Here is a 238,171-nt window from a genome sequence, read left to right as displayed (position 1 = left end):
ACTGCCATAAATCTAGGTGTCAAGTTTAGGGTTTTTCACACTAATATTTTTCTCTCAGTCATAACGGCACAGAAGGAGGCCATTCGGCCCATCGAGTCCGTGCCGGCTCTCTGTAGAGCAATCCAGTCAGTCCCATTCCCCCGCTCTATCCCCGTAGCCCTGCAAGTTTATTTCCCTCAAGTGCCTATCCAGTCTCCCCTTGAAAACATTGAGTGTCTCCGCTTCCACCACTTCCGTCGGCAGCGAGTTCCACGTCCTCACCACTCGCGTAAGAAAGCTTTTCCTCACATCCCCCGTATCTCTTGCCCAAAACCTTAAATTGGTGTCCCCTAGTCCTTGTACCATCAACTAGTGGGAACAGCCTTTCCTCGTCTAGCCTATCCAAACCCGTCATAATCTTGTACCTCTATCAAATCACCCCTCAACCTCCTTTGCTCTAATCAAAACAAATGCAGCTTCTCCAACCTGTCCTTGTAACTAAGATCCCCATCCCCGGAACCATTCTAGTAAATCTCCTCTGCACCCTCAAGGGCCTTCACATCCTTCCTAAAGTGTGGTGACCAGAACTGGACGCAATACTCCAGTTGTGGCCTAACCAGCGCTTTATAAAGGTTCATCATAACTTCTCTACTTTTATACTCAATACCTCTAATTATGAAGCCCAAGATCCCATATGCTCTGCCAACCACCCCCAACATGTCCTGCCACCCCCAGGGACCCATGCACACTGACTCCCAGGTCCCTCTGTCCCTGCATACCCCCACAAAACCATGCCACTAAGTGTATACTGCCTCTCCTGGTTCCCTCAGGCAAAATGCATCACCTCTGCATTAAACTCCATCTGCCACTAATCTGCCCACTCTGCTAGCCCGTCCATGTCTCGCTGCAGTCGACTGGCATCAGCCTCACTCTTTGCCACACCCCCAAGTTTGGTGTCATCGGCAAACCCAGAAATTCCACTCTGTATTCCAATATTCAGGTCACCTACACACATCATGTTCACTGATACCAGCCATTCCCGTAAGCAGACATAGGAACAGGAAGCCATTCAGCCCCTCGAGCCTGTGCCACTATTCAGTTAGATCATGGTTGATCACTATCCTAACTCCATTTACCCACCTTGGCTCCATATCCCTTAATACCCTTGACTAGCAAAAGTCTATTAATCTCTGTATTAAAATTATTAATTGAGCTCGCAGCTCCTGTACTGTAATTTGTGGGAGAGAGTTCTACCCTTTGTGTGAAGAAATGTTTCCTAAAATATCTCTTGAATGGCCTGGCTCTGATTATAAGGTTATGTGTCCTTGTCCTAGACTCCCCCACCAGTGGAGAAAATTTCTCTCTACGCTATCAATTCCTCTGTCTCCTATGCTCTTGCGGTGCTTTTCCACCCGACATCTGGGTAAATGAAAATGGGACCCAGGGATTGTGACAGGAGTCCTTACATTACAGTGAGCGAGTAGGAAATGTATCACATGGTTTGAATAGACAGAGACCCAGGCCTTAAATTGATACTTATTTAAATAGAACCAATAAGTGAGCCGTATACCGTATAGAATAGTGCCTTATATAGGACCTCACAAAATATAACCAAAATAATAAAACATACCACAGTTTCAAAGTTGGCTGAGCTTTTCTGCAGGGTGGCTCTGTCTTAAATTCAGGTTCTCAGCACCATCTGCTGGTCAGGCTGCTCAGCACCATCTGACTGGGCTAGAATTTGGCTGACCGTGAGCAGACAGGCTCCCGTCCCTGTGAGCAGACAGGCTCATAAGAGCATAGAACATAAGAAATAGGAACAGGAGTAGGCCATTTGGCCCTTTGAGCCTGCTCCGCCATTCAATAAGATCATGGCTGATCTTCTACCTCATCTCCACTTTCCTGCACTCTCCCCATATCCCTTGATTCCCTTAATATTCAACAATCTATCAATCTTAATATACTTAATGACTGAACCTCCACCGCCCTCTGGGGTAGAGAATTCCAAAGATTCACCATCCTCTGAGTGAAGAAATTTCTCCTCATCTCAGGCCTAAATAGCCGACCCCTTATTCTGAGACTGTGACCCCTGGTTCTAGACTCCCCAGCCAGGGGAAACATTCTCCCAGCATCTACCCTGTCAAGCCCTATAAGAATTTTGTATGTTTCACTGAGATCACCTCTCATTCTTCTAAACTCTAGAGAATATAGGCCTAGTCTACTCAATCTGTCCTCATAGGACAATCCCCCCACCCCAGGAACCAGTCTGGTGAACCTTCGTTGCACTCCCTCTATGGCAAGTATATCCTTCCTTAGGTAAAGGGATCAAAATTGTCCACAATACTCCAGGTGTGGTCTCACCAGGGCCCTATATAATTGCAGTAAGACATCTTTACTCTTATACTCAAATCCTCTTGTAATAAAGGCTAAAATACCATTTGCTTTCCGAATTGCTTGCTGTACCTGCATGTTAACTTTCAGCGATTCGTGTACAAGGACACCCAGGTCCCTCTCTCACCATTTAAAAAATACTCTGCTTTTCTATTTTCCTACCAAAGCGCAGAACTTCATATTTGCCCGCATTATATTCCATTTGCCATGTTCTTGCCCACTCACTTAGCCTGTCTATATCCCCTTGAAGCCTCCTTGCATCCTCCTCACAACTTACATTCCCACCCAGCTTTGTATCAGCAGCAAAATTGGATATATTACATTTGGTCCCCTCATCCAAATCATTGACATAGATTGTAAATAGCTGAGGCCCAAGCACTGATCCTTGCGGTACCCCACTAGTTACAGCCTGCCAACCTGAAAATGACCTGTTCATTCCTACTCTCTGAAGAGTTGGAATAAACAGGTCTTTTTCCGAGTGGCAGGCAGTGACTACAGGAAACTTTGGTTTATCCGGAGGTTGTATGTCCGGAAACCTCGATCTACCGGCAGAAATCAGGAGCCGTTTTGTTAGGTTTTTTTTTCTCGTGGCTTTGTTTTCAACAGTTGGGCTCTGGAAAGTCTCTCTCAAGCTGTTGCTAAGCTACAGAGACGCTTCCAAGGTACGGGCCGACTGTTTACAAGCTGTTGCTAAGCAACAGTGTTTGTTGTCAGATACGGAGATGAAAACATTCAACATTAACTTTGTATGTCCAGCAGTTTTGATAAATCGGCGCCAGCTCGGTCCCGTCGGTGCCGGATATAACAAAGTTTCCTGTAGTGGGGTACCGCAGGGATCGGTGCTAGGACCCCAGCTATTCACAATATATATTAATGATCTAGACGAGGGAACTGGATGTAATATCTCCAAGTTTGCAGACGACACAAAGCTGGGTGGGCGTGTGTGCTGTGAGGAGGATGCCGAGAAACTCCAGTATGATTTGGACAGGTTGGGTGATTGGGCAGATGCAGTATAATGTGGATAAATGCGAGGTTACCACTTCGGTGGCAAAAACAGGAAGGCAGATTATTATCTGAACGGCAATAGATTGGGAAAAGGGGAAGTGCAACGAGACCTGGGTGTCCTTGTGCACCAGTCGCTGAAGGTAAGCATGCAGGTGCAGCAGGCGGTTAAGAAGGCAAATGGTATGTTGGCCTACGTAGCAAGAGGATTCGAGTACAGGAGCAAGGATGTCTTGCTGCAGTTGTACAGGGCCTTGGTGAGACCACACCTTGAGTATTGTGTGCAGTTTTGGTCGCCTTATCTGAGGAAGGATGTTATTGCCATGGAGGGAGTGCAGCGAAGGTTCACCAGACTGATACCTGGGATGGCAGGAATGACGTATGAAGAGAGATTGGGTCGATTAGGCTTATATTTGCTAGAGTTTAGAAGAATGAGAGGGGATCTCATTGAAACTTATAAAATTCTAATAGGACTAGACAGACTAGATGCAGGAAGGACGTTCCCGATGGCGGGGGAGTCCAGAACCAGGGGTCACAGTCTAAGGATAAGGGGTAAGCCATTTAGGACTGAGATGAAGAGGAATTTCTTCACCCAGAGAGTGGTGAACCTGTGGAATTCTCTACCACAGAAGGCAGTTGAGGCCAACTTATTAAATATATTCAAGAAGGAGTTAGATATATTTCTTAGACTAAAGTGATCAAGGGATATGGGGAGAAGGCAGGGACAGGGTACTGAATTTGGATGATCAGCCATGATCTCATTAAATGGCGGAACAGGCTCGAGGGGCCGAATGGCCTACTCCTGCGCCTATCTTCTATGTTTTCTGTCCGTTAACCAATCCTCAATCCATGCTAGTATATTACCCCCAAGCCCATGAGCCCTAATTTTGTTTAATAACCTCCTTGTGTGGCACCTTATTGAATGCCTTCTGAAAATCCAAATACACTACATTCACTGGTTCCCCCTTTTCTATTCAGCTAGTTACAACCTTAAAAAATTCTAACATATTTGTCAAACATGATTTCCCTTTCATAAATCCATGTTGACTCTGCCCAATCCTGTTATTTTCTAAGTGCCCTGTTACCACGTCCTTAATAGATTCTAGCATTTTCCCTACTACTGATATCGGGTTAACTGGTCTGTAGTTCCCCGTTTTCTCTCTTCCCTCCTTAAATAGTGGGGTTACATTTGCTACCTTCCAATCCGCAGGAATCGTTCTAGAATGTATTGAAATTTGGAAAATGACAACCAATGCATCCACTATCTCTATAGCCACCTCTTTCAAAACCCTAGGATCTAGGCCATCAGGTCCAAGGGATTTATCGGCATTCAGTCCCATTAATTTCTCCAGTACTATTTTTTTTACTAATACTAATTTCTTTCAGTTCCTCATTCTCGCTAGACCCTTGGTTCTCCACTATTTCCGGGAAGTTTTTTGCATCTTCTTCTGTGAAGACAGACACAAAGTATTTGTTTAATTTCTCTGCCATTTCTTTATTCCCCATTATAATTTCTTCTGTCTAATTGTTAGGGACCCACATTTACTTTTGCTCGTCTTTGCCTTTTTACATACCTATAGAAGCTTTTACAGTCTTTTTATGTCTCTCGTATTCTGTTTTCCCTCTATCAATTTCTTGGTCCTCCTTTGCTGAATTCTAAAATCCTCCCAATCCTCAGGCTTACTACTCTTTTTTGGCAACATTATAAGTCTCTTACTTTGATCCAATACCATCTTTAACTTCTCTTGTTAGCCACGGTTGGACCACTTTTCCTGTGGGGTTTTTCTGCCTTAAAGGAATGTATATTTGTTGTAAATTATGTATTAATTCTTTAAATGCCAGCCATTGCTTGTCTACCATTTAATGTAGTTTCCCAATCTACCTTAGCTAACTCACCCCTTATACCTATGTGGTTTGTTTTGTTTAGATTTAAGACCCTAGTTTTGGATTTAACTAAATCACTTTCAAACTCAGTATAAAATTCGATCATACAGGAAACTTCGCGATATCCGGCACCGACGGGACCAAGCTGCTGCGGATCTATCAAAACTTCCGGATAGACCAGCGCTAATGTTGAAGGATACGGAGGTTTTCATCTCCGTATCTGACAACAAACACTGTTGCTTAGCAACAGCTTGTAAACACTCGGCCCGTACCTTGGAAGCGTCTCTGAAGCTGTTGCTAAGCTACGGAGATGCTTTCCAGAGCCTGACTGTTTTATTAAAAAAAAAAATGCTAGGAGAAGAATAAAAAACTAACCAAAACGGCTGCTGATTTCTGCCGTTAGATCGAGGTTTCCGGACATACAACCTCCGGATAAACCAAAGATTCCTGTATTATGATCACTCTTCCGAAGAGGCTATTAATGAACCCTTTCTCATGGCACAATACTAAATCTAAAATTGCCTGTTCCCTAGTTGGTTCCTCAACATACTGATTTTTCACAGAAGTCACAGAAACCCCACAGTGCAGATAGAGGCCATTTCGGCCCATCGAGCCTGCACCGACACACATCCCACCCGATCCCCGTAGTCCCTACACGAACACATATCCCACCCTATCCCCATAACCCCACGTATTTAATCCCCCTAGCACTAAGGGTCAATTTTATCATAGCCAATCAACCTAACCCGCACATCTTTGGACTGTGGGAGGAAACCGGAGCACCCGGAGGAAACCCACGCAAACACAGGGAGAGTGGTTAGCACTGTTGCCTCACGGCGCCAGGGACCTGGGTTCAAATCCGGCCTCGGGCGACTGTGTGGAGTTTGCACATTCTCCCCGTGTTTGCGTGTGTTTCCTCCGGGTGCTCCGGTTTCCTCCCACAGTCCAAAGATGTGCAGGTTAGGTTGATTTGGCTATGATAAAATTGACCCTTAGTGTTAGGGGATTAAATACGTGGGGTTACGGTGGGTAGGGTGGGATATGTGTCGGTGCAGGCTCAATGGGCCGAAATGGCCTCTATCTGCACTGTAGATTCTGTGATTCTGTGAATGTGCAAACTCCACACACAGTCACCCGAGGCCGGATTCGAACCCGGGTCCCTGGCGCTGTGAGGCAACAGTGCTAACTACTATGCCACCGTGCTGCCCAGAAAGCTATCTTGGCATACATTGCATGAATTCATCTTCCACACTATTACTGCAAATTTGGTTTGCCCAGTCTATATGTTGATGAAAGTCCCCATGATCACTGTGTTACCCTTGTTACATGCGCATCTAATTTTCTGATTTCTACTCTGCCCTACATTATAGGCCCCCAAACAGGAGTTGTAAACAACTCCCACCAATGTTTTCTGCCCCTTGCTGTTTCTTCGCTCCATCCAAACTGATTCTACTTCTTGATTTTCGGAACGAAGATCCTTTCTCTCTACTGTCTTTATCCCATCCTTTATTATCAGGGTCATTTCTATCTGCGCTATTAATTCATCTATTTTGTTGCGAATGCTTCTCTCATTCAGATATAGTGCCCTTAGCTTTGACTTATTTCTTCCGTCCCTATGAGCAGACCGGCTCCCTGCTTGGGCCATTAACCCCTCACCTGCTGTCTCCAGGATGAAGAATGAAAATGAAAAATTCAACACGATAAAAGTACCTTTTTGTGACACTTGGTGTGAATGAAGTGCCCCTGCTGACTTTGACTTAAATCGATGTACAGCACTAATGTCCTTTTTGTTTGATCCACAATTACTTCCTGTTATGACAGTGAAATTCCAGGGACTACTTGCCGGTCAATAAACAAGGGAAGTATTCGATCCACAGTAAATATTGTGCATCCACCTGTGCATTGATCCCAGGTGTTGATCCGTGTTCTGTCTGTTTTGTTGATAGAGGAAGGACAAGTTGAAAGAGCACATGCAGCGGATGCACAATCCTGAGCGGGAGGCCAAGAATGCCGGCCGCATCCACAAGTCCAAGCCTTTCAAACCTAAGATCCCTTCCACGGACTACGAGAGCTTCATGTTCAAGTGCCGTGCCTGCATGATGGGCTTCCGGCGGCGTGGGATGCTGGTCAGTAATGGAACTTGTTAGTCCAGGTTTCGCCCTGTGAAGCTGTGTGACTTGGCACCTGCGAAGAATCGTAGTAAGCCTGAGGATTGGGAAAGTTTCAGAAACCAGCAAAGGATGACCAAAAAATTGATGATAAGGGAAAAAATAGAATGAGAGAAAACTAGCAAGAAATACAAAAACAGATTGTAAGAGCTTCTGCAAGTATGTAAAAAGGAAGAGAGTAGCAAAAGTAAATGTTGGTCCCTTAGAGGCTGAGACAGGAGAAATTATTATGGGGAATAAGGAAATGGCAGAAACGTTAAACAAATATTCTGTATCTGTCTTCACAGTAAAAGACACAAAAAGCATACCAAAAATGGTGGGGAACCAAGGGTTCCAAAAGAGGTGGCTGAAGAGATAGTGGATGCATTGGTTTTGATCTTCCAAAATTCCCTAGATTCTGGAATGGTCCCAGCGGATTGGAAGGTAGCAAATGTAACACCGCTATTCAAGAAAGGAGGGAGAGAGAAAACGGAACTACAGGCCAGTTAGCCTGACATCAGTCGTCGGGAAAATTCTGCAATCCATTATTTGAGGAGGGATGTTCTTGCCATGGAGAGAGTGCAGCGAAGATTCACCAGACTGATACCTGGGATGGCAGGAATGACGTATGAGGAGAGATTGGGTCGATTAGGCTAATATTCGCTGGAGTTTAGAAGAATGAGAGGGGATCTCATTGAACTTATAAAATTCTAACAGGACCAGACAGACTAGATGCAGGAAGGATGTTCCCGATGGCGGGGGAGTCCAGAACCAGGGGTCACAATCTAAGGATAAGGGGTAAGCCATTTAGGACAGAGATGAGGAGGAATTTCTTCACCCAGAGAGTGGTGAACCTGTGGAATTCTCTACCACAGAAGGCAGTTGAGGCCAACTTATTAAATATATTCAAGAAGGAGTTAGAGTAGGGATAAACGGGTCTTTTTCAGGTTGGCAGGCTGTAACTAGTGGGGTGCCGCAAGGATCAGTGTTGGGGCCTCAGCTATTTACAATATATTAATGACCTAGATGAAGGGACCGAGTGGAATGTATCCAAGTTTGTTGATGATACAAAGCTAGGTGGGACAGTAAGCTGTGAGGAGAACACAAAGAGTCTGCTAAAGGATATAGATAGACTAAGTGAGTGGGCAGTAAGGTGGCAGATGGAATATAATGTAGGGAAATGTGAGGTTATTCACTTTGGTAGGAAAAATAGAAAAGCAGAATATTTTTTAAATGGTGAGAAACTTTCAAATGTTGGTGTTGAGAGAGATTTGGGGTCCTCATGCAAGAAACACAGAAAGCTAGCATGCAGGTACAGCAAGCAATAAGGAAGGCAAATGGCATGTTGGCCTTTATTGCAAGGGGGTTGGAGTATAAGAGTAAGGAAGTCTTGCTGCAGTTGCACAGTTTTGGTCTTCTTATCTAAGGAAGGATATTCTTGCCTTGGAGGCGGTGCAACAAAGGTTCACTAGATTGATTCCTGGGATGAGGGGGCTGTCCTCTGATGAGAGATTGTGTAGAATGGACCGATACTTAGAAGAATGAGAGGTGACCTCATTGAAACATACAAGATTCTGAAGGGGATTGACAGGGTAGCTACTGAGAGGTTGTTTCCCCTGGCTGGAGTGTCTAGAACTAGGGGGATAAGACTGAGATGAGGAGGAATTTCTTCACTCAGAGGGTTGTCAATCTTTAGAATTCTCTGCCCCAGAGGGCTGTGAATGCTGAATCTTTGAGTATATTCAAGGCTGAGATAGATAGATTTTTGGACTCGAGGGGAATCGAGGGATATCGAGATTGAGCGAGAAAGTGGAGTTGAGGTCGATGATCAGCCATGATCTTATTGAATGGCGGAGCAGGCTCGTGGGGCCGTGTGGCCTACTCCTGCTCCTATTTCTTATGTTCTGCTGTTCACCTGTTGTGGCTGGTTGTCTGGGCACAGACTGTAACTTACTTCGCTCCTTTGGTAACTTATTCAGAGACTAGAGCTGGGACTGTTCCTCCGAGACCTCAGAGCTGCATCAGTTCGGCATCAAACAGCAGAATCTGGTCATTTATTGCAGTATATTTTTATTAGTGTGGTTACTGTGTAAATATTGGCAGTGTGGGGCATGCCCGACATGTAGATGTTGACCAGTGATTAGCTGAAACAGCCCCTGCCAATACTGATCCGTGTTTGTCCAGAAACAGAAGTAGTGCCCGAGGACTGGAAAGTAACTGACACAACACCATCATTAAAAAAGGGAATAGGGATGTCCCAGGAAACTACAGACCAGTGAGTTTAACCTTTGGTGTGTGTGAGTATTCGAAGAAAGGGAGATAGAGGCAGTGGGCGTGAGTTCTGGGAGGGAGAGCCTGCCTAGTGAAGTTATTCAAGTTCTTCGGGGAACTTATACACCTTGTTGACTGGAGGTTCCACGGATGTGATGTATTCAGCTTTCAGCAAGGGTTTTGATGCCGTGCCACCCAAGGGTTTTGATGCCGTGCCACCCAAGGGTTTTGATGCCGTGCCACCCAAGGGTTTTGATGCCGTGCCACCCAAGGGTTTTGATGCCGTGCCACCCAAGGGTTTTGATGCCGTGCCACCCAAGGGTTTAATCAGCAAGGTAGGAAGACATGGAGCAGGAGCAGGCTTCTGTGAGGATTGAAAATTGGGCAATGTCGAGAAAACTAAGGGTGATTGTGAACGGAGCTGGATCGGTGTTTGAGCCATTGCTGTTTATAGTGCAGGAAACAGTTTGGAGCTGGGAACAGAAACAATTCTGGCTGTTTGCAGATGACATCAAATTGGGAGTGGCGGGAGTTCAAACAATAAGGAAGAAGCGAAACAAATACCAAGGGAGCTGGGTAGGTTGGGATGGTGAGTTGATGAGTGGGAAATGGCATTTAATGTGGCCAAATATAAGGGAATGATAGGAGGGAACGGAAATAAACGGTGGGAATTCTACTGACACAAGGCAAGTGGACACTTTTTTGGAGTGTGGATAATGCTGGCACGGTTCCATTTATTGCCCATCCCTAGTTGCCCTGAGAAGGTGGGGGCACTTAAGAGGGCATTTAAAGGTTGGAGTCACGTGTGCGCCAGATCGGGTAGGCGGGAGGCGGGTCCTTTTCCTGTAGCACATGAGTGAACTAGTTGGGTTTTTACAACAGTTCAACAGTTTTCATCATTTTTTTTGGTGCCAGCCCAGAAATGAGCAGTTTTATTGAATTAATTTTCACAACTTGCCGTGGTGGGATCTGAACTCACGACCTCTGGTTGCCAGCCCAGTAACATAGTCTAGTAATTATCAGGGAAACTGATGAGTACCTCACTGAAACCAACAGCACAGTGTGCGGCAACAGGAAGAGAAGATAACAGGATCTGAGGATGTATAGACAGAGGAATAGAGTCCAAATCCCAATATTGAGCCTGTACAAGGCACTGGTAAGACCATACCTCGAGTACTGGGTCCACTTCCGGTTGTCGTACCTCGGAAATGATTTTCAAGCATTGGAAACTGATGGTAAGCTTAAAGCATCTGAGCTGTGAGGAGAGGATGAAGAGCCCGAGAACATATACTGTGAAGAGAAGGCTCAGAGGAAATATTGTTGAGGTATTCATGATCTCTAAGGGAGTAGATAACTGTAACTCCAATAATCTGTTCGAGATTGCTACAAACTGTAGAACCAAAGGACACCAGTTCGAGCTTCGGACTGCGGAAGTTTCACAAGCAGTTTATGTTTTAACACTTTAAACAGAGAATGGAGACTGTGGAACGAGCTGCCCAGGGAGGCAGACAATGAAGGAGCATTTATGGACGAATTGGGTTGGATAGATAGTTGAGGGAGGGAGTGAGTGATTGAGAGGGATTAGTGTTTGGGACCAGCGCTCTATTCACATTGTTTCCTATGTTGCTATCTATATCTTTATTTGAAGAGCCAATGTCTCGGGACCCTTCCTCTCAACTGTCTGTGGAGATTTTTTATTCAAGAGTTAATTTAGTGAATTTTGTGCTCATCGAGGTGAGAGATGTTAATATGATCCGGGGGGTTTTGGTTTATCACTTTCCACCTGATCTCAGTGTCAGCACAGGCTGTTTTGAAGTCAGGTTTAGTACATTTTGAAGTCCGAGTAAATTATAGAATGCTGTAGCACAGAAATAGGCTGTTTGGCCCATCAAGTCTGCTCTGGTGTGTTTCTCCTGCTCATTCCCCATTCCATTTACGCTCCCTCTGCTCAGCCTCCACCCCAGCCTGACACGTGTGCAGCTCTCATCGCAGCCATCCTATGGCCAATTTGTGTCAAAATAAGGGCGGTTTTGTGTTGTGACCATTGACGTTGGGAAGTGGGTTGAGACTGCCCAAACTCATCTTATTTCATTCCCTTGCAGCAATCAGAGAGGAGACTTTCATCCCATGAGTCTAGATTGGAACTGCAGTCCCAGAGGTGAAAGGCCAGTGTTGTAACTGTACCGTTGTAATCAGGTTGCCCTGATGTTAAACAGCACTGCTGAGAAAACTAGCAGCAGAACACAAGACCCGAAAGGTGGGTCTGAGGAGTGCTGCATTGTTGAAGGTGCCGTCCTTCAGGTGAAGTGTTGAAACCTGCTGCCACCTGCCTGGTCCAGTGGGTCACATGGGTGTTAAAGATCCGATTGGCTATTGGAAGATGAACAGGGATTCGTCAGTTATCTAGGCCAACACCACCAAAAACAGACTCAGTGCTAACCCATTTCATGGCTGTTTGTGGGAGGTTACTTGGACAGAATGGCTGCACTCCAATTGAATTGATTTTGTGAAACTTTGAGATGTTTCCATATGACAAGCATGAGGCAGAGGGAGCTCGAACTTTCCACTGGCCTATAGTTCTAACCATTGCCGCTGACATTTTTAAGGTGGCAGCCAGAATTTTCTAGAGGGGTAAAAACTGCTTCACAAAGACTTTGGAGATAGTGAATCACCCTGCGTGGTTAGAATAGTCCAGGCCGCAATATCATACAAGAAATTTGGGTTTAATTTTATTGCCATCATATTTGAAGCCATAGCTTCTGTATAAATGAAGCAGTTGATGCTACACACCCAGATGCCTAACCTTGCTCAACGAAGAAGAATCGGAGAATGTCACAGTGGAGGACCATCACAGGAATAGTGATCATAGTATCGTAAGGTTTAGATTAGTTGCAGAGAAGGACAAGGAGCAATCTAGAATAAAAATACTTACTGAAGGAGAGCTAATTTCAGCGAATTGAGGAGCGATCTGGCCCGGTTAAATTGGAGTCAAAGTCTGGCAGTCAGAAATGTAATGGAGCAATAGGCAGTCTTTTAAAAAGATGGTTCAGTTACAGTCCCGGTACATTCCCACAAGGGGGAAAGGGAGGGCAACCAAAGCCAGAGCTCCCTGGGTGACAAAGGAGTTAGAGAGTCGGATGAAGCAGAAAAAGGGGCATATGGCATATGTCAGTTTGATAATACAAGGGAGAATCAGTCCAAATATAAAAAGTGCAGAGAAGTGAGAAAGGAAATAATAGGGGCAAAGAGACAGTACGAGAGTGGATTGGCGGCAAACATAAAAAGGAATCCAAAGGTCTTCTATATTAACAGTAAAAGGGTTGTCAGAGGAGGGGTGGGGCCGATTCGGGACCAAAATAGAGATTTATTGGTGGAGGTAGAAGACATGGCTGAGGAACTAAATGAGTTCTTTGCATCGGTGTTTACCAAGGAAGAGGACTTTGCCAAAGCTAAGGTAAATGAGGAGGATGTCGGGACACTGGATGAAATAAAAATAGATAAAGAGGAGGTACTAGAAAGGCTGGCAGTACTGAAAGTGGATAAGGCTGAGATCGATAGATTTTTGGACTCTAGGGGAATTGAGGGATATGGGGATCGGGCAGGCAAGTGGAGTTGAGGCCGATGATCAGCCATGATATTGAATGGCGGAGCAGACTCGAGGGGCCGTATGGCCTACTCTTGCTCTTATTTCTTATGTTCTTAAGTCATCTGGTCCGGATGGGATCCATCCAAGGCTGCTGAGGGACGTAAGGATCTAATTACAGAGGTGCTGGCCACAATATTCCAATCCTCCTTAAATACAGGGGTGGTGCCAGAGGGCTGGAGAATTGCAAATGTTGTCCCCTTGTTCAAAAAAGGGTCGAAGGATAAACCCAGCAACTACAGGCCAGTCCGTTTAGCGTCGGTGGTGGGGAAGCTTTTAGAAATAGTATTCCAGGAAAAAATAACAGCCACTTCGACAAGTATGGACTAATAAAGGAGAGCCAGCATGGATTTGTTAAGGGTAAATCGTGTTTGACTAACTTGATTGAGATTTTTGATAAGGTAACGGAGAGGGTGGATGAGGGCAGTGTGGTTGATGTGTATATGGACTTTCAAAAGGCGCTTGATAAAGTACCACATAATAGGCTTGTTAGCAAAATTGAAGCCCATGGGCTAAAAGAGACAGTAGCAGCTTGGATACAAAATTGGTTATGGGATAGAAAACCGAGAGTTGTGATGAATGGCTGTTTTTAAGACTGGAGGGAGGTATACAGTGGTGTTCCCCAGGGTTCAGTACCAGGACCACTGCTGTTTTTCATATACAGTTATGTCGTGACCTTGAGGGTACAGGGCACAATTTTGAAATTTGCGTATAACACGAAACTTGAAAGTGTAGTAAACAGTGAGGAAGATCGTCATAGACTTCAAGAGGACACAGACAGGCTGGCGGAATGGGCGGACACACGGCAGATGAAATTCAACACTGAAAAGGGTGAGGTGATCGATTTTGGTAGGAAGAATGAGAAGAGACAACACAAACTAAATGGTACAATTTTAAAGGGGGTGCGAGAACAGAGAGACCCGGGGGTGTTTGTGCGCTAATCTTTGAAGGTGGCACGACAGGTTAGCAAAGCAGTTAATAAAGCATAGGGGATCCTGGGCTTTATAGGCATAGAGTACAAAAGCCAGGAAGTTATGCTAAAACTATATAAAACACCAGTTCGGCCCCAGCTGGAGTGTTTTGTCCAGTTCTGGGCACCACACTTCCAGAATGACGTGAAGGCTTTGGAGCGGGTACTCGAATGGTTCCAGGGATGAGGGACTTCAGTTATGTGGGTGGACTGGAGAAGCTGGGATTGTTATCCTTAGAGCAGAGAAGGCTAAGAGGAGATTTGATAGAGATGTTTAAAATCATGACGGGTTCAGAGAGAGTAAATAAAGAGTAATTGTTTCCAGTGGCTGAAGGGTCGTTAACCAGAGGGCTCAGATTGAAGGTGACAAAAAAACCAGAGGCGACATGAGGAAAAATCTTTTTACGCAACGAGTGGTTAGGATTTGGAATGCACTGCCTGATAGGTTGATTGAAACAGATTCAATAGTATCTTTCAAAGGGGAATTGGATAAATACTTAAAGGAGAAAAAAATTGCAGGGATATGGGGAAAGAGCGGGGGAGTGGGACTAACTGGATTGCTCTTCGAAAGAGCCGGAGCAGCCGAATGGCCCCAATCTGTGCTGTACTATTCTATGATTCTGCAGGTGCTGACAGACCTGCTGTCTATCGCCAGTGTTTACTGTTTCAGATTTCCACCATTTGCAGTTTTTCCTTTTCATTCAGTCGGAAATGGTTTGATATGGAATTTATAATGCTGGCGAGCTCAGCACGGCCTCTCTGGTGCTTGAGGTATTCACGGACACTTGATTATGGGATGAACTACCCATGAGTCCTGTCCTGGGATCAGCACATAATCCAGTTGGAGCTGGCCAGAGATGACGAGCAGCTTGATCTGACCGATTTGTGTCCCTGTTCTTATCCAGCAGCACAGTGGTGTATGTTGCTTACCACCCTGCTCTCACTGATCAATGGGAACAGGTGTTTGGGAATTAGGTACCAAGAGTGAAATTAACAGAATGATATCCAGAAAATGAAAGAATATTGGCAATCATTTTTCAACCTATTACCCAGAGAAAGCTTGTTTAGTGCAAAGATACATTGCAGATTGTTAGACCTGGTCCTAAGATGATGTGTACAGAGTGGGTTATACCTGGAGCACAGACTTATAAAGGTGCAGCTTGTTCTCATGAGGCTTGTTCTGTTTTTCAGGTGAATCATTTGTCAAAAAGGCACCCGGATATCAGGATAGATGATGTGCCAGAGCTAACATTGCCCATCATTAAACCGAACAGGGACTACTACTGTCAATACTGTGACAAGGTAAGGACAGGACAGGTGTGACCAGTCAAAGTTCCCCCAGACAGTGGCCGCGCAGCTTAGAGGGAACATTGCTGCCAGTCCTGTGACAAGGTAAGGACCGCCCCAGGCCCCCCGCCCCCGGCAAAGTTTTAATGTCCCATGCATTGTTCGTTACAGTATGCTGGTAGTCATTCCTGTTCCTATCCTCACATAAGCAACATTGATTCCCAAGATTCTGTGGTTACAACAAGCATCTAGATTGCAAGTCGTAATCCTTGGGTCATGTCATTAGCTCCATCTTGCTAATCTGTGCCACCGCTTCACCTTCAAGTATGCAGTGGGGTTCCCAGGGGTCACTATTAGGACCATTGCTTTTTTCTATAAATGACCTGGACTTGGGTATGGGGAGTACAATTTCAAAGTTTGCGGACAATACAAAACTTGGCAACATAGTAAACAGTGAGCAGGATTGTAGCAGACTTTGGGAGGACATAGACAGACTGGTGGAATGAGCAGACACATGGCAGATGCATCTAATATGGATAAGTGTGAAGTATCTGGACACTGCCTCTCTATGTTGTTCCTCCACTTTGGGAGCAACATCATGGAAAGGCAGTATAGTCTAAACGGTACTATTTTGTGGAGGGGGGGGGTGCAAGAGCAGAGGAACCTGGGAGTACACATTCACAAATCATTGAAGGCGGCAGGGCAAGTTGATAAGGTGGTTATGAAAGTGCATGGGATACTTGGCTTTGTAAATAGGGGCATTGAATACAAAAACAAGGGAGTCTTGCTAAACCTTTACAAATCAGTGGTTAGGCCTCAGCTGGAGTAGTGTGTACAATCCTGGACACCACACTTTAGGAAGGATGTCAAGGCCTTGGAGAGGGTACAGAGGAGATTTGCCAGGATGATACCAGGGATGAGGGAGAGATTCAGTTATGTGGAGAGATTGGAGAAGCTGGGATTGTTCTCCTTAGAGCAGAGAAGGCCAAGGAGAGACCTAATAGAGGTATTCAAAATTATGAGGGGTTTTGATAGAGCAAGTAGGGAGAAACTGTTTACTCTGGCAAGTGGGTCAGTAACCAGAGGTCATAGATTTAAAATAACTGGCAGAAGAATGAGAGGGGAAATTGTTAGATCCGTGATTCTGAGAGTATGATGTTTTCAAATAACTACACGGAGGCTGTAACTTAACAATCAACAGGTGTTTACTGGAGTAGGGTAGTCTCAAGACTGGGGGTACAGAGGCATGCTCAAGGCTTATATACAGGTGTGGTCACTGCCAGTACTACAGTATACAGGAGCTGTAAAAGTAGTTCGCTCTTAAAGGTACATACACTACAGAAATAAGGTGAAACTTTTTCACACACAGGTTGGTTATGATTTGGAAAGCACGACCTGAAAGGGTGGAGGAAGCAGATTCCATCGGAACTTTCAAAAGGCAATTGGACATGTATTTGAACAGGATTCATTTCCAGGGGAAAAGCTGGGGTGTGGGACTAAATTGGAGAGCTCTTTCAAAGAGCGGGTACAGGCACGAAGGTTCTAATGGCCTCCCTCTGCTGCAAGGTTCTATGACTCAATATCATGGCACCTCAATCTTCACTACGAGTCTATTGTATGCTAGCTTGTCAAAGTCCACTCAGTAATTTCTTCAAAAAATGTAATTGTCAAGCTTGCCTGTCTTTTACAATTCCCTATTAACAGCATTCCTACGTGCTCATTATTCGGCGTTGAGCAGTTTTCCTACTACTAATGTGAAGCACACTGATGTAATAGTTACCTAGTTTATTGTTTTTAGACTTATTTTGAAAAAGGGTGTGACATTCCAATTCCTGGTTTGGGAAAATGTTGTAAAATTATCACCAGCTTGTATTCTAGAACCCTGCACTGTTGCAGATCTTGCCGAATTCAACAACAAGGCGCAAAAATGTGTCCAGTTCTGGCTGGGCTATGTCTAGACTGTCCGTGGACACGATAAGAAGAGGAGATTCTAGAATATCAGCCATCCAGGCCCTTTGACTTCTTCACCTCAATAACAGCACTTCAGTTCTTAGAATCACAGAATGGTTACAGCACAGGAGGAGGCCATTCGGCCCGTCAAGCCCGTGCCGGCTCTCTGCAAGAGCACTTCAGCTCGTTCCACTCCCCCGCCCTTTCCCCTTGGCCCTGCAAATTTTTTTCCTTCAGGTACTTATCCAACTCCCTTTTGAAAGCTGTGATTGAATTGAAAACTGGTTCAGTTTTGAAATAAAAACAGTAAATGGGAATGTGAAAAACAGCCTTCTGGACTCAACATCGAGTTCAACAATTTCAAACCATAATCTCTGCCCCTATTTTTTCACATGGCAGCTGTTGATTCTGCCATTCCCATTTACACCTTCTAGACCCATCTTTTGTTTCTTTATCTGTCCCATTACCATCTCCTTTTGCTTTGTACAATCATACCTTTTGTCATTTAATCTCTCCCACCTCCCACCCTATCACAGACCTTTCCTCCCCTCCCCTCTTTCCCGGCCCCTGCACTTGCTTAAAATCTGTCACATCTGTAACTTTTTCCCGTTCTAATGAAGGGTCATCGACCTGAAACGTTGACTGTTTCTCTCTCCGCAGATGCTGTCTGACCTGATTATTTCCAGCATTTTCTGTTTTTATTTCAGATTTCCAGCATCCGCAGTATTTTGCTTTTGTACTGGTTCAGTTTGATCCTTATATTGATGCCCATTCAAGAAAGGAGGGAGATAAAAAAACAGTGAACTACAGACCAGTTAGCCTGACATCAGCTGTTGGGAAAATGCTGGAATCCATTGTTAAGGAAGTGGTATCAGGACACTTAGAAAATCATAACATGATTAGGCAGAGTCAACATGGTTTAATGAAAGGGAAATCGTGTTTGACAAATTTATTCGTGTTTTTTTGAGGATGTAACTAGCAGGGTAGATAAAGGGGAACCAGTATATTTGGATTTCCAAAAGGCATTTGATGAGGTGCCACATAAAAGGTTATTACACAAGATTAGGGCTCATGGGGTTGGGGGTAATATAGTAGCATGGATAGAGGATTGGTTAATGGACAGTAAACAGAGAGTAGGAGTAAACGGACCTTTTTCAGGTTGGCTGGCTGTAACTCGTGGGGTGTCGCAAGGATCAGTGTTGGGGTCTCAGCTATTTACAATCTATATTAATGACCTAGATGAAGGGACCGAGTGTAATGTATCCAAGTTTGCTGATGATACAAAGCTAGGTGGGACAGTAAGCTGTGAGGTGAACAGAGTCTGCAAAGGGATATAGATAGACTGAGTGAGTGGGCAGTAAGGTGGCAGATGGAGTATAATGTAGGGAAATGTGAGGTTATTCACTTTGGTAAGAAGAGTAGAAAAACAGAATATTTTTAAATGGTGAGAAACTTTTTAAATGTTGGTGTTCAGAGAGATTTGGGTGTCCTCGTGCAAGAAACACAGAAAGCGAGCATGCAGGTACAGCAAGCAATAAGGAAGGCAAATGGCATGTTGGCCTTTATTGTAAGGGGGTTGGAGTATGAGAGTAAGGAAGTCTTGCTCCAATTGTACAGGGCCTTGGTGAGACCACACCTGGAGTACTGGGCACAGTTTTGGTCTCCTTATCTGAGGAAGGATATACTTGCCTTGGAGGCGGTGCAACGAAGGTTCACTAGATTGATTCCTGGGGTGAGAGGGCTGTCCTATGATGAGAGATTGTGTAGAATGGGCCGATACTCTCTGGCGTTTAGAAGAATGAGAGGTGACCTCATTGAAACATACAAGATTCTGAAGGGGATTGACAGGGTAGATGCTGAGAGGTTGTTTCCCCTGGCTGGAGAGTCTAGAACTAGGGGGCATAGTCTCAGGATAAGGGGTCGGCCATTTAAGACTGAGATGAGGAGGAATCTCTTCACTCAGAGGGTTGTGAATCTTTGGAATTCTCTACCCCAGAGGGCTGTGAATGCTGAGTCTTTGAGTATATTCAAGGCTGAGATCGATAGATTTTTGGACTCTAGCGGAATCGAGGGATATGGGGATCGGGCGGGAAAGTGGAGTTGAGGTTGATGATAAACCATGATATTGAATGGCGGAGCAGGCTCGAGCGGCCGTGTGGCTGACTCCTGCCCTACTACTTATGTTCTTATTAATGCTTTCTTCACTGCGTTTCATTCTCCACCTCCTCTGACTATTCTGTTGCTTTTCACGCACATTCACGGTGATGATATAAACTAAAACCGGAAACTGCAAATCCAAGTGTTACTGTGGTCAGTGATGAGTCCCATCCGGACTGAGACATGATCACTGATCTTGACATGTAACACAGCTTGTAGCTGCTGCACTGCAACTACTTTAATGGGGTCCTTAAGGTGAAAGCTTCTAGTTGTTTGCTGCAGTAGAAATGTTGAGGATATTTTGGGTTGTACCTGTTGCATTAATTTGGAATTTGTGCAATAGGTATACAAGAGTGCCAGTAAGCGTAAAGCCCACATCCTGAAGAACCACCCAGGGGCTGAGCTTCCTCCAAGTATCCGCAAACTGCGACCCGCAGGTCCAGGGGAGCCTGATCCGATGCTGAGCACACATACGCAGCTGAAGGGCACCATCGCCACGCTCCCTGTCTGCTGTCCACACTGCTGTAAACAATACAGCAGCAAGGTGAGTGTTGCCTGCGAGCAGCGCAGTGGTTCTGGGGACAGTACACAACTGGCACTTACTTTTTAATTTGACTCCAGTGTATAACTTAGTGAGGGTCGTTGCAAGGGTCACAGTGGCTCTGAAGCTGTGATAGTTTCAGATTTAAAGGTTACTTCCTGACCTTTTCAAGCTTCCTTTTTTTTTTTCATTGACATTTTTATCATTTTCGCAACTGGGAAAAGAAAGTCACTTGGATGAAAATGATTATTAAGTAGCAAAACAGATTGGACAGAAAAATACCCAAAATACCATTTAAAAGGGAGTCCCTGGCTGCAAGGGGTTAGAACGAGGAGAAATCAGCAACTTGGAGAGTGTGTATTAGGAAGGGTAGGAGATGGATATTCCATGGGCCAGCACAGACCCACATTGCCAAATGTGCCTCCTAATCCTCGCCAGCCCTGTTGTACCTTTGAAGAGGTTTCTCAGTCCAGAGGGCAGCCTGACTCCTTTCGCAGCTGCTTGTCATATGGTGCAATGAACAAAATAAGTCAAGTTGGTGGGAAAAATATCGATCTGCTAAACGCCGGATAAAGCTTCAAATTAATCCAGGAAAGCAGGACTAAAGATATTCCCATGAAGGGGGAAGGAAGGGCATCCAAAGCTAGAGCTGCCTGGGTGACTAAAGATATTGGGATTAAAATGAAACAGAAAAAGGAGGTTTACGATAAATGTCAGGTTTATAATACAGTAGAAAATCAAGCTGAATAAAGAAAGTTTGAGGAGAACTGGAAAAGGAAATAAGAGAGGCAAAGAGAGTGTATGAGAAAAGATTAGTGTGCAGCATAAAAGGGAACATTAAAGTATTTTATAAAGATATAAAGAGCGAATTACATTACTTAAAATCTTAAAGCACAGAAACAGGCCATTTGGCCCAAAGGTCTATGCTGGTGTTCCATACGAGTCTTCTGCTACCTTACTCCACCTAATAAAAGGATAGTCAAAGGATGGGTGGGGCCGATTAGGGAACAAAAAGGAGATGATCTTCATAGAATCATAGAAATTTACAGCACAGAGGGAGGCCATTCGGCCCATCGTGCCTGTGCCGGCTCTTTGAACGAGCAGTGGTGCTCAGTTCCACACCCCCGCTTTATGTCCATAACCCTGTCAGTTCCTCATCCTCCAGAACCGTCCGACTCCCTTTTTAAATTATTGATGAATCAGCTTCCACCACCTGCTCAGGTTGAGCGTTCCCGATCCCAACAACTCAGTGAAAACATTTCTCCTCATCTCCCCTCTAGATCTTTTGCCAATGATTTTGAATCTATGACCTCTGGTTATTGACCCACTCACCAGAGGGAATAGCTTTTCTCTCGACTCTATCAAAACCCCTCATCATCTTGAAAGCCTCTATTAGATCACCTCACGTTCTCTCTTCCAAGGAGAACAGTCCAAACTTTTCCAACCTCTCCTGATAACTGAAGTCCCTCATCCCTGGTAACATCCTGGGAAACTCCTCTGTACCCATTCCAAGGCCTTTACATCTGTCCTGAAGTGTGGTTCCCAGAATTGTCCACTAAACTCCAGCTGAGGCCCAACCAGTGATTTATAAAGTTCGAGCATGATCTCTTTGATTTTATATTTTGTTCCCCTATTTATAAACCTAAGTAACCCATATGCTTTATTAATCACCTTATCAACTTGCCCTGCCACCTTTTAAAGATTTGTGTATCTGGACATCAAGGTCTCTTTGCTCATCTACACTTTTCAAAATTGCACCATTTATAGTAAACTGTCTTTCCATATTTGTTCCCCCAGAGTGTGTCACTTCACACTTCTCCATATTGAACTCCATCTGCCGTGCTTCTGCTCATTTCACCACCGTCTGTCATCCTGAAGCCTAGAACTGTCCTCATCACTACTACTTTGCCAAGTTTAGTATCATCTGCAAACTTTATAATGCTGCTCCCTACACCGAATCTGGGTTGTTTATAAAAATTGCAAAGAGTAATGGACCCAAAACTGACCCTTGGGGAACACCACTGCAAACCAGCTCCCAGTCTGAAAAACATCCACCCACCACCACCCTTTGCTTCCTGTCACCGAACCAATTTCATATTATACTGCCACTTTCTCCTTAATTCCACGGGCTTCTATCTTCTTAACAAGCCTCCTGTGTGGCACTTTGTCGATTGCCTTCCGAAAGTCCATGTATTCTTGTGGAGGCAGAGGGCGTGGCTGAGGTATTACATGATTACTTTGCATCTGTCTTCACTAAAGAAGAGAATGCCAATGTCACAGTAAAGATGGAGGGGACCGAGAAATTGGATAGGATAAAAAGGAGGTATTCAGAAAGGATGGCAGCGCTCAAAGTAGAAAAGTCACCAGTGTTAGGTTCTTGAGCTTGACACCATCATATTTCTTGAGTTCGACTGAGCCTTGACACACTCAGTGTCTTAAGCAATAGTCATATAGAGACATAAACAACGTCACCCACTTTTGCTCTGGATAGAGAACATAACTTTCGTTGATTCTTTTGTTCTTGTGTCTTTCTGCAAATTGTGAAGGAAAGCTTAATATCTCGATAGGGCTCTAGTCACACACCGCCATCCCTTAAAAGGTGTTGTTTTTCAGTTCCTTAACTGATCTGTTGATCATTGTCTTGTTTGTAATATCGGCTACCCTCTTATCTGGGAGACCACTGATCCCTTATTCACCATTCCTTGCTAACAAAAGACCTTACCTTGCTGACGAAGCTTTTTCTTTCTAAATATCTGTACCCTTAATAATTCTTAGAATGAGCAACTTAACCATTTTATTATTTCTAGCTACAGTACAAGTCTACAACCTATTTACAAGTGAAAAGAAAGCACAAACCTTAATCATGAGATTAAACCAAATCCTAATCCTACATATATTTGTATGTAAGAATAGAATATCTTACACCCAGTGCGGATGGGATGCCTCCTAGGTTGCTTTGAAAAGTAAGGGTGGAGATAGCTGAGGCTCTGGCCACAATCTTACAATCCTCCTCGGATATGGGAGTGGTGCCAGAGAACTGGAGGTTTTCAAATGTTCAAAAAAGGGGAGAAGCTACTACAGGCCAGTCAGCCTAACGTCAATAGTGGGGAAACTATAAGGGACACTAATCTGGGTCAAAATTAATTGTCACTTGGAAGAACTTGGTTAATAAATGACAACCAACATGGATTTGTTAAAGGCAAATCGTGTTTGATTAACTTGATTGAGTTCTTGAATGAAATAACGGAGAGGGTTGATGAGGGTAGTGCGGTTGCTATTTTGTATATGGATTTTCAAAAGGTGTTTGTACCACACAATCGACATGTAAGCAAAATTGAAGCCCATGGGATTAAAGGGTCAGTGGCAGCATGGATATGAAATTGGCTAAGGGGCAGAGAGTAGTGGTGAACGGTTGATTTTCACACCAGAGGGAAGTATACAGTGGTACCACCACCTGCCCCACCCCCCCCCCCCCCGGCCCGGGACCGATGTCCTAGGGAGAGTGTTTGCTAATGCTCTGGAGGAGGGTTTAAACTAAAATGGCAGGGGGTTGGGAACCTGAGCGGAGAGACAGAGGAAAGGGAAACGAGGATAAAAGCAAAAGACAGGAAGGAGAAAAACAAAAGTGGCAGGCAGAGAAATCAAGGGTATAAATCAAACATGGCCACAGTAAATAATTCTAAAAGATCTAAGAGCATTAAAAAAACAAGCCTGAAGGCTTTGTATCTTAATGCAAGGAGCATTCGTAATAAGGTGGATGAATTAGCTGCGCAAATAGAGGTAAACGAATATATGATTGGGATTACGGAAACATGGCTCCAGGGTGGCCAAGGCTGGGAACTCAATATCCTGGGATATTCAATATTCAGGAAAGATAGGCGAAAAGGAGGTGGGGTAGCATTGCTGGTTAAAGAGGGGATTAACACAATTGAAAGGAAGGATATTAGCTTTGATGATGTGGAATCTGTATGGGTAGAACTGAAAAATACCAAGGGGCAGAAAACGTTAGTGGGAGTGGTATATAGACCTCCAAACGGTAATGCGGAGGTCGGGGATGGCATCAAACGGGAAATTAGAGAAGCGTGCAATAAGGGCACAGCAGTTATCATGGGTGACTTTAATCTACATATAGATTGGGCTAACCAAATTAGTAACACTACTTTGGAGGAGGAATTCCTGGAGTGTATACAGGATGGTTTCCTGGACCAAGACCATCTTAGACTAGGTATTATGTAATGAGAAAGGATTAATTAGCAATCTTGTTCTGTGAGGCCCCTTGGGTCAGAGCGATCATAATATGATAGAATTCTTCATTAAGATGGAGAGTGAAATAGTTGACTCGGAGACTAGGGTCCTGAATTTAAATAAAGGAGACTACGATGGTATGAGGCGCGAGTTGGGTAGGATTGATTGGGGAATGTCACTCAAAGGGTTGACGGTGGATAGGCAATGGCAAACATTCAAAGATCGCATGGATGAACTACAAAATTTGTTCATCCCAATTTGGCATAAAAATAAAACAAAAAAGGTGACTCAACCGTGGCTAACAAGGGAAATTAGGGATAGCATAAGATCCAAGGACAGGACATATAAATTGGCCAGAAAAAGCAGTAGACCTGAGGATTGGGAGCAGTTTAGGATTCAACAAAGGAGGACAAAGGGATTAATTAAAAGGAGGAAAATAGAGTATGAGAGTAAGCTTTCAGGGAACATAAAAACTGACTGTAAAAGCTTTTCTAGATATGTGAAGAGAAAAAGATTGGTGAAGTCAAGCGTAGGCCCCTTGCAGTCAGAATCAGGGGAATTTATAATGGGGAACAAAGAAATGGCAGACCAATTAAATACATACTTTGATTCTGTCTTCACAAAGGAGGACACAAATAACCTCCCAAAGATGTCAGGGAACACCTAGAGATAGCGGATGCACTAAGGATGATTTTTCAGAATTCATTAGACTCGGGAACAGTGCCGATGGATTGGAGGGTAGCTAACGTTACCCCACTATTCAAAAAGGGGGGTAGGGAAAAAGCAGGTAATTACAGACCTGTAAGCCTTACATCAGTTGTGGGCAAAATGCTGGAGTCCATCATTAAGGATGAAATAGCGGAGCACTTAGCAAATGGGGACAGGATAGGACAGAGTCAACATGGATTTACAAAGGGTAAATCGTGCTTGACTAATCTATTGGAATTTTTTGAGGGAGTAACTGGTAGAATAGATGGGGGAGAGCCAGTAGATGTGGTGTACCTGGACTTCCAAAAGGCCTTCGATAAGGTCCCACATAAAAGATTAGCATGGAAAATTGAGGCTCATGGGATAAAGGGGAAAGTTTTGGCGTGGATAGGGAACTGGCTGTCAGATAGAAAACAGAGAGTTGGAATAAACGGCTCATTTTCTGAATGGCAGGCAGTAACAAGTGGGGTACCACAGGGATCTGTCCTGGGCCCCCAGCTGTTCACAATTTACATTAATGACCTGGATCAGGGAGTCGGATGCAGCATTTCCAAATTTGCAGACGACACTAAACTAGGAGGTGGGGTGGGCTCAGAGGAAGAGACCAGGAAGCTCCAGAGCGATTTGGACAGACTGGGCGATTGGGCGGATAAATGGCAGATGCACTATAATGTGGACAAGTGCGAAGTTATCCACCTTGGGTGCAGGAACGGGAGGGCAAATTATTATTTAAATGGCAATAGATTGGGAGAGGGGGAAGTACAGAGAGACCTGGGTGTTCTTGTACACCAGTCACTGAAGGCGAGCATGCAGGTGCAACAGGCGGTCAAGAAGGCAAACGGTATGCTGGCCTTCATAGCAAAAGGGTTAGAATACAGGAACAGGGATACCTTGCTGCAGCTGTACAGGGCACTGGTGAGACCACACCTCGAGTACTGTGTACAGTTTTGGTCGCCTCATCTGAGGAAGGATGTTCTTGCCATGGAGGGGGTGCAGCGGCGATTCACCAGGCTGATACCAGGAATGGCGGGAATGACCTATGAGGAGAGACTATGTAGTTTAGGGATGTACACACTGGAGTTTAGAAGATTGAGAGGGGACCTCATAGAAGTGTATAAAATTCTGACAGGTCTAGACAGACTGGATGCAGAAGGAATGTTTCCCTTGGCGGGTGAGAACAGAACTAGAGGACATAATTTAAGGATAAGGGCTAAACCATTTAGGACAGAGATGAGGGGGAATTTCTTCACTCAGAGAGTGGTGAACCTGTGGAACTCATTGCCACAGAGGGCAGTGTACGCCAGCTCATTAAATATATTTAAGAGGGAATTAGATATATTTCTACGGGCAAAAGGGGTTAAGGGTTACGGAGAGAAGGCGGGGACGGGATACTGAATTAAAGGATCAGCCATGATCTCATTAAATGGCGGAGCAGGCACGAAGGGCCGAATGGCCTACTCCTGCTCCTATCTTCTATGTATCTATGTATAGGGTCTAATGACAGGGAGCAACTGATAGAAATCAGTATTTGTAGTGAAATGGTGTTAGGGAAATTGATGGGATTGAGGGCTGATAAATCCCCAGGGCCTGATAATCTACATCCTAGGGTACTTAAGGAAGTGGCCCTAGAAATAGTAGATGCATTGCGGGTCATCTTCCAAAATTCGATAGACTCTGGAACAGTACCCATGGATTGGCGGGTAGCTAATGTTACCCCACTGTTCAAAAAGGGTGGTAGAGAGAAAACGGGGAATTACAGACCGGTAAGCCTGACATCGGTAGTGGGGAAAATGCTAGAGCCCATTATAAAAGATGTAATAGCAGAACACTTGGAAAAAAAGTGACCGGATCGGACAAAGTCAACATGGATTTACAAAAGGTAAATCGTGCTTGACTAATCTACTGGAATTTTTTGAGGATGTAACTGGTAAAATAGATAAGGGAGAACCAGTGGATGTGGTGTATTTGGATTTTCAAAAGGCTTTCGATAAGGTCCCGCATAAGAGATTAGCGTGTAAAATTAAGGCACATGGGATTGGGGCCAAGGTATTGACTTGGATAGAGAACTGGTTGGCAGACAGAAAGCAAAGAGTTGGAATAAATGGCAGGCAGTGACTAGTGGGGTAGCGCAGGGATCGGTCCTTGGACCCCAGCTATTCACAATATATATTAATGATCTGGATGAGGGAACTAGATGTAATATCTCCAAGTTTGCAGACGACACAAAGCTGGGTGGGCGTGTGTGCTGTGAGGAGGATGCCGAGAAACTCCAGGATGATTTGGACAGGTTGGGTGATTGGGCAGAAGCATGGCAGATGCAATATTACGTGGATAAATGTGTGGTTATCCACTTTGGTGTCAAAAACAGGAAGGCAGATTATTATCTGAATGGCAATAGATTGGGAGAAGGGGAAGTGCAACGAGACCTGGGTGTCCTTGTGCACCAGTCGCTGAAAGTAAGCATGCAGGTGCAGCAGGCGGTTAAGACGGCAAATGGTATGTTGGCCTTCGTAGCGAGAGGGTTTGAGTACAGGAACAAGGATGTCTTGCTGCAGTTGTACAGGGCCTTGGTGAGACCACATCTGGAGTATTGTGTGCAGTTTTGGTCGCCTTATCTGAGGAAGGATGTTCTTGCCATGGAAGGAGTGCAGCAAAGATTTACCAGGCTGATACCTGGGATGGCAGGAATGACGTATGAGGAGAGATTGTCGATTGGGCTTGTACTCACTGGAGTTTAGAAGAATGAGAGGGGATCTCATTGAAACTTATAAAATTCTGACAGACTAGATGCAGGAAGGATGTTCCCGATGGCGGGGGAGTCCAGAACCAGGGGTCACAGTCTAAAGATAAGGGGTAAGCCATTTAGGACAGAGATGAGGAGGAATTTCTTCACCCAGAGAGTGGTGAACCTGTGGAATTCTCTACCACAGAAGGCAGTAGTGGCCAATTCATTAAATATATTCAAGAAGGAGTTAGATATATTTCTTACGGCTAAAGGGATCAAGGGATATGGAGAGAAGGCAGGGACAGGGTACTGAATTTCAACGATCAGCCATGATCTCATTGAATTCCCCGTTTTCTCTCTACCACCTTTTTTGAATAGTGGGGTTACATTAGCTACCCTCCAATCCATGGGAACTGTTCCAGAGTCCAGAAGTGTGAAGTGATGCATTTCGGTAGGAAGAATGAGGAGAGATAATATAAACTAAATAGTGCAATTTTAAAGAGGGTGCCGGGACAGAGTGACTGGGGGGTGTATTTACACAAACCTTTAAAGGTGCTGGGACAGAGTGACTGGGGGGTGTATTTACACAAACCTTTAAAGGTGCTGGGACAGAGTGACTCGGGGGGTGTATTTACACAAACCCTTAAAGGTGCTGGGACAGAGTGACTGGGGGGTGTATTTACACAAACCTTTAAAGGAGCAGCACAAGTTGAGAAGGCTGTTTAAAAAGCGTACAGTGCCCTTGGCATAAGTACAAAAGCAAGGATGTTATGTTAAATCTTTATGAATCGCTGGTTAGGCCACAGCTGGAGTATTGTGTCTAATTCTGGGCAGCACACTTTAGGCGGTGGAGAGGAGACTTAGTAGAATGGTACCAGGGATGTGAGACTTCAGTTACGTGGAGAAGCTGGAGTTGTTCTCCTTTTGAGCAGAGAAGCAAGCTTAAGGGGAGATTTGATAGAGGTGTTCAAAATCATGAACGGTTTTGATAGAAGAAATAAAGAGAAACTGTTTCCAGTGGCAGAAGGGTCGGTAACCAGAGGACACAGATTTAAGGTCATTGGCAAAAGAAACCGAGGAGAGATGAGGAGAAATCTTTATACGCAGCGAGTTGTCATGATCTTGAATGCACTGACTAGAAGGGTGGTAGAAGCCGATTCAATAATAACTTTTAAAAGGGAACTGGATAAATACCTGAAGGGGAAAAATTTGCAGGGCTGTGGGAAAAGGCCCACAGTAATTCATTGGTTGTAAAGCACTTTGGGACTTCGAGATTGTGAAAGGCGCTGTATAAATGCAAGTCTTTCTAGAATATTAAGCGGAATGCATCATTTTCATTTCCATAATGAAAGTGGGGGGAGGGGAGAGCAAGCTGCCAGAGCACCCCCTGAGCCCCAAAAGATGTAGCACCAGTGTTTGTTGTTGGCATTTGGCATCCTCTCTTCAGACTGCCATGTTCTTATGTTTTATTCCTCCAATACAAAGCAAGAACGTGCATTTGTACAGCGCATTTCACATCTTCAGGATATCTGAGTCCCAACAATTGCTTTTGAAATGTAGTTAGTATTATTTTGTAGACAAATGTTTATAGCCAGTTCTGTGCATAGCAAGGTTCCACAAATAGCAGAGGTGAATGACAAGTTCATCTGTGTTAGTGATGTTGAGGGATAAATGTCAGCCAGGACGCTGTGAAAACTCCCCCTCTTCTCTTCAGATAGTGCCATGGGATCGTTTACATCCAGCTGAACACTCAGACAGGACCTCAGTTTAACGTCTCAAAACGTCTAGTGGAAAATGCACAGCATCTGCACAACTGATGTGCAGGAGACATGGGGTGGTATCGGAATGCTCTGTGTGTGGGGGCATGAGGCTGGGTAGGTATGTGTGTGCGCCTATGCCTGCACAGGAGACCACGTTTGCAGTCTGCGAGTGCTGATGATAAGTACGTAAAGACTATGACTTTCTTCTGCTCTGAATAATTGCGTTTATTCTGTCTCCAGGCAAAGATGGTGCAACATATCCGGAAAAAACATACGGATGTTCTACAGGAGAATCCGAATGCACTGCAGACACTACCTGCACAAATGCCCATCGTGGCCACTGTTATCAGTGCAGCACCAACTGTTGTGAACGCAGATGGCTCAACTGGAGACGCAATTGTGGTGAGGACAAGACACGAGTCCTTAACACAGAAATACAAAGGATGACTGCTAATCTGGGAATAACAGATAATGCATAGCAGGTCTGCACGCATCAGACACAGAGAGAGACTCACACAGACAGAGAGAGACTCACGCGGACCGAGAGAGAGACTCACTGACCGAGAGAGAGAGAGACTCACGCGGACCGAGAGAGAGAGACTCACTGACCGAGAGAGAGAGACTCATGCGGACCGAGAGAGAGAGAGACTCACGCGGACTGAGAGAGAGAGAGAGACTCACTGACCGAGAGAGAGAGACTCACTGACCGAGAGAGAGAGACTCACTGACCGAGAGAGAGAGACTCACGCGGACTGAGAGAGAGAGAGACTCACACAGACCGAGAGAGAGAGACTCTCACTGACTGAGAGAGAGAGACTCACGCGGACTGAGAGAGAGAGACTCACGCGGACTGAGAGAGAGAGACTCACTGACCGAGAGAGAGAGACTCACGCGGACTGAGAGAGAGAGAGACTCACACTGACCGAGAGAGAGAGACTCACTGACCGAGAGAGAGAGACTCACGCGGACTGAGAGAGAGAGACACTCACTGACCGAGAGAGAGAGAGACACTCACTGACCGAGAGAGAGAGACTCACGCGGACTGAGAGAGAGAGAGAGACTCACACTGACCGAGAGAGAGAGACTCTCACTGACAGAGAGAGAGAGACTCACTGACCGAGAGAGAGAGACTCACTGACCGAGAGAGAGAGAGACTCACGCGGACTGAGCGAGAGAGACTCACTGACCGAGAGAGAGAGACTCATGCGGACCGAGAGAGAGAGAGACTCACGCGGACTGAGAGAGAGAGAGAGAGACTCACTGACCGAGAGAGAGAGACTCACTGACCGAGAGAGAGAGACTCACTGACCGAGAGAGAGAGACTCACGCGGACTGAGAGAGAGAGAGACTCACACAGACCGAGAGAGAGAGACTCACACAGACCGAGAGAGAGAGACTCACACAGACCGAGAGAGAGAGACTCTCACTGACCGAGAGAGAGAGAGACTCACTGACCGAGAGAGAGAGACTCACGCGGACTGAGAGAGAGAGACACTCACTGACCGAGAGAGAGAGACTCACACTGACCGAGAGAGAGAGACTCACGCGGACCGAGAGAGAGAGACTCACGCGGACTGAGAGAGAGACTCACACTGACCGAGAGAGAGAGAGACTCACTGACCGAGAGAGAGAGACTCACACTGACCGAGAGAGAGACTCACACTGACCGAGAGAGAGAGACTCACTGACCGAGAGAGAGAGACTCACGCGGACCGAGAGAGAGAGAGACTCACACAGACCGAGAGAGAGAGACTCACTGACCGAGAGAGAGAGACTCACACAGACCGAGAGAGAGAGAGACTCACTGACCGAGAGAGAGAGACTCGCGGACTGAGAGAGAGAGACTCACACAGACCGAGAGAGAGAGACTCACGCGGACTGAGAGAGAGAGAGACTCACACTGACCGAGAGAGAGAGACTCACGCGGACTGAGAGAGAGAGAGACTCACACTGACCGAGAGAGAGAGACTCACTGACCGAGAGAGAGAGACTCACGCGGACTGAGAGAGAGAGAGACTCACACTGACCGAGAGAGAGAGACTCACGCGGACTGAGAGAGAGAGAGACTCGGACTGAGAGAGAGAGAGACTCACACTGACCGAGAGAGAGAGACTCACTGACCGAGAGAGAGAGACTCACACTGACCGAGAGAGAGAGACTCACTGACCGAGAGAGAGAGAGACTCACACAGACCGAGAGAGAGAGACTCACGCGGACTGAGAGAGAGAGAGACTCACACAGACCGAGAGAGAGAGACTCACGCGGACTGAGAGAGAGAGAGACTCACACTGACCGAGAGAGAGAGACTCACGCGGACTGAGAGAGAGAGAGACTCACACTGACCGAGAGAGAGAGACTCACTGACCGAGAGAGAGAGACTCACGCGGACTGAGAGAGAGAGAGACTCACACTGACCGAGAGAGAGAGACTCACTGACCGAGAGAGAGAGACTCACGCGGACTGAGAGAGAGAGAGACTCACACTGACCGAGAGAGAGAGACTCACGCGGACTGAGAGAGAGAGAGACTCGGACTGAGAGAGAGAGAGACTCACACTGACCGAGAGAGAGAGACTCACTGACCGAGAGAGAGAGACTCACTGACCGAGAGAGAGAGACTCACGCGGACTGAGAGAGAGACTCACACTGACCGAGAGAGAGAGACTCACTGACCGAGAGAGAGAGAGACTCACACAGACCGAGAGAGAGAGACTCACTGACCGAGAGAGAGAGACTCACGCGGACTGAGAGAGAGAGAGACTCACACAGACCGAGAGAGAGAGACACTCACGCGGACCGAGAGAGAGAGAGACTCACACAGACCGAGAGAGAGACTCACTGACCGAGAGAAAGAGACTCACGCGGACTGAGAGAGAGAGAGACTCACACAGACCGAGAGAGAGACTCACACAGACCGAGAGAGAGAGACTCACGCGGACTGAGAGAGAGACTCACACAGACCGAGAGAGAGAGACTCACGCGGACTGAGAGAGAGAGAGACTCACACAGACCGAGAGAGAGAGACTCACACAGACCGAGAGAGAGAGACTCACACAGACCGAGAGAGAGAGACTCACACAGACCGAGAGAGAGACTCACACAGACCGAGAGAGAGAGACACTCACTGACCGAGAGAGAGAGACACTCACTGACCGAGAGAGAGAGAGACTCACGCGGACTGAGAGAGAGAGAGAGACTCACGCGGACTGAGAGAGAGAGAGACTCACGCGGACTGAGAGAGAGAGAGACTCACACTGACCGAGAGAGAGAGACTCACTGACCGAGAGAGAGAGACTCACTGACCGAGAGAGAGAGACTCACGCGGACCGAGAGAGAGAGAGACTCACGCGGACCGAGAGAGAGAGACCCACTCACGGACAGAGAGAGACCGACTCACGGACAGAGAGAGACCGACTCACGGACAGAGAGAGACCGACTCACGGACAGAGAGAGACCGACTCACGGACAGAGAGGGACCGACTCACGGACAGAGAGGGACCGACTCACGGACAGAGAGGGACCGACTCACGGACAGAGAGGGACCGACTCACGGACAGAGAGGGACCGACTCACGGACAGAGAGGGACCGACTCACGGACAGAGAGGGACCGACTCACGGACAGAGAGGGACCGACTCACGGACAGAGAGGGACCGACTCACGGACAGAGAGGGACCGACTCACGGACAGAGAGGGACCGACTCACGGACAGAGAGGGACCGACTCACGGACAGAGAGGGACCGACTCACGGACAGAGAGGGACCGACTCACGGACAGAGAGGGACCGACTCACGGACAGAGAGGGACCGACTCACGGACAGAGAGGGACCGACTCACGGACAGAGAGGGACCGACTCACGGACAGAGAGGGACCGACTCACGGACAGAGAGGGACCGACTCACGGACAGAGAGGGACCGACTCACGGACAGAGAGGGACCGACTCACGGACAGAGAGGGACCGACTCACGGACAGAGAGGGACCGACTCACGGACAGAGAGGGACCGACTCACGGACAGAGAGGGACCGACTCACGGACAGAGAGGGACCGACTCACGGACAGAGAGGGACCGACTCACGGACAGAGAGGGACCGACTCACGGACAGAGAGGGACCGACTCACGGACAGAGAGGGACCGACTCACGGACAGAGAGGGACCGACTCACGGACAGAGAGGGACCGACTCACGGACAGAGAGGGACCGACTCACGGACAGAGAGGGACCGACTCACGGACAGAGAGGGACCGACTCACGGACAGAGAGGGACCGACTCACGGACAGAGAGGGACCGACTCACGGACAGAGAGGGACCGACTCACGGACAGAGAGGGACCGACTCACGGACAGAGAGGGACCGACTCACGGACAGAGAGGGACCGACTCACGGACAGAGAGGGACCGACTCACGGACAGAGAGGGACCGACTCACGGACAGAGAGGGACCGACTCACGGACAGAGAGGGACCGACTCACGGACAGAGAGGGACCGACTCACGGACAGAGAGGGACCGACTCACGGACAGAGAGGGACCGACTCACGGACAGAGAGGGACCGACTCACGGACAGAGAGGGACCGACTCACGGACAGAGAGGGACCGACTCACGGACAGAGAGGGACCGACTCACGGACAGAGAGGGACCGACTCACGGACAGAGAGGGACCGACTCACGGACAGAGAGGGACCGACTCACGGACAGAGAGGGACCGACTCACGGACAGAGAGGGACCGACTCACGGACAGAGAGGGACCGACTCACGGACAGAGAGGGACCGACTCACGGACAGAGAGGGACCGACTCACGGACAGAGAGGGACCGACTCACGGACAGAGAGGGACCGACTCACGGACAGAGAGGGACCGACTCACGGACAGAGAGGGACCGACTCACGGACAGAGAGGGACCGACTCACGGACAGAGAGGGACCGACTCACGGACAGAGAGGGACCGACTCACGGACAGAGAGGGACCGACTCACGGACAGAGAGGGACCGACTCACGGACAGAGAGGGACCGACTCATACGGACAGAGAGGGACCGACTCATACGGACAGAGAGGGACCGACTCATACGGACAGAGAGGGACCGACTCATACGGACAGAGAGGGACCGACTCATACGGACAGACGGGGAGAGAGAGAGAGGCAGACTCACTGACCGAGAGAGAGGGAGACTCGCCGTCCGAGAGAGAGAGAGAGACTCGCGGACCGAGAGAGAGGGGGAGACTCGCGGACCGAGAGAGAGGGGGAGACTCGCGGACCGAGAGAGAGGGGGAGACTCGCGGACCGAGAGAGAGGGGGAGACTCGCGGACCGAGAGAGAGGGGGAGACTCGCGGACCGAGAGAGAGGGGGAGACTCTCGCGGGCCGAGAGGGGGGGAGACTCTCGCGGACCGAGAGAGAGAGTGACTCGCGGACCGAGAGAGAGGGAGACTCGCGGACCGAGAGAGAGGGGGAGACTCTCGCGGGCCGAGAGAGAGAGTGACTCGCGGACCGAGAGAGAGGGGGAGACTCTCGCGGGCCGAGAGAGAGAGTGACTCGCGGACCGAGAGAGAGGGGGAGACTCTCGCGGGCCGAGAGAGGGGGGGGAGACTCTCGCGGACCGAGAGAGAGGGAGACTCGCGGACCGAGAGAGAGGGAGACTCGCGGACCGAGAGAGAGGGGGAGACTCTCGCGGGCCGAGAGAGAGAGTGACTCGCGGACCGAGAGAGAGGGGGAGACTCTCGCGGGCCGAGAGAGGGGGGGAGACTCTCGCGGGCCGAGAGAGGGGGGGAGACTCTCGCGGGCCGAGAGAGGGGGGGGAGACTCTCGCGGGCCGAGAGAGGGGGGGGAGACTCTCGCGGGCCGAGAGAGGGGGGGAGACTCTCGCGGGCCGAGAGAGGGGGGGAGACTCTCGCGGGCCGAGAGAGGGGGGGGAGACTCTCGCGGGCCGAGGGAGGGGGGGAGACTCTCGCGGGCCGAGGGAGGGGGGGAGACTCTCGCGGGCCGAGGGAGGGGGGGAGACTCTCGCGGGCCGAGGGATGGGGGGGAGACTCTCGCGGGCCGAGAGAGGGGGGGAGACTCTCGCGGGCCGAGAGAGGGGGGGAGACTCTCGCGGGCCGAGAGAGGGGGGGAGACTCTCGCGGGCCGAGAGAGGGGGGGGAGACTCTCGCGGGCCGCGAGAGGGGGGGAGACTCTCGCGGGCCGAGAGAGGGGGGGGAGACTCTCGCGGGCCGAGAGAGATGTAATGTGGAATGGAGATGCTGCCAGACCTGTTAGGTATGTGCAGCATTTTCTGTTTTAATATTTAATCTGGTTTGATTGGTGCAGCTGATTTAGACAGAGAACTGTAACGATCTCAATCGCCACTTGTCATCAGCCTGGCCGTGCACCCAATCTTCACTTCAGCCTGATTGGAGTTTGCCGTTCTGAGGGGCTCCGAGTTCCTCAGTTGCAGACACGATAGTGTAAACGTTATAAAAAGTGCAGCTTCCAGTCTACATGATCTGCCACTGCCACAGTATGCTGCACTAAGGAATACAAAAGCTCCAAGTTTGCTCATTCCAGCAGCAGCAAAATCCCATTTTCTGTGCATCTCGTGAACCGCTGCAGGCTCTGCCCCTATGAGGGGGAGAAGCATTGGGTGGGTTTTCTCACTGCTCTCCCACAGTCAGAACTGCCAGCAAAGCACTTTTATCGGAATTAGAAATAATCACGCAGCCCCTTCCTCGGATGGACTTTGTACCATTTGCACTCACACTCAACCTGTGGTAATCAAGCATCCACTGTGCTGAGGCACCAATGAATGGAGTAAGACCAGTGACTCAACCCAGCTGGAGATTAATCCAAATCATTAGGAGCTAATTTAATTTGTCAACCGCAGTGCCACACCCCTGCTGGGCAAAAATCAAAGACTGCACCCACAATGGTCCAGCAGGCAAAGGCACAGCCAGACAGTCCCAAAGTCAACTATGGTACTACACATCGTGTCAGTGCACCTGGGCAAGGGACAGATAAAAATCAGACAGGGTTTCAGCTCCTGATCACTGCCACTGTTGGAAAGTGTGCTTGTGTGGCTGTCGGGTGAAGACAGGATCAGCTTCAGCTGCGGTCTTTCCCACTGTCGGAATGCTTGACAGCACTCAGTCCCCTCTCCACTCCACCATGAGTGTGATGGAATACTCTCCACTTGCCTGGATGAGTGCAGCTCCAACAACACTCGAGAAGCTCGACACCATCCAGGACAAAGCAGCCCGTTTGATTGGCACCCCATCCGCCACCTTCAACAGGCACTCCCTCCACCACCGGCGTACCGTGGCTGCAGTGTGTACTATCTACAAGATGCACTGCAGCAACTCGCCAAGCCCGCGACTTCTACTACCTAGAAGGACACTGGCAGCAGGCATATGGGAACACCACCATCTCCAAGATCCCCTCCAAGTTACATACCATCCTGACTTGGAAATATATCACCGTTCCTTCATCATCGCTATGTCAAAATCCTGGAACTCCATCCCTAACAGCACTGTGGGAGTACCATCACCTCACGGACTGCAGCGGTTCAGGAAGGCGGCTCACCACCACCTTCTCAAGGGCATTTAGGGATGGGCAATAAATGCTGGCCTTGCCAACGATGCCCACATTCTGGGAACAAATAAAAAATACTTGGCTAGGCTGCTGCCTGTAGAACAGTAGCCCGGCTATTGTCAGAAAGGGAGGAGAGCGAATCGTTGCATGTTTGAGACACATTCCATTTTACAGCTGTGGGCAAAATGGAATCTAATTCTGTTGCTGGTTAAGGCTACTCACTCAGCTGGATTGAGGCTGGCAAAGCTGATCAGACTCAGTACAACGAACTGTGGGTTGCAGCGCGCACTCAGTACATCAGCTGTTGCTCGCACTCATTATAGCTGTGCCATATAACTCGGTACAGGTGTGTAATGCTTTTAAATGGTGTAAAGACTAATCCCTTTTCCTCCTTCACACAGACAACTGATCTGCTGACTCAGGCGATGAGCGAGCTGTCGCAGACGCTGACGACAGACTACCGCGCAGCTCAGGGAGATTATCAGCGCGTGCAATACATTCCTGTCTCTCAGCACATCCAACCAGTTCAGGGACAACAGCCTCAGCACATCCAACTTCAGGTGGTGCAGGTGGCACAGGTGGGTGATGCATGTGCCGCGTGTATACACACACACAATGAACAAGAGAACAAAACCTTTAACTAAAGTACAGAAAGACATCTCAAAGTGCTTATAAAAGATAGAGGAATGACAGTAAAAGGGGCCTGGAAAACTTGGGTGGGGAGGGCTGAAAGCACAATGAAAGGAAGGAAGTCATAAGAACAGAGGAACAGGCGGAGTCTATTAAGCCCCTCGAGCCTGTTCCACCATTGTAGTAGACCATGACTGATCTGCCTCTTAACTCCATCTACCTGCCTTGGTTCTGTAACCTGTAAAAACCCTGGCCTAACAAACATCTATCAATCTCAGTTTTGAAATTTTCAATTGACCCCCAGCCTCAACAGCTTTTTTGGGGAGAGAGTTCCTGATTTCCACTACCCTTTGTGTGAAGAGGTGTTTCCTGACATCACCTCTCGAACAGCCTGGCTCTAATTTGAAGATCATGTCCCCTTTTTCTGGACTCCCCCACCAGAGGCAATAGTTTCTCTCTACCCTATCATCTCCTCTAATCATCTTAAACACCTCGATTAGATCACCCCTCAATCTTCTATACTCAAGCGAATATGTCTAGTCTGTGCAACCTATAATTTAACCCTTTTAGCCCCGGTATCATTCTGGTGAATCTGCGCTGCTCCCCCTCCGAGGCCGATATATCCTCCCTGAGGCGTGGTGCCCAGAACTGAATGGGGTCCAACCAGAGCTCTGTACAACAGTGACATCACTTCCCCCTCCTTTGTATTCCAGCCCACTCGAGATAAAAGCCAGCATTCCATTAGCCTCTTTAATTATTTTTTGTACCTGTCCACTAGCTTTTAGTGATTTCTGTACTTGGACCCCTGAAGCTCTCTGTTCATCCACAGCTCCTCGCTTCTCACCATTTAGAAAATACTCTGATCTGTCTTTCTTCGGTCCAAAGTGGATGACTTCACACTTTCCCACATTGAACTCTATCTGCCACAGTTTTGCCCACTCACTCAATCTATTAATGTCCCTTTGCAACCTTCTGCTCCCATCTACACTCCTTACTGTGCCACCCAACTTGGTAATACGGCTCCCTATTCCTTGATCTAAGTCACTTATAAATATAGTGAAAAGCTGAAGCCCCCGTACAGACCCTGGGGGACACCACGAGTCACATCCTGCCAATTTGAGTACATAAGCATTATCCCTATTCTCTGTCTTCTGCCTCCTAACCAACTCTTAACCCATGTTAATAGGTTGCCTCCAATTCCATGCGCTCTCATTTTAACAGTCTCTTATTTCTGGAAGTCCATATGAATAACATCCATAGACTTATCTACCACGTTAATTACCTCCTCAGAAAATTCAGCTGGGTTCATTTGACATGACTTTCCCTTTACAAATCCACACTGGCGCTCTCTGATCAGTTTGTCCAAATGTTCAGTCACTGTCCCTAATAACAGATTCTAGTGACTTACCTACAACAGATGTTAGACTAATAAACCTATAGAAAGAAGAATTTTGAAAGCAAGGAGACAGGTAGCAAGGTGGATGGATCAAGGAAGGGAGTTGCAGAAAGCAGAGGCTTAGGAGTGAGTGTCCATAAGAACATAATAGGAGCAGGAGTAGGCCATTTGGCCCCTCGAGCCTGCTCCGCCATTCAATAAGATCATGGCTGATCTTCTACCTCAACTCCGCCTTCCTGCACTATCCCCATATCCCTTAATTCCCTTCGTTCCCAAAAATTTATCGACCTCTGTCTTGAATATACTCAACGACTGAGCATCCACAGCTCTCTGGTAGAGAATTACAAAGTTTGGAACCCTTTGAGTGAAGAAATTTCTCCTCACCTCAGTCCTAAATGGCCAACCTCTTATTCTGTTACTGTGACCCCGTGCTCTAGATTCCCCAGTCATGGGAAACATTTTTCCAGCATTAACCCTGTCAAGCCCCTTAAGAATTTTATATGTTTCAATTAGATCACCTCTCATTCTTCTAAACTCTATGGAATATAGGCCTAGTCTACTCAATCGCTCCTCATAGGGCAATCCCCTCATCCCAGGAACCAGTCTAGTGAATATTTGTTGCACTCCCATCAATAGTAGTAGTCGGCAACAGGAAGCATGCCTGTATTGGAGGAGTGGAAGTTGTTTGTAGGAATGTACAGCTGAGGGAGGGGAAATGAAGCCATGGCCAAGCAAGGACCGGGATCTTGAAGTCAGTTCGCTGGGGCACAGAGAGCCAATGCAAGATGGAGAGGATGGGTTGATGGGGATGTGGAATTTTATTAGGATGAGAACACGAGCCGTGGAATTTTATTAGGATGAGAACACGAGCTATGGCATTCTGAATAAGTTGTAATTTGTGAAAGGTGCAGGGAGGAGTCTCACAGATGATGGGGACAGGTTAGGATTTCAGCACTTTATGAATGAGGGGTCAGCTGTGGTTCAGTTGGTAGCACTTTCACCTCTGAGTCAGAGGTTGTGTGTTCAAGTCCAACTCCAGAGACTCGAGCACAAAATCGAGGCTGATGCTGTCGGAGGTGCCGTCTTTCAGGTAATGTGTTAATCCGAAGCCCCGTCTGCCCCCTCAGGTGGATGTAAAAGACCCCATGGCACTATTTTGAAGAGGCGCAGGGGAGTTCTCCCAATATTTATCCCTCAACCAACTCCTAAAAACACATTATCTGGTCATCATCGCAATGCTGTTTGTGGGAGCTTGCTCTGCACAAATTAGCAGCCGCAATTTTTACATTATAACAGTGACTACACTTCAAAAGTACTTCATTGGCTGTAAAGTGCTTTGGCAAAGGCGCTATGTAAATGAGAGTCCATTCCTTCTGTTCAGTTTGGCTGGAGGATAATGGGGGGATGGGTTTCGATGGGAGAGTTGGGGAAATGGGGGATGGACTTCAATAGGAGAGTTAGGGTGCTGAAGAGATGGGTTTGATGGGAGGGATGGGCTTCGATGGGAGAGTTAGGGGACCGGAGGGATGGGCTTCGATGGGAGACCGGAGGGATGGGCTTCGATGGGAGAGTTAGGGGACTGGAGGGATGGGCTTCGATGGGAGAGTTAGGGGACTGGAGGGATGGGCTTCGATGGGAGAGTTAGGGGACTGGAGGGATGGGCTTCGATGGGAGAGTTGGTACTGGAGGGATGGGCTTCGATGGGAGAGTTGGTACTGGAGGGATGGGCTTCGATGGGCGAGTTGGTTCTGGAGGGATGGGCTTCGATGGGAGAGTTGGTACTGGAGGGATGGGCTTCGATGGGAGAGTTAGGATGCTGAAGCGAGTGGCCTTTCCTCATCCTTGTGCCTGCATTCTCAGAGGAGACTTTCTTTAGCCAGCCAGCTGCTGATACGCCTGTAGTATTTCAAGTTCAAATACAGAATGTCTTCAAACAAGGGTGAAGTCCCCATAACAAGAGTCACCGGGGCCTGCTGTCAGGCCCACTTGGTGAAATTTCCTCAAGCACACTGCCCAGCTGGATTGGCTACTGTGCCCATCACTCCCATAATCAGGGTTACCTTTCAGACTGAAGTAGGTTGTCTTGGTCTGGCAGCTGCAGCCAAGTAAATGACTATAATAGCTGATAGAATTTCACATTCAGTTTGAGGGTGAGAAACTTGGGTCTGAAACTAGTGTCTTAAACTTAAATAAAGGCAATTACAAAGGTATGAAGACAGAGTTGGCTAAAGTGGACTGGGAAAATAGATTAAAGAGTAAGACGGTAGATTAGCAGTGGTAGACTTTTAAAGAGATATTTCATAACTCTCAGCAAAGGTTTATTCCAGTGAGAAAGAAAGACTCTACGAGAAAGATGAATCATCCGTGGCTAACTGAGGAAGTTAAGGATGGTATCAAATTGAAAGAAAAGGCATACAATATTGCGAAGATTAGTGGTAGGCCAGAAGATTAGGAAATTTTTAGAAACCAGCAAAGGATGACGAAAAAATAATAGAGGGAGAAGATAGATTATGAGAGTAAACTATCAAAAAATATAATAACAGACAGTAAGAGCTTCGACAGGTATATAAACAGGAAGAGAGTAACTAAAGTAAACATTGGTTCCTTAGAGGATGAGACTGGGGAATTAATAATGGGAAACATGGAAATTGCAGAGACTTTGAACAAATATTTTGTATCGGTCTTCACGGTACAAAACACTAAAAGCATCCCAATAATAATTGATAATCATGGGGCTATAGGGAGGGAGGAACTTAAAATAATCATTATCACTAGAGAAAAAGTACTAGGCAAACTAGTGGGACTAAAGGCTGACAAGTCCCTGGACCTGATGGCCTGCATCCTAGGGTCTTAAAAGAAGTGGCTGCAGAGATAGTGGGTGCTTTCAGTTGTAATCTACCAAAATTCCCTGGATTCTGAAGAGGTCCCATCAGATTGGAAAACCGCAAATGTAACGACCCTATTCAAGAAAGTGGGGAGACAAAAAGCAGGAAACTATAGCCCAGTTAGCCTAACATCTGTCATTGGAAAAATGCTGGAATCCATTATTAAGGAAGTAATAGCAGGACATTTAGAAAATCATAATACAATCAAGCAGAGTCAACATGGTTTTAAACATAGAAGATAGGAGCAGGAGTAGGCCATTCGGCTCCTTGAGCCTGCTCCGCCATTCAATGCAATCATGGCTGACCATCCAATTTCAGTACCCGGTCCCTGCTTTCTCCCCATACCCCTTGATCCCTTTAGCCTTAAGAAATATATCCAACTCCTTCTTGAATATATTTAATGAATTGGCCTCTACTGCCTTCTGTGGTAGAGAATTCCACAGGTTCACCACCCTCTGGGTGAAGAAATTCCTCCTCATCTCTGTCCTAAATGGCTTACCCCTTATCCTTAGACTGTGACCCCTGGTTCTGGACTCCCCGACCATCGGGAACATCCTTCCTGCATCTAGTCTGTCCAGTCCTGTCAGAATTTTATAAGTTTCAATGAGATCCCCTCTCAATCTTCTAAACTCCAGTGAGTACAAGCCCAATCGACCCAATCTCTCCTCATACGTCATTCCTGCCATCCCAGCTATCAGCCTGGTGAATCTTCGCTGAACTCCTTCCATGGCAAGAACATCCTTCCTCAGATAAGGCGACCAAAACTGCGCACGCTACTCAAGATGTGGTCTCACCAAAGCCCTGTACAACTGCAGCAAGACATCCTTGTTCCTGTACTCGAACCCTCTCGCTACGAAGGCCAACATACCATTTGCCTTCTTAACCGCCTGCTGCACCTGCATGCTTACCTTCAGCGACTGGTGCACAAGGACACCCAGGTCTCGTTGTACTTCCCCTTCTCCCAATCTATTGCCATTCAGATAATAATCTGCCTTCCTGTTTTTGCCACCAAAGTGGATAACCTCACATTTATCCACGTTATATTGCATCTGCCATGCTTTTGCCCAATCACCCAACCTGTCCAAATCATCCTGGAGTTTCTCGGCATCCTCCTCACAGCACACACGCCCACCCAGCTTTGTGTTGTCTGTAAATTTGGAGATATTACATCTAGTTCCCTCATCTAGATCATTAATATATATTGTGAATAGCTGGGGTCCAAGGACCGATCCCTGCGCTACCCCACTAGTCACTGCCTGCCACTCGGAAAAAAGCCGTTTACTCCAACTCTTTGCTTTCTGTCTGCCAACCAGTTCTCTATCCAAGTCAATACCTTGCCCCCAATCCCATGTGCCTTAACTTTACACGCTAATCTCTTATGTGGGACCTTATCAAAAGCCTTCTGAAAGTCCAAATACACCACATCCACTGGTTCTCCCTTATCTATTTTACCAGTTACATCCTCAAAAAAATTCCAGTAGATTAGTCAAGCATGATTTACCTTTTGTAAATCCATGTTGACTTTGTCCGATCCTGTCACTGTTTTCCAAGTGCTCTGCTATTACATCTTTTATAACGAACTCTAGCATTTTCCCCACTACCGATGTCAGGCTTACCGGTCTGTAATTCCCCGTTTTCTCTCTACCACCTTTTTTGAATAGTGGGGTAACATGAAAGGGAAATCGTGTTTGACAATTTTACTAGAGTTCTTTGAGGATGTAACGAGCAGGGTGGATAAAGGTGAACCAGTAGATGTCGTGTATTTGGATTTCCAAAAGTCATTTGATAAGGTGCCACATAAAAGGTTACTGCACAAGATAAGAGCTCACGGGATTGGGGGTAATATATTGGCATGGATAGAGGATTGGCTAACTAACAGAAAGCAGAGAGTCAGGATAAATGGGTCATTTTCAGGTTGGCAAACGGTAACTAGTGGGGGCCTCAACTATTTACAATCTATATTAATGACTTGGATGAAGGGACCAAGTGTAATGTAGCCAAATTTGCTGCTGATGTAAAGATAGGTGGGAAAGCAAGTTGTGAGGAGGACACAGAGTCTGCAAAGGGATATAGTGTGTGAGTTAAGTGTGTGGCCAAAAATCTGGCAGATGGAGTATAATGTGGGAAAATGTGAGGTTATCCACTTTGGTAGGAAGAATAGAAAAGCAAATTATGATTTAAATGGAGAGAGACTACAGAATGCTGCAGTACAGAGGGATCTGGGGCTCCTCATACATGAAACACAAAGTTAGCATGCAGGCACAGCAAGTAATTAGGAAGGCAAATGGAATGTTGGCCCTTATTACAAGGGGGATGGAATATAAAAGTAGTCTGCTACAACTGTACAGGGCGCTGGCGAGACCACACCTGGAGTACTGTGTGCAGTTTTGGTCTCCTTATTTAAGGAAGGATATACTTGCATTGGAGGCAGTTCAGAGAAGGTTCACGGGGTTGATTCCTGAGATGAAGGGGTTGTCTTATGAGGATAGGTTGAGCAGGTTGGACTTATACCATTGGCGTTTAGAAGAATGAGAGGTGATCTTACTGAAACATATAAGACTCTGAGGGGGCTTGACAGGATAGATGAAGGGAGGATGTTTCCCCTCTTGGGGGAATCTAGAACTAGGGGGCGTAGTTTTAGAATAAGGGGTCGTCCATTTAAAACGGAGATGAGGAGGAATTTCTTCTCTGAGGGTGGTGAATCTTTGGAATTCTCTGCCCCAGAGAGCTGTGGAGGCTCAGTCATTGAATACATTCAAGGCGGAGATAGACAGATATTTGAGTTAGAGGGGAGCCCAGGGTTATGGAGAGGGGCAGGGAAGTGGAGTTGAGGCCAAGATCAGATCAGCCATGATCTTATTGAATGGCGGAGCAGGCTCGAGGGGCCAAATGACCGACAACTCCTATTTCTTATGTTCTTATGTTTTAAAGTTGTGAAATAAAAACAGAAAATGCTGGAAATACTCAGCAGGTCAGGCAGCATCTGTGGAGAGAGAAAAAGAGGTAACGTTTCTGGTCGATGACCTTTTGTCAGTGAAGCCTGTTTAAAGTTCAGCAGTAGGGCACATTGTGAGAATCTTCATTTGCTGTATGGAACTCCTTCAGTCTGCATTGACCCTTGTTCTTGTTACAGTTCATGACCGTAGCACAACCCAAACCCGAGTTCTGAGTTCCAGTTGTCTATGTGATAAACTTGTAGACGAATAGAATGGTGGATGGAGCATTGAAAGCTTTTGTCATGACATGGGAGGGTATAGGCTTCTGTCTATGGCTCGCACTGCGAGTTCCTGATCTTGGGCTTACTGCCTTGGGAAGTGGAGGCCAGGTATTTATCCAACCCTGAGTCAGCCTTGCGCACCTCAGAGAGTAACTGAGCCCTGAATCCACTGTCTCTCTCAGCCAGGGATGCTGCGTGCCAGTAAGAAGGGAACACACACTAGGCTGCTGCTTAGCAACTCTTAAAAAGGTTTTCTCCTGCTGGGCAGTGGGTCAATTCGCTGACATGAAAATAAACAAGAGCAAGGGAGATGGTAGGGCCTTAGTGAATGCAGCTGGTGTAGATGTTTGCTATTCCCGAGTACTCTGCCTGTGGCTGCTGTGGGAACTGGCAACTCTCTAAATCTCAGCAATTTCAAATATTTATTCTAAGTAATTGTGAGAATTCAGACAATTCCTTGACATTCTTAGTATTTGAGAACAGCATTCTTTTTGTATTTTCTCCTATGATTGACCAGTGAGAAGAAGGATCTCTTTCAAAGTGGCTCCAAGATGATGTGCCAGGCTCATTAATGGGACCTAGAGGGGAAGATCCTTCACTGTGAGCTGGGATTGTTCTTCAGCTGCAGATAGTCGTGCAAGCCGATAGCTGAATGGATAGTGTGATCCTGGTTGGGCAAACTAAGAGAAGGCCAGCAGTGTTCTACGCTGATGAGCTGTCTATGGACATTTGGGGTACTGGGTTGCATTCATAGGGCTATCCATTGCAAAATGAAACAAACCATTTTTTCCTTGTATAAGATCTTGGGTAGGCCTCATTTAGAATACGGTGTCCAGTTTTAGTCCCCTTACATGGTGTGTGATATTGAGGCTTTGGAAAAGGTTCAGTGGAGGGCCACAAGAATGATTCCCAGTTTAAAGCACCGTAGTTACCCAGATAAGCTTAAAGAACTGGGTCTATTTACTCCGGAGAGGCATAGACTCGGGCGATTCGAATGAGGTCTATGAAATAATGAAGGGACTAGATTGTGTGCACACTGACTTTATGTCAGTTAGATAGTTTGTGGAGACCTGGATTCATGCGTATAAACTATGCAAGGGAAGAAATAGGTTAGATGTTTTTGTCCCAGAGAAAAGTAGACCAAGAGAGCACTTTGCCGGTTTGTGAGGCGAGTGCTGATTCACTGTGTACCTTTTGAGAGAGAGCTGGACTGGTTCCTGGCTGGGCTGGAGGTTGGTAGGTCGGTACCAAATAATATAAGTCTAGATCAATGTGGTCTTCTGGACCGGTTTCGATCGCCTAGAGGGACCGGAGAGGAATTTTCCTGGTTTTATTCCCTTATTAGCCTTGGTTGTGTGATCTGGTTTAACGCCTCTCCCAGGAGACTACATGGCACCCAGGGGATAAGGAGTCTCTTTACGTGATCACAGCTGTATGGGCGGGCTTGGTGGACCAGCTAATCTTTTCCTGTCCGATGTTTTTGCATGTTCATATGTGGCGTTTGCTGTTGGAAACCTGTGTTTAAGCGCTCTGAATTTGGATATGTGAGGTGTGTCCCTACGGAGAGAGAGAGAGTGCACTCCATTTCAGGCAAACATACTTGACTTGTGTAGATTTCTCCGTATCGTATTCTGAAGGCGATTAAGAATGGTGATGGGTTTCTCCAAGTGTCAAACACTGGCTAAAAGTTGGTTTTCCCTTTTGCATAGAGGCTGCAGCTGAGAAGGCAGATGGGCGTCAATGCTGTTCTAAATCCAGCAATAGGAGCTGGCAAGCGTCCCCGCCCCCTCTCAGCACAGGGGGCATGATCCTGCTTGTGGTGGGGTTGGGGCAGCACCTGATCTCCATTTGGCCCCTCTCTATGGTGAACTGCTGTGATTAGGAGCTTTGCAGCTTGTGGATCTTAACGATAGATATGTACCACACTCCCGAGGTCCGCTGAGCCTACTGTAGCTTCATTGACCAACTTTCCTCAAAGGCTTCAGTGATTTTATTTATCTTGTTTGCTTAAACTTGTGAAATGAAGATGCTAGCACTAAATGCAGTTGGTAAAAAGAGGAAAATGCAACAACCGTACTCTGGCTGTCCTCCTATAAATGAATCTTCAATTGGGATTGTTTTGGATGTATATTTTATCAGGGAAATAAATAAGAGCATAAGAAATAGGAGCAGGAGTAGGCCATACTGCCCCTCAATAAGATCATGGCTGATCTTCTAGCTATAATAATCGAGGAACTATCTCAACAATGTTCTTTGGGCTCCCCTGAAGGTTCAGAGAGTTTATCGAGTATACAGACCAGCTTCTATTTACGGCCTGGGTGGAGTTAGCTGGGTGGGGTGGCTACATTCAGTCTTGGGGCCCTGGGTTAGCACCTGCCAAGGCTCTTGCTTCTGATTACTATCCACTGGGCTCTTCTCTGGTCGAATACCCTGCCAGCACTCCGTGTCTAGACTGACTTGAGATTCATGGTCATTTTGGATAGGGTGACATCTTTCCATCTGTATCCTAGGGAAAGTTGGCACCTTCAGGAGAGGAGGAGTGAAAAAACGCCGATGCTTGTTTTCGAGCGCGTATCATCAGTATGGTCGTGACGTGAAGTGAGGCAGTATTGCTGTTATGGTTGCGAGAAGGCTAATACCTCCTCCTGTGTCTGTCTCATTTCAGGCCTCCTCCCCGCACCAGAATCAGCATTCCACCGTGGACGTCAGCCAGCTGCATGATCCTCATGCCTTCGCACAGCACCCCATTCAGGTCCAGCACGTCCAGGTGACGGAGCAGTCCAGCGCCATGGCCCCCTCTGATTCCCAGGTAACCTTAATTGGGACAGTGTGCAACAGATTACCCGCAGCCCAAGTTGAGAATGCTGAGGCAGGGGCAGGATTTACTGTTCTTCAGTACACATCCTCCATGCTCTACTGAGCAAACTCGCCCCAGACCCCATCCCTGGGAAAAGAATTCGCCTGAGAGACCAGGTTTCGTGATGTCTCATGTGACCTCTTCCTGTTGTAGTGCTCATTATAAGGCAAACCCTGCCCCAAAGCTTTCAGTTGGTTCCCTCAGCACATGCTCTCAAATTGTAAAATTTAACACCTGACTTTATTAATTAAGAAGTTTTGTTTGCTGCCTCTGTCGGTCCGAATCTTGAAGCAAAAGGTCCACTGATGGCTCCGAACATGCTTTGTGCTGTAAATGCTCACATGTCTTTTACAGATGGTTATTGTAAATGCCCACAGTGACTTAGTGCCAGGCATCATATAGCAGAGCGGGAGAGTTTTCTCTGCAGGTCCTGACATGCAATGAGACACTCCAGACTGGCCAGTGGCAACAACAGTGCATCCTTCATGCCAGGAGCAGGCCATAGTAACGCAAGTTTGCCTAAATAACAACAGTGAATGCACATCAAAAGTAATCCGCCACTTGTAAAGAGCTTTGGGACAGTAAGGACGTGATAAGGTGCTGTATAAATGCAAGTTCTATTTTACTTCTTTTACAGCTCTTCTAGGCCATGCTACTGCAAGTACCTTGGGTTTCATTTTCAGAGATGCAACTTTGTCCTGCCCTCACCCCGAGGGGTAATTATGAAATGTCTGTCTGTTTTTGTAGCATATGTCAGGATGGGTCATTGGTACATTACCCATATCTGGACAGTTAACATAAGAGCTCTACGTTCTGAGTCTGCACGGGCAGCAGTATTTGCCACATTCCAGGAGCTCCGCTTCAGTTATGTAACTATGCAAAGCCTTACCGTGAGCTGATGCAAAACATTGCATTTCTATAGCACCTTTCAAGTCCTTGGAATGCCCCAAAGCACTTCCCAGACAAATATTTTTGAAGTGTTGTTATGCAGACAAATGCAGCACTCAGTGTATGCACATTGAGGGTCCACCATTGTCGTGAGGTGAACCATCGGTTGGTCTGTTTTTGGCGGTGTTGGTTGAGGGAGGAATGTTACCCAAATCACTGGGCGAACTCCCTGGTCTTCTTCGAGTAGTGCCGTGAATTCTTTTAGGTCTAGATGGGGGACTTATTTTAACATCTCCTCTAAAAGATGGCACCTCCGACAATGCAGCAGTGAAGTGTCAACCTAGATTATGATCTCTAGTCCTGAAGTTGAATCCTTCGGAGTCAGGCTATACCCTGGGCTTTTCATGAACAAGTCAAGATTAATGGTATCTTATGTGCAGTAACTGAATACCTTTACCAGAAACTGTTACCCAGATTTAGTCGGAGGCATTTCCTTTGGACATTTTGCCCTCGTGGCAACTTCTATCTTCTGCCTAGCTCAACACAACTTTGCTGGTTTCCAATGGTGTATGGAGGAAGCAAACCGAAGGAGAAGGAAAGACTATCTACCATTGTCCTGCGCACACCATGCTCCTTCTCCTCCCTCCCCACAGTTTTGAAGAGTCTTTCACTCTTCAGCCATTCTTGTCTGGCAAAATAACCAAGTGAAACCTTGGGGATTTGCCTTATATCGAGCCCGAGTACATGGGGGACATTTCTGATGCACAGTGTCATGACTTCACAAAACATCGTCCTCCATGTGTGATAGCAAAATACTGCAGATGCTGGAAATCCGAAATAACAACAGAAATTAGAGTTGACGTTTCGGGTAGAAACCCGTTTTCAAAACTGGAAAGGAAATAAAATAGATCGAAGGTAGGGCTGCGATAGAACAAAAGAAGTAAAAGAGACATTAAGAGGTATTCAAAACCAGACAAAATGGTAATAGGACAAGTGGAGACAAAAGACGGCTGAGATTAGGTGTGGAGTACAGTTTTGGTGTCCATACTTAAGAAGGGACATACTTGCTCTCGAGTCAGTACAAAGAAGGTTCACTCGGTTAATCCCGGGGATGTGGGGATGGACATATGAGGAGAGGTTGAGTAGATTGGGACTCTACTCATTGGAGTTCAGAAGAATGAGAGGCGATCTTATTGAAACATATAAGATTGTGAAGGGGTTGGATCGGGTGGATGCGGGGAGGATGTTCCTGATGATGGGTGAAACTAGAACTAGGGGGCATAGTCTTAGAATAAGGGGCTGCTCTTTCAAAACTGAGATGAGGAGGAACTACTTCACTCAGAGAGTGGTAGGTCCATGGAATATGCTGCCCCAAAAAGCTGTAGAAGCTACATCATTACATAAATTTAAAACAGAAATAGACAGTTTCCTAGAAGTAAAGGGAATAAAGGGTTATGGGGAGCGGGCAGGAATTTGGACATGAGTCTAGGTTCGGATCGGTCATGGCCCTGTGGGTAGCGGAGCGGGCCCAGGGGCCGTGTAGCCTGATCCTGCTCCTATTTCGTGTGTCTAATTCTGTTAGATTCAGGAGATGGTTCTGTGATAGTAGATTGGCGGTTAGGATCAGATCAGCCATGATCTTATTGAATGGCGGAGCAGGCTCGAGGGGCCGATTGGCCTACTCCTGCTCCTATTTCTTATGTTCTTATGAAGTGTACTGGCAGGATGAGACAGAGCTGCCATGTGGGAGAGAGAAAAAAAAAAGGAAAAGGGCGGGGGGGGGCGGGAAGACCCAAAACAAAGGGGTGGAAAAAAATATAAGTAAAAATGTAATAGGGGCCGAGGTTATGATCTGAAATTGTTGAACTCGGTATTGAGTCCGGAAGGCTGCAAAGTGCCTAATCGGAAGATGAGGTGCTGTTCCTCGAGTTTACGTTGAGCTTCCGTGGAACAATGCAAGAGGCCAAGGACGGTGAGGACCGAGTGGGAATGGAGCGGTGAATTAAAATGACAGGCGACCGGAAGCTCGGGGTCACCCTTACGGACTGAACGGAGGTGTTCCGCAAAGCGGTCACTCAATCTGCGTTTGGTCTCCCAATGTAGAGGAGACCGCATCGTGAGCAGCGAGTACAGTATACTAGATTGCAAGAAGTACAATTAAATCGCTGTTTCACCTGGAAGGGGTGTTTGGGGCCCTGGACAGTGGGAAGGGGGTAGGTATAGGGGCAGGTGTTACATCTCCTGCGCTTGCACGGGAAGGTGCCGGGCGAAGGGGAAGGGCTGTTGGGGGTGATAGAGGAGTGGACTAGGGTGTCTCGGAGGGAGCGGTCCCTACGGAATGCTGAAAGGGGAGGGGAGGGGAAGATGCGTTTGGTGGTGGGATCACTTTGGAGGTAGCGGAAATGGCGGAGGATGATCCGTTGAATGTGGAGGCTGGTGGGGTGAAAGGTGAGGACAAGGGGAACCCTATCGTGGTTCCGGGAGGGAGGGGCAGGGGTGAGGGCAGAAATGCGGGAGATAGAACGGACACGGTCGAGGGCCGTGTCAACCACGGTAGAGGGGAATCCTCGGTTGCGGAAAAAGGAAGACATGTCGGAAGCACTGGTGTGGAAGGTGACATCGTCGGAGCAGATACGGCGGAAACGGAGAAACTGGGAGAATGGAATAGAGTCCTTACAGGAGGAGCAGGCAGGTGAGAATTCCACAATAAAAAGATCCAGTGGTCCTTGAGTCTGAACCCAGCAAATGCAGAGTTAATGCTTGGGAAGTGACCTCGCCCCGACAGCAGCCAAACTGTAAAATCCGTGGCTTTCAGGGGTGAGAAATGTTGCACAAACAGGATCTCGGAATACACAGCTTTCAGTGTGTCTAAGGCACCCCGCCTGCTGCTGGACAACATCGAGGTTTTAATCCCTTTCATTATCAAACTACTAGAGTTGAAGTTCAAAAGCTTCCTATTATTGAGAGCTCTTCAAAGAAATAAAAAAATGGAGCAGTACATTTCAGTACTCTGGGTTTTCTTGCTCTGTATGTTACAAAGAGTTTCCTCTGGCCTGAATAACGGCGCAGCCTACTAGTGTCCAAAAACAGAAAGAGTAATGGGGGGAGTGTAAACATTGCTTTAGATATTGTAGCAATATTTGTATTGACTGATTTTCTCATGCTCTTTGGAATGTGTGTTTGATTGTAGAGTGGAGGTCAGCCACTGAGCCCTTCATCCCAGCAGGAACTCAGCCCTTCCCAGATACAGGGCGGAACATCAACACAAAACCAGGTCTTACAGCAGCAACCAACAGCTACTGTACAGCATACGTATCTTCCCAGCACGTGGGGAACCTTTCGCAACTACTGTAAGTGGCTGTCATAGCTCGGACAAAGACTTGGCGCAGACACAGTCGGGCTCCATCCTGTCACAAGTTTGCAAGACCGCCCACCCCCCTTCCCCATGCATGAAACCAACACACTCGCCCTAAAACATGCTAAAACTCAAAAGTTGAATTCCTGCAATGTTGAGATTATCTGTTCAGATTACTTAACCAGCCCGTAGTTTCTGGGTCAGGACCAATCATGCACAGGTCGCTCAACCACTGACAGAAAGTCCAAGATTTGCAGAACTGCAATGATGGGAGGTAGGGCAGAATCAGCACAAGTAAATTGGATTTGAGATCTGTTGCCCATGGCTCTGTCCATGGGCCGTTTGCTACATAACAGGAACAATATAAAGGGAGGATACTCGCAGTAGATGTAAAATTCTAGAAAAATTCTTCACTAAACTGTGTTTATAAACCTTGCGAGATCACTGAAGGAATTCTTCTTTAAACTGCCTGGAGCTTCCGAGGACTATTAAAATTACGGTGACCCAGAATCTGCAGCAGGTTCACTCAAGTTTGGTGCCCCACCATCCCGGTTGGGGATTGATCTGTGGCTATCTAAAGAAGTTAAGGATAATAAATCACCAGGATATCGCTGCAGGAGTTCCTCAGGACAGTGTCCTAGGCCCAACCATCTTCAGTTGCTTCATCAATGACCTTCCCTCCATCATAAGGTGAGAAGTGGGGTGTTCGCTGATGATTACCTAGTGTTCAGTTCCATTCACAACTCCTCAGATAATGAAGCAGTCCATGCCCGCATGCAGCAAGACCTGGACAACATTCAGGCTTCGGCTGATAAGTGGCAAGTAATATTCGTGTCACACAAGTGCCAGGCAATGACTATCTCCAACAAGTGAGAGTCTAACCACCGCCCCTTGACATTCAATGGCATTACCAGCACCGAATCCCCCACCATCAACATCCTGGGGGGTCACCATTGACCAGAAACTTAACTGGACCAGTCACACAAATACTGTGGCAACAAGAGCAGATCAGAGACTGGGTATATTGTAGCAAGTGCCTCACCTCCTAACTCCCCAAAGCCTTTCCACTATCTGCAAGGCACAAGCCAGAAGTGTGATGGAATAATCTCCACTTGCCTGGATGAGTGCCGCTCCAACAACACTCAGAAGCTTGACACCATCCAGGACAAAGCAGCCCGCTTGATTGGCACCCCATCCACCACCTTAAACATTCACTCCCTCCACCACCAGTGCACCGTGGCTGCAGTGTGTACCATCTACAAGATTTACTGCAGCAACTCGCCAAGGCTCCTTCGACAGCACCTCCCAAACCCGTGACCTCTTCCACCTAGAAGGACGAGGGCAGCAGGCACATGGGAACACCACCACCTCCAAGTTCCACACCATCCTGACTTAGAAATATATCGCCGTTCCTTCATTGCAGGGCCAAAATCCTGGAACTCCCTCCCTAACAGCACTGTGGAAGTACATTCACCACAAGGACTGCAGTGGTTCAAGAAGGCGGCTCACCACCACCTTCTCGAGGGCAATTAGGGATGGGCAATAAATGCTGACCTTGCCAGTGACGTCCACATCCCAGGAACAAATTTAAAAAAATTAGACTAAACGAAGAGGCTTATAATGTTGCAAGGAATAGTAGTAAGCCTGAGGATTGGGAGAGCTTTAGAAATTGGCAAAGGAGGACCCAAAAATTGATTAAAAGGGAGAAAGTAGAATATGGGAGTAAATTAGCAAGAAATCTAAAAACCGATTGTCAGAGCTTCTGCAGGTATGTAAAAAGGAAGAGAGTAGCAAAAGCAAGCGTTGGTCCTTTAGAGGCTGAGACAGGAGAAATTATATTGGGGAGCTGTCTTCACAGTAGAAGACACAAAGTATACCAAAAATAGTGGGGAACCAAGGGGCTAATGAGAGTGAGGAACTTAAAGTAATTAATATCAGTGGAGAAAAAGTACTTGAGAAACTAATAGGACTAAAAGCTGACAAATCCCCCGGGCCTGATGGCCTGCATCCTAGGGTTCTCAAAGAGATGGCTGCAGAGAGAGTGGATGCATTGGTTGTGATCTTCCTAGATTCTGAAATGGTCCCAGCTGACTCGAAGGTAGCAAATGTAACGCCGCTATTCAAGAAAGGAGGGAGGGAGAAAACCGGGAACTACAGGCCAGTTCGCCTGACATCAGTCATTAGGAAAATGCTGGAATCCATTATTAAGGAAGTGGTAACAGGGCACTTGGAAAATCATAAAATGTTTAGGCAGAATCAACATGGTTTTATGAAAGGGAAATCGTGTTTGACAAATTTATTCAAGTTTTTTGAGGATGTAACTAGCTGGGTAGATAAAGAGAAACCAGTGGATGTAGTATATTTGGATTTTCAAAAGGCATTTGATAAGGTGCCATATAAAAGGTTGTTATGCAAGATAGGGCTCATGGGGTTCGGGGTAATGTATTAGCATGGATAGAGGATTGGTTAACGGACAGAAAACAGAGTAGGGATAAATGGGTCTTTTTCAGATTGGTAGGCTGTAACTAGTAGAGTGCTGCAAGGATCAGTGTTTGGGCCTCAGTCCTACAAGAGAGGGGGCGGTACTGGACCTAATTCTAGGGAATGTAGCCGGGCAAGTGGTAGAAGTGCCCGTAGGAGAGCATTTTGGTGACAGTGACCATAATTTGGTGAGATTTAAGGTCGTCATGGAAAAGGACAAAGATGGACCGGAAATAAAGGTTCTAAATTGGGGGAAGGCCGATTTTAATATGATATGGCAGGATCTGGCCAAAGTGGACTGGGATCAGCTACTTGTAGGAAAATCCAAATCAGAGCAGTGGGAGTCTTTCAGAAAGGAAATAGAGAGAGTACAACGCCAACATGTTCCCGTAAAGGTCAAGGGTGGGACCAACAAGCCCAGGGAACCCTGGATGTCAAGGGATATACAAGAATAGATTAGGAAAAAAAGGGAGGCTTTTGGCAGATACAAAGGACTAAAAACAGTGGAGGCCCTAGAGGAGTATAGAAAGTGCAGGGGGGTACATAAAAAAGAAATGAGGAGAGCGAAGAGGGGACATGAAAAAACAGTGGCGGGCAAAATAAAGGAAAATCCTAAGGTGTTTTATAAGTATATTAAGGGCAAGAGGATAACCAGGGAAAGAGTAGGGCCCATTAGGGACCAAAGTGGCAATCTGTGTGTAGAGCCGGAAGATGTGGGTGAGGTTTTAAATGAATATTTTGCATCTGTGTTCACTATGGAGAAGGACGATGTAGTCATAGAAATCAGGCAGGGGGATTGTGATATACTTGAACAAATTAGTATTGAGAGGGAGGAGGTACTAGCGGTTTTAGCGGGCTTAAAAGTGGATAAATCCCCAGGCCCAGATGGGATGTATCCCAGGCTGCTGTGTGATGCAAGGGAGGAGATTGCGGGGGCTCTGACACAAATTTTCAGAACCTCTCTGGCCACAGGGGAGGTGCCAGAGGACTGGAGAACAACTAACGTAGTACCATTATTCAAGAAGGGTAGTAGGGATAAACCAGGGAATTACAGGCCAGTGAGCCTAACATCAGTGGTAGGGAAATTATTGGAAAAAATTCTGAGGGACAGAATTAGTCTCCGCTTGGAGAGACAAGAATTAATCAAAAATAGTCAGCATGGCTTTGTCAGGGGGAGATCATGTCTAACCAATTTGATTGAATTTTGCGAGGGAGTGACTAGGTGTGTGGATGAGGGTAGTGCAGTTGATGTAGTCTACATGGACTGCAGTAAGGCTTTTGACAAAGTCCTGCATGGGAGACTGGTCAAGAAGGTAAGAGCCCATGGGATCCAGGGCAATTTGGCACATTGGATCCAAAATTGGCTTAGTGGCAGGAGGCAGAGGGTGATGGTCGACGGTTGTTTTTGTGACTGGAAGCCTGTGTCCAGTGGTGTACTGCAGGGATCGGTGCTGGGTCCTTTGCTGTTTGTAGTGTACATTAATGATTTAGATATGAATGTAGGAGGTATGATCAGTAAGTTCGCAGATGACACGAAAATTGGTGGAGTGGTAAATAGCGAGGAGGGAAGCCTCCAGCTACAGGACGATATAGACAGGTTGGTCAGATGGGCAGAACAGTGGCAAATGGAATTTAACCCTGAAAAGTGTGAGATTGATGCATTTTGGGAGGACTAACAAGGCAAGGGAATACACAATGGTACGACCCTAGGAAGGTCAGAGGATCAGAGGGACCTTGGTGTGAATGTACACAGATCCCTGAAGGCAGCAGGACAGGTAGATAAGGTGGTTAAAAAGGCATATGGGATACTTGCCTTCATTAGCCGAGGCATAGAATATAAGAGCAGGGAGGTTATGATGGAGCTGTACAAAATGCTAGTTAGGCCACAGCTGGAATACTGTGTGCAGTTCTGGTCGCCGCACTATAGGAAGGATGTGATTGCATTGGAGAGGGTGCAGAGGAGATTCACCAGGATGTTACCTGGGCTGGAGCACTTCAGCTATGAAGAGAGACTGGACAGGCTGGGGCTGTTTTCCTTAGAGCAGAGAAGGCTGAGGGGGGACCTGATTGAGGTGTACAAAATTATGAGGGGCATAGATAGGGTAGATAGAAAGGAACTTTTCCCCTTAGTAGAGGGGTCAATAACCAGGGGGCATAGATTCAAGGCAAGGGGCAGGAGGTTTAGAGGGGATTTGAGGAAAATCTTTTTCACCCAGAGGGTGGTTGGAATCTGGAACTCACTGCCTGAAAGGGTGGTAGAGGCAGGAACCCTCACAACATTCAAGAAGCATTTAGATGAGCACTTGAAACGCCATAGCGTACAAGGCTATGGACCAAATGCTGGAAAATGGGATTAGAATAGATAGGGCTTGTTGGCCGGCACGGACATGATGGGCCGAAGGACCTCTTTCTGCGTTGTATAACTCTGACTCTATTTACAATCTATATTAATGACTTGGATGAAGGAACGAGTGTAATGTATCCGAGTTTGCTTACAATACAGCGCTAGGTGGGAAATAAGATGTGAGGAGGACACAAGAGCCTACAAAGGGATATAAACAGGTTAAGTGAGTGGGCAATAAGGTGGCATCTTGAGTCTAATGTGGGGAAATGTGAGGTTATTCACTTTGGTAGGAGGAATAGGAAGACGGTATATTTTTAAATGGTTAGAAACTATTAAATATTGGTGTTCAGAGAGATTTAGGTATCCTCGCACAGGAAACCAAGAGTTAGCAAGCAATGAGGAAGGCAAATGGCATGTTGGCCTTTATTGCTAGGGGGTTGGAGTATAAGAGTAAGGAATTCTTGCTGCAATTGTATTGGCTTTTGTGAGACCACACCTGGAGTACTGTGCACATTTTGGTCTTCTTATCTAAGGAAGGATATACTTGCCTAAGGGGTGATGCAACAAAGGTTCACTAGATTGATTCCTGGGATGAGACGGTTGTCCTATGAGGAGAGATTGAGTAGACTGCGTGGGTTTTCTCCGGGTGCTCCGGTTTCCTCCCACAGTCCAAAGATGTGCGGGTTAGGTTGATTGGCTATGATAAATTGACCCTTAGTGTTAGGGGGATTAAATACGTGGGGTTACGGGGATAGGGTGGGATATGTGTCGGTGCAGGCTCGATGGGCCGAAATGGCCTCTATCTGCACTGGGGTTCCTGTGATTTCCTGTGATTAGACATATACTCTCTGGAATTTGCATAGTCTCAGGATAATGGGTCTGCCGTTTAAGACTGAGAGGAGGAGGAATTTCTTCACTCAGAGGGTTGTGAATCTGAGGAATTCTTTGCCCCAGAGGGCTGTGGATGCTGAGTCATTGAGTATATTCAAGGCTGAGATCGATAGATTTCTGGACTCATGGGGAATCGAGGGATATGGGGATGGGGCAGGAAAGTGAAGTTGAGGTCAAATATCAGCCATGATCTTATTGAATGGCAGAGCAGGCTCGAGGCACCGTATGTCCAACTTCTTGTAATTCTTATGTTCTTATGAAATCTAGGCGATGATTTGCTTTTAATTGGTTGCTGTGTTATATACAAATCCCGCTTTCCCTGAGGAGACACTTCATCTCTCTTCCCTGCCCTCTTCTCCTGAGGGCACTGGCTCATACCGTTAGCTGCTCTCTAACACCTCAACCAAGACCCACATGCTGGCCCAGGTCACTCAGTTTTAAAGAAAAAGGACTTGCATTTATTTAGTGCCTTTCATGTCATCGGGAATCTCGTGGCTTCACTGCTGATGAACTATTTTTGAAGTGTGGTCACTGGTGTTTTGTTGGCAGTCAAGGCAGTCAACTTATGCACAGATGAATTACCAGTTCATCTGCTTTGATGGTGTTGGATGAGGGAAGAATCTTGGCCAGGATATCAGGAGAACTCCCTGCTCTATGTGATCTTTTGGAACAACGGAGGAGGCCATTCAGCTCCTTGAGTATGTTCCGCCATTCAATTAGATAATAGCTGATCTGTATCTTAACTCCATCTACCCGCCTTGGTTCCGTAGACTTTAATACCCTTGCCTAACATAAATCTGTTAATCTCAGTTTCAAAATTTTCAGTTGACCCCCAGCCTCAACAGCTTTTTGGAGGAGAGAGTTCCTGATTTCCACTGCCCTTTGTGTGAAGAAGTGCCTCCTGGCATCACCCCTCAATGACCTAGCTCAAATTTTAAGGTTATGCCCCCCACTTGTTCTGGACTCCTCCCCCCCCCCCCCCCCCCCCCCATCAAAGGAAATAGTTTCTCTCTCTCTACCGTATCAAATCAATTTATCATCTTAAACACCTCAATTCAATCACCCCTTCATCTTTTGTGCTCAAGGGAATACAAGCCTAGTCTATGTAACCTGGCCTCGTAATTTAACCCTTTTAGTACCAATATCATTCTGGTGAATCTGCGCTGTACCTCCTCCAAAGCCAGTATATCCTTCCTGAGGTGTGATGACGAGAACTGAATGCAGTTACTCCAGATGCGGTCTAACCAGAGCTTTATATCACTGTAACATAACTTCTTCTCCTTTGTATTCCAATCCCCTCGAGATAAAGGCCAACTTTCCAATAGCCTTTTAAATTATTTTTTGGACCTGTCTACTAGCTTTTGGTGATTTCTGTACTTGGACCCCTCAATCTCTCGGCTCCTCCATAGTTCCCAGCTTCTCGCCATTTAGAAAATACTCTGATCTTTATTTCTTGGGTCCAAAGTGGACGACTTCACATTTTCTCACATTGAGCTCCATTTGCTATAGTTTTGTCTACTCGCTTAATCTAGCAATGTCCCTTTACAACTTTGAGAACACACCCATTATCCCTACTCTCTGCCTCCTACTTCCTACCCAATTCCCTATCCATGTCACCCACCTGAACAGGCAGATGATGCCTCGGTTTAATATTTCATCCAAAGAATGGCACCTCTAACAGTGCAACAGTTCTTCAGTACTGTATGAAGTGCCAGCCTAGATTAGGTGCAAAGGTTTTAGATTAGGGCATGAACTCGCCCTTATTTCTCAGAGATTCAAGTTTTATTACTGAGCCAAGCTGACACTGATGGATGCCGATCAGAATAAGATGTATCGTGTCATTAAATTGAATGGTGCAACCAGTAAATGAAAGGACAGTCTGGCTCATCATTTACCCAGTCACTCATTAGCGTATCAGACTCGATAACTGCTTGTTGATGTGAAGTTGTACAGTTACCAAATGCCAGAGTACATTCACCTTACTGTCAACATGTTATATGTGGAAAGGCAGTGAAGTCTAGCAACTTTGGGGGGCTTGTGGATGACCCTAGCAGCTGTGCAAATATTCACCATATTTCCCTTGAGGGTTGAGAGAGAATTGTTGTCTAGCTCTCTTGGCGGGCTATTGGGTACGGTACCATAGTGGTTGTTAGTGGACTAATAATCCAGAGGACAAATGATCCACAGACATGAGTTCAAATCCCACCACGGCAGCTGGGGAATTGAAATTCAGTTCATTTAAAAAAGCTAGTGTCAGTAATGGTTACTGTGTAACTACCGGATTGTCATAAAAACCCATCTGGTTCACTAATGTCCTTTCAGGGCAGGAAACCTGCCGTCTGGCCGATATGTGACTCCAGACCCACAGCAACGTGGTTGACTCTGAAGTGGCCTAGCAAGCCACTCCGTTGTGTCAAACAGGTACAACAAAGTCACTGTGGGAGTACCTTCACCACCACCATCTTCGCAAGGGCATTTAGAGACGGGCAATAAACACTGGCCTTGCCAGTGACACCCACATCCCATGAATGAATTTTTAAAAAGTTTGTGCCTGTCCCTCAGGCCCTCTTGCAGTTGCCGCACCCCTTTCTGCCTCAGTGTTTGTTGGGGATGGGAAATATTGTTACCTACTTGGTTCAGAATAATCCCTGGTAGTCAATAATTTTGATATGTGAGATGATCCCAGATCCCAGGCATGAAAATGGCTCAAACCAAATAAATCTCCAGGCATAGATGGTATTTATCCCAGAGTGCTGAGAGAGACTAGGGGGAGATTTGTGAGGCACTAACTATCATTATAAAGGAGTCACTGGACACTTGGGAGTTGCCAGTAGATTGGAAACAGGCGAGCATGGTGCCTGACGTAAGAAAACTACTAGGCACTTGGTCTAAGCATTAAACAAAGCTTTAATCAACTGTTTTACAACATGGAGGTCTAGTTGTGTCCTTCACTAGTTCCAGTTAAGAATGTCCTGAGCAAGCTGGGCCCGTGCCCGAGTATTTATACTCTCCCTGGACAGCGTCACCCGCAGGCCGCTCAGTATTATTTCATCAGTCTTTCTTTCATGAATGACTGCTTCATGTGATGTGAGAAAAAGAGAACTTGCATTTCTATAGCGCCTTTCACAACCACCGGGTGTGCCAAAGCACTTTACAGCCAATGAAGTACTTTTTTTTGAAGTGTAGTTGCTGTTGTGTGGGAAACGTGGCAGCCAATTTGCGCACAGCAAGCTCCCACAAACAGCAACGTGATATTGGGTGGGGTGGGAAAGAGACGATACTATTTTGGACTCCACAGGAAGCACCTGGTTGAGTTTAACATTTGATGCATCTTTTAATGTTTAATACCTTTGTTACTACAGGGTTATAGCCTTTGAAACCCAGGCAGAGGAGACCTGCGGGAAGGAGGGAGGAGGACAGTGTGTGTGTGTGTGTGCGTGTGCCCTGGTCCCCAATCGTATTGGACCACGACCTTGCTCTGTCAAGCCCGTGTGGTAGCTGGTGTGCAACGGCTGCCGCCCTTTAAAATGAAGTTCGGGACCTGGAACGTCAGGACCCTCATGGACAACCCCAACAGTGCCCCTTCAACCACTGTCTGCCCCACCTGTGACAGAGACTGTAGGTCCCGCATTGGACTCATCAGTCACCTGAGAACTCATTTTTAGTGTGGAAGCAAGTCATCCTCGGTTCCGAGGGACTGCCTAAGAGAGAGAGATTCATGTCCGTGCCCATATACAAATATGGTGACAGAACAGGCACAGGCAACTATAGACCCATTCAGTAGAATGTGCATCTGAGGAGGCAGTGACCAAACTGTACAGGGCTCTGGTCAGACCGCACCTTGAGCACTGCGCCCACTTCACAGAAATCACAGAAACCTCACAGTGCAGATAGAGGCCATTTCGGCCCATCGAGCCTGCACCGACACATATCCCACCCCCGATCCCCGTAACCCCTACACCAACACACATCCCACCCTATCCCCGTAACCCCACGTATTTAATCCCCCTAACACTAAGGGTCAATTTTATCATAGCCAATCAGCCTAACCTGCACATCTTTGGACTGTGGGAGGAAACCGGAGCACCCGGCGGAAACCCACGCAAACACGGGGAGAATGTGCAAACTCCACACAGACAGTCACCCGAGGCTGGATTTGAACCCGGGTCCCTGGAGCTGTGAGGCAACAGTGCTAACCACTATACCACCGTGCTGCCCGACTTGTGGTAGCCAAGAACAAGGGCAGGCAGTGCAGAGAAGAGCCACAAATGAGGCTGATCCCAGTTAAAAGGAAAGACTGGACAAACTTGAACAGGAGGCATTGGAGAGGTGACCGTAGAGGATTGTAAAATAGTTAAGAGAATGGAAAAAGTAAATCCAGACTATTATTTAAAATTTAATTGAGAGTTGGACAAGGGGCGCAGGTTCAAACTAGTAAGAGGGAATTTTAGGACAATGTACTGGGTAGACTTCCAGATTGAGTCGTGGAGGTAAAAACCCTGGAATCATTCAAGGTCATTTGGATGCTGCAGTGAGGGCGTGCCAGGGATTCTGGATGGATGAGTTGAGATGTAATTGGGTTGGGGATTTGTGTGGTCACCAGCTGGCATGAGTTGATGCTAGCAGTTCCCAGCTGGGCAGTTGATTGAAAGCGGATAGAAAATCTGCTCCCAGATATGGTGGGTTTTAATGTGATTTGTGTGGACTTTCCAGGCTAAAGCAGAATTTATATTTACATAAGAGTTTATAAGTGTGATTGACTGAACCCAAGGGAGAAAGGCTGCATGTATTTTGATGATGCCTTTGTCACAGGCAGAGATCATTGCACCCATTTAACGTGGGAAAGAGCACACGGAGAACTGCAACAATCAAAGGAATTTCAGCACAGGAGAATTGGGAAGTACAGGATGAGGAAAAGAAGAAAGACTTGCATTTATATAGCGCCTTCCATGGCCTCAGGACATCCCAAAGTGCTTTACAGTCAATGAAGTACTTTTGAAGTGTAGTCACTGTTGTAATGTAGGGAACGCAGCAGCCAATTTGCACACAGCAAGATCCCACAACCAGTAATGAGATAATAACCAGATAATCTGTGCTGTACCTGCCCTAAGACTGTTTGATGGGGCAATACAGAGGGAAATTTAGCCAGTACCTAACCCATGCTGTACATGCCCTGGGATTGTTTGATGGGGCAGTGTAGAAGGAGCTTTACACAGTATCTTAACCTGTGCCGTACCTGCCCTGGTTGTGTTTGATGGGAGCTATACTCTGTATCTAACCCGTGCTGTACCTGCCGTGGGAGTTTTTGATGGGACAGTTAGAGGGAGCTTTACTGTGTCTAACCCGTGCTGTACATGCCCTGGGAGTGTTTGATGGGACAGTGCAGAGGGAGCTTACTTTGTATCTAACCCGTGCTGTACCTGCCCTGGGAGTGTTTGATGGGACAGTGTAGAGGGAGCTTACTTTGTATCTAACCCGTGCTGTACCTGCCCTGGGAGTGTTTGATGGGACAGTGTAGAGGGAGCTTTACTCTGTATCTAACCCGTGCCCTGGGAGTGTTTGATGGGATAGTGTGGAGGGAGCTTTACTCTGTATCTAACCCGTGCCCTGGGAGTGTTTGATGGGACAGTGTAGAGGGAGCTTACTTTGTATCTAACCCCGTGCTGTACATGCCCTGGGAGTGTTTGATGGGACAGTGCAGAGGGAGCTTTACTCTGTATCTAACCCGTGCCCTGGGAGTGTTTGATGGGATAGTGTGGAGGGAGCTTTACTCTGTATCTAACCCCGTGCTGTACATGCCCTGGGAGTGTTTGATGGAACAGTGCAGAGGGAGCTTTACTCTGTATCTAACCCGTGCCCTGGGAGTGTTTGATGGGATAGTGTGGAGGGAGCTTTACTCTGTATCTAACCCCGTGCTGTACATGCCCTGGGAGTGTTTGATGGGACAGTGCAGAGGGAGCTTTACTCTGTATCTAACCCGTGCCCTGGGAGTGTGTGGTGGGACAGTGTAGAGGGAGCTTTACTCTGCAGCATATCTGGGAGTACTCGGACACTGGGTGCCAATTCCCAGCACTGACATGCCGTACGGTGATGGTCGTAAAATTCACAAAGTAAAATTTAATGAATGTAAACATCAGAATACTGTGTGATCCATCTCAGCCTCCCATTTAACAAGTTGCATGAAGACTCCTCAGTTGTTCCAAGTAAATACCACCTATGTGATCTAATTAATCTGCTCCAATTTGTCGGTGAACCACTTGCAGTGCTTTTGTGTGGGTTTTTCATGCGAATCACCTGCAACGGCTTCTCTTCCCGCACCGTTACCTCTGGAGTCCCCCAAGGATCTATTCTTGGACCCCTCTTTCTCATGTACATGCTGCCCCTCGGCGATATCATTCAAAAACACCACGTCGGGTTCCACATGTACGCTGACGATACCCAGCTCTACCTCACCACCACCTCTCTCGACCCCTCCGCTGTCTCTAATTTTTTTAATTCATTTATGGTATGTGGGCGTCGCTGGAAGGCATGCATTTATTGCCCATCCCTAGTTGCCCTTGAGAAGGTGGTGGTGAGCCGCTTTCTTGAACCGCTGCAGTCCATGTGGTGAATATACTCCCACAGTGCTGTTAGGTAGGGAGTGGCAGGATTTTGACCCAGCGATGATGAAGGATTGGCGATATACTTCTAAGTTAGAATGGTGTGTGACTTGGACGGGAACTTGGGGGTGGTGGTGTTCCCATGCACCTGCTGCCCTTGTCCTTCTCGGTGGAAGAGGTTGCGGGTTTGGGAGGTGCTGTCGAAGAAGACTTGGCGAGTTGCTGCAGTGCATCTTGTAGATGGTACACACTGCAGCCATGGTACGCTGGTGGAGGAGGGAGTGAATGTTTAAGGTGGTGGATGGGGTGCCAATCAAGTGGGCTGCTTTGTCCTGGATGGTGTCGAGCTTCTTGTGTTGTTGGAGCTGCACTCATCCAGGCAAGTGGAGAGTATTCCATCACACTCCTGACTTGTGTCTTGTAAATGGTGGAAAGGCTTTGGGGAGTCAGGAAGCGAGACACTCGCCACAGAATACCCAGCCTCTGACCTGCTCTTGTTGCCACAGTATTTATCTGGCTGGTCCAGTTACGTTTCTGATCAATGGTGACCCCCAGGATGTTGATGGTGGGGGATTCGGCAATGGTCGTGCCATGGACTGCTTTTTTTAATCTGAGGAGTTGTGAATGGCACTGAACACTCTGCAGTCATCAGCGAACATCCCCATTTCTGACCTTATGTTGAGGGAAAGTCATCGATGAAGCAGCTGAAGATGGTTGGGCCAAGGACACTGCACCGAGTAACTCCTGCAGCGATGTCCTGGGGCTGTGATGATTGACCTTCAACCACCACAACCATCTTCCTTTAGAAACATAGAAAAATAGGAGCAGGAGTAGGCCATTCGGCCCTTCGAGCCTGCTCTGCCATTCAATATGATCATGGCTGATCCTCTAGCTCAATACCATATTCCTGCTCTCTCCCCAAACCCCTTGACGCCTTTTGCATCTAGAAATCTATCTATCTCCTTCTTAAATATATTCAGTAACTTGGCCTCCACAGCCTTCTGTGGTAGAGAATTCCACAGGTTCACCACCCTCTGGGTGAAGAAATTTCTCCTCACCTCGGTCCTAAATGTCCTACCCCGTATCCTGAGACTGTGACCCCTCGTTCTAGACCCCCCAGCCAGGGAAAACATCCTCCCTGCATCCAGCCTATCTAGCCCTGTCAGAATTTTATATGTTTCAATGAGATCCCCTCTCATTATTCTAAACTCTAGTCAATACAGGCCTAGTCGACCCAACCTTCTCTCATACGACAGTCCTGCCATCCCAGGAATCAGTCTGGTGAACCTCCGCTGCACTCCCTCTATGGCAAGTATATTCTTTCATAGGTAAGGAGACCAAAACTGCACACAGTACTCCAGGTGTGGTCTCACCAAGGCCCTGTATAACTGTAGTAAGACATCCTTGCTCCTGTACTCAAATCCTCTTGCAATGAAGGCCAACATACTACTTGCCTTCCTAACTGCTTGCTGCACCTGCATGTTTGCTTTCAGTGACTGGTGTACAAGGACACCCAGGTCCCTTTGTACATCAACATTTCCCAATCTATCACCATTTAAATAATACTCTGCCTTTCTGTTTTTCCTACCGAAGTAAATAACTTCACATTTATCCACGTTATACTGCATCTGCCATGTATTTGCCCAGGTATGTATTTGTGCTAGGTATGACTCCAGCCAGTGCAGAGTTTTCCTTCCGATTCCCATTGACTTCAGTTTTACTAGGGCTCCTTGATACCACACTCGGTCAAATGCTGCCTTGATGTCAAGGGCAGTCACTCTCACCTCCCCTCTGGAATTCAGCTCCTTTGTCCATGTTTGGACTAAGGCTGTAATGAGATCGGGAGCCGAGTGGACTTGGCGGAACCCAAACTGGGCATCAGTGAGCAGGTTATTGGTGAGTATGTGCCGCTTGATAGCACTGTCGATGACACCTTCCATCACTTTGCTGATGATTGAGAGTAGACTGATGGGGCGGTAATTGGCCGGATTGGATTTGTCCTGCTTTTTGTGGACAGGACATACCTGGGCAGTTTTCCACATTGTCGGATAGATGCCAGTGTTGCAGCTGTACTGGAACAGCTTGGCTAGAGGTGTGGCTAGTTCTGGAGCACAAATCTTCAGCACGACAGCCGGGATGTTGTTGGGGCCCATAGCCTTTGCTGTATCCAGTGCGCTCAGCCGTTTCTTGATATCTCGTGGAGTGAATCAAATTGGCTGAAGACTGGCTTCTGTGATGGTGGGGACCTCAGGAGGAGGCCGATATGGATCATCCACACAGCACTTCAGTCTGAAGATGGTTGCAAACGCTTCAGAATTGTCTTTTGCACTCACGTGCTGGGCTCCACCATCATTGAGGATGGGGATATTCATGGAGCCTCCTCCTCCCATTAGTTGTTTAATGGTCCACCACCATTCACGACTGGATGTGGCAGGACTGCAGAGCTTTGATCTGATCCGTTGATTGTGGAATCACTTAGCCCTGCCTATAAGATGCTGCTTCTGCTTTTTAGCATGCATGTAGTCGTGTTGCAGCTTCCCCAGGTTGGCACCTCATTTTGCGGTATGCCTGGTGCTGATCCTGGCATGCTCATCTACACTCCTTATTGAACCAGGGATGGTCCCCTGGCTTGGTGGCAATGGTAGAGTGAGGGATATGCCGGGCCATGAGGTTACAGATTGTGGTGGAATACAATTCTGCTGCTTCTGATGGCCCACAGCGCCTCATGGATGCCCAGTTTTGAGCTGCTAGATCTGTTCTGAATCTATCCCATTTAGCACAGTGATAGTGCCACACAACACGATGGAGGGTGTCTTCAGTGTGAAGCCATTGTCTTTGGTCACCACCACAAACTCTGTTCCCTAACCACCGACTCCATCCCTCTCCCTGTCAACTGTCTGAGGCTGAACCAGACTGTTCGCAATCTTGGTGTCGCATTTGACCCCGAGGTGAGCTTCCAACCACACATCCGTTCCATCACCAAGACTGCCTACTTCTACCTCGATAACATCACCCGTCTCCGCCCCTGCCTCAGCTCATCTACTGCTGAAACCCTCACCCATGCCTTTGTTACCTTTAAACTCGACTATTCCAACGCTCTTCTGGCCAGACTCCCATCTTCCACTCTTCTTAAACTTGAGCTCATCCAAGACTCTACTGCCCCGTGTCCTAACGCGCACCGTCCCGTTCACCCATCACCCCTGTGCTCACTGCCCCGTGTCCTAACTCGCACCCAGTCCCGTTCACCCATCACCCCCTGTGCTCACTGCCCTGTGTCCTAACTCTCACCCAGTCCTGTTCACCCATCACCCCTGTGCTCACTGCCCCGTGTCCTAACTCGCACCCAGTCCCGTTCACCCATCGCCCCGTGCTCACTGCCCCGTGTCCTAACTCACACCCAGTCCCGTTCACCCACTGCCCCGTGTCCTAACTCACACCCAGTCCCGTTCACCCATCGCCCCGTGCTCACTGCCCCGTGTCCTAACTCTCACCCAGTCCCGTTCACCCATCACCCCCTGTGCTCACTGCCCCGTGTCCTAACTCGCACCCAGTCCCGTTCACCCATCACCCCCTGTGCTCACTGCCCCGTGTCCTAACTCACACCCAGTCCCGTTCACCCATCACCCCCTGTGCTCACTGCCCCGTGTCCTAACTCGCACCGTCCCGTTCACCCATCACCCCCCTGTGCTCACTGCCCCGTGTCCTAACTCACACCCAGTCCCGTTCACCCATCACCCCCTGTGCTCACTGCCCCGTGTCCTAACTCGCACCCAGTCCCGTTCACCCATCACCCCCTGTGCTCACTGCCCCGTGTCCTAACTCGCACCGTCCCGTTCACCCATCACCCCCTGTGCTCACTGCCCCGTGTCCTAACTCACACCCAGTCCCGTTCACCCATCACCCCCTGTGCTCACTGCCCCGTGTCCTAACTCGCACCCAGTCCCGTTCACCCATCACCCCCTGTGCTCACTGCCCCGTGTCCTAACTCGCACCGTCCCGTTCACCCATCACCCCCTGTGCTCACTGCCCCGTGTCCTAACTCACACCCAGTCCCGTTCACCCATCACCCCCTGTGCTCACTGCCCCGTGTCCTAACTCGCACCCAGTCCCGTTCACCCATCACCCCCTGTGCTCACTGCCCCCGTGTCCTAACTCGCACCCAGTCCTGTTCACCCATCACCCCCTGTGCTCACTGCCCCATGTCCTAACTCACACCCAGTCCCGTTCACCCATCACCCCCTGTGCTCACTGCCCCATGTCCTAACTCGCACCAAGTCCCGTTCACCCATCGCCTCTGCTCGCTGACCTACTTTGGCTCCCGGTCTAGCAATGCCTCAATTTTTAAATTCTCATACTTGTTTTCAAATCCATCCGTGGCCTTGCCCCTCCCTATCTCTGTATTCTCCTCCAGACCTACCACCCTCCGAGATCTCTGCACTCATCCAATTCTGGCACTTCTGCTTCCCTGATTTTAATCACCCCACCATTGGCGGCCGTGCTTTCAGCTGCCAAGGCCCCAAGCTCTGGAATTCCCTCCCTAAACCTCTCTGCCTCTACCTCTCGCTCCTCCTTTCAGATGCTTCTTTCTGTCCTAATATCTCCTTATGTGGCTTGGTGTCAAATTTTGTTTGATAACACACCTGTGAAGCGCCTTGGGACATTTTACTATGTTAAAGGCACGTTATAAATACAAGTTGTTGGGGTTGTTACTGACTGTAGGCCAGGCCTGGCCTCTGTGTATTTCTCGCCACGTGTTGTTTCAGTCTGTGGTCAAAGTCTTCCCATTTTCCTTTGTGTTGCAGCTTCTGAGATTCAGATGATGGCCATTCCTCAGACTCAGTATGTTATCGCAGAGGCTCCTGTAACCACAGTGAACAGCAGCCAGGTGAAGGCAGTGACACAGGTAAGTTCATTCACAGCTCATGGACGACATCTTCAGAAAGTTGCAGGCTGTGGTGTTGAGATGACCTGTTTCTCCCTACAGTTGGAAAAAGGACATTCCCCTTTTACTGATTGTAACCCGAATGTTTTACCAGCTTCTGGAAGTTTCTGTTAAGGTCTGTGATCATAGAATGATACAGCACAGAAGGAGGCCCTTCGGCTCATTGTGCCTGTGCCGGTTCTTTGGTAGAGCTATCCAATTAGTCCCACACCCCAGCTCTTTCCCCAGAGCCCTGGAAATATTTTCCCATCAAGTATTTATCCAATTCCCTTTTCAAAGTTACTATTGAATCTGCTTCCACCGCCCTTTCAGGCAGCGCATTCCAGATCACAACAACTCGCTGGGTAAAAAATGTTTCTTCATGTCGCCTCTGGTTCTTCTGCCATTCACCTTAATTCTGTGTCCTCTGGTTACCGACCCTTCTGCCACTGGAAACAGTTTCTTCTTACTCTGTCAAAAGCGTTCATGATTTTGAACACCTCTATCCTTCTCTGCTCTAAGGAGAACAACCCCAGCTTCTCCAGTCTCTTCACATAACTGAAGTCCCTCATCCCTGGAACCATTCCAGTAAATCTCTTCTGCACCCTCTCCAAGGCCTTGACATCCTTCCTCAAGGGTGGTGCCCAGAACTGGACACAATACTCCAGCTGAGGCCTAACCAGCGTTTTATAAAGGTTTAGCATAACTTTCTTGGTTTTGTACTCTATTCCTCTATTAATAAAGCCAAGGGTCCCATAAACTTTTTTTTAACAGCCTTTTCAACTTGTCCTGCCACCTTCAAAGGTTTGTGTACATACACCCCCGGTCTCTCTCTTCCTGTACCCCCTTTAAAAGTGAACCATTTAGCTTATATTGCCTCTCCTCATTCTTCCTACCAAAATATATCACTTCACGCTTCTCTGTTAAATTCCATCTGCCATGACTCTGCCCATTTTCCAGTCTCTCTCATTTTGAAGCCTGTTACACTCCTCATTTTTACGACATTAACATAGTAATATGATATAATTGAAGGTGGATTTTTCTGGTATATTCTGAAAGGGATTATCCTGTCACTGGTGATCTCCCCAGCTTTAGCAGCCAGCTCCAGTTCACATGACTGGCTTGACATGAGGTATAATCACAAGTTATTCGCTGAGAATGTTCTCCTCAATGCCTCTCTCTTTAACTTTTTCCCCCTCCCCCAAAGGCACTGCTTTTTGTTGGAGTGCGATTCCGTGGGCAAGAACTGCACTTTGCTACCTCGTCCCAAATGGCCAGACAGTAAATGCTGGCGGTTCTTTCATCATGTGGGGTCCTCGTACTCGCGTCTGTACCCACCCGACATCCATCCATGCTCACTTTCCAACAGCAGTGACCAGAAACAGGAATCCTGGCTGATCTCCTCCACCCACCCCCGTCCCTAACCCACAGGAGCTGAAACCAGTTGCTGTGCCCCTTCCACTGACATCAGCTAACTCGGCTGCAGATTGAACATGGGCCCCACACCACCGCCTGAGCCACCACAGTACCATGTTTCCATCTCTGTTGCAGTTTGGTGACCTGCAGTAAATGCTGTGGCTCTGGTGCTGGCCATCGGAAGTCAGTGATGCAGCAAGGATTGTCCTACTCTGTATGTGACATCCTCAAACCCACAGGTGGGCCCACTGAGTGGGAGGTGAGGAGATACGAAGGTCTCTGAGTGGGAGGTGTGGAGATGTGATGGTCCCTGTGAGTGGGAGGCGAGGAGATATGAAGGTCCCTGTGAGTGGCAGGCGAGGAGATGTGAAGGTCCCTGTGAGTGGGAGGTGTGGAGATGTGAAGGTCCCTGTGAGTGGGAGGCGAGGAGATGTGAAGGTCTCTGTGAGTGGGCGCTATCACCAGTTGGGTAGAAACATTCGGGAACTTGGTTCAGTAACGGAACCTACAAATGAATGCATGACACAGAGATGGAGTGCATTGAAAGGGCCTGGTCACTGTTTAACAGTGTCTCGTACTCTGTATAGCATATCTCACTCCCACCCACCAGTTGAAGAACATAACAACTTGAGGGACAGGAAAGAATCATTCAGCTCAATCTTTGCGACTGATGAGCCCCACCTTTTCGCTCCGTCCCTCTGTCTCCTCTCTCCACTGACCTATCCAGTTATCTCTTGAACCTGTTTAACCTGTCTATTTCTTTATTCCGCAATTCTATTATCCCTCCTGACTTCCCATTCTGCTCCTGATTCCCTCATTTTTAACATGTGGCCCTGATGTTGGAACCCTTTACTTCAGTGAACAGTTTGCCTGAATTAATTTTGACAATTTCTTTGTAATGTTCAACTGGGTCTCTTGAAAAACAAGTCTGTCATTCTGTGTAAAGTAGCTTAAACTTACCCCTTTCTTTAAGGGGAAGTATGAGGGAGAAAGGAATAGAAGGATATGTTAACGGGGTTAGGCGAAGTATGGTTGGAGGCGCATGTGGAACATAAACACTGGCATAGACCTTTTGGGCTGAATGGCCTATAAAATTCTATGTAACGATAACAACAACTTGCATTTATATAGTGCCTTTAGCATTGTAAAACGTCCCAAGGCCCTTCACAGGAGCGTTATCAGACAAAAATTGACACTGAGCCAAAGGAGGAGATACTAGGACGGGTGAGGCAGGTTTTAAGGAGCGTCTTAAATGAGAGAGAGGTGGAGAGGTGTAGGGAGGGAATTCCAGAGTTTAGGACCTAGATGTCTGAAGGCACGGCTGTCAATGGTGGGGTGAAGGAAATGGAGGGGTTTGACTGCAAGGATGAGAATTTTAAATTTGAGGCGTTGTTGGACCGGGACCCAGTGTAAGTCAACGAATGCAGGGGTGATGGGTGAACAGGACGGTGATAGGATTCGGGCAGCAGAGTTTGGGTGAGCTTCATTTTATGGAGGATCAGAGGCCGGCCAGGAGAGCATTGGATTCATCAAGTCTGGATTTAACAAAAGCATGGATGAGGGTTTCAGCAACAGATGATCTGAGGCGGAGCGAAGACAGGTGATATTACGGAGATGGAAGTAGGCGGTCTGAGATGGGGAGGATGTGGGGCTGGAGGGTCCGCTCCGGGTTAAATCGGACGCCGGGGTTGCAAACAGTCTAGTTCAGCCTCACACAGTGGCCAGGGAGAGGGATGGAGTCCGTGGCTAGGGTACTGAGTTTGTGGTGAGGACCGAAGACAATGGCTTCGGTCTTCCCAATATTTAGTAGGAGGACATTTTGGTTTATCCAGGACTGGATGTCAGACAAGCAGTCTGACAAATCAGAGACACTGGAGAATGTGTTGCGCGTTTTAGCAGGAAAGAGAACTTCATGGCAAACGCACAACCTTTGACGTGTTTTCTTTTTCAGACTCATTATGTGATATCAGAAGGACAGCCCGAGCTGGACTTGAAGCAGAGTGCTGCAGTACGACTTGGCGTACCTCAGACACAGGCAGACTCTGCCCTGCAGCAGCAGAATGCACAGTTCATCATTACCTCGACAGCTAATGGGAATGGAACTACTGAGGTGCCAATCACAAAGCCCTAGCAGTCACTTACTGGAAGCTGTTCCTCCCCAAATTCACAGCAGCTCCACTGGGAGTGGAGTTACAACTTGTGGCATGCATGTTATAAATGGAAAGAGAGCGAGCAGAGACTGTTGTCTTTACAGCTTTTCCCTTCCTCATACCTCACCCTTCCCTCATCACCTACCCCTCTGGGAGACGGATTCGAGCAAAGGGCAGAGGATCAGGACATTGGGGTTGCTGATGAGAGTGTGGGCTCAGCCAGATCGAGTTGATTATGTCATTGCTTAGGAATTGGACCCTGTTTTTAAAGAAATCATTTGGAGGAAATGGAAAGAAATAAGGTGGGAAAGGACTGATGAACTGACCAGCTCTGTTCACAAACCCTCACACCAACCATTCTAATTGCCTTTTGGCCAAGTGAGCTGCGTGTCACCAATCTGCCAAGTACGTCCGAGAGAGACTGGGCCCCAGATGAACTCCCGTTGGATGTAATCCAGGAGTTTAACGCTGAGGGTTTGGTATTATCCATCAGAACTCCTCTAAAGCTGCAGGGGTGGATGGACAGCAAGCTGGATTCTTGAAGTGTGAACACTCTGAGTGAGCCACAGTGTTCAGGCGAGTTTGTAACTGAAGAATCAACAGGAAAATTCATTGCTGGACTTGTGTGTGTTCTCAGGCTGCGACACAGAGGACTCCTTATGTAGGTCGTGTTCTTCTCTGGGTCTGTTCCCCCAGAACTGTACAGGGATGAGTGCAATCTGGTCAACTTGAAACTGACACAAACACGGCAAGCACACACAGCCCAGCGCATGCACAGGCCGAGAGTCGCATTCTGTCACTCGTTACAGACTAAGGTGGAAAAGTTTTAGTGAATGAGATTTTAATGCTTTATTATTTAAAAGTTTATGTTAACTGTAAATTTCTGTGGTTGTATCATTAGAGAAGCTGTGTTCTATAAACAAGTGTTCAAAAGATCAATAAAAATATAAACCTGGATTCACTGACTCCGCTCCTCTCCCCAGCACTTATTCTGCCCCATTGCTTGCTGCTTACCCCCAACACCCCCGTAATGTGTAAGGAGCCAGGATACTGCGGGGGAATGGGCAGGGGCAGGGATCCAGAGTCAGTGCTCTTTAAATTACAATAGTTTAACATGTCATTTCTAATTGTGAAATACTTCTGGATGTCACTTGATTTTGTTCTGCTGATTTGCTGTGCTGCAACATGAGATGTGCGGTGATGTGCTGAGAATGAAGGTTGGTGCTGATGCAGTAAGAGCACCGTGAAATAGGACGGGCAGGAGCTCCGTCAGCTGCTGCTCTGGTCTTTCAGCAAATGGCTGAATTCCCACTGCTTCAACAAACAAACTCTTTCCATTTGCTCTTTTAATATCTTGGAAGAGTTACTGGGACTTACTGAATTTTGAATATCCCACCACTCAATTCTTAAAAAGAAATGTCAAACTGAACCAATCACATGGCACTGTTTCAGTTATTTCTCTCCCACCTGTAACCAAGTAGACTTCCAACATTGTATCGGGATAAGTTTGGTACGGGGACCTGAGCTGCAGCCAATGTTTAATTGCTTATGTACTGTCACTGGATTTAAAGGAAAAGCCACAGAATCAAAACTGTTGGAGCCGAATTGTGCTTACTAAAATATGTAAAGCAATTAAACCAGGAGAGAGAAATAAGAAATGTGTGAGTAAAACATTAGAGCAGAAGGATGGGTTAGGGTGTATGACCCAAATAAGTGTTTTTTATACAAACAGACGGAGTATAAGGAACAAATTGAATGAATTGTAGGTGCAAATTCAGCTTTGAGCCATTACCGAGACATGGCTGCAAAATGGTCAGGACTGGGAGCTAAATATACCAGGTTATAAGGTCGACAGGAAAGATGGGGGAAATGGTAGAGAGGGAGGAGTGGCTCAGTGATTAAGGATGAAATCATTTCAATGATAAGAGAGGATATAACGAGAGGTAAGCAACCAGTGGAAACTTTATGGATAGTTAAGAAATAGAAAAGGATGTAAGACTGTAGTGGGAGTTGTGTATCGGCCCCCTGGTAGCAGCTGCGAAGTGGTAGATTGTATAAATGCAGAGATTAGACAAAGTATATAGTAAAGGCAGAGATTTTAACTTTCATACATTGGGATGAGCAAACCAGCTCATGTCAGAAAGGTAGTGAATTTCTTGAGTGTGTTCAGGATATTTTTCTGCGACAATATGTCTTAGAACCAACAAGGGGGCAGGCCATATTAGATTTAGTAATGAGCCAGATTTAGTTAAAGGCCAACGGTGCGTGAACATTTATCTAATCACGATCATAATATGATCGAGTTCAATGTTGTGCTTGAAAGCGAGAAATGTGAAACAGCTTCTAAGATTCTAGATTTAGGGAAGGCTGACTTCAATGTGATCAGACAGAGACTGTCCACAGTAAACAGGGGAAATCTGTTCATGGGTAAAACAGCAGATCAGTGGGAGGTGTTCAAAAAAGAATTTACAGAAGAAATAGGAACAGGAGTCGGCCATTCGGCCCCTCAAGCCTGCTCCACCATTCAATAAGATTATGGATGATCTTCTACCTCAACTCCACTTTCCCGCACTATCCCCATATCCCTTGATTCCCTTAATATCCAAAAATCTATCGATCTCTGTCTTGAATATACTCAACGACTGAGCCTCCACAGCCCTCTGGGGTAGAGAATTCCAAAGATTCACCACCCTCTGAGTGAAGAAATTTCTCCTCATCTCAGTCCTAAATGGCCGACCCCTTATTCTGAGACTGTGACCGCTGGTTCTAGACTCCCCAGCCAGGAGAAACATCCTCGCTGCATCTACCCTGTCAAGCCCTGTAAGAATTTTGTATGTTTCAATGAGATCACCTCTCATTCTTCTAAACTCTAGAGAATATAGGCCCAGTCTGCTCAATCTCTCCTCATAGGACAATCCCCCCATCCCAGGAACCAGTCTGGTGAACCTTCGTTGCACTCCCTCTATGGCAAGTATATCCTTCCTTAGGTAAGGAGACCAAACTGTCCACAATACTCCAGGTGTGGTCTCACCAGGGCCTGATATAATTGCAGTAAGACGTCTTTACTCTTATACTCAAATCCTCTTGTAATAAAGGCTAACATACCAATTGAAACCCCTGCCACTCGTTGAGCCACGCATTTAACGTTCTATTCTGTTTGTCCCAGAACCAATTTTTACCCCTAAGGGGCAAGAACTCTATTTGCCTAAATAAAAGAGCCATGGACGACTAAAGAGGTGAGGGACAACATAAAACTAAAAGAAAAACATACAAAAATGCAAAATATAGCGCAAATCCTGGTAATTGGGAGAGATACAAAGAACAACAAAAGGTGACAAAACAGATAGTAAGGGAGTATGCAAAGAAACTTGCAAGGGATATCAAAATCAACACATTTCAAAATTGTAGGAAAGGGTAGGAGAAATGTGGGCCCCTTGAAAACTGATAACGGTGATATTGTAAATGAAAATAAGGAAATGGCAGACATGTTGAATAAATACTTTGCATCAATATTTACAGTTGAGGAAGAGGATAGCATGCTGGACATCCCAATGAAACTAATATTGATCAGGGACAGGGACTCACCAAAATTAATGTAAGGAAAATAATGGCACTAAAGAGTGATAAATCCCCAGGACCAGATGGTTTCCATCCCAGGATTTTAATGGAAGTTGGTAACACTGCAGATGCCCCAACTATAATATTCCAAAGTTCTCTCGATACAGGAACTGTTCCTTTAGATTGGAATATTGCGCATGTCACTCCGTTACTTAAGAAAGTTGAGATGGATACCAGGGAATTATAGACCAGTTAGCCTAACATCTGTTGTTGGGAAATTACTAGAGTCTATAATTAAGGATAGAGTGACTGAACACCTCACAAATTTCCAGCTGAGAGCTTGCATAGACTTGTAAAGGGTCGGTCATGCTTGATGAACTTGATTGAATATTTTGAAGAGGTGACTAAAGTAGTGGACAGGGGAATGTCTATGGATTTTATTTATACAGAATTCCAGAAGGCATTTGATAAAGTCCCTTATAATAGACTGTTAGCTAAAGTTGAAGCTCATGGAATTGAGGGCAAATTATTGACCTGGTTCAGAAATTGGCTATGCTTCCATCTACACTGCTCACAATGCCGCCTATCTTTGTGTTATCAGCCTCAACTATTCACAATATTTATTAATGACTTAGATGATGGGATAGAAAGCCAAGTTTGCCAATGACACAAAGATAGGCAGCATTGTAAGTAATGTAGATGGAAGCATAAAATTACAAAGTGTTAATAGATTAAGCGAATGGGCAAAACTGTGGTGAATGGATTTCAATGTAGGCAAATTAGGTCATCCACTTTGGACCTAAAAAGGTTGGAACAGAGTACTTTCTAAATGGTGAAAAGCTAGAAACAGTGGAGGTTCAAGGAGACTTGGGGGGTCCATGTACATAGATCATTAAAGTGTACAGAAAATAATCAACAGGTACAGAAAATAATCAAAAAGGCTAATGGAATACTGGCCTTTATATCTAGAGGATCAGAATACAAGGGGGTAGAAGTCATGTTACAGCTATACAAAGCCCAAGTTAGACCACACCTAGAGTACTGAGCGCAGTTCTGGGCCTTGGAGAGAGTGCGGTTTAGATTTAGCAGAATGATTCCTGGACTCCAAGGGTCAAATTAAGAGGAAAGATTACACAAACTAAGGTTGTATTCCCAGGAATTTAGAAGGTTAAGGGGTGATTTAATCGAAGTTGTCAAGATATTAAGGGGAACTGATGGGGTAAATAGAAACTATTTCTGCTGGTTGGGGAGTCTCGGATTAAGGGATGTAGTCTAAACAATTAGAGCCAGGCCTTTCTGCAGTGAAGTTAGTAAATACTTCTACACACAGGGTGGTAGAAATTTGTAACTCTCTTCTGCAAATAGCAATTGATGCTAGGACAATCGTTAATTTTAAGTATGTCACTGATAGATTTTTGTTCACCAAAGGTATTAAGGGATATGGGGCAAAGGCAGGTATGTGGAGTTAGGTCACAGATCAACCATTATTTAATTGAATGGCAGAACAGGCTCGAGGGGCTAAATGGCCTCCTCCTGTTCCTATGTTCCTAAAATTGGACAGTGATGCTCGTTATTGTCACACAGACCGTTGCTGTCTGCATTTCACTCTGGTGCTTAATGGCGCTGCACATTTCCCCTCTGCAAATTTCTGCCTGGAATCCTTTGCATTACCTCCGGGAGATGCACATTAAACAATTCACATGGTGTTGGATTTCAACAACTTGCATTAGTACAGTACCTTTAACGTAGAAAACCAGCCGTAAGGAAAATGGAGGCCGAGCTAACAAAGGAGAGATTGGGAGGGGTGACCAAAAGCTTGGTCAAAGAGGCAAGTCTTTAGGAAGGTCTTAAAAGGAGGAGAGGGTGGTGGAGAGGTTTAGGGAGAGAATTCCAGTGTGGACCTAAATGGCTGAAGGCACGGCTCTCTGGTGTGGCAAAAAGTGGCGGGGGGCTGCGGGGGAGTGCATAGGAGGCCGGAATCAGAGGAACGGAGAGTTGTGGGGCCAGAGGATGTTCCAGAGATGGAGAGGGCAAGCCTAGAGAAGGATTTAGGGACAAAGTCAAACATTTTAAATTTGAGATGTTGAAGGACCAATGTAGATCAGTGAGGACATGGGTTATGGATGAGCAGGAGTTGGGCAAGATAGGATGCGGGCAGCAGAGTTTTGGATGAGCTGGAGTTTATGGAGGATGGGAGGCCGGCCAGGACAACATTTTGAGTAAGAGAGCCTAGAGGTGACAAAGGTATGGGATTTTCAGTGCTGAATGGGCTAAAGTAGGAGCAGAGGGATGTGGAGTTCTGGTGGTGGAAGTTGGCAGTCTTGGTGATGGAGATGCTCTGGGATTCGAAAATCAGCCTAGAGCCAAACAGGACAGATTCGGCCTGAGCCGGTGGCCGAGAATGGAGATAAAGTCAGTGGCAAGTGACCAGTTTATGATTAAACCTTGGATGATGGCTTCAGTCTTCCCAATGTTTAGCTGCAGAAGGTTGTGGCTCATCCAATTGAATGTCGAACAAGTAGTCTGACAGCACAGAAGCAGTGGAAGGATTGACAGAGGTGTCGAGCAGATAATGTCGACAAAGGGCAGCAGATAGATGAAAAGGAGGAGGGGGCCAAGGATGGATACACGGGAATCCGGAGATGACAGTGAGGGGGTGGGAAGAGAAGGCATTGCTTCAATGAACATGTGACTGTGATTGGATTTCCTGGCTAATTTGCTTTTCGTTCCAAAGATTTTATCCCCTCCTCTCCTGAAGGTGCTGACTCTCACTGTGATACAGTTCCATACATGCTGGGCACACAGCAGTATCTCACCCAAGTGGCCAATGCTCCATGTGTGAACCGAGATGGTAAATGTTAGACATGTTCTTCATCCAGCCCAGCTGGCCCTATCTTGTCCTCACCTGATTGCCACACATGCACACGTTGCAGCAGCAGACGACAGTGGTTAGTGTCTGATTACCACCCCAATCTGGAACTGAGGCCAAATGCCTCAGTGCTATTCCTTGAGTCAGCGGATGAGCTGGTTCACAAATTCCTGTTAGAGACTTTGATGCGCTATCAATTACTCATAAAAGACGCAGAGTTAGGAGAGTAACTAAAAGGCTTTTATTAACAAAGAACAGAGCATGCCTCTCGTGGTTGACTGGTTTCCAAGAAGGCAGGGGGCTGCAGAGCAGTCACCTTTATACCTGGGCGTGTGGGTGGAGCCAGGGGCGGAGCCAGCTGAGGCATGCATAGATGCAACAGTGTGCAACAACGGTGAGCAACAATAACAGTGGTTTACCACATTCACCCCTTGTTTAAATTGGAGTCCGGCGGGGTGAAGTGTACTAAAGGTTCGTGTAAGTAAGTCTATCAGGTGGCCTTGTATGCCGTCCTGATCGTCGTGGTGGCGGCGGTGATGGTGCAGCATCCAACGTTGAATCTGGCGTCTCATTGAGTGGTTGGGTGGTCAATGACGGGTCCTGGGGCTGCGGCATGCCGTCTACAGGGGTTAGGTTGTGGGTAGTGGTGGGTGGCAATGGTAGTGTTTCAGGGGCACCCGAAGGTGCGAGTTCTCGTATGGAGACTGTGTCCTCCCGCCCGTCCGGGTACGCCACGTAAGCATACTGGGGGTTGGCGTGGAGGAGGCTCACCCTCTCGACCAGGGGGTCCGTTTTATGGGACCTCACGTGCTTCCGCAGTAGGACGGGTCCTGGAGACGTCAGCCATGTCGGTAGCGAGGTCCCCGATGTGGACTTCCTGGGGAAAGTGAACATTTTTTCATGGGGGGTGGCATTGGTGGCCGTACAAAGCAGTGACCGAATGGAGTGGAGCGCCGCAGGGAGGACCTCCTGCCAGCGAGAGGTCGGAAGGCCCTTAGATTTTAAGTTTAAGAGGACGGCCTTCCAAACCGTCGTGTTCTCTCTTTCCACCTGGCCGTTCCCCCGGGGGTTGTAGCTGGTGGTTCTGCTTGTAGCAATACCTCTCGTGAGCAGGTACTGACGGAGTTCGTCGCTCATAAAGGATGAGCCCCGGTCGCTATGGATATAGCTAGGGAAACCGAACAAGGCGAAAAGGTCATTCAGACATTTAATGACCGTGGTACTGGTCATGTCTGGGCAAGGGATGGCTAACGGGAAACGGGAGTACTCATCAATTATGTTGAGGAAGTACACGTTGCGGTCAGAGGAGGGGAGGGGCCCTTTAAAATCGACGCTCAGGCGCTCGAAGGGGCGAATGGCCTTGACTCATCAATGGCCTTGCTCTGTCTGGCCTATAAAAATGCGGTTTGCACTCGGCACAGATTTGGCAGTTCCTGGTCATGGTCCTGACCTCCTCGATGGAGTAGGGCAGGTTACGGGATTTGATGAAATGGAAGAACCTGGTGACCCCCGGGTGGCAGAGGTCATTGTGGAGAGTCTGTAGTCTATCAACCTGCGCGTTGGCGCATGTACCACGTGCTAGGGCATCTGGGGGCTCATTGAGTTTCCCGGGCCGGTACAAGATATCGTAATTGTAGGTGGAGAGTTCAATTCTCCACCTCAAGATCTTGTCGTTCTTGATTTTGCCCGTCTGCTTATTATTAAACATAAAAGCCACTGAACGCTGGTCAGTGAGCAGGGTAAATCGTTTTCCGGCCAGGTAATGCCTCCAATGTCGCACCGCTTCCACAATGGCCTGGGCCTCCTTTTCGACAGAGGAGTGTCGAGTCTCGGGGCCCTGGAGGGTCCTTGAGAAAAAGGCCACGGGTCTCCCCGCCTGGTTAAGGGTTGCAGCTAGGGCGAAGTCGGATGCGTCGCTCTCCACTTGGAAAGGGATGGACTCATCCGCTGCGTGCATTGTGGCCTTCGCAATATCTCTTTTTATGAGAGTGAAGGCTGCACATGCCTCTGCTGTCAGGGGGAAGGAGGTGGACTTGATGAGGGGTCTGGCTTTGTCCGCATAGTTGGGTACCCACTGAGCATAGTAAGAGAAAAACTCTAGGCATCTCTTCGGTGCTTTTTGGCAGTGGGGGAGGGGGAGCTCCATAAGGGGGCGCATTCTGTCAGGGTCGGGGCCGATGACTCCGTTCTCCACTGCGCAGCCAAGAATGGCGAGGCGCGTGGTGCGAAACATACATTTGTCCTTGTTGTATGTTAGATTCAGCTGCTGGGCCGTACGGAGGAATTTCTCTAGGTTAACGTCATGGTCGTGCTGGTCGTGGCCGCAGATGGTGACGTTGTCTAGATAGGGGAAGGTGGCCTGCAGCGCGTTCTGGTCAACCATTCGGTCCATCTCCCTTTGGAAGACCGAAACCCCATTGGTGACGTCGAAGGGGACTCGGAGGAAGTGGTAGAGACGACCGTCAGCTTCAAAATCTGTGTACTGGCGGTCCTCAGCCCTGATGGGGAGCTGGTGGTATGCCGACTTCAGATCAATCGTCGAGAACACCCGGTATTGTGCTATCTGATTGACCATGTCAGATATGCGGGGGAGTGGGTATGCATCTAACTGGGTGTAGCGATTGATCGTCTGGCTGTAGTCAATAACTAGGCGCTGTTTTTCGCCAGTCTTCACTACCACCACTTGTGCTCGCCATGGGCTAGTGCTACCCTCAATAATCCCTTCAGGAGTCTTGCTACTTCGGATTTAATGAAGCTCCTATCCCCGGCACTGTACCGCCTGCTTTTGGTAGCGATGGGCTTAGTCGCGGGTGAGGTTAGCGAACAAGGGGGGGGGGGGGAGACTTTAAGCGTGGAGAGGCTGCAAATGGTGCGCGGCGGGCGATTTAAAAGCTGCTGGCTGCAGACTGTGAGTGGGGGGAGGGGTCTGCCATACGCTAATGTGACACTTTTAAGGTGGCACTGAAATCCAACCCCAGTAGAACGGCAGCGCAGAGATGGGGCAGGACAAGAAGTTTAAAATTTTTGTATTCTGTGCCCCTTACTGAAAGGGTCACTACACAGTAGCCACCGACGTCTGCTGAATGGGATTTGGAAGCCATAGAGATCCGATGGCGCGTTGGCAGGACCGGGAGAGAGTAACTGCGCACCGTGTCGGGGTGGATAAAGCTCTCCGTGCTCCCGCTGTCGAAAAGGCAGGTAGTGGCGCGGCCGTTTACCGTAATGTCCATCATGGACCTGGACAGTTGGTGAGGGAGAGATTGGTCCAGCGTCACGGAGGCCAGCGTATGGTCGAGCGAGTCGCTGTGGTCGTCAGACGAGGCAGTGGTTGAGTCCGGGTCACCCGCGATTGGAGTTGGGAGGCGGACAAAATGGCTGCGCCCATGATCCCGATCCCCACGCGGCTGGAGGTGGACAAGATGGCTGCCCCCACGGTTCACACGCGGCGCTGCTGGCATTAGCGGTTTTACCTTTGCAGGTGCTGACGTAGTGTCCTTTCTTCCCGCAGCCAGAGCAGGTAGCGTTTTTTGCCGGGCAGCGTGCTCTGGGGTGTTTTGCCTGGCCACAAAAGTAACATTTCGGGCCCTTGGACATCGCTGCAGCAGTTGGTGCCGGGGGTGGCGGCGTCCACGGTGCGGAGCGGTTAGGGGAGAATGCGTCCATATTCTGGTGGGCCGCGTCTAGCGAGAGCGCGAGGGACACTGCCTTCTTCAGGTCGATTTCGCCCTTCTCCAACAGTCTCTGCCGGGAGCAGTCGGACTTGAGGCCCGCAATGAAAGCATCTCGGATAAGTCCCTCCGTGTGTGTCGCGGCCGATACCTCTTTACAATCGCAGGCTCGGCCGAGTATCTGTAGTGCCCGTAGGAATGCCTCCACCGATTCCCCGGACTGCTGTTTGCGGGATCTCAGGAGGTGTCTGGCATAAACCGTATTTACCAGGCGTGTGTATTGTCCTTTTAGCAGATCGATAGCCGCCGCATAGGTAGTCGCGTCCTGGATGAGCGTGTAGACTTGGTGGCCCACCTTGGAGGCCAGGATTTTTAGTTTGTTTCCATCTAGTGTCACGGCTGAGGCTTCCAGGTAAGCTTCGAAGCAACGCAGCCATTGTGCAAACTTGGTAGACGAACCCGCCTCTTGAGGGTCTAGGTCCAGGCATGTTGGTCTGAGGGCATGCAGCAGCGCCTGCTGCTCAGCGTTTGGTGCCGTCCTTTGCTGCAGCGCCTGCTGCCGACATTTTGTTTTTGTTAATAAAATTGATGCGCTATCAATTACTCATAAAAGACGGAGAGTTAGGAGAGTAACTAAAAGGCTTTTATTAACCAAGAACAGAGCATGCCTCTTGTGGTTGACTAGTTTCCAAGAAGGCAGGGGGCTGCAGAGCAGTCACCTTTATACCTGGGCATGTGGGTGGAGCCAGGGGCGGAGTCAGCTGAGGCATGCATAGATACAACAGTGTGCAACAACAACAACAACGGTGAACAACAATAACAGTGGTTTACCACAGACTTTAAATAGCAAAGTGTACAATGATACATCAACATCAAGGTGAAAGTTCAGAGTCAAACTGCTTACCTGTTTCACACCAGCAGTCAAAAAAGTCAGATTCTAATGAAAATCGTTCCTGATATCTCGGTGAGTTTCCCCAATGAGTGTCGGGCTCTGTCCCAGAATCTCTGTGCTGGTGTGTGAGGATTGGTTACGTGAGTGCAGTCTGCCCTCTGATGTCTCGGTCAGCGGGTGCTGGAGGTCAGTGGGTGGAGAAATTAATGGGACTGAAAGCCGATAAATCCCCAGGGCCTGATAATCTGTATCCCAGAGTACTAAAAGAGGTAGCCATGGAAATAGTGGATGCATTGGTTGTCCTCTTCCAAAATTCTATAGATTATGGAACAGTTCCTGCAGATTGGAGGGTAGCAAATGTAACCCCACTATTTAAAAAAGGAGGGAGAGAGAAAACGGAACTACAGACCGGTTAGCCTAACATCAGTAGTAGGGAAAATGCTAGAGCCTATTATAAAGGATGAGATAATATCTTAGAAAATATCAACGGGCTTAGACAAAGTCAACATGGATTTATGAAAGGGAAATAGTGTTTGACAAAACTACTGGAGTTTTTTGAGGATGTAACTGGTAGAATAGATAAGGGAGGATGTGGTGTATTTGGATTTTCAGAAGGCCTCTGATAAAGTCCCACATAAGAGGTTAGTGTGCAAAATTAACACACATGGGATTGGGGGTAATATACTGGCATGGATTGAAAATTGGTTAACAGACAGGAAACAGAGTAGGAATAAATGGGTCTTTTTCAGAGCGGCAGGCGGTGACTAGTGAGGTACCGCAGGGATCAGTGCTTGGGCCCCAGCTATTCACAATATATATCAATGATTTGGATGAGGGAACCAAATGTAATATTTCCAAGTTTGCTGACGACACAAAACTAGGTGGGATTGTGGGTTGTGAGGAGGATGCAAAGAGGCTTCAAGGCGATTTAGACAAGTTGAGTGAGTGGGCAAATACATGGCAGATGCAGTATAACGTGGATAAATGTGAAGTTATCCACTTCAGTAGGAAAAACAGAAAGGCCGAGTATTATTTAAATGGTGATAGATTGGGAAATGTTGATGTACAAAGGGACCTGGGTGTCCTTGTACACCAGTCACTGAAAGCAAACATGCAGGTGCAGCAAGCAGTTAGGAAGGCAAATGGTATGTTGGCCTTCATTGCAAGAGGATTTGAGTACATGAGCAAGGATGTCTTACTACAATTATACAGGGCCTTGGTGAGCCCACACCTGGAGTACTGTGTGCAGTTTTGGTCTCCTTACCTAAGAAAGGATATACTTGCCATAGGGAGTGCAGTGAAGGTTCACCAGACTGATTCCTGGGATGGCAGGACTGTCGTATGAGAAGAGATTGGGTTGACTAGGCCTGTATTCACTCGAGTTTAGAAGAATGAGAGGGGATCTCATTGAAACGTATAAAATTCTGACAGGGCTAGACAGACTGGATGCAGGGAGGATGTTTTCCCTGGCTGAGGGGTCTAGAACGAGGGGTCACAGTCTCAGGATACGGGGTAGGACATTTAGGACTGAGATGAGGAGAAATTTCTTCACTCAGAGGGAGGTGAACCTGTGGAATTCTCTACCACAGAAAGCTGTGGAGGCCAAGTCACTGAATATATTTAAGAAGGAGATAGATAGATTTCTAGACACAAAAGGCGTCGAGGGGTATGGGGAGAGAGCGGGAATATGGTATTGAGATAGAGGATCAGCCATGATCATATTGAATGGCCGACGACTCTTTTTCTGTGCTGGGGGTCAGTGGGTGCTCGGGGATCAGTGGGTGCTCGGGGGTCAGTGGGTGCCGTTGCGAGAAACGGAAGACTTGAATTTATAACACTTAATTCCATGTCTCAGGATGTCCCAAAACAATGAACTACTCTGTAGTGTCATTAGGCAAATATGGCAATCAGCTTTCACACAGCCAGATCCCACAAACAGCATGAATGACTGGATAATCTTTTTAGATTGTGTTGGGTGAGGGAGTAATGTTGACCAGGACAGCGGGAGACGATCCTGCTCTTTGAATATGTTGACTTAGCTTCTCGGCAGGACAACTCCCAACAGTGCAGCACTCCCTCAGCACTGAAGTAGCAACCTCCATCGTGTGGTCAAGTCATGGGCTGCTACTCCAATCCATACGCTACTTATGTAGAGGTATGAAGCCAAAAATTCATGGGGAGAAAAGAACAATAAAAAGAATCCACCATCAGTTTGATCACTTAACAGTTTAAAGGAAGAAGAAAATGTGCACTTATATGACCTCTTTCGTGAACCCGGATATCCCAAAGTGCTTCACATACAATCAAATACTCTTTGAACTGTTGTATTGTTGGGAAATGCAGCAATTAATTTGTGCACCGCAAGGTCCCACAAAGAACGAAATAAATCTGTTTTACTAAGGTTGGCCAGGACACCTCCCTAGCTACTCTTCGAATAGTGCCATGGGATCTTCTTCATCCACCTGAGAGGGCTGACGCAGCCTTGGTTTAACACCTCATCCAAATGATGGCACCTGCGATAGTGCAGCACTCCCTCAGTGCTGCACTGCAGGGTCAGCCTGGATTTTGTGCACAAGTTTCTGGAATAGAGCTTGAACCCACAACTTCCTCACTCAGGCCAGAGTGCTGTCCACTGAACCAAAGCTGACACTGACGTCTGCAATCGATATCTTATTGCCCTGACTTCCAGTTAATCTTAGTTTTTGTGTACCTACTTTTTCTTCTATAAAGAAAGACTTGCACTTATATCGCGCCTTTCACCACTTCAGGACGTCCCAAAGCGCTTTACAGCCAATCAAGTACTTTTGAAGTGTAGTCACTGTTGTAATGTAGGAAACATGACTATTGCCAAACTGTGAACCTGTCTACTCCAAATTTGACAAGTTTCAGGATTTGGAGCAGTGGATCGCTGCCGTATCAACTCCCTTCACATCGCATACATTTCAGATGCTTGCTGTAAAACTGAAAATCCATTCATCAAATTAAAGCAGCTGCTTCCAGGATGATCCTAGAATAGCAAACAGTTTTGGCAGAGGCGAGCAGGACCTGAGAGTGCTTTATGTGGTCCAGCCAGATCTGGCGATGAATGGCTAAACCAGTTGACCACCATGTTTAAGTCTGTGTCCCTTGGATTTAAGGCAGCGGAGATGGGGGCCGTACCATGGGAAATGACCAAGGTGAGTGAGAGTAATGTTTTCAATAGGGGCAAGAGCATCGAAGATGGAGGTGAGGGTGTCATTGAGCAGATTGGTAGTTGCAGAAATGTTGTGGTGAATGGAGGGCCAAAGGCTAGACAGTTGGGAATTTGAAAGTGGAGTTGTAAGTGACTTGGCCGAGAGTTTTTTCCAAAGGCGAAGAAGTGGGATTGGGGGGGTGAAGGGGGATGTGAGTGGAGAGGGATACAAGGAAGTGTTCAGAGATGGTCTTATCTGTGATTGACACGATGGGAGTAAAGAGGTCACGTGATATGGCAAGGTTGAGGGGGTGGCCGTGAATATGGGTAGGCGGGTTTATATGGAGGGACGACAAGAGGGCAGTGAGCTCAGAGGAGAGAGGGCATGATGAGTTGTGATGGAGATTGAAATCTCAGAGGATGAGAAGTTGCTCCAGCCAGGGTAAACCTGCACCTCCTAATACCCTTGTATCCGAGAAACTGCTGCTGTAAGGTGAACAATGAACCTCTGCCACTCGGTGTGCAAGCGAACTTTCTTGTGTTCGGTTTGTAGTATTAAAAGGATAGAGCAAGTATTTTACTTCTCTCACTGCAGCCTACTTACCATCAGCTCCAGATCTCTCCTAACTGGAGGGGGAATGATGTAGTCGACCGTTTCAAAGGCTGTAGACAGGTCGAGAGGACGAGGTGAGATAGTTTACCACAGTCACAATCACGGAGAATGTCATTTGTGACTTTGATAAGGGCCGTTTCAGTGCTGTGGCAGGAGTGGAAATCTGATTGGAGAGGTTCAAACATGGAGTTGCAGGAAAGATCGGCACAGATTTTGGAGGTAACAACATGTTCAAGGATTTTGGAGAGGAAAGGGAGGTTGGAGATGGGGTGGTAGTTAGCAAGAACGGAGAGGTCAAGGATGGGTTTTGTTTGACGTGAGGGGGGTGTGCTGATGAGAGTTTTGAAATAGTGTGGGGAGGGGGGGGACCGTTTACAAGCTCAACTAGCATGGGGGCCAGGAAGGGAATTTGGGTGGTCAGCAGTTTAGTGGGAATAGGGTCAACAGAGTAGGAGGTGAGTCTCATGGCCAAGATGAGGTCATGAGGAGAGACAGGAGAGAAACTAGAGAAAAATGCGGGTTCAGAGCTCAGGAAGGGACAGGTCCTTGGGGAGGGAGGGGCTTTGGCTTGGTGGGAATCTTTTCTCGCCGAGCAATTCCTATCTTCCTAAACAGCAGCTGAATGGACGGTTTCAATCTTAGTGACAAAGAAGCTCATGAGCTCCTCGCACTTGTTGGAGGGTGAGGGTGGAGGCGGGGGAAAAGAGGGGTTGAAGGAGATAGTTGGCAGTGGAGAAAAGAAACCACAAATTATCTTTGCTTTTGAGGGAGATCCTGGAGTCGTGGACACTTTTGGCCAAGGAGAATGTTGTATATTATGGGGTGTGTTGTATATTATGGGGTGTACAGCCATGCCAACTCTCGCGAATCTATCGTGAAAGCCGCGATTTCTAAGTGAAATGAAGCCTTACTCATGATCTCGCGATAGAAGACCAGAATCTTGCAATTTTTTTTCTCCGAAAGTGGCGGAGGCTTTTCCCGAAATTCGGACCTCATTAGAATAATATCGGCAAACTCCCACTGACAGGTAGCTCGCCGATCGGGAAGGGAAGAGGAGATCTGGTGCTCCCTCCGCGGAATCAAGCCAGACGTGGGTCTTAAACATGGGAGAGGCAATCCCGGAGCAGGGGCCATGGAGGGACTATCATCAGGTGGGAAGATTTCTGTGGGGCCTGGAGGAGCACTCGAAACATTACCTGCAGAGCGGACTTTAAATTTGCAGTGGTCCCTTTAAAAATGACTGGTTGAAGTGGCAGGCGTGGGGCGGACAGCTTGCGCTGGGTTTGGTGATGGCTGACGGGGAACTGAAGGGAACTTCTACGTCGAGAAGAACCGAACTTCCTCCTTTGAAGGAGACTTGCACGCTGCGTTGCCGCCCTGCCCCAGTCTCAGGCAAGGTATGAGGACAAAGAAACACAGATCACTGGCCACTTACAGTTGGCCCCTAAAAATGATGCAGCTTCCAGCAACCTGTGATTGGCGTTGCTTTACCGCACCCAGTGATCTGCCTGGGTTTTAAACCTTGTAAAACTTCAGTCAGCTTTTATTCACTTTCTCTGAATTGTTTATATTTTACAGTGGAAGGTTAGTGAACGATTCCTGTGCACATTTCCAAGATTATTTAGTAAGGTGCAAACACCTAATATTTTATTGGACTGAGAACCAGCCTTGACAGGAGAAGATATTAGTGCAAATAACTGCATTTTTGCATTCAGCCGGCTTTCAAGCTCTGTTGATTTCTGTTTGTCCAGTTCAGTGTAATCTCCATTGGATCACGGAACCCAGGAATTTGTTAACATTTCCTTGTAGAGCATTTTAATTTGTTAATTATTGCCTAGATTTACACCTTACTGTGGTATTTTTTCCTAGAGGGCAATGAGCTCATTAGTTCTTGTGCTGTTAATATTTGACAGGAGATTACAAGGAGGTTTTCCTTTTTGCCAATTGTATCTGTCTTTTAGTCATGTCGGAAAAGGAAAGTCAGAGTAAGCGGCACCACCACAGGTGCAATGTGGTGGTAACAGGTAGGATTTTAAAAAACGTTTTTTGTAAAGCATTTTCAGTAATGGCAGTAAATCAAGAGACAAACTCCTCAAAATCAAGAAATTTGGTTTAGAAATCATGAGTTGGTATTTTTTCAAACATAAACCAATATATACTGACAGTTGGTAAAATCTCATTAGTGGTTTTATTTAATCTCTAACAGGTCCCAGCTCTTCACAATAACTATATTATTGCATCTGAAAATGCTTTACAAAAAACTTATTAAAAATCCTACCTGTTATCACCACAGTGTTAGATGTGGCTCAGTGGGCAGCACACTCGCCTCTGAGTCAGAAGTTTAGGGAGCTAGGAAAGAGGTTAAAAAGCAGGACCTCAAAGGTAGTAATCTCCGGATTACGACCAGTGCCACATACTGGTGAGTACAGAAATAGGAAGATAGAGCAGATGAATACGTGGCTGGAGAGATGGTGTAGGAGGGAGGGCTTTAGATTCCTGAGGAATTGGAACCGTTTCTGGGGGAGGTGGGACCTGTACAAGCCAGACGGGTTGCACCTCAACGGAAACGGGACCAATATCCTCGCGGGAGGGTTTGCTAGTGCTGTTGGGGAGGGTTTAAACTAGCTTGGCAGGGGGATGGGAACCTAAGTATAGAGTCAATAGGGAGGGAAGAAAAACTGGAATTGGAAAACAAAAACGTAGAAAGTAAGTTGGAAGGACAGAGGAATCAAGGGCGAGATAGTCGTCAACAAGGAGGTTTGCCTGTACTAAATGGTATATACTTCAATGCAAGGAGTATAGCGAACAAGGCAGAGGAGCTGAGGGCACAGGTAGATACTTGGGACTATGATATTATAGCTATTACAGAGACGTAGCTGAAAGGGGGGCAGGTATGGCAGCTCAACATTCCTGGTTACAGGATTTTCAGATGGGATAGAGGGAGGTAAAAAGGGAGGGAGGGTCGCGGTATTGATTAAAGAAACTATTACAGCTGTGAGGAGGGATGATATGTTGGAGGGATCATCAAACGAGGCCATATGGGTCGAACTGAAAAACAAAAAAGGGGCGATCACACTGCTGGGAGTGTACTACAGACCCCCAAACAGTGAGAGGGAGATAGAACAACAAATATGTAGACAAATTTCTGAGACGTGCAAAAACTATAGGGCAGTAATAGGGGATTTCAACTCCCCCAATATTAACTGGGATAAAATTAGTGTGAAGGGTATAGAAGGTGCGGAATTCCTAAAAAGTATCCAGGAGAAATTTTTTAGCCAGTATGTAGCAAGCCCAACAAGGGAGGGGGCAGTTCTGGACTTAGTTTTAGGGAATGAAGCTGGGCAGGTAGAAGGCGTATCAGTGGGGGAGCATTTTGGTGCGAGTGATCATAATTCTGTTAGATTTAAGGTAGTTATGGAAAAGGACAAGGATAGACCAGGAATAAAAATTCTAAATTGGGGAAAAGCAAATTTTGCTAAGCTCAGAGGGGATTTAGCCATAGTGGACTGGAAACAGTTACTTGAAGGTAAATCAGTGTCAAAGCAGTGGGAGACATTCAAGGAGGAGATCCGGAGGGTTCAGACCAAACGTGCCCTTAAAGAAAAAAGGTGGGACTAACAAATCTAGAGCCCCCTGGATGTCTAGAGATATACAGGGTAGGATAAAGGAAAAAAGGGAGGTGTATGACAGGTACCGAGGGCTAAATACTCCAGAATCTTTAGCGGAGTACAGAAAGTGCAGGGGTGCAATTAAAAATATTAGGAAAGCAAAGAGAGAGCATGAAAAATTCTTGGCAAGTAAAATCAAGGAAAACCCATAGATGTTTCATAAATATATTAAGAGTAAGAGGATAACTAAAGAAAGGGTAGGGCCTTTTACAGATCATGAGGATAATCTGTGTGTGGAGGCGGGAGATGTCGGTAGGGTTCTTAATGAATACTTTGCGTCTGTTTTCACAAAGGAGAGGGGCGAAGCAGACATTGCTATCGGGGGGAGGAGTGTGAAATATTAGATGAAATAAACAGTGAGAGAGGAAGTATTAAGGGGTTTAGCAGCTTTAAAAGTGGATAAATCCCCAGGCCCAGATGAAATGTATCCCAGGCTGTTAAGCGAAGCAAAAGAGGAAACAGCAGAGGCCCTGACCATCATTTTTCAATCCTCTCTGGCTTCAGGTGTGGTGCCGGAGGACTGGAGGACTGCTAATGTGGTACCCTTGTTTAAAAAGGGAGAAAAGGATAGACCGAGTAATTGCAGGCCAGTCAGCCTAACCTCGGTGGTAGGAAAATTATTGGAAAGAATTCTGAAGGACAGGATAAATCTTCATTTAGAAAGACATGGATTAATCAAGGATAGTCAGCACGGATTTGTTAAGGGAAGGTCATGTCTGACAAACTTGATTGGATTTTTTGAGGATGTAACAAGTTGGGTAGATGAGGGTAGTGCGTTTGATGTAGTGTATATGGACTTTGTTAAGGTTCCACATGGCAGACTGGTCACGAAGTTAAAAGCCCATGGGATCCAGGGCAAAGTGTCAAGTTGGATTCAAAACTGGCTCGGAGGCAGGAAGCAAAAGGTAATGGTTGATGGGTGTTTTTGTGACTGGAAGGCTGTTTCCAGTGGGGTTCCACAGGGCTCAGTACTAGGTCCCTTGCTTTTTGTGGTATATATCAATGATCTAGACTTGAATAGAGGGGGTATGATTAATAAGTTTGCAGATAGAAACATAGAAGATAGGAGCAGGAGTAGGCCATTCGGCCCCTCGAGCCTGCTCCGCCATTCAATGAGATCATGGCTGATCATCCAAATTCAGTACCCTGTCCCTGCTTTCTCCCCATATCCCTTGATCCCTTTAGCCTTAAGAAATATATCTGACTGCTTCTTGAATATATTTAATGAATTGGCCTCTACCGCCTTCTGTGGTAGAGAATTCCACAGGTTCACCACTCTCTGGGTGAAGAAATTCCTCCTCATCTCTGTCCTAAATGGCTTACCCCTTATCCTTAGACTGTGACCCCTGGTTCTGGACTCCCCGACCATCAGGAACATCCTTCCTACATCTAGTCTGTCTAGTCCTGTTAGAATTTTATAAGTTTCAATAAGATCCCCTCTCATTCTTCTAAACTCTAGCGAAGATAAGCCTAATCGATCCAATCTCTCTTCATACGTCATTCCTGCCATCCCAGGTATCAGTCTGGTGAATCTTCGCTGCACTCCCTCCATGGCAAGAACATCCTTCCTCAGATAAGGCAACCAAAACTGCACAAAATACTCAAGGTGTGGTCTCACCAAGGCCATGTACAACTGCAGCAAGACATCCTTGCTCCTGTACTCGAATCCTCTTGCTATGAAGGCCAACATACCATTTGCCTTCTTAACCGCCTGCTGCACCTGCATGCTTACCTTCAGCGACTGGTGCACAAGGACACCCAGGTCTCGCTCCACTTCCCCTTTTCCCAATCTATTGCCGTTCAGATAATCTGCCTTCCTGTTTTTGCCACCAAAGTGGATAACCTTGCATTTATCCACATTATACTGCATCTGCCATGCATCTGCCCAATCACCCAACCTGTCCAAATCATACTGGAGTTTCTGCTAAAGATGATACTAAAATCGGCTGTGTGGTTGATACTGAGGAAGGAAGCTGTAGACTGCAGGAAGATATCAATAAATTGGTCAGGAGGGCAGAACAGTGGCAAATGGAATTCAATCCGGAGAAGTGTGAGGTAATGCATTTGGGGAGGGCTAACAAGGAAAGGGAATACACATTAACTGGTAGGACACTGAGTAGTGTAGAGGAACAAAGGGACCTTGGAGTGCATGTCCACAGATCCCTGAATGTAGCAGGCCAGGTAGATAAGGTGGTTAAGAAGGCATACGGAATGCTTGCCTTTATTAGCCGTGGCACAGAATACAAGAACAGGGGGGTTATGCTTCAACTGTATAAAACACTAGTTAGGCCTCAGCTAGAGTACTGCGTGCAGTTCTGGTCACCACATTACAGGAAAGATGTGATTGCACTAGAGAGGGTACAGAGGAGATTTACAAGGATGTTGCTGGGAGTAGAGAATCTTAGCTATGAGGAAAGACTGGATAGGCTGGGTCTGTTTTCCTTGGAACAGAGGAGGCTGAGGGGAGACCTGATTGAGGTGTACAAAATTATGAGGGGCATCGATAAAGTGGATAGAAAGGACCTATTTTCCTTAGCAGAGGGGTCAAAAACCAGGGGGCACAGATTTAAAGTAATTGGTGGAAGGTTTAGAGGGGATTTGAGGGGAAATTTCTTCACCCAGAGGGTTGTGGGGGTCTGGAACTCACTGCCTGAAAGGGTGGTAGAGGCAGGAACCCTAACCACATTTAAAAAGTACTTGGATGTGCACTTGGGATGCTCTAACCTGCAGGGCTACGGACCAAGAGCTGGGAAGTGGGATTAGGTTGGATAGCTCTTTGTTGGCCGACGCGGACACGATGGGCTGAAATGGCCTCCTTCCGTGCTGTAACTTTCTATGATTCTACATCATCACTTCCCCATCTCACTAGCCACCCCTCACACTCACCCTCATCCTACTGCAAGCATACCAACTAACAACACACAAGAGTAGGCACTTGAGAGGTTTAGCCAATGTTCATGTGAGGTTTCTGGTAATGTGTTGTCATACAGTAAATCTATATTTTCAACACTTCACTTTATTGGACAGATCTGTGCACACCTTGAAAAGTGTCTTACTGAGTTCCATTGAATATTGAGACATAACTCCCCACCCCCCCGGCTATATGTGAATGGAATGGCTTGGACATTAAAGGGATGCTTCATGATGCTGGTGTGGGATGGTGTCAACCTGGCTCATCATGTGGCAGCCAGGGTTTATAGCGTCAAGTGAAGTAAATCTGGCCATGGTGATGCCATCGCTGGCCTCCCGGGCAGCAATGTTGTCAGGGGTTGATGCCCTGTGTCCTGTGCAGCATCAGGAGATGGCGGAGAAGGTTGATGATGTTGGTGTTGGGGCTGACCGTGGAATGATTCAGAGGACCAAGGTCTGAGTTCTCAAGGGCACTGATGTTGCTGCAATAGATGGCAGCTGCAGGTGAGATGACAGAAGTGATCTGTCAATGGTGAGAGAGGTTGTTCCAATGAGGTGGCAGTGATTATAAAGTTGGCTCTAAACACTTGCAAGCTAAAGAAATCTCTGTATGTCTTACAAATGCAGTAACCAACAGTTTCTGAGCTCTGAAACTCACCATCTGCAACATGACATCCTTTACACCACTTCTGCAGCTGTCAGTTTATCAGATACATCAGAGCAGACTCAACTCAGGAGAGGGTGAGCTGGCCTGTTCCCCGAGCAGCGGGTAACCCGTGGGGGAGCACGGAAAATGACAAGGTAGCCTCAAAATAGCATTAAATTGGCTGTTAACAAGCCATTTAATTATATAAATTGTCTCCCCCGCTGCTTGGTGTCGGGTCAGTTCTGCGCCGACTCCTGGGCAGCACGGTGGCATAGTGGTTAGCACTGTTGCCTCACAGCGCCAGAGACCCAGGTTCAAATCCGGCCTCGGGTGACTGTGTGGAGTTTGCACATTCTCCCCGTATTTGTGTGGGTTTCCTCCGGGTGCTCCGGTTTCCTCCCACAGTCCAAAGATGTGCGGGTTAGGTTGATTGGCCTTGATAAAAAATTGGCCCTTAGTGTTAGGCGGGATTAAATACGTGGGGTTACAGGGTTACGGGGATAGGGCTTGGGTGGGATGGCTGTCGGTGTAGGGACCGGGTGCTGGGGTTTGGATGATCAACCATGATCTCGTTGAATGGCGGAGCAGGCTCGAAGGGCTGAATGGCCTACTCCTGCTCCTATCTTCTATGTTTCTAATGGCGTCAACCTTTGCGATTTTGGCATGGGCCCGCCTCTGAACCCGCGTCTCCCACGATAGATTGGCGAGAGTTGGCCAAACTGATGCAGTAAAATAGTTTGTGCAAAGAGCTGTGACCTGCTGGAGATTAACAAAGCCCCTGAATGAATTGTCAATCTATACTGGCTTACCTTTGAACAAAAGAGCAACTGGTGATTCCAAACCCAATCTCCAGATTTTCCAGAGTTGGTCTCTTGATTGATGATAGCAAAATACTGCGGGCGCTGGAAATCTGAAATAACAACAGAAAATGCTGGAAAATCTCAGGCCGGGCAACATCCGTGGAGAGAGAGAGACTCTAAAGGTTGGCTCTGTCTCGCTCTCCACGGATGTTGCCTGCTGAGCTTTTTCTGTTGTTATTTGTTGACTGACGGGGCTGGGTTGGCGAGCCGGGCTGTGCCGGACCGGGCCTCAGACTCTCGGCTGCTGTTGTAGATTCTGGGATGTGTTGAATATTGCGGCCTGCCTTGGCCAGCATGGAGGCTGCGGGCCTCCTCTCGGGCTCACGGACCCACACGGGCGGTCCTCGGGCCGGCTCCACCGGCCGGAACCCACCAGCCCCGGAACCCCGCGCCCGGCGCCGCCGGATCTGCTTCCCCCGGACCCGCGGGTCAAGCTGCAGTTTCCGGTCCCTCACTCAGGATTTTCCCCCCAGGCCGGAAAAACTAGAGCCGCCGAATCGGGACAGGTGAGTGAGTGAGAGAGAGAGAGAGAAAGAAAGAAAAAGAGTGAGTGAGGGATAGGAGAGAGAGAGAGAAAGAGACCCGGGATAGGGGAGAGAGAGAGAGAGAGAAAGAAAAAGAGTGAGTGAGGGATAGGAGAGAGAGAGAGAAAGAGACCCGGGATAGGGGAGAGAGAGAGAGAGAGAGAGAGAGAGAGAGAACGGGATAGGGGAGAGAGAGAGAGAAAGAGAGAGTGAGTGAAAGAGTGAGAGAGCCCGGGATAGGGGGGAGGGGGAGGGAGAGAGAGAGAGACCCGGGATAGGGGGGAGGGGGAGGGAGAGAGAGAGAGAGAGACCCGGGATTAGGGGGGGGGGGAGAGAGAGAGGGCGCCCGGGATAGGGGGGGGGGAGAGAGAGACCTGGGATAGGGGGGAGAGAGAGAGAGCCCGGGATAGGGGGGATAGAGAGAGAGACCCGGGATAGGGGGGAGAGAGAGAGAGACCCGGGATAGGGGGGAGAGAGAGAGAGACCCGGGATAGGGGGGAGAGAGAGAGAGACCCGGGATAGGGGGGAGAGAGAGAGAGACCCGGGATAGGGGGGAGAGAGAGAGAGACCCGGGATAGGGGGGAGAGAGAGAGAGACCCGGGATAGGGGGGAGAGAGAGAGAGACCCGGGATAGGGGGGAGAGAGAGAGAGACCCGGGATAGGGGGGAGAGAGAGAGAGACCCGGGATAGGGGGGAGAGAGAGAGAGAGAGAGCGCCCGGGATAGGGGGGAGAGAGAGAGAGAGACCCGGGAGAGGGAGGGAGAGAGAGAGAGAGACCCGGGATTGGGGGGGGGGAGAGAGAGAGGGCGCCCGGGATAGGGGGGGGGGAGAGAGAGACCCGGGATAGGGGGGAGAGAGAGACCCGGGATAGGGGGGAGAGAGAGAGAGACCCGGGATAGGGGGGAGAGAGAGAGAGAGACCCGGGATAGGGGGGAGAGAGAGAGAGCGCCCGGGATAGGGGGGGAGAGAGAGAGAGAGACCCGGGATAGGGGGGGGAAGAGAGAGAGACCGGGATAGGGGGAAGAGAGAGAGACCGGGATAGGGGGGAGAGAGAGAGACCGGGATAGGGGGAAGAGAGAGAGACCGGGATAGGGGGGAGAGAGAGAGACCGGGATAGGGGGGAGAGAGAGAGACCGGGATAGGGGGGGAGAGAGAGAGACCGGGATAGGGGGGAGAGAGAGAGAGACCCGGGAGAGGGAGGGAGAGAGAGAGAGAGACCCGGGAGAGGGAGGGAGAGAGAGAGAGAGACCCGGGATTGGGGGGGGGGAGAGAGAGAGGGCGCCCGGGATAGGGGGGGGGGGGAGAGAGAGACCCGGGATAGGGGGGAGAGAGAGACCCGGGATAGGGGGGAGAGAGAGAGAGACCCGGGATAGGGGGGAGAGAGAGAGAGAGACCCGGGATAGGGGGGAGAGAGAGAGAGCGCCCGGGATAGGGGGGAGAGAGAGAGAGAGACCCGGGATAGGGGGGGGAAGAGAGAGAGACCGGGATAGGGGGAAGAGAGAGAGACCGGGATAGGGGGGAGAGAGAGAGACCGGGATAGGGGGAAGAGAGAGAGACCGGGATAGGGGGGAGAGAGAGAGACCGGGATAGGGGGGAGAGAGAGAGACCGGGATAGGGGGGAGAGAGAGAGACCGGGATAGGGGGGAGAGAGAGAGACCGGGATAGGGGGGAGAGAGAGAGACCGGGATAGGGGGGAGAGAGAGAGACCGGGATAGGGGGGAGAGAGAGAGACCGGGATAGGGGGGGAGAGAGAGAGACCGGGATAGGGGGGAGAGAGAGAGACCGGGATAGGGGGGAGAGAGAGAGACCGGGATAGGGGGGAGAGAGAGAGACCGGGATAGGGGGGAGAGAGAGAGACCGGGATAGGGGGGAGAGAGAGAGACCGGGATAGGGGGGAGAGAGAGAGACCGGGATAGGGGGGAGAGAGAGAGACCGGGATAGGGGGGAGAGAGAGAGACCGGGATAGGGGGGAGAGAGAGAGACCGGGATAGGGGGGAGAGAGAGAGACCGGGATAGGGGGGAGAGAGAGAGACCGGGATAGGGGGGAGAGAGAGAGACCGGGATAGGGGGGAGAGAGAGAGACCGGGATAGGGGGGAGAGAGAGAGACCGGGATAGGGGGGAGAGAGAGAGACCGGGATAGGGGGGAGAGAGAGAGACCGGGATAGGGGGGAGAGAGAGAGACCGGGATAGGGGGGAGAGAGAGAGACCGGGATAGGGGGGAGAGAGAGAGACCGGGATAGGGGGGAGAGAGAGAGACCGGGATAGGGGGGAGAGAGAGAGACCGGGATAGGGGGGAGAGAGAGAGACCGGGATAGGGGGGAGAGAGAGAGACCGGGATAGGGGGGAGAGAGAGAGACCGGGATAGGGGGGAGAGAGAGAGACCGGGATAGGGGGGAGAGAGAGAGACCGGGATAGGGGGGAGAGAGAGAGACCGGGATAGGGGGGAGAGAGAGAGACCGGGATAGGGGGGAGAGAGAGAGACCGGGATAGGGGGGAGAGAGAGAGACCGGGATAGGGGGGAGAGAGAGAGACCGGGATAGGGGGGAGAGAGAGAGACCGGGATAGGGGGGAGAGAGAGAGACCGGGATAGGGGGGAGAGAGAGAGACCGGGATAGGGGGGAGAGAGAGAGACCGGGATAGGGGGGAGAGAGAGAGACCGGGATAGGGGGGAGAGAGAGAGACCGGGATAGGGGGGAGAGAGAGAGACCGGGATAGGGGGGAGAGAGAGAGACCGGGATAGGGGGGAGAGAGAGAGACCGGGATAGGGGGGAGAGAGAGAGACCGGGATAGGGGGGAGAGAGAGAGACCGGGATAGGGGGGAGAGAGAGAGACCGGGATAGGGGGGAGAGAGAGAGACCGGGATAGGGGGGAGAGAGAGAGACCGGGATAGGGGGGAGAGAGAGAGACCGGGATAGGGGGGAGAGAGAGAGACCGGGATAGGGGGGAGAGAGAGAGACCGGGATAGGGGGGAGAGAGAGAGACCGGGATAGGGGGGAGAGAGAGAGACCGGGATAGGGGGGAGAGAGAGAGACCGGGATAGGGGGGAGAGAGAGAGACCGGGATAGGGGGGAGAGAGAGAGACCGGGATAGGGGGGAGAGAGAGAGACCGGGATAGGGGGGGAGAGAGAGAGACCGGGATAGGGGGGAGAGAGAGAGACCGGGATAGGGGGGAGAGAGAGAGACCGGGATAGGGGGGAGAGAGAGAGACCGGGATAGGGGGGAGAGAGAGAGACCGGGATAGGGGGGAGAGAGAGAGACCGGGATAGGGGGGAGAGAGAGAGACCGGGATAGGGGGGAGAGAGAGAGACCGGGATAGGGGGGAGAGAGAGAGACCGGGATAGGGGGGAGAGAGAGAGACCGGGATAGGGGGGAGAGAGAGAGACCGGGATAGGGGGGAGAGAGAGAGACCGGGATAGGGGGGAGAGAGAGAGACCGGGATAGGGGGGAGAGAGAGAGACCGGGATAGGGGGGAGAGAGAGAGACCGGGATAGGGGGGAGAGAGAGAGACCGGGATAGGGGGGAGAGAGAGAGACCGGGATAGGGGGGAGAGAGAGAGACCGGGATAGGGGGGAGAGAGAGAGACCGGGATAGGGGGGAGAGAGAGAGACCGGGATAGGGGGGAGAGAGAGAGACCGGGATAGGGGGGAGAGAGAGAGACCGGGATAGGGGGGAGAGAGAGAGACCGGGATAGGGGGGAGAGAGAGAGACCGGGATAGGGGGGAGAGAGAGAGACCGGGATAGGGGGGAGAGAGAGAGACCGGGATAGGGGGGAGAGAGAGAGACCGGGATAGGGGGGAGAGAGAGAGACCGGGATAGGGGGGAGAGAGAGAGACCGGGATAGGGGGGAGAGAGAGAGACCGGGATAGGGGGGAGAGAGAGAGACCGGGATAGGGGGGAGAGAGAGAGACCGGGATAGGGGGGAGAGAGAGAGAGAGAGAGAGAGAGAGCCTGGGATAGGTGGGAGAGAGAGAGAGAGAGAGAGAGAGAGCCTGGGATAGGTGGAGACAGAGAGACAGCGCGGGATAAGTGGGAGAGAGAGAGAGAGCCCGGGATAGGGGGGAGAGAGCGAGAGACCGGGATGGGGGGAGAGAGAGAGAGCGCGGGATGGTGGGGGGGAGAGAGAGAGAGACAGGGTGGGGGGGGGGGAGGGCCCAGGATGGGGGGTGGGTGAGGGAGAGCGGGGGTCTCAGTGCAGTTACTCTGGGTCAGTCCCGCTGCCTCACAATATACCTTGTGGCTTTGTGTCTCTGTCCATCACCTTATTTATAAAGAACTAATCAATTTCCTTAACAGATGCACAGACTAACTAGGTTTCAGAATCACAAGAAATAATGTTAGAGAGAGACAGAAATAGGGAGAAAGAGACAGAGCCACAGACAGAGAATGAGAGGACTCGTCTCAATGGCCGGTTTCCCAATTCTTGGTTTACACAGGCTGCTCGAAATAAACCCCCAAATCTCCAGCTTTCAATCTACTGTCTGTCAGCTGTCTACCACTCTGTGGAACCTTCCCGAAACATAAATCGGGCAAATCCCAGAGCAGTTCTGTGACAAATAGGCCCCAACAAAAAGGGACTCACTGTTCACACTGTGCTGACAGCCCTTTGAGCTGGACACCAGGCAGAACAACTTCACTTGCCACCTGGCCTGGCCTTGATCCAAGGGGAAAGAATTCCTCAACTCTACCAATATCAGCCCTGGCTCAGTGGGTAGCACTCGTGCCACTGATTCAGTAGGTCGTGGTTTCAAGTCCTACTACAGAGACTGGAGAATATGACCTAGGCTGACACTCCAGTGCAGTACTGAGGGAGCGCTGCACTGTCGGAGGGGCAGTACTGAGGGAGCGCTGCACTGTCGGAGGGGCAGTACTGAGGGAGTGCTGCACTGTCGGAGGGGCAGTGCTGAGGGAGTGCTGCACTGTCGGAGGTGGCGTCCTTCGGATGAGACGTTAAGCCGAGGCCCTGTCTGCTCTCTCAGGTGGCTGTAAAAGATCCTGTGGCACATTGGAAGAGCAGGGGAGTTACCCCCGGTGTCCTGGGCCAATATTTATCCCTCAACCAACATCACTAAAACAGATTATCTGGTCATTGTCACACTGCTGTTTGTGGGATCTTGCTGTGTGCAAATTGGCTGCAGTGTCTCCTATATTATAGTAGTGACTACACTGAGTAGTGTAGAGCAACAGAGGGACCTTGGAGTGCATGTCCACAGATTCCTGAAGGTAGCAGGACAGGTGGATAAGGTGGTTAAGAAGGCACACGGGATACTTTCCTTTATTAACTGAGGCATAGAATATAAGAGCAGGGAGGTTATGCTGGAACTGTATAAAACACTAGTTAGGCCGCAGCTTGAGTGTTGCGTGCAGTTCTGGTCACCACATTACAGGAAAGGTGTGATTGCACTAGAGAGGGTACAGAGGAGATTTACAAGGATGTTGCCAGGGCTGAATTTTAGCTATGAGGAAGATTGGATAGACGGGTTATTTCCTTTGGAACAGCGGAGGCTGCAGGGAGATGTTATTGAGGTGTATAAAATTATGAGGGGCCTAGATAGAGTGGATAGGAAGGACCTATTTCCCTTAACAGAGGGTGGTGGGGGTCTGGAACTCACTGCCTGAAAGGGTGGTAGAGACAGAAACTCTCATCACATTTAAAAAGTACTTGGATATGCACTTGAAGCGCCGTAACCTACAGGGCTACGGACCAAGAGCTGGAAAGTAGGATTAGGCTGGATAACATTTTTTATGGCATAGATACGATGGGCCGAATGGCCTCCTTCTATGCCATGAACTTCTATGATTCTATGACTTCAAAAGTTCTTAATTGGTTGTAAAGCTTCCTGAGGTTGTGAAAGGTGCTATATAATGCAAGTCCTTCTTTGTAATAGTGTTTAAATTTCCTGAAATTCTAACCCGTCGCTGGTCACCCACTGATGAGAGCAGCTGGGGGTTTCTGACTGGAGTACCAGTGCTGATCGCGGTGAAGCCGGGTCTGAGAGCAGTGCTTTCCTGGTGTGCACCGGCCTATGTTACAGAGTAGCACAAACCAGCAGGCTCCTGAGTTTGAACCTGTCCTGTGCTGAGTGAGTTTATCTCAACTGAGGCAATGGAACAAACACAAACCAAGGCCACAGCATCACCTAGGTCAGGAGGGGTTAAATCAGCTAGGGGTCCTGGAGTGGATGTTTCGATGTGAACAGTGGCGATCCACTCTAGGATAATTTATCCTTTCTGTGGCTTTATTTAATTAGATTTTTGATGCTCCTGCTTCCTTACCCCATGTTCTCTCAGGTTGGATAATTGAGAATGGACTGTCTGGCTAATATGCTGACAGACCCCTTGGAACTGGGATCTGCTGGTGAGGTCAATGGTGCTGGCATCATGGAGGAGTGTTTGCTCGGAGGAACCAGGGTCAGTCTTCCGGAGGATCTGCTGGAGGATGTGAGTACTGTACAACCTGTGAGCCCATGTGTTGAGCTCTGAACTGGTATTGAAGCGGTTTCTGCTCTTTAACTAACTTTCTGTGGCTCTTCAGGTTGCCTATAGCTGTTAGTGTGACTCACTGGGTGGTAATCGGCATTCCTTCATCGTCGCTGGGTCAAAATCCTGGCACTCCCTCCCTAACAGCACTGTGGGAGTTCCTTCACCACACGGACTGCAGTGGTTCAAGAAGGTGGCTCCCCACCACCTTCTCGAGGGCAATCCGGGTTGGGCAATAAATGCTGGCCTTGCCAGCGATGCCCACATCCTGTGAACGAACATTTAAAAAAATGCCGTGCTGGACTCAGTAATGGGAAACAGACCCGAGCTGATAAGAGAAGTAACTGTGGGAGATCTAGGGAGTCGTGATCACAATATAATAAGGTGTCAGCTGTGGCTCAGTTGGTAGCACTCTCACCTCTGACTCAGAAGGTTGTGGGTCCAAGTCCCACTCCAGAGACTTAAGTGCATAATCTAGGCTGACACTGCAGTGCAGTACTGAGGCGGTGCTGTCTTTTGGATGAGACATTAAACCGAGACCCTGTCTACTCTCTCGGGTGGAGATCTCATGACACTATTTGAAGAGGAGCAGTGGAGTTCTCCTCGTGTCCAACTTCATTCAAACAGATTATCTGTTCATTTAAGAACATAAGAAATAGAAGCAGGAGTCGGCCATTCGGCCCCTCGAGCCTGCTCCGCCATTCAATAAGATCATCGCTGATCTGATCTTTGCCTCAACTCCACTTTCCCGCCCGCTCCCCATAACCCTTGACTCCCCTGTAGCTCAAATATCTGTCTATCTCCACCTTGAATATATTCACTGACCCATCCTCCACAGCTCTCTGGGGTAGAGAATTCCACAGATTCACAACCCTCTGAGAAGAAATTCCTCCTCATCTCCGTCTCAAATGGGTGCCTCATCCTGAAACTATGCCCCCGAATTCTAGATTCCCCCACGAGGCGAAACATCCTCTCAGCATCTACCCTGTCAAGTCCCCTCAGAATCTTATATTTCAATAAGATCACCTCTCATTCTTCTAAACTCCAATGAGTATAGGCCCAACCTTTCTTCATAAGACAACCCCTTCATCCCAGGAATCAACCCCGTGAACCTTCTCTGAACTGCCTCCAATGCAAGTATATCCCTCCTTAAATAAGGCGACCAAATCTGCACACAGTACTCCAGGTGTGGTCTCACCAGTGCCCTGTACAGTTGTAGCAAGACTACTTTTATACTCCATCCCCCCCTGCAATAAGGGCCAACATGCCATTTGCCTTCCTAATTACTTGCTGTACCTGCATGCTAACTTCTTGTGTTTCGTGTACGTGGACACCCAGATCCCTCTGTACCGCAGCATTCTGCAGTCTCTCCATTTAAATAATATTTTGCTTTTCTATTCTTCCTACCAAAGTGGATAACCTCACATTTCCCACATTACACTCCATCTGCCAGATTTTTGCCCACTCACTTAACACTTAACTCACACACTATATCCCTTTGCAGACTCTGTGTCCTCCTCACAACTTGCTTTCCCACCTATCTTTGTATCATCAGCAAATTTGGTTACAGTACACTCGGTCCCTTCATCCAAGTCATTAATACAGATTGTAAATAGCCGAGGCCCCAGCACTGATCCCTGTGGCACCCCACTAGTTACAGTTTACCAACCTGAAAATGACCCATTTATCCCGACTCTGTTTTCTGTTAGTTAGCCAATCCTCTATCCATGCTAATATATTACCCCCAACTCCGTGAACTCTTATCTTGTGCAGTAACCTTTTATGTGGCATCTTATTGAATGTCTTTTGGAAATCCAAATACACGACATCTACTGGTTCCCCTTTATCCACCCTGCTCGTTACATCCTCAAAGAACTCTAATAAATTTGTCAAACACGATTTCCCTTTCATAAAACCATGCTGACTCTGCTTGATTATATTATGATTTTCTAAATGTCCTGCTATTACTTCCTCAATAATGGATTCCAGCATTTTCCCAATGACTGATGTTAGGCTAACTGGCCTATAGTTTCCTGCTTTCTGTCTCCCTCCTTCCTTGAATAGGGGCGTTACACTTGCGGTTTTCCAATCTGCTGGAACCTTTCCAAAATCTAGGGAATTTTGGAAGATCACAACTCTGTGGGTTGCAGTTAATAAGGCCTTTCTGGTGCAGAGTGACTGTTGGTAAACCATTTAACTGGTGTAATTAGAGGGATTGATTTAAATTAAATCCAATTTATTAAAGGGGATACTAGCATCTATAATCGGGCAGAGGGTGTCCATAACTAACAATAAAAAATTTAATTAATTACATAGAATGGAGCAGGTGATGTGTTACTGTTGCGAGATGTGGGAGCCGGTGAACCCCATTGAGGCTCATGGTGATTACGTCTGTGACAAGTGTCTGCTGCTACAGGAACTCCAGCTCCGTGTTGATGAGCTGGCGTCTGAGCTTCAGACACTGCGACACATCAGGGAGGGGGAAAAGTACCTGGAGGTGATCACACCTATGAAGTTAATTAATTCAGATGTAGCCCATGGTCAGGGACAGGACGGTGTGACTACCAGTGAGGCAGGTACGGGGATCCAGGAGGTAGAGCTGGAGGAGCCGCAGCCCTTGCTCTTGTCCAACAAGTTCGAGGTTCTTACTCCCTGTGGGGACAGGAGCAGGGACTGCAGGGAGGATGAGCAACCTGGCCACAGCACCATGGAACGGGGGGCCATTCAAGAGGGGGGAGTAAATAGAAATGTTGTAGTGGTAGGGGATAGTATTATTAGGGGGATAGATAGAGTTCTCTGCAGCCGAGAGCGAGAGTCCCGAAGGCTGTGTTGCCTACCCGGTGCCAGGGTTAAGGACATCTCCTCTGGGATGGAAAGAAACTTGCAGTGGGAGGGGGTGGATCCAGTTGTCGTGGTCCATGTTGGTACAAACGACGTAGATAGGACTAGGAAGCCGGTTCTGTTAAAGGAGTATGAGCAGCTAGGGGTCAAATTAAAAAACAGAACCTCAAGGGTAATAATCTCTGGATTATTATCTGAGCCACGAGCGAATTTGGCTAGGACAAATACAATTAGAGAGTTAAATGCGTGGCTTAAAGACTGGTGTGGGAGAAATGGGTTTTGCTTCCTGGGACACTGGCACCAGTACTGGGGCAGGAGGGAGCTGTTCCGTTGGGATTGGCTTCACTTGGCCAGTGCTGGGACGAGAGTCCTGGCGGATCATATAACTAGGGCTGTAGACAGGGCTTTAAACTAACTAGTGGGGGGGAGGTTCCTAGAGAGCAAATAATAAAAATGACAACAGAGAAGGTCATAGACTTAGGTAGCAGTGGGGAAATTAAAAACCAGAGCGTGTCAGGAAGGGGCAGAAGGTATGGAGTAAAAGGTAAAGTAATAAAAAGGGCAAAAGCAGGAACTAAGTGTCACAAAACATATTTGAAAGTTCTCTCTCTGAATGCACGTAGCATTCGTAACAAAATAGACGAGTTAATGGCACAAATAACTACATATGGGTATGATCTTGTGGCCATTACAGAAACATGGCTGCAGGGTGACAATGCCTGGGAATTAAACATACCAGGTTATTTAACGATCAGGAAGGACAGGCAGGAAGGAAGGGGAGGTGGGGTGGCTATGTTAATAAAGGAAGGAATCACTGTAATACAGAGAAATGATATTGGGTCAAAAGATCAGGATAATGAAACAGTTTGGGTGGAGGTAAGGAATAATAAGGGAAAAAAAACACTAGTGGGCGTAGTCTATAGGCCTCCAAACAGTTGCAACTTTGTTGGATGGAGTATCAATCAGGAAATAGTTGAGGCTTGTAATAAGGGAACATCTATAATTATAGGGGATTTTAACTATCATATTAATTGGACAAATCAAATTGGGCAGGGCTGCCTTGAGGCTGAGTTCATTGAGTGTATTAGGGATGGGTTTCTTGAGCAGTATGTAACTGAACCGACCAGGGGGCAAGCAACCTTAGATCTGGTCCTGTGTAACGAGACAGGATTAATTAAAAATGTCCCAGTAAAGGATCCCCTTGGAATGAGTGACCATAACATGGTTGAATTCCATATTCAATTAGCGGGTGAGAAGGTTGGACCTCAAACAAGCGTGCTAAGCTTGAATAAAGGAGACTATGAAGGTATGAGAGCGGAATTGAGTAGAGTGGACTGGGAAAATAGATTAAAGGGTAAGACGATACATGATCAGTGGTGTATATTTAAGGAGTTATTTTACAACTTCCAAAAAATATATATTCCACTGAGAAGAAAAGGGTGTAAAAGGAAAGACAGCCATCCGTGGCTAAGTAAAGAAATTAAGGATAGTATTCGACTAAAAACAAGGGCATATAAGGTAGCCAAATCTAGTGGGAGGATAGAGGATTGGGAAAACTTTAAAAGACAGCAAAAAATAACAAAAAGATTGATTATGAAAGTAAATTAGCAAAAAATATAAAAACAGATAGTAAGAGTTTTTATAGTTATATAAAAAGAAAAAGGGTGGCTAAAGTAAATGTTGGTCCCTTAGAGGATGAGACCGGGAAATTAATGGTGGGAAATATGGAGATGGCAAAAACACTGAATGAATATTTTGTATCAGTCTTTACAGTAGAAGACACTAAGAATATCCCAACACTGGACAAACAGGGGGCTATGGGGGGGAGGAGCTAAACACGATCAAAATCACTAAGGAAGTGGTACTCGGTAAAATAATGGGACTCAAGGCGGATAAATCACCTGGACCTGATGGCTTACATCCTAGGGTCTTGAGGGAAGTGGCGGTAGGGATTGTGGATGCATTGGTAATAATTTTCCAAAACTCCCTGGACTCAGCAAAGGTCCCGGCAGAGTGGAAAACTGCTAATGTAACACCCTTATTTAAAAAGGGCAGTAGACAGAAGGCTGGAAACTATAGACCGGTTAGCCTAACATCTGTGGTAGGTAAAATTTTGGAGTCCATTATTAAGGAGACAGTAACAGGACATTTGGATAATCATAATTTAATCGGACAAAGTCAGCATGGTTTTATGAAGGGGAAGTCATGTTTGACAAATTTGCTGGAGTTCTTTGAGGAAGTAACATATAGGGTGGATAAAGGGGAACCAGTGGACGTAGTGTATTTAGACTTCCAAAAGGCATTTGACAAGGTGCCACACAAAAGATTATTGCTTAAGATAAAAAATCACAGGATTAGGGGTAATATTCTGGCATGGATAGAGGATTGGCTATCTAACAGAAGGCAGAGAGTTACGATAAATGGTTCATTCTCAGAATGGCAATCAGTAACTAGTGGTGTTCCGCAGGGGTCGGTGCTGGGTCCCCAACTCTTTACAATCTATATTAACGATTTGGAGGAGGGGACCGAGTGTAACATATCAAAGTTTGCAGATGATACTAAGATGGGAGGGAAAGTAGTGAGTGAGGAGGACATAAAAAACCTGCAAGGGGACATAGACAGGCTAAGTAAGTGGGCAGAGATTTGGCAGATGGAATACAATACTGGAAAGTGTGAGGTTATGCACTTTGGCAGGAAAAATCGTAGAGCAAGCTATTATCTTAATGGCAAGAAACTGGAAAGTACTGAAGTACAAAGGGATCTGGGGGTCCTGGTGCACGAAACTCAAAAGGTTAGTATGCAGGTGCAGCAAGTGATTAAGAAGGCCAATGGAATGTTGGCTTTCATTGCTAGAGGGATAGAATATAAAAATAGGGAGGTATTGCTTCAGTTGTACAAGGTATTGGTGAGACCGCACCTGGAATACTGCATACAGTTTTGGTGTCCATACTTAAGAAAAGACATACTTGCTCTCGAATCAGTACAAAGAAGGTTCACTCAGTTAATCCCGGGGATGAGGGGATGGACATATGAGGAGAGGTTGAGTAGATTGGGACTCTACTCATTGGAGTTCAGAAGAATGAGAGGCGATCTTATTGAAACACATAAGATTGTGAAGGGGTTGGATCGGGTGGATGCGGGGAGGATGTTCCCGATGATGGGTGAAACTAGAACTAGGGGGCATAGTCTTAGAATAAGGGGCTGCTCTTTCAAAACTGAGATGAGGAGGAACTACTTCACTCAGAGGGTGGTAGGTCCATGGAATATGCTGCCCCAAAAAGCTGTAGAAGCTACATCATTACATAAATTTAAAACAGAAATAGACAGTTTCCTAGAAGTAAAGGGAATTAAGGGTTACGGGGAGCGGGCAGGAATTTGGACATGAGTCTAGGTTCGGATCGGACATGGCCCTGTGGGTAGCGGAGTGGGCCCAGGGGCTGTGTAGCCTGATCCTGCTCCTATTTCGTGTGTCTAATTCTGTTAGATGCAGGAGATGGTTCTGTGATAGTGGATTGGCGGTTAGGATCAGATCAGCCATGATCTTATTGAATGGCGGAGCAGGCTCGAGGGGCCGATTGGCCTACTCCTGCTCCTATTTCTTATGTTCTTATGTATCCACTATCTCTGCAGCCACTTATTTAAGACCCTAGGATGCAGGCCATCAGGTCCAGGGGACTTGTCAGCCTTTAGTCCCACTAGTTTGCCTAGTACTTTTTCTCTAGTGATAGTGATTATTTTAAGTTCCTCCCTCCCTATAGCCCCTTGATTACTATTATTGGGATGCTTTTAGTGTCTTCTACTGCGAGGATAGATCCAAAATATTTGTTCAAAGTCTCTGCCATTTATTTCATTGTTTGTGTTCAAATTGGCTGCTACATTTCCCTTATTACAACAATAACTACACTTCGAAATTTGGTTGTGAATCGCTTTGGGACGTCCTGAGGTTGTGAAAGGCGCTATATAAATGAATGGTCTCATTTTCTTTAAATTTGCCCAAACCTGTATTACACGGCACAAAGATTGCCCACTAAAAGTAGAGGCTGCTTCTCGCTCAGCTGACATTTGAAGACACGAGTTTGTTCCCTCCTCCAGGAGATCTTTGTCTCTAGTTTCCTCAGTTTATTCCTGCACTAAGTAATTAACTCATTGCTTTAGTAACGTTTCGTTGCCTCAAAGATGAGCGGATTCCCAGGCCAGTGTCAGTGGACAGCTGGGAGCCCTCTGTGTTAGTGTGAGTGTATCTCAACAGCTTGGGGATAACAATGGATAGTTTGATTGCCTCTTGTCACAGTTCGGGTGATTTGAAAGTAAGAAGCATGTTGCTGCCCTGAGGCTCATTTTAAAATAATCTTCTTAAACCTGGAATATGACTTTCTGCTTCTGAGCTGGGCATGAGGGAGTTTTCAGTAAATGCTGTGTTGTAAGCTTGGAGTGACAGTAGCATCACCAGTTACACCTGAAACTCCCTCGGCTTTCCCATTGGCATTCTCTCACCCGTCACTGTAATTTATTTAGCGGAGAATCACTTCCCACTTTCCAGAATCCAGCACTGAATCTGTTTGCAGATTATTCGGAATGGCTGGTGTGGAAAATAGAAATGAAGAAGGTGCTGGTTGGTTCAAATTCCACTGTCCGGGTTTGGTTGGGGGAGCTTTAACCATCTAGCAGCCTGTGATATACCCAACCTGGGCTCACTTGAGGCTGGCACTGGGTGCAGAGTGGAAATGTGTTCCATTCTACAGAAATTCACCAACAATATTTTTGAAAAGCTGTTTTCCAGGGGAATCGACTGGCATTTTTGATTATGGCACGGTCCGCAAATACTGAGATTTAACTCTTTGTCTCCATAGCCTGATATCTTCTTTGAGGTGGTGAGTCGCAGCACCTGGGACGAGGTCCTGTCTCAGTCCCAGCGAGATCACTTGAGGAAGTTTCTTCCACAGTTCACTGAGAATAACCTGGAGCGACAGGACAGCATCATCACGGGGCTCTTCAATGGAGACAACTTCCGCTTCGGTAACCCTCTGTACATCGCTCAGAAACTCTTCCGAGGTAAATTCCTGCAGCACCGTGGGAGTGTACAGCTATGGAACAAGGACTTCATGCTTTACCCAACAAGAGAAATGAATGGGAAAGGGGTTGGTCCTTTGGAATTCGATAGCAAGGGGATGAATTGCAAAGGGTTAGTTCTTTGAAATTCTGTACAATGTCAGTCAATATGAAGCATATTTCATACATTAGAGTTCTGTCAGATGGGACTGAATGGGAAGGAGTTTGACTGATAGGAATTGAGTATAAGGAGATTGAATTAAAAGAGTTGATGGTGCTTTGTTGGGGTGGAGGGGATTTTATTTGTTGGCTGGAGTATTCATGTTGCTGGTGTTTGTCTTTTGTCTGCAGACGGCCACTTTAACCCGGAGGTGGTTAAGTACAGAAGGCTGTGCATGAAGTCGCAGCACAAGCGGTACCTGTACTCCCAGCAGCAGTACTTCCACAAGCTGCTCAAACAGATCCTCGTCTCCAGAAAGGTAGGTGTGACTCCACAGGTGGTGGGCGTCAGACAGTGAATAAATCAGTTACTCAGGGAATTCACTGTAATTATTGTAACACTTGTGAAGCATTGAAGGGATCTGTCCATAACATGCTTCCTGGTAAATGAGGGGACACCAACTCTGGAGCAGACCCCAGAATAATTAAAGGATGAGGTTAAGAGCAGAATGCCGTGTAGCACGAACGCTTGTGACTTGAGTTCATTGCGTTGTTGCCGGGTGCGTTGTTGCTGGGTGTCAGTTCCTCGGGGCTGTGTGCCTCTGTGTCGGTGCCAGGTGCGTCATGTTTCTGTGAAGTTAACTGTGTCTGCTGTGAATTTTGTGTCTAGACTAATCTGACCACTGACTGCTGAGTGTATAGTTTATTACCCCACCTGTCGGACCCGGCAAGGTTCAAATATCTCAGATTTTTACTCTTAAGTGTAGAGAAGTGCACCAGTTTTAGTGGGAAGAGATTGGGGCGTTGGAAGGAATGGGGCAGGGGGAGGCAAATAAGGCATTGCTGGATATTGAGACAGGCAGAGACACTGTACGGGCATGTGTGCAGGAGTTGGTAAAGTGCTTCGTGAAGCTCTGGTCAGGAAGCAGTGCTGGAAACTGGCTCCCACTTCTGATGAGAAAGCAATTAGCCTCACAGGTTGGGTATTTTAGATCTGCTTCTGTTGCTCTGAGCCGGAACCTGTTGTAACATCAAAAAAACTATTGAGTGTTTCTGTTCGTTGGTTGATATTTAAGGAGTTGCTGGAGCTGGCGAAAAAGAGTGGTCCTGACCTGGCCCTGAAGAGGAAATACCATGCAATCTCCAGCCAGAAGGAGAAGGAGGAGGAGAGGCGAGCGCACAGTCGATACGAGAAGATACTGCGAGAGGTCAAGGAGGAGTGTGAAGATAACAGCATCTCATCCGATGATGAAGGTAAAAACTCCGATGCTGATGGGCTGGCTCGCTGCAGGACAGCCAGCTGCAGTCCAGTCAGGCAGGTACCGGGGGTAAGGGTCACAGGGAGCTGGGGTCAGCCCACCTACCCGCCACATGCATTCAAGGACAGCAGTATCTTCCTGTGATTCAGTGCCCACAACTGTACACAGCACCCCAGGGGGCAGCCCAATGGGTAACATGGCTCTGGTGCAATCGCTTTCGACTTGTGCTGGGCTGTGTTAGCAGAGGGGTAGAGCACATCAGAATGGAAGGAAAGTCCAGGATGACAAAGGCCCATTGAAGCCCATGGGCTCGATTTTCATTGAGCCGTGGAGTCGGGCTTGAAGGCGTGCGGGGGTTAAAATTGCAAAAACTGGCGGGCGGGACCCCCCCACCTGGTTCCCAACTCCGAGCAATTTTAAGTCAGGCGTGTCTGATGGATGCGGGACGGAGTCGGGACCAACAGGCGGGACTGGTCTTTAAGGCCCTTAATAACCACTAAATGACCTCTATAATCATACTTTAACAGGCCCTTGCAAATTTAACCCTTTTCCCACGTAAAACACGCCTGGTGGGAAACAGGAATGTGAAACCTGGCGGGAGCACGATTGGATTGCTGATTATCAACTGCAGGTCAACCATTAAAGAGGAGATTTGGTCAGCCATGATTTGCAGGTGGCAGCACTTAGTGGTCTCCGGTCTGGGGCAACTTTTGCAAGGCTTAACCACACCTGTGGAAGGTTGGTGCCTCACACCCATCTCCAGTGTGACCTCCTGGGAAACCCCTCTCGCCACCTTCACTCAGCGCTTCCTCAATGGAGGCATATACCAGAAGCATGGGAGCCATTTTTTCCCTTCCCTTCTGGGCATTAGAGGAGCTCGAGCACCAGCCGCGGCAGCAGCAGAACCAGGAACAACAGCAGCACCAGCAGCAGGAGCGCTAGGCTGCTGCTCACCCACCTGAAGCTGCACAGGCCAGAAGGGGCCAGCACCTGGAAGTGGCTGGAGAGCACCTTGCTGCACATCAGCGGGGCCATGGGGACCCGTATCTGCAATGGCAGTCCTACTCAGAAGGACTTCCATGAAGGTCTGGTTTCTCTGTTCAATAGATGCCCATCGCCCCTCAAGAGATGTCATTCTATTCTGAACAATGACCATGTTTTCCATACCCTGGCGACTAAGCTCCTCCATGGCCGTAGCCATCCTCTCCTCTACGGTAGCCATCCTCTCCTCTACGGTAGCCATCCTCTCCTCTACGGTAGCCATCCTTTCCACGGAGGTAGCCAGCCTTTCCGCGGTGATGCGTTCATGCGCCAATGACTCCACAAAGGCTCTGCTGATGTTCGCTGTGGACTCCTCCATTCGCTCCACACTCGCAGCGACCCTAGAGACAAAACCTGCCAGAGACTCCTGCATCTGTTCCTGGAGTTCCATCACCTCTGATCTTATGGATGGACCCAGAGGCAGAGGGTCGACATGCTGCTGAGCCAAGCTGGCAGAGTCCTGCACCTTCCGACTAGGACTCTCCACTGCTGTCCCTGTCTCCACAATCTGCTGATGCTCACTTGTGAGCTGTGATACACCAGGTGACAACACTACTCTATGTCCCAAAAGTCCCACCGAGGTCTGAGTGTCTGCGCTGGTGCTGGGTTGGCTGAATTCTGCTGACGCTGCGCCCTCAGAGGTTGCAGCTTCCTCTGAGGAGTCTGGCTGCTCAGCCTCTTCTTCCTGGCTAGGGGGGACGGATGCTTGTGATGGTCCTGTGGGGGAGTAAAGGAAAGAGTCAGAGATGTGATGCAAAGACTACATGCACATAGCTTTTTTGCAGATGATCATAAGTCCATCTGTTACAGCTTCACAATCATTATCAGCGACTCATGCAATGTCAAAGAGAGAGATGGGAAACTTTTCTGTCACCAGCTTGCTGTGTTACACCTGTCTGTCCATCCCCCATGCGCGAATCATCCTCTATTCCCATAATTTCCAGGACGGCCTCCTCCCAGGGGGTCAGGTGGGCTATTGAGGCTGTCCCTCCTCCTGTCCTGGCTCGCGCTCTTTTGTTGTGAGCTCTCTTTTGCTGCAATGAGGGAGACAAGTGGATGTTGAGTGAGAATGAAGGAGTGAGTGTAGAGAATCCATAGCATAGATACTTAGAAGGAGACAAAGATGGAGTGAGGTTGCAAGACCAAGGGCCCTCCCTGTGTGTTGTCAGTTGTGTTCAAAGCATCAGAGTGATAGGGAGTGTGAGGGCTGCATGGTCGATTAGTTATGTGAATGTGAGCATAGAGAGAGAGGGAATGGGTAAGGGTGCATGGATGTCAGTGTCAAGTGGGATGTGGAGGAAGAGATTGCTAAAGCCGAGTGCTGGTGAGGAAAGGCAATGGGGATCAGATTGAGGGTGATGGGAAATTCATACTCACTTTTCCAGTGCACTGAAGGTCATGAAATCTTTTCCTGCACTGTATCCAGGTTCTGCGGGTGACCCCCAAGGAGTTGACCTCCTCAACCACCTGCATCCACACGGCCTTGGTCTCAGTGGGAGGCCTCTTCCTCCCTGATGAAGGGAAGAGCAGCTCCCTGTTGGCCCTATCCCCATCCACTAATGCCTGCAGTGCCACCTTGTCAAAGCGAGGAGCTGATCATATTTGCTGCAGCTCCCTCACAATGCACAGTCAAGAAGCTTGGCAGTCTGCAGAAGAAGCAAGGCTTGCTGTGGACCTTAAATGCAGCAGCAATGATGATGTCATCGGAGGGGACTTTCAGTCATGAAAAACCCATTTGCAAAGGCTTCCCACACGCTGGAAATCAATTGGCCAATTCAGTTAAAATTGCGTCAATCTCCCACATCCAGTTAGATTCATGTGGTAAACATGAAATTCGGATAACACGGCACCATCCCACACCCGAGTTAAAATCCCCCCCCCCCCCCCCCATGTCTCCAGTACCCTAACTCTCCCATTGAAGCCCATGTCTCCAGTACCCTAACTCTCCCATTGAAGCCCATGTCTCCAGTACCCTAAGTCTCCCATTGAAGCCCATGTCTCCAGTACCCTAACTCTCCCATTGAAGCCCATGTCTCCAGTACCCTAACTCTCCCATTGAAGCCCATGTCTCCAGTACCCTAACTCTCCCATTGAAGCCCATGTCTCCAGTACCCTAACTCTCCCATTGAAGCCCATCGCTCCAGTACCCTAACTCTCCCATTGAAGCCCATGTCTCCAGTACCCTAACTCTCCCATTGAAGCCCATGTCTCCAGTACCCTAACTCTCCCATTGAAGCCCATGTCTCCAGTACCCTAACTCTCCTATTGAAGCCCATGTCTCCAGTACCCTAACTCTCCCATTGAAGCCCATCGCTCCAGTACCCTAACTCTCCCATTGAAGCCCATGTCTCCAGTACCCTAACTCTCCCATTGAAGCCCATGTCTCCAGTACCCTAACTCTCCCACTGAAGCCCATCGCTCCAGTACCCTAAGTCTCCCATTGAAGCCCATGTCTCCAGTACCCTAACTCTCCCATTGAAGCCCATCGCTCCAGTACCCTAACTCTCCCATTGAAGCCCATGTCTCCAGTACCCTAACTCTCCCATTGAAGCCCATCCCTCCAATACTTTAAATATCCTTTAGAAGCCAATCTCTTTTTTAATTCATTCTCGGCAAGGCCAGAATTTATTGCCCATACCTAGTTGCCCTTGAGAAGGTAGTGATGAGCTACCTTCTTGAACAGCTACAGACCATGTGGTGAAGATACTCCCACAGTGCTGTTAGGGAGGGAGTGCCAGGATTTTGACCCAGCGACGATGAAGGAACGGCGATATAATTCCAAGTTGGGATGGTGTGCGACTTGGAGGGGAACGTGGAGGTGATGGTGCTCTCATGCGCCTGCTGCCCTTGTCCTTCTAGGTGGTAGAGCTCGCAGGTTTGGGAGGTGCTGTCGAAGACACTTTAGTGAGCGCAGCCTGTACACACTGCAGCCACTGTGTGCTGGTGGTGGAGGGAGTGAATGTTTAAGGTGGTGGATGCGGTGCCGATCAAGTGGGCTGCTTTGTCCTGGATGGTGTCGAGCTTCTTGAGTGTTGTTGGAGCTGCACTCATCCAGGCAGGTGGAGAGTATTCCTGACTTGTGCCTTGTAGATGGTTGAAAGGCTTTGGGGAGTCAGGAGTTGAGACACTTGTTGCAGAATACCCAGCTTCTGACCTGCTCTTGTTGCCACAGTATTTATGTGGCTGGTCCAGTTGAATTTCTGGTCAATGGTGACCCCCATTATGTTGATGGTGGGGGATTTGATGATAATGCCATTTAATGTCATGGGGAGGTGACTGAACTGTCTCTTGTTGGAGATAGCCATTGCCTGGCACTTGTGTGGCGCGAATGTTACTTGCCGTTTATCAGCCCAAGCCTGAATGTCATCCAGGTCTTGCTGCATGCGGGCACGGACTGCTTCATTATCTGAGGAGTTGTGAATGGCACTGAACACTGTGCAATCATCAGCGAACATCCCCCTTCTGACCTTATGATGGAGAGAAGGTCATTGATGAAGCAGCTGAAGATGATTGGGCCTAGGACACTGCCCTGAGGAACTCCTGCAGCAATGTGATGATTGACCTCCAACCACCACAACCATCTTTCTTTGTGCTAGGTATGACTCCAGCCAGTGGAGCATTTTCCCCCTGATTCCCATTGACTTCAGATTTACTAGGGCTCCTTGGTACCACACTCGGTCAAATGCTGCCTCGATGTCATGGGCAGTCACTCTCACTTCACCTCTGGAATTCAGCTCTTTTGTCCATGTTTGGAACAAGGCTGTAATGAGGTCTGGAGTCAAGTGCTCCTGGCGGAACCCAAACTGAGCATCGGTGAGCAGGTTATTGGTGAGTAAGTGCCACTTGATAGCACTGTCGATAACACCTTCCATCACTTTGCTGATGATTGAGAGTAGACTGATGGGGTGGTAATTGGCCGGGTTGGATTTGTCCTGCTTTTTGTGGACAGGACATACCTGGGCCGTTTTCCACATTGTACAGCAGATGCCAGTGTTGTAGCTGTACTGGAACAGCTTTGCTGGAGGCGCGGCTAGTTCTGGAGCACAAGTCTTCAGCACTACAGCCGGATGTTTTTAGGGCCCATCGCCTTTGCTGTATCCAGTGCGCTCAGCCGTTTATTGATATATGGAGTGAATTGAATTCCGCTGTTTAGCATACATGTAGTCCTGTGTTGCAGCTTCCCCAGGTTGGCACCTCATTTTTAGGTACGCCTGGTGCTGCTCCTGACCTCTTCTGCACTCCTCATTGAACCAGGGTAGGTCGCCTGGCTTGATGATGATGGTAGAGAGGTGGATATGTTGGACTATGAGGTTACAGATTGTGGTCGAATACAATTCTGCTGCTGCTAAGGGACAGGAGTTGGTTATTCAGCCCCTCGAGCCTGTTCCATTGTTAGATCATGGCTGATCTCTATCTTAACTCCATCTACCCGCCTTGTTCCATAACCTTTAATACCCTTGCCTAACAAAAATGAATCAATCTTAGTTTTGAAATTTTCAATTAACCCCCAGTCTCAACAGCTTTTTGGGGGAAGAGTTCCAGATTTCCACCACCCTTTGTGTGAAGAAGTGCTTCCTGACATCGCCCCTGAACGGCCTGGCTCTAATTTTAAGATTACGCACTGCTCGAAGGCCAATATATCTTTCCTGAAATGCGGTGCCCAGAACTGAACGCTGTACTGCAAATGGGGTCTAACCAGAGCTTTATATTAATGTAACATAACTTCCATCCCTTTGTATTCGAGCCCCATCGAGATAAAGGCCAACATTCTGTTAGCCAATTATTTTTTGGACCTGTCCACTAGCCTTTAGTGATTTCTGCACTTGGACCCCTCAATCTCTCTAACAGTGTTGTGTCCTCTCTGATCTGGTGACGTGTTCTGTTTCTTTGTGTTGTAGAGCTGTGCTCCTGGCTCCCCAGTTCTCCAACACACCCCTCGAGTCCCAGTGTGGCGCTGAGAGCTGTGCCAACCCTCTCCACGCAAGACATGAAGACAGTAGGTGAGTACAACACTGCCTCATTCCTTCTCCCCATCAACCTTCCGGACAGTCGCTGAAAACTGCTTCACACAACTCTCGCTGCACTCCCCCCTGCTGAATGTGATGCCTTCAAGAATGGGCCTGTTGGAGACTGTGTGAGAACCAGGCCATTTGGTGAAAGTCAGACTGCACCCAGTTGCCAAATAGGGTTTGCAATTATCTTCATGCTAATATTTGTGGATTTTAAAGTCACTCCCTGGGCTCCTCGAATGACTCAGCAAGTTTATGCAGGGAGTAACTGAGTTATCTCAATCCCCGTGCTGATCCGTGAGCTGCGATCACCAACTGTCCCGCACCGCGTCAACCCATCCCCCCCACACCGCGTCAACCCATCCCCCCCACACCGCGTCAACCCATCCCCCCCACACCGCGTCAACCCATCCCCCCCACACCGCGTCAACCCATCCCCCCCACACCGCGTCAACCCATCCCCCCCACACCGCGTCAACCCATCCCCCCCACACCGCGTCAACCCATCCCCCCCACACCGCGTCAACCCATCCCCCCCACACCGCGTCAACCCATCCCCCCCACACCGCGTCAACCCATCCCCCCCACACCGCGTCAACCCATCCCCCCCACACCGCGTCAACCCATCCCCCCACACCGCGTCAACACATCCCCCCCACACCGCGCCAAGCCACCCCCCCCCCCCCCCGGCACCAACCCACACCCCCCCCCCCCCCCCCCCGCACCAACCCCGGCGCCAACCCCCCCCCCCCCCCCACCCCCCCCGGCGCCGCGCCGACCCGTCGCCCCCCCCGCGCCGCGCCGACCCGTCGCCCCCCCGCGCCGCGCCGACCCGTCGCCCCCCCCGCGCCGCGCCGACCCGTCGCCCCCCCGCGCCGCGCCGACCCGTCGCCCCCCCGCGCCGCGCCGACCCGTCGCCCCCCCGCGCCGCGCCGACCCGTCGCCCCCCCGCGCCGCGCCGACCCGTCGCCCCCCCCGCGCCGCGCCGACCCGTCGCCCCCCCGCGCCGCGCCGACCCGTCGCCCCCCCCGCGCCGCGCCGACCCGTCGCCCCCCCGCGCCGCGCCGACCCGTCGCCCCCCCGCGCCGCGCCGACCCGTCGCCCCCCCGCGCCGCGCCGACCCGTCGCCCCCCGCGCCGCGCCGACCCGTCGCCCCCCCCGCGCCGCGCCGACCCGTCGCCCCCCCGCGCCGCGCCGACCCGTCGCCCCCCCCGCGCCGCGCCGACCCGTCGCCCCCCCGCGCCGCGCCGACCCGTCGCCCCCCCGCGCCGCGCCGACCCGTCGCCCCCCCGCGCCGCGCCGACCCGTCGCCCCCCCCGCGCCGCGCCGACCCGTCGCCCCCCCCGCGCCGCGCCGACCCGTCGCCCCCCCGCGCCGCGCCGACCCGTCGCCCCCCCGCGCCGCGCCGACCCGTCGCCCCCCCGCGCCGCGCCGACCCGTCGCCCCCCCGCGCCGCGCCGACCCGTCGCCCCCCCCGCGCCGCGCCGACCCGTCGCCCCCCCCGCGCCGCGCCGACCCGTCGCCCCCCACACACACTAACCCATCGCCCCCACACCGCACCAACCCATCGCCCCCACACTGGTGGAGTCGGTGCAGTCGGGATTGATTGATGCTAGTGGTCTGGTGTCACATAATACCACTCTTTTTGTGTTCCAGATAAGCCTGAACTGGGGGATGATGAGTTGAAGATAATGTTAAGGAAACACGTTGAAAAGCGAAGACAGCAGCCGGTAAGCTGAGTTGTAGGGAGGTGTTGGGAATTTGGTGTTGTGCCCAGAATTACTGGTTTACACAGCTTAGCACGGTCGAGCTCGAGCACGAACATATCGCACTGGGACAGGGTTGGCATCCACCCGTGACTGTGGTGTGATCCACCCCGCCCGGAAGGCCCCAGCTTTGGTCCTTGGTTAATGCTGAACGAGGTGACCAGAGGCGCAGGGCACGCTCAATATCTCATGGTTGAGGAGTGAGGTATTTCAGCCAGGGTTCCTGCTTCTAATCATTATCCATGTGTGCATGCGTGCGAGAGTGTGCGCGCGTGCGAGAGTGTGCGCCCGTGTGTGCGTGTGCAGAGATAGCGCCTGGATTGGCCCTCCATGGACCAAGAGCTTGCTGATGCTCACTGTGTTGACTCGTTTGAAGATTGGCCACTTGGTTAAGTAGCTGGAGTTTGAGGACATCTATTGGTCAGTGCCCCAGGATAGGTCAAAGTTGAGCGAGGGTTGTGTTCTCTAATTTTGAGTGTCTGACGTTAGCTGTATTATAAGGACAAGCTGGTGAGAGGAGATAAGGCCTGATCTGATCTGCGCACCCCTTCAGTGAGTGAGGGACAATGGAAAAACTGTCTGAGTTAGAGCCAGGTAGTGGTCACCTTCACCGCTGGGGAGCAGTGTACTGTGCATCTGAACTGCAGGAAGTGAGCGACCCTTCCTCCTCTTGCCCAGTTCTGTATGCAGGTCAATGCCTTCAGCAGCCACTTGGGGGAGCACATGATTGCTCATTCCCGACTGCTTGGGAGCCTATACTGACTCCGAGTGGAACTGTGAACTTCCGGGCAAGCTGAGCTCCCTGGAGAGAAGATGGCAGGATCATTGCAGGCAATGCTCCAACACTGCCCCCTGTAGAAGAGGGGCTGATCAGAGCAGAGAGAGAGTGAGAGATTGCCTCAGGACCTCAAAACTCAGGTTGATCAGGCACAGGGTGGCACACCCTCATTGCTGGCAACCACTCCAGCCTGAATTCATAATAGCACCAGGGCTCAGAGGCTGGCAGTCAGTGTGTGAGGCCTCAGTACGTGAGCTGCACCATATTGAAAACTGAAAGAAGCTGCTCTGAAATGTGTCGTCACCATGTTTGATTTACTTTCTGTCTCAGAATTTAAAACTAGCTGGAAGTGTATCGTGGGGAGGTGAGAGTTAAGACCAGTCACATCCTTTATGGTGGAGTGGAGCTTAGGAGCAGGAGTATAGTTTTGTAGAAAATCACTTTCTCTGTCCCACCCCCCCTTTGGCCTACCCTTTCTCCTGCTGCAGTGGGCGGCTGGCCCTGGCATCCCACTCTCGCTGTCCTCTGGCAACTCTTCCTTGTTTGGGAACTCCATGCTGGGACTGGCAGGTGTTGCTCTGTCTAATTATTCCATTTCACTGAGTGTTGACACGGTGGTTATTCTGAGCTGCCCACCGAGCACTGCTGGGCCCAGCTCCACCCCATGCGCATCACAGGAGAGCACCTCACTGGGAGCACGGAGCTGCAGTATAGCTGTGAGAATGCTGCTACTCATTCAGGGGTGGTAACCCAGTGTGACTCTGATGTGCCTGTTGCAGCTGCCGGTATTGGATGGATACATCCCATCTTTGCTCTGCTGAGAGTTCCCTCGATAGTTTTGTTGTCTCATCTTTGTTGTCATGATCTTTGTTCATGCCTGTCCTCCATTTGTTGTTCACAGTTACAGTTCGGGCTTCTCCAGATCCTTTTTCTGAAGCCCGGTGTAAAGGCTGCTTTCCCCAGGCAGCCCACCCATGAACCGAGCTGTGACTGGAGTAATCTGAGGGGGAAAGTGCCGGAATGATCAATAAACCCTGTGTACTGCCAATAAACTCACCCGCTGTCGTCCATATGGACAATTAACACTGACACCAACAGATGCCCAGACTCAGAAGGACCCACTTGCTTTGTTTAGGGGAGAAATTAGAAGCGAGAACGAATACAGCGAAAATGACTAGATTACAAACCTTCACAAACTTACACTTCCTGTTCCAGAACAATAGAAACAAATGCTTTGGGATCTGCAGAATGACACTTATCCATATTATAGTGTTCTCACTGGTCTCCACTTGACCGTGGCCTGAAGAAGCAGAAGTTAGAATCATACAATGATACAGCGCTGAAGGAGGCCAGTCGGCCCATTGTGCCTGTGCCGGCTCTTTAGTAAAGCTATCTAATTAGTCCCACTCCCCTGCTCTTTTCCCGCAGCCCTGTAAATTTTTTCCTTTCAAGTTATTTATCCAATCCTCTTTTGAAAGTTACTATTGAATCTGCTTCCATCACCCTTTCAGGCAGTGAATTCTAGATCACAACTCGCTGTGTAAAAAAATGTCCTCACGTTGCCTCTGATTCTTTTGCCAGTGTCCTCTGGTTACCGACCTCACTGCCACTGGAAACAGTTTCTCCTTATTTAATCGATTTTGAACACTTCTATCAAATCTCCTCTTAACTGTCTCTGCTCTAAGGAGAACAACCCCAGCTTCTCCAGTCTCTCCACATAACTGTATTCCCTCATCCCTCATCCCTGCTACCATTCCAGTAAATCTCTTCTGCACCCTCTCCAAGGCCTTGACATCCTTCCGAAAGTGTGGTGCCCAGAATCGGGCACAAAACTCCAGCTGAGGCCTAACCAGTGTTTTATCAATGTTAACTTCCTTGCTATTGTACTCTTCTATTTAAAGCCAAGGATCCCAATCACTTTTTAACAGCCTTCTCAACTTGTCCGGCCACCTTCAAAGATTTGTGTACATACACCCCCGGTTCTCTCTGTTCCTGTACCTCATTTAAAACTGGACCATTTAGTTTATATTGTCTCTCCTGATCCTTCCTACCAAAATGTATCACTTCACACTTCTCTACATTAAATTGCATCTGCCATGTGTCTCCCATTTCCCCAGTCTGTCTATATCCTCCTGAAGTCTGTTACTATCTTCCTCATTGTTTACTCCATTTCCAAGTTTTGAATCATCTGCAGACTTTGAAATTATGCCCCCTATTTCCAAGTCCAGGTCATTAATATATATCAAGAAGAGCAGTGGTCCTAATACCGACCCCGGGGAGCCCCACTGCACTCCTCCCTCTAGCCTGAAAAACAACAGTTCACCAACGCTCTCTGCTTTTTGTCCCTTAGCCATTTTTTTATCCACGCTGCCACTGACCCTATAATCCCATGAGCTTTAATTTTGCTAACAAGTCTATTATGTGGTACTTTGTGAAACGCCTTTTGAAAGTCCATATACACAGCAACTGCACCACCCTCATCAACCCTCTTCGTTACTTCACTTAAGAAGCTATGTCCAACCAACATAGGAACAGGAGTAGGCCATTTAGCCCCTCGAGCCTGTTCCGCCATTCAGTGTGGTCATGGTTGATCTGTAACCTAACTTCATATACCTGCCTTTTCCCCATATCCCTTAATACCGTTGCTTAACAGAAATCTCAGATTTAAAATTAACGATTGATCCGGCATCAACTGCTGTTCCAAACTTCGCCCGCCCTTTGTGTGTAGAAGTGTTTCCGAACTTAATGACTGAAAGGCCTGGCTCGAATTTTTAGACTCTGCTCCCTAGTCCTAGGCTCCCCAACCAGTGGGAATAGTTCCTCTCCATCTACCCTGTCAGCTCCCCATAATATCTTGAAAACTTCAAATCCCCCCGCCCTACACCCTGCTCTTCTTCCCCCACCTCCTCCTGTCCTGCCTCCTCCACCCACCCTGCTCCCCTCCTGCTGTCTCTGCCTCACCTTTTTCTCCCATTGCTGATCCGCAGGACCATCCTGACCTGGCCACTGGTGACCTGACTCTCAGTGACATCATCACTCGGATGAATGCCGGCCGAAGGGGCTCGCTGGCAGGTGGGTGGAACCCGGTGTCTGTTTTATTCATTCCCGGGACGTGGGCATCGTGGCGGGCCCGGCATTTAATCCCCGAGAAGGTGGTGGTGGGCGGCCTTCTATTTGATGCAGTTCGGCCATTTCAGGGGGGAGCGAAGAGTCGACCACTGGAGTCACATATAGGCCAGACCCGGTAAGGATGGCAGCTTTCATTCCTAAAGGACAGCTGTGAACCAGTTGGGTTTTTACGGCAAACTGACAGCTTCATGGTCACTTTTGCTAATAACAGATTTCTATCTGCTGATTTTTTAAAAATTTGTTCCTGGGATGTGGATATTGTCGGCAAGGCCAGCATTTATTGCCCATCCCTAATTGCCCTTGAGAAGATGGTGGTGAGCCGCCTTCTTGAACCACTGCAGTCCGTGTGGTGAAGGTACTCCCACAGTGCTGTTAGGGAGGGAGTTCCAGGATTTTGACCCAGCGACGATGAAGGAATGGCGATATATTTCCAAGTCAGGATGGTCTGTGACTCGGAGGGGAACTTGGAGGTGTTGCCTGCTGCCCTTGTCCTTCTAGGTGGTAAATTAAAATTCTCAAACTGCCATGGTGGGATTTGGACTCACGTTCTTGGGATTATTAGATCACTATTCCACCCGGTGTCTGGGGACAGGTTGCCCGGGGGTGGGTGGAGGTGCGGAGGGGGGGTTGGTGGGTGCGGAGTGGGTGTGCTGGTGTCTGGGGGCAGATGGGTGTTGCTGGTGTCTGGGGGTGGGATGCCTGAGGCGGGGTGTCCAGTATGGGGGGATGGGCGGTGTTGCTGGTGTCTGGGGGCAGGATGTCTGGGGCGGGGGGGGGTGGGGTTTGCTGGTGTCTGGGGGTGGGGGGTGCGGGGGTGTTGTGTGCGGAGGGGGGTGTTTCACAGAAATCACAGAAACCCCACAGTGCAGATAGAGGCCATTTCGGCCCATCGAGCCTGCACCGACACATATCCCACCCGATCCCCGTAACCCCTACACCAACACATATCCCACCCTATCCCTGTAACCCCACGTATTTAATCCCCCTAACACTAAGGGTCAATTTATCATAGCCAATCAACCTAACCCGCACATCTTTGGACTGTGGGAGGAAACCGGAGCACCCGGAGGAAACCCACGCAAACACGGGGAGAATGTGCAAACTCCACACAGACAGTCGCCCGAGGCCGGATTCGAACCCGGGTCTCTGGTGCTGTGAGGCAACAGTGCTAACCACTATGCCACAGATTGGGGGAGGCGTTGCCGGTGTTGCGGGGGGGGGGGGCGGGCATCGCCGGTGTCTGGGGCGGGGGGAGGCGGGCCTTGCCGGTGTCTGGGGCGGGGGGGGGCAGGTGTTGCCAGTTTCTGGGGCGGGGGGCGTTGCTGGTGTCCGGGGTGGGGGTGTGGGGTGGCGGGCGTTGCCAGTGTCTGGGGCGGGGGGGCGGGCATTGCCGGTGTCTGGGGCAGGGGGCGGGCGTTGCCGGTGTCTGGGGCAGGGGTGTGGGGTGGCGGGCGTTGTCTGGGGCTGGGGGCGTTGCCGGTGTCTGGGGTGGAGGGCGGGCATTGCCGGTGTCTGGGGCGGGGGGCGTTGCCGGTGTCTGGGGCGTTGCTGGTGTCTGGGGTGGAGGGCGGGCATTGCCGGTGTCTGGGGCGGGGGGCGTTGCCGGTGTCGGGGGCGGGCGTTGCCGGTGACTGGGGCGGACGTGGGCGGGGGGCAGTGGGGGGCGGGCAGGTGTTGCTGGTGTCGGGGGCGGAGGGGTGGGGTACTTTTGTATTTGAGCTATTCGGAAAGTGTTGTTGAACAGTTTGAGACGTCTCCATGTTTTATGTGTCAACACAGAGCTGCTTGGCTGTGTTCCGTGGTCGTGTTTTTGATGGGGTTAGCTGTCAACACGTTCACATTCACTGCTGGCACACTTCAAATCTTGGTTAGAAGAAATACATCAGTTGAAGGGAGTGAGCAGGAGCAATGAGGGCAGCTGGTTAGTGGGTTTGAAGGGTGGGCAGATTGGCTGGAGGGAGAGACAGTGTTGGGAAACAAATCATTTGCAGTTTGTAGAGCCAGTGTTGGTGTAAAGCACTCCCAGATCAACAGCAACAACTTGCATTTATAGAGCACCTTTAACACAGAAAAAATCGATGCTTCACAGAGACATAAGGGAAAAAATGGACACCAAGCCAAAGAAGGCAATATAAGTGTTGTAGCCAAAAGCTTGGCCAAAGAGCTGGGCTTTAGAGAGAGCCCTAAAGGAGGAGAAGGAAGTGGCAAGGCAGAGGGGTTTAGGTAGGGAATTCCAGAGCTTGGGGCCATGGTAGCTGTGGCACTACTGTCGGTGGTGGGCAAAGGGTGGGGGGATACACAAGAATGTGGTGTCAGAGGAAGAGAGAGTCGGAGAGTTTGGGAGGTTACAGAGATGCGGGCAGGGCCATGTAGGGGTTTAAACACGATGATAATTTTAATTGGAGGCATTGGGGAACTAGGAGAACCACGCAGGACAGGGTGATGGGTGAGTGGGACTTGGTGCCGGGTAGGATACGCGCAGATAAGTTTTGAGTGATCTCAAGTTCATGGAGGGCGGAGGATGGGAGGCCAGGAGAACATTGGAATTGTGGCGCCTGGAGGTGACAAAAGCATGGATGATGGCTTTAGCAGTTAATGGGCTGAGGTAGGGGCAGAGACATGTGATGTACCTGAGGTGGAAACGGGTGTCTTTTTGTGATGGAGTGGCTATGGAGTCGAAAGTTCAGCTTAAGGATGAACAGGACTCCGAGATTGCTAACAGTCCGATTCAGCCTGAAACAATAGCTGGGGGTCGGGGGGGGATGGAGATGATGACAAGAGAACAGAGTTTGTGCTGTGGGGCCAAAAATGATGGCTTTGCTCTTCCCAATGGCTCATCCAAGACTGGATGTTGGATGTAGTCTGACAGCGCGGAGGGGCCGAGTAAGGCCATGTAGAGCTATGTGCCATCAGTGTACATGTGGAAGCTGACCCGTGTCTTTGGATGGTGTTGCAAAGAGGCAGCATGGAAAGGAGTAAGAGGAAGAGGCCAATCCTTGAGGTAACTGTAGGGGTGGGATTAGAATCCTGAGCTTCGCTTCCTCCTGTGATACAGGCAGCAATGGTCACACGGAGTGTACAGTAGCACCTACCCCAGGAGCAGGCCCTGAGCTTCGCTTCCTCCTGCGATACAGGCAGCAATGGTCACACGGAGTGTACAGTAGCACCTACCCCAGGAGCAGGCCCTGAGCTTCGCTTCCTCCTGTGATACAGGCAGCAATGGTCACACGGAGTGTACAGTAGCACCTACCCCAGGAGCAGGCCCTGAGCTTCGCTTCCTCCTGCGATACAGGCAGCAATGGTCACACGGAGTGTACAGTAGCACCTACCCCAGGAGCAGGCCCTGAGCTTCGCTTCCTCCTGCGATACAGGCAGCAATGGTCACACGGAGTGTACAGTAGCACCTACCCCAGGAGCAGGCCCTGAGCTTCGCTTCCTCCTGCGATACAGGCAGCAATGGTCACACGGAGTGTACAGTAGCACCTACCCCAGGAGCAGGCCCTGAGCTTCGCTTCCTCCTGTGATACAGGCAGCAATGGTCACACGGAGTGTACAGTAGCACCTACCCCAGGAGCAGGCCCTGAGCTTCGCTTCCTCCTGCGATACAGGCAGCAATGGTCACACGGAGTGTACAGTAGCACCTACCCCAGGAGCAGGCCCTGAGCTCTGCAGGAGGTGGGAAAATCTGGAATTAATGTTTTGTTCTCTACCCCATAAAGCTTTATTAGATCTTACATTCCCAAAGAAAAGGGTAAAAGATAAAGAGGAGAGGAAGAAAAAGAAACTGAAAGTGATAAAAACAGAGCCAGAGGATATGGCGGAGTCGTCGGGAGCTGAGGGACCCGTTGCAGCACCTCCTGAGCAGCACATCACACCCAGGCCAGTCACGGTTCCTGAACAGTAAGTAACTCGCCACTTGTTAGATGTTTAAACCCCCCCCGCGCAAGATTGGTGGAGCTCAGAATCCGGCCCGCATTAATGGCTGCTAACGGGTAGGTTGAGATACCTGGATCCCACCTATAGTGAGCATAGACCCAATCTCTCATTGAAAGTGTTCCAGCTACTCCATTACTCTCTGTACGCCTTCCATCTGAGGAATCTTACAATCGGTGTGGATGCTGCCTGGGGCCCTGGCTGCTAGAGACACTGTGGGGTGAATTGTGCTGCAGCAGTTGGTTTATGCGAGATACTCTCGCTGTACCCTGGTGTTTGAAAGGCCCTTTGATCTTTCCTGCACCACCAGCACCTGCCAATGCATTGGAGAAGCCTATGGTATTCGTGAGCTGTCGGGGTGTCGGCAGGGAGCATGTGAAAGAAAGGGTAGGTAACAGGCTTTTTTGGCAGCTCCTCCCAAACCCGTGACCTCCACCACCTAGAAGGACAAGGACAGCAGGCGCATGGGAACACCACCACCTCCAAGTTCCCCTTTGAGTCACACACCATCCTGACTTGGAAATATATCATTGTTCCTTCATCATCGCTGGGTCAAAATCCTGGAACTCCCTCCTGAACAGCACTGTGGGAGTACCTTCACCACACGGACTGCCGTGGTTCAAGAAGGCGGCTCACCACCACCTTCTCACGGGCAATTAGGGATGGGTAATAAATGCTGGCCTTGCCAACAATGCCCACATCCCAAGAATGAATAAGAGAAAAGGCTTGCTGAATGAGAAAGGGACATGGGAGCCAAAGAAATGCTGCCTGCAGAGCAAGAGACAGGAACCGGCATTTATATAAAACAAGAGTAGTGATAGCGGGGGACTTCAACGATCCGAATATAGACTGGGATAATAATAGTGTCAAGGGCAGAGAGGGGGAAGAATTTCTGAAGTGTGTTCAGGAGAACTTTCTTGATCAGTATGTTTCCGGCCCGAGGAAGGAGGCATTGCTGGATCTGGTTCTGGGGAATGAGATGGGTCAAGTGGAGCAAGCGCCAGTCGGGGAACATTTAGGGAACAGTGATCATAATATCATAAGGTTTAGATTAGCTGTGGAAAAGGACAGGGAGCAATCTAGAGTAAAAACACTTAATTGGAGGAAGGCAAATTTCAGTGGGTTGAGAACAGATCTGGCCCAGTAAATTGGAATCAAAGACTGGCAGGCAAAATTGTAATTGAACAATGGGCTGCCTTCAAAGAGGAGATGGTTCGGGTACAGTCGAGGTACATTCCCATGAGGGGGAAAGTCAGGCAACTAAAGCCATAGCTTCCTGGATGATAGAGATAAGATGAAGCAGAAAAAGGACGTATGACAGATGTCAGGTTGAGACTACAAGTGAGAATCAGGCTGAATATAGAAAGTTCAGAGGGGAAGTGAAAAAGGAAATAAGAGGGGCAAAAAGGAGAGTATGAGAATAGACTGGCAGCCAACATAAAAGGGAATTCAAAAGTCTTCTATAGGCATACAAATAATAAATGGGTAGTAAGAGGAGGGGTGGGGCCGATTAGGGACCAAAAAGGAGACCTACGCATGGAGACAGAGAGCATGGCTGAGGTACTAAATGAATACTTTGCATCTGTCTTCACCAAGGAGGAAGATGCTGCCAAAGTCACAGTGAAAGAGGAGGTCGTGGAGTTAGTGGATCAGATAAAAATTGATGAAGAGGAGGTACTAGAAAGGCTGTCTGAATTTAAAGTTGATAAGTCACCAGGACTGGATGGGATGTATTCTGGGATGCTGAGAGAGGTTTGGAGGAAATTGCGGAGGTACTGGCCAGAATCTTCCAATCCTCCTTAGATACGGGGGTGGTACCAGAGGACTGGAGAATTGCAAATGTTCCACCCTTGTTCAAAAAAGGGTGCAAGGATAAACCCAGCAACTACAGGCCAGTCAGTTTAACCTCGGTAGTGGGGAAGCTTTTAGAAATTATAATCAGGGACAAAGTTGAGAGTCAGTTGGACTAATTAAGGAAAGCCAGCATGGATTTGTTAAAGGCAAATCGTGTTTAACTAACTTGATCGAGTTTTTTGATGAGGTAACAGAGGGTTGATGAGGGCAATGTGGTTGATGTGGTGTAGATGGACTTTCAAAAGGCGTTTGATAAGTGCCACATAATAGGCTTGCCAGTAAAGTTGAAGCCCATGGAATAAAAGGGACAGTGGCAGCATGGATACGGAACTGGCTAAGTGACAGGAAACAGAGAGTAGTGGTGAACGGTTGTTCTTCGGACTGGAGGGAGGTATACAGTGGTGTTCCCCAGGGGTTGGTTCCGGGACCACTGCTTTTCTTGATATATATTAATGATTTGGACTTGGGTGTTGGACTTGGGACAGGGCACAATTTCAAAATTTGCAGATGACAAAACTTGGAGGTATAGTGAACAGTGAGGAGGCTAGTGATAGACTTCAAGAGGACATAGACAGGCTGGCAAATGAAATTTAACGCAGAAAAGTGTGAGTGATACGTTTTGGTAGGAAGAACGAGGAGAGGCAATATAAACTAAAGGGTACAACCCTAAAGGGGGGGTGCATGAACAGAGAGACCTGGGGGTATGTGTGCACAAATCGTTGAAGGTGGCAGGACAGATTGAGAAAGTGGTTAAAAAAGCATACGTTTGGCCTCAACTGGAGTCGTGTGTCCAATTCTGGGCACTGCACTTTAGGAAGGATGTGAAGGCCTTAGAGAGGGTGGAGAAAAGATTGACGAGAATGATTCCAGGGATGAGGGACTTCAGTTACATGGATAGACTGGAGAAGCTGGGGTTGTTCTCCTTAGAGCAGGAGGAGAGGAGATTTGATAGAGGTGTTCAAAATCATGAGGGGTCTGGACAGAGTAGAGAGAGAGAAACTGTATCTATCACGGAAGGGTTGAGAACCAGAGGAGACAGATTCAGGGTGATTGGCAAAAGAGCCAAAAGCGACATGAGGAAAAACTTCTTTACGCAGTGAGTGGTTAGGATCTGGAATACACTGCCTGAGAGGGTGGTGGAGGTAGATTCAATCGTGGCTTTCAAAAGGGAGTTGGATAAGTACCCGAGGGGAAAATATTTGCAGGGCTACAAGGAAAGGGTGGGGGAGTGGGACGAGCTCGATGGGCTGAATGGCCTCCTTCTGTGCTGTAACCATTCTATGATTCTAACACCTTTCACATAAAGAACATCCAAAGTCTCCACACAAATAGGCTTCAGGAAGGCAGATGCTCGGAGGGGCGGCCTACTCCTGCTCCTAATTCTTTTATTCTTAAGTTGCCTTCAGAGACTGTTGTCAGAGGACGGGGGCAAGGTTTAGAAAGGGAGTTCCAGGAAGTAGGAGCCAGTGGAATCAGTGTTCAAGGAGGGGTTATAAAGCAGGAGGAAATTACAGAGATAGGATGGGAGTGAGGCTGTGAGGGGTTTCAAAGACAAGAATGAAGATTTTTAATTAGATTTATTTGGTAATGTGGAGTTAATGTAGATGAATGAGGACAGGGTGAGACTTGATTAAGAGGAGATAGTTCCTTGGGTGAGTCCGGAGGTGATGGAGGGAAGAGGTGCCAGTGCTGGAGACGATCTGGCTATGTTCTGGTAGGAGTGGAACCGTGCGAGGGCAGTCTTATAGCTGGAGGATGGTTAATTAACACAGGGAAGGCCTGTGATTGAGAAACTGAGTATCCCATAAACTGCATGCAGGATCCATGCTGTCTCGAACTAAAAGCAGGTTTGATGGTGATGATGGCAGCATTTTGAAGGCACTCCTGTGATGTTAAACTCTGCTTGGCGGAGCTTGCGGTTCAATAGTCTGTGTGTGTTGCGCAGGACTCTGGATGCAGTGAAGCTGCCGGCAGTTCCTGGAATCACGGCCTGTTTCTTCAGTCTACTGCAGGAGATCTTACTGGCAGAGGGAGAAGCGAGTGTGGTCGGGGTAAGTGACATCATTCACACCCAGGGCCACAGCAGTTTCTGTTAGTGTAACTCTGATTTCCAGTGCTGTGATTGCGCTGCCTGTGATGTTTGCATCAGTGGGTAATGAGTTATAACTGGGTTCTGCCTCTCCTGATCGACTCCAGCTACAGGATGGGGATCGCCCCCTGACTGGGTTTGTTCCTCACTGGTGAGGAATTAAAGTCAGCAGCAACAGAAGTGAGACATCACCAGGAACCTCCCTGTTAATCTACATTATACCCTGGTAGTGACCACGTCTCACGATATCCCTGCCCCCCTCCCTCCCCGGCCCCCTCTCTCTCCCCCCTCCCCCTCCCCCCCGCCCCGCCCCCTCCCCCCCCCGCCCCCTCCCACCGCCCCCTCCCTCCCCCCCGTCGCCCACTCTCTCCCCTGCCCCCTCCCCCCGCCTCCCCCTCCCCCCCGCCCCCTCCCCCCGCCGCCCCTCCCTCCCCCCGCCGCCCACTCTCTCCCCCCGCCGCCGCCTCCCCCCGCCGCCCCTCCCCCTCCCCCCGCCGGCCCCACCCCCGCCGGCCCCTCCCCCTCCCCCCCCGCCTGCCCCTCCCCCTCCCCCCGCCGGCCCCTCCCCCTCCCCCCGCCGGCCCCACCCCCGCCGGCCCCTCCCCCTCCCCCCGCCGCCCCCTCCCCCTCCCCCCCTCCCCCTCCCCGCCGCCCCCTCCCCCCCGCCGCCCCCTCCCCTCCCCCCTCCGCCCCCGCCGCCCCCTCCCCCTCCACCCGCCGCCCCCGCCGCCCCCTCCCCCTCCACCCGCCGCCCCCTCCCCTCCCCCCGCCGCCCCCTCCCCCCGCCGCCCCCTCCCCCCCTCCCCCTCCCCCCCTCCCCCTCCCCCCGCCTCCCCCTCCCCCCGCCGCCCCCTCCCCCTCCCCCCGCCGCCCCCTCCCCCTCCCCCCGCCGCCCCCTCCCCCTCCCCCCGCCGCCCCCTCCCCCTCCCCCCGCCGCCCCCTCCCCCTCCCCCCGCCGCCCCCTCCCCCTCCCCCCGCCTCCCCCTCCCCCCGCCGCCCCCTCCCCCTCCCCCCTCCGCCTCCCCCTCCCCCCGCCGCCCCCTCCCCCTCCCCCCGCCGCCCCCTCCCCCTCCCCCGCCGCCCCCTCCCCCTCCCCCCGCCGCCCCCTCCCCCTCCCCCCGCCGCCCCCTCCCCCTCCCCCCGCCGCCCCCTCCCCCTCCCCCCGCCGCCCCCTCCCCCTCCCCCCGCCGCCCCCTCCCCCTCCCCCCCGCCGCCCCCTCCCCCTCCCCCCGCCGCCCCCTCCCCCTCCCCCCGCCGCCCCCTCCCCCTCCCCCCGCCGCCCCCTCCCCCTCCCCCCGCCGCCCCCTCCCCCTCCCCCCGCCGCCCCCTCCCCCTCCCCCCGCCGCCCCCTCCCCCCCCGCCGCCCCCTCCCCCCCGCCGCCCCCTCCCCCTCCCCCCGCCTCCCCCTCCCCCCGCCGCCCCCTCCCCCTCCCCCCGCCTCCCCCTCCCCCCGCCGCCCCCTCCCCCTCCCCCCGCCGCCCCCTCCCCCTCCCCCCGCCGCCCCCTCCCCCCCCGCCGCCCCCTCCCCCCCGCCGCCCCCTCCCCCTCCCCCCGCCTCCCCCTCCCCCCGCCGCCCCCTCCCCCTCCCCCCGCCTCCCCCTCCCCCCGCCGCCCCCTCCCCCTCCCCCCGCCTCCCCCTCCCCCCGCCGCCCCCTCCCCCTCCCCCCGCCGCCCCCTCCCCCTCCCCCCGCCGCCCCCTCCCCCTCCCCCCGCCGCCCCCTCCCCCTCCCCCCGCCGCCCCCTCCCCCTCCCCCCGCCGCCCCCTCCCCCTCCCCCCGCCGCCCCCTCCCCCTCCCCCCGCCGCCCCCTCCCCCTCCCCCCGCCGCCCCCTCCCCCTCCCCCCGCCGCCCCCTCCCCCTCCCCCCGCCGCCCCCTCCCCCTCCCCCCGCCGCCCCCTCCCCCTCCCCCGCCGCCGCCCCCTCCCCCCCGCCGCCCCCTCCCCCTCCCCCCCCCCCCTCGGCCCCCGCCCACCCCCTCGGCCCCCGCCCACCCCTCGCTCCCCGCCGCCCCCGTGGCCACCCCCGCCCCCCCTCGCAACCCCCGCCCCCGCGACCCCCGCCCACCCTCCCTCTGACCCCCGGCCCCCCCCCTCTCAGCTTGTAGCCTTTCCCTGCCTGTGGTGGTGTCGCTCTGGTTTGTCCAGTACTGGTAATGTCTGTTAGTTTGATAGATATAATCGGGGAGATGCGATTTCTCTGACACTGGGACCAGTAGATGGGCGCAGAGCTCTTCTGCATGCATTCTTACCTTGTAGTGTGGTTTTGTTTTTGCAGATTGAGGAGAAGGTGTTTGAGTGGCAGATCTCTGCTCCCAGTACATTAAACTCTTGGTTCTCAGATGCCTCCAACTGGTCAGAACTGGTTCATTCTGCTCTGCGCTTTCTTTCTGGAGAAGGTGTGTGTAAGTCTGCTTTCTAATAAATTATTGTCACTCTCTAAACAAGAGTACATTATGGGCAGGTGTCCACATTACTCGCTTTCTTTGACCATTAGTGTGGGTAAGATTTCCCTTGAACTTCCTGTGCTGTCCCCAGTGTGTGGAGTTAGTGCTGTGGGTGATTGAAATCAATAAACTCCTCATGCTGACCAGTCTGGCAGGTTTGCTTTGAGCATCAGGCGGTCCCAATCGCCTAACGTTTGGGTGTGCCTTATCAAAATGCAAATATTTCATGCAATTATTAGCCTGCCCTTTTGGATGTCCAGTCTATACCACTCACCTCTGCCAGGACTCCAGCTGCAGCTATTAATCGCACCTTGCTCCCTCTCTCTTTTTTTTCTTTCTGTCTCTCTGTGCCCCTTGCTCTCTTTATGACTAAATGTTGACTAGATTGTTTCCCCTGGCTGGAGTGTCTAGAACTTGGGGGCATTGTCTCAGGATAAGGGGTCGGCCTTTTAAGACTGAGATGAGGAGGAATTTCTTCACTCAGAGGGTTGTGAGGATTCTCTGCCCCACAGGGCTGTGGATGCTGAGTCACTGAGTCTATTCAAGGCTGAGATCGATAGATTTCTGGACTCTAGAGGAATCGAGGGATATGGGGATCGGGCAGGAAAGTGGAGTTGAGGTCGATGATCAGCCATGATCTTATTGAATGGCGGAGCAGGTTTGAGGGGCCGAATGGCCGACTCCTGCTCCTGATTTTTATGTTCTCTCCAGCCAGGGGAAACAGTCTCTCAGCATCTATTTGTCAAGCCCTCTCAGAATCTCATATGTTTCAATGAGATCACCTCTCATTCTTCTAAACGCCAGAGAGTATCGGCCCATTCTACACAATCTCTCCTCATCGGACAACCCTCTCATCCCAGGAATCAACTCAGTGAACCTTCATTGCACCGCCTCTAAGGCATGCATGTCCAGTCTCAGATAAAGAGACCAAAACTGTGCACAGTGCTCCAGGTGTGGCCTCCCCAAAGCCCTGTACAATTGCAACAAGACTTCCTTACTCTTGTACCCCTGGACACCAGCATTTAATAATTTGTCACCATTTAAAAATATTCTGTTTTTCTATTCTTCCTACCAAAGTGAATAACATCCTATTTCCCCAAAGTATACTCCCGTCTACCACCACCTTGCCCACTCGCTTACTTTCCCACCTAACTTTGCCTCGTCAGCAAACTTGGATACATTGCACTCGGTCCCCACATCTAGGTCATTACTATAGATTGTAAATAGCTGAGGCCCCAGCACTGATCCTTGCGGCACCCCACTAGTTACAGCCTGCCAACCTGAAAATAACCCGATTTATTCCTACACTCTTGTTTTCTATCCTTTAACCATTCCTCTATCGATGCTAATATATTGCCCCCAATCCCATGAGCCCTTATCTTGTGTAACAACCTTTCGTGTGGCACCTTATCGAATGCCTTTTGAAAATCCAAATATACTACATCCACTGGTTCCCCTTTATCTTCCCTGCTAGTTACATCCTCAAAAAACTCTTAATCAATTTGTCCAACACGATTTCCCTTTAATAAAACCATGTGATTTTGTGACTTCTCCCCCACATACACAATTAATTTTATTTCTGTTTTTAATATGTTACCCAATTTAATTTTGAGGTGAATGGATCCAACATAGTTACAAACATACAAACAATAACTGACAGGTAAAGACCCTCTGGTCTGTCGAGCCGGTCCCAATATATACACTCCCGAAACCATGTGATCTTCTGGGAGAGGCGAAAACAGATTAAAAAACCCAGGCCAATTTGGGGGCAATAAAATCTGGGAAATTCCTCTCCGACCACCCTAGGCAATTGAAACTAGTCCAGGAGATCAGTCTGGGCCTGAATCCCCTGCAGCCCCTACCTTCTGAACGAGGTGATCGCCGCCCCAGCCAGAAACAGGGCCAGCTCTCGCTCGAAGGAATTCAGCGAATCAGCATCCACCGCACGAGCCGGCAGCCTGTCCCTGAGATCCACTATTCTCTGGGAAAAGAACCACCTGACCTCTAACCTCGATCTGGCCTTACACAACTTAAAATTGTGGCCCCTGGTCCTCGTTAAACAATTAAATTGGAACAAACTGCCAACTGGAACACAGGCGATTCCCTTCATCATCATGAGCGGAAGATTGGGAACAGTTTAAGATAGAGCAAAGGAGGGCAAAGGGCATGATCAAGAGGGGCAAAATAGCTTACGAAAACAAGCTGGCGGAAAATATAAAAACTAACTCCAAAAGCTTTTATAAATATATCAAAAGGAAAAGACTGGTGAAAACCAAAGTTGGTCCATTGCAGTCAGATACGGGGGAATATATAATGGGAAATAAGGAAATGGCAGATCAACTAAATGCATACTTTGGGTCAGTCTTTACGAAGGAAGACACAAAAAACCTCCCTGGGATATCGGGAAAAATAGGGACATTGGCAAAGGAGGAACTGACGCAAATCAATATCTCTAAGGATATGGTGTTAAGGAAGCTAAAGGGATTGAAGGTGGACAAATCCCCAGGGCCTGATAACATGCATCCTAGGGTACTGAAGGAGGTGGCCCTAGAGATAGCGGATGCACTAAGGATGATTTTTCAGAATTCATTAGACTCGGGAACAGTGCCGATGGATTGGAGGGTAGCTAACGTTACCCCACTATTCAAAAAGGGGGGTAGGGAAAAAGCAGGTAATTACAGACCTGTAAGCCTTACATCAGTTGTGGGCAAAATGCTGGAGTCCATCATTAAGGATGAAATAGCAGAGCACTTAGCAAATGGGGACAGGATAGGACAGAGTCAACATGGATTTACAAAGGGTAAATCGTGCTTGACTAATCTATTGGAATTTTTTGAGGGAGTAACTGGTAGAATAGATGGGGGAGAGCCAGTAGATGTGGTGTACCTGGACTTCCAAAAGGCCTTCGATAAGGTCCCACATAAAAGATTAGCATGGAAAATTGAGGCTCATGGGATAAAGGGGAAAGTTTTGGCGTGGATAGGGAACTGGCTGTCAGATAGAAAACAGAGAGTTGGAATAAACGGCTCATTTTCTGAATGGCAGGCAGTAACAAGTGGGGTACCACAGGGATCTGTCCTGGGCCCCCAGCTGTTCACAATTTACATTAATGACCTGGATCAGGGAGTCGGATGCAGCATTTCCAAATTTGCAGACGACACTAAACTAGGAGGGGGGGTGGGCTCAGAGGAAGAGACCAGGAAGCTCCAGAGCGATTTGGACAGACTGGGCGATTGGGCGGATAAATGGCAGATGCACTATAATGTGGACAAGTGCGAAGTTATCCACCTTGGGTGCAGGAACGGGAGGGCAAATTATTATTTAAATGGCAATAGATTGGGAGAGGGGGAAGTACAGAGAGACCTGGGTGTTCTTGTACACCAGTCACTGAAGGCGAGCATGCAGGTGCAACAGGCGGTCAAGAAGGCAAACGGTATGCTGGCCTTCATAGCAAAAGGGTTAGAATACAGGAACAGGGATACCTTGCTGCAGCTGTACAGGGCACTGGTGAGACCACACCTCGAGTACTGTGTACAGTTTTGGTCGCCTCATCTGAGGAAGGATGTTCTTGCCATGGAGGGGGTGCAGCGGCGATTCACCAGGCTGATACCAGGAATGGCGGGAATGACCTATGAGGAGAGACTATGTAGTTTAGGGATGTACACACTGGAGTTTAGAAGATTGAGAGGGGACCTCATAGAAGTGTATAAAATTCTGACAGGTCTAGACAGACTGGATGCAGAAGGAATGTTTCCCTTGGCGGGTGAGAACAGAACTAGAGGACATAATTTAAGGATAAGGGCTAAACCATTTAGGACAGAGATGAGGGGGAATTTCTTCACTCAGAGAGTGGTGAACCTGTGGAACTCATTGCCACAGAGGGCAGTGTATGCCAGCTCATTAAATATATTTAAGAGGGAATTAGATATATTTCTACGGGCAAAAGGGGTTAAGGGTTACGGAGAGAAGGCGGGGACGGGATACTGAATTAAAGGATCAGCCATGATCTCATTAAATGGCGGAGCAGGCACGAAGGGCCGAATGGCCTACTCCTGCTCCTATCTTCTATGTATCTATGTATCTATGTATATAAACCTCAAGTTGATGAAAGGAATTTGATAAATTCACAACTTGCTTGCTTCCATTTGTGGTGATTGCTGGTTGCTCATTGTTTGCATTGGAGTGGATGGGGAATTTTTTGTGTGATTTAGTGAATGGATTTTGCAGATCGTGGTATTTTGCTCAAATGCCCCGTTCACTAAAATGAAAGAGTTGGCCTGTTTCGGTGCTCCAGCTGGACTTGTTCGAAGAATACGTTCTGTATTATGAACACACGCCAGGTACAAAGCTTCAGCTCAGTATTTCAGGTGACTGAGAGGAGCTTGCGATGCACTGTGCAGCTTGTAGCGATGCTCAGGAGATGATGTCTGATAATGTAACTTGGTTTCACACAGGTGGAGTGTCAGCCCTTCCCTCCAACTTCACTCCATATGTAAACTGCAGAGAGCGAGGCCAGCACTGGAAGTGGATTGGTGAGTCTGGGACATGCTACTGCCGTTTGGGGGCAGTGTGCTATCTAAAAAGAAAGGCTTTTGTTTATATGAGGGGCTGAATAGCCTACTCCTGTTCCTGTATCGTGCCTCATTGTGTCTCTCACAAACCTCTCAAAATACTTCATGCACACATTACTGTTGAAGTACACAAAGAAAGACTTGAATTTCTATAGCGCCTTTCACGACCTCAGGACGTCCCATAGAGCTTTACAGTCAATGAAGTATTTTTTGAAGAGTAGTCACTGTTATAATGTAGGAAAAGCGGCAGCCAATTGCGCACAGCAAACTCCCACAAACAGCAATGTGATAATGACCAGATAATTTGGCTTTTTTGTTAGGTTGATTGAGGGATAAATATTGGCCAGGACACCGGGGATAACTCCCCTGCTGTTCCTCGAAATAGTGCCATGGGATCTTTTACGTCCACCTGAGAGAGCAGACGGGGCTTCGGTTTAACATCTCATCTGAAAAACGGCACCTCCGACATTGCAACACTCCCTTTGCAGTGGAGTGTCAGCTTAGATTGTTGTGCTCCAGTCTCTGGAGTGGGACTTGAACCCACAACCTTCTGATACAGAGGCGAAAGGGCAACCCACTGAGGCACGGCTGACACGGCTTGCAGCAAAGAGTGTTGATCTGCCCGCGATGACTGATGGGCAACAGATGCCAGGGAGCACTGCAACACCTCTCAGTCGCACCACACCTCCTGCCACTTGTTCTCAAGTGAGAAATTCACTTGCATCTTGCCCAATTGGTAAAGAAGTGGGCATTGCCAGAGTTGCAAAAGCTGGTGGAATGTTCCAGAATTCAGGCAGGATCTGTAAAGGTCAGAGTGCAAGTGGAAACGGTCATTAAAAGGCAGCAAATGGGATTTGGGGTTTTCTACACAGGCAGGGGAGGGAAGCTGAAATTGTACAAGGCACTGGTTAGTTGGAATATTGTGTGCAGTTACAGGAAGGATGAATAAAGCCATAAGGGAACAATTGAGGGTAAGGAAAAAGGCATACATTAAGTATATAGACAGCAGAGGAGTGCATGATAAGAGCGAATACGAAAAGATTAGGAGAGAAGTCAAAAAATAATTCTGGAGGCAAAGAGGAACTGTGAAATTAAATTATCAAGGTGTAGGAATGGCTAGATTCCTAACTAAAGGACTGAGGTCGAGTCAGTCTATCAAACAAACGATGTTTAATACTAATCAACAGAGTTTAACACGAAAACACAGGAGAACAACATTACAGGTCTGTACTCTTTGCTGGCTCCACGAAGACTGGCTAGGGCGGCTCCCCAGCCTGACGTCATCACGTTTTCCCGCCGCTGGAGGATCACGTGATCAACGTGATGATGTCATCGCGTTTGGTCTCATTCTTAAAGGGACCGCGCTATGTACATGCAATGATATGAACAAAGATACAGATTCATTCTGTAGCTAATAATTTGTTAAAGATAATTATGTACATTAGATCAGAGTCCCCCTGGTGGCTCTGCCACATGCGCCCCCCCCAGAATTGTCTTTAACAGTAAAAGTCAATCGACTAGGAGGTCTGACAAGCCTGTCAGAGCGACTCCTGTATTCTTGGAGTGGACGTTGTTGAACAGCGGGCGGGCTGGCGGATGGAAGCCTTCGGTCTGGCGTGGATGCAGCGGGAGGTCGACCATGTCGTGGTGGCTGTGCGGTCTCTACTGGCCGGTCGATGTTCAGTTGTGCCGGTTTGAGACAGTCAATGGATATGTGGTCGGGTTTACCACCGATGTCTACAGAGAAATTCTTGTCGCCTGTCTCCAGTACGCGGAAAGGGCCTGTGTAAGGGGCCTTGAGCGGATCCCTATGGGCATCATGACGAATGAATACAAATTCAGCATTCTTTAGCTCCACTGGTACGTGTGAAGATGGAAGGCCGTGATGCGAAGTTGGGATAGGCGCAAAAACCCTGGCTGTTTCCTGGTGGCTGCTGAGTTGATTGGCTGCGGACCACGGCTCAGTTGGAAGCGGAAGGAAATCTCCCGGTACGCAGAGTGGCTGGCCGTACACGAGCTCTGCGGCGGACGATTGCAGGTCCTCTTTGGGTGCTGTGCGGAGACCCAACATGACCCACGGAAGCTTATCCACCCACCCGGCACCTTGGATGCTGGCCCTCAGCGATGCCTTTAACGATCTGTGGAAATGTTCGCACAAACCGTTTGCTTGCGGGTGATAGGCCATGGTGCGGTGAAGCTTGGTGCCGAGACCCTGGGCCACAGCGTTCCAGAGCTCGGAAGAGAACTGTGGACCGCGGTCTGAAGAAATGTCCGCCGAAACGTGCGACCCACGAGGAGAGGAATGCTCTGGCGACATCAGCGGACGTAGTAGACGCCAGAGGAACTGCCTCTGGCCATCTAGTAGTACGATCGACCATGGTGAGGATGTGTGTGAACCCCTGTGACGGTGGAAGCGGCCCGACGAGGTCCACATTGACATGGTCGAATTGACGTTCTGGTACTGCGAACGTAGCCAATGGGGCCTTAACGTGACGTTGCACCTTAGACGTTTGACAGATGACGCAGGTGTTAGCCCAGTGGCGGATATCCTTACGCACTCCTCTCCAGACGAACTTAGCCGACATTAATTTTTGAGATGCCTTCACGCCAGGATGCGAAAGCCCATGTATGGCGTCGAAAACTTTGCGGCGCCAGGCGACTGGAACGATCAGGCGGGGATCTCCCATGGAGACATCGCAGAGTAACGAGGTGCCTGCAGCGTGGAATTGCACATCGGTCGGTTGGAGGCTAGAGGTGTCGGTGCGATACGCCTGTGTTTCAGGGTCGGATGTCTGATCGGTAGCCATGAGGGCATAATCGATGCCCAGCTGGACCGCCCGTACGGTCGCGCGAGAAAGGCAATCAGCTACCAAGTTGTCCTTGCCAGCTACGTGTTGAACGTCTGTCGTGAATTCTGAAATGAAAGTTAGCTGTCGCTGCTGTCGAGCCGACCACGGTTCGGCGGTCTTGTGGTAAGGGCGATGGTGGCACCTGGCAGAGGGTGCGCCAACATAGTTGCATTGGCTAGAGCGGTTTTTGTGTTGTCGAAAGCGTTGTCCATTTCAACCGTCCAGGCTATTGTATCCTTTCCGGCCTTGCCTTTGAGGGCCTCGTAGCGGGGCTGCATGAGTCGTGCTGTCTTGGGCACAAAGCGGTGGTAGAAATTCACCACGCCCAGGAATTCTTGAAGAGCCTTGGTGGACTGCGGCCTTGGGAATGCCGTAATTGCTTCGACCTTTGACTGCAGCGGAATTGCGCCCTCCGAAGTAATGCGGTGGCCCAAGAAGTCAATCTATCGTAGGCCGAACTGACACTTGGCCGGGCGCCGAAAGAGGGTGCGGAGATGGCAGACGTGTTCCTCTTTGGTAGAGCTGGCTATCAGGATGTCGTCAAGGTAGACAAATAAAAACGGAAGATCCCGCAGGACCGAGTCCATTAGTTGTTGAAAAGCCTGTGCGGCGTTCTTGAGCCCAAATGGCATCCGTAGAGACTCGAACAGTCCAAAGGGAGTGATGACAGCCGTTTTCTGGACATCCTGCGGGTATACGGGAACTTGGTGGTAGCCACGGACGAGGTCGACCTTGGAGAAGATTGAGTTTCCCGCCAAATGGGCGGAGAAATCCTGTATATGCGGGATCGGGAGTAGTGGCGTCATTAAGGCGTCAGTAGCCCCCACATGGCCGCCATCCACCGCCGGGCTTCAGGACGATGTGGAGAGGCGAGGACCAGGGACTATTCGACCGGTGAATAATCCCCAGCCGTTCCATCGTGGCAAACTCTGCCTTCGCAGCCGCGAGCTTGCCGGGTTCTAGGCGCCGAGCTCGCGCGTAAACCGGAGAGCCAGTCGTAGTAATGTGGTGTTCGACACCATGTTTAGTGGCCGAGGAGGAGAAAGTAGGCTTGGTCAGCTCCGGGAATTCACCTAATAGGCGAGTGAACTTGTCCGGCGAGGACAACGCGCAGGAGACAGTGTGCGACGTTGCGGAACTGCGGAAGCAAGGGACAGAGTGGAAGGTGGCCGCGTTGACCAATCGACGATTTCTTACATCCACCAAGAGGCTGTTGGCGCATAAGAAATCCGCGCCGAGGATGGCTTGCGAAACCTTGGCTGTAATAAATTCCCACTGAAACCGTTGCCCGCCGAAGCACACCTGGACCCGCCGTTTGCCAAAGGTACGAATGGCCCCGCCATTAGCTGTCTCGAGGGAGGGGCTGTGCATCCCAAACTGAATATCGAGTGCTGAGGCAGGAAGGATGCTACACTGCGTCCCGGTGTCACATAAAAAGCGCCGGCCCGAGAGGGAATCTGTAATGTAGAGGAGCTTCCCGGAATTTCCAATCGCCATCGCGGCTGCGGAACGTCCCTCAGACTCGGTCCTCCTTTTCTGGAGTTGCTGCTGGTGTTGATGTTGGTTTTTTTGTTTAGGTGCGAAACTGCAGGGAGGGCGGCAGCCTCTGGCGTTCGCGCCAAAACGGGCGTGGTAAAAGCACAAGCCGGGGGATGGAGGCGTCGGGGCGGCGTTCGCGGGGGAGGGGCGCCTCGTGGCGGCGCAGTATTGCTGCATGACCGCATAAATCGTATGTGCTTCTGCAGCAAGTGCTGCGCAATCTGTGGCTTCCGATCTGGCGAGGGCAGCCTGAACCTGCTCGGGTAGTTGACTCAGGAATAACTCCCGAAAGAGGAAACATTGTGGTTCTGAGCCAAGGAGTGTGAGCATCTGGCTCATTAATTCAGATGGCTTGGAATCGCCAAGCCCGGGCAAAGCGAGTAGCCGGCGGGCACGCTCCACCTTCGTGAGCCCGAAGACCTGTATTAACCGCGCTTTAAGAGTATTATACTTGCTGTCACCCGGGGGGCCTTCGAGCAGGCTGATGATCCATGAGGCCGTGGAGCTGTCGAGTGCGGAGACCACGTAAAGGTAACGGGTCTGATCCGCAACGATGTTTCGGAGTTCGAATTGCGCTTCTGCTTGGACGAACCAGGAGGCCGCCCGTTGTTCCCAAAAATGTGGGAGCTTCAAAGCCACGGAGTTCGCTTCCATGTTTCGTTTCGCTTCGCTGCTTCCGCGAAAATTGTTCACGAAAATTCGGGGTCACCACTGTAGGAATGGCTAGATTCCTAACTAAAGGACTGAGGTCGAGTCAGTCTATCAAACAAACGATGTTTAATACTAATCAACAGAGTTTAACACGAAAACACAGGAGAACTACATTGCAGGTCTGTACTCTTTGCTGGCTCCACGAGGACTGGCTAGGGCGGCTCCCCAGCCTGACGTCATGATGTCATCACGTGATCAACGTGATGACGTCATCGCGTTTGGTCTCATTCTTAAAGGGACCGCGCTATGTACATGCAATGATATGAACAAAGATACAGATTCATTCTGTAGCTAATAATTTGTTAAAGATAATTATGTACACTAGATCAGAGTCCCCCTGGTGGCTCTGCCACAAAGGAACATAAAACAAAAAAGTAAAAGATTTTATAGGCATATCAATTAAAAAAAGGAAGGTTAAGATAATAGGGCCATTAAGGGATAGTCAGGGTAATACCACAGGTTATGATAGATGGCAGAAATATTAATTAATTATTTTGCGTCAGTATTTACTAGGAAGATAGAACAGGTGGACATGACATTGGATGATGAGATTAGTAATGAGATAAGTGCATTTAAAATTAAAAAGAGAACATATTAAATAAATTAATCAAACTCAAAAAGGGTAAAACCCCTGGATTGTATCCACACATTTTAAAAGAATCTAGGGAAGAGATAGCAGAGGCATTACTACGCATATTTAATAATTAATTAGAAAAAGGTTTAGTGTCCGAGGACTGGCGGATAGCGAACGCAATGCTTATATTTAAGAAGGGGGATGGAACATGTCCAGGGAATTATAGACCAGTCAGCTTAACATCGGTGGTAGGAAAAATAATGGAATCCCTACTAAAGGAGAAAATAGAAGAACATCTAGAAACCAAAAATATAATAATGAATAGTCAACATGGATTTCAAAAGGCCTTCGATAAGGTACCCCATAATAGACTGATGAACAAGGTCAGAGAATGTGGAGTCAGGGGACAAGTAGCAGAATGAATTGCTGGCTGGCTTCAGGACAGAAAGCAGAGAGTGGGAGTAAAGGGTAGCTATTCACGGTGGCAGAAGGTGGGTAGTGGTGTCCCACAAGGATCAGTGCTGGGACCACTGCTGTTCACAATTTATATTAACGATTTAGACCTTGGAATCAAAAACACAGTTTCTAAATTTGCGACGACACCAAATTGGGCGGGATAGTCAATACTGAGGAGGGCTGCACCAAATTGCAAAAGGACATTAATAAACTTATAGAATGGGCATATAATTGGCAAATGAAGTTCAACACAGAAAAATGTGAGGTATTACATTTTGGTAGAAAGAATAGGGAGGTCACTTATCACTTGGAGGGTGCGAGTCTAGGTGGAGTGGAGGAACAAAGGAATCTAGGAGTACAAATACATAAATTACTAAAAGTTGTGCCACAGGTTAGCAAGGCTATAAAAAAAAGCAAACCAAGCACTAGGGTTTATTTCTAGAGCTATAGAATTGAAAAGTAGGGAAGTTATGCTAAACCTGTATCGAACCTTGGTTAGACCGCACTTAGAGCACTGCGTGCAGTTCTGGTCGCCATATTATAAAAAGGATATAGAGGCACTGGAGAAGGTGCAGAGAAGATTTACAAGGATGATACCAGAAATGCGAGGGTATCAGAAAAGGATGAACAGGCTGGGTCTGAAAGGTTTTGATAAGAGTGGATACAGAGAGAATGTTTCCACTTGTGGGGAAGAGCGTAACTAGAGGCCGTCAATATAAGATAGTCACCAAGAAATCCAATAGGGAATTGGGGGAGGAGATAGCGGAATGGCTTGCCATAATTTTCCAATCTTTCCTAGATATGGGGGAGGTGCCTGAGGATTGGAAAGTGGCAAATGTGACACCATTGTTCAAAAAAGGGTGTAAAGGACAATCCTAGTAACTACAGGCCGGCCAGTTTAACATCAGTGGTTGGTAAAGTTTTAGAAACAATAATCAAGGAAAAAATTAATGGGCATTTGGAGAGGTTTAAGCTAATTAAGGAGAGCCAACACGGGTTTGTAAAAGGAAGATCGTGTTTGACTAATCTAATTGAATTTTTTGATGAAGTAACAGAGGATTGATGAAGGGAATGCAATGGATGTTGTCTACATGGATTTTCGGAAGACATTTGACAAAGTACCACATAGAAGGCTGGTTATCAAAATTGAGGCTCATGGAATAGGTGGGTCAGTGGCAGCTTGCTGTGGTAAATGGCTGTTTTTCAGACTCGGGGTATATATATAAAACTTAAATATATATATATATATTTAATATATATATAATAGAGTAGGATTTCTAAATTTGGCGATGACACCAAACTTGGGGGGGTGGCAAACAGTGATGATGATATCAATCAACTGCACATAGGTAGGCTAGCAGAATGGACAGACAAGTGGCAGATGGAATTTAATACAGAGAAGTGTGAGGTGATGCATTTTGGCAGAAGGAACAAGGAGAGGCAATATACACTTAATGGCACAGCTTTAAAGAGTGTGCAGGGACAGAGGGACCTGGGAGTCAATGTGCATAGGTCCCTGAAGGTGGCAGGACATATTGAGAGAGTGGTTAGCAAAGCATATGGGATCTTGGGCTTCATAAATAGAGGTATTGAGTACAAAAGTAGAGAAGTTATGCTGAACCTTTATAAAGCGCTGGTTAGGCCACAACTGGAGTATTGCGTCCAGTTCTGGTCACCACACTGTAGAAAGGATGTGAAGGCCCTTGAGAGGGTGCAGAGGAGATTTACCAGAATGGTTCCGGGGTTGGGGGATCTTAGCTACAAGGACAGGTTGGAGAAGCTGGATTTGTTTTCATTACAGCAAAGGAGGTTGAGGGGTGATTTGATAGAGGTGTACAAGATTATGACGAGTTTGGATAGGCTAGACTAGGGGACACAGATTTAAGGCTTTGGGCAAGAGATACGGGGGATGTGAGGGAAAACTTTTTTACACAGCGAGTGGTGAGGACGTGGAACTTGCTGCCGACGGAAGTGGTGGAAGCGGAGACACTCAATGTTTTCAAGGGGCGACTGGATAGGCACTTGAGGGAAATAAACTTGCAGGGCTACGGGGATAGAACGGGGGAATGGGACTGACTGGATTGCTCCACAGAGAGCCGGCATGGACTCGATGGGCCGAATGGCCTCCTTCTGTGCGGTTATGAATCTATGCGAAGAAACCTCTTTACCCAAAGAGTGGTGAGAATGTGGAACTCGCTACCACAGGGAGTGGTTGAAGCAAATACAGTAGTATAGAAACATAGAAGATAGGAGCAGGAGTAGGCCATTCGGCCCCTCGAGCCTGCTGCGCCATTTAATGAGCTCATGGCTGATCATCCAAATTCAGTACCCTGTCCCTGCTTTCTCCCCATATCCCTTGATCCCTTTAGCCATAAGAAATATATCTAACTCCTTCTTGAATATATTTAATGAATTGGCCTCAATTGCCTTCTGTGGTAGAGAATTCCACAGGTTCACCACTCTCTGGGTGAAGAAATTCCTCCTCATCTCTGTCCTAAATGGCTTACCCCTTATCCTTAGACTGTGACCCCTGGTTCTGGACTCCCCCGCCATCAGGAACAGCATTCCTGCATCTAGTCTGTCTAGTCCTGTTAGAATTTTATAAGTTTCAATGAGATCCCCTCTCATTCTTCTAAACTCCAGCGAATGTAAGCCCAATCGACCCAATCTCTCCTCATACGTCATTCCTGCCATCCCAGGTATGAGTCTGGTGAATCTTTGCTGCACTCCCTCCATGGCAAGAACATCCTTCCTCAGATAAGGCGATCAAAACTTCACACAATACTCAAGGTGTGGTCTCACCAAGGCCCTGTACAACTGCAGCAAGACACCCTTGCTCCTGTACTCGAATCCTCTTGCTATGAAGGCCAACATACTATTTGCCTTCTTAACCGCCTGCTGCACCTGCATGCTTACCTTCAGCGACTGGTGCACAAGGGCACCCAGGTCTCATTGCACTTCCCCTTCTCCCAATCTATTGCCGTTCAGATAATAATCTGCCTTCCTGTTTTTGCCACCAAAGTGGACAACCTCGCATTTATCCACATTATACTGCATCTGCCATGCATCTGCCCAATCACCTAACCTGTCCAAATCATACTGGAGTTTCTCGGCATCCTCCTCACAGCACACACGCCCACCCAGCTTTGTGTCGTCTGCAAACTTGGAGATATTACATCTAGTTCCCTCGTCTAGATCATTAATATATATTGTGAATAGCTGGGGTCCTAGCACCGATCCCTGTGGTACCCCACTAGTCACTGCCTGCCACTCGGAGAAAGACCCGTTTATTCCAATTCTTTGCTTCCTGTCTGCCAACCAGTTCTCTATCCAAGTCAGTACCTTACCCCCAATCCCATGTGCTTTAACTTTACACGCTAATCTCTTATGCGGGACCTTATCGAAAGCCTTCTGAAAGTCCAAATATACCACATCCACTGGTTCTCCCTTATCTATTCTACCAGTTACATCCTCAAAAAATTCCAGTAGATTAATCAAGCACGATTTTTTGTAAATCCATGTTGACTTTGTCCGATCCTGTCACTGTTTTCCAAGTGCTCTGCTATTACATCTTTTATAATAGATTCTAGCATTTTCCCCACTACCGATGTCAGGCTTACCGGTCTATAATTCCCCGTTTTCTCTCTACCACCTTTTTTGAATGGTGGGGTTACATTATCTACCCTCCAATCCATGGGAACTGTTCCAGAGTCTATAGAATTTTGGAAGATGACCAGCAATGCATCTACTATTTCTAGGGCCACTTCCTTAAGTACCCTAGGATGTAGATTATCAGGCCCTGGGGATTTATCGGCCTTCAATCCCATCAATTTCCCTAACACCATTTCCCTACAAATACTGATTTCATTCAGTGCCTCCTTCTCATTAGACCCTATGTTCCCCGACATCTCTGAGAGGTTATTTGTGTCCTCCTTTGTGAAGACAGAACCAAAGTCTGTATTTAATTGGTCTGCCATTTCTTTGTTCCCCATTATAAATTCCCCTGATTCTGACTGCAAGGGACCTATGCTTGACTTCACCAATCTTTTTCTCTTCGCATATCTATAGAAGCTTTTACAGTCAGTTTTTATGTTCTCTGCAAGCTTACTCTCATACTCTATTTCCCCCCTCTTAATTAATCCCTTTGTCCTCCTTTGCTGAATCCTAAACTGCTCCCAATCCTCAGGTTTGTTGCTTTTTCTGGCCAAATTATATGTCCTCTCCTTGGATCTTATGCTATCTCTAATTTCCCTTGTTAGCCACGGTTGAGTCACATTTTTTGTTTTATTTTTATGCCAAACAGGGATGAACAAATTCTGTAGTTCATCCATGTGATCTTTAAATGTTTGCCATTGCCTATCCACCGTCAACCCTTTAAGTAACGTTCCCCAATCCATCCTAGCCAACTCGCGCCTCATACCATCGTAGTTTCCTTTATTTAAATTCAGGACCCTAGTCTCTGAGTCAACTACTTCGCTTTCCATCTTAATGAAGAATTCTTTCATATTATGATCGCTCCGCCCCAAAGCGCCTCGCACAACAAGATTGCTAATGAGTCCTTTCTCATTACATAATACCCAGTCTAAGATGGCCTGATCTCTAGTTGGTTCCTCGATATATTTGTCCAGGAAACCATCCCGTATACACTCTAGGAATTCCTGCTCCACAGTATTGTTCCTAATTTGGTTAGCCCAATCTATATGTAGATTAAAGTCACCCATGATAACTGCTGTGCCCTTATTGCACGCGTCTCTAATTTCCCGTTTAATGCCATCCCCAACCTCAGCATTACTGTTTGGGGGTCTGTATACAACTCCCACTAACGTTTTCTGCCCCTTGGTATTTCTCAGCTCTACCCATACAGATGCCACATCATCAGAGCTAATATCCTTCCTTACTATTGTGTTAATCTCCTCTTTAACCAGCAATGCTACCCCACCTCCTTTTCCTTTTTGAATTCCCAGCCTTGGTCACCCTGGAGCCATGTCTCCGTAATGCCAATTATATCATATCCGTTTACATCTATTTGCGTAGTTAATTCATCCACCTTATTACGAATGCTCCTCGCATTAAGACACAAAGCCTTCAGTCATGTTTTTTTAACAATCTTAGACCTTTTAGAATTATTATTTACTGTGGCCATGTTTGATTTAAACCCTTGATTTCTCTGACTGCCACATTTGCTTTTCTCCTGTCTTTTTGCTTCTATCCTTGCTTCCCTTTCCTCTGTCTCCCTGCACAGGTTCCCACCCCCTGCCATTTTAGTTTAAACCCTCCCCAACAGCACTAGCAAACACTCCCCCTAGGACATCGGTCCCGGTCCTGCGCAGGTGCAAACCATCCGGTTTGAACTGGTCCCACCTCCCCCAGAACCGGTTCCAATGTCCCAGGAATTTGAATCCCTCCCCCTTGCACCATTCCTCTAGCCACGTATTCATTTGAAATATCCTTCTATTTCTACTCTGACTAGCACGTGGCACTGGTAGCAATCCTGAGATTACTACCTTTGAGGTCCTATTTTTTAATTTACCTCCTAACTCCCTATATTCAGCTTTTAGGACCTCATCCCGGTTTTTACCTATATGCACCACGACAACTGGCTGTTCACTCTCCCCCTCCAGAATGCCCTGCAGCTGCTCCGAGACATCCTTGGCCCTTGCACCAGGGAGGCAACACACCATCCTGGAGTCTCGTTTGCGGCCGCAGAAACGCCTATCTATTCCCCTTACAATAGAATCCCCTATCACTAAAGCTCTCCCGCTCTTTTTCCTCTCGTCCTGTGCAGCAGAACCACCCATGATGCCAGGAAGTTGGCTGCTGCTGCCTTCCCCCGATAAGCCATCTCCCTCAACAATATCCAAAGTGGTATATCTGTTTGAGAGGGGGATGGCCACAGGGGAGCCCTGCACTACCTGCCTGCGCCTACTACTCTGCCTGGTGGTCACCCATTCCCTTCCTGCCTGTACAGCCTTTACCTGCGGTGTGACCAACTGATTAAACGTGTTTAGATGCATTTAAGGGGAGGCTAGACAAGCATATGAGGGAGAAAGGAATAGAGGGTTATGCTGATAGATTTAGATGAGGAAAGACAGGAGGAGGCTCGTGTGGAGCATAAACGCCGGCATGGACTGGTTGGGCCGAATGGCCTGTTTCTGTGCCGTATATCCTATGTAATCCCACGTAATATTAGCGCCATGGACAGGGTGCAGTGAAGATTCACTAGAATCTTTCTGGTGTTGCTAGCGTTTGATAAAGTGCCACATAATAGGCTTGCCAGCAAAGTTGAAGCCCCTAGAATAAAAAGGACAGTGGCAGCATGGATACGAAATTGGTTATGTGATGGGAAACTTTGAGTAGTGAATGGTTGTTTATCGGACTGGAGGAAGGTATACAGTGCTGTTCCCCAGGGGTTGGTACTAGGACCACTGCCTTTCTTGATATATATGAATGACTTGGATGTGGGTGTAAGGGGCACAATGTCAAAATTTGCAGATGACACAAAACTTGGAAGTATAGGAAACAGTGGGGATGATGGTGATAAGACTTCAAGGGGACATAGACAGGCTGGTGAAATGGGCGGACATGTGGCAGATGAAATTTAATGCAGAAAAGTGCGAGTGATACATTTTGGTAGGAAGAACGAGGAGAGGCAATATAAACTAAAGGATACAATTCTAAAGTGGGTGCATGAAGAGAGAGACCTGGGTGTAAATGTGCACAAATCGGGATTCTGGGCTTCATAAACAGAGGAATAGAGTACAAAAGCAAGGAAGTTATGACGAACCTTTATAAAACACTGGTTCGGCCTCAACTGGAGTATTGTGTGCAATTCTGGGCACCACACTTTAGGAAGGATGTGAAGGCCTTAGAGAAGGTGCAGAAAAGATTTACAAGAATGGTTCCAGAGATGAGGGGCTTCAGCTACATGGATAGACTGGAGAAGCTGGGGTTGTTCTCCTTAGAGCAGAGAAGATTGAGAGGAGATTTGATAGAGGTGTTCAAAATCATGAGGGGTCTGGACAGAGTAAATAGAGAGAAACTGTTCCCATTGGCAGAAGGGTCGAGAACCAGAGGACACAGATTTAAGGTGATTGGCAAAAGAACCAAAGGCAACATGAGGAAAAACTTTTTTCCGCAGCGAGTGGTTAGGATCCGGAATGCGCTGCCTGAGAGGGTGGTGGAGGCAGATTCAATCACGGCTTTCAGAAAGGAATTGGATAAGAACCTGAGGGGAAAACATTTGCAGGGCTATGGGGAAAGGTCGGGGGAGTGGGACTGGCTGAAGCGCTCTTGCAGAGAGCCAGCATGGGCCGAATGGCCTCATTCTGTACTGTAACCATTCTATGATTCTAGGACACCAGGAATGAGAGGTTATAGTTTTGAAAAAGGTTGGGAATTGTGGCTTTTTTTTACTGGAATAGAAACTGCTACAAGAGATCTAATACAGGGTTTCAAAATTATGAAAGGTTTTGAAAGAGTAAAAGATTGTTTACTGGTTAGTGAATCAGTAACAAGGGGGCACAAGGCTTATCATGAGAAAAATGAAGTTGGAATTTTTTCCACACAGAAAGTTACTTGAATATGGAATGGTTGACTATAATTAGCTATTGATGCAAAGAATATATCATGCTAAATGCAATTGGTTACGGAAGACCGTAAAAGGAAAGGGGATTAGAGTGGAGTAGATAGTGCCAGTTGAAGAGATAGCGCCAGAAGATACTCGATGGGCCAAATGGCCTCCTCCTATGCTGCAATTTCTATGATTCGCTTGGATTATGGGGTGAGTTGGAAATTTCCCCTGGGTCCTAGGAAATTCCTGCTGCTGAGGGCACATTTTGTAAGAGAGAGATGTTTCATGGATGTTGTCATTCTCGCTCTCCTGTGGAACGTCAATACCGAGCCAGGCAAATAATATACAAAGGACAACTGATGAGAGGCAGTTGGGGAACAGGAAACAAGTCCACGTTTTCAGTTTGTACAGTTTAAGCCATTACAGAAATTCTGAAGTACGTGTTATAGAGTCATAACGGCACAGGAGGCGGCCATTTGGCCCATCGAGTCCGTGCCGGCTCTCTGTAGAGCAATCCAGTCAGTCCCATTCCCCTGCTCTATCCCCGTAGCCCTGCAAGTTTATTTCCCTCAAGTGCCTATCCAGCCTATCCAAACCCGTCATAATCCTGTACACCTCTATCAAATCACCCCTCAACCTCCTTTGCTGTAATGAAAACAAATCCAGCTTTTCTAACCTGTTCTTGTAGCTAAGATCCCCCATCCCCGGAACCATTCTGGTAAATCTCCACTGCACCCTCGCAAGGGCCTTCAGATTCTTCCTAAAGTGCGGTGACCAGAACTGAATGCAATACTCCAGTTGTGGAACTGAAAGAAATCAGTATTTGTAGGGAAATGGTGTTAGGAAAATTGATGTGACTGAAGGCTGATAAATCCCCAGGGCCTGATAATCTACATCCCAGGGAACTTAAGGAAGTGGCCCTAGAAATAGTAGATGCATTGCTGGTCATCTTCCAGAACTCGATAGACTCTGGAACAGTACCCATGGATTGGAGGGTAGCTAATGTTACCCCACTATTCAAAAAAGGTGGTAGAGAGAAAACGGGGAATTATAGACCGGTAAGCCTGACATCGGTAGTGGGGAAAATGCTAGAATCTATTATAAAAGATGTAATAGCAGAGCACTTGGTAAGCAGTGACAGAATCGGACAAAGTCAGCATGGATTTACAAAAGGTAAATCATGCTTGACTAATCTACTGGAATTTTTTGAGGATGTAACTGGTAGAATAGATAAGGGAGAACCAGTGGATGTGGTGTATTTGGACTTTCAGAAGGCTTTCGATAAGGTCCCACATAAGAGATTAGCGTGCAAAATTAAGGCACATGGGATTCGGGGCAAGGTATTGACTTGGATAGAGAACTGGTTGGCGGACAGAAAGCAAAGAGTTGGAATAACGGGTCGTTTTCCGAGTGGCAGGCAGTGACTAGTGGGGTACCGCAAGGATCGGTCCTAGGACCCCAGCTGTTCACAATATATATTAATGATCTGGACGAGGGAATTGGATGTAATATCTCCAAATTTGCAGACGACAAAGCTGGGTGGGAGGGTAAGCTATGAGGAGGATGTCGTGAAACTCCAGTACGATTTGGACAGATTGGGTGATTGGGCAGAAACATGGCAAATGCACTATAATGTGGATAAATGTGAGGTTATCAACTTTGGTGGCAAAAACAGGAAGGCAGATTATTATCTGAACGGCAATAGATTGGGAGAAGGGGAAGTGCAAAGAGACCTGGGTGTCCTTGTGCACCAGTCGCTGAAGGTAAGCATGCAGGTGCAGCAGGCGGTTAAGAAGGCAAATGGTATGTTGGCCTTCGTAGCAAGAGGGTTCGAGTACAGGAACAAGGATGTCTTGCTACAGTTGAACAGGGCCTTGGTGAGACCGCACCTTGAGTATTGTGTGCAGTTTTGGTCGCCTTACCTGAGGAAGGACGTTCTTGCCATGGAAGGAGTGCAGCGAAGATTCACCAGGCTGATACCTGGGATGGCAGGAATGACGTATGAGGAGAGATTGTGTCGATTGGGATTATACTCACTCGAGTTTAGAAGATTGAGAGGGGATCTCATCGAAACCTATAAAATTCTGTCAGGCCTGGACAGACTAGATGCAGGAAGGAGGTTTATGATGGCCGGGGAGTCCAGAACCAGGGGTCATAGTCTAAGGATAAGGGGTAAGCCATTTAGGACTGAAATGAGGAGGAATTTCTTCACCCAGAGAGTAGTGAACCTGTGGAATTCTCTGCCACAGAGGGCGGTGGAGGCCAGTTCATTAAATATATTCAAAAAAGAGTTGGATATATTTCTTAAGGCTAAAGGGATCAAGGGATATGGGGAGAAGGCAGGGACAGGGTACTGAATTTGGATGATCAGCCATGATCTCATTGAATGGCAGAGCAGGCTCGAAGGGCCGAATGGCCTACTCCTGCTCCTATCTTCTATGTTATCTATGTCTATGTTTATAAAGGTTCAGCGTAACTTCTGGACTTTTGTACTCGGTACCTCTAATTATGAAGCCCAAGATCCCATATGCTTTGTTAACCGCTCTCAATATGTCCTGCCACCTTCAGGGACCTATGCACATTAACTCCCAGGTCCCTCTGTCCCTGCACACTCTTTAAAACTGTGCCATTAAGTATATATTACCTCGGGAGCCTACTGTCAACAAGGGCAGACGTCGACGACGAAGTCCAACACCGCCTTCAGTGTGCCAGTGCAGGCTTTGGTCGCTTCAGGAAGAGAGTGTTTGAAGATCAGGACCTCCAACCCGGCACTAAGCTCATGGCCTACAGAGCAGCAGTGGTACCCGCCCTGCTGTATGCCTCAGAGACATGGACCATGTACAGCAGGCACCTCAAAGCACTGGAGAGGTACCACCAACGCTGCCTCCGCAAGATCCTGCAAATCCATTGGCAGGATAGGCGCACCAACATCAGTGTTCTTGCTCAGGCCAACATCCCCAGCATTGAAGCTTTGACCATGCTCAATCAGTTCCGATGGACGGGTCACATTGTCCGCATGCCCGATACGAGACTCCCAAAACAAGCGCTCTACTCGGAGCTCCGGCACGGCAAGAGAGCCCCAGGTGGGCAGAGGAAATGCTTCAAGGACACCCTCAAAGCCTCCTTGAAAAAGTGTAACATCCCCACTGACACCTGGAAATCCCTGGCCCAAGACCACACAAAGTGGAGGAGAAGCATCCGGGAAGGCGCCGAACACCTCGAGTCTCTTCGCCGGGAGCAAGCGGAAGCCAAACACAGGCAGCGCAAGGAGCGCACGTCAACCCAAGCACCCCACCCACCCGCCCCTTCAACCACCGTCTGCCCCACCTGTGACAGAGACTGTAGGTCCCGCATCAGTCACCTGCGAACTCATTTTTAATGTGGAAGCAAGTCATCCTCGGTTCCGAGGGACTGCCTAAGAAGAAGATATTGCCTCTCCCTGTTCTTTCTGCCAGACTGCATAACCTCACAGTTCTCTGTATTAAATTCCATCTGCCACTTGTCTGCTCATTCTGCTAGCCTTTCTATGTCCTGTTGCATTCGATTGGTATAATTCTCATTGTTGGCAACATCCCAAGTTTGGTGTCATCGGCAAATTTAGAAATTCTACTTTGTATTCCAATATCCAGGTCATTTATAAAGCAGTGGCCCCAGCACTGACCCTTGGGGAACACCATTGTCTACTGTCCTCCAGTCTGGAAAAACAGCCATTTACCACAACTCGCAGTTTTCTGTCCTTAAGCCAATTCCTTATCCAAGCTGCCACTGGCCCACCTATTCCATGAGCCTCAATTTTGTTAACCAGCCTTCTATGTGGTACTTTGTCAAATGCCTTCCGAAAATCCATGTAGACAACATCCATTGCATTCCCGTCATCAATCCTCTCTGTGACTTCATCAAAAAATTCAATTCGATTAGTCAAACATGATCTGCCTTTTACAAATCTGTGTTAGCTCTCCTTAATTAGCTTAAACCTCTCCAAGTGCCCATTAATTTTTTCCTTGATTATTGTTTCTAAAACTTTACCAGCCACTGATGTTAAACTGACTGGCCTGTAGTTACTGGGATTGCCCTTGCACCCTTCCTTGAACAATGGTGTCACATTTGCCACTTTCCAATCTTCAGGCACCTCCCCCGCATCTAGGGAAGATTGGAAAATTATGGCAAGCCCTTCCACTATCTCCTCCCCCAAATCCCTCAGCAATCTGGGATGCAAGCCATCTGGACCAGGTGACTTGTCCACTCTAAGCATACCCAGCCTTTCTAGCATATCCTGTCTATCAGTTTTCACCCCTTCCATTGCTTCTACCTTTTCCACTTCTACTGATATTTTGTCAGCATCCCCCTCCTTAGTAAACACCAATACAAAGTACTCATTGAATATTCTAGCCTTGTCCTGCGCCTCTAAGCATATATCACCTTCATTGTCCCTAATAGGCCCCACCCGCCTCTTACTACCCGCTTACTGTTTACATGCCGGTAGAAGATTTTTGGGTTCCCTTTTATGTTACCTGCCATTCTACTCTCATTATCTCTTTGCCAATTTTATTTTCATCTTCACTTCCCCTCTCAACTTATTGTATTTGGTCTGGTTCTCCCTTGAAGAATTCACCTGACATGCATCATACACCCTCTTTTTGTTTCATCATCTTCTCAATCTCCCTCGTCATCCAAGGAGCCCTTGCTTTGGTTCCCTTCCCTCTGGTTGGAATGTACCTAGCCTGTACTTGGACCATCTCCTCCTTAAAGATCACCCATTGTTCCGTTACAGTTTTCCCTGTCAGTCTTTGGTTCCATTTTACCCTGGCTAGATCCTTTCGCATCCCATTGAAGTTAGCCCTATTCCAGTTTAGAAGTTCCACTCTAGATTGTTCCTTGCTCCTCTCCATTGCTAATCTAAATCTTATGATACAATGATCGCTCGTTCCCAAGTGTTCTCCCACAGACACTTGGTCGACCTGGCCCACCTCATTCCCCAGCACCAGATCCAGCAATGCCTCCTTCCTAGTTGGGCCAAGAACATACTGGTCAAGGAAATTCTCCTGAACACATTTCAGAAATTCCTCCCCCTCCTTTCCCTTTACCCTAGCATTATCCCAATCGATATTTGGGTAATTAAAGTCCCCCAATATCTCTGCGATTTCCCTGCAGATTTGCTCCTCTACCTCCCTCCCACTATTTGGAGGCCTGTAGAATACCCCCAATAGCGTGATCATACCCTTTTTGCTCCTCAACTCTAACCAAATGGTTTCTGTCCTTGTCCCCTCAAGAACATCCTCCCTTTCCAACACTACAATGTCTTCCTTAATCAGCACTGCCACCCCACCTCCCTTTTTTCCTTCCCTATCTTTTCTGAACACCTTGTACCCTTGAAAATTAAGTGCCCAGTCCTCACCGTTTTTAAGCCATGTTTCCAGTATTGCCACAACATCATATTGCCACACGGCTAATTGTGCTTGTAGCTCATCAACCTTATTCACCACACTTTGTGCGTTTACGTACATGCATTCTAAACCCATTTTTGAATTTTTCGTAGTCTTAGTCTACTCCTGTCTAATATGGTACTGCTTCCGCCTCTAGTACTACTTTCTTCTCTAGTACTGTCCAACACATTCACTCTTTTATGCACCTTATTCCTCTTTTCTACTCCTATATGCTGGTGCCCATCCCCCTGCCAAGCTAGTTTAAACCCTCCCCAACAGCACTAGCAAACCTCCCCGCGAGAATATTGGTCCCGGCTCTGTTGAGGTTTAACCCGTCCGGCTTGTACAGGTCCCACCTTCCCCAGAAATGGTCCCAATGCCTCAGGAATCTAAAGCCCTCCCTCCTGCACCATCTCTCCAGCCACACATTCATCTGTTCTATTCTCCTATTCCTCTACTCGCTAGCACGTGGCACCGGGAGTAATCCAGAGATTACTACCTTTGAGGTCCTGCTTTTTAATCTCTCTCTTCGCTCCCTAAACTCTGCCTGCAGGACCTCATCCCTCTTTCTGCCTATGTCGTTGGTACCGATATGGACAACGACCTCTGGCTGTTCACCCTCCCCCCTACGAGTGTCCTGCAGCCGCTCAGTGACATCCTTGACCCTGGCACCAGGGAGGCAACATACCATCCTGGAGTCACGTCTATGGCCACAGAAACCCCTATCTGCTCCCCTGTCGAATCCCCTACCACTATTGCTCTTCCACTCTTTTTCCTGCCCCCCAGTGCAGCTGAGCCACCCGTGGTGCCATGGACTTGTCTCTGGCTGCACTCCCCAGTGGAACCATCGCCCCCACCAGTAATCAGAACAGAATACTGGTTGGAGAGTGAGATGCACTCCGGGGACTCCTGCACTACCTGCCTGGCCCTACTCTTCTGTCTGGCAGTCACCCATTCCCTCTCTGCCTGCACACTCTAAAGCTGCGGGGTGGCCACCTCTAGAAACGTGCTATCCACGTAACTCTCAGCCTCGCGGATGCACCGCAGTGACTCCAGCCGCCGCTCAAGCTCTGAAACACGGATCTCGAGCTGCCGTAGCTGGACATGTGGTCGTCCAGGCTACGTGAAGCGTCCACATGGCACAGGATGTGCACTCCACGGGACTGAGCTGCCCTGCCATGCCTCTATTTAATAGACTAAGAACTAACTTAGCAAAAATAAACTTAAAACTTTTTAAAAAATCACTCACCAATCAGCTCCTTTCCTTGTGCCAACGTCACTTTTTCTACACTGACATCACTCTTTCAGATTCTACCTCTGTTGAGTTGCTGCTTCTCACTTGGCTCCCACTCCCCTCGCCGCTCTTTACAGCGCCGCTGCTAACGCCCCCCACGCTGCTCTTTACAGCGCCGCTGCTAACGCCCCCCACGCTGCTCTTTACAGCGCCGCTGCTAACGCCCCCCACGCTGCTCTTTACAGCGCCGCTGCTAACGCCCCCCATGCTGCTCTTTACAGCGCCGCTGTTCCCACTCCCCTCGCCGCTCTTTACAGCGCCGCTGTTCCCACTCCCCCGCCGCTCTTTACAGCGCCGCTGTTCCCACTCCCCTCGCCGCTCTTTACAGCGCCGCTGTTCCCACTCCCCCCGCCGCTCTTTACAGCGCCGCTGTTCCCACTCCCCTCGCTGCTCTTTACAGCGCCGTTGTTCTCACTCCCCATGCTGCTCTTTACAGCGCCGCTGTTCCCACTCCCCTCGCCGCTCTTTACAGCGCCACTGTTCCCACTCCCCCCGCCGCTCTTTACAGCGCCGCTGTTCCCACTCCCCTCGCTGCTCTTTACAGCGCCGCTGCTCCCGCTCCCCTCGCTGCTCTTTACAGCGCCACTGTTCCCACTCCCCCCACCGCTCTTTACAGCGCCGCTGTTCCCACTCCCCTCGCCGCTCTTTACAGCGCCACTGTTCCCACTCCCCCCGCCGCTCTTTACAGCGCCGCTGTTCCCACTCCCCTCGCTGCTCTTTACAGCGCCGCTGCTCCCGCTCCCCTCGCTGCTCTTTACAGCGCCACTGTTCCCACTCCCCCCACCGCTCTTTACAGCGCCGCTGTTCCCACTCCCCTCGCCGCTCTTTACAGCGCCACTGTTCCCACTCCCCTCGCCGCTCTTTACAGCGCCACTGTTCTCACTCCCCTCGCCGCTCTTTACAGCGCCGCTGCTCCCACTCCCCTCGCGCTCTTTACAGCGCCGCTGCTCCCACTCCCCTCGCCGCTCTTTACAGCGCCGCTGCTCCCACTCCCCTCGCGCTCTTTACAGCGCCGCTGTTCCCACTCCCCTCGCCGCTCTTTACAGCGCCGCTGTTCCCACTCCCCTCGCTGCTCTTTACAGCGCCGCTGCTCCCACTCCCCTCGCGCTCTTTACAGCGCCGCTGTTCCCAGTCCCCTCGCCGCTCTTTACAGCGCCGCTGCTCCCACTCCCCTCGCCGCTCTTTACAGCGCCACTGTTCCCACTCCCCTCGCCGCTCTTTACAGCGCCACTGTTCTCACTCCCCTCGCCGCTCTTTACAGCGCCGCTGCTCCCACTCCCATCGCTGCTCTTTACAGCGCCGCTGTTCCCACTCCCCTCGCCGCTCTTTACAGCGCCGCTGCTCCCACTCCCCTCGCTGCTCTTTACAGCGCCGCTGTTCCCACTCCCCTCGCCGCTCTTTGCAGCGCCGCTGCTCCCACTCCCCTCGCTGCTCTTTACAGCGCCGCTGTTCCCACTCCCCTCGCTGCTCTTTACAGCGCCGCTGCTCCCACTCCCCTCGCGCTCTTTACAGCGCCGCTGTTCCCACTCCCCTCGCCGCTCTTTACAGCGCCGCTGCTCCCACTCCCCTCGCCGCTCTTTACAGCGCCACTGTTCTCACTCCCCTCGCCGCTCTTTACAGCGCCGCTGCTCCCACTCCCCTCGCCGCTCTTTACAGCGCCACTGTTCCCACTCCCCTCGCTGCTCTTTACAGCGCCGCTGTTCCCACTCCCCTCGCCGCTCTTTACAGCGCCGCTGTTCCCACTCCGCTCGCCGCTCTTTACAGCGCCGCTGTTCCCACTCCCCTCGCCGCTCTTTACAGCGCCGCTGTTCCCACTCCCCTCGCCGCTCTTTACAGCGCCGCTGCTCCCGCTCCCCTCGCCGCTCTTTACAGCGCCACTGTTCCCGCTCCCCTCGCCGCTCTTTACAGCGCCACTGTTCTCACTCCCCTCGCCGCTCTTTACAGCGCCGCTGCTCCCACTCCCCTCGCTGCTCTTTACAGCGCCGCTGCTCCCACTCCCCTCGCGCTCTTTACAGCGCCGCTGCTCCCACTCCCCTCGCTGCTCTTTACAGCGCCGCTGTTCCCACTCCCCTCGCTGCTCTTTACAGCGCCGCTGCTCCCACTCCCCTCGCTGCTCTTTACAGCGCCGTTGTTCCCACTCCCCTCGCCACTCTTTACAGCGCCGCTGCTCACGCTCCCCTCGCGCTCTTTACAGCGCCGTTGCTCCCACTCCCCTCGCGCTCTTTACAGCGCCACCGTTCCCGCTCCCCTCGCGCTCTTTACAGCGCCGCTGCTCCCACTCCCCTCGCCGCTCTTTACAGCGCCGCTGCTCCCACTCCCCTCGCCGCTCTTTACAGCGCCGCTGCTCCCACTCCCCTCGCGCTCTTTACAGCGCCGCTGCTCCCACTCCCCTCGCCGCTCTTTACAGCGCCGCTGTTCCCACTCCCCTCGCTGCTCTTTACAGCGCCGTTGCTCCCACTCCCCTCGCGCTCTTTACAGCGCCACTGTTCCCGCTCCCCTCGCGCTCTTTACAGCGCCACTGTTCCCGCTCCCCTCGCCGCTCTTTACAGCGCCGCTGCTCCCACTCCCCTCGCCGCTCTTTACAGCGTCGCTGCTCCCACTCCCCTCGCGCTCTTTACAGCGCCGCTGCTCCCACTCCCCTCGCCGCTCTTTACAGCGCCGCTGCTCCCACTCCCCTCGCGCTCTTTACAGCGCCGCTGTTCCCACTCCCCTCGCCGCTCTTTACAGCGCCGCTGTTCCCACTCCCCTCGCTGCTCTTTACAGCGCCGCTGCTCCCACTCCCCTCGCGCTCTTTACAGCGCCGCTGTTCCCAGTCCCCTCGCCGCTCTTTACAGCGCCGCTGCTCCCACTCCCCTCGCCGCTCTTTACAGCGCCACTGTTCCCACTCCCCTCGCCGCTCTTTACAGCGCCACTGTTCTCACTCCCCTCGCCGCTCTTTACAGCGCCGCTGCTCCCACTCCCCTCGCTGCTCTTTACAGCGCCGCTGTTCCCACTCCCCTCGCCGCTCTTTACAGCGCCGCTGCTCCCACTCCCCTCGCTGCTCTTTACAGCGCCGCTGTTCCCACTCCCCTCGCCGCTCTTTACAGCGCCGCTGCTCCCACTCCCCTCGCTGCTCTTTACAGCGCCGCTGTTCCCACTCCCCTCGCTGCTCTTTACAGCGCCGCTGTTCCCACTCCCCTCGCTGCTCTTTACAGCGCCGCTGCTCCCACTCCCCTCGCGCTCTTTACAGCGCCGCTGTTCCCACTCCCCTCGCCGCTCTTTACAGCGCCGCTGCTCCCACTCCCCTCGCCGCTCTTTACAGCGCCACTGTTCCCACTCCCCTCGCCGCTCTTTACAGCGCCACTGTTCTCACTCCCCTCGCCGCTCTTTACAGCGCCGCTGCTCCCACTCCCCTCGCCGCTCTTTACAGCGCCACTGTTCCCACTCCCCTCGCTGCTCTTTACAGCGCCGCTGTTCCCACTCCCCTCGCCGCTCTTTACAGCGCCGCTGTTCCCACTCCCCTCGCCGCTCTTTACAGCGCCGCTGTTCCCACTCCCCTCGCCGCTCTTTACAGCGCCGCTGCTCCCGCTCCCCTCGCCGCTCTTTACAGCGCCACTGTTCCCACTCCCCTCGCCGCTCTTTACAGCGCCACTGTTCTCACTCCCCTCGCCGCTCTTTACAGCGCCGCTGCTCCCACTCCCCTCGCTGCTCATTACAGCGCCGCTGCTCCCACTCCCCTCGCGCTCTTTACAGCGCCGCTGCTCCCACTCCCCTCGCCGCTCTTTACAGCGCCGCTGTTCCCACTCCCCTCGCTGCTCTTTACAGCGCCGCTGCTCCCACTCCCCTCGCTGCTCTTTACAGCGCCGTTGTTCCCACTCCCCTCGCCACTCTTTACAGCGCCGCTGCTCACGCTCCCCTCGCGCTCTTTACAGCGCCGTTGCTCCCACTCCCCTCGCGCTCTTTACAGCGCCACTGTTCCCGCTCCCCTCGCGCTCTTTACAGCGCCGCTGCTCCCACTCCCCTCGCTGCTCTTTACAGCGCCGTTGTTCCCACTCCCCTCGCCACTCTTTACAGCGCCGCTGCTCACGCTCCCCTCGCGCTCTTTACAGCGCCGTTGCTCCCACTCCCCTCGCGCTCTTTACAGCGCCACTGTTCCCGCTCCCCTCGCGCTCTTTACAGCGCCGCTGCTCCCGCTCCCCTCGCGCTCTTTACAGCGCCGCTGCTCCCACTCCCCTCGCCGCTCTTTACAGCGCCGCTGCTCCCACTCCCCTCGCCGCTCTTTACAGCGCCGCTGCTCCCACTCCCCTCGCCGCTCTTTACAGCGCCGCTGCTCCCACTCCCCTCGCGCTCTTTACAGCGCCGCTGCTCCCACTCCCCTCGCCGCTCTTTACAGCGCCGCTGCTCCCACTCCCCTCGCCGCTCTTTACAGCGCCGCTGCTCCCACTCCCCTCGCCGCTCTTTACAGCGCCACTGTTCCCACTCCCCTCGCTGCTCTTTACAGCGCCGCTGTTCCCACTCCCCTCGCCGCTCTTTACAGCGCCGCTGTTCCCACTCCCCTCGCCGCTCTTTACAGCGCCGCTGTTCCCACTCTCCTCGCCGCTCTTTACAGCGCCGCTGTTCCCACTCCCCTCGCCGCTCTTTACAGCGCCGCTGCTCCCGCTCCCCTCGCCGCTCTTTACAGCGCCACTGTTCCCGCTCCCCTCGCCGCTCTTTACAGCGCCACTGTTCTCACTCCCCTCGCCGCTCTTTACAGCGCTGCTGCTCCCACTCCCCTCGCCGCTCATTACAGCGCCGCTGCTCCCACTCCCCTCGCGCTCTTTACAGCGCCGCTGCTCCCACTCCCCTCGCCGCTCTTTACAGCGCCGCTGTTCCCACTCCCCTCGCTGCTCTTTACAGCGCCGCTGCTCCCACTCCCCTCGCTGCTCTTTACAGCGCCGTTGTTCCCACTCCCCTCGCCACTCTTTACAGCGCCGCTGCTCACGCTCCCCTCGCGCTCTTTACAGCGCCGTTGCTCCCACTCCCCTCGCGCTCTTTACAGCGCCACTGTTCCCGCTCCCCTCGCGCTCTTTACAGCGCCGCTGCTCCCGCTCCCCTCGCGCTCTTTACAGCGCCGCTGCTCCCACTCCCCTCGCCGCTCTTTACAGCGCCGCTGCTCCCACTCCCCTCGCCGCTCTTTACAGCGCCGCTGCTCCCACTCCCCTCGCCGCTCTTTACAGCGCCGCTGCTCCCACTCCCCTCGCGCTCTTTACAGCGCCGCTGCTCCCACTCCCCTCGCCGCTCTTTACAGCGCCGCTGCTCCCACTCCCCTCGCCGCTCTTTACAGCGCCGCTGCTCCCACTCCCCTCGCCGCTCTTTACAGCGCCGCGGCTCCCACTCCCCTCGCCGCTCTTTACAGCGCCGCTGCTCCCACTCCCCTCGCCGCTCTTTACAGCGCCGCTGCTCCCACTCCCCTCGCGCTCTTTACAGCGCCGCTGCTCCCACTCCCCTCGCCGCTCTTTACAGCGCCGCTGCTCCCACTCCCCTCGCCGCTCTTTACAGCGCCGCTGCTCCCACTCCCCTCGCGCTCTTTACAGCGCCGCTGTTCCCACTCCCCTCGCCGCTCTTTACAGCGCCGCTGCTCCCACTCCCCTCGCCGCTCTTTACAGCGCCGCTGCTCCCACTCCCCTCGCTGCTCTTTACAGCGCCGCTGCTCCCACTCCCCTCGCCGCTCTTTACAGCGCCGCTGTTCCCACTCCCCTCGCCGCTCTTTACAGCGCCGCTGCTCCCACTCCCCTCGCCGCTCTTTACAGCGCCGCTGTTCCCACTCCCCTCGCTGCTCTTTACAGCGCCACTGTTCCCACTCCCCTCGCCGCTCTTTACAGCGCCGTTGTTCTCACTCCCCTCGCCGCTCTTTACAGCGCCGCTGTTCTCACTCCCCTCGCTGCTCTTTACAGCGCCGCTGCTCCCGCTCCCCTCGCTGCTCTTTACAGCGCCGTTGTTCTCACTCCCCTCGCTGCTCTTTACAGCGCCGCTGCTCCCGCTCCCCTCGCTGCTCTTTACAGCGCCGCTGCTCCCACTCCCCTCGCGCTCTTTACAGCGCCGCTGTTCCCACTCCCCTCGCGCTCTTTACAGCGCCGCTGCTCCCACTCCCCTCGCCGCTCTTTACAGCGCCGCTGCTCCCACTCCCCTCGCTGCTCTTTACAGCGCCGCTGCTCCCACTCCCCTCGCTGCTCTTTACAGCGCCACTGTTCCCACTCCCCTCGCTGCTCTTTACAGCGCCGCTGTTCCCACTCCCCTCGCTGCTCTTTACAGCGCCGCTGCTCCCACTCCCCTCGCCGCTCTTTACAGCGCCACTGTTCCCACTCCCCTCGCTGCTCTTTACAGCGCCGCTGCTCCCACTCCCCTCGCCGCTCTTTACAGCGCCACTGTTCCCACTCCCCTCGCTGCTCTTTACAGCGCCGCTGCTCCCGCTCCCCTCGCCGCTCTTTACAGCGCCACTGTTCCCACTCCCCTCGCTGCTCTTTACAGCGCCGTTGTTCCCACTCCCCTCACCGCTCTTTACAGCGCCGCTGCTCCCGCTCCCCTCGCTGCTCCTCTCGCGCTCTGTACAGCGCCGCTCCTCTCGCTCTCTTGTGTAGGAGAAGGTGTTGCTGAGTGGGCCAAGGGCACAGGAGGACCTTACCAGATGCTTTGATGTGGACCTTGGACTTTGCAGTTGGAGTCCATCAGTCAGTCAGTCAGGCTCAGACTGATGAATGGTCACTTATTCAGGAGTTGGTCATTGAGACTGAAGATGTAGGAAAAACCTCTCTGGGCAGCACTTATTCCCAGTCAGCTACCGTGGGAAGCAAGGGCGAGGAGAAATCCTTCATCGTCATGTAAATAACTGGGGAAGAGGATGAAGGAGGGAAGAATAAACAAAGTTCGCTGCATCTTACTGGCGTGTGCTAAATACAATTCCAGCTGTAATATTTATAAGTCTCTGTTCAGTATCAGTGAGGTGTGTAATATTTTTTCTTCAAATTGATCATGTAATATCTTCACTAAATTCTCTGTTTTACAAAGATGGACCGTCACATTTAGTGAGATCATAGTAACTGTCCGTGCAGGAGCCAGAGTGCTTTCTATCTTTAAGCAATGATGGGGGAGATTGGTTAGTAATTAAATGGAAAGATTGAGATCAATAGCTGTTCAATCACCTTAATAACTTCCTGTTCCCAATTCCCCAGGTTCTGGGCGGGACTCAGAGAAGGAAATGACCTCGTTGTGTCAGCTGTGGTTCGAGGTCAAGGATCAGACGTTTCCCAAGGTATAGCTGTATAACTGACTTAGCCCTCCGCTTATCACACAGCGCCTCACACAGGCAGAGGCAACCCTGCCAGTTCTATCCCTGTCTGTCAGTCACTTTCAAACAATTTACAAGAGGAACCGAGGAGGTTAATGTGCAGTTCGAAACCTCTCTCATCGCAGCAGCTTTCGTTAGTCTGAGACATTTGGCTGCGTGTTGGGAAGGAGCTGCCAGCCACTCCAGCGAATTCTTGGTGAATGTGATCGCAGAGATTTCTGTCCAGTCCCGGCCCACGTCCTACCTGCACACTGCATAGTATGGGATCAGGGAGCATTTCAAAACTTTGGCTGCCTTCTGGTTGTAAATAAAGTCAGAGGTTGGTCATTCAACCCATTGAAGCCACTCTTTCTGGTGCATTAGTCCTGTGCCGTGGTGTGTGGTTGTACTGGACCAAGTGTGCCTCGGCTACCAGGGATGGGTGTGAGCAGTTCATATTCCAAATCCAGTTGGGCTGACTTGTTTTGAGCCCAGAACCAGCGGAGGGTAGGACTACGGATGGGGGCAGGGGTCTTGGGAGAGGAGTGGACTCCAATAGAATATACGTCGGGGGAACTTGAGGCGGTTCTGCAATATAACTCAGCTGATAGAGCAGTACTCAAAAAAAATTCATCTCATAATTTACCACTAAACACATGTGGGTTGCCCGCCAGACTTCACTCCCTTATTAGTGTGACCCTGTCATTGTTTTCGGTCCCTGCCACAAACTCCGTTCCCCAGTCACTGACTCCATCCCTCTCCCTAACACCTGTCTGAGGCTGAACCACACTGTTCGCAACCTTGGTGTCATATTTGACCCTGACATGAGCTTCCGACCACATATCCTCTCCATCACCAAGACCACCTATTTCCACCTCCGTAACATCGCCCGTCTCCGCCCTTGGTTCAGCTCATCTGCTGCTGAAACCCTCATCCATGCCTTTGTTACCTCTAGACTTGACTATTCCAACACACTCCTGGCTGGCCTCCCACATTCCACCCTATGTAAACTTGAGCTCATCCAAAACCCGGCTGCCCCGTGTCCGAACTTGCACTAAGTCCCGTTCACCCATCACCCCTCTGCTCGCTGACCTACACTGGCTCCCGGTTAAGCAGCGCCTCGATTTCAAATTCTCATCCTTGTTTTCAAATCCCTCCATGGCCTCGCCCCCCTATCTCAGTAATCTCCTCCAGCCCCACAACCCCCCGAGATATCTGCGTTCCTTAATTCTGCCCTCTTGAGCATCCCTGATTATAATCGCTCCACCACTGGTGGCCGTGCCTTCAGTTGCCGAGGCCCTAAGCTCTGGAATTCCCTCCCTAAACCTCTCCGCCTCTCTCTCCTCCTTTAAGACGCTCCTTAAAACCTCCCTCTTTGACCAAGCTTTTGGTCACCTGCCCTAATTTCTCCTTATATGGATCGGTGTCAAATTTGTTGTCTTATAATACTCCTGTGCAGCACCTTGGGACGTTTTACTACGTTAGACGCTATATAAATACAAGTTGTTGTTGTTGTTAGCAGAGGGCAGTCTCATTTATCAGTGCTGCTCTCCAGCCCAGTGGCTAACCGCTAATAGGAGATATTACCTCTGCCTCTCACTGGAGCCTCCCCCCACCACACTGCCTCACTGGAGCCTCCCCCCATCACCGTGCTTCTCACCGGAGCCTCCCCCCATCACCCTGCCTCACTGGAGCCTCCCCCCATCACCGTGCTTCTCACCGGAGCCTCCCCCCATCACCGTGCTTCTCACCGGAGCCTCCCCCCATCACCCTGCCTCACTGGAGCCTCCCCCCATCACTGTGCTTCTCACCAGAGCCTCCCCCCATCACCGTGCTTCTCACCGGAGCCTCCCCCCATCACCGGGCTTCTCACCGGAGCCTCCCCCCATCACCGTGCTTCTCACCGGAACCTCCCCCCATCACCGGGCTTCTCACCGGAGCCTCCCCCCATCACCCTGCCTCACTGGAGCCTCCCCCCATCACCATGCTTCTCACTGGAGCCTCCCCCCATCACTGTGCTCCTCATTGGAGCCTCCCCCCATCACCGTGCTTCCCACCGGAACCTCCCCCCATCACCGTGCCTCTCACTGGAGCCTCCCCCCATCACCCTGCCTCACCGGAGCCTCCCCCCATCACCGTGCTTCTCATCGGAGCCTCCCCCCATCACCCTGCCTCACCGGAGCCTCCCCCCATCACCGTGCCTCTCACTGGAGCCTCCCCCCATCACCGTGCCTCTCACTGGAGCCTCCCCCCATCACCCTGCCTCACTGGAGCCTCCCCCCATCACCGTGCTTCTCACCGGAGCCTCCCCCCATCACCGTGCTTCTCACCGGAGCCTCCCCCCATCACCCTGCCTCACTGGAGCCTCCCCCCATCACTGTGCTTCTCACCAGAGCCTCCCCCCATCACCGTGCTTCTCACCGGAGCCTCCCCCCATCACCGGGCTTCTCACCGGAGCCTCCCCCCATCACCGGGCTTCTCACCGGAGCCTCCCCCCATCACCGTGCTTCTCACCGGAACCTCCCCCCATCACCGGGCTTCTCACCGGAGCCTCCCCCCATCACCCTGCCTCACTGGAGCCTCCCCCCATCACCATGCTTCTCACTGGAGCCTCCCCCCATCACTGTGCTCCTCATTGGAGCCTCCCCCCATCACCGTGCTTCTCACCGGAACCTCCCCCCATCACCGTGCCTCTCACTGGAGCCTCCCCCCATCACCCTGCCTCACCGGAGCCTCCCCCCATCACCGTGCTTCTCACCGAAGCCTCCCCCCATCACCCTGCCTCACCGGAGCCTCCCCCCATCACCGTGCCTCTCACTGGAGCCTCCCCCCATCACCGTGCTTCTCACCGGAGCATCCCCCCATCACCGTGCTTCTCACCGGAGCATCCCCCCATCACCGTGCTTCTCACCGGAACCTCCCCCCATCACCGTGCTTCTCACCGGAGCCTCCCCCCATCACCGTGCCTCACTGGAGCCTCCCCCCATCACCGTGCTTCTCACCGGAGCCTCCCCCCATCACCGTGCTTCTCACTAGAGCCTCCCCACATCACCGTGCCTCTCACCGGAGCCTCCCCCCATCACCGTGCCTCTCACCGGAGCCTCCCCCCATCACCGTGCTTCTCACCGGAACCTCCCCCCATCACCGTGCTTCTCACCGGAGCCTCCCCCCATCACCCTGCCTCACTGGAGCCTCCCCCCATCACCATGCTGCTCACCGGAGCCTCCCCCCATCACCGTGCCTCTCACCGGAGCCTCCCCCCATCACCGTGCCTCTCACCGGAGCCTCCCCCCATCACCGTGCTTCTCACCGGAGCCTCCCCCCATCACCGTGCTTCTCACCGGAGCCTCCCCCCATCACCGTGCTTCTCACCGGAGCCTCCCCCCATCACCGTGCTTCTCACCGGAGCCTCCCCCCATCACCGTGCTTCTCACTAGAGCCTCCCCACATCACCGTGCCTCTCACCGGAGCCTCCCCCCATCACCGTGCTTCTCACCGGAGCCTCCCCCCATCACTGTGCTTCTCACCGGAGCCTCCCCCCATCACCGTGCTTCTCACCGGAGCCTCCCCCCATCACCGTGCTTCTCACTGGAGCCTCCCCCCATCACCGTGCTTCTCACCGGAGCCTCCCCCCATCACCGTGCTTCTCACCGGAGCCTCCCCCCATCACCGTGCTTCTCACCAGAGCCTCCCCCCCATCACCGTGCTTCTCACCGGAACCCCCCCCATCACCGTGCTTCTCACCGGAGCCTCCCCCCATCACCGTGCTTCTCACCGGAGCCTCCCCCCATCACCGTGCTTCTCACCGGAGCCTCCCCCCATCACCGTGCTTCTCACCGGAACCTCCCCCCATCACCGTGCTTCTCACCGGAGCCTCCCCCCATCACCGTGCCTCTCACTGCTGCATTATGAACCGGGTCCCTGAGGTGAAAGGTCAGTGTTCTTGTCTGACCCCAGAGCAGGTTCTACCCCGGAACGCTGTCCCAATTAAAATGCAGCGCCCCCCTGAACCAGAGGAGTTTTAAAGCCCACTTGCACCTATTTCTAACCCTAACCCCATTACTCCCCACCTCTGCCAGCTGTATTATTTCAGTAATATGCTGTGTTCTGAATTCTTTGTTGTTTGTCAAATAATTAGTTTGATTTGCGATCTGCACCTGTTTTGAGAGATTCGCGCACTGCCCTCACTGGTCTGAAACTATCCACACTGGGGTCTCCGAGGGCTAATGTTGGGTTAGGATCAAGCAGCACTCCTAAAGCAGGCTGTGACCGATTTGTTTCTCTCTCCCACAGGAATCTGAGGAGCTTCCAGACATCACACCCCCAACCCCCAGGGTGTAAGTATCATTGTGGGTTCTGGGGCCTGAGGGGATTCTGCAAATGTTGTCTCTTATCACTGCTCTGGAACTGGCAGGGAGAGGGGCTGTGAGATTGTGCTGTTACCTCGATATAATATGGCACTTATCCTCAGAATGTCATCTATTTATAGCTATCATTAAGAATTGCAGGAGCTGGGTTTAATGGTGTGCCCAGTGCGGGTGGCTTCGTGGTTTATACTCGGAACATTCTCTTCAAATAAAATACATAGTTTGGGTTATGAGGAGTTGGTGCGTGAAATGTGAAATATTTAAGAATTGAAGCCAGCTCATGGGCCGCACACTGTTGGGAGCAGTGTCCTTGAACACACCTTGTGTAACTGGGTGAATGTGGGCGGGTACTACCAGCAGAAAGTTTCAAACCATTAGACCACCCCTTCCCCGTCCGGCTCAACAAAGATCTATTCCCAAATCCCAACATGAGTTGCAGAGCAGCTGTCTTCATCCACAGAGCACAGGGAGGGAGCATGGAGAGCCCCTGTAGTTCTGGTGAGTGACTGGTGTTATTTGTTTAATTGTAGGAGAACGGACTATGTGGTGAGAGCCAGCACTGGAGATGAAAAGCGTGTTTTCCAGGAACAGGTGAGAATCTGGGCTCAAATGACGGACTTATTTAGCCCCCAAATCCCTGCATCCCTGATGGTATCTTGGTCAGAGTGCCCTGTGACCACCCACCCGCCCCGGGTGCCCTGTAATCGCAGCACCCTCCAACCCGCACTGTACCCTGCAACAACGCCCAAATCTGCTGATCTATTCAAGTGTGCAGACCTAGACTATTTCAAAATGTAACTGTCTTCAGACTCTGAGCTCGTCAGTAAGTAACTGGGTCTCACTATATCCACGTGTTGAAGCGGTGTCGGGGACCAGTGGCTGCTGATACAAGGGTACAGGTTGCAGAGATATGGAGCTTAGACGCCATGCTCTGCCCCAGCCATGGGTGACAGTAAGCATTGAATAAGCTGTGCCTGTAGAGCAAGATCCCCAATGACTGTTTGAGTCAGATTCTTTCAGAGGAGGAACATAAGAAATAGGAGCAGGAGTTGGCCATTCGGCCCTTCGAGCCTGCTCCGCCATTCAATAAGATCATGGCTGATCTTCTGCCTCAACTCCATTCACTGGCCCTATCGCCATATCCCTTGATGCCCTTACTAGTCAGAAATCTATCGACTTCTGTTTTGAATATACCCAATGACTGAACCTCCACAGCCCTCTGGGGCAGAGAATTCCAAAGATTCACCACCATCTGTGTGAAGAAATTTCTTCTCATCCCAGTCCTGAATGGCCGACCCTTTATCCTGAGGCTGTGGCCCCTGGTTCTAGACTCCCCGGCCAAGGGAAACATTCTCCCAGCACCCACCCTATATTTTGTATGCTTCAATGAGATCCCCTCTCATTCTTCTGAATTCAAGAGAATACAGGCCTAGTTTACTCAATCTCTTCTCATACGACAGTCCCGCCATCCCAGGAATCAATCTCGTGAACCTTCGCTGCACTCCCTCTATGGCAAGTATATCCTTCCTTAGGTAAGGAGACCAAAATTGTACACAGTACTCCAGGTGTGGTCTCACCAAGGCTCTATAGGAGTAAGACTTATTTACTCCTGTACTCAAATCCTCTTGTAATGAAGGCCAGCATACCATTTGCCTTCCTAATGGCTTGCTGCACCTGCACATTCACTTTCAGTGACTCATGTACAAGGACACCCAGGTCCCTTTGAGCATCTGCATTCCCCAATCTTTCACCATTTAGGAAATACTCTGTCTTTCTGTTTTTTCTACCAAAGTGGATAACTTCACATTTATCCACATTATAATCCATCTGCCATGTTCTCGCCCACTCACTGAGCCTGTCGAGATCCCCTTGAAGCCTCTTCACATCCTCTTCACAACTGACACTGCCACCTAGCTTTGTATCATCAGCAAATTTGGAAATGTTACATTTAGTCCCCTCATCCAAATCATTGATATAGATTGTGAGTAGCTGGGGCCCAAGCACCGATCCTTGCGGTACCCCACTAGTCACAGCCTGCCACCCTGAAAAAGACCCGTTTATCCCTACTTTTTGTTTTCTGTCTGTTAACCAATTCTCAGTCCATGCTAGGAAACTCCTTGTCCAGTGTTCCAGCTGGAAGGGTTTGGGCCGTGGATCAGATACACTCAGGGTACATTAGTCTTGTGGTTCTGATACTGGACCAGCGACCCACAGATTGTGCCATCAATCTCACCAGGGCAAGCTGTATCACTGAATTCAATAAAAAATCTACAAGCAGAAAAAAGCTGCTGGGTTGTTGCAAAAACCCAACTGGTTCACACCTGCCCTTCGGGGAAGGGAATGGCCACCCCTGCCTGGTGTGACGTACATGTGACTCCAGTCCTAATCACGGCAACTAGGGATGGGCAACAAATGTGACCCCCGCCAACACCAGAGGGAGGTGAAATCTGTGCTGGGATCCCAAGTGGCTCCTTTTGCCTGCTTGAGGTTGTCCCCTTGGCTGGAGTTGGTGTCTGCTCATTCACTGGAGGATGAGTTCACGTGCTTGGAACCCCAGGGATGAGAGGGGTGTGAGCTGGAGAGTGTCCCGACACTGCTGCCTTGGACCCGACAAGTTGTGGGCAGTTTTCGTTTGATGTGCAGAAAACCCCACGCTATACTTGTGGATCTTGCTTCAAAACTAGTCCTGGAGACTACAGCTAACAGTTTGTGGTTCTTTCCACAGGAGCGCCAGCGATACAGCCAGCCCCACAAGGCCTTCACCTTCCGTATGCACGGCTTTGACTCTGTGGTTGGCCCGGTGAAGGGGGTGTTTGACAAGGATCCTTCTCTCAATAAGGCACGAGAACATTCACTGCTGCGATCTGATAGGCCGGCCTATGTCACCATTCTGTCACTGGGTGAGATTCTGACACTAGACTCTGGGCAAGGGAAGGAAGTCGGGTGGATTGTTTTTACATAAATTTGCTTTCAAAATCATCTTGGCAAAGCTTCTAGAAAATCGAGTTTGTCCAAATACCAACTGAATTGATTGGAGGGGAAATTCAGAAGTGGATAAAAGACTAGGGGAAAAATTGAGTAGCACCCCGAAAAAATTTGCGCCCCCGTGGCCGAAATTCATCGGTAGCGCCCAAAGAGGGAAGTAGCCCCCCGCCTCCCTCTTGGGGCGCTGCGAGGAAATATCGCAGTGCTACGTGCCGCAGCGCCACGGTACTGCAGGCCTTCCTCCCCTTGTTAAAGGGGCAGGGCTTAGAGCAGCACAACCCGGGCCCAGCTGGGCCACCAGGGACCAGAGTGCCGGCAAAAGAGCCCGGCACCAAGAGAAGTGCCGGGCTCACAGAGCGCAGCCGGCACTCCGCGGGGGGGCTGCAGAGGAGGCCGGGGACAGCAGAGCGGGCAGGCGCTCTCTGGGGAGAGGGGGCGGGGGGACACGCGCTCTCTGGGGAGGGGGGCGGGGGGGACACGCGCTCTCTGGGGGAGGGGGGCGGGGGGGGACACGCGCTCTCTGGGGAGGGGGGGGCGCGGAGGGACACGCGCTCTCTGGGGAGAGGGGGCGCGGACACGCGCTCTCTGGGGAGAGCGGGCGGGGGGACACGCGCTCTCTGGGGAGAGCGGGCGGGGGGACACGCGCTCTCTGGGGAGGGGGGCGGGGGGACACGCGCTCTCTGGGGAGGGGGGGCGGAGGGACACGCGCTCTCTGGGGAGGGGGGGCGCGGAGGGACACGCACTCTCTGTGGAGTGGGGGCGGGGGACACGCACTCTCTGTGGAGGGGGGTGGGGGGACACGCGCTCTCTGGGGAGAGGGGGCGGGGGACACGCACTCTCTGGGGAGAGGGGGCGGGGGGACACGCGCTCTCTGGGAGAGGGGGCGGGGGACACGCACTCTCTGTGGAGGGGGGCGGGGGGACACGCGCTCTCTGGGGAGAGGGGGCGGGGGGACACGCCGCTCTCTGGGGAGAGGGGGCGGGGGACACGCGCTCTCTGGGGAGGGGGGCGGGGGGGACACGCGCTCTCTGGGGAGAGGGGGCGGGGGACACGCACTCTCTGTGGAGGGGGGCGGGGGGACACGCGCTCTCTGGGGAGAGGGGGCGGGGGACACGCACTCTCTGGGGAGGGGGGCGGGGGGACACGCGCTCTCTGGGGAGGGGGGCGGGGGACACGCACTCTCTGGGGAGGGGGGCGGGGGGACACGCGCTCTCTGGGGAGGGGGGGGCGGCGGACACGCGCTCTCTGGGGAGGGGGTGGGGGGACACGCGCTCTCTGGGGAGGGGGCGGGGGGACACGCGCTCTCTGGGGAGGGGGGGCGGGGGGACACGCGCTCTCTGGGGAGGGGGGCGGGGGGACACGCGCTCTCTGGGGAGGGGGGCGGGGGGGACACACGCTCTCTGGGGAGGGGGGGCGGGGGAGACGCGCTCTCTGGGGAGGGGGGCGGGGGAGACGCGCTCTCTGGGGAGGCGGGCGGGGGAGACGCGCTCTCTGGGGAGGCGGGAGGGGGGCGACGCGCTCTCTGGGGAGGCGGGAGGGGGGCGGGGGGACACGCGCTCTCTGGGGAGGGGGGCGGGGGGGACACGCGCTCTCTGGGGAGGGGGGGCGGGGGAGACGCGCTCTCTGGGGAGGGGGGCGGGGGAGACGCGCTCTCTGGGGAGGCGGGCGGGGGAGACGCGCTCTCTGGGGAGGCGGGCGGGGGACGCGCTTTCTGGGGAGGGGGGCGGGGGTCACGCACTCTCTGGGGAGGGGGCGGGGGAGACACGCTCTCTGGGGAGGCGGGGGAGACGCGCTCTCTGGGGAGGCGGGCGGGGGAAGCGCTCTCTGGGGAGGGGGGCGGGGGGACACGCGCTCTCTGGGGAGGGGGGGGGCGGGGGTGACACGCGCTCTCTGGGGGGGCGGGGGGGACGCGCGCTCTCTGGGGAGGGGGGGGGCGGGGGGGACGCGCGCTCTCTGGGGAGGGGGGCGGGGGACATGCGCTCTCTGGGGAGGGGGGGGGGCGGGGGGACACGCGCTCTCTGGGGAGGGGGGGCGGGGGGGACATGCGCTCTCTGGGGAGGGGGCCGGAGGGACACGCGCTCTCTGGGGAGGGGCGCGGGGGGACACGCGCTCTCTGGGGAGGGGGGCGGGGGGACATGAGCTCTCTGGGGAGGGAGGCGGGGGGGCACTCGCTCTCTGGGGAGGGGGGGCACTAGCTCTCTGGGGAGGGGGGACACGCGCCCTCTGGGAAGGGGGGCGGAGGGACACGCACTCTCTGGGGAGGGGGGCGGGGGGACACGCGCTCTCTGGGGAGGGGGGCGGAGGACACGCGCTCTCTGGGGAGGGGGCGGGGGGACGCGCGCCGTATGGGGAGGGGGGTGCGATGGATCCTCACCAGCTCGCAGTAATGATGTTGCCCAGATGATTGAGTGAAGTGTGTTGAGTGAGCCTCGTATTGATCGGAGGCGTGGGGGGATTTTATAGAGTGAATGCTGCAAATCTGAAATCTAAACCGACCAGTATGGAATGGGCAGTCGGTCTGTCACCTCCAAGAGAGGAGACAGACTCATGATTCAGAGCCAGTTCTGACACCGAGTCTACCCCACACAACCTCTCACAAGATGCTGAAAGACCTGCTGCGTATTTGCGGCAGTTTGTGTTTCTGGTGTTGTCGGGTGGAGACCCAGTTACCGGGTTGTGTGTGAAGGATTTGTATCATCAGTTAGGAGACCTCGATTTCAAAATTCTCATCCTTGTTTTCAAATCCCTCCATGGCCTCGCCCCTCCCAATCTCTGTAATCTCCTCCAGCCCCACAGCCCCCCGAGATATCTGCGCTCCTCTAATTCTGCCCTCTTGAGCATCCCTGATTATAATCGCTCCACCACTGGTGGCCGTGCCTTCTGTTGCCGAGGCCCTAAGCTCTGGAATTCCCTCCCTAAACCTCTCCGCCTCTCTACCTCTCTCTCCTCCTTTAAGACGCTCCTTAAAACCTACCTCTTTGACCAAGCTTTTGGTCACCTGCCCTAATTTATCCTTATATGAATCGGTGTCAAATTTTTTGTCTTAAAATACTCCTGTGCAGCGCCTAAGGATGTTTTACTATTTAAAGGTGCTGTATAAATACAAGTTGTTGTTGTTGCTGTTGCTGTATGTTTATCCTCCAGACTCTACAACACACATCTCTCTCCCACTGCTTTATAAGAATTGGCTGTTTAAATGTTCTGTGTAACAGTGATTTCTCTCCCACAGTGCGAGATGCAGCCGCCCGTCTTCCCAACGGTGAGGGGACCCGTGCAGAGATCTGTGAGCTACTGAAAGACTCTCAGTTTCTAGCTCCTGAGGTCACCAGTGCCCAGGTAAAGGGACGAGAATAGCTGGTAAAAAATGAAAAGGGACTGTGCTTGTAGATTGAGTTAGGGATTGAAATCGTAACACACCCTGGGAAGAGAGTCATGAAGGAGGGGGGGTGATTGTACATTGTGGGGGAGGGGCGGTGATTGTACGGTGGGGGAGGGGCGGTGATTGTACGGTGGGGGAGGGGCGGTGATTGTACACGGTGGGGGAGGGGCGGTGATTGTACAGTGGGGGAGGGGCGGTGATTGTACGGTGGGGGAGGGGCGGTGATTGTACGGTGGGGGAGGGGCGGTGATTGTACACGGTGGGGGAGGGGCGGTGATTGTACGGTGGGGGAGGGGCGGTGATTGTACACGGTGGGGGAGGGGCGGTGATTGTACACGGTGGGGGAGGGGCAGTGATTGTACGGTGGGGGAGGGGCGGTGATTGTACACGGTGGGGGAGGGGTGGTGATTGTACGGTGGGGGAGGGGCGGTGATTGTACACGGCGGGGGAGGGGCGGTGATTGTACACGGTGGGGGAGGGGGCGGTGATTGTACACGGTGGGGGAGGGGCGGTGATTGTACACGGTGGGGGAGGGGCGGTGATTGTACGGTGGGGGAGGGGCGGTGATTGTACAGTGGGGGAGGGGCGGTGATTGTACGGTGGGGGAGGGGCGGTGATTGTACGGTGGGGGAGGGCGGTGATTGTACGGTGGGGGAGGGGCGGTGATTGTACGGTGGGGGAGGGGCGGTGATTGTACGGTGGGGAGGGGCGGTGATTGTACGGTGGGGGAGGGGCGGTGATTGTACGGTGGGGGAGGGGCGGTCATTGTACACGGTGGGGGAGGGGCGGTGATTGTGCGGTGGGGGAGGGGCGGTGATTGTACGGTGGGGGAGGGGGCGGTGATTGTACGGTGGGGGAGGGGCGGTGATTGTACGGTGGGGAGGGGCGGTGATCGTGTACACGGTGGGGGAGGGGGGTGATTGTACGGTGGGGCGGTGATTGTACAGTGGGGGAGGGGCGGTGATTGTACGGTGGGGGAGGGGCGGTGATGGTACACGGTGGGGGAGGGGGGTGATTGTACGGTGAGGGAGGGGCGGTGATTGTACGGTGGGGGAGGGGCGGTGATTGTACGGTGGGGGAGGGGAGGTGATTGTACGGTGGGGGAGGGGCGGTGATTGTACACGGTGGGGGAGGGGCGGTGATTGTACGGTGGAGAAGGGGCGGTGATTGTACGGTGGGGGAGGGGGTGATTGTACACGGGGGGAAGTCTCGCGGGCGGGAGAGCAGGGTGGGGTATCACTGCATCCTATAGGCAGATGTGCGCGACATGGATAGTGTGTCCAGTGGGGAACAATACAGGCAGCAGGGGCCGTGTGGTTTGTTGTTGGCGCGTGTTGTTAGCCTCACTGAAAGAAGCAGCCCCTCCGTGGGATCCAGCACTGCTCCCCCAGTCAGCCTCGCACTCCCGCACATCCTCCATACAACCTGTTATTTTCTTGCAGATTAACACTGTTGTGAGTGGGGCTCTGGACAGACTGCATTATGAGAAAGATCCGTGTGTGAAGTATGATATCGGCCGCAAGCTGTGGATCTACCTGCACCGGAACCGGAGTGAGGAGGAATTCGGTGAGTCCACTTTAATCAGGTCCAAAGGGTTTGATGAGTCCTATATTAATCGGGTTCTTTATCCTGATGTGGTACCCGATCAGCAGCAGCAGTCTCTCTCACGTGCACGCTCTCTCTCTCTCTCTCTCTCTCTCATTGTTGATGAGCCGATTCCAAACCTGGAGAATCCATCCACCTCCCAGGAATATTGAAAGATGAGTGAGGGTCCTGCCCCGATCGTCATGCAGTGACGTTGCTGGTGAGTGAGGACTGGACCAGGCCTGGCTCTGATCATAGATTCATAGAATGGTTACAGCACAGAAGGAGGCCATTCGGTCCATCGAGCCCGTGCCGGCTCTCTGCAAGAGCACTTCAGCTAGTCCCACACCCCCGCCCTTTCCCCGTAGCCCTGCAATTTTTTTTCCTTCAGGTACTTATCCAATTCTCTTTTGAAAGCCATGATGGCATAGTGGTGGCACGGTGGCATAGTGGTTAGCACTGTTGTCTCACAGCGCCAGGGACCCAGGTTCGAATCCGGTCTCGGGCGACTGTCTGTGTGGAGTTTGCACATTCTCCCCGTGTTTGCGTGGGTTTCCTCCGGGTGCTCCGGTTTCCTCCCACAGTCCAAAGATGTGCGGGTTAGGTTGATTGGCTGTGATAAATTGACCCTTAGTGTTAGGGGGATTAAATACGTGGGGTTACAGGGATAGGGTGGGATATGTGTCGGTGCAGGCTCGATGGGCCGAAATGGCCTCTATCTGCACTGTGGGGTTTCTATGATTCTGTGTGATTGAATCTGCCTCCACCACCCTCTCAGGCATTGCATTCCAGATCCTGACCACTCGCTGCACAAGAAAGATTTTCCTCGTGTTGCCTTTGGCTCTTCTGCCAATCACTTTAAATCTGTGTCCTCGATCAAATCTCCTCTCAACCTTCTCTGCTGTAAGGAGAACAACTCCAGCTTCTGGCGCAAAAACACAAAAGGAAAAGCGGCCCAACCATGGACAACAAAAGAAATTAAGGATAGTATTAGATCCAAAGAGGAGTCATATAAAGTTGCCAGAAAAAGTAGCAAGCCTGAGGATTTGGAGCAGTTTAGAATGCAGCAAAAAAGGACCAAGAGATTGATTAAGAGGAGAAAATAGAGTATGAGAGTAAACTTGCAAGGAACATAAAAGCGGACTGTAAAAAGCTAGTAAAAAAATTAGTGAGGACAAATGTAGGTCCCTTACAGTCAGAAACAGGAGAATTTATAATGGGGAACAAGGAAATGGCAGAGCAATTAAACAAATACTTTGGTTCTGTCTTCACGGAAAAGGACACAAATAACTTCCCAGAAATGCAAGGGAACCAAGGGTCGAGCGAGAAGGAGGAATTAAAGGAAATTAGTATTAGTAAAAAAAATAGTGCTGGAAAAATTAATAGGACTGAAAGCTGATAAATCCCCAGGACCTGATAATCTGCATCCCAGAGGTAGCCATGGAAATAGTGGATGCATTGGTTGTCCTCTTCCAAAATTCTATAGATTATAGAACAGTTCCTGCAGATTGGAGGGTAGCAAATGTAACCCCACTATTTAAAAAAGGAGTGAGAGAGAAAACAGGGAACTACAGACCGGTTAGCCTAACATCTGTAGTAGGGAAAATGGTAGAGTCTATTATAAAGGATGTGATAACAGGACACTTAGAAAATATCAACGGGATTAGACAAAGTCAACATGGATTTATGAAAGGGAAATCGCGTTTGACAAACCTACTGGAGTTTTTGAGGATGTAACTGGTAGAATAGATAAAGGAGAACCAGTGGATGTGGTGTATTTGGATTTTCAGAAGGCCTTTGATAAAGTCCCACCTAAGAGGTTAGTGTGCAAAATTAAAGCACATGGGATGTAGGGAAAGCCAACTCCAACGGTTTCCTCCTCCTGACGAAATGCTTAGGACATGGCCTTGTCATAACCAACACCTTGTTCCATCAGAGAGACAAGTACAAGGCTTCATGGCAGCACCCTTGCTCCAAGCACTGGCATCTGCTGGACTACATCATCGTCCAAGTGAGGGACCGCAAGGAAGTCCGCATCACCTGCGCCATGACAGGAGCTGACGACTGCTGGACAGACCACCGCCTCATCCGCTCTGTCATCTCCATCAATGTAGCCCCAACACAGCGGCGCCAACAGAAGCAATGCTGCAGGAAAATCAACGCTGGAGCACTCAAAGACCCCGCTAAGAAAGCCCTATTCAGCCTGCGCCTCACAACCAACCTGACAACTCCCAGTGATTCAGAGACACAGAGTGTCCACAGCGCCTGGTCTGCACTCAAGGCCTCCATAATCAGCACCTGTGAAGAGACGTTCGGTCACTCAACCAGGAAACAACAAGACTGGTTCGTCAAGAACGACCAGGAGATCCAGGAGCTAATAAGCCGCAAGTGCAAGGCATTCCTGATCTGGAAACAGCAACAGAACTTGAGAGCAAGAAAGCAGCTCTACAGACGCCTGAAGGCCAAGGTCCAACAAAAAACTCGTGACCTAAAGAACAGATGGTGGGTGGAGAAAGTGCAGGAGATCCAGCAGCTAGCCGACAACCACGACATGCGTGGATTCTTTAGCGCAGTCTAGACACAAAATGCATCAAGAGAGCGGGACTATGGTATTGAGATAGAGGATCAGCCATGATCACATTGAATGGCGGAGCAGGCTCAAAGGGCCGAATGGCCGACTCCTGCTCCTATTTTTCTATGTTTTTCCAGTCTATCCGCGTAACTGAAGTCCCTCATCGCTGGAATCATCCTCGTGAATCTTTACTGCATCCTCTCTAAGGCCTTCACATCCTTCAAGGGGATATAGACAGGCTACGTGAGTGGGCAAGAAAATGTCAAATGGAATATAATGTGGAGAAATGTGAAGTTATTCACTTTGGTAGGAACAATAGAAAAGCAAAGCAGAGTATTTTTTAAATGGTGAGAGATTGGGAAATGTTGGTGTTCAGAGGGACCTGGGTGTCCTTGTACATGAATCACTGAAAGTTAACATGCAGGTACAGCAAGCAATTAGGAAAGCGAATGGTATGTTGGCCTTTATTACAAGAGGATTTGAGTATAGGAGTAAAGGGGGGGGAAATTTGGTTGCTTTGCGCCTCCCGTTAGCGCTCTAAGAGGGCGCAAAGCAACTCGCACCAGGGCGCGGTGCCGCCAACGCCTCCCACGAAATTCAGCGGGAGGTTAGCGGCGGCGCTAATCGCCGGCAATGACGTCATCGCCATGCGCAGCACCCCGGCCGCGATCTTAGATAGCACCCCCTGACTTACCGCCGGACGCTATGTCCAACGGGGTCAGGGGGGCCGACCTGCGGGAGGGGCGGTGCTATTTAAAGGCGAGGTGCCGGGTGGCCATTTTTGTTGCTGCCAGCACCTGCCTCTGCTGCCGTCCCCGGCCTCCTGACCCCCCCCCCCCCCGCGGAGTGCCAGCTGCGCTCCATGAGCACTCCATGAGCTCAAGAGAAGTGCCGGGATCTTTTGCCGACACTCCTGATCCCCGGGGGCCCAGTTGTGCCCCGGGTCGTGCTGCACAAGGCCCCTCCCCTTTAAGAAGGGGCGGAAGGCCTCCAATACGGCGGCACGTAGCGCCGCGATATTCCCTCGCAGCGCCCCAAGAGGGAGACGGGACGCTTCCAGTAGCGCTTCCCTCTTTGGGGCACTACCACTCAATTTCGGTCGCGGGGGGCGCTAATTTTTCCGGGGAGGGCGAAGTTAGCGCCCCAAAGGGGACACGACTCAATTTTTAGCCCATTTGTCTTACTGCAATTATATAGGGCCATGGTGAGACCACACCTGGAGTATTGTGTGCAGTTTTGGTCTCCTTACCTAAGGAAGGATATACTTGCCATAGAGGGAGTGCAACAAAGGTTCACCAGACTGGTTCCTGGGATGGGGGGATTGTCCTATGAGGAGAGATTGAGTAGACTAGGCCTATATTCTCTAGAGTTTAGAAGAATGAGAGGTGATCTCATTGAAACATTCAAAATTCTTACAGGGCTTGACAGGGTAGATGCAGGGAGGATGTTTCCCCTGGCTGGGGAGTCTAGAACCAGGGGTCACAGTCTCCGAATAAGGGGTCGGCCATTTAGGACTGAGATGAGGAGAAATTTCTTCACTCAGAGGGTGGTGAATCTTTTGGAATTCTCTACCCCAGAGGGCTGAGGAGGCTCAGTCGTTGAGTATATTCAAGACAGAGATCGATAGACTTTTGGATATTAAGGGAATCCACTTTTTCAGTGTCTGCTTAAAAGCCAGCTGTATTCACATTCATGCCATGGCTGTTTTGGTCTTTCATGACTCCTTTGTGTTTGGTTTATTGATTGATCACCCATTGCTGTTCTAAACAGTTTACATAAGTCAGATGTTGTGTCCCATTTAGCCTTCACAGGATCTTAACTGTGAACCTTAATTTAATTCTTCACAAGTTAATGTATCTGCTGTTTGATCCTCTTTGTTCTAAGTTTGAGAGTTGATTTCACGAGGCAGGTGCGTATAGACCCTGAGTTACAGGCAGGGCTTTCCTGCTTCTGTGCTTCGCCAGCTCACCATTTACTGCCCGTTAAAGTGAAGTGGAAAACAGTGGCCATTGTTATGTACAAAACAATTTTGGAAAATGCAATGGCTGTTTCTTTGCTACGGTGCAAAGACATAAGGCAAAGCAGTTATCAAGTAATATTTATAGATAGATAAATGAGTGGTTGAGTGCAATTGGCATTTTTAATATCCCATAGGCAGGAATTCTGGTGCTTGGTTCTATGGCTGAATCCTGGGTACCTCTCGGGATCCAATTAATTTGCACAGATGCCACAAGAAGTAATCTTTACACTTTTACTAAATATCTGGAACGCGCTACCTGAAGCAGATTCCATCGGAACTTTCAAAATGCAATTGTTACATGTCCATGAAGAGGACTAATTTGCAGGGTTACGGGGAAAAAGCTGGGCCGTAGGACTAAATTTCAAAGAGCCGGCACAGGTACAACGGGCTGAACGGACTCCTTCTGTGTTGTAAGATTCTATGAATCAAGGGATATGTGGATAGGGCAGGAAAGTGGAGTTGCGGTAGAAGATCAGCCATGATCTTATTGAATGGCGGAGCAGGCTCGAGGGGCCGAATGGCCGACTCCTGCTCCTATTTCTTTTGTTCTTATGTTCTTATAAAGTGCGGTGTCCAGTTGAGGCCAAACCAGTGTTTTAGAAAGGTTCATCATAACTTCCTTGCTTTTGTACTCTATACCTCTATTTATGAAGCCCAGGATCCCGTATGCTTTTTTAACCGCTTTCTCAACCAGCCCTGCCGCCTTCAATGATTTGTGCACACATACCCCCAGGTCTCTCTGTTCATGCACCCACTTTAGGATTGTACCCTTTAGTTTATATTGCCTCTCCTTGTTCTTCCTACCAAAATGTAACACTTCGCACTTTTCTGTGTTAAATTTCATGTGCCATGTGTCCGCCCATTCCACCAGCCTGTCTATTTCTTCCTGAAGTCTATCACTGTCTTCCTCACTGTCCACTATACTTCCAAGTTTTGTGTCATCTGCATATTTTGAAATTGTGCCCTGTACACCCAAGTCAAGTCATTAATATATGATGTTCCTGCAGTCAAATGTTGAATCGTTTGTTAACATTTCCTGTCTCGGCTCCTGCGTAAAGGATGTCCACTTGAGTGAGGTACCCAAGGGCAACTGGCACCTGTGGTACAGGACTCCAACCTCGGGAGGAAATGGGAAACGGGAAAAGGGAATGCAGGTCAGCAGTGAAGTAACCCCGCGGGTGACCCAAGCACCCCTTCCCATTCCAAACTAAACCTTCAAGCTGGCAGCTCTCCCGAGATTATTAGGGTGGTCGAGGAGACTCGCTGAAGGATGTGCTCTTTCACATAACTATTTGGCATCAAACTATTTGGTGTCAGCTGTGGCTCAGTGGGCAGCACTCTCGCCTCTGAGTCAGAAGGTTGTGGATTCAAGTCCCACTCCAGAGACTTGAGCACAAAATCCAGGCTGACACTCCAGTGCAGTGCTGAGGGAGTGCTGCACTGTCAGAGGTGCCGTCTTTCGGATGAGACGTTAAACCGAGGCCCCGTCTGCTCTCTCAGGTGAACATAAAAGATCCCATGGCACTATTTCAAAGAAGAGCAGGGGAGTTCTCCCTGGTGTGCTGACCAATATTTACCCTTCAATCAACATCACAAACAGATTATCTGGTCATTATCACATTGCTGTTTGTGGGAGCTTGCTGTGCGCAAATTGGCTGCCGTGTTTCCCACATTACAACAGTGACTACACTTCAAAAGTACTTCATTGGCTGTAAAGCGCTTTGAGATATCCTGAGGTCATGAAAGATGCTAAATAAATGCAAGTATTTCTTTTTTCTCAAACCATCACCCACAGTGTTCACTAAACACCATCATGGTGGTGACTTTGCTCGCCCAGTGGTATCTGAATGCCCGCCTGTACTATGAGCATCAGCTCGTCAGTGCTTCCTCTCAACCCCGCACTTGCACAAAACTGAAGCATTCAAATCTTCCATTTGCTAGGTAGAGTGGATTGTCTCGTGGATTGAGAGAATCAGCAGCTTCACCCAGAGGTCTGACCTTTCCCCGGGTCCTGCCTAGTGTTTGTTCAGTGCTCCATTCCATTCACCCAGCACCCCTGTGCTCGCTGACCCACCTTGGTTCCTGGTTCACCAAGGCCTCAGATTTAAAATTCTCATCCTTGTGTTCAAATCCCTCCACGGCCTCGCCCCTCCCTATCTCTGTAACCTTCTCCAGCCCTACAACCCTCTGAGATCTTTGCGCTCCTCCTATTCTGGCCTCTTGTGCATCCACGAATTTAATCGCTCCACCATTGGCAGCTGTGCCTTCAACTGCCAAGGCCCTAAGCTCTGGAATTTCCTTCCTAAACCTCTCTGACTCTGTTTCTCCTAAGACGCTGCTAAAAACCTACCTCTTTGACCAAGGTTTTGGTCACCTGTCCTAATAGCTCCTTTTGCTCGATATCAATTTTTGTCTGCTAACACTCCTGTGAAGTGTCTTGGGACATTTGACTTGTAAAGGTGTGGGGAAGCTTTTAGAAACAGTAATCAGGGACAAAATTAACTGTCACTTGGATAGGTGTGGATTAATTAAGGAAAGCCAGTACGGATTTGTTAAAGGCAAATCATGTTTAACCAACTTGATCGACCTTTTTGATGCGGTAACAGAGAGGGTTGATGAGGGCAATGCGATTGATGTGGTGTACATGGATTTCCAAAAAGCGTTCGACAAAATGCCACATAATAGGCTTGCCAGCAAAGTTGAAGCCAATGAAATAAAAGGGACAGTGGCAGCATGGATACGAAATTGGCTAAGTGACAGGAAACAGAGAGTAGTGGTGAATGGTTGTTTTCAGACTGGAGGAAGGGGCCGATTCTAGGACCACTGCTTTTCTTGATATATATATGACTTGGACTTGTACAGGGCACAATTTCAAAGTCTGCAGATGACACAAAACTTGGCAGTATAGTGAACAGTGGGGATGATGGTGATAGACTTCAGGAAGACGTAGACAGGCTGGTGAAATGGGCGGACACGTGGCAGATGAAATTTAACGCAGAAAAGTGTGAAGTGATACATTTTGGTAGAAAGAATGAGTAGAGGCAATATAAACTAAAGGGTACAATCCTAAACGGGGTGCATGAACAGAGTGACCTGGGGCTATGTGTGCACAAATCGTTGACGGTGGCAGGGCAGGTTGAGAAAGTGGTTAAAAAGGCTTACGGGATCCTGGGCTTCATAAGTAGAGGTATAGAGTACAAAACTGGAAATTATGATGAACCTTTATAAAACACTGGTTCGACCACTGGACTACAAATCTGGGCAATACACTTTAGGAAGGATGTAAAGGCCTTTGAGAAGATGCAGAAAAAATTTACGAGAATGATTCCAGGAATGAGGGACTTCAGTTACGTGGATGGACTGGAGAAGCTGGGATTGTTCTCCTTGGAGCAGAGAAGATTGAGAGGAGATTTGATAGAGGTGTTCAATATCATGAGACGTCAGGACAGAGTAAATAGAGAGAAACTGTTCCCATTGGCGGAAGGGTCGAGAACCAGAGGACACCGATTTAAGGTAATTGGCAAAAGAACCAAAGGCGACGTAAGAAAAAACTTTTATACGCAGCGAGTGGTTAAGATCTGGAATGCGCTGCCTGAAAGGATGGTGGAAGCAGACTCAATCACGGCTTTCAAAAGGGAGTTGGATAAGTACCTGATGGGGGAAAATTGCAGGGCTACGGGGAAAGGGCGGGGGAGTGGGACTCGCTGAGAGTCGGCACGGGCTCGACGGGCTGAATGGCCTTTTTCCGTGCTGTAACCATTCTATGAAATGCAAGTTATTATATATTGGTCCAATTAATGCATGTCCAGGCAGGGTACAGTTGTCTGAAATGTAAACAGAAAATGCTGGAAATACTCAGCAGGTCAGGCAGCATCTGTGGAGAGAGAAACAGAGTTAACGTTTCAGGTCGACGACCTTTTGTCAGAACTGGAAAGAGTTATAGATGTAACAGATTTTAAGCAAGTGCAGGGGCGGGGAAAGGGGGGAGGGGAGGAAAGAACAAAAGGGAAGGTCTGTGATAGGGTGGAAGGCAGGAGAGATTAAATGACAAAAGGGATGATGGTGCGAGGCAAAAGGAGATGGTAATGGGACAAGTAAAGAAACAAAAGATGGGTCTAGAGGAGGTGTAAATGGTAACAGCAGAATCATCAACAACTGCTGTCCGAAAAAATGAGAGCCGTTGATATGATCTGAAATTGTCGAACTCGATGTTGAGTCCGGAAAGCTGTAAAGTGCCTAATCGAAGGATGAGGTGCTGTTCCTCGAGCTTACATTGAGCCTCATTGGAACAGTGTAAGAGGCCGAGGACAGAGAGGTCAGAGTGGGAGTGGAGCGGAGAATTAAAGTGACAGGCGACCAGAAGCTCGGGGTCACCCTTATGGACTGAACGGAGGTGTTCAACAAAGCGGTCGCCCAATCTGCGTTTGTTCTCCCCAGTGTAGAGGAGACCGCATCGTGAGTAATGAATACAATATACTAAATTGCAAGAAGTACAAGTAAATCGCTGTTTCACCTGCAGTTGCCTGGTTTGATGCTGGGATCTTCCTGAGATGATTGCAATTACATTTTCTCTCTGTGGTCCCCAAGATTGGCACCATTATTTCAGGAAGTTAAGATCAATTTGGAGCTAGTCAGTGCTGTAAAATAATAAGCTGAAGGTTAATTTAATAAACAAATATCGGTGCAGTTGTCGCCCGCCCCCCCCCCCCCCCCCCCCCCTCTGTCACCGAGAGTTCAACACTTCCCTTACATTGAGCAGCCCTGCTGTTACTGAGAGATCAGGCCCACAATCTGAGAGAGGTTGGACAGTCACAGTGAACGAAGAGTGCGTGCCTCTCTCTCTCGGCACTGGGATCAGCCCCTCTCGTTCCTTTCTGTGAAGCACCTTGCTGGGTTGCTGATTCTGCAACTACTGGCACGGCCCGGCCTCTCGGGTCTTTTGAAGATTTCCCTTGCCCTTGTTTCAACAGACGGGGTTAGTGAACATTCATTCTTTTATCAGTTTTTGGCATTTGGATAAACCAGTCAGTTTTTACTGAATCTCTGAGTTCAATTTATCTAAGGGTGTAAGGAACATAAACTTTTACCTGTCGTTACATTCTTCTGTTGATGAGGTACCATTTTAATTCTCTTGTAACTTTAATAACTCAGTGATTCACGTTAATTGTTTCTAGTACTTGGCTGTGCTCTGTTAGTAAACAGTATTGGTTCCACTGGCTGCTTTCTGATGCGCTTAATACAGGGCCAAAAGAAATTGGAACTTGCTATTTCTTATTAGCTATTTCAAAGAGGTTTTATGGGTAGAAGGATGAGACACTTGCTGCACTATTTCCTGTTTGCACCTAGCTGCAACAGTCACTGAGATAGACAGGAGCTCCTTCAGTTGGACACCAACGTTACTACAAGAAAGACTTATGAGTGGGAAGCGGGTGGCTAATCCCTTTCAGAGATACATAGGTCAGTCCTTTATTTGAAAATACTGCAACAAAAAAAAAGAGCCATTCAAAGGAGCTCAACTTACTGGTTTGTCTGTTTCACTCTTTTGTGAACTGGTCTGTATTTGGACCGCCTCCAGTAGCCGGTTGTTGTTGCTTTCTGCAGTAATGATTCGGTCTGTGAATAAACCTGCTTGGCGCTTTAGCCTGCAACTGCTTCAGCTCGTCTTCCAAGTGATGAGGGTGTGTGTTAGAAATCCAGGAACAATAAACAGGTCTGTTCGCCTGGGGCATGCTGTGCCAGATTACTGTGTGTGTCAGGTGCTATGTCAATCCCAAGGGAATGAGGGCTGTGGGAGTTGGCTTTTCTGTTGGGCACAGAAAATGTAACCGGGGAAACCCAATACTAACACAAGACACACCGTGCCTGCCTGAAACCAGTTTATTAAAATAATAATCGGCCACCTGCTTGTTTGAACATCGTGACTGCGGTTAACCCAGTCGTAATGCCCCCCCCCCCCCTTCCCCGGTTAACCCTGTTGGCATGCCCCCCCCCTCCCCGGTTAACCCTGTCGGCATGGCCCCCACCCTCTTTTCCCCCCCCCCCCCCGGTTTACCTGGCGGCGCGGCCCACCTGAGCCCAGCTCCGTCCTCGCCTAGCACGCACTGCCATTACCGGCAGGTTGCCAAGGAATACTGGTGATCAGCCATAGATACTTTGTGGCCCTTCCATTTAAAGACATTTCTGAAATAGCTTGGCTTCAGGATGATTGACATCTGCTCTGGTGTCCCTGCCTGGCGAGCAGTCACTGAGCTCTAACTCATTCTCGACCTGGATTATTTCAGAGCGCATTCACCAGGCCCAGGCTGCAGCGGCTAAAGCCAAGAAGGCGTTGCAACAGAAACCCAAGCTGACGACCAAGATCGTGAGTATTATTGGTCCTTTCAGGAGCTGAGTAACTTCCTGATTCCCCTGGGCTGGGGGTCGGGACTGCCACTCTCTTGTGTGTTTTGTTGACCTCTGTGAAGTACTTTTTGCTTTCCCGTGTTCAGGTGATTTTCCCTCTCAATGTCTTCCCATCCCGAGAGCGGCAGCTGGCTTCCACTAAGCACTTGCTCACGGCGGCAACTCTCCGATCACTCATTCAGCGCGCACAGCAGTCAAAAATAATCAAAAAGGCTCGTGGAATGTTGGCCTTTATCTCGAGGGGGCTGGAATACAAAGGGATGAATTTATGCTTCAGTTTTACAGAGCTCTGGTTCGACCCCATCTGCCACTGTGTTCAGCTCTGGGCCCCGCACCTCAGGAAGGATCTACTGGCCTTGGAGGGGGTGCAGTGCAGATTCACCAGAATAATACCAGGGTTAAATTATGAGGACAGGTTGCACAGACAGCTTTTATCCCCTTGAGCATAAAAAGTTGAGGGGTGATCTATTTGAGGTGTTTAAAATGTTAAAAGGATTCGATAGGGTCGAGAGAGAGAAACTATTTCCTCTGATGGAAGAATCAAGAACAAGGACGTGATCTTAAAATTAGAGAAAGGTCATTCAGGAGTGAAATCAGGAAGAACTTTCTCCCACAAAGGGTAGTGGAAATCTGGAACCCTCTCCCCAAACGGCTGTAGATGCTGGGAGTCGATTGGCGCTTTCAAGACCGAAATCAATAGATTGTTGTCCAGCAAGGGCATCTAAGGATATGGAACAAAGACAGGCAAATGGAATCGAGATACAGAGCAGCCATGATCTCATTGCCTGCGGGCTGAATGGCCTCCTCCTGTTCCTGTGTAACCCTGCACTCCACAGGGCACCCCTGGTGCCAGGACATTCTGACCTTGCATTACAGCTCCAGCCCGGGTACAGCACGGGGGCACCATGGACCGGGGGCAATATTGTCCCAACGGCTGAATCAAAGACTTCCCAACTATAAACAGGGCCTTTCACCGCTTCATAGTGTGAGCTTGATCTGAAAATGGCATTATCTACAGGAAAAGATTGCAATCCTGTGACTGGTTCATTTCCTGTAATTAAAGCGTTTTGATCTGTATTGATAAAGATTAAACACTTAACAACTGGAGCCATTAAGCTATAAGAATGATTGCTCTGCTCCACTAACAGCTGAACAGTGAGTGATTGGTGCTCAGATTCTCATCGTAACATGGGGATTGTTAGACGAGAAAAGACCAAAGTCCATCTAATTCGCCTTCTCCCATCCTGGCACTCACATGATGCAATGATAATGGAGTTGTTGATTAATCACAGCAATCATCAATCTCTATAAATTAGATCCAGACATGCGACGAGGAAAATCTTGGAAAGTTTTGGAAAGCACAGGTCCAAAGTCACCTGTTCCTCCCGAGCCCGCTACACTCACCAAATGTCATGTCTCAAATTACTCATATACTCTGTCCCAAAATGTTATTTTTAAAAAGAAATGACCTAATTTGAATGAATCAACACGTTCCACTTCCACCATCTCCCTAGGGAACTTGTTCCACTCGCTCAGGTAAATAATGTTTCCGCAGATTATCATAGAATCATACAGCACGGAGGAGGCCATTCGGCCCATTCTGCCTGTGCTGCCTTGTTTATGCCCAACCAGTGACGAGCTCATTTCCACTGGTACCTTTCACCTACTTGCGTTGCCCACTTTCTCTGCCCCCTTTAGTTTTGTAGTTCCCCCCCAGTAATTATACCCCAATTGGAACGGTGCAATATTTTTTCACAACAAAGCTTCATACAAGGCTATCAGTTTTAAAGCTGCTTTGTGCAGGATCCTGTCTGTCAACAAGTGCGAATTAATCAGTGAAGTTGGATGGTGATTGAGCAGCTAGAAGGTCTCCAGCAGGAATGCTGCATTAGTGTGAGGAGCCACAGGTAACCAGCTGCACCTTGTCTTCCTTTCCATGCCGTGGGAATGGGTTTTAACGTCATGTCTGTTTTCTCTAGAAGTCTTCTGGTAAGGAGAGTGCCACAAAGCTCCCTCTGTGTGAGCAGTCTCTGGGACCCCAGGTGGTGGCAGACTCCAGCTTGCCCCACACACCTGTAACTCCAGTAACTCCCACATTACCGGCTACACCCACATCACCGCCGGCATCGTCCGATGGCACCAAAGTCCCGGCAACCAGTGCACCGGAACTGGTCAAATCTGGTCAAAGGTCAGTTATTCCTGGTACTCTCTAGTTTCACACAGCAGACTGTCCTGTCCTCTTGTTCAGTATCTGCAGTAAGCACTTGTATGGACCAATGTTACCGGTTACAGCAGCTCTTCATGTTACAACAGTACAGTGAATACCTGATGCTGTGCTGTCACAAATACAGGCATTGTGACTGAGGAAAGATGCTTCACGCTGTTTAATACATCATTTCCCCTCTCAGCTGGTTGTTCTCCCTCTTTTGATTGCCTTTTCCCTCCCTGCCCCTGGTTTTCTGCCCTTTTCTGAAGGTGCGAACTCGTGCTGGCCGAGAGCTGCGCGGGGACTGGTTCTCCTCCAGTAGCTCAGCTGAGTGGCCATCTCCATGTGCGAGTCGAGGCAGTATCAAGGTTGTTGAGAATATCACAGCTGAGTCTGATCCTGTGCACACCATCATACGTGTTGAATGGTGATTATAGAAAAAAAAAGAGCGGAATAAGCCAAAAAAGTATCAGCCAGTTATAGGCTGACTTCAGTTGTGGAAGTATTTAACATAGGATGCAATTATTAAACCCTGAGAGAAACACGAGATAATCAGGGCCACTCAGCACAGATTTCTGAAAGGCCGGTTGTGTTTGACCAATTTTTAAATAAAATAACAGGAGGGTAATTTGTATGGATTTTCAAAAGCATTTGATAAGGTACCATAGTCAGAGACTTGGGGCAAAAGTAATGTAGACGGAAATAAAGGAAAGATGGATTGAGAGGTAGGAATACAGCTTGTACAGGACTTGAAAAGGCCATCGCCATTCATTTAGCCAGTCCCAGGATAAGAACATAAGAAATAGGAGTAGGTCATACGGCCCTCGAACCTCCTCCGCCATTCAGTCAGATCATGGCTGATCATCGACATCAACTCCACTTTTCTGTCCTATCCCCATATCCCTCGATTCCCCTCTAGTCCAAAAATCTATCTACCTCAACCTTGAATATACTCAACGACTGAGCATCTTGGAAATTTTCCAGTCTTGGAGATAGTTGGTGGGAAGAAAGCCAAGGGTAAGGCTGAAAGAGATTTCTCATTGCAGAAAGATGCGTAGAGTGATGTTCCACAGGGGCCTGTGTTGGGAATAGTATTGTTTATTACAGAGATATGAATGATCTGGACTTGTGAACAATATTGAAACTTGCTGATACCAAATTGTGCAGTAAGGTAAATTGTAACGAGGACACAGATGGTCCTGCAGAGTGGGCAGACAGGTGGCAGATACCGTTCAATGGAGACAAGTGTGAATCCCTTTTGGAAGCAAAGAGCAAAGAAAGACATATTAATTGGTATGATTTGAAATGGTGCAGAGGAGCAGATACACAGGTCAGTAAAGGTGGGATTTTATTGAGGTCAGCCATGGCTCAATGAGTAGCACTCAAGCCTCTGAGTCTCAGGTTGTGGGTTCAAGCCCTATTCAAGAGTCTAGGCTGACACTCCCAGTGCAGTACTGAGGGAGTGCTGCACTGCTGGAGGTGCTGCCTTTCAAATGAGATGTTAAACCGACTGAGATGAGAAGGAATTTCTTCACTGAGGTTTGTGAGGAATTCTCTGCCCCCAAGGGCTGTGGATGCTCAGTCATTCAGCATATTCAAGGCTGAAATAGATAGGTTTTTGGACTCTAGGGGAATCAAGGGATATGGGGATAGTGCAGGAAAGTGGAGTTGAGGTCGAAGATCAGCCATGATCTTATTGAATGGGGGAGCAGGCTCTAAGGGCCGTATGGCTGACTCCTGCTCCTAATTCTTATGTTCTTCTATTCTGCCTGTGCTCGCAGATGGACATAAAAAGATCCCACGGCACTATTTCGAAGAAGAGCAGGGGAATTCTCCCCGGTGTCCTGGACAATATTTATCCTTCAATCAACATTGCTAAAACAAATTATCTGCTAATTGTCACAGTACTGTTTATGGGATCTTGCTGTGCGCAAATTTGCCGCGTTTCCTACATTACAACAGTGGCTACACTTCAAAAGCACTTCATTGGCTGTAAAGCACTTTGGGATGTCCTGAGGTCGTGAAAGGCGCGATAGAAATGTCAGTCTTTTCTTTTTCAGCTCTAGGGTGCACACTGAAAGAATGGGTCAGTGGCATTTGGGGTTTTATTGGGGTCAGCTCTAGGGTGCATACTGAAAGAATGAGTCAGTGGCATTTGGGCCCAGAAATTTGGGTCGGAGGCTTCCCGCGGGTGCAAGCCTCTGACCTGCACTTACCTAGCGCGCCGGCCGTTGAGCTGTGGGCCCGCGTGGGATTCCGATCCTGGGCCTGCTCCAACTGCCGGCGCGCAGTGCTTGCGTATCCCAGGGGCGCAGTTAGTTCGAAGCGTCCCCTGGGATCACGTGGGCCATGGAGAGCCAATGGTAGCAGGGAATGCTTCATTCATAAGTTTGACAGGAAGAGCTGTCAAACCTATAAATACTATAAGCCCCAAAACATCACTAAAACTTCAAATACATTTTTTTTTTAAATCACATTTTTAGAATAACTATAAATTACATGAAATAACTATTTTAAACAATAATTTAAATTTTTGAAAAAATTAATTACATTTTCTAACGGGGCTAAAAATAAACGTACCTTTCTTTAAAGTATTTAAAAATAATAAACCTGTGAAAAAAATGTTTTAATTTTAATTAATTCACCACTTACCTTGTTAAAAGCAGGCCTTGCGACTGCTTTTTATAAGTGTAACTGCCGGAGACTTACCCTCCTGGAGAAACCTGGGGGAAAAAACTTAAGTTCCAGGCGTACGCGCTGCCTCTCCGGCGCTCGCGTTCGGCCTCTGAACCCCTTCTTTCAGGGGAACGGAAGTGCCAGTTTCATAAGAACATAAGAAATAGGAGCAGGAGTAGGCCAATCGGCCCCTCGAGCCTGCTCCGCCATTTAATAAGAGCATGGCTGATCTGATCCTAACCGCCAATCCACTATCACAGAACCATCTCCTGAATCTAACAGAATTAGACACACGAAATAGGAGCAGGATCAGGCTACACGGCCCCTGGGCCCGCTCCGCTACCCACAGGGCCATGACCGATCCGAACCTAGACTCATGTCCAAATTCCTGCCCGCCCCCTGTAACCCTTAATTCCCTTTATTTCCAGGAAACTGTCTATTTCTGTTTTAAATTTATGTAATGATGTAGCTTCTACAGCTTTTTGGGGCAGCATATTCCATGGACCTACCACCCTCTGAGTGAAGTAGTTCCTCCTCATCTCAGTTTTGAAAGAGCAGCCCCTTATTCTAAGACTATGCCCCCTAGTTCTAGTTTCACCCATCATCGGGAACATCTTCCCCGCATCCACCCGATCCAACCCCTTCACAATCTTATATGTTTCAATAAGATCGCCTCTCATTCTTCTGAACTCCAATGAGTAGAGTCCCAATCTACTCAACCTCTCCTCATATGTCCATCCCCTCATCCCCGGGATTAACCGAGTGAACCTTCTTTGTACTGACTCGAGAGCAAGTATGTCCTTTCTTAAGTATGGACACCAAAACTGTACGCAGTATTCCAGGTGCGGTCTCACCAATACCTTGTACAACTGAAGCACTACCTCCCTATTTTTATATTCTATCCCCCTAGCAATGAAAGCCAACATTCCATTGGCCTTCTTAATCACTTGCTGCACCTGCATACTAACCTTTTGAGTTTCGTGCACCAGGACCCCCAGATCCCTTTGTACTTCAGTACTTTCCAGTTTCTTGCCATTAAGATAATAACTTGCTCTACGATTTTTCCTGCCAAAGTGCATAACCTCACACTTTCCAGTATTGTATTCCATCTGCCAAATCTCTGCCCACTTACTTAGCCTGTCTATGTCCCCTTGCAGGTTTTTTATGTCCTCCTCACTCACTACTCTCCCTCCCATCTTAGTATCATCTGCAAACTTTGATATGTTACACTCGGTCCCCTCCTCCAAATCGTTAATATAGATTATAAAGAGTTGGGGACCCAGCACTGACCCCTGCGGAACACCACTAGTTACTGATTGCCAGTCTGAGAATGAACCATTTATCCCAACTCTCTGCCTTCTGTTAGATAGCCAATCCTCTATCCATGCCAGAATATTACCCCCAATCACGTGATTTTTTATCTTAAGCAATAATCTTTTGTGTGGCACCTTGTCAAATGCCTTTTGGAAGTCTAAATACACTACGTCCACTGGTTCCCCTTTATCCACCCTATATGTTACTTCCTCAAAGAACTCCAGCAAATTTGTCAAACATGACTTCCCCTTCATAAAACCATGCTGACTTTGTCCTATTAAATTATGATGCTTTCTGTCTACTGCCCTTTTTAAATAAGGGTGTTACATTAGCAGTTTTCCAGTCTGCCGGGACCTTTGCCGAGTCCAGGGAGTTTTGGAAAATTATTACCAATGCATCCACAATCCCTACCGCCACTTCCCTCAAGACCCTAGGATGTAAGCCATCAGGTCCAGGTGATTTATCCGCCTTGAGTCCCATTATTTTACCGAGTACCACTTCCTTAGTGACTTTGATCGTGTTTAGTTCCTCCCCCCCTTTAGCCCCCTGTTTGTCCAGTGTTGGGATATTCTTAGTGTCCTCTACTGTAAAGACTGATATAAAATATTCATTCAGTGTTTTTTGCCATCTCCATATTTCCCACCATTAATTTCCCGGTCTCATCCTCTAAGGGACCAACATTTACTTTAGCCACCCTTTTTCTTTTTATATAACTATAAAAACTCTTACTATCTGTTTTTATATTTTTTGCTAATTTACTTTCATAATCTATCTTCCCTTAATCAATCTTTTTGTTATTTTTTGCTGTCTTTTAAAGTTTTCCCAATCCTCTATCCTCCCACTAGATTTGGCTACCTTATATGCCCTTGTTTTTAGTCGAATACTATCCTTAATTTCTTTACTTAGCCATGGATGGCTGTCTTTTCTTTTACACCCTTTTCTTCTCAGTGGAATATATATTTTTTGGAAGTTGTAAAATAACTCCTTAAATGTACACCACTGATCATGTATCGTCTTACCCTTTAATCTATTTTCCCAATCCACTCTACTCAATTCCGCTCTCATACCTTCATAGTCTCCTTTATTCAAGCTTAGCACGCTTGTTTGAGATCCAACCTTTTCACCCTCTAATTGAATATGGAATTCAACCATGTTATAGTCACTCATTCCAAGGGGATCCTTTACTAAGGACATTTTTAATTAATCCTGTCTCGTTACACGGGACCAGATCTAAGGTTGCTTGCCCCCTGGTCGGTTCAGTTACATACTGCTCAGGAAACCCATCCCTAATACACTCAATGAACTCATCCTCAAGGCAGCCCTGCCCAATTTGATTTGACCAATTAATATGATAGTTAAAATCCCCCATAATTATAGATGTTCCCTTATTACAAGCCTCAACTATTTCCTGATTGATACTCTGTCCAACAGAGTTGCCACTGTTCGGAGGCCTATAGACTACGCCCACTCGTGTTTTTTTCCCCTTATTATTCCTTACCTCCACCCAAACTGTTTCATTATCCTGATCTTTTGACCCAATATCATTTCTCTGTATTACAGTGATTCCTTCCTTTATTAACATAGCCACCCCACCTCCCCTTCCTTCCTGCCTGTCCTTCCTGATCGTTAAATAACCTGGTATGTTTAATTCCCAGGCATTGTCACCCTGCAGCCGTGTTTCTGTAATGGCCACAAGATCATACCCATATGTAATTATTTGTGCCATTAACTCGTCTATTTTGTTACGAATGCTACGTGCATTCAGATAGAGAACTTTCAAATATGTTTTGTGACACTTAGTTCCTGCTTTTGCCCTTTTTATTACTTTACCATTTCCCGTGCATGCGCAGTGCATGCACGAAACCGGCACGTTCGTTGGGCCTACGCGTGAGTACCCCGTGAGTACTCACCCGTGGGGACCCGAATTTCAGGGCCTTGGGGTTTATGCACTGCGTCGGGCAGAGTTTGAGAGAACCCAAGGGTCACGACTGTTTCATCTGACGGGTTTTATTCTTGTTTGCAGCGTTTTGTTGGTGTCCTCGCCCACAATGCCTCAGCTTGGGAACCTTCTATCTGCAACACAGTCAGGACATCATGCTGGGCCACAGACGCCGGCCCGGCTACTGTCTCACTCTGTCGCAGCTACTCTACCCCAGGTCCGAGTAGTCACTGCTCAGCAAGGCTTAGCTTCCAGTGCACACCAAGCCTCTGTGGTACAGCAAGTCCAACAACACCAGCACCAGATCCGGCTCCCCACAGTCACTGCGTCTTCTCACACTAAGGTGCTGCCTCAGGTAAGGAGTAAAAACACAGTCTGCTGTACGCTGCGATTTATGGATACGATGAGTTGGAGAATACAAGTATTTGAAAATGAAATTCCTTTCATCTACTTTACTGGGATTGCTGGCATTGCATTGAGTTTGCGGAATGTGGGTTTATTCTTATAGACTTGGAAATTACAGCACAGAAGGAGCCCATTTGGCCTATCATGCCTGCACCGATGCTCACTTCAACTGGAGCTATGTGCTTTCATCCCATTTTCCTGCCCTTTGCCAGGGTTAAGGATACCTCCTCACGGCTGGAGAAGAACTTGCAGGGGGGGGTGCAGGATCCAGTTGTCGTGGACCATGTAGGAACCACCGACGTGGGTAGAACTAGGAATGAGGCTCTGCTGAGGGAGTTTGAGGAGCTAGGGTACAAATTAAAAAGCAGAACCTCAAAAGTAATAATCACGTGCAAATTCGCATAGGGACAAACAGATTAGAGGTTTAAATGCGTGGCTCAAAGAGTGGTGTGGGAGGAAGGGGTTTCAGTTCATGGGACACTGGCACCAGTAATGGGGAAAGAGGGAGCTGTTCCTTTGGGACGGGCTCCACTTAAACCGGGCTGAGATCAGTGTCCTGGCGAACCGAATAACTAGGGCAGTAGACAGGGGTTTAAACTAATGAAGGGGAGAGTGGGGGGGGAAGGAGTCAGGAAAGAGTAAATTTAAAAACAGCAAGAGAAATGTCAAGGCTCTAGAGCAGAGTAAGAGTTTAGGGTAAAAATAATCAGTGTGGGTTAGGAAGGGACAGAAAGAGTAACAAAGGTAATAGAGCATCAATGACTAAGGTGACATCAGGGGAAAATAGAAAAAAGTCAAAGCTAAAGGCACTATATCTGAATGCAAGAAGTATTCGCAACACAATAGATAAATTAATAACTCAGATAGAAATTAATAGGTTTGATCTCATAGCCATTACGGAGATGTGGTTGCAAGGTGACCAAGGTTGGGAACTAAATATTCCAGGATACTTAACTTTTAGAAGAGACAGGCAAAATGGAAAAGGAGGAGGGGTAGCCCTGATAATAAAGGATGGGCTAAAGACAGTAGAGAGAAAGGGCTAGATTTTCAGTATAGACAGTTTTGGGGCGCTAACCTTAGCGCCCGCCCCAGAGTAGCGCCCCGTTGCCGGAAATTCAGTGGCTTCGCCCTAAGAGGTTGGTGGAGCGCTAAAAGAGGCGTTCCACTACTATCTTTAGGCGCTAAGCCGGCGGTGCAGAGCGCAGCGCCCGAGTTCGGGCGCAGCGCACAGCAGACACTCTGGTGCCAGTGAGCTCTTAAAGGGGAAGGGTGCATGTGTTGTTTTCAAAGGCAGAGTCTGGGGGGGGGGGGGGGGGGGGGAAGAGAGGAGGAGGAGGAGGAGGAGGAGGCTTTAATTTGCGCTCCCCAGGGTGTGTGTTGCGTTCCATTTTACAAACGCACTGGACGCCAGCCGCACAATGGGGCGGTCCGACTGAAGTTTGGATTCGGGGCGGCCAAAGGGCGTTGCACGAGGATGTGACGTCATTTTCTGCGTGCGCATCCGGGCGGCCGCTAAACTTTGCGCCGGCGCTAACGGGCAACTTAATTTGGGGCGGGGCGCAAACTGCGCTGCGCCCGGGCACTACACGCATAGCGCCCGAAAATCACTTCTCTTAAGGCGCTAACTGCTGGCGCAAGCAACTGAAAATCTAGCCCAAAGGATCTTAGCTCTGAAAATCAAGAAGTAGAATCAGTTTGGGTGGAGCTAAGGAACAGCAAGGGGCAGAAAACATTGGTGGGAGTAGTTGCAGGGCAGAGTATAAATCAGAAAATTAGAAGCGCATGTAACAAGGGTAATACAGTGATCAGGGGGACTTTAATCTACATATAGACTGGGCAAATCAAATTTCCGGTAATAGTGTGGAGGACGAATTCATGGAATGTATACAAGATAGTTTTCTAGATCAGTATGTTGAGGAATCAACTAGGGAACAGGCTAATTTAGATCTAGTATTATGCAATGAGAAAGGATTAATTAATAACCTTGTCGTAAAGGGGCCTTTAGGGAAGAGTGACCATAATATGATAGAATTTTATATTGAGTTTGAAAGTGATTTCGTTAAATCTGAAACTAGGGTCTTAAATCTAAACAAAGCAAACTACGTAAGTATGAGGGGCAAGTTGGCTAACTACATTCAAAGGTATGACGGTAGACAAGCAATGGCTAGCATTTAAGGAATTAATGCATAATTTACAACAAATGTACATTCCTTTTAAGGCACAAAAACCCCACAGGAAAAGTGGCCCAACTGTGGCTAACAAGAGAAGTTAAAGATAGTATTAGATCAAAGGAAGATAATGTTGTCAAAAAGTAGTAAGCCTGAGGATTGGGAGCATTTTAGAATTCAGCAAAGGAGGACCAAGAAATTGATAAGGAAAGAGAAAAAAAGAATGAGAGTAAAATAGCAAGAGACATAAAAACAGATTGTAAACATTTTTATAGGTATGTAATTAGGAAGAGATTAGTGACAGTAAACATGGGCCCATTAGAGGCAGAGACAGAAGAAATTATAATAGGCAATAAGGAAATGGCAGAGACATTAAACAAATACTTTTTATCTGTCTTCACAGTAGAAGACACAAAAAACATTCTGGAAATAATGGGGAACCAAGGGTCTAGAGAGAACGAGGAACGTAAAGAAATCAGTATAAGTAAAGACATAGTACTGGAGAAATTAAGGGAACTAAGTGGCGATAAATCCCCTGGACCTGATGACCTGCATCCTCGGGTTTTAAAAGAGGTAGCTGCAGAGATAGTGGATGCACTGGTATTAATCTTCCAGAATTCCCTAGATTCTAGAACAATCCCCAAGGATTGGAAGGTAGCAAACGTAACCCCACTATTTAAACAAGGAGCAAGGGGAAAAAATGGGAAACGACAGGCCCGTTAGCCTGACATCAGTCGTAGGCAAAATGCTAGAATCTAGTAATAGGGACGTGGTAACAGGGCACTTAGAAAATCATATGATTAGGTGGAGTCAACATGGATTTATGAAAGGCAAATTGTGTTTGACAAATCTGTTCAGAGTTTTTCGAAGATGTAACTATTAGGATGGATAAAAGGGAACCAGTGGATGTAGTGTATTTGGATTTTCAAAAAGCATTGGAGATGGTGCCACACAAGAGGTTATTAAACAAAATTAGGGCTCATGGGATTGGGGGTAATATACTAGCATGGATTGAGGATTGGTTAACGGACAGAAAACAGAGAGTAGGAATAAATGGGACTTTTTTGGGTTGACAGGCTGTAACTAGTGGGGTACTGCAAGGGTCAGTGCTTGGGCCTCAGCTATTTACAATCTATATTAATGACTTAGATGAAGGGACCGAGTGTAACGTATCCAAATTTGCTGCTGATACAAAGTTAGGTGGGAAAGTAAGCTGTGAGGAAGACGCAGAGTCTGCAAAGGGATATAGACAGTTTGACTGAGTGGGCAAGTACATGGCAAATGGAATGTGGGGAAGTGTGAAGTTATCCACAGAAAATGCTGGAGATACTCGGCAGGTTAGGCAGCATCTGTGGAGAGAGAAACAGAGTTAACGTTTCAGGTCTGTGACCTTTCGTCAGAACCATCGACCTGAAACGTTAACTCTGTTTCTCTCCCCACAGGTGCTGCCTGACCTGCTGAGTATTTGCAGCATTTTCTGTTTTTATTTCAGATTTCCAGCAGTCGCAGTATTTTGCTTTTGGGAAGTTATCCACTTTGGTAGGAAAAACAAAAAAAGCAGAATATTTTTTGAATGGTGAGAGACTGGTGTTCAGAGGGACCTGGGTGTCCTTGTACATAAATCACAAAGTTAACATGCAGGTACAGCAAGCAATTAGGAAAGCAAATGGTATGCTAGCTTTTGTTACAAAGGGATTAGAGTATATAAGAGTAAAGAAGTCTTAGTACAATTATGCAGAGCATTGGTGAGGCCACACCTGGAGTACTGTGTACAGTTCTGGTCTCCTTACCTAAGACATACTTGCCTTAGAGGGAGTGCAGCGAAGATTCACTAGACTGGTTCCTAGGATGAGGAGATTGCCCTATGAGGAGAGATTGAGTAGACTAGGCCTATATTCCTTAGAGTTTAGAAGAATGAGAGGTGATCTAATTGAAACATATAAAATTCTTATGGGGCTTGACAGGGTTAATGCTGGGAAAATGTTTCCCTTGGCTGGGGAATCTAGAACACGGGGTCACAGTCACAGAATAAAGGGTCGGCCATTTAGGACTGAGATGAGAACTTCCTTCACTCGGTGGTGAATCTTTGGAATTCTCTACCCCAGAGGGCTGCGAATGCTCAGTCGTTGAGTATATTCAAGACAGAGGTTGATAAATTTTTGGGAATTAAGGGATATGGGGATAGTGTGGGCAGGTGGAATTGATGATCAGCCATGATCTTATTGAATGGTGGAGCAGGCTCGAATGGCCTACTCCAGCTCCTATTTCTTAAGTTCTTGTATTCTTAAATCTTTATATAAATGGAAGATGGTACAGTCCTGAAGGGGGTGCACGAACAGAGAGACCTGGAGGTATGTGTGCACAAATCATTGAAGGTGGCAGGGCAGGTTGAGAAAGCAGTTAAAAAGGCTTATGGGATCCTGGGCTTCATAAATAGAGGTATAGAGTCCAAAAGTGCGGAAATTGTGATGAACTTGTATAAAACACTGATTTGACCCCAACTGGAGTACTATGTCCAATTCAGGCCACCACACTTTAGGAAGGATGTGAAGGCCTTTAGAGAGGGTGCAGAAAAGATTTACGAGAATGATTCCAGGAATGAGGGACTTCAGTTACGTTGATAGACTGGAGAAGCTGGGATTGTTCTCCTTGGAGCAGAGAAGGTTGAGAGCAGATTTGATGGAGGTGTTCAAAATCATGAGGGGTCTGGACAGATTATATAGAGGGAAACTGTTCCCATTGGCAGAAGGGTCGAGAACCAGAGGACACAGATTTAAGGTGATTGGCAAAAGAACCAAAGACGATGTAAGAAAAAACTTTTTTACGCAGCGAGTGGTTAGGATCTGGAATGCACTGCCTGAGAGGGTGGTGGAGGTAGATTCAATCGTGGCTTTCAAAAGGGAGATGGATAAGTACCTGAAGGAAAGAAATTTGCAGGGCCAAGGGAAAGGGCGGGGAGTGGGACTAGCTGAGGTGCTCTTGCAGAGAGCCGGCACGGGCTCGACGGGCCGAATGGCCGCCTCCTGTGCTGTAACCATTCTATGATTCTATGAAAGTATGCCAGCACAGGTCCCTGGGCACACCACTACCCACACTCTGCCATCCCAAGGAATATCCATTCACCTCCACTCTTTTTGTCTCCGCTCCAAGTAGCTAGATTCTCACTAGTATCTGGTATCCCAGTTTCTGTAACAGGTTGAGTATGTATTGAGAAATGGACAGGAAGCCCTCTCTGAATATATTGTTCACCATCTAATTCAAGTAAATACAGAACTTACATGGGATTGGAATTCTGTACAGAGCTGATTGAACATCTGAATGAATAGCTTGTTGGATAATACTGGAAATGAGTGAGTGAATCTGTTGTGATTTGATTTCTAATATATAACAATGTCTTTGGCGGGGGGGGGGGGGAAATGTACCAGTAGAATTGGTGTTTAATGCTGAGCTTATTTTAAACTAAACAGGAGTGAATGGGCTGCGTCAGATTGGAATCGTGTGTTGGAGGTGTGAATGTACCTGGAGCTGGATGTAATTAAAATTGTTCATTTAGCTGAAAGAGTTTTACAAATGAGAGGTGGGTGTTGTAATTCTGTACCAACTTCCTCTTGCAGTCTATTCTGACGGTGCCAGTGAAGGCTCAGTCTGGTGCCAGTACCGTCCACATCCAGCAGAGCTCTGCAAAAGCAAATCTGACGATGGCTGGAATCAGCACTGCTTCCAAAACCGTGTCCAGTACACTCAACAGCACCGCATCCAGCTCTGCCACCACCATCATACAGAGCGTAGCTGGACAAAGCATCATGAGGCAGGTGGGCACAGGATGAGTGGACCTTTGCTTGGGATGGGCTTGCTTTATGGTGACATTACTGACCAGTGGATTCACCTTCCTTACTGTGTGCTGCACTATAAGTGAAGCCAGTGCTATAGTTAGGAGCATTAGGCCGACAGAGAGTTTTCAACTCGCCCTCCTCCAATGTCCACACTCTCTTCATTAACCACCTTCAGTTCTTTCCTCCCGTCAGAAGCCTCAGTCACAGTTGCTGCATTGGAGAGTTCAAGTTCTGCTCCATTGAAGGGCAGAAGTCATGATGCAGAGACACCCTTGAACTAGAATGTAGTGAAACTCAGATCTACTACTTAGGATTGTGTCAGAGTCCTATCCAACTCCAGGAGTTGCAGAGGAAGGGAAAGTGATGACATGTTTTACTGGAGAGCTCATTGACTTTAATCCCCCTGCTTTTCCAGTTGTATAACTTCTACCTTTGTTCAGAGTGATGAGTGCTGCATCTCAGCAATCCGCCTTGTTTCCCACATTGCACACGCTGACAACCTCATCACCCTGAGCCAGATATGGCACCAATCCCATTGTCCCCAGGACACAGCAGAGGTGAGAACAATTGCTCAACTCCATTTAATGGACAGTGCTGCAGTCTCAACTGGGGATTAACTCAGTTACAATTTCCCGATCACTGGAGATACCCATTCCATGCTGGGCACAGTCCCGCTCCTGTTTGTTTCGGTTTCTGATCCTGGCCTCATTCAGTTCCAGATCACTGTAAATTGCTGCTGATGTATTGTGCGGTGTGTGTGGTTGTTTTATAAAATAACTGAATCATTAGCTGTGAACCAGACTGATGGTTAGCAGAATCTCACGCTGTTACAATCCTCATTTTCCAGGCTTTTGACAGGGCGTGTGTGCAGAGGCTGAGACCCCTGTTTTTAGTTCTGAACATTGGGCTCGGGTTGTCAAAGTTGAGGTTTGTCAATACATGCCTGCAGTAATTGATTGAAGCATCTTTTTGTCTAGGTTGCTATTGCTGGCCAGCTTGGGATGAAGGCGCAGTCTAGTACTGGGCTCCCGCTCACAGGCAACAAACATTCGGATCCAGGGCAAAGATGTTCTGCGGCTGGCACCGTCCTCCATCACCACTGACTCCAAGGGCCAGACGGTGCTTCGCATTACACAGGACATGATGGCCACGCTGACCAAAGCACCGGTCACCACCGTGAAACTCACCCCAGACATGCTCGGGGGCAAAGGCATTTCGGCCACTCTACATGTCACCCCAGCCATGCAGCCAACTGACTCCATGGTGAAGGCATCCACCAGCACCAGCTCTTTCCACCACCTCCACAGTGGTCAAGGTTACACCAGACTTGAAGGTAACGGAGGCGACCAGCACCGCCATCCGGCTGATGCCAGCACTGGCTGTAACGGTAGCTGACCAGAAGGGTAAAGCCAGTGCTCCTCTCTCTTCAACAGACACCAAGCCGGCAGCTACCATCCGGATAATGCCTGGACTCGGGGTCATTCCCAAAGCAGGACAGGCCATTGCTGTGGCAACCTCCAGCAAACCGTTCACAGCTGCCGGTACAATGACATCAGCTTCAGTAACTCTGGCAACAGTGAGCACAGCAGGATCGAAGGCAGTCACCAAGGTAACACCAACAGCTGGGCTGCCAATCTCTATAGGAACAGGTACAGCCACAGTGAGGCAGGTTCCTGTGAGTGCAGCTATGGTGTCCACGACACAGGCGGTAAGTTTAAACCCTGTCCCATTCATCCTCGGTGGTAATGTTCTTCTCCGGGCACTGCCCACACCAAGTGTTTGGGGAGGTCCATCAGCAGCAGTGGCCTGAAACCATGGCAGCACGTATTCTACATGACTTGGGTCTCGTATGTCTGTCTATCTCTCGTTCACCCATCTCCCCTGTGCTCGCTGACCTGCACGGGCTCCCAGTCCAGCAGCGCCTCAATTTTAAAAACTCTCATCTTTGTTTTCAAATCCCTGCATGGCCTCGCCCCTCCCTATCTCTGTAACCTCCTCCAGCCCTACACCCCTCCGAGATCTCTGCGCTCCTCCAATTATGGTCTCTTGCGCATCCCCGATTTTAATCGCTCTAACATTGGCGGCTGTGCTGCCTGGGCCTGGGCCCTAATCTCGGGAATTCCCACCCTAAACCTCGCCGCCTTTCTACCTCGCTCCTTCTTGAAGATGCTCCTTAAAACCTAACTCTTTGACCAAGTTTTTGGTCGCCTGTCCTAATACAGGTAGACTATCCTTTATCCGAAAACCTCGGGACCAGCCATGTTTCGGTTTTGGAAAATTTCGGATTTTGGAAGGTGGGTCGGCGGGGGTCGGGGTCGGCGGGGGTCCACGCGGGGGTCCCGGCGGGGGTCGGCGTCGGCGGGGGGGTCCGCAGTCGTGGCTTGTCCGTCGCTGCTAGCCTGGAATGCAATGAAGTTCCGCATTTCCACCAACAGGTCGTTGTGCTCGGTCGGAACGGGGGCCGGCACCACCGCGGGCTCAGAGCTCTCGTTGCTTTCGAGCCTTTGGAAGAGAGTCAGGTGGTTCGGCGGGGGTCGTGCGCACGACTTACGCTGACCCTCTGCTCAGTGTAAGTCGGCGGGGGTCGGAGTCGGCGGGGGGTCGTGCGCCACTCTGGTCATGTCGTGCGCACGACTTACGCTGACCGAAAAAACCTTCGGTTTTTAGAGGGTTTCGGTTTTCGGAAGTTCGGATAAAGGGTAGTCTACCTGTATCTCCTTATGTGACTCCGTATCAAATTTAATCTGATAACACTCTCGTGCAACGCCTTGGGATGTTTTACTACGTTAAAGGCGCTACTTAAATGTATGTTGTGTGTGTGTGTGTATGTGTACCAGTCATGTCTCGTGTGCTCGGTCTCGGTTTACCATACTTGGTTTAAAGTGCCACCTGTAGGACAGCACCTCCTATGTTATAAAATGTCAGCCTGGATCATGTGTCTCAGTTCTGGAGCGGTGCAGGAGATTATTGCAAGAGGGCAGGGGGCAGGTGCTGGCACTGTTCAGGAGCTTGCGTGCCTAGGTAGGAATAAACAGACCTTCCCTGATGACAGCTTGTTTAAATAATCTTCTGGTGCATCTGGCCTGTCAAATGGACCATAATTTTTGGCACCAGCAGCCAGTGAAGGGCAACTGGCTGTTTGCCCAGTGCTGGGGATTATTCTGACATTGGACACATGGGCAGGGGACACCAGGCACTGTGGCAGAGGTGGTGTAGGGTTTGGGGGCACAATGGCAGTGGGGGTCTAGGGTTTGGGGGCACAGTGGCGGAGTCGGTCTAGGGTTTGGGGGCACAATGGCAGTGGGGTCTCGGGCTTGGGGGCACAATGGCGGAGTCGGTCTAGGGTTTGGGGGCACAATGGCAGTGGGGTCTTGGGCTTGGGGGCACAATGGCGGAGTCAGTCTCGGGTTTGGGGGCACTGGCGGAGTCGGTCTAGGGTTTGGGGGCACAATGGCGGAGTCGGTCTGGGGTTTGGGGGCACAATGGCGGAGACGGTCTCGGGCTTGGGGGCACTATGGCGGAGTCGGTCTAGGGTTTGGGAGCACTATGGCGGAGTCGGTCTAGGGTTTGGGAGCACTATGGCAGTGGGGGTCTAGGGTTTGGGGGCACTGTGGCGGAGTCGGTCTAGGGTTTGGGGGCACAATGGCAGCGGGGGTCTAGGGTTTGGGGGCACTGGCGGAGTCGGTCTAGGGTTTGGGGGCACAATGGCAGCGGGGGTCTAGGGTTTGGGGGCACTGTGGCGGAGTCGGTCTAGGGTTTGGGGGCACAATGGCGGAGTCGGTCTAGGGTTTGGGAGCACAATGGCAGGGTGGTCTAGGGTTTGGGAGCACAATGGCAGGGTGGTCTAGGGTTTGGGAGCACTATGGCGGAGTCGGTCTAGGGTTTGGGAGCACAATGGCAGGGTGGTCTAGGGTTTGGGGGCACTATGGCAGGGTGGTCTAGGGTTTGGGGGCACTATGGCAGGGTGGTCTAGGGTTTGGGGGCACTATGGCAGGGTGGTCTAGGGTTTGGGAGCACAATGGCAGGGTGGTCTAGGGTTTGGGGGCACTATGGCAGGGTGGTCTAGGGTTTGGGGGCACTATGGCAGGGTGGTCTAGGGTTTGGGGGCACTATGGCAGGGTGGTCTAGGGTTTGGGGGCACTATGGCAGGGTGGTCTAGGGTTTGGGGGCACTATGGCAGGGTGGTCTAGGGTTTGGGGGCACTATGGCACAAGGTGGTCTAGGGTTTGGGAGCACTATGGCAGGGTGGTCTAGGGTTTGGGAGCACTATGGCAGGGTGGTCTAGGGTTTGGGGGCACAATGGCAGGGTGGTCTAGGGTTTGGGGGCACTATGGCAGGGTGGTCTAGGGTTTGGGGGCACAATGGCAGGGTGGTTTAGGGTTTGGGGGCACTATGGCAGGGTGGTCTAGGGTTTGGGGGCACTATGGCAGGGTGGTCTAGGGTTTGGGGGCACTATGGCAGGATGGTCTAGGGTTTGGGGGCACTATGGCAGGGTGGTCTAGGGTTTGGGAGCACTATGGCAGGGTGGTCTAGGGTTTGGGGGCACTATGGCAGGGTGGTCTAGGGTTTGGGGGCACTATGGCAGGGTGGTCTAGGGTTTGGGGGCACTATGGCAGGGTGGTCTAGGGTTTGGGGGCACTATGGCAGGGTGGGTTTAGGGTTTGGGGGCACTATGGCAGGGTGGTCTAGGGTTTGGGGGCACTATGGCAGGGTGGTCTAGGGTTTGGGGGCACTATGGCAGGGTGGTCTAGGGTTTGGGGGCACTATGGCGGAGTCGGTCTAGGGTTTGGGGGCACTATGGCAGGGTGGTCTAGGGTTTGGGGGCACTATGGCAGGGTGGTCTAGGGTTTGGGGGCACTATGGCAGGATGGTCTAGGGTTTGGGGGCACTATGGCAGGGTGGTCTAGGGTTTGGGGGCACTATGGCAGGGTGGTCTAGGGTTTGGGGGCACTATGGCAGGGTGGTCTAGGGTTTGGGGGCACTATGGCAGGGTGGTCTAGGGTTTGGGGGCACTATGGCAGGGTGGTCTAGGGTTTGGGGGCACTATGGCAGGATGGTCTAGGGTTTGGGGGCACTATGGCAGGATGGTCTAGGGTTTGGGGGCACTATGGCAGGGATGGTCTAGGGTTTGGGGGCACTATGGCAGGGTGGTCTAGGGTTTGGGGGCACTATGGCAGGGTGGTCTAGGGTTTGGGGGCACTATGGCAGGATGGTCTAGGGTTTGGGGGCACTATGGCAGGGTGGTCTAGGGTTTGGGGGCACTATGGCAGGGTGGTCTAGGGTTTGGGGGCACTATGGCAGGGTGGTCTAGGGTTTGGGGGCACTATGGCAGGATGGTCTAGGGTTTGGGGGCACTATGGCAGGGTGGTCTAGGGTTTGGGGGCACTATGGCAGGGTGGTCTAGGGTTTTGCGGTGGCCACAATGGCAGGGTGGTCTAGGGTTTGGGGGCACTATGGCAGGGTGGTCTAGGGTTTGGGGGCACTATGGCGGAGTCGGTCTAGGGTTTGGGAGCACTATGGCAGGGTGGTTTGGGGTACTGGGCACAATTCCTTCGCCTTTACCCAAAGCAGATTTTGGGCTCTTTAAACCGTAGTTTCTGTCTTGTCTTTCTGCCCCTTATAAAGAAGATCTTTCAGCTACTTTCCAATCCTCCAACACTATTCTAATTTCTAATGATTCCCTAAGGGTACTGGCCAGGATGTGACCAATTGTCTGTGACCTATATATGAACTTTATCCTTGCCTTCCTTCAGCTCCCTCAGTTATTGACTTATCTGAACTCCTGTTTCTGTTGGTACTTCCACCCTGGCTGAAAACCAGCCCCAGTGTGGGGGGCCCTCGGTACGTGGGCTCTCGGTACGTGGGCCCTCGGCCCTCGGTACGTGGGCGCTTGGTACGTGGGCTCTCGGTACGTGGGGCTCTCCCCTCAGCCCACCAGAACTCGTTTAGTGTACATGCACTGATATCCTGTGACCTCTGGGACCTTGCAGTGGCCCCTACCACTGCCTCTTACCTGCTTGTTATATATTTATGGAAATGGCGGACATTTCTTTCAATATGCCGTTTCCAAAACCTCGCTTCTATTTTAGCTCCCCTGACCCGTTTCTGAACTTTCTTTCCCTTTTATGTGTGTCTTGGCCACACTGCTATCTGTAACTTTATACTTCAGTCTCTGTTTTGCCCTTATTCCCCCCACAGTTCTCGCACTGTTTCCCACATCACCCATTTCCCTCTGTTACCCTCCTTCCCCAGTGTTCTCTACTCGGTGTGTAGAGTTTCTAAACAACACTCACTTTTCTTCCATGTTTTTTCCCCTCTAACAGTGCTGTGCTGCCCAGTCCGATTTCCTCCGCTCACCCCTCAGTATCCGGCTTTCTAAAGTTGACTGTTTCGATTGTACTCATTCTCTTTCCCACTGTGAGCCGAACCTGAAACCGCCCATCTTGCAGTCGCTGTTGCCAAGGTGTCTCTGAGTCTGACCTGCTCTCCCATCGCCTGGCTGTTGCTGGGGTTCTTTTACCAGATGATCCCTGTAACAATCCAGGATCATGCTTTGATCCAGGGCTCTTATATTGTAGCCCCCACCTCCAGCAAGGACCTCCAGGTCTCCTATTATATTTGTCAGACTCCTTGCATTCATACGTTGAACTTTGAAGCATTTCCCCACTCCCTAGACAGATCACAGAATCACAGAAACCCCACAGTGCAGATAGAGGCTATTTCGGCCCATCGAGCCTGCACCGACACATATCCCACCCTATCCCCGTAACCCCACGTATTTAATCCCCCTAACACTAAGGGTCAATTTATCATAACCAATCAACCTAAAGATGTGTCTCTTTATTTGGTCACTATTTCCCATTATCCTTACACACCTCACATTTACCTGCTGTATCAGTGTCGGCACTTCATCATCCTATCGCGGTCCTTGATCTGTGCCACAATGCAGCTTCTGCACCCTTCCTACCTTCAGCTCTCCATTTCCCTCTTTCTGGGTCTGGTTTCCCTTGCTTCCAGCCTTATTCGTTCAATCTCTTCCCCCCCCCCCCCCCCCCCCAAAGCCTTATTAGTTTAATCCCCCTACCAGCCTTATTTACCCCCTCTGCGAGGACACTGGTACCAGTCTGATTCACTGCTTGTCCCAGTGTCCCTTGGAACCTGAAACCCTCCCAGCTACACCATCTTTCTGGCCACCTGTTGACATGTCTAACCTGCCTCTCCTTTGTCCGGCATGTGGCACCAGGAGTTACCCTGCAGTTCGTACCCTCAAAGTCTTTCCCTCCAGTCTCAAACTCTCCCTCCAGTGCTTCCATCCTACCCACAGGACAGACAACATCTGGCTGCTTCCCCTCCCTCAGCACAAGTTTTCCCACCTGCTCCATTATGTTTCTTACTCTGGCAGCTGGGAGGCAGCAACTCGTTCAGAACTCCTGGTCTCGGCTGCGAATGAGGCTGCCTATCCCCCAATTAAAGGATCTCGCACAACTCGCGGCCTCTTGATCTCGCGGTTAGCCCATCTTCTCTCCAAGGGCAACCTGTTGCTCCACGGTGCCGCGATGTTACTCTCGATTGGACCCTCCAGTGCCTCTGTCCTTATTATAGGCACCAAGAACTGTTTACCCATTGGCCAAGTCCAGGCTTTCCCTGTACTGGATCCTCATGCCTTCTCCCAGCCCTCACTTACAGTCCCCCAAACCCCTTTCCCTGCTTCACTGTTCCCATCTATCTGTGGATAATACCTTCTAGAATGTGTCTCCCAGAAACCTTCCGCCCCCATGTAGTTGCAGGGTGTAGCCAGCTGGTCCTGGAGCGCAGCTTACAGAGGAGATTTACAAGGATGTTGCCAAGACTGGAGAATTTTAGCTCTGAGGAAAGATTGGAGAGGCTGGGGTTTTCTTTGGAACAGAGGAGGCTGAGGGGAGACTGATTGAGGTGTATAAAATGATGAGGGGCCTAGATAGAGTGGATAGGAAGGACCCATTTCCCTTAGCAGAAGGGTCAATAACCAGGGGGCATCGATTTAAAGTATTTGGTGGAAGGATTACAGGGAAGTTGAGAGATTTTTTCACCCAGAGGGTGGTGGGGTCTGGAACTCACTGCCTGAAAGGGTGGTAGAGGCAGAAACCCTCATCACATTTAAAAAGTACTTGGATATGCACTTGAAGTGCCGTAACCTACAGGGCTACGGACCAAGAGCTGGAAAGTGGGATTAGGCTGGAGAGCTCTTTGTCAACCGGCACGGACACGATGGGTCGAATGGCCTCATTCTGTGCCGTAAATTTCTATGATTCTATGTTGGTGCAAACGCGATCTGCCCCACTGCACATGATGGTCGGGATAACGTATATGGCAAGTGCGCACCACTTTTAATAAGACTTCTCTCAAAGATATGTAATGAAGCAGATTTCTTCTGATTCATACTGTGCAGCCTGTAAGTGAAAGTTGTAGATCTCCGTAGTAAAGCCTCTTTATAATAAGAATATGCAAAGTTATACTATTTATACAGATTTATATCGATCTAATAGGATTATTAGGAGAAAAAAACAATAAATTAGCAATACCATTGTTTATTGTAAGAGCATGAACTACTTCTCACTTGTGTGTAGATAAAATTCAGACATAGAACTTTGGCCTGAAGGGTGTTTAAACTCTCAAACTAGGTGTTGCCACAGCTGACAGAGCTTTCTACTTTGACTCGAAGCCACTGTTAAGTGCTTGTAGCAGACAACACGTAATTCAAGAAACAGCAAGGTTTAGCATTGTGCTAATTACGCAGAAATTGCCAGCTGCAATTTGCAGAGCGTGATGTAAATTAACAAAGGCTGAACAGTTTCTACCCGAAATAAAGGAGCACTTAAGGCCCTGTAACTGGCAACTTTGAAATTGATGTCCATGCAAATGGATAATGCGTATCATTTTTGGCTAATATAAGCAACTGGCCATTTTAAACGCGGGCGTTTTAAGTTGGTGGGGACTCTAACACTGTGAAGGCATATTCAGAAATCTGCAAACATGGCACCAGTTAACTTTGCAGTTAAACTACTTAATTTTTAAAAGGACCCCAATCAGCACAATCTTCACTAAGCCTCAGTTATATCTGCACAATCGTCACCAAGGCTTCGTATTATCACACAATCATCACTAAAGCTCCGTTATATCACACAATCTTCACCAAGACTCCGTATTATCACACAATCATCGCCAAGGCTCCGTTATATCACACAATCATCACCAAGACTCCGTTATATCACACAATCGTCGCCAAGACTCCGTTATATCACACAATCGTCGCCAAGGCTCCGTTATATCACACAATCTTCACCAAGACTCCGTATTATCACGCAATCTTCACCAAGGCTCTGCATTATCCGTACACTTGCAGCACTGTCACCAACTTCAGTTCAGGCCCCCGCATTTTTTTATCTTTTAGTAATAACTCACTTCCTTACCTTCTCACCTGGGTAGCCGATGGGCGGATTGTTCTGCCTTTATTTAAAGGAGCAGCCAGCTGCTCAGAAGGGAAAACAGATTCTTCTCCACTCGGCAGACAGCCGCTATTGATTGGTGTGACGAAACTGAAGTATTTGTGTCCCGTTTTAATCGGTGCTGTCTCCTTAAATTCAGTTCCAATACATGAGGATAGAAATTCTGCGGGAGACCTCCCAATGTCCTGTCGTAATGCTGGCAGAAGACTGGCGGGATGTGTGTCTGCGGGGATTGCACCGAAGTTACAGGAGTTTGGGAGAACTCCAAGGAAGTTCTTCCTCTGAGTTTAACAGCATGCTATGTCAGAATCTCCTATCAATCTTTCAAGTTTCATTGATTGTAGGCTGGAATGAGGAATAATTTAAACTTTCACCATGCTGTGTGATTTGTTCAGTTTGTAAATGACTGTTTATTTTTAAATTTGAATAGGATATTCAAAATCGAAGAATGTCCCAGTACCATTTACTGGGATATAAAGGGAGCTGCTCTGTTCAAATCCAAGTCTGTTTGAAATTCTCAGAGAAGGAACTCATCAGTCTGAAAGAGAAAAGTCAATCTGAATTTTCAAGAAATGATTTTATTAATTTAGACTCCTAGGGGGAAAAATTCAGTTGGGTTGCGCCTCCCGTTAGCGCCTTAATGGGGCGCAAAGCAACTAGCGCCCGTGCGAGGCGATGTTTGCGCCGCTCCCGAAATTAACTAGACATTTTGCAGTGGCGCTAAACACTACCGCCACGATCTCCTGCGCCGACAGATCGTGACGTCAGTCGATTGCGCAACGCCCCCATAGCGCTCCGGACCAGATATTGAGTGGCGCCCCCTGCCTTAACGCCTGCTGCTAGCAACGACAGGTTGAGGGGAGCGTTTTGCAGTCAGGAAGGGACTGGGGGAGCGCTATTTAAAGGCAACCGCTTCCTGCCTTTTTTTGTTTGTGACATTTTTGCATCACGCATTCTGAGAGAGAGAGAGACTTCTGGAGAGATTCAACGCTGTGTGAAGGAGTTTTGGGTACTGAGCAGCACTTTGCAGGTTTATTTTGATTTGACGTTCCTTGCATCGATTTAGAAGAGACTGTGGGGGCTGCACTCTGAGCTCTTTCCCTGGGCCTCTCCATTGTTCTTTCCAGCAGATTTGATGTACAGGTCTGTCCAGGCCGAGATTCAAGGCTGCAATGAGCAGGGTGTGGATGGAGAGCAAGATCGACCCTCCCCTTTAAGAACTGGCCGGCGCCAGTGTGTCTGTGTTCCATTGCTGACTGACATCACATGAGCTTCGCCAGCGCTCTGAGGTAGCGCCTTGCTCCTCGGCGTTAGCGCCTGATTTAGCGCTCTAATCACCTCCAGGGGCGATAAAAGCCAAGCTTGCCGTCGGAGGCGATAACTAGCGCCAGGCGCTAAACTTTGCGCACGGCCGATAATCGCACCCCAAACGGGCAATACTGAATTTTTCCCCCCTACTGTGGTAAGAAATTCTAGGAATAGAAACACTTATTAGCCTCGAGCCGCAGTCTTGTTCTAATGTTGTCCACTCGCCGTTAGGTGGAAGGATGTCTCCTGTAGATATGTAACTATTATATGACACTTATCTTATGGCTAAATCCAGTAGCTAAAAGCTGTTGGCAGGCAGGGTTTGCTTAACATCTCCATTCTCTCTATGCTGTCAGTCTGCTTCTTTGCTTGATGAGCCACAATCTCCTCCAATTAAGCATTGGGAAGACCAAAACCATCATTTTAATCTCCCACCACAAACTTTGCATCCCTGCTGCTGATTCCATTCACTACCCTGGCCACTGTTTCAGGCTGAACCAGACTGTTGAAAACCTTGAAGCCCTATTGGACCCTATGCTGAGCTTCCGACCCCATATCCTTTCCATTACCAAGACTGCCTACTTCCAAATTGTAATATTAACCGTCTCCATCCCTACCTCAGCCCATCTGCTGCTGAAACCCTCATCCATGCTTTTGTCACCTCCAGACTTGACTATTCCAATGCTCTCTTTGCTGACCTCCCATCCTGTAACCCCCATGAACTGCAGTGCATCCAAACCTCTGCTGTCCGTATCCTATCCCATTCACCCATCACCCCTGTCCTCACTGACCAACATTGGCACCCGGCACCTCCTGGGAGGTCTGGGAGTGACTGTACCAGGAGTTTGTATATAGCGGGGTCTGGGAGTAACTGTGTACTAGGGGGCTTGTATATAGCGGGGTCTGGGAGTGACTGTACTAGGAGTTTGTATATAGCGGGGTCTGGGAGTGACTGTACTAGGAGTTTGTATATAGCGGGGTCTGGGAGTGACTGTACCAGGAGTTTGTATATAGCAGGGTCTGGGAGTGACTGTGTACTAGGGGTTTGTATATAGTGGGGTCTGGGAGTGAATGTACCTCAGTTTGTATATAGTGGGGTCTGGGAGTGACTGTACCTGAGTTTGTATATAGCGGGGTCTGGGAGTGACTGTACTAGGAGTTTGTATATAGCGGGGTCTGGGAGTGACTGTACTAGGAGTTTGTATATAGCGGGGACTGGGAGTGACTGTACCAGGGTTTGTATATAGCGGGGTCTGGGAGTGACTGTGTACTAGGAGTTTGTATATAGCAGAGTCTGAGAGTGACTGTGTCCTAGGAGTTTGTATATAGCAGGGTCTGGGAGTGACTGTACCAGGAGTTTGTATATAGCGGGGTCTGGGAGTGACTGTACTAGGAGTTTGCATATAGCGGGGTCTGGGAGTGACTGTACCAGGGTTTGTATATATCGGGGTCTGAGAGTGACTGTACCAGAGTTTGTATATAGTGGGGTCTGGGAGTGACTGTGTACCAGGGTTTGTATATAGTGGGGTCTGGGAGTGACTGTACTAGGAGTTTGTTTATAGTGGGGTCTGGGAGTGACTGTACCAGGAGTTTGTATATAGTGGGGTCTGGGAGTGACTGTGTACCAGGGTTTGTATATAGTGGGGTCTGGGAGTGACTGTACCAGGAGTTTGTATATAGTGGGGTCTGGGAGTGACTGTACTAGGAGTTTGTTTATAGTGGGGTCTGGGAGTGACTGTACCAGGAGTTTGTATATAGCGGGGTCTGGGAATGATTTGGGAGTGTACCAGATTTGATATAGAGCAGAATCTGGGCGGAATTGTGTACTGGGTTTTCTGTAAAGTATGATCTGGGGGTGACACTGTATCAGGGCTAGTTTATAGTGTGAAATGGAGTAACTGTGTAGGATTTGTATATAATGAGGTATGAGAGTGACTGTATAGGAGGTTTTTACTAGCAGGGTCTGGGAGTTACTATGTCCTGCGTTTCTTACAGAGCAGGGTCTGGGTGTGACTGTGAAAAGCATACTGTCCCATTGTTCTCTCTGCCTTTGTTGCTTATTTGTTTATTCCGGTAGAACGGTGTCCAGTGAATAAGATAGTGCATCGAGTAAGTAACCTAGAATGCTTTACAGCACTGGCACCATGTTATTGGTGATGAACTAATGATATGTTTCTGATTCCTTTCTGCAGACCAAGCTGCCTGCAACAATCACTGTGCCTTTATCAGTACTGAACCAACCACTTAAAGGGAAAGGGGTGATGGCAGGACCAATCATCAAGGGCAACCTCGGGGCAAAGTAAGTAATACCTGGGATAAAATGGGCAGGGTCAGTAATACCTGGGATCGGTGCTGGGGAGATGTACAGAGTGGGGTGTTCCCGGGATCGGTGCTGGGCGATGTACTGAGTGGAGTGTCCCAGGGATCGGTGACAGGGAGATGTACAGAGTGGGGTGTTCCCGGGATCGGTGCTGGGTGATGTACTGAGTGGAGTGTCCCAGGGATCGGTGACAGGGAGATGTACAGAGTCGGGTGTTCCCAGGGATCGGTGCTGGGTGATGTACTGAGTGGGCTGTCCCAGGGATCGGTGCTGGGTGATGTACTGAGTGGGCTGTCCCAGGGATCGGTGCTGGGTGATGTACTGAGTGGAGTGTTCCCAGGGATCAGTGCTGGGCGATGTACAGAGTGGGGTGTTCCCAGGGATCAGTGCTGGGCGATGTACAGAGTGGGGTGTTCCCAGGGATCAGTGCTGGGCGATGTACAGAGTGGGGTGTCCCAGGGATCGGTGCTGGGTGATGTACTGAGTGGAGTGTCCCAGGGATCAGTGCTGGGTGATGTACTGAGTGGAGTGTCCCAGGGATCGGTGCTGGGGAGATGTACAGAGTGGGGTGTCCCAGGGATCAGTGCTGGGCGATGTACAGAGTGGGGTGTCCCAGGGATCGGTGCTGGGTGATGTACTGAGTGGAGTGTCCCAGGGATCGGTGCTGGGGAGATGTACAGAGTGGGGTGTTCCCGGGATCAGTGCTGGGAGATGTACAGAGTGGGGTGTTCCCGGGATCGGTGCTGGGCGATGTACTGAGTGGAGTGTCCCAGGGATCGGTGCTGGGGAGATGTACAGAGTCGGGTGTTCCCAGGGATCGGTGCTGGGTGATGTACTGAGTGGAGTGTCCCAGGGATCGGTGACAGGGAGATGTACAGAGTCGGGTGTTCCCGGGATCGGTGCTGGGTGATGTACTGAGTGGGGTGTCCCAGGGATCGGTGCTGGGTGATGTGCTGAGTGGAGTGTCCCAGGGATCGGTGCTGGGTGATGTGCTGAGTGGAGTGTCCCAGGGATCGGTGCTGGGTGATGTGCTGAGTGGAGTGTCCCAGGGATCGGTGCTGGGTGATGTACTGAGTGGAGTGTCCCAGGGATCGGTGCTGAGTGGAGTGTCCCAGGGATCGGTGACAGGGAGATGTACAGAGTGGGGTGTCCCAGGGATCAGTGACGGGAGATGTACAGAGTGGGGTGTCCCAGGGATCAGTGACGGGGAGATGTACAGAGTGGGGTGTCCCAGGGATCAGTGACGGGAGATGTACAGAGTGGGGTGTCCCAGGGATCAGTGACAGGAGATGTACAGAGTGGGGTGTCCCAGGGATCAGTGACGGGGAGATGTACAGAGTGGGGTGTCCCAGGGATCAGTGACGGGAGATGTACAGAGTGGGGTGTCCCAGGGATCAGTGACGGGGAGATGTACAGAGTGGGGTGTCCCAGGGATCAGTGACAGGGAGATGTACAGAGTGGGGTGTCCCAGGGATCAGTGACAGGGAGATGTACAGAGCGGGGTGTCCCAGGGATCAGTGACGGGAGATGTACAGAGTGGGGTGTCCCAGGGATCAGTGACGGGGTGATGTACAGAGTGGGGTGTCCCAGGGATCAGTGACAGGGAGATGTACTGAGTGGAGTGTCCCGGGGATCGGTGCTGGGTGATGTACAGAGTGGAGTGTCCCAGGGATCGGTGCTGGAGCCTTTTTTTTTACATGCATGACCTGGATTCAGAAATTCAGTGTTAATCAGTCAGATTTGCAGATGATACTGAAGTGGGTGGGGTGGGGCAGTTGAGTCTGATTAAATGACAGAGGAATGTAGACGATATTTGCAAGTAGACAGAGTTGTGGAATATTAAATTTATTATAGGTAAAGTCAAGTTGTTAAGTGCTGGAAAGAAAATTAAAGGGCATAAAGTCATCGAACTTACAGCACAGCAAGAGGCCCTTCAGCTCTTTGAGCAGTTGTGTTTAGCCCCCTATCCTGGTTTTTTGTCCGTAACCCTGTAAGTTGCTTTTATATTCTATTCCTCAGTGCAGTACTAGTCTGAGGCCATCGTCCTGAAGCTACTCTGCTGTCAGACCACACAAGGGAAGCCGATGTGAAATTACACCTTACAAACCAGAAGGATCAGGTTCCATTACCAGTCTGTGCTGAGTTAGGCAAACTGGGACTAAAAGAGTTAAATGATGAGGGCGGGTTGCATACACCAGGCTTGTAATTCCTTCAATATACAGGAAACTTTCTGGTATCCGGCACGGACGGGACCGAGGTGGTGCCGGTTCATCAACAATTCCGGATAACCGAACGCTATAGTAAAAGATACGGACCTTAGAGCTCCGTATAAAGCAACAAACCCTGTTGCTTAGCAACAGCTTCAGAACAACGTCCACAAGTTGCAAGCGTCTCTGTAGCTTAGCAACAGCTGCAGCCAAACCCTTGCCTTCCTCCATTTGTTGCTGTGCAAGTAATAAAAGTTACCTGAACCGACTCCTGAATTTTGCCGGTTAACTGACATTTCCGGTTATTTTGGGGCCGGTTAATCGAAAATTTCCTGTAGAGGATTAAGGGGTGATATAATTGAGGTGTTTAAGATGATTAAAGGAGTTGATATGGTAGATAAAAAAAGAAAGAGATGCATTTATTCAGCACCTTTAACCACCTCAGGATGTCCCAAAGCGCTTTACAGCCAATGAAGTACTTTTGAAGTGTAGTCACTGTAGTACAGGAAACTCTTTGGTATCCGGCACCGACGGGACCGGGATGGTGCCGGTTGATTAAAAATTCTGGATGAGGGAGAGGGTTCTCTACCAAGGCTATTTTTAACAAACAAAGAGTTAGACTCCTGTTATTGAGGTGTTCGGACTTCCGACAGTGCCAAGAAGCCGAGTAGTGGCAGTTTGGCGAACTACCCCCACTGACTAACTCGGCCACTGCGGGAGACTCGGACTCGTCAACATTTCCGGTTATTGAGGTGTTTTCGGAATATGAATTTTGCTGGTTAATAGAGAATTCCAGATGCCGTTTAAACGAGAGTTTCCTGTAATGTGGGGAAACGCGGCTGCCAATTACACACAGAACAGTGATAATGACCAGATAATCTGTTTTTGTTATGTTGATTGAGGGATAAATATTGACCAGGACACCAGGGATAACTCCCCTACTCTTCAAAATAGTGCCATGGGATCTTTTACGTCCACCTGAGAGAGCAGACGGGCCTCGGTTTAACATCTCATCCAGAAGACAGCACCTTCGACAGTGCAGCACTCCCTCAGCACTGCACTGGAGTGTCAGCCTAGATTTTTATGCTCAAGTCTCGGGAGTGGGACTTGAACCCACGACCTTCTGACTCAGAGGCAAGAGTGACCCACTGAGCCACAGCTGACACGTAGACAGTTAGAGAGAAATTATTTCCTCTAGTGGGGGGAGTCCAGAACAAGGGGCCATAACCTTAAATTAGAGCCAGGCCATTCAGAGGTGATGTCAGGAAGCACTTCTTCACACAAGGGGTGGTGGAAATCAGGAACCCCCCCCCGCTTATTGAAGTTCTGAGAATGTATTGGTTTCTGAATCCATTTTATCTCTTTCTAGTATCAGTGGACTTGGCAGAAACATCATTCTAACGACAATGCCAGCAGGGACCAAACTGATCGCCGGGAACAAGCCTGTCAGCTTTGTTACAGCCCAGCAACTCCAGCAGCTCCAACAGCAGGGACAGGCCACGCAGGTAATGGGAAAGAGGAGAGCGCGGGGAACTAGAGCGGGCCAATGGTTTAAAGGTCCAGCTAAATAAGCTCAGTGTTTGTCACTTTTTGACCCACATTGTTTTGCTTTTTTCTCTGTTGGCACTTTGGTTCTCGTGTGTCTTTGTGCTGACTGTTTTTAAATAATAATCCCCTCCCCCACTGTTACTGACACTGATGGGTTTCTCTGGGGAACCCCCCCCCCCCGTTTGACGTGTTTGGTAGGGGCTCTGAGGTGGGATGACTGGCAGGTCAGGCTCACGAGAGACGCTCTGCCCACGGGCTGGTAATGCTGGTACCCCCCACCCCGCATCTGCGGAAAGGTGAACATTCCTCCATTTGGATAGCAAGTTAGAGGCTCCTGCACCAAAGGAAGCTGACACAGCAGATCTCTACACCCTGGGATCGCTGAATACCTAATGTCAGATGTTTCCATTGTCAGATGTAGTACCATTATTCAAGAAGGGTAGTAGGGAAAAACCGGGGAACTACAGGCCAGTGAGCCTAACATCAGTGGTAGGAAAATTACTGGAAAAAATCCTGAGGGACAAAATTTGTCTCCACTTGGAGAGGCAAGGATTAATCAGGGATAGTCAACATGGCTTTGTCAAGGGAAGATCATGTCTGACTAATTTGATTGAATTTTTTGAGGGGGTGACTAGGTGTGTGGATGAGGGTAACGCAGTGGATGTGGTATACATGGATTTCAGTAAGGCCTTCGATAAAGTCCCGCACAGGAGACTGGTCAAGAAGGTAAGAGCCCATGGAATCCAGGGTGCCTTGGCACATTGGATACAAAACTGGCTTAGTGGCAGAAGGCAGAGGGTGATGGTCGAAGGTTGTTTTTGTGACTGGAAACCTGTGGCCAGTGGGGTACCACAGGGATCGGTGCTGGGTCCCTTGCTGTTTGTGGTCTACATTAATGACTTGGATATGAATGTAAAGGGTATGATCAGTAAATTCGCGGATGATACTAAAATTGGTAGGGTGGTAAATAGCGAGGAGGGTAGCCTCAGTCTGCAGAACGATATAGATGGGTTGGTCAGATGGGCGGAACAGTGGCAAATGGAATTTAACCCGGAAAAGTGCGAGGTGATGCACTTTGGGGGGTCTAACAAGGCAAGGGAATACACAATGAATGGTAAGACCCTAGGCAAGACGGAGGGTCAGAGGGATCTGGGTGTGCAGGTACACAGATCCCTGAAGGCGGCGGAACAGGTGGATAAGGTGGTAAAAAAGGCATATGGGATACTTGCCTTCATTAGCCGAGGCATAGAATATAAGAGCAAGGAGGTTATGATGGAGCTGTATAAAACACTGGTTAGGCCACAGCTGGAATACTGTGTGCAGTTCTGGTCGCCACACTACAGGAAAGATGTGATCGCGTTAGAGAGGGTGCAGAGGAGGTTCACCAGGATGTTACCAGGGCTGGAGCGCTTCAGCTATGAAGAGAGACTGGGCAGATTGGGTTTGTTTTCCTTGGAGCAGAGGAGGCTGAGGGGGGACATGATTGAGGTGTACAAAATTGTGAGGGGCATAGATAGGATGGATGCTGAGGAGCTTTTCCCCTTAGTAGAGGGGTCAATAACTAGGGGGCATAGATTCAAGGTAAAGGGAGGGAGGTTTAGAGGGGATTTGAGAAAGAACTTTTTCACCCAGAGGGTGGTTGGAGTCTGGAACTCACTGCCTGAAAGGGTTGTGGAGGCAGAAACCCTCACAACATTTAAGAAGCATTTGGATGAGCATTTGAAATGCCATAGCATACAAGGCTACGGGCCAAATGCTGGAATATGGGATTAGATTAGACAGGGCTTGATGGCCGGCATGGACACGATGGGCCGAAGGGCCTCTATCTGTGCTGTATTACTCTATGACTCTATGACTCCTCAGTCGCCCCAATAACAGTCCATGATGATTTACCCCCATAACAGTCCATGATGATTTACCCCCATAACAGTCCATGATGATTTACCCCCAGTAACAGTCCATGATGATTTACCCCAATAACAGTCCATGATGATTTACCCCCAATAACAGTCCGTGATGATTTACCCCAATAACAGTCCATGATGATTTACCCCCAATAACAGTCCATGATGATTTACCCCCAATAACAGTCCACGATAATTTACCCCAATAACAGTCCACGATGATTTACCCCAATAACAGTCCATGATGATTTACCCCCAATAACAGTCCATGATGATTTACCCCCAATAACAGTCCATGATGATTTACCCCCAATAACAGTCCATGATGATTTACCCCCAATAACAGTCCATGATGATTTACCCCCAATAACAGTCCATGATGATTTACCCCCAATAACAGTCCATGATGATTTACCCCATAACAGTCCATGATGATTTACCCCCAATAACAGTCCATGATGATTTACCCCCAATAACAGTCCATGATGATTTATCCCCAATAACAGTCCATGATGATTTACCCCCAATAACAGTCCATGATGATTTACCCCCAATAACAGTCCGTGATGATTTACCCCCAATAACAGTCCGTGATGATTTACCCCCAATAACAGTCCATGATGATTTACCCCCAGTAACAGCCCATGATGATTTACCCCAATAACAGCCCGTGATGATTTACCCCAATAACAGTCCATGATGATTTACCCCCAATAACAGTCCATGATGATTTACCCCCAATAACAGTCCATGATGATTTACCCCCAATAACAGTCCATGATGATTTACCCCCAATAACAGTCCGTGATGATTTACCCCCAATAACAGTCCGTGATGATTTACCCCAATAACAGTCCATGATGATTTACCCCCAATAACAGTCCATGATGATTTACCCCCAATAACAGTCCATGATGATTTACCCCCAATAACAGTCCATGATGATTTATCCCCAATAACAGTCCATGATGATTTACCCCCAATAACAGTCCATGATGATTTACCCCCAATAACAGTCCATGATGATTTACCCCCAATAACACACCGAGTGCAATGTATCCAAGTTTGCTGACAATACAGAGTTAGGCGGGAAAGTAAGTTGTGAGGAGGACACAGAGGCTGCAAAGGGATAGAGACAGGTTAAGTGTGGGCAAGAAGGTGGCAGATGGAGTATAATGTGGGGAAATGTGAGGTTATGTAGGAAGAATAGAAAAACAGAATATTTTTAAATGGTGAGAAACTATTAAATGTTGGTGTTCAGGGAGATTTAGGTGTCCTCGTACAGGAAACCGAGCGAGCCTGCAGGTTCAGCAAGCAATAAGGAAGGCAAATATCACGTTGGCCTTTATTGCAAGGGGGTTGGAGTGCAAGAGTAAGGAAGTCTTGCTCCAATTGTGTAGGGCCTTGGTGAGACCACACCTGGAGTGCTGGGCACAGTTTTGATCTCCTTATCTGAGGAAGGATATACTTGCCTATTGGCAGTCCAACGAAGGTTCATTAGATTGATTCCTGGGATGAGAGGATTGTCCTATGAGGAGAGATTGAGTAGATTGGGTCTGGAGTTTAGAAGAATGAGAGGTGATCTCATTGAAACATATAAGATTCTGAGGGGGATTGACAGGGTAGACACTGAGAGGTTGTTTCCCCTGGCTGGAGAGTCTAGAACGAGGGGGCATCGTCTCAGGATAAGGGGTCGGCCATTTAAGACTGAGATGAGCAGGAATGTCTTCACTCAGAGGGTTGTGAATCTTTGGGATTCTCTACCCCAAAGGGCTGTGGATGCTCAGTCATTAAGCATATTCAAGACTGAGATCCATAGAAGTTGGATACTAAGGGAATCAAGAAATATGGGGATCGGGCGGGGAAAGTGGAGTTGAGGTAGAAGATCATCCATGATCTTATTGAATGGCGGAGCAGGCTCGATGGCGCGTATTGCCTACTCCTGCTTCTATTTCTTATGTTCTTATTGTGAGGAATTACCCCCAATAACAGTCCAGGAGGATTTACTCCCATAGACCTGCTCTAACATTCTGTCTGTCTCATTTCTTGTATTCAGGTGAGGATCCAGCACCTTCCAGCTCAGCAGCTTCACCAAGGAACAGCCATCAGCTCCACCAAACCTATCTCCACTGTTGTCGTCACAACCGCACCGTCAGTGAAGCAGCCACAGGACCAGTGATTATTGGACCAGGAGTGTCGGACACGAGCGCCGGGAGGGATTTATTTATTACCCAGATTTTCCACTGTCTGCTCACTGTTTCATGATACTGCATTTCATTGGCAGCTGTGCCCAGTGCTGGGAGACCTGCTCCCTCTCTCCCCTCATATACTGACTCTAATGGCATTCTACTTCAACCTATGAAACTATATTATTACAAACATGTACAGTAAATGCAATAAAACAACTTCTGAGTGATGTACGTGTTGTACCGGGAATCCTTTCTGACTGACAGGACTGCAGTACGTACACCGTGAGCACAGATTGACGCTACATTACACAGGCCAGAAGATCCCTGGTTAGATACCAGTGTGTGCCAGATTCGCTGATCTCTGGCACTGCAGCGGGAGTCCTGCAGCCGGTCTCCGTGCCCCTGGGTGAGGGCTGAAGCATCAGCATAGGCTCCTGCTCCCGGTCACAGATGAGTCTGTGCGTGAGTGAAGGCAGATTGTACAGTGGTTGTAACACCACCGTCTGACAATGGCTTTTTGGGTGAGGTGCTGTGTGACTGTTCCCCTGTGAGAGGCAGCACCTTCAGGAGAGGGGGAAGCATCCTGCTGGACAGTTTGCAAGATCTTGTGTGTATACAGTGCTGAATGTATAAGGTGCTGTATATATAGTGCTATGTATGTATGGTGCTATATATATAGTGCTGTGTGTATGGTGCTGTATATATAGTGCTGTGTGTATGGTGCTGTATATATAGTGCTGTGTGTATGGTGCTGTATATATAGTGCTGTGTGTATGGTGCTGTATATATAGTGCTGTGTATGGTGCTGTATATATAGTGCTGTGTGTATGGTGCTATATATATAGTGCTGTGTGTATGGTGCTGTATATATAGTGCTGTGTGTATGGTGCTATATATATAGTGCTGTGTGTATGGTGCTGTATATATAGTGCTGTGTGTATGGTGCTGTATATATAGTGCTGTGTGTATGGTGCTGTATATATAGTGCTGTGTGTATGGTGCTATATATATAGTGCTGTGTGTATGGTGCTGTATATATAGTGCTGTGTGTATGGTGCTGTATATATAGTGCTGTGTGTATGGTGCTGTATATATAGTGCTGTGTGTATGGTGCTGTATATATAGTGCTGTGTGTATGGTGCTGTATATATAGTGCTGTGTGGTGCTATATATATAGTGCTGTGTGTATGGTGCTATATATATAGTGCTGTGTGTATGGTGCTGTATATATAGTGCTGTGTGTATGGTGCTGTATATATAGTGCTGTGTGTATGGTGCTATATATATAGTGCTGTGTGTATGGTGCTATATATATAGTGCTGTGTGTATGGTGCTGTATATATAGTGCTGTGTATGGTGCTGTATATATAGTGCTGTGTGTATGGTGCTGTATAGTGCTGTGTGTATGGTGCTATATATATAGTGCTGTGTGTATGGTGCTGTATATATAGTGCTGTGTGTATGGTGCTGTATATATAGTGCTGTGTGTATGGTGCTTTATATATAGTGCTGTGTATGGTGCTTTATATATAGTGCTGTGTGTATGGTGCTGTATATATAGTGCTGTGTGTATGGTGCTATATATATAGTGCTGTGTGTATGGTGCTGTATATATAGTGCTGTGTGTATGGTGCTATATATATAGTGCTGTGTGTATGGTGCTATATATATAGTGCTGTGTGTATGGTGCTGTATATATAGTGCTGTGTATGGTGCTGTATATATAGTGCTGTGTGTATGGTGCTGTATAGTGCTGTGTGTATGGTGCTATATATATAGTGCTGTGTGTATGGTGCTGTATATATAGTGCTGTGTGTATGGTGCTGTATATATAGTGCTGTGTGTATGGTGCTTTATATATAGTGCTGTGTGTATGGTGCTTTATATATAGTGCTGTGTGTATGGTGCTGTATATATAGTGCTGTGTGTATGGTGCTGTATATATAGTGCTGTGTGTATGGTGCTGTATATATAGTGCTGTGTATGGTGCTGTATATATAGTGCTGTGTGTATGGTGCTGTATATATAGTGCTGTGTGTATGGTGCTGTATATATAGTGCTGTGTGTATGGTGCTGTATATATAGTGCTGTGTATGGTGCTGTATATATAGTGCTGTGTGTATGGTGCTGTATATATAGTGCTGTGTGCATGGTGCTGTATATATAGTGCTGTGTGTATGGTGCTATATATACAGTGCTGTGTGTATGGTGCTGTATATATAGTGCTGTGTGTATGGTGCTATATATATAGTGCTGTGTGTATGGTGCTATATATATAGTGCTGTGTGTATGGTGCTGTATATATAGTGCTGTGTGTATGGTGCTGTATATATAGTGCTGTGTGTATGGTGCTGTATATATAGTGCTGTGTATGGTGCTGTATATATAGTGCTGTGTGTATGGTGCTGTATATATAGTGCTGTGTGTATGGTGCTGTATATATAGTGCTGTGTGTATGGTGCTGTATATATAGTGCTGTGTGTATGGTGCTATATATATAGTGCTGTGTGTATGGTGCTATATATATAGTGCTGTGTGTATGGTGCTATATATATAGTGCTGTGTGTATGGTGCTATATATATAGTGCTGTGTGTATGGTGCTGTATAGTGCTGTGTGTATGGTGCTGTATATATAGTGCTGTGTGTATGGTGCTGTATATATAGTGCTGTGTGTATGGTGCTGTATATATAGTGCTGTGTGTATGGTGCTGTATATATAGTGCTGTGTGTATGGTGCTGTATATATAGTGCTGTGTGTATGGTGCTGTATATATAGTGCTGTGTGTATGGTGCTGTATATATAGTGCTGTGTGTATGGTGCTGTATATATAGTGCTGTGTGTATGGTGCTGTGTGTATAGCTGTCTATAGAAGCTTGTGTATTTTACTGCTTTCACAGAAGCTTTCTGTTTGCAGGTGGTGATTTGTGGAGGATGGTTTTGGAAAATGAAATGTTTTCAGAAGCTCTGAATAATCGGCTCCTGGGTTTACTGCAGTGATTGTGCTGTCCCATCGGCTGTGCTCTGTAACATACTCAAAAGCTACAAATTACTGTAAGACTTAAACTTAAAGTCCTTGAATGTGTTGCCTCCCAAATCCATGTCCATCTTTTCCACAACTCCATGTTTGAACCTCTCTATTCAGGTTTCCTCTCCTGCCACAACACTGAAAGGGACCTAATCAAAGTCATAAATGACATCCTCTGTGACTGTGCCCATGGTAAACTATCCCTCCTCATCCTTCTCGACCTGCCTGCAGCCTTTGACACGGTTGACCACACCATCCTCCTCCAACACCTTTCTTGCGTTGTCTAGCTGGGTGGGACTGCCCTCGCCTGGTTCCACTCTTACCTATTTGGTTATAGCCAGAGAATCTCCTGCAACGGCTTCTCTTCCCGCTCCCGCATAGTTACCTCTGGAGCCCCCCAAGGACCTATCCTTGGCCCCCTATTTCTCATCTACATGCTGCTCCTCGGCAATATCATCCGAAAACAGAATGTCAGATTCAACATGTACGCTGACGACGCCCAGCTCTACCTCACCATCACCTCTCTCAACCCCTCCGCTACCTCTGATTTGTCACACTGCTTGTCCGACATCCAGTACTGGATGAGCAGAAATTTCCTCCATTTAAACTTTAAGAAGACTGAAGCCATTCTCTTCGGTCCTCGCCACAAGCTGTTCCCCAACCACCGGCTCCATCCCCTTCCCTGGCCTCCATCTGAGGCTGGACCAGACTGTTCGCAACCTTGGCGTCATATTTGACCCTGAGATGAGCTTCCGACCACATATCCTCTCTATCTCCAAGACTGCCTACTTCCACCTCCGTAACATCGCCCCTGCCTCAGCTCATCCGCTGCTGAAACCCTCATCCATGCCTTTGTTACCTCTAGACTCGACTATTCCAATGCACTCCTGGCTGGCCTCCCACATTCCACCCTACCTAAACTTGAGATCATCAAAATCTCTGCTGCCCGTATCCAAGCTCACACCGTACCATTCACCCATCGCCCCTGTGTTTGCTGACCTACATTGGCTCCCGGTCCTTGTGCTCAAATCCCTCCATGGCCTCGTCCCTCCCTATGTAACCTCCTCCAGCCGTACAACCCTCCGAGATCTCTGCGCTCCTCCAATTCTGGCCTCTTGTGCATCCCCGATTTTAATCACCACCATTGGCGGCCATGTCTTCAACTGCCTGGGCCCCAAGCTCTGGAATTCCCTCCCTAAACCTCTCTGCCTCTCTACATCTCTCCTCCTTTAAGACCCTCCTTAAAACCTACTGCTTTGACCAAGATTTTGGATACCTGTCCTAATGTCTCTTTCTTTGGCTCAGTGTCACACGTGTGTGTGTGTGTGTGTATCAAAACTAATCCCACTGCCTTACTCTCCCCATCGCCCTTATCAATCCCAAACTAATCCCACTGCCTCGCTCTCTCCCCATCGCCCTGTATCAATACCAAACTAATCCCACTGCTCCACTCTCTCCCCATAGCTCTGTATCAATCCCAAACTAATCCCACTGCCTCACTCTCTCCCCATAGCCCTGTATCAATCCCAAACTAATCCCACTGCCTTACTCTCTCCCCATCGCCCTTATCAATCCCAAACTAATCCCACTGCCTCGCTCTCTCCCCATCGCCCTGTATCAATACCAAACTAATCCCACTGCTCCACTCTCTCCCCATAGCTCTGTATCAATCCCAAACTAATCCCACTGCCTCACTCTCTCCCCATAGCCCTGTATCAATCCCAAACTAATCCCACTGCCTCACTCTTTCCCCATAGCCCTGTATCAATCCCAAACTAATCCCACTGCCTCTCTCCCCATCACCCTGTATCAATCTCAAACTAATCCCACTGCCTCACTCTCCCCATAGCCCTGTATCAATCCCAAACGAATCCCACTGCCCCACCCTCTTCCCATAGCCCTGTATCAATCCCAAACTAATCCCACTGCCCCGCTCTCTCCCCATCGTCCTGTATCAATCCCAAACTAATCCCACTGCCCCGCTCTCCCCATAGCCCTATCAATCCCAAACTAATCTCACTGCCCCGCTTTCTCCCCATAGCCCTGTATCAATCCCAAACTAATCCCACTGCCTCTCTCTCCCCATCACCCTGTATCAATCCCACTGCCCCGCTCTCTCCCCATAGCCCTGTATCAATCCCAAACTAATCCCACTACCTCGCTCTCTCCCCATCGCCCTGTATCAATCCCAAACTAATCCCACTGCCTCACTCTCTCCCCCATCGCCCTGTATCAATCCCAAACTAATCCCACTGCCCCACTCTCTCCCCATCGCCCTGTATCAATCCCAAACTAATCCCACTGCCTCGCTCTCTCCCCATAGCCCTGTATCAATCCCAAACTAATCCCACTGTCCCACCCTCTTCCTATCTCCCAGAAATGCCCATTTTCCGGCGGTCCTGCAGGCTGGACATTTCCCAATGGTTGGCGGTGCTGGCGTCCCATTGCCGAGGATTCCCGATCTGTCCACACGACGTTCTGGAGAAGCTCCCTGCCGATTCACCATAAATCAGCAGACTAACCAATCACGATGGGCTTCCTCTGACTCGGGTTGATTTGGGAGCCGACAGCGAGGGTTCCTCACAGTGACCTTACACTGGGACTTGCCAGCCTCCTGCGATTGGTGTATTTTTGAAAGATGTCCTTTCTGCTCCAAGGGTTCTCTCGGGGCAGCGTGTGTCAGGAGGGAACCGTCACCCTTTAGTGGCTGCTGACTGACATTGCTACACCAATTCCGGCCATTCCTTAACCATCGGCGTGGAGGCTGGGTGTAGCGGAAGCTGCGAGGTGCTCTCTTCCTTATCAGCACGTTGCCGCACCATGTGGAGTTCCCAGCAGTGAGTGTTTGTCAGCTGAGTGACCCGCAGTGCCCATCTCACACCCACACATCACACCGTGCAGTCGTGCCCTCTTTAAATCCTTATTCTCATCTGTAGTTGAAGGTTTCTCTGGCTCCTCACCCCAGGCTGGGCTGGTGCCCACTCCCAGTTCCCTGCCAATGTTGCATGGTAACCAGCTGCAGTATTATTGGGTAAGGGGTCATGGTGGTAGGTGTGTGAGAGAGACGGGGCAATAGGAGGCACGATAGCAAAATACTGCAGGTGCTGGAAATCCGAATTAAAAACATAAAATGCTGGAAAAACTCAGCAGGCCAGGCAACATCCGTGGAGCGAAAATAGAGTCAACGTTTCGGGTCAAACCCTTTGTCAAGACTGAAAAAGCACAGGAAATGAAATAGATTAAAAGGTCAGGCTGGGAGAGAACAAAAGAGAAGTGAAGAGACATTAAGAGGTATTCAAAACGAGACGAGATGGTGATCGGACTAGTGGAGACAAAAGACGGCTCTAGATTAGGTGTGAAATGCGCTGGCAGAATGGGAGACAGCTGCCATGTGGGAGAGAGAAAAAAAGGGGGGGGGAAAACAAAGGTGTGGATAAAAAAATGTTTTTAAATGTAATGGGGGCCGAGGTTATGATCTGAAATTGTTGAACTCGATATTGAGTCCAGAAGGCTGTAAAGTGCCTAATCGGAAGATGAGGTGCTGTTCCTCGAGTTTACGCTGAGCTTCCGTGGAACAATGCAAGAGCCCGAGTACAGTGAGGTCTGAGTGGGAATGGGGCGGTGAATTAAAATGACAGGTGACCGGAAGCTCGGGGTCACCCTTACGGACTGAACGGAGGTGTTCCGCAGAGCGGTCGCCCAATCTGCGTTTGGTCTCCCCAATGTAGAGGAGACCGCATCGTGAGCAGCGAATACAGTATATTAAATTGCAAGAATAGGAGGCACATGGACACAGCCTGGCATCAGTCTGATTCTCTCCTCACTGGGCAGAGTTGGCTAGCGAGTTGTGAGTGCCAGCGTCTGCCATCTCTGCTCGCTGAGGCTGTTTTAGTGTCTGAGACTCTGCTGGTTGCCGCGAGATTTCTATTCACTGATTTACACGTCGTGTGCTTTCCACAGGTGCTGCAGAAACACGCTGCAGCTCAGGTCAGAGGTCGGGGCAGTGTTGCGTTTAACCTTGATTGATCCATGAGGCAGTTCGTGGCGGGTGTGTGTAGTTAGAACTGCAGCTTTTGATTATTGTCGAGTGAGTGTGGGATGGGATCTGGCTGACAGAACCGCCCAGAACAGCAGCTGAACCGGCCACGCTGGTCAGACTGGCCAAACCACATGTTCACAGTCACCCTCAGGCTCGACATATTTACCCTGCAAAGGAATTCCAGTATGAAGCAGTTGAGAGCCAAACCCTCCCTGGCTGCAGAAACAGCAGCAAAGGCAAGGACAAGCAGAGCCTGTGTCGCAGAAACACGAGTGGCTGAACACAGAAACAGGCCATTCGGCCCAACTGGTCTCGGCCAGTGTTTATGCTCCACATGAGCCTCCTCGCTCTCTAATCAACTCTTCCCACCCTGCTCCCTCTAAATGCATCAATGCTCTCTGCTTCAATCACTCCCTGTGGCAGCGAGTTCCACATTCTCACCACTCTGGAAAGAAATGCCTCCTCAATTCTTTATCAGAACTGTTGGTGGCTTTCTTATATTTATGTCCCCTTGTTCTGGACTCACACACCTACAAGCGGGAACAGTTTCTCCAGATCTGCCCGATGTAGGATTGCCAATTCTGATTGGACATAATCCTGGAGGTTCCATCACATGACCTCGTCTCCAGCCGCCCCACTCGGTCAAACAGCCTGTTTCCCCCTCTCCAATATTTCTATGACTAATGAACAAAAGTATTAAAAAAAAGACTTGCATTTCTATAGCGCCTTTCACGACCACCGGACGTCCCAAAGCGCTTTACAGCCAATGAAGTACTTTTTGAAGTGTGGTCACTGTTGTAATGTGGAAAACGCAGCAGCCAATTTGCGCACAGCAAGCTCCCACAAACAGCAATGTGATAATGACCAGATAATCTGTTTCAGTGATGTTGATTGAGGGATAAATATTGGGCAGGACACTGGGGCGAATACCCCTGCTCTTCTTCGAAATAGTGGCTGTGGGATCTTTTACAACTACCTGAGAGAGCAGACGGGCCCTCAGTTTAACATCTCATCTGTTAAGTATGTGTATTGTATTGAACAATTAACACAAAGACTTAAACGTATAACTCAAACAGGTCTTTACTGGTTGGAGGTAGGGACTATACATAGGTCTTTACTTCATGCCCACAGGCGGGAACTGAGGGGGATCAGTACCCACAGTACTATTTATACCCCTATGGCCAGGAGTGGTACTGCGTATCACTACGCCCAACAAGTAGTGCAGTCCTGTCCATAGGTTCAAAGTAGCACACATATTACATACACAACATTCCTCCCTTCCTAGCTTTACAGTCATCTCCCCATTTAACATAACGTAATAACATATATACATATATAACTTCAGGTTTACATAACAGAATAACATAGATACATAGATAACTTCATGTCAAAACAGATCACAGATTCAGTCTCTGCGGAAAACAGTTCACAGATTCAATCTCTGTGGTGGAGTCGGTTCACGTTGCTGGAGTGACTCATTCAATAGTCCTTCCATGGATTTAACAGTTTGAACTTCCGAACTGAATTGGCTCCGTTCGGAGGGACCACGTGTGTGATCTGGTAGAGGTAATAATGGTTCAGATGGGTCATCTTCTGTTTCGACTTTTCCTTTTCTGCTTCTTGGAGACTCTCTGGGCTCCGTCAGCTGCCAGCTGCATGCGCAGTTCCTCCTTCTCTTCCTCCTTTTTCCGTAGTAGAGCCACCTTCTCCCGATGTTCTGTAGACTTTCGGTGCTCCTCCATGATTTCTGTATGGTGGGAGTCGAAGTTACAAGTTGGGCAGGACAGGACATAGTAATATTCGGTGTCGTCCTGATCTAGGCCAGCGAGAGGGTCTTCTATTTCCTCCATACCCAGCTGGGCGTTAGCCAGCTTTTGTTCCAAGTCCAGACATCTTTCCTGAAGAGACTTCTTCATGCGTACCTCTTCATCCAGCTTTTTCTGGGCTTTCAGCAAGTCGTTTACTAATGACCTCATTTGAGATTTTACTACTTCAACTTCTTTTGGAGATTGATTGATCGGACTATTCAATCCCTCTACCGGAGCAGCTGTTTCAGCGGTCTGTTGTTCTACGTTGACGTGAGTCAGCGTACTTTTGGCATCCAAGGGCTGCTCTGTTGCAGTCATCTCAGTCTGTGTTGCCACCTCAGCTCTTCCAATAACCTTTGAGAGCTCCGAACCCCTTTCGTTTGAATATTGAAGTTCGTGTTCAAGTTTTTCCCATTTCAGAGTCCTGTCCTTCAGCATATGCAGGAGTTGGCTGACCATTAACTCCTCTGACATCAGACGTTTTGTGTGCTCCTGCTCCATTTTCTCCATCAGCTGCTTCTGTTGTCTTTCCAGATTCTCCAACTCTATATCAAAGAACTCTTTCGTTGCATTCAACTCTTGCTCAAAACGGCGAAGCATTTGTTGTAATTGCTGTTGTAGTTTGAAATGGAGTTGAGTTCGAGCCCGATGTCCCTCAGAAATGGGCACATCAGTAGACTTGCCAGACTCAGAATCCACAGTTAAACTATGTTGTTGTTGCTCAGTGGAATTCTGTGCTGAAACTTTGTCTTTTGCACCTGAGTTGGGCTTACCATCATCCGTTCCAGAGTCTGGGCCGACTATCTTCACCGAGTTCTCACTCGTTATTGTTTGTAGGAAATGCCAGTCCATATTCATTTTCCTAATCCACTCCCGTCCTAGTAGTGGACAACCTCCTTCAGATATCACATATAAGTCCATTATTTGACTGTCTTCGCCCTTGTGGACCACTGCAACCTCTATTTTCCCGATGGGGTACACTCTTTGCCCCGTGTATGTTTTCAATATAATCCCCGTATCCTGTAGGGGAATATGTTGGAATAACTTTCCGTAATCTTTCTTATTTATGACCGTCAATGCCGATCCAGTGTCCAATTCCAGTTTTACTTGGACTCCTTCTATCTGAAGAGTAACCCAAATTGTCTGGAGGTCTGCACCCTTACCAACGTTGAGTACCCTTAAGCTAGCCAGTTCAATACTGCTTGCGTCTGAATCGGACTCCTGTTCGGCCACCTTGTGTACCTTTGCGTATTTCCCTTGCGGTGACTTCTTGTTGCTGGTCTTCTTCGCTGACCTGCATACTCTAGCTATATGTCCAAGCCTACCACAAGTTCTACATTCTTGGTTTTTAAACCAACACTGGTTCTGATCATGCGTTGTCTTTCCACAACGATAACATTTGCCAGAACTCACACCCAATTTGTGTGCACTGAGCTCCGGTGACCGTAGCTGCATTACTGCCGTGCCTCTCGCTGCGGCTTCGTGTGCTGCTGCCATAGTGACCGCCTTCTCAAGCGTCAGCTCATTCTCCTCGAGCAGTCGCTTTTGTGTATCCTGTTTAAATAAACCACACACAAATTTGTCTCGTAGTGCCTCTGTCAGTCCCGTTCCAAACTGGCAATATTTCGCTAATTTACGCAATTCCAGCAAATATTCAGCATTGCTTTCATGCTGTAGCTGCCTTCTGTCGTAAAATTTAAATCGTTCCGCTAGCATCAGCGGCGTGGGGTTTAGGTGATCTTTCAGGACAGTAACAATCTCATCGAACGTCTTATCCGCCGGTTCATCTGGTGATAACAGGTGTTTCAATTGCCCGTATGTCTTCGCACCCATTAAATTTAATAATGTTAGAGCTTTATCTTGGTCACGAATTTTATTGGCCTTACAATAATTTTTTACTCTTTCAACATATATGGCCCAATCTTCGAGGTCACTATCAAAGGTGCTAATATTCCCGTGTTTAGGCATTGTAGATTTGCAATTTCTCAGATTTTATTTTCTTTACTTGTTATCAAAGATGGCGGCTTCCCGCTCTTGCCGTCGTCCTCCGCCCACAAAATGGCGGTTTTCCCGCGCTTGGCGGTCTTCACCCGTCCCCCGACGCCGTCTCCCTTCAGCCCCCGAGTGCGGCCCTTATCTTCGCCGCGATCGCCCGAGTGCGGCCCTTATCAGCGGATGCGATCGCTGGATAGCGAAGTGGCTCCCGACCGAAGCGGCTCTTGCTCGCTCCCTCCCGGGCTCTGGCTTACCCGCTCGCGCGTTTCACCGCGGCTCTTATCAGGGATTGCGATCGCCCTTATCTTCTCCAACTTCCCCAGCCCTGTCTTTGCAGCCAACACTGCACGGCTTACCCCACCACCTAGGTTGAACAAGGAAACTGCAGAAAGACTTCTGTCAGTCGCTGGAAGCTGTCAGGATGGCTGCTGCATTCCAGTGCTCAGTCGCTGATGGAGGCTTCAGAGTCCTAAAGCCTGTCGCTTCTAGTGGGGTGGTGATGTTTGAAACCTCTCTTCAACTGCCGCAGGGTAAGAACCTGACTCGTCGCCAGTGTTAAGTATGTGTATTGTATTGAACAATTAACACAAAGACTTAAACGTATAACTCAAACAGGTCTTTACTGGTTGGAGGTAGGGACTATACATAGGTCTTTACTTCATGCCCACAGGCGGGAACTGAGGGGGATCAGTACCCACAGTACTATTTATACCCCTATGGCCAGGAGTGGTACTGCGTATCACTACGCCCAACAAGTAGTGCAGTCCTGTCCATAGGTTCAAAGTAGCACACATATTACATACACAACATCATCCAAAAGCCGGCACCTCCGACAGTGCGGCACCCCCTCAGCACTGCACTGGAGTGTCAGTCTAGCTTTATGTGCTCAAGTCCCTGGAGGAATTAAACACGCCTCTTGTTTCTTGCCTCTATGGTGTTTCTCCTGGGTTGCTCACAGCAGTGTCAGATTAATCTTCAATTACTGGAGAGTCCAGGACAATCCTGGAGAGTGGCTAACCCGAGTCTAAGTCTGGATTGAGGGCCTGTCGATTCTGAAGAGACTGCTGGAGGATACAGCCACAAGCTGCTTTGGGTTTCACACTACTTGCAGTATAACTTCAATCTCTGCACACCTTTCTAAAGCTGTACCAGTTGCCTTGCACTGTTTTCAGGGACGTAAGGGGGCATGTCTGGGAATGGGGACTTTCTCAGTCGGACCAGGAGTACATCCTGATCCCAGTGGAGTGGAGCCTGCCTGGGCCTATTAAGGTCTGGGGACAATATTTTTTGTGGGGGTTGAAGTGGCCCCCATTAGTAAGAGGACCACAGGGACACCCAGATTCCTCTTCTGGGGTGGACCAATCCCTCCTTGGGTCGGCCAGATGTTGCTGGTGTTTCAGGAGTCTTTGGCAGGTGTACACCCCAAGCTGCTGAAGGCCCACTCCCCTCGCCCCCATTCAGTACAGCAGGGCCAGTGGCGGAGTTTGGGGCAGGCGAGGTCCTGGGATCGAGCACCCTCCATGTGCATTTTCCAGGCCTGTGTCAAAAGATTCTAGTGAAGCCTTTGACCCAGCACTGCCTAGGGTTGGAAGTTGTGGGAGGGGGAGGTCCTGCAATGAATCAGGAATTGGGTGAATGAAAGGAAGCAAAGGGGACTAGCAGCTGGAGCAGTGCTGGGCTGGGCTGGACCGAGGTGACCAGCAGTGCGATCTCCAGCAGTGCTCGGCTGGGCTGGACCGAGGTGACCAGCAGTGCGCTCT

At 49.6% G+C, this 238,171-nt stretch overlaps 2 protein-coding genes and 1 long non-coding RNA gene across 5 annotated transcripts; 2 read left to right on the top strand and 1 right to left on the bottom strand.

Annotated features, from left to right (window-relative positions):
• The first annotated feature begins 7,167 nt into the window (after positions 1-7,167).
• On the top strand, positions 7,168-74,212 carry LOC147100457 (PR domain zinc finger protein 10-like). Of its 3 annotated transcripts, XM_085968189.1 has the most exons (9): positions 7,171-7,382; positions 15,479-15,589; positions 20,025-20,225; positions 29,901-30,062; positions 37,627-37,803; positions 48,019-48,162; positions 52,289-52,448; positions 69,571-69,671; positions 73,057-74,212. In XM_085968189.1, the coding sequence occupies exons 1-9, from the start codon at positions 7,227-7,229 to the stop codon at positions 73,234-73,236; spliced, it is 1,392 nt and encodes a 463-aa protein (XP_085824315.1). In that variant the 5' UTR covers positions 7,171-7,226; the 3' UTR covers positions 73,237-74,212. The 3 variants fall into 3 exon arrangements, with proteins under 3 accessions (XP_085824317.1, XP_085824316.1, XP_085824315.1); XM_085968191.1 differs by lacking the exons at positions 69,571-69,671; positions 73,057-74,212 and adding an exon at positions 65,983-69,326 and having other exon boundaries at positions 7,168-7,382; XM_085968190.1 differs by lacking the exon at positions 48,019-48,162 and having other exon boundaries at positions 7,169-7,382.
• LOC147100456 (uncharacterized) lies at positions 69,412-96,501 on the bottom strand. The gene is made up of 2 exons (XR_015073735.1): positions 96,061-96,501; positions 69,412-69,746 (listed from the first exon to the last, which is right to left on the bottom strand). It is a non-coding gene; the product is annotated as an uncharacterized LOC147100456 (long non-coding RNA).
• Positions 96,502-96,529: 28 nt separating this feature from the next.
• nfrkb (nuclear factor related to kappaB binding protein) lies at positions 96,530-225,769 on the top strand. Its single transcript, XM_085968187.1, is given in 28 exon segments — positions 96,530-96,617; positions 102,925-103,074; positions 110,805-111,006; positions 111,355-111,482; positions 112,239-112,416; positions 118,361-118,462; positions 120,128-120,201; positions 124,003-124,087; positions 127,864-128,044; positions 131,877-131,982; positions 134,294-134,414; positions 138,917-138,994; positions 166,637-166,716; positions 171,025-171,068; positions 171,629-171,689; positions 173,824-173,998; positions 177,313-177,419; positions 178,905-179,028; positions 189,920-189,999; positions 192,020-192,228; positions 198,260-198,530; positions 204,363-204,560; positions 205,559-205,618; positions 205,620-205,871; positions 205,873-206,289; positions 217,567-217,673; positions 221,271-221,406; positions 225,410-225,769. Coding segments are annotated over 27 exon segments (3,834 nt in total). The 5' UTR covers positions 96,530-96,617; positions 102,925-102,939; the 3' UTR covers positions 225,533-225,769.
• The last annotated feature ends 12,402 nt before the right edge of the window (positions 225,770-238,171 follow it).

Source organism: Somniosus microcephalus, chromosome 26 (genome assembly GCF_052327205.1).
Source record: "Somniosus microcephalus isolate GS21.2 chromosome 26, FLI_Smic_1.0, whole genome shotgun sequence".
Taxonomy (NCBI): Eukaryota; Metazoa; Chordata; class Chondrichthyes; order Squaliformes; family Somniosidae; genus Somniosus; species Somniosus microcephalus.
This window is presented reverse-complemented; position numbering and strand designations above follow the sequence as displayed.

What these genes read in the sequence shown, in the direction of transcription:
- LOC147100457 (XM_085968189.1), top strand. Translation starts at nt 7,227, where the DNA reads ATGCAGCGGATGCACAATCCTGAGCGGGAGGCCAAGAATGCCGGCCGC. An exon ending in AGGTGGTGCAGGTGGCACAG is followed by an intron (nt 37,804 to 48,018) that starts GTGGGTGATGCA and finishes GTCTCATTTCAG; the next exon opens with GCCTCCTCCCCGCACCAGAA. An exon ending in AGGTGAAGGCAGTGACACAG is followed by an intron (nt 69,672 to 73,056) that starts GTAAGTTCATTC and finishes TTTCTTTTTCAG; the next exon opens with ACTCATTATGTGATATCAGA.